The sequence below is a fragment of the Dryobates pubescens genome, chromosome 37 (assembly GCF_014839835.1).
Source record: "Dryobates pubescens isolate bDryPub1 chromosome 37, bDryPub1.pri, whole genome shotgun sequence".
In the NCBI taxonomy this organism is placed as follows: domain Eukaryota; kingdom Metazoa; phylum Chordata; class Aves; order Piciformes; family Picidae; genus Dryobates; species Dryobates pubescens.
This window is the reverse complement of record NC_071648.1, coordinates 6,588-289,092: the sequence shown is the minus strand read 5'-3', so window position 1 is coordinate 289,092 and position 282,505 is coordinate 6,588. Positions and strand designations below refer to the sequence as shown.

Here is a 282,505-nt window from a genome sequence, read left to right as displayed (position 1 = left end):
CTACACACAGATCACTGCCAAGAGAGGAGCTGGAAGGCACAGAAGCCTTCTCCTTACTTGGAAAAAGGGCCTAGAGGATAATCATCTCTCCCCTCTCCCACAGGCTTTCACCTGTAGGCTTTGGACTTCTTTGCAAGTGCTTGGCTTCCCAAAACACTGAGATGTGATAGCCCTCAGCCATCACTGAGTGATGGATAAACTGAGGCACTGAGTCAATTCATGCATCTGACATTCAGGCGCTCAGGGCTGCATAAAGGAACCTGGAGCTCAGGAGATGCATGTGCACAGCACATTGGAAAATGCTCTCTTTAAGGGAATTCAGCATGGATTCAGCTGCCTGCTCAGCCATGGCAAGAAGAGTGGTGAATGCTTCCTGATCAAGTCCAAGGTTTTGTCTTTTGGTTTTAAATCTCAGTGAGGAGAGCTTGTACCAAGCTGCAGAGCAAGTGTGCACCAAGCTCTCCTGTCAGGAGTTTGGGATGTTGGTGATTCTGGAGGGCACTGCCTGCTATTGGCGTAGGCAGGATCACAGGATTGGTTCAGTTGGAAAAGACCTCTAAGACCATCGTATGGCCTAACACCGCCATAGCCACTCAACCACGTCCTGAAGTGCCACGTATACACGTGTTTTTGAACACCTCCAGGGATGGTGACTCCATCACACTCCTTGGACAGCCTGTTCCAACACCTGACCGCTCCTTCAGGAAAGACGTTTTGCCTAATATCCAAGGCTGGACCATCCCACTCTCAGCAGTGAGCACATGGCACCGTTGGCAGTGACTTGGTTTTGTTGCGAGGTTACAATTTTTTAATGATTGTCTGCTGCTCACATTTTCACTTTCACACAGAGGGGACCACTGCTGCTGACCCTAACCTCAGGAAATCTGAGGTGCCTTGTGTCTTCCTTTACTGAAAGCCCTTCCCTCAACGATCCCTTGGTGCGTCGCCGCCTCACGGCCTCGATCTTCATCTCGTGTGGGTCTGCTGCATGGCGAGCAGCTAGCGACGCAGAGGCATCAGAAGCTCAACCCACCACCGTGTGCTCCTCACCCACACAGGGGAGGAGAGAGCCAGATTAAAAGATTAAAGTTACAAACTGAAACCCCCCTCAGGCTACTGATGAGATCTGAGCGCCTGGCTGTGAAGCCAAACTCCCACTCCGGAGGTGCGGTGCCACGCACGCTGTGGCTCACGCCGGAGCTGCCGGCTCCTGCTGTCCCTTCCTGCCACCAGCTCCAGCTATTTTTATGTGTCCACAGCTAAAGACGACAGCAGTTTTGCCCAGAAGAAAGGTCCTGAGGGATGGGCATGCATTCCCCATCACTGCACTCCTGACCTTTTGGGGCTGGCAGCTTCTACTGGCACTTGGTTTGCTGGGGTGAGGGCCAAGACTGGTGCAGGTTACCACTGATGATGGCAGCCATGCAGGGAGGGTCACAAGTTCCCTTTCCTGATCCTTCATAGAGGTCTCATACAAGCCTCACCCCAGCAAACTCTAGATATGCTTGCAGTTAGTGTGTTTTCTTGGCTTTTTCTCCCCTCATATCTTCCTTAGGAGTGGACAAAATTGGCCTTCTTGGTTTTACAGCTAAAGGGCACAGAATTAAAACTGTGTCCCTAACCACAAGCACTACTGCCATGCCTGTATTTTTGATATGACCAAAGCAGTGAGTCTGAACCAAGACAATCATTCTGCCCTCATCACAGTGCTGGGTGTGCTGAACTTTCAAAAGTAATTTCCCCCTATTTTTTATTTTTAACCTTTTGGGGTGCTTTTTATCAGAAATAGGTTGTTTCAAAGCAAAAAGTTCAGCTCTGCTATTCTGAAAACGTTGAAGTGGTGTATTTTGACATCTCAGCAGTTGTTCCACTTCCCTATGCTTGTCAGATGAAGCTCTTCATCACAGACTGAACCTGTGAAGATGTTCAGTTCCTCCAGGGCACCATGTCTCATCACATTCCCCAGCTATCTGATGTGCTGCCCAGCCCTCTCCAAGTGCTTAGGTGACACTGGAGGGGAGTGAGCACTAGTACCTTTTCACCCCTGAAAGACGTATTGTGGGTGGCCAGAAAAGCAGTTGCTGCTTTGACTATCAAGTGCCCATCGTGCAGCCCTTCCCAACCTTCAGCTGTAGAAGCCTGTATTGCTTGGGCTTGTGCCTCAAGGGAGGACAGCAGCAGGACCTGTGTTTCCTCTAAAATGGAGTTATTTCCAGCTTTGTGCCTGGTTTGACAGAGGCTAAATAAGAAGTTTTGGCCCAAGTCATGTTCTATGAACCGTATGCTTGCCCAAGTCATTGTCTGTGATGAATCTGTATCCTCTGACTGATGGTAATTAGCACACTATTTTAGTTACATAGGATTAATTCAAATGATGAGATGGAACTCTTTGATCTTCAAGGGTACAAGAGGTGAGTCTGATGATTTTTAAACCATTGCTCCTGGCCATACAATCTGTTCATTTGAAAATCCATGGAAAGATATCACTTGCTGTCTTGATGAGATAATTTCCTCTGACACTCAGCCCTGACCCTACTCTCCTGGTTTTTACCTTCCTGTCAGGTTTGCATCTCTTTATTATTATTATTATTTATTGTTGTTCCTGGGAGCTCCACCCCACTCTGCACAGCTTTCTGTGTGTGATGGGTGCTGCCCTTTTCATCTGAAGCTGCTTTCTGATTTATGTGCCTCAAGCACGCAAACTCTTCTTCAGACCTCTCTTTCCCAACCATTCAGTCAGGTGTTGTGGCTGCCAAGAAGACATCTTGCTCCATATTTGCTCTTTGCTGCACTGGAAGAATCCATAGCTACAGTGTTTTGGAGAGTGGAAACTTTCTTGAAGGAGTGCTGTTGTCTGTTCAGTGCATCCTGCCTGTTGCACAAGGGTATGAATATTTTTGATGCCAAATAATAATCTGTGCCTCTGACCCAGCACTCTTCATCAGCAGATCTCAAATTGCTTCACTGAGGAAGCAGTCAAATTGTTCTGATTTCCAGATGGGGAAACTGAGGTGTTGTGAGGTGAAGTCAGCAGCAGGTTGAGAGAATTGATTCTGACATCTTTACTCTGCTCTGGTGAGACCTCACCTGGGGTATTGTGTCCAGCTATGGAGTGATCAACACAGGAAGGATATGGACCTGATGCAGTGGGTCCAGAGGAGGGCCACGAAAATGATCAGGGGCCTGGAGCACCTATCCTATGAGGAGAGGCTGAAGGAGCTGGAGTTGTTCAGCCTGGAGAAGAGAAGGCTCCAAGCAGCTGAAGGGTGCAGAGGGACTGTTTACAAAGGCCTGCAGTGATAGGATGAGGGACGATGGTTTGACATGAGAGAAGATTTAGATTGGATGTTAGGAACAAGTTATTTTCTGTGAGGGTGGTGAACACTGCCACAGATTCCCCAAGGAGGCAGTTGAGGCCCCATCCCTGGAGATATTCATGGTGAGGCTCGACAAGGCTCTGAGCAATCTGACCTAGTGGAGGATGTCCCTGCTGACTGCAGTGGGGTTGGGCTAGGTGACTTTTGGAGGTCCCTTCCAACCCAAAGCATTCTATGATTCTATGAAATGACTTGTCCTACTTTGGCAGAGGACAGCTAGAAAGGGAGTGCTGCCTCCCTGGCCCCAGCTACATGGCCCAGCCACTAGACCCTGTGGCCTCCTCAAGGGCAGCTAATACAACTTGTGTTTAAGTGATACATTTTTCTCTTCTCCACTAGCAGCGACCAACTCAAGTGTTTTCTTCACAGGCATTAATAATCTCCCTGAGAAATATGTTTCAACATGCTTTTTCAGCAATACTTCTGCCTGCCTTGTGACCCAGCTAGCAGCTGTGACCTGCTGGAAGGAGGCAGACCGGGGAGAGGTGGCACCTACACTCCCACGCTCTGCTCATCCTCCTCCGCTCCTCCGGTGGCAGTCGGGGAGGCTGGGGACCAACCACAGAGACATTCTGTGTGGAGCTCCTCAGGGAGATGTACCAGCTGCTGTGTTGGCAGCCTTGGAGCTGCCTCTGGGTCTGACTTGCTGTCTTCTCTCCCTGATTATAATTGTTCACTCCTGATTTTATTTTTCCCCCTTTCCTTTTTCCCTTTGATTCTGTGGCACTCGTGACCTACTCGGATTTCTGGTCAATCTTGCGGACTGGGCAGTCTGAGGAAAGAGAGAACTGCAGATTTCTTCTGTGTGTTATGGAAGTGTCCCCAGGCCGTGTGTAATCCCAGGCTTTTTGTTTGTTTGTTTAATCAGACAGAACATCAGAGAGTCAGAGTGTGCCAGTGAGGTCTGTGAACCAAGCAGAGAAGGAGGGGGCTGATCCTGCATAGATGCTCCTGATTCAGTAGAGGTGAAGGTGGCACCACATCTATTTCTTCCCCCTTCCTAACCCTGTGCTTTATCTCCCCACATCCACACTGCTCAGCCTTGCCAATTTTCTGTGGCAGTGCACACTATCTCTCTTCAAGAGCCACTGGGGCAGGACTGTTGGAACAGCAATGGCTGCAGTGAATCCCTGAGGAGCTTGTCTTCCTGGGAATCTGCATGTACCATGGATGAATTCATTTCTTGTTCCTCAGAGGTCTTGAGGTACCCAATCCCTTCATGGACTCAGCCAGACTTTGAATGATATACATGAAGGTACCTTAGCACAGTGGTAGAAAAAGCTTGTGTTAAGGTTGGGTGAGTTTATTTGGCTGCAGTTGTGTGTGCCCTCTTTGTGCTCAGAGGCCTATTCCAGCCTCAATAATTGTGATTCTGTGAAGAGGAGTGTGGGCAGCAGGTCAAGAGTGGTGATTCTGCCCCTTTAGTCTGATCTTCTGAGACTGCACCTCAAATACTGTATCCAGTTCTGGTGTTCCCATCATAAGAAGGGCATGGAACTGTTGGAGCAAGTCCCGAGGAGGCCACAAAGATGATCCAATGGATAGAGCATGAGGATAGGCTGAGGGAGCTGAGGCTGTTCAGCCTGGGGAAGGGAAGACTCCAGGGGGACCAGGGAAACCTTTAGGTGCCTTCCAGTACCTGAAAAGAACCTACAGGAAGGCAGGAGAGGGACTTTTCCTAAGGGTGTCTGGCAGTAGGACAAGGGGGAATGTTTTTAAGATGAGGCAGAGTAGGTTTAGACTGGATCTTAGGAAGTTCTTCAGTGTAAGGGTGGTGAGACTTTGAAATCTGTTGCCCTGAGAAGGTGTGGACTCAAGTCTAATTGAGAGGCGTCCCTGCCCACAGCAGGAGTTTGGAGTAGGTGATCTCTGAGGTCACTTCCAACATAAGCCATTCTATGGTGAATGTTCTTCACAAGCTTTTCAGTGCCCTGTAGTGCCTGTGTCCTGAAGAAGATCAGACTAGATAGTCCTCACATTAGTTATGGATCTTAAAATTGTGCCTTTATTCCCTAGCTTGCAGGCATTTGGCAAAAGAAAGGAGATCTGAAATAGAGGTCATCTTCTGAGCTGAAGTTCTGCTGCCTCCATCACTGGATCCACTTAATTTATTTACTTCCTTGGTGTTACAATTCCTTGCTTCCACTTACTTGCTCTCAGTACACTACAGCCATTTCAAAATGAAAATGTAACAGCAGGGAAACAGCTACTGAATTACCAGGTCTCTCTTTATCCTTCCCTTCCCATTTGTGCAGGGCAGACATCTTGGGAGGAGACTTCTACCTCCAGGCACAAGAACACCGGGGAGAGAGATTAGAGTCAGCACTGGTTTGTCAGCTGTGGGCTGTAAGCAGAAACATGGTACCTGGGCAGGAAAGTAGCTGAATGTGGTAAAAACTACTGTAAAAAGGCTTGCTTTTCACTAGGGAAGTCTCAGTTTGTTTCATTGGCTGTCTCTGGCTTTTTGCCCAGCATTCTCAGACCTGCTGGTGAAGAGAGACAGCAGAGCACATTTGTCCTATTCCTCTTTCCCAGTATGAGATGCCAGACTGGAGCAGATATTCCACCGTTCCTGGTCTAAGCACGCCCTGCAGAGTGGGCTACAGTCTGCTTAGCTCTCTCCTACTGTTGTTCAACCTGGAGAAAAGGAAGTTGAAAGGGAGACCTTCTTATTCTCCACAACTGCCTGAAAGGAAGTTTGAGTAAGGTCTGTCTCTTCTTCCAAGTAACAAGCAATAGAACAAGAGGAAACATCCTCAGGTTGTACTGGGAGAAGCTTACATTGGATATTGGGGGAAATTTCTAATCCTAAAAGGGTTGTCGAGGCCTGGAACAGGCTGCCTAGGGAGGTAGTGGAGTCCCCATCCTTGTGGATGTGGTGCTGAGGGACATGGTTTAGTGGTGACCTGGCAGTGCTGGGTTAGTGATTTGACTTGATGATCTTAAAGGTGGTTTTTTTCAACCAAAATGATTGTATGGTTCGAGAGCCCAGGACAGGCTGAGCTACACCTCATTCACAGGCAGCTGTCAGGAGCATGAGTGTGTGTTGGAAGCCTCTTTGCAACTCCATCTGAACACTCCCAAAGAAGTGACGTTAGCCTCTCTGGGACAGGCATGCACAACTCTAGGTAAGTTCGTTCTCTGCCTAGGTCCCTGAGTGGACCTCAGAGATGTCCTGAGAGCTTCGTGCTGAAGAAGGGATTTGCATCAAGCATCCCTGGTGAAAATGTGACTTCCCCTCTTGATGTACACCACCTATGGCCTTTCCCTCCGTAGGAGCGGCAGCGTGGCTATTGCCCTGGCTGCATTCAGGCCAAGAAGCCTATAGAAGGGCGATATTAATAATATTTTCCCGCTGCAATTACCACAACTGTGGTGCCTAGAGGCGTATGCAAAAACTTTCTGAGTGGGAGGAGAGGAGGCAGCACTGTGAACATTTTTGTGGTTTTGCTGGGCAATGTGCAGTTGAGTTTTCTCATGGGAACTGCAGCATGCCAGGGAGGAGAGCTGCCTCTGCCTCCTCGGCTGGCAGGCTGGGTCACACCCCAAACTCCAGGAGGCAACCACTGGCACTCTGGTGTCACGCCACAGCAGGGCTGGTCATGCTTCTGTGTGACAGAGGGCCTCCCCACAACGCCCATTTCTGCAGGCACCAGGTATTGCCCCTTGGACAAGGTCCCCTCTGTGCAGTCTGTGGCAGCTTTGCCCTTGGGGCAAGTTCAGGATTGGGAAACTGCTGGTTTGTGGCAGGGGTTTGCTCAAGAGCAGTGTGGCTGTTTCCCTGCCAGAGGTGTGATGCAGATGGAGCCCCTGCTCCCACCCTCCTCTCCATGCCATGTGTACCTGGGCAGGGGGAGAATCGAGGGGTCTGACAGAGGGGCTTGGTATGTTTGTCCCTTTGCTGATGATACCAAACCGGGAGAAGCAGCTGATTCACCATCAGACTGTGCTGGAATTCTGCAAGACCTGGACAGGCTGGAGAGCTGGGCAGAGGGGAACCTTGTGAAGTTCATCAAGATCAAGTGTAGGGTCCTGCACCTGAGGAGGAGTAACCTTGCACCAGTAGAGGTTAGGGGAGGACCTGATGAAAAGCAACTCTGGTGGCCAACAAGAATAGAATAAACCAGGTTGGAAGAGACCTTCAAGCTCATCGCGTCCAACCCATCAACCAATCCAACCCACCTGAACAACTAACCCACGGCACCAAGCACCCCATCAAGTCTCCAAAGTCTCCAAACAAGCTCACAATGAGCCAAGCAGTGGGCTCTTGTGGCCAAGAAGGCCAATGGTCTCCTGGGGTGCATGAAGTGTGTGGCCAGCAGGGCAAGGGATGTTCTCCTCCCCCCTACTCTGCCCTAGAGAGGTCACATCTGGAGTACTGTGTCCAGTACTGGGCTCACTGGTTCAAGGGGAGCTGGAACATCTTCCTCCTCTTTCTATTGTTCTATTATCTGCAGTAAATATGCTTTATGTTATTAAAACCTACTGCTTTAATCAACTCTCCAACTGTTAAATGCATGGTCTCATTGTCTTATTGACACCTGGTATTTTGCACAGATTTTCTTTGTGTCCATCTGTATTTTGCAGACACAAAAACCTAAAATAAGGAATTCTGGCGAAAGCCCAGCATCTTCGGAAAGGGACCAGGTTTTGACCAACATTCCTGTGAGCAGCACAAATGCCATCTCCCATCATCATATTAGGTGTTTTCTGTCAAGTGTTCACAAAGAAGAAAAATCTAACTCGAGTGATGGACCTGCTCATGGAGATGAGTAAGGCTGCAGATGGAGATCCTCAGCATGGCCACCTAAAATAACCTGAGCTGCTGCCTTTAGCTGGTGTCACTGTTACACCCCAGAAGAACAAAAGGTAGGCTTGTTTCTGCTCACTGTTTTGAATTCTGCCACTTGTACTACCCAACACATCTCACAAGCTGTAGGGTACCCTCATCTCATGTACTACTGTTCTTCACAAGGTCTAAGGGTGTCCTTCTGGGGGGCACTTCCTGAACAGTGGCTGTGCAGCTGCTTTCACGGAGGCCATGGGAGCAGCTCCCCAGGTGTGGGGCACTTCAAGACTGTGTATGTGGTAACACCACATACAGTTTCATTAATGACTGGACCAGTTCACAGGGTTGGGGCATTTTGGATACGTGGGCAGGGAGAAGGAAGAACTCCAGAGTTCTCAGTGCAAGGAGCCGGACCTGCTGGAGCAGGTCCAAAGGAAGCCACAGAAATGAACTGAGGGCTGAAGCACTTCTGCTGTGAGGAAAGAGACTGACAGCTGCAGTTGTTCAGCCTGGGGAAGGGAAGGCTCCAGGGGCACCTTCTTACGGCTTTGCATTAGAGGGGCTGATTGGAAAGCTCGGGACAGACTTTTTTTTGGCAGGGCCTGTTGTGACAGGACAAGGGGCTTGAAGCTAGGAGACAGAGATTCAGACTAGGGAGAAGGGTGATAGATTTTTATTTTTTTTTTAAACGGAGGGTGGCAAAGCACTGGCCCAGGTTGCCCAGAGAGGTGGTAGGTGCCCTGTCCCTGGAACCATTCCAGGGTCTCTGAGCAGCCTGATCTAGTTGATATCCTGCTCACTGTGGAAGGGTTGGACTAGATGACCCTAAAAGGTGTCTTGCAAGTTAAAGTCCTCTGTGAAGAGCAAAGTGTTGTTCACCCTTGTGAGGTGATGCACAGGCTCCTGCAACCTGAGCAAAGGACGACTCGGGCCGGTCTCTTCTCCTGGCCTGTCCCCGAGCCCAGCCGCTGGCTGGCTGGCAGCAATAGAAGCAGCGAGCAGGGATCGGCCGTAACTAGCCCGCAGGGGCGAGTGGCATATGCAGCGGCTCCCGCCCGTGCGAGCGGCAAATTCGAACCCGCCTTTTCTAGCGGGCCCTCCCCGGGCAGGGGCCGGGCGCGGGGCCCCGGCGCGGCGCGGGCAGGCCGCAGCAGGGCGCGCTGCCGGGTGCCGGTGCCACCCACGCCGAGCCGAGGCACCGCGTCACGATCTCCCCATGTGACTGCGCGGGAGGGGGCGGTGTGTGTGTGTCTGTGTGCGGGGCGGGGGCCGGCGGCGGCGGGGCCCGGCAAGGGCGGGGGCGCAGTTAGGCCGCACCCTCCCGCCCGCCTCCTCGCCCGCTCGGCCTGCGCGCACGGCGAGGAGCGGCCGCGGCGAGGCGAGCTGCGCGGGGCGGTGGGGCGGCCGCACGCCCCCCCACCCCCCTCCCGGCGGCCGCAGTAGCGGCAGCGAGGCGGTGGCGGGGACTGGGTCCGGCTCGCCCACCCGCCCCGTCGATGGGAAAGGAGGAGCCTGGGCCGGCGGCGGCGCGCAGGCGGGGGGGGCGCTGGCAGGAACTTCGGCGGGGCTGAGTGTGCGGCCCCGGGACGGCGGCGGAGGAAGCCCCGGGCTGCCGGCGGCGGCTGCAGCAACCTACTGCAGAGTACGTGCGGCGCGGGCGCGGGGCAAGGGCAGCCGGGGCAGCCCGGCCCCAGCCCCCAGCCGGGGGACAGCCGGAAGGAGCAGGCGGGTCGTGCGTGGGTGATTCCCGGAGAAATCCGGCGCGGGGGGAGGACGACGCCGGGGAAGTGGGTGGAAAGTGAATAACCATCCCCGCCGTGCCTGTTGAAGCGGGGGCGGGGGAGCGGGACGGGACAGGAGGGGGAGGCGCCTCGGCGGCGGGCTACCGGCCTGCGCGGGGGTACCGGGGAGGGGGGCTGTGCTGTGGCACCGGCCGCCCCCTCTCGCCTTCTTCCTCCCTGGTGTTCACTCGCTCTTCCCGCCCCGCGGCCGTTCGTGGGACGTGACGGGTTGTCCCGGTGGCTCCAGGCCTGGCCTGGCCCGGCCCGGGACAGGCGGAGACGGCCCCGCCTGCCCGTCGCCCGGGCACCCGAGCCCCTCGGTACGGCAGAAGCAAGCCCTGGGGAGCTTTTCCGCGGGCGGCCGCCGTCGCCTCCTCCCGTGTCCCCGGCTCGGGGGGTTCCTGTCAACGACTGCGAAGTTGGTGTCGGGACCGTGGACCCCCCCCAGTGCCCGCCGCATTCGTGCCCTCCGCCGTGGCGGCATGAGGTAACTCCCCGGGCCGCGGTTACCCAGCGAGTGTGAAACGTGAAGTGTTTGGATTCTTTTGGCTCTTTTCTTTTATTTTTTAACCTTACGGGATTTTTTGTTTTTGCACGTTTGAAGTTTCTTATTAGTTGCGGGAAGATACACATCTGTATTCGATCGTGAAACTCGTTTAATAGGGTGTGTTTTGGCACATCTCGGAGCTAGACAAGACTTAGTTAATTTGTGAAGTCTCGCTTCTGCAGCTACATGTAATTTTCTTCTGCTAAGAGTCCTTTGGAAACGCTGCAAAAATGTAATGAATATGCAAAGAAGCCAGCGCTCCGCTCCAAATCCGGTTTGTCTTCAGAGACTTTGCAAAACGCCCAAAGTGATCAAGATATATTATGGAATAATCACTTTTGCTTAAAATACAGGGATGTGATGTTTCACACTTCTCCTGGTGCGTATTCCTAACTTAATTGGTGATAGCTCAAATAGAATTCACCTGAAGTAAAAAAGAAAATCTTTACGGATCAGTTACGGCTGCTCAGTCTCTTTCGCTCTTAGCGCAGCCTTAAAAAGCAAGGAAACTACTGGTGAAGTGCTTACCCCATGCTTTCATCCCACAACTCCGGAGCTTTCCTTCTCCTAGTGCTTCACCCACATCCACCACCTGCTTTGTGCAACCGCGTATCTTCTTGCCGCTGAAGGGCAATGTACAGCTTGGAATTCAAAACCGGTCCGAAGGGGAAGAAACGGGTGTTTGCCCGGGGTGAAAAAGATGCTGAGCTGGGCTCCTGCCGCCGTGCATTGTCTGGATAGAGGGAGCCGGTTGCTGGAATAGGGTTGTGATTCCTGCGCTGGTTGTTTACAAATCTTTAGTAGTGCTGTGTGGTGTCTCTGTGCGTTTGGTTTTCCTTTTTCCAGGGAGTTGTGTGGTCAAGAGTTAAGGTGGCATGCAGCGTTTCGAGGGGAGGGCACGGCGTGTGGGGTGATAGGTAGTGGATGTGAATGAGGTCATGTGGAAAATGAGAATGCAAGGGTTGTGGGTTGCAAAGGCTGAGTGAAAAGCTAACGTGGTGATTTCCTGGTTCTTCTGTGGCTGCAACATATGCAACCTTGCATATATTTTCAGCAGCTTGGTCTGTTAATGGGGAATTTCCTAGCTTCTTTCTTTGTTCTGTTGTGTATGTGCAAAATAAAAGGCTCTTCCCTGTGTTGTCCTTACCGGTGTGGACAACGAGAAGGGGGAGTAGCACAACTGCCATCACTGGGTTAATTCTTACAGACCTTCTCACGCCAGCTTTGTGTTCCTGTTGTTTGCTGTGTAAGGGTTTGCAGTTACCTTAGAGGCTCTACTTGCTTGCTCCTAAGGCAGGAGATAGTTCTGGTTAGCTTCTTAGGGTTTGCTAGAGGATGTTGCCAGGATGTTGCCTCTGAACCATTTTTTGGGGGGGATCGTGGATTAGAAAGCCTAAGCCCTATGTGGAGGTTCCTCTGCTTTGAGAAGAGTGGTAACACACATGGTACTCCAGGGTCGTACCCGATGTGCTTTTGCCTGGGAGGAGCATGCAGAAGTGTCCTGCTTGTGAGCTTGCCCCGTGCCTTCTCGTTGTGTAACCTCTTCTTGTGCTCAGCCTTTGCCCCAAAAGCGCAGCCCCTAAGCGCAGCACTAAGAAATGAGAACAGCAGTGGTGGAAAGCAGTACTTCAGTTCTCTCAGATGCAGCTTAAAGGTCACCTAAGAGAAGTGTGGTGTTGAGACTTGAGTGGGTGTGCTAAGGCTTTGTTGTAGCGGAGTAGGTGAGCAGAGCCAGGCAGCAATAGCGGTGTCAAGTGTCCTTTGGGTTAACGGTCTCTTCTGACTCAGGAAGTGCTGCCCTGCTTTCTCAGCAAACCTTGCTGGTTGTCCTCTTCCCCAGCTGCACCTTAGTCCTCTATGTTGACCAGCATACCTGCTTTCCTGGCCCTCCAGCCTGTCAGCTGAACCAGCGGCCCAGAGCGGTTGTGTCTGGAGAAGGCAGCGTAGCTGGTGGTGTGGTGAAGCTGTTTCAGAAATGGGAAGGAGCCTTTCCCTTGTAGAAGTTTAGAAATGCCTGGGATGTTGTTGAAGTGAGTGCAGGAGGAAAGAGGTCAAGAGGAGGACTGTTTGAAAATGCCTTCCCTGCAGAGTTGGTCAGCAGTGGTAAATGGAAAATTTGCGTGGCCCTCTCAGGAGTTACTGTGTTAAATTTGGAAGACAGAAATGGTCTTTAAATTGCAAAACAAAGGGATTTCAGTCTTGCTCTAAATGCAGATTTCAGTGCAGTCTGAACGGTGGACTGACGCCTCCATAGTACAGATTAATCCAGTTTATCTGTCAGGAAGAGATTTGTTGATTAGAAGCCTCCAGGTAAAGGCTGCTTGTGGACTCTTCTAGCCTATGGGCTGGAAAAATGAGCTCCATGCCTTGCCTGGAGCTCTTGGGCTGTGTGTAATTTCCCTGCCACCGCCTTCCCAGGATTCCATTTAGCTTTCTGCACAGAGTCCATTTATGTAGATTTATGTAGATTCTGTGCTGAGATGAATGTCTTCCAGAGCAAATGGCTCTTCTTGTAACAGTTCCCTAAGTTAATTAGTGGTATTGATGGTGGAAAGGCAGCATCATTAGAAATGGGAGGGTAGGAACTGCTGGGTGAAATTGCCACTAAACCCTAAGTTTGTGTTGTCAAAGTTTGTATGAACTGGAAGGCTATTTTCCTAAGAAATTGAAGTTATAACACAGAATGTTAGGGGTTGGAAGGGACCTTGGAAGATCATCCAGTCCAACCTCCCTGCCAGAGCAGGATCACCTAGAGCAGATCATACAGGAACGCATCCAGGTAGGTTTTGAATACCTCCAGAGAGGGAGGCTGCACAACCTCCCTGGGCAGCCTGTTCCAGTGTTCTGTCACCCTTGTCATTAAACTACTGAATCATGTACAATTTAACGGGTTACCTGAAGTGCTTTTCCTCGTTGCCTGCCACATCTTTGAGTGCAGACAGTGCTTCATTGTTTTTCTGCAATTAGCTTTATTTTTAAAAGCTAAACTGTCTCCAAAATATGCAGCTCTAAAATGTTTCCAGTTTCACCCTAAGTTCCAAAGTGTGTGGTTCATCAGCTCTGGAGCAGCTCCTTGAGGTGGCTGCTCGGATCTGAATGGCTCTTGCTGGCCTTTCTGGTTTCCAAATACCAGCCTACAAAGAGCATGTGCAGCTGGTGGTTTGGGATTAAGTATTTTTCTAGTTTTGTTTGTTTTTCCCAGGGCTTCACCTCACTTCCTGAAGCCATTGTTTGCAGGTAGCCTGTACTGCCACTTACATCTTTGTCAAGTTTCTGTTTGCCTCCTAAATTTACTTTCCTCTGGTAGAGTTTATTCCATTTTTTTGTAGCAAAAGCCTGAGCTTTTTAGATGCCTTCTGAACAGAAGCTGTGTTCTGTTTATATATTCCAGTTGCTGAAGAAGCAGCACATACTGTAAAAATAGTTTCTGCCTTGGTTTTACTTTTGATTACCAGTCTCTCGGTGCCCCTAAGCCTGCACAGATATTCTTGCATCAGAATGTTTTGGAGGGCAGAGGGTTGCACGTGGTTTAGATGACTTCCCCCCCTTCCAGCATCTGCAAATCTTTCTGTAAGTGCTGTTCTTCGGGTTACTACTGTATGTTATCTAAAATGCAGTCCGATAGCAGAGCCCCAGAGCAACGTTAGCCGACCAGCTCCATGTTTTAGCTGTGGTTTTTTCCCAATCAGCTATAAATTACACGCTTTACACCTTATTGATTGGTAGTTTGGCTTAATACAGTAATCCTGGAAATGACCTGCTCATAGCTCTGAAAGCCATTGCTGAGTGAAAAGGTATGTGAGAGAGATCTTAGAATTCTCTGAAGGGTTTATTATTGGCAAGAGGAGTGAGGATATAAGGGGGTTTAGGAAGTTGACACTCGTGCAAATGTGTTTTTCCCCACGGCCATAAGGGTAGCAAACTACTGCAATTTGCCTCTTGGGAGCCCTTAAGGCACACAGGCTATATAGCTGAGTGGTGTTCTGTGTCCCGAGTATCAATGACATGCAGGCCTGCTAGCGAGTGGAAGGGGCAGGTGAATTCAAAACAGTGTTTAAAGCTCTCTGCGTTGAGATCTGCTGCTTTGTCTGCAAATGTTGCTGCTGATCAGCAGAGACATTGGATCCTTTTTATGTGAAATGGGGGAAACTGCAGAAATACTTGGTTCTGAAATACTGTTTTTCTGCTCAAGCTTTATTAATACTCTGGGGTTCTGTGGAGCACTTTTCTTCTGTGCTTTCCTTTTACAGTCCTCCACACTGCTTTGGGGAGAAGCAATTTGAGAATTAAGAAGAATCGAAACTTCTTTTCTTCAGGGGATCAAGTGCTCAGTAATTCTTTAGTGTGTTTCGTGATCATTTTGTTCTGAAGATATAAAAGAGTGGAGTAGAAAGCAGTAAGCAATACTGAATGACATTCTTGGGAACAAACATGAAGTGGGATTGCTGAAAACAAGCAAGCTTCATGTTTGAATCATCTTTGTTTTATTATTTTGGTAGGTGCATCACACCTCTGCCTGTTTGTTTTGTTTTATTTTCTCACAGAACTTTTCATTAGCTTTCCATTTGACCATTACCTGGTCAAAACCCAGAACTTTTGCCCCCTTTTTCGTTTCCACACACGCACCTATAAAAAGGGAAAGAAAGAAATCCTGTCCCCTGAGTCGATAGCCTTATGGAAGGATAACTGTTGCGGGGGAAGGTGTCTGGACATGAGTGCTCTGGTGCTCATCTTTCTTTTTTCCTCTTTGCAGGTTCTGTCATCCGTGATGGCATCAGCTCTACCCAGAACCCTTGGGGAATTGCAGCTGTATCGAATACTACAAAAAGCAAATCTCTTGTTCTACTTTGATGCCTTCATTCAGCAGGGTGGTGACGATGTCCAGCAGCTCTGTGAAGCAGGTGAAGAAGAGTTTTTGGAGATAATGGCCCTTGTAGGCATGGCTAGCAAGCCACTTCATGTCCGAAGGCTGCAGAAAGCTTTGAGGGACTGGGTCACAAACCCTGGTCTGTTTAACCAGCCTCTCACCTCCTTACCAGTCAGCAGCATTCCAATATACAAGCTGCCGGAAGGTTCTCCTGCCTGGCTGGGTATATCCTGCAGCAGTTACGAAAGGAACAGCAGCACCAGAGAGCCTCACCTGAAGATTCCCAAATGCGCTGCCACAACGTGCGTGCAGAGTGTGGGTGCCAGCAAGTCCGACGTGGTGGGGAACTTACCGCTGCAGAGCAGCAGCGAACCCAGACTCTGGCAAGGCCACCACACGGCAGAGAGTGAGCACAGCCTTTCCCCTGCTGACCTCGGCTCTCCAGCTTCACCAAAGGAAAACAGCGAGACCCTGGATGCTGCGGCTGCTCTGTCAGTTGCTGAATGCGTAGAACGTATGGTCCCCTCCCTGCCCAAAAGTGACTCAAACGAAGTCAAGGAGTTACTGAAAACGAATAAGAAACTGGCAAAGATGATTGGGCACATCTTTGAGATGAGTGACGAGGACCCTCACAAAGAGGAGGAGATCAGGAAATACAGTGCAATATATGGCAGATTTGATTCGAAAAGGAAGGATGGCAAACATCTCACCCTCCACGAGGTAAAACGCCCTGAGCAACAGTGGCCTTCTTCCTGTCCTGTTCCCACACCTTTCATGAGAGGCTGCTCATGGGGTGCACGTTTCGTATGGGTGCTTCCTGCTGGGGGATGAGAGTTGTGTGTCTTACAGGAGCTGTAGGCAGCCTTGCCTCAGGGTGGAAATCGTGGGTGTAGCAACAGTACCTTTTCTTGTGTTTGGGTCATCTTCCATGCAGTCATCACTTCACTTGGTCTCATCGGACTGCATGGTCGCTGGTGTGGCCAGTTTGGCACTGAAGTAGCAAACCAGCACAGACCTCAGGATTCAAAGCATTTGGCACATTTTTAAAGTAGCCCTGTACTGATAGTCCCTCACAGCTTTGAGGGCAGGCTGGTTGGTTGGAAGATTAGTAACTGAAATTGCTTGTCTCTGCTAACAGGATCACCTGGCTTGGTTACTATCCTCTACTGTCTTTCCTCACCTCAAGATCCTGCCCTGTAGCTTGTGCCCTTGAGGTGAAAAGGATTCTGCTGATGAGGTCCCTAAACCTTGCAGGGTGGGACTGTGTGTGTTTGAGTTGGGATGAAACTTAATTATGCAACCTGTGAGGTTGGTTGGTTTTTTTTTTTTTGGCCACAGTGGTCTTAAGCCACTCAAGTGCAGACTGTGAGGAGGAGGGGAAAGGACCACCTCCAGTGCTGATGGGTGGCTGTAACTCCAAACTTTGTCCTTTAATACCTACGTAGCATCTGTTTCCCCTTGTCCTTAAGGGCTCCTTCGCTTCTCCTCTGGTATTCTTGAGGCTCCTGCTGCATGTCTTGTAGCTCAATAGGTGTGTCTGTGTGGGGAATAGTTCCTTGGTGCCAAAATACAGTACAAGAGGAGAACAAACATTAATTCCAAGCAGTGCCAAAATGCTGCTGGTACGAGTGCTGCATCAGCATTTGCATGGTTAACAGCGATTGCAAAACTGCAGTTGGATTTAAAATTTGGCATGGAAGGCTTAGCTCCCAAAAGGAAAGGCAATGTTTATGTTACAGGAGTGCCAGAAAAACTGTACTGGCTTTAGCCTTTTTTTTTCTCTCCTCTCTCTTTGCTTCAGGAAGTTTTGTAGGTGTGTGATCCATAGCATGAGACTAGGTTCTCTTTATGCTTCTGACTGGAAGGGCAGAAGGAACCAAGGCGTATTTCTTCACCCTTTTGTTTATGTATTTACATTTATAAGGCAACTTCACATCACCAGCAGTGACTTCACAAGGGCTTTTGCTTCAGACTGGGGAAATGCTACCAGGGAAACTCATCAGTAGTCAGCCACATTTCTACCACACAGCTTTAGCTGTGCAGCTTTCACTTGGGTGCTCTGTTGAACACTTTCAATCTCTGAATTCATCCAGTGTGCAGGAAGGGTGGCGCATCTCGCTCCCCTGACCTTGCAGAAGTCTCTCCTGTAACAGAACAAGTTGGGTATGAGATGGAGGCAGGGGTTGTTGTTTGGATGGCCTGTGTGTTGCTGCAGACTCAGCATTTGGAGACGGGGGATCCTCCCCACCTGAGGGTGTACAACATGCTTGTGCAGTCTCTGGGATAGCAGCTGCAGAAAATCCTCAGAAATCTGGGCAGGCTTCTCTCAGGATCCTCTCTGTGTCATCCAGCAGTGAAATGAGTGGTGGGTGCCAGGGGCAGCTTCTGTGTCAGGCTGAAGGCTGGCTCTGCAGAGCTGGAGGAGTGAATGGTGAGGTGTTAGTTTGAAGGAGCAGGATGGCAACAGACTGGAAGAAAGGACAACTGCTCTACCCTTCTTACTTATTTTTTTAGCACTGCACTACAGACCTTTACTGTATCATTCCAAACCCATGTTTAAAAATGGAATGAGAGCATGGTTTGGCTGTAGGAAATATTTCTATCACTATTAAGATTAAGGGCAGAAGATCAAAGGAGTTATGTGGTTGGCTCATGCCTCACTTACGCATGTGGGGCCTCGCTGAACTTGATGAGAACTGCACACATGCAAGCAAAAAGAATTTGCTCATAATTGGTTTACTGTTTGCTTAAAGAGGCTGGATTTCACCAAGTTTTGTCTTGAGCAGTGTTCTCTCCACTTCCATTTTAAAGCAGCAAACAGACAAATAGTAAAAACAAGGCCTGTTTTGTTTTGATGAAAATCTGTTCAACCAGAGTTTGCCTTTTGTAAACTTGGGTGAATTTTCAGTTTTGATGGTGTAGACAACTTGCTGCTCAAAAAGGAAGGACCATAAGCAACCAGGGAGGTAAGTTTCTGCTTGTCCAGAGACTGTTTCTGCATGTGTTAATACATTCCAAGGCTGTCATTCTGCCTTGCAGTTCAAGGTTTCTTCTTGCAGCTGGCAATGAGCAGCTGAATAAACTTCACTATGAATTAAAGTTTAAATAGTGGTTAGCTTCTTAATGTAAAGATCAGGTTTTCTGTGGCTTCTCAAGCAGAGTGGAGTTGCATGCAAATTAAAATCAAACTTGATGGACTTATTAGTGGTGAGTTAATGAGACTATTCTCTGTTTCAGTATGAATACTGCAGTGTCTCAGAGGGCTTGAGCAGCCATTAGAGGCCAGTGAAAGCTGTAGGCACTGAGCTGGTTTGGAAGTGTGCTGTTGGGAGGATTATCTGCATAAAGCACTGATCTAGCATAAAATCTTCCATGGAATCTCTCAGAGATGTTCCAGAACTAATAAGAGCACTGTCCTTAATCCATCCAATTGTCTCAGTGTTACACACTTTTCAGGCACAGAGAGCACATGGTCTTTAAGGCTGGACTGCAGGAGGGATGAGAATGAGGCATGCTCTTGAACTTGGTGACCCATGCCTGTTTGAGTCAGATTTGTAATTTGTGTGTTAATATTTCACTGCTTGCCTAGGTAGCTATAAACCCCCCAAAATTCCTGTTTAATAGTGTGAGAAACAGGAGGAAGACATGCAAATAATAAATCTTGTCTAGCTTGGTCTCTTCCTTTTTCTTTTGCTGACTCACCAAAACAGTAGGGCTTGGTATTTAATTATGGGGCTTTATTAGGGGGGGAATGCATGAGCCCCATTAGATGGGAACATACCCATCTCTCCATAGAGTCTATGTGGTTGTGTGCTGCTCCATATCATTAAAGCTTCCAGCAGACAGAGTCTTCTTTTTTTTGGCATGCAGAACTTTGGATCTGCATTATTGAGCTTCCTGAAAAGGCAGGAAGCCATGATGTGCTTCAGTTCAGCAAGTCTGGATGTGACCTGAAAGAGGAAAACAGAAAAAACCCAACAAACAAACATTTGGCTTTTCTCCTATACTTGGATAAACAGCATTTGCCTACAACTACCCAAAGCATTTTCAGTCATTTCAGCTCTTTGCAACCTTTTCAAACACTTTATTGAGGAATAATGAAACATTTTGAATTACTTTGTAAGCATTAGCCACATTATTCATCCTCAACAAAGTAATAGCTATCAGTGTTACAGACATTAATGCCTGCTTTGGGTGGTAATTCTTTTCACCAGTGTTGTAGTCATCTTTTTTTGGTATATATTTTTTTTCTCTGTTTTTTTCTTTGTTTGCTTTCTGAAAAGATAAGGGACTGTAGAACAACTGTTCCTGTCTGAGGAGCAATAGTTGGTTTGTTGTTTGTTTTTTTTAGTACATTGTGTTGTAGGAACATAGTAACCTAGAGATGTTTCACGTATTAAACCTAAACTTCCCAGCCGTGTACAGCTGATCTCTGAGATGATTTTGCCTGTGTAGAGCCTAAAGGATCAGGCAGCATATTTGGTTTGCCTGTTAAAAGATTCCCATTAGCGTTCAGCTACTGCAGGAAATGCCTCACTTGGATTAAACACAGGAAAAAAATCTTGTGAAATACTAGGAGCAGCAATTCTGTGTGAGGCTTCACTAGAAATGTTGGACAGACACAGGCTGCTGAGAGGATCTCAGCTCTCCTGATCCTCCTTTGTTTTTCCAGCCTCTCTGGAGAGCAAGTGTCACATTAGGCAGTTGTTTTATTTCCTGATGTGGATGACATCAAGCACCATGGTGAGGGACAGCCTGGTTGTGTGCTGCTCATGTCTTCTGACAGCTTCCATCCTTCAGGGTGGTGTGTGTGGTGTTTGGGCTGAGCTGCTGGCCTCCTTCTCTGATTTAATTCCCAAGTAACACTCTGCAGCGTGGTCAGCAGCAGGCTAAGAGGAGCAAGTTTCTTAGGCTGCCCCGGGAAGAAGCCATTTGGCTGCAGACCTGCTGTTCCAAGCTTCACCTTCTGTCTGCTTCCATGAAAATCACTTCTTGGAGGAGCAGTGCTTTTGGAGCTGGAGGTCCCACGTGATGTCCTGCCCATCTTTGGCCCTGCAGCCCCGTGTGCTGAATGGTGGCTATCCTTTGCCCTGCCAGGCCAAGGGTGGCATTTCTCAACCCATTGTGAAGGTGCTGTAAAAACCTGGCCGCTCCATGGTGTTCACTAGGCTCAGACAGATCCAGAACATACTGTTGACAGTAGCAGCAAAGCAGCTGTGCTCATTTGCAAGAAGCCAAGCCTGCTCAGAGCAGCTTCTTTTCTAGAAAGAGCAGAAGAGATGTGGGCACTGTGGATAGAGCACCTGGAGTGATCTGTTGGTCTCTTGCTGTTACACCTCATTACAAGTGCTGAGGAAGCTATGAAAATGGCTCTTCAGACCCTGCTCACCATGGAAGAAGCATGGAATCTCCTCTCCAGCATAGGTTCACAGAATGGTTTGGGTGGGAAGGGACCTTTAAGTTCCGACCCCCCTGCCATGGACAGGGACCCTTTCCACTAAACCAACTTGCTCAAGGCCTCATCCAGCCTGGCCTTGAACATCTCAAGGGAGGGGTCATTCATGACCTCTCTGGGCAACCTGTTCCGGTGTCTCGCCACCCTCACTGAGAAGGATTTCTTCCCAACCCCCAGGCTAAATCTGCCCTCCTCAAGCTTCAGTCCATTCCCTCTCATCCTACGACTGCAAGCCCTTGTAAAGCCCCTCAGCTTGCACCTCTTGCCGTCTTCGTAGCTTTGTTGTTTGTCCACACTGCTGCCCGCAGGCTTGCCAGGCAGCAACATTATTAAGCCGATAACATTCATGATGGTATCGCCCCTTCCTCCAGGCTTCTAAAGAGCATTGCAAAACCATTTGGAGCCTTTTTTTTTTGTTCCCCCCACCCTCTCCCCCCTCCATCCCTTTCTCTTTTATGAAACTATTGCCAGTAGCACAGACACTAGAAATGTGTCTCAGCAGGCTCAGGAAAACATCCTTGAAACAAGTTCCATTTGATTCATGCCTGAAGATAGTCTTCGCAAACACTGGGGTGAGAAACGCAGCTAAAAAAAGTTTAATCGTTTCTTAAACCATCACCTTCCACTGAATTTATGCTGTATTCACCAGGGAAAGCCATCTGTACCCACACTGTCAGGGTGCTGGGTTGGTGTTTCTCCCTCCTCCTCCCCCCCCCCCCCCCAAGTCCTGGGCATATTGCGTTTATAAAAATAGTATTCCCTGTTAACCAGGCTTTGGGAGCCAAACACTGAGCGTTCAGAGTGCTGTTGTATGCTGAGGCTTAATTAATGCTGCGAGGAGGCACGAGCAGTGCACACTTGAGAGAGTCTCACAATAGCTCTTTACTTTAAAGGACATAAAATACAGTGACTACATTTAGATCCTCTCTCTCTTTCCCAGCACGTTACCTGGCTTCAAAAGGGTAGAGATAAGCTGAAGAAACTCTCCAGGGTTTAATACACAATTATAGGTAATTTTGCTGGCGGCTGAAATTCGTTTCTTCGGAAGAAAGAGGGAGCTTGACAAGCGTGCACCATCCTCAGGGCCTGTTTGTGTGTTTTGTTTCCAGCTAACAGTGAATGAAGCAGCCGCTCAGCTGTGCGTGAAAGACAACGCCTTGCTGACCAGGAGAGATGAACTCTTCGCCCTAGCTCGGCAGATCTCTCGAGAAGTTACCTACAAGTATACTTACAGGACCACCAAGTAAGCTTTTAATTAACTTAAAGGACCTTTACTTTCAGGCAACTAGTGAGTCTAATAGCATTTCTTCCAGAGCACTGGAGATGGCTTTTCTTCGCTTGCAGAGCACTCTTCTGAGGCGGGTGTAGGGAAATGCCATGAAAACCGCAAAGCTTTCACACTGCGAAGGTTTAGCTGCCTTGAATTGGATTTTGATTTCACAGAATCATAGAATTGTCAGGGTTGGAAGGGACCTCAGTGATCATCTAGTTGCAACCCCCCTGCCACACCTCACACTTGATCAGGTTGCTCAGAGCCGCATCCAGCCTGGCCTTAATCTCCAGGGATGAGGCTTCTACCAGCTCCCTGAGCAATCTGTTCCAGTGTCTCACTACCCTCATGGTGAAGAACTTCCTGACATCCAATCTGAATCTATCCATTTCTATTTTTGTTCCATTCCCCCTAGTCCTATCACTACCTGACACCCTAAAAAGTCATAGAATCAACCAGTTTGGAAGAGACCTCCAAGATGATCCACTCCAACCTATCACCCAGCCCTATCCAAACAACTTAGACCATGGTACTAAGTGCCTCATCCAGTCTTTCTTGAAGATCTCTAGGGACAGCAACTCTAGCACCTCCCTGGGTAGCCCATTCCAATGGTAAATCACTCTCTCTGTGAAGAACTTCTAATATCCAGCCTGAACCTCCTCTGGCACAACTTGAGCCTGTGTCCCCTTGTTCTGTTGCTGGTTGCCTGGGAGAACAGACTGACCCCCACCTGGCTACAACCTCCTTTCAGGTAGTTGCAGACAACAATGAGGTCTCCCCTGAGCCTCCTCCTGGCTAAACCACCCCAGCTCCCTCAGCCCCTCCTCAGAGGAGGCTGGTGAGACCCCTCACCAGTTTTGTCGCCCATCTCTGGACACGTTCCAGTACCTAAACATCTCTGTTGAATTGAGTGGCCCAGAACTGGACACAGTACTCAAGGTGTGGCCTGACCAGTGCTGAGTACAGGGCAAGAATAACCTCCCTTGTCCTGTTTGCCCCACTATTCCTGATGCAGGGCAGGATGCCATTGGCCTTCTTGGCCACCTGGTTACACTGCTGGCTCATGTTCAGCCTACTGTCAACTAGTACCCCCAGGTCCCTTTCTATCTGGCTGCTCTCCAGCTACTCTGTCCCCAGCCTGTAGCAGTGCTTGGGGTTGTTGTGGCCAAAGGGTAGAACCCTGCACTTAACCTTATTAAATCTCATCCCATTGGCCTCTGCCCACCCATCCAGCCTGTCAAGGTGGCTTTGCAGGGCCTTCCTACCCTCTAACAGATCAACACCTGCCCCTAACTTGGTGTCATCTGCAAACTTACTGATGATAGACTCAATCCCCTCGTCCAGATCATCAGTAAAGATACTGAACAGGATCGGGCCCAGCACTGATCCCTGGGGCACACCACTAAGTGCCTGGCTGCCAACTGGATGTGGCACCATTCACCACCACTCTCTGGGCCTGGCCCACCAGCCAGTTCTTGACCCAAAAGTCCCTCCCTATCTTTCTTGTAGCCCCCTTCAGGTACTGGAAGGCCAAAACAAGGTCTCCTCAGAGCTTTCTCTTCTCCAGACTGAACAGCCCCAACTCTCAGTCTGTCTTCATAGGAGATTTGCTCTCTAGTTTTCCAGATTCTGTGATGAGAGGCATCTCAGAGGCTGGCGTTTCCAGTTTGAGAGGCATGTGTGCATTTCAGGGTTAATGTATATAGGCAGGGTAGCCAAAGCTGCCTAATACATCATTTAAAAAAAACCTCTTTTTCCATGCAAGATTTGTTTTGATAGTGTCCAGGAAACAGAAAAGATAAGGTCAGAAGGAGTGACTTACAAGCTTGCTTTAAAGAAACTGAAGCTGAGTCCCGATTTCAGTTGTTGCTGTTCTATTGAATGAACTGCTGTTATGAAGAGTAACAAAAGCTTAACAGCTTTTAAATGCCCTAATTTTTAAGTACTCCTTTGTTGTTTGGAAGAATAGTGCATGGCTGCAAATAACACAAAGTGCATGTATTCTTCTACACTTGAGGGACATTTACTGCCGTGGCCAAGTGAATTGAAGGCTTTCTCTGTGCGTTTCACTCGTTCTTGCCTGCTCTATTCTATTTGTTTTTTCACTCTTGTCTCCTTGACTCTGCTTTTTGCTGTTATTTCCAGTGGTCAGGGTTAATGTGCTGTTTGCTGATGGTGTGTGTCTTCTGTTGTAGATCTAAATGCGGAGAAAGGGATGAGCTGTCACCAAAGAGAATCAAGATAGAGGTAGAGTATTGTGGTTTCTGGGTCTTGACCTCTGCATGCTAAAAATTGCTTCTGTTTTGAAGGGATCTGCCTTCAGGAAATTTGTCAGAAAAGCGTTTGACAGTTGATGGGTTTGGGGGGGAGAGCCTCGCCATCATCTCTGTAAAGGCAAATGCTTGACGGAGAAACCCTGAGGAGCACGGGGGAAAGAGTAGGATTTGCTTAATGGTGAAGCTACTCTGTGTTTGGCACTCCGAGTGAGTAGGAAGGGGAGGAGTGGGACTGACTGATTTCCTGTGGTGGAATAATCTCCATGAAATGTCTTCCCATGAATCTTCTGCCTCTAAGTCAGTATGAGGTGGGGTTTGCTTAACTTGCTTGAGTCAGCTTTTGATCATATCCTGACTTCCTAGTTCTGGATGAGGATGGATGGCAGAGTAACAGCCTTCTCTGACTGTGCAATAAATGAGCAAACTGATTGTATTGAGAAGTCAAAAGCTAAAAGCCACATAGGTCAGCACAAATGCTTATGCCTGCAGGTATTCATTTACCTTCTTTTTGGTGAGAAGTTTGTGTAAAAATCACATGGATTTGTGGCCAATGTAAACACCTGTACAAGATCATAGAGTTGTCAGGGTAGGAGGGAACCTCAAGGATCATCTAGTTCCAGCCTCCCTGCCATGGGCAGGGACACCTCACACTGCATCGGGTCTCAGAGCCCCATCCACCCTGCCCTTAAAGATCTCCAGGGATGAGGCTTCTACCACCTCCCTGGGCAACCTGTTCCAGTGTCTCACCACCCTGACAGCGAAGAATTTCTTCCTAACATTAATCTGAATCTACCCACTTCTAGTTTTGCTCCAAAATGTTGCTTAGGGAGCTGCTGGGAGTTTCTTGTTTGGAGGGCAGGAGCCACACATGTGGAGTTTACCTTTTTCTTCAGCTACCACTGCTGAGAAAGTATATTTGGAGTCTTTTAAAAAGACTTTTATTAAAAGATAAAATTGTAAATATGTATACCTATATGCCTCATAAGAATAGAAGATCTTTCTTAAACTAATTAGTGTTTCATTGCTCTGTGAGTATCTAAACTCATCCTTGGTGTTGTGGTGTTTGTATTGTATTGTCTTCGCCAAAAGGTGTTCTGCACGTCAGATTAAAGGTTAAATGCACATCAGAATAATGGGACTGAGCTCTGTTAGTGTGTGACACAAATGGTGAGGAAAGTGGCAGCATATTGTGGGGTGCATTTCTCCTATGTAACTCACTCTGAAATAAATGATACATAAGGCTTTCATTTTTTTCCAGTAGTGCGATGCTTTGTTACCTGTGCAAAGGCTTTTCCTGAGAGGCAAACCCTGATGAGAGCAGTGAGTTTTGAAAAGGCAGTTCTGAATAGGTATAAAGGAGTTCATCTTCTCTCTGTATTTATTAAGTTCCTTCAGTCTGTGTACAGTATGGAGTTTTATGTCATACAGAATAGGCATGCATTGAGGATTTACTGGCAGCTGTGATGACTTCCTCCACCTTCACCATCATTTGCCACATCCAGCAGGTTGCAGGGTAGTTGCTTCAGTCTCCCCTCTTCTATCCAGTCTACCTTGCTCTAGTAGAGCTGCTGGGGAGCTGCTGCTCCTCAGCTGCAAGTAGTATTTTGCTGCTGATTAGATTTCACCATTAAGTTTTTCCTTCATTCAGTAATGATTGATGATGAGCAAGTATCTAAAGGGAGACACTGCAAGGGAGGTGCTTTTTTGCCCTTTTTTTTCTTGTTTTCTACAAGATCTTCACTGAAAGAAACAGTGAAATTAACATCCTGAAAAATACAGACTGAACTGTTAGGGTGGGTTGGGTTTTTTTTTTTGGAGAGCAGGAGATTTAGGCAGCCTTAGGGGATGTGCAGTCTCGTATTTTCTGCAGGCTGAAATCTTCAGAATCTAAAGGCTTGCTTTCTCTAGATGCTTTTTAGCTGAGTGATTCTGAGAGAGGATGTTTGCTTGGGTTTCTTTTTATCTAAAATTGCTTTAAAATGGTTGTGAAAATGTTGTGTCCTAACTATACAAACGTTTCCAAAATAAGAAATTGCAAGTGGGGACTGGGGCACCTCTGCCATGAGGACAGGCTGAGGGAGCTGGAGATGTTCAGCCTGGAGAAGAGAAGGCTCCAGGGAGACCGAATAGCAGCCTTGCAGTACCTGAAGCAGGGCTACAAGAAGGCTGCAGGACTGTTTCTAAAGGCCTGCAGTGATAGGATGAGGGACAATGGTTTGAAATTAGAGCAGAGCAGAGGGTGGTGGAACCCTGGAACAGGTTGCCCAGGGAGGCAGTTGAGGCCCCAATCCCTGGAGATATTCACAGTCAGGCTCAGTCCCTGAGCAACCTGATCTAGTGGAGGATGTCCCTGCTGACTGGAGGGGAATTGAAGGTCACTTCCAACCCAAACCATTCTATAATTCTGTTTTGTGGGATTTTTCATTTGTTTTTTAGAAAGCTAGATGTAAAAATGGTAGCAGATGCTGCTGATCTTTCTGTGTTGGGCAAGAATTTCTTCCCATTTTTGAAGTTCCAATGCTTTGTTATGGCTCTGTTAGCTCCCTGTCATAGCGAGTATCATGCAGGGGGTCTGAAGAGGGGTGATTTTGTTGGTGGTGTTGTAACTCACTCAGTGTGTTTTTCCTTTTTATTCTTCTGAGGGAAGGGGCTCTGTGTGTGTGTGTGTGTAAAGGTCATTTTGCTTTTCTGTGTTAAAGCTGAGACATGTATTTTGTTTCTCCATTCTTTCACCCATTAGTCATTAACGTCTCTGCGAAGCGTGGTCTGCAGTACTAGCACTCAGATTTGGAAAGGCTTCACACCCTGTTTGCACAGTGTAGAGGATTACTTAAAAAAAAAACCATGAAAAAAAAAAAAGATGAGTTAATTTCCTGAAACATAATAACCCTTAAAAATCCTCCCAAGAGCGACTCTGAAGGTCATCCATGAGCAGAGCTAGCAGCGCTGTGTGTGCAAGCTGCACGATGGTCAGGTTACCATTGTGAATTTATCCTCTTCACAAATACGAAACTCACACAAGCATTACAAAGAAACAATGTGCCATGAATTACATCAAATTACCTGTAAAAAGCCTTTCTCTACCCCTGCAAGCTCTCCCCCTCTTAGTCGTTGAGTGGGTGGGTGAGCTGTGGGAGTGAAGTGTAGAGAGAAGGGAAAAAAATTCCAGGCAAATGACAGACTGAAGGTGCAGAGGGAGTGAAAAAGGGAAGGGATTGAACTGGGATTTGGAAGCAGGTTATAAAGGAGGAGGCTATAGTTCCTAAATCTGCTCTGGACAGGTGAATAGGGATGGAAAGGGCACAGAGCAAGTATCACTCCTGCATGGGCGTTGCAGGCTGGGGGCACCCCTTATTTTGTCATCGTCTGTGACTCAGTCCCAGCACCGCTCAAAGCGATGAGCTGTTGTGGCACTGGCTTAGAAAGAAAAACAAGGCTTGGGTATCTCACAGAGGGAGAGGCTACTCGTTACTGCTGCTGCTTGGCGTTGAGGCTAGAGAGGTTCCCCTGCACAGCCCCTGCCAACAGCCAAGAGAGCAAAGGGGGCTTAAGAATATTATTCTGTGGCAGAAAGGAATTGTTCTGTGTCAGTGTTTTCATTCAGCTGAACAAGAGGGGTGAGGAGAGCTGAGAAAGCTGATTTCACAAAGCTTGGTGGGAGTTGAGGGCACAGGCAGGAGGACCTGAGCTGAGGCTGTGAGGAAGCGTCTTCCCTTGATGCCAGTACAGGTGGAGGGAGAGGAGAGTGAAGCCCTACCTCTGTCAGAGGAGGAAGTTCAAAAGAAAACTGGTTCAAGTGTGGGATTGTGTTTTGTGGTTTCTTTTTTCCCCACATAGCCAGCAAAAGCAGTAGAATCTACTGTTTGCATAGGAAAAATGTCATTAGGGGGAGCGAACAGGCACATGTGGGACTGAGAACATCTGCTGCGTGAAGCCGCTCGAAAAACAACTAAGCAGCAGCACAGCAAAACAAAAATGCTGCACTGCATGCAGCAGACCCTCCTGGCTGTGCAGCCAGAAGGCAGGCTGGCTGCTGAGCAGGGTGTGCCTGGCCCTTGCTGACAGGGCAGCATGGAAGAAAACAGGCAGCTGTGGGGAAGGGCTCAGGGAAAGGTGATCCAGAAATGCATCATCATCTGAGAGTGATCTGCTGGGCTGATGGGTGACAGTGACCGCATCAGGCAGCTGGCCCTGCTTTGGGAAGCAGCCTTTGGTTTTGTGTTGGCAAATGATCACAGATAAGCTCTAAAGAGCTACCTTACCTGTTTTGCTGCAAAAATAAGATTCTGAGTGATAGGTTTTTGTGTATGCAGCTTCTCATCTTCCTACACCTGATCGTTCTCCTCTAATAAACAAATTCAGGTTGGAGGATAAAAATGGTCAGTGCTGAGAGAAATGTGCTGCCAAGCCTTTTGTTTGTAGGGGATGAGGTTTTGTGGCAGGTTAGTATATTTTGCATACCTGTATCATATTTATTTTTACCCTGAGGAATGTTTTGGGTGGATAAAAGCTAGATGCAGTGCTCAGACAAGATGTATGTATTAATTTCTTTTCCTGAGCGTAAAGAACAGCTTTATTGGCATTGCATTGCCTTAAGGGTCTGGCCACCACTCTTGCTGGGTCAGTGGGCAGCCTGCATGGACCTTTTCTTTGTAGCCTAGCTAGAGAGGAGTGTGGCCAGCATGTCAAGAGAGGTAATTCTGCCCCTTTGCTCTTGTGAGACCCTCACCTCAAGTACTACATCCAGTTCTGGTGTCCCTATCATAAGAAAGACATGGAACTGTTGGAGCAAGTCCAGAGGAGGGCCAGGAAGATGATCCAAGGGGTGGAGTGCTTCTGCTATGAGGATAGGCTGAGGGAACTGAGGTGGTTCAGCTTAGGGAAGAGAACACTCCAGAGGGACCTTACAGCTGCCTCCCAAATATCTGAAGGAAGCCTACAGGAAGGCTGGAGAGGGACTTTTAATAAGGATGTCTAGCAACAGGCCACAGGGGAATGGATTCAAGCTGAGGGAGAGTAGGTTTAGAATGGACATTAGGAAGAAGTTCTTCAGTACAAGACTGGTGAGACTCTGCCATTGGTTGCCCAGAGAGGTTGTGGATACCTCCTCCCTGGAGGCATTAGGCCAGATTGGATGAGGCCTTAGGCAACCAAGTCTAGTTGAAAGGCATCCCTGCCCATGGCAGGGGTGTTGGCGTAGATGATCTGTGAGGTCCCTTCCAACCTGAGCCGTTCCATAATTCCCTGTGTAGCTTCCCTGGAAGATGGCTGTTCCTGTTCTGGGGCTGTTCCCCACTTGTGCAGCCATTGCCAGACACAATACTGTTTCTGCACGCATCCTTTAGAGTCACAAGAGCGGCAAGACCTAGGCTGGTGTCCTGTTGATACCTGGGTCTGCAGATGCTCAGTGGTAGATGCCACTGCTTTTGGGCTTGTATCTGTCATAAGATCTCTAGCTTCCTCTCACACAGACTAGTAATTTTTATAAAGATGGAAAAGGTGAGTGCCAAGAGGCTCTGCTCAGTGATGTCCAGTGACAGCACAAGGGGCAATGGGTGGAAGCTGAGGCTTGGGAAGTTCCATGGAAACATGAGGAAGAATTGTTTCACTGTGAGGGCTGCTCAGGGGGGCTGTGGAGTCTCCCTCTCAGGAGATACTCAAAACCCACCTGGATGTGTTCCTGTGTGATCTGCTCTAGGTGATCCTGCTCTGGCAGGGGGCTTGGACTGGGTGATCTTTGAAGGTCCCTTCCAGCCCCTACCATTCTGTGATTTTAAGAGTCACCTATACTATGCTTCTGTAATTATTTCTGGATGTTCCTCTATTTTGGATGAGCTTTTTTATCCAAGCAGGATAAATTTTTCATCCTGAACCTTTGCTTCGATGATTAATTTATTTTAATGGAGTCTGGCAGGCTTTCACAGGAACTCTAGTTGCTTTATTGGTACATATGCAAGCTGCAAAAGAGATTTGCATGTCATAAGCTCTTGAGACTGAAGGAATTCTTGAATCATGATTTCTCATAGGATATAAAGTCTTTGCTACCCTACTTTTAAGATGATGTTTCATTTTGTGATACCAGGATAGACTGTGTGAAGTATGTTGGGTTTCAGGAGGCATTGCGCAGTTTCTCAAGGTCAGCATATCCAGCTGCTATGCATTCATAGGTTCGTAGAATGGTTTAGGTTTGAAGGGACTTTAAAGATCATCTAGTTCCAACCACCCTGCTATGGCCAGGGCCACCTCCTGATAGACCAGATTGCTCAAGACCCTGTGCAACATGGCCTTGAACACCTCCAGGGAGGGGACATCCGCAACCTCCCTGGGCAACCTATTCCAGAGTCTCAGCACCCTCACTGTGAAGAATTTCTTCCTAATTTCCAGTGTGAGGGCGTACATAGAAGCAGCCCTCTGAATACCCTACCCAGGAGTGACGCTTATTTGGTGAGCTGAGTACATGTTTGGGCAAGAATAGGTAGATCCTGGCCTAGCTGCTTCCCAACTACATACATAAACTTGATTTCTGAAGAGTCTCTAGAGCTGCTGTATGGAACAAGTGGCAGAAACCATGGTGTTCTGCCTGCCTGATCAGGCTGAATATAACCCCATTTTGATGTCAGTGACAACAGCAGTCTGGATTCACCTGACACTGTGAGGGATGAGATTTGATGGTGCCTGCTATTTTAGCTGCATAGCCATTGCAGAGGGGCTTCAATGGATAGCATGAACACATAAATTGCAGCCTGGATTGTTCACAGAAGTTCAGGAACGTGAAGTTTGGTTCCTTTGGGCTTTTTTTGTGGTTTTTTGAGCATACAGAGAGGGTGAAGAGAAATCAATGATGTATCCCTCTTGATGTTTGGTTTCTTTTTCTAGGACGGGTATCCTGATTTCCAGGACACGGTCCAGACCCTCTATCAGCAAGACAAAATGCCACTTGCTTTGGCTAAAGGAAAGAGTGAAGACCCAACAGCTCTTAATTCCCAGGTAAACCCACTACGCTCTGAATAATCCAGGTCATGTCTCCCTACATGGCTTTTGATGACTGAAGTAATTACCATCATTTTCTCAAAGGCTACCTGGCTTAGCTGTGACTGCATCACTCTTAATTTGGGTTTGCTTTCTGAGACTGTTCTGACACACTGCTGCAGCTCTACCCTTGTTAGCTCCAAGGAGGCAAGATGTAGAGTAGTAGGCTTGAAAATCCATGACGTGCCTGCCTATTGGGAGCAAGCAGGATACTACTGGTACAGTACAGGCTGTGTGGCTTGTGTGTTGTTATCTATAAATGGAAAGTTCAAGCTGCTGAGTCTAGAGGAATAGAGTAGGCGATCTTGGAGTCCTCAGCTCTGACGTTTCTTGTGAGAAGAAAGGCAAATATCTTTTGGAAATAGAGAACCTCTGGATTCGTGGAAGGGTTTAGGGTGGAAGGGACCTTAAAGATCATCTAGTTCCAACCCCCCTGCCATGGGCAGGGACACCTTCCACTAGACCAGGTTGGTCAAGAACCAGGGGCATTCATGACCTGCCTGCCAACCTGTTCCAGTGTCACCACCCTCACTGTAAAAATTTCCTCTTAATCTCCAGTCTAAATCTGCCTTCCTCAATCTTCAATCCATTCCCTGTTGTCTTATCACTGCAAGCCCTCATAAAAAGTCCCTTCCTAGCATTCTTGTAGGCCCCATTCAGGTACTGGAAGGCCACTCTTAAGGCCTCCCCAGAGCCTTCTCTACTCCAGGCTGAACAGGAGAGGTGCTTCTGCCTTCTGATGATCTTTGTGGCCTCCTCTGGGCCTGCTCCAGCAGTTCAATGTCCCTCTTATGCAAGGGGATCCTTACCCAGGGGGATGAGTTTCCTTTCTAGCTAACACCAAGCCTGGTGGGTGTGCAGAAGTTTCAAGTATCCAAAAAGCTTTTCATAAATGAAGAGAGGTTTCTGATTCTTTCTTTCTCTTTTCTGTAGTGTATCCTGGCCTTGAGGCACAATACACATCCTCTACCAGTTGTTGCCAAGGAGGGATTTCAGGCTAAGCTGCAGACAATTCATTTTGTGTAGCTGGTGTGGGCAAGTGTAATCACCACGTTTTCATGTACGGTGACATTTAGGAGCTCCTCTCCTCTTTTCTGAGACACTGTGTTACACTGTCCTTTACCCTCTCCTGTTACAAAGTAGTGTTCAGTCATTTAGACTGGAGATTAGGAAGAAATGCTTTACAGTGAGGGTGGTGAGACACTGCAACAGGTTGCCCAGGGAGGTGGTGGATTCCCCTCTCCCTGGAAGTGTTCAAGGCCAAACCAAAGCCAAACTATGAAGCTATACAAACCTGCTTGTGGTGAGGCATGAAAGAGCAATTACGCTGTGTGTTCTGATGTCACATCATGATTAAACTAACTTGATTTTTGTAAGCTTATTTTATCTTCTGCATGCCTTAAAATATTTCATTGGTTACTGCTATATAACAGTGGATTAGAGCTTTGTTTTAATCTTAAATAGAGCTTGTAGAGTTTTAAGCATATTCCACAGTGGCAGAATAGCAAAATTAAAGCACACTTTAATAGTTTGACAATAGTATCCTAGGTGGCATTCAAAGCAGTGTGACCAACAGGGTGAAGGAGATGATTCTCCCCCTCTACGCTGCTCTGATGAGACCACACCTGCAATACTGTGTCTATTTCTGGCACCCAGGCATAAGAAGGACATGGAGCTGCTGGAGCAGGGCCAGAGGAGGGCCACAAAGATGATTGGAGGGCTGGAGCACCTCCCTTGGGACAGGATGTGAGAGTTGGGGCCGTTCAGCCTGGAGAAAAGAAGGCTCCTGTAGCAGCATTCCAGTACCTGAAGGGGGCCTACAAGAAAGCTGGGAAGGGGGCTTGTAGTGCTAGGATGCATTGAAGCTTGAGGAGGGCAGATTTAAACTGGAGATTAGGAAGAAATTCTTTACAGTGAGGGTCGTGACACACTAACACATCCCTTGGCAACCTATTCTAAAGGCCAGATTGGATGAGGCCTTGAGCAACCTGGTCCAGTGAAAGGTATCCCTGCCCATGGCAGGTGGGGTTGGAACTAGATGATCTAAGGTCCATTCCAACCCAAACCATTCTGTGAACCTATGAAAATAGTTTCTTTTTATTTAATCAATTATCCAAGACCAAGCTTGAGATACTGGTGTTCTGCAGAACCTGGTGAGCTCTGAGCCAAAGTGAGTAAGGGTCAGGTCATTAGCCTGCTGTCAGGGTCATCACTCTGCTGAAGATGCTTAGATTTTGCTGACCTGTTAAACTGTCGTCATGTGTTCAGCCTGTTCAGCTGTGGGGAGACCTTAGAGCAGCCTTACAGTATTTGAAGGGGGCTACAGGAGAGCTGGAGAGGGACACAGAGTGACAGGACAAGGGGTAATAGCTTGAAGGAGCTGGATTTAGATGAGACATTAGGAAGAGATTCATCCCTGTGATGAGGATGGTGAGGCACTGGCACAGGCTGCCCTGAGAAGTGGTGGAGGCTCCAAGCCTGGAAGTGCTGAAAGCCAGGTTGGATGGGGCCTTGCTCAGGTTTTACTAGTAGGAGGTGTCCCTGCCCATGGCGTGGGGGTTGGTGAACTGGATGATCATTAAGGTCCCTTCCAACCCAAACATTTCTAGGGTTCTGTTTGCAAGCGGTGGAACTCTGCTGAATAAGTAGACTTTCTTGGGAGGTCAGGGCTGTCGTCACCTCCCAAGAAGAGGTCAGTGTTCTTCAGTTGACAGGCCTCTCTATGGGTGGTGACAATGATGGCATTACCTGAAAGAGAATTTTTTTTCCTGTCAATTGCAGATGTTAAGGTTGTACCTTTTCTGCTCTTGGGTTCATTGTGACTCTTCCACAATCAACTTTCTTGAGTTGTGATTTTTGTTAGGACTTTTCTTCTTTTTCTTGCCTTTTTTTGTTGTTAATTGCAAGATGCTTATTTACATTTTTAAGAACAGGAGGATATGGAAAGTTAGATTTCTCTTGGCATTCAAGTCAATGACAAACATTCAGACGCCATTCCCTCCCACATTGTGCCGCATTGTTTTGCTTCAATCTCTAGAGGTGTATAGGTCTTGTTCTTCTTCTAGACAGACATTTCACACCTTTATCCCCCACAAACATACTGTCATCCTACACTTTCAGAATGGCAGCTTTTGAAGCTTGTGTAGTGCTGTTGCCTAAAATAAAGATTCCAAGATGCCTGCTGAAATCTTGGCAGAAGTTTCTAGCAGATGTTGCCGTTGCCTCTTGGAATACTTTTTGCGATACTTTGTGAAGGCAGACACTTGAATAGTACTAACTGGGTAATTGAGACGTTATTTTCTGCTTTTCTTGAGGCTCTCCTCGTGTAACCTGCAGTCCAAAAGTGCAGGAAGCGATCCTGTGCGTGGTGTTCGTGAAGAGTGGGCTCTTAGCGTCGCCTTTTTCGCAGGGGTGACCCTCCAGCAGCTTGCATTTTAAGCGTTCTTGAGTGACTCAGATGCTCAGTATGAAAATCTTAATGGTGCAAAAACATTTTGTTTGCTTGATGGTTTTGAAGAAACTGTAAAGCACACATCTGTACATATGAGTCAACAAAAAAACCCTTCGTCTAGGCTGTTAGTCTTATCGTCTGATATTGTTTTTCCTGTGTGTTTTGACTTGCTATATGTATGTATCTAGAGAGGAATTTTGCTTTGCTTTATTTGCAGTCAGAAAAGGTGATGGCAAAACAGATGGAGTTCCTCTGCAACCAGGCTGCGTTAGAGAGACGTCTTTCCACTGGGTGTTACAGGCAAAACTCAGAAGAGCACAGCCCCAATGGCATGTCACTAGATAATGCTGATGGACAAGGTATGGTAGCTTCCAGGCATGGTGTTGCTGCCAGCAGATGCAGCTGATGTTACGCAACATTTGTCGGTGGTGTTATCTATCTAGTGCAGAACACTGAGTGGTCGAGACAAAAATCTCTGCCCTGAAGTGCTTGCAGTCTAAACAATGCCACCAGATGTACAGTCAGATTCTGCTCTCTTACTGTAATGCATCTTGGCAAGCAGCTTTCCCAATGGATAACATGGAGAGGGCAGAAAATGTGTGTGGGGAGGGGATGCACTGCTATTTCTGAGGGCTGAACTTGGCTCTGGCTTTATCCCCAGCTTTGAAAACAGAGCAGAATGTTGCATTTCAGTGGTTTCCTTGCTTTGTGGAAACTGGAAGTAAAACAAGTAGGGCAGTTGGTGTTTTTTGTTTACCTGTTTGTGCAGTCGAGGAACAAAACTTGAGAAGCTGGCTATGTAAATTCACGTAGCATTAAGCAGATTCTAATGGTGTTCTTAGTAGCTTGTTACTCTTCAAAAAGCTTACAGTTTGTGGTTATCCCTTTGATTCACCAACTGGCTACTCCTTAGCTTAGATTAATTTTAGGACTGTTTGTTTTGTTTGAGCACTTTCTGTTTGGATTCCCTTTGTTGTTCTTTATTTTTACTGTTGTGAAATGAGGCAAAAATGTTACAAACACAAGAAATGCAACCAGAAGTTCTTGTGTCTGGGGTTTTTGTTTTGTTTAAGGCTTCTTAAGGAGGAGGAAGAGAAGCAGTAGAGGAAGGAAAGTAAGGGAATTGATGAAAGAAAGACTTAAAACATAGCTTTTAATTTCTGTGTATTGGTCAAGTGATGTGATACACACATGTGTAAGGAAAATTAGGTGTGTGGATGGTGTAAGCTTCTTGATAACATTTACTCGCTGGGCAGTGGAAGCTGGCATGTTTAGGGTCTCAAGGGATTGTGCAGTGAGATCTCAAAGGGATTGTTGAGCAGAACAAGAGATGTTTATTTCTTTGGGGCTTGTCTTCGTGTGGCTGAATGTCCCTTTCTCAGTGCCTTTGGAACAGCAGCACGTTGGCATTAGCCTTTCTCTGCTAGGAGCCTTCCCCGAGCAGCTGGAATGTAGGATGCTCTTTTGCTGATGGAATTAGCACGTCTGTGGGTCTCTAGCTGTTTGCTTAGCGCTGGTTTGCTTGTAATGCGTGGCTGTTTCACTTGCAGGTGAGAGGCCGCTGAACCTGCGGATGCCCGGCCTGCCGAGCAGGCAGCTGCAGCACATCGCACTCGACGGAGAGCAGCACATTGGGAAACCTCTGTGCAGTGACGTGATCCGGCTCTACCCCGGCGGGGAGGCAAAGTCCCAGTCCTCAGGTTAGTGCTGAGTTGCCCTGGCAGTTGCTCACCGTTTCTAGCGAAGCCTGGGGTGAACTCAGTAACGCACGATGTCTCTGAGGGAAGGAGATGGAGGCTTAGGCTGGCATGCTTCGTGTGTAACCTTTTCATCAAGGCTTTGGACAAAACCTCAAGAGGAATGTTACCTGCTGATCTAGGATCAGATGGAGTTTTATTTAGGGAAAGCTGAGGGGTTGCAGGTTCAGATAAGCAAGTTCTGGCTTGTGTCTGTCCTCAGACTTGAGGGCCTGGGTCGTCTTAGTCTGCAGAAGAGAAGGCTGAGAGGGGATTTAATAAATGCTTCTAAATAGCTGAGAGCTGAGTGTTAAGAGGGAGGGGAAAGGCTCTGCTCAGTTGCACCCTGTGATAAGACAAAGGGTAAAAGATATAACTACAGCACAGGAGGTTCCACCTCAACATGAGGAGGAACTACTTCACTGTGAAGGTGACAGAGCACTGGAACAGGCTGCCCAAGGAGGTTCTGGAGTCTCCTCCTTTGGAGACTTTCAAGACCCATCTGGATGTGTTCCTGTGTGACCTGCGCTAGATTCTATGATCCTGCTCTGGCAGGGGGGTTGGACTCAATCTCCTGAGGTCCCTTCCAGCCCCTAACATCCTATGATCAGAGAGCCCTTTTGACCCAAACTACTGCTGTTCAGTCCTTAGATTGCTGTCATTTTAATGCAGTTGGATTTTTACATGGCTTCACTCTGTGTGAGGCAACCAGACACTTAGTCTGGTTTAGAAGGACCTAGCAGGGTGAACCAAATCATGCAGTAGGTCTTTTGGACTGGGTTTCCTGTTTACTGAGTTGTGCTCACTGGCAATCTTGTCATTTATTTCTTGCATTGGGAGAAACTCATTCTGAGTTTGATAGAAGACAGCAAGAATCCTCTCTGAAGTCCATATGTCAGTTTAATCCTTGGTGCACTGAGATAAAGCCAGGAATTCCTGCAGAGACAAAGTGAAGGAGTTGGGTCTCTTCAGCCTGGAGAAGAGAAGGCTGTGGGGAGACATTTAGAGCAACCTTCCAGTATTTGAAGGGGGCTAAAGGAGAGCTGGAGGGGGACTTTTTACAAAGGCATGGAGTGACAGAGTGAGGTTGTAATGGCTTCAAACTGGAAGAAGCTTGATGTAGATTAGACTTGAAAAGGAGATTCATCCCTGTGATGAGGTTGGTGAGACACTGGAATAGGTTGCCCAGAGAAGTGGTGGAGACTCCAAGCCTGGAGGTGTTGAAAGCCAGGTTGGATGGGGCCTTGAGCAATCTGGTCTAGAGAGAGGTGTCCCTGCCCATGTCAGGGGCTTGGGAATTAGAGGATCTTGAGGTCCCTTCCAAGCCAAACCATTCCATGATTCTTGAGGCTCTTGGCACTCAAGGAATGATAGCAAAGTCGCACCTGAGTTTGGAAGCTGCAGTGGGAAAGGAGCTCATTTGAAAGCCAAGTTGTAAAAGTAGTTGCTTTGAAAACTGAACAGGGTTTTGCATCTTGCTTTGAGCAACCTGCTCTAGTGGAGGGTGTCCCTGCCCATGGCAGGAGGGTTGGAATTAGATAATCTTCAAGGTCCTTTCCAGCCTATGAACCATTCTGTGAATCTTCCCTTCAGTATCTTGCAATCTCAGCTCATCTCTTTTGCACTTTGTCCTAATCCCAGTGATAATTCACTTGGTGAAATGTCTACTTGGGTTTTTCTACCGGTTCCCTTTCACAATGCGAGTGCAGAGTGCATCTCCACTGAGCCCTGAGAGAGCTGAAGTAAATCTGTGGTGATTACTCTGTCATCACTGCAGTGTAACTGAAGTGGTTCTAACCCAGCTGGGTTAAAGCCTGGGAGGGGGAGGCAGAATTTATGGCTTCAACTGTTAGGATCCATATGATTCATGAACCTTTTTCTTGAGCTCAGAACAGAATAGCTTTGCTTCCAAGCATTGTTTTTAACACCTTTTTTTTTTTCCTTCTTCTTTTCTTTCTCCTCTTGATGCAGAAGGCCTTGGTATTTTAAAGGATTTTCCTCATTCTGCTTTCAACAACATAGAAAGGAAGGTCATAAAAACAGAACCTGAAGACACAAGATAGTCATTCTGCTCTGGAAAACAGTGTCACAGTAAAGGATGAAACTTCACAGGAGAGAAAAACAAAAACAAAAAAACAAAACCAAACAAAACCCAGCCTTAATAACCAGTGTTGCCTCATTCAAATAAGAGATTTCAATAGCCAAAGCCTACGAACTGGTCCAGTAATCTGCGGAAACAGGGAAGCAAGAGACACTGCAAACTCCAAACAGTGATACAGGTGGAGAAACATTCCTGTAGAAGTGGTTTTATAAACGTGGGAAGGTTCACAAATTAATATTGTGGGCCTTCATGTTATTTAAGAATGTATTATGTATTTGTATAACTTATCAAAGTAAATCTAGATGTCGGGACGTGTATTGAGTCCAGTAGATGTGGCTACAGTTCATTTTACTTGAAATTTCAATGTCTACTTCTAAGTGTACCTAGCATAGATATGGTTGTTGAAACATTTTGACTTAACGAATCCTTGGAGAGTTAGGGTAATGCGAACCTCGTGGCACAACGAACAGCAAGTTTGCAACAACACTTGTAGAGGGTAAAAAAAAGAACACACACACAACACAAACAGGAAAACACATCCAGTATGTCATGGTTTAAAATGTTCTGTGGATATAGCATTTGGTAGACGTAGACCCTGAATCTGTGCTATAGCAGACGCTTCACTACAGTTGCATCACTCGGAATGGTTTCAGCAGCCTTTGTGTAACACACTTAACAGCATAATACCTACCTGCAGTTCAGGAGCGTGGATGATGCCAGGTCAGGGTATGGAAGAGGCCATGTGATTGGCCCCCATTTGGTTGGGAAAAGCTGTGTTGGGATATACTGCACCATTCCTAACAACCTGATTTAGTAGGAAACCCAAGAGACCAAGTAGCGTGAACAGAGCTGCCAAAATTGTGGTTTCAGACCATGAGAACTTTTGGGACTTCTCTGTGGATCTTTAAAAAAAATAATCGAATCTAATCACAAGCATCCTAGGTGTGGCAGAGGTGAAATCAGATGCAGGATTCATGGCTGGGTATGAAAGGTTGCACTTGATATCCAGAACCCAGCAGATCTTTCAGAGGAGAGAGACAAGGAGTTAGGTCCTTCGCATGCTGCTCCTCATTAAGTGCTGTCCACCCCTGATGGTTCTGTGAATATCCTGTATACTGCATACAGTATGCCACTCCCTTTCTTCATGTATGTGCTGAAATAGCAGCTGTATTCCTTATTTATTTGACACCTGGGTTGTTTTGTACGTGTTCACTTCTGCAAATGTCTCTTTGTTTGTTTACCTGAGGAGAAACGGTCGGCATATAGAAGTCTGGAATTTACCGTGGTGCGTTTGTGTGCAGCCAGGCTCCCTCGAGAAGAGTTGCTTTCCTGCAGTCCCAACTGTTACATGCCTTGTTCTCTGAACAGAGCTTTTCTTGTGGAGGGAGAAAGGGGAGGGCTGAAGAGAGCGAGTTACCACGTCAGTAGGCAAAGCTCCACGTTCGGGTGTGCGCTCCGTGTCTGCAGTTCGCTCCGCGTCATAGATGTGCGTTCAGGATCCGGTCACAGTCTGCGTCAGCAAAATGTGAGCTGAAATGTCTACACTGCAGTCTCTTATCACTGTACCTAATAATTTTATCACTTTGGATCTGTGGAACAACAAAAGCTTTATAGTAGAAACACCAGTAAACAACTTTTTTATACTATTAAACACATTTTGGTTTTATAAGAAAAAAAGCCAACAAAACGCACCGTTTGTTGAACTGCATTGGTACTGTTTCACTTACTGAAGTATCTTGAAGCAACAGAGCGGGCAGCTTTGGTGTTAGAAATAAGAGATTGACTGTGTAGTTCTATTTCCTCTTTTCCTGTTATGTCAGCTGGTAGCACAGACAAGACATTCCTTCAGTTTGTAACCTCAGCTGGTGCCCTGGTGAGCATCTGAGTAGCTTTCCTGAGCCACGTATGGAACCTGTTAAAGGACAGCTTAAGGTTTGAACTGTGCAGCGTGAGTGGTGGAAGGTACCAAGCAGCAAGGCTTTAGAGATGCAGGAAATGTTCTGTTTGGGTTTGGTTGGGTTGTTTGAGTTTTTTGGTTTGGTTTTTCCCCCCCCCCCAACATCTGGCACGGTAAGTCGTGCGTGGATCACAGAAGAAGCTCTTAAGTAGTTAAAGTGAGAGGGAGGAGAAAGACCTTGCTCAGCAGCATGTTGTCAGTGGAGTCCAGAATTTATTTTGTAAACACTAATGTATTAAATTTGCTATAAATTAAAAGTATATAACAGTTCTATTTTTGAGTTGTAAATACAGTACTTTGTGTGGGTTCTCTCCAGAACGATATTTCAGTTCAATAGTCCAACAGGCCATTTCAGTCTCAATAAGCTGGAAGCAATTTCTCTTATTTTATTTTATTGGTTTTTTTCTCCTCTTTTTTTACTGGTCTGCAGCTGTAAGATTTATTTTTTAATCTGGGAAGGTCTGGGGGGTGGGAGGTGGGGGAGTTACATTCCAAGATTGCACATCCATCGGGTAATAAGCAGCGAATACTCGAGCATTGGTCTTTCCATGACAAAGGTCTTGGTGGACTGCAACTTGGCCAGCCTCTGGAGTCCCAGGTGGAGGCTTGCCCTCCCCTACTCTTGAAGGGTTGCTGGATTCAGGGTACTCTGGATCAAAGGGCAGCCCTGCAAACGATGCCTGTTCTTATTCACATGTTTATATTGTTGCTTACCGAATAAAATTCACCGTGAGAACTCTCCAGTTTCCCCGGGGTTTTTCCTGCCTTTCTTTGGTAATTGTGTGTGCTACAAGGAGATGTTAATTTGCTGGGGATAGGGGAGGAGGGACTAGTTTGAACTGCAGCTCTCACTGGAGGAAGCTTTTTCCTGCTCTTGTGGTTGAATCCTCGTTTATAGGGTGGCCTTGCTATGCTTCATGGCCTGTGGGGTTTTAGCGGGCCAAGGCAAAGGAGGAGGAAGCAAAGCCCAGGAAGGGTCTGCAGCATGGCAGCCTCATTTGCTGCCCTCACCAGCCCCTGCTCTCCTGCTTTTGGGTGTGCTTGCAGTGGCACAAGGCAAACAAGGCAGATTTGCTAGGCACTCAGAAGTAGGCTGTAGGTCTTCAGGTAGGAGACAGAGCCTCACTGCCCAGCCCTGTGTGCAGCCTCAACAGTTGTCTTGGTGGTCTACTGTGTTTGCACATGCTCTGTAAACGGTGCCCCACATCTCCAGTCAGGTATCCTTGGAGGACAGAAACTGAGTGGGAGATGGGGTGCAAAATGGGAAGAGAAACAGACTAGGGAGCAAAAAGAGCAGAGAACCCCAAACCAAAACCCCTCATTGATGACAGGGTGTGGAAGTCAGCAGAGGGGATAATCCACTTACCCCAGTGAGGCAAGGTACAATCCCCTTGGCTTCTCCCAGCCCAGAGAACATAAATTATGGGAAACTGGAACAAATGCCTTAATGTTTGCTGGGTTTTGTCTGCATTTGCAGTGTAATCTTTCCCTGTTCTGGGAGAAGAAATAGCAGGAGGAAGGAAGGAGCTAGGCACTGTTGTCTGCAAGGCGCAGGGATAGGACAGAATATGCTAGAAGTTGCTTACTGACCTTCCAGAGTGCACACAACTGGAAACATTTCAGTGTTGGGTTTGGTTTTTCTTTCACTTGATCTGAGCTAAGAAGGACAGAGACCTGATGGAGTGGGTCCAGAGGAGAGCCACAAAGATGACTGGGGGGGCTCTTCTGTCAGGGCAGGCTTAGGGCTCTGAAGTTGTTCAACCTGGAGAAGTGAATGCTCTGGGGAGACCTAATAGCAGCCTTCCAGTGCTAGAAGGGGGGCTAAAAGGAGGCTGCAGAGGGACTATTTCCAAGTCCTGCAGTGATGAGGGGCAATGGTTTAAAATTAGAGAAGGGCAGGTTTAGATTGGATGTTAGGAACAAGTTCTGCACCATGAGATTTTTAAGGTCAGCCTCAACAAGGCTCTGAGCAACCTGCTCTAGTGGAGGGTGTCCCTGCTCACTGCAGGGGGTTGGACCTTTGGAGGTCCAGCCCAAACTGTTCTATGATTCTCTGAAGTTCAATAAGGCTCAGAGATGCTGGACAGGCACAGTCCTGCCAGGACCCACAGGCATGTGTCAGGCTTACCAGCTTCAGTGTCTCATCCCAGTGCCTGTAAAGCTGAGCATTTGGAAAGCCCTCACTTGGAAAGCGCTGCTGGGTTAAATAACTACTAGAGAAGGGTCGTTAATGCTAGCCTGGCATTTCAGGAGCTGCCTGGTTCTCATGTAGCCAAAAAAATATCATTGGCTACATTTGTATTGCTGACTACCTGTCTCAAGCTCCTGTGTTCTTCAAGAAAGCAATTTGTGTCAGGGTCAGCAGGGAAAGCACCTGCTCATGGCTGTGACCTTACTCATGGTGGTGGCTTTGACCTTGCCAGCAGCTGCAGAACTCACTTCCTCTGCTTTTTCTTTTCAAAACACAGAAAACTCAAACACCAGGCTTGGACATGGTGATGAAACATCCCCTGACAGCTCCCACCTGAAGCACCAATGCTGGAGCATGGCTGTGAGGAGAGGCTGAAGGACATGAGGCTGTTCAGTCTGGAGAAGAGCAGACTGAGAGAGCTCAATGCTGATCAATAGCTAAAGGGCAGGGAGCAAGAGAATGAGGCCAGACTCTTTGTCAGTGGTGCCCAGTGACAGAACAAGGAGCAATGGGCACAGTCTAGAGACTGTGAGGTTCCACCCACCATTCCATGCTTCCCTGTGAGGGTGCCAAAGCCCTGGAGCAGGCTGCCCAGAGAGGCTGTGGAGTCTCCTTTGGAGAGATCCCAAACCCTCATGGAATTTGTCATCCTGGGAAACCTGCTGTGGGTGACCCTGCTTTAGCAGGGGGGTTGGCCTGGGTGATCCCCAGAGGTGCCTTCCAACTCCCACCATGCTTGTGTTCTGTTAATGCAGCAATTTGGTAACACTTTGGCTTGGACCTGGGCTCCTGGGGTGGAGCAGAGAGCACAGGCTCCATTTTTGGGGTGCCAGCTGGTTGTGTGGCTTTCCTGCTCCTCCATGCGTGGCTCTGGTGGGGCTAGGAGGGGTTGTGCTGCTTTGCTGTGGAGCTTGCTGTCTGTTTCCTTAAGCAGGAAAATGAGGAGAAATGCCATGAGGCTCTTTTCTGCTGTACAGAAGGGTTGAAAAGATGTTGTGCTGCAGTGATTCAGTGGGGAAAGGATAAATCCCTCACATACACCTACACACCACCACGAGAAAGAACTCCGTGGGCAGAGCAGGAGCAGAACATGAAATATGAATTTCCTCGAGCTGCTGGGGAGGGATGGCTTTCCACAGCCCTGCCTCCAGTGGCTCTGCACTCCCCCTGCCCAGCTTTACTGGGATGAAGGTCTGCACCTGCCCAGAGAAGAACCCCAGGCCGAGCTGCCTGCTCCGCTCCACCCTGCCCCGTCTCACCCCACCCCATTGCTTGCACCTGCAGCCCTCAGGAAGGGCGAGGCCCCTTCTCAGGTGGTTCTGTGCTGCAGATCCTCCTCAAGGAGATGGATCCAGGCTGTCTGCCCTTCCTGCTGGGAGCTCGCAGCTCCAACAGGCAGCAGCCCAAGGGCTGATGGAGGTGGCATAGGTGGTTCCCACCATGGAAAAGCTTGGGAAGCCCTAAGGTAGGTTACTGCCAAGTCCTTAGGTCATCAGATGAGGCCCTGAACAACTGCTCACCCCAAACCACCGCCCCCAGCCCAATCTGTGGCATGCCCAACTCCCTTTTCTTTGGGTAATCCCACAGGGAAGAGTACTGCTCTCAGGGGAAGGGGGCTGCTGTTTGGGGTGTGGAAAGGACCACTGAATGCTTCTAGCCTTGGAACAAAATAATTGGAGGTCTTTGAAGCATGTTCATCAGAGATAGGCACCGTCTGTGGCGGGTTCTGGGGGAGCAGGGACTATGCAGAGCTTGGTGCACGTGTGGAGTGCCCTGGCGCAGCGAAGGTGGCTGCTGCTGGTTTGGGTGGATTTAATTTACACAGCATGGGGTTTTAATTAAATTTTGTTTGCTTTCTTAAATATTTTATCTTGTGTCTCAGTGAATTGGAAATCCTTCTGTATCTGTGGAGGGTGTGTGTCTGCACTTAATTTCCTGTTACCTTGGGGATTTGAGACAGCTTCATTCTCTCAGCTACTTAGAGAATTATTTAATCACCTTGGAAAATCCTGTGTAGCCCCAAAAAATCTTGTGCTTGCTTACAACTCGGCTGTAAACTGGTGGTGCAAACCAGGGCAGAGAAGGGCTTTCAGGCTGCATGGCAGCCTCCAATGAAATCACAGGATCATAGAATGTTAGGGGTTTGAAGTGACCTCAAAAGGTCTTGCAGTCCAACTGCCCTGCCAGAGCAGGATCACCTAGGGCAGGTCACACAGGAATGCATCTAGGTGGGTGGGAATGTCTCCAGTAGAAGGAGACTCCACAACCTCTCTGGTTCCAGGGCTCTGCCACCCTCACAGTGGAAAAACCTTTTCCTTATGTTCCCATGGAACCTCCTCTGCTCCAGCTTGCACCCACTGCCCCTTGTCCTATCATTGGACATCACTGAGCAGGCAGATGTTCCACTCCTTTCAGCATCTTTGTGGCTCTGCACTGGACTCTTCCACTTGCTTGGAAGAGGTCATTCTTGAACTGAGTGGCCCAGAACTGGACACAATATTCCAGATGTGGTCTCACCAGGGTAGAGTAGAGGGGGAGGAGAAGATATCTTGACCTACTAACCACAGCCCTTCTAATCCACTTCAGGATGCTATTGGCCTTCCTGGATGCAAGGACACATTGCTGGCTCGTGGTCATCCTGTCCACCAGGACCCCCAGGTCCCTCTCCTCTGCACTGCTCTCTATCAGGTCAGTGCCCAGCCTATCCTGGTCCATGGGGTTGTTCTTTCTCAGATTCAGGATTCCACGTTTGTTCTCATTGCATTTCATTCAGTTTCACCCTGCCCAACTTTCCAACCTGTCCAGGTCTGGCTGAATGGCAGCACAGCCACAGAATGCTCAAATGAACAAATCAGTACAATCATTAATGCAGTGACACAAATGTAAATGAGTTATTTTGTCTCAAGGGCAATGATGCTGGTGAGGGGTTTGGAGAGTAGGTCTTGTGAGGAGAGGCTGAGGGAGCTGGGGTTGTTTAGCCTGATGAAGAGGCAGCTGAGGGGAAACCTCTACAGCTACCTGGGAAGAAATTGTAGTGAGGCTGATGCTGGCCTCTTCTCTCAAGTAACTGATGACAGAACAAGAGGAAATGGTCTCAAGCTGCACTAGGGAAGGTCTAGGATGTATATTAGGAACAATTTCTTCCCTGAAGATTGGTCAGGTATTGGACCAGGCTGCCCAGGGAGGTGGTGGATTCACCATCCCTGGAGGTGTTCAGAAAATGAGGGTGCTTTGGGACATGGTCCAGTGGTCATGGGGGTGCTGGGTAGAAGGTTGGACTTGATGGTCTTAGAGGTCTTTTTTTAACCTTAATGATTCCATTCTTCTAAGGCTGGGCAGGAGTTTGTGAGGTTTCTGCAGAGCTGAGTAACCCCCACGGATCCTGGGTAGCTCGTGGGTGACACATCAGGTTAGGATGTGATTGTATTTATGCATTCTGGAACTCTGTGATGACTCACAGAATCATAGGGCTTGGAAAAGACCTCTAAGATTATTGAGTCCCACCATGAACCCAACACCACCATGCCCACTAAACCACATCCCAAAGAGCCATCTCTACTTTGTTGGGGGGTTCTAGAGATCCACAGGCCACGAAAAGTTTGTGCTCCATAAATGCAATTGGCTGCTGAAAAGGGGCTGTACAGAGCACACATGGGATCCTGGGAAGAGCTCCAATGGGCAGGGCATGGAGGTGCAGGCACTGCGATGCTGTGACCTCAGCCTTCTTCCTGCCTGTCCCTGGAAGGAGATTTGCACAAATACACAATTGCTACCTAAGGGGCCCTGAGATTTGGCATTGCTGTGGTCTATAAAGAAACGTGAGTTGGTCACTGAGTGAAGGGCAGACCTCAGAGATTTGTAATCAGTGGCACGGAGTATAGCTGGAAGCCTGTGGCTAGTGGTATTGCCCCAGGGTCAGTGCTGGGTGCAGTCTTGTTCAACATTTTCATCAATGACCTGGGTGGTGGCAGAGTGTACCCTCAGCAAGTCAGCTGGTAATACCAAACTGGGAGGGGGGGCTGACACATCATCAGGCCACGTGGCCATTCAGCCAGACTTGAACAGGCTGGAAAGCTGGACAGAGAGGAACCTCATGAAGTTCAACAAGGGCACCTAGGGAGGAATGACCTTCTGCACCAGCACAGGTTAAGGGCTGACCTGCTGGAAAGCATCTCCACAGAGAAGGAGCCAGGAGTGCTGGCTGGCTACAAGTTCACCGTGGTCCAACAGTGTGCTCTTGTGGAAAAGGTGGTCAATGGTCTCCTGGGGGTGCATTCAGAAGGTGTGGCCAGCAGGTCAGGGGAAGTTCTCCTCCCCTTCTACTCTGCCGTAGTGAGGCTGCATCTGGAATATGGGGCTCTGTTCTGGGCTCCCCAGTCCAAGACAGACAGGGAACTGCTGGTCTCTGACTACAAAGATGCTGAGGGCCCTGGAGCATCTCTGTGAGGACATCTCTGGGGCTGTTTAGCCTGGAGAAGAGCAGACTGAGAGGGGATCTAAAGGGTGGAGGTCATGGGGATGGGTTCTTTTCAGTTGTGCCCAGTGGCAGTACAAGAGGCAATGGACACAAACTGGAGCACGTGAGGTTCCATCTAAACATAGGAAGAAAAGTTCTTTCTGTGAGTGCTGGAGCCCTGGAGCAGGCTGCCTGGTGAGCTCGTGGAGTCTCTTTCTCTGGAAAGATTCCAAACCCACCTAGACATTGCAATTCTGGGTAACCTGCTGTGAGTGACCTTGCTTCAGCAGGGGGGTTGGAGAGGTTCCTTCCAACCCACACCATTCTGTGGTTCTGGATGATGACCCCCTTAACACAGAAATATTGGGTGAGACATTTTTGTGTCACCCAAGGGCCCGATGATGTCACTCATCACTGCGTTGGCAGCACGTTTTACTGGACCCAGGTCACGTGTCAGAACCACCTTGCTTACGAGAGGCAATAGCCATCTTTCCCTCTCACACAAAGTGAGACTCAGCAGGTCCCTAGTGAGCCCCTGACTGAGCCCGGGAGGGGACACAGCCCCATCCTGCTGATGACGCGGCCGAGGGCTTTTGTCGGAGCAGTGTCAGCCTCCCACCCACACCTCAGGATCCACCTCGCACTCATTCAGGAGCTCCAGCTCCTCCACCACGCAGGCACACAATGATCTCAGCAGCATCCCTCTGGTATCTCCCCTCTCTGGCTCCCTTCCAGCCCCTCCCGCGTGCGCCTGGTTATTACCGGAGCATCCAGCGTGTTTTACTTCATCTTCATCTCTTTTGCACATCCCGGCCCACTCGCAGATCAGGTCCCAGGCTTCTCCTCTCTCTCTTTTTTTTCTCTTTTCTTTTTTTCTCGTTGTTGTTGTTGCTCACTGCTCAACAAAGCGGTGAGGCATGACACGCTGCATGTTGTGACACCTCCTGACAGGTCTTGGCAGCACGGCACCTAGCAGCTGCCTTATCTGTGCCCTGCTTGCTTTGCTGGCCAGAAGCAAAGCTCTCGGCAGCCATCCACTTCCAGGCAGATACTGGCCTTCCAGGATCTGAAGGGAGCCTACAAGAGAGCTGCTGAGGGGCTTTTTAGGTTGTCAGGTAATGATAGGACTGGGGGGAATGGAAAAAACCAAAAGAAATGGGCAGACTCAGATTGGAGATGCAGGCTGAGGGACTTTTTACAAGGGCTTGTAGTGACAGGATGGGGGGGAATGGACTGAAGCTTGAGGAGGGCAGATTTAGACTGGAGATTAGGAAGAAGCTCTTCCCCATGAGGGTGGTGAGACACTGGCACAGGTTGCCCAGGGAGGTGGTAGAAGCCCCATCCCTGGAGGTTCTTAAGGCCAGGCTGGATGTGGCTCTGAACAACCTGATCTAGTGTGTGGTGTCCCTGCCCATGGAAAGGGGGTTGGAATTAGCTCTTTGAAGTCCCTTCCAACCCTGACTATGATTCCCAGGATCCCAGCATGGCAGGGACCTCTGGAGAGTGTCTGGTCCAGACAGGGTCCCTGCAATGTCCAGGTGGGTGTAGGAGAGCACTGGGGGATGATGGTACTGGATTTGTCTTGGCTTTTAATGTCCTAGCATGGTTTGCGTTGTAGGGGATCTCAAAGGTCATCTAGTTCCGGGGACACCTCCCACTAGCCCAGGTCACTCTAGGCCTCGTCCAGCCTGCCCTTCAACACCTCCGGGGAGGGGGCACCCACCACCTCCCTGGGCAGCCTGTTCCAGTGTCTCACCACCCTCACTGGAGAGAACTTCTTCCTGAACTCCAGTCTAAATCTGCCCTCCTCAAGCTCCAGTCCCTTCCCTCTCATCCTATCGTTACAAGCCCTTGTGGAAAGCCCCTTCCTACCTTTTTGGTAGGCTCCCCTCAGGTCCCGGAAGGCTGCTCTGAGGTCTCCCCGGGGCCTTCTCTTCCCCAGAGATAAGCACCTCCTGCCAAACCAGGGAGAAAGATCACGGACAGCCACACACATTCAACATATCCAAACCCTTGCTGCGGCCTCTTCAGGTAGCATTCAGGCTTTTCGTTCCGGTGGGTGGCAGCAGCCATGCTGGCGGATGATGGCCGGGCTGGCTGGGGCCGTGCTGTGTTGCTGGGGTGGAAAGGGGAAACGACAACGGTTGGAAGCGTGCAGGCAGAGTTTTCAAACTGGTTTAGTGTGTTCAGTGTGTGGCCACTTTAAAAGACCATCACTACACTTCTCAGAAAGGTAAGAACAGCTTTTAAACCTCAACAGGTGGAATGAACTGCCAGTGGAGGAGGAGAGTGGATCCTGCTTGCTGTCTCCTTGCTGGCGTGAGCGGCTGGGGAAGGCAGCACCACTTCCCGGCTTCACAGGGGCAGCATCCCTGTGGCTGGATTTTCCTCTGTATCTTCTGAAATCTCATTTTTCTCTTTGCTGGTTTTCCTCTTCTGGAGTGATCCCACTCAAAAGAATCACAGAATTTCAGAGGCTGGAAGGGACCTCGAAAGATCATCCAGCCCAATCCCCCTGCCAGAGCAGGATCACCTACACCGGATCACACAGGAATGCATCCAGGAGAGTTTTGAATGTCTCCAGAGAGGGAGACGCCACAACCCCCCTGGGCAGCCTGCTCCAGTGACCTCAGGGTGACAAAAGGGGTGACCTCATTCATGTTTATAAAGATGAGAACGGAGTCAGGTCCTTCTTGGTGATGCCTAATGACAGCACAAGGGGCAATGGGCGGAAGCTGAGGCATAGGAATTTCCATGGAAACGTGAGGAAGAATGATTTCACTGTGAGGGTGACAGAACACTGGCACGGGCTGCCCAGGGGGGTTGTGGAGTCTCCCCCTCTGGAGATATTCAAGACCTGCCTGGATGAGTTCCTGTGTGATCTGGTGTAGGTGATCCTGCTCTGGCAGGGGGGTTGGTCCCTTCCAGTCCCTAACATTCTGGTTAGTGGAGTCTGGGTTGCGTTTAAATCCATAGAGGAAAAAGGTTGGGGATGGCCTTGAAAGTGCCCATTTTAAAGTCTACATCCATTGCAGCAGATCTCTGAGGTAACTGCAGATGTTTTAGTTATGAGATGGAGAAGAATTCATGCCAGTACTTGAAACCAGGTTTAACTCTCATTGTCACATGAACAACTTTCTCTTGGTGTCTGAAATAATCCCCAGTGAGCAGTGCCCCATCTCATTTCTCAAAGGCAGTTTGTTTCTTCCTTCACATAGAAGTTAACAGGCTTGAGGAACAGCAGACACTGTGGAAATTGCCTTGCTGGCTCCTCACTTACCTGGAGTCACTTAATTCCACCCATTGCTGTACAAACAGTGGCTGGATGGTGCTGGGTATCAGGTTAGACACTTGTTTGGATGGCTTTTTCTAGCCATTTCATGGAAGCATAGAATCATTTTGGTTGGAAAAGACCTTTAAGAGCATCCAGACCAACCATTATCTGACTCTGCTAAGTTTGGTGCTAAACCAGGTCCCTCAGCACCACATGCAGTGCTACAGGCTGGGGTCAGAGTGGCTGAGAGCAGCCAGGTAGAGAGGGACCTGGGGGTACTGGTTGATGGTAGGCTGAACATGAGCCTGCAGTGTGCCCAGGCAGCCAGGAGGGCCAATGGCATCCTGGCCTGCATCAGGAGCAGTGTGGCCAGCAGGAGCAGGGAGGTCATTCTGCCCTGTACGCTGCACTGGTTAGGCCGCACCTCGAGTCCTGTGTCCAGTTCTGGGCCCCTCAGTTTAGGAAGGAGGTTGACTTGCTGGAACGAGTCCAGAGAAGGGCAACAAAGCTGGGGAGGGGTTTGGAGCACAGCCCTGTGAGGAGAGGCTGAGGGAGCTGGGGTTGCTTAGCCTGGAGAAGAGGAGGCTCAGGGGAGACCTTATTGCTGTCTACAGCTACCTGAAGGGAGGTTGTAGACAGGCAGAGGTTGGTCTCTTCTCCCAGGCAGCCAGCACCAGAACAAGAGGACACAGTCTCAGGCTGTGCCAGGGGAGGTTTAGGTTGGATGTTAGGTAGAAGCTCTATACAGAGAGAGTGATTGCCCATTGGAATGGGCTGCCTGGGGAGGTGGTGGAGTCGCTGTCATTGGAGGTGTTCAGGAGGAGACTTGATGGGGTGCTTGGTGCCATGGGTTAGTCATTTAGGTGGTGTTGGATTGGTTGAGGGGTTGGACGTGATGATCTTGAAGGTCTCTTCCAACCTGGCTTATTCTATATTCTATTCTATAACATAGCAACATCTCTGTGTCTTTTGAAGACCTCCAGGGATGGAGAGTCAACCACCTCCCTGAGGAGCCTGTTCTGGTGTTTGAGAACCCTTTCAGGAACGAAGGTTCTTCTAATCTCCAACCTAAACCTCCCCTGGTGCAACCTGAGGCCATTTCCTCTCATCCTGTTGTTTCTTCCACCTGGCTCCAAACTTTTTTCAGGGAGCTGTAGAGAGTGAGAAGGCCTCACTTCAGCCTCCTTTTCTTCAGGCTAGACATGTTTTGGGAGGCAGTCAGCGAGGTTTGATGTGAACTCCATGGCTGAGACGGAGCTGGTGAAGCAGGTGGCAAGCCTGTGTTTGGCACAGGAGAGGAATAAAGCCCTGCAAACCAAAGGGAAAGGCTTTTAATTAAAGCAACAACAAAAAAAGATGATTAGATCAGCGAAGCATTACAACAGGTAGTTAAATCCTGCGGCAAAACAGCCTGAGCTTTGTTCTGCAAGGGTGAGACATGAAGGGAAGCTGTCTACAGGGCAAACTAGGCATGGTGCATACGTGGCATGGAAAGCACATTGCTGGTAGCACAGCAGAACTGGCACCTGCTCCTCACTGGGAGGAAGCAGATACATGCAGAAGTCAAAAGTTTGCATTCCCATGGGATAGGATGGGAACGGTTTGGGTTGTTCCTCCCTGCAGCTGTGCAAGGGGGCACCAGGGGCTGAGGCCATCAGATTCCCTGGCTGGCAGTGAGGCTTGGCATGGCCACCCAGCCCTCTGCTGAACACCCTGCTTGTTAAAGTAGTGTGAGAGATTTTGTTCCTCGTGGGCTGTGAAGTTTGAAAAGCACTTGTGGGCAAGGGCTTCTGGCCAGTTCTGCAGCCACACTGGGGCAGAGGCAGGGTGTGGAACCTGCTGCTCCTTACCCTGCTCCCGACCCCATGAGGTGCTGCAGGGCTACCTGCCAGAGATGCCTCTGTAGATAAGCTACACCTTGATTTTCAGGACTGTTGAGCAATATTTCAGTCTCCTGATCCTGAGATCAGGACACTCAACCTCATGTACATAGGGGGAGATGATAAAGAGAAGCAGTGTGCACCCAAGAGTGCATTCGTCCTGTCTCCTAATATCCATGTGAACCTGCAGTATGCTGTCCAGTCTTGGGATCCTCCAGTCGTGAGAGACTTGGAGCTGCTGGAGAGAGTTCAATGGAGAGCTACAAAGATGCTGAGGAGCCTGGATCACCTCTTTGAGGAGAGGTTGAGGGAACTCAGTCTTCTTCATGCTAAACAGCTCCAGAGGAGGGGATCTTCTCAATGTTGATCTAAAGGGTGAAGGTCACAAAGATGGGACTGGGTGCTTTCCAGTGGTGCTCAGTGACAGGACACAAACTGGAGCACAGGAAGTTCCATCTGAACATAAAGAAAATCTTCTTTGCTGTGAGAGTGCTGGAGCCTTGGAGCAGGCTACCCAGAGAGGTTGTGGAGTCTCCTTCTCTGGAGAGATTCCAAACCCATCTGGATCCTGGGATCCTGTGTGGCCTGCCACAAATGATCCTGCTTTGGCAGAGAAGTTGGATTAGATGATCTCCAGAAGTCTCTTCCAGGCCTCACCATGCTGGGATTCTGTGATGTAGGCATGCCCTACAGCTCGTTGCTTTGTAAAGTTCAAGACAAGAAGTCTCCTAGCTCCTGCTGGGCAACATGATTGGCATGACAGAGGACACCATGGCCACCAGCATGCTTCTCCTTGATTGTGCCAGCAGGTTGCCACTCTCTTGAAGGACCTGTCTGTACTGTGTCCTCCCAGCTGCTGGGGGTCACCCCTGTGGCTCTCTGCACCAGCACATGCCAAGGCAAGCACAGGCAGAGTGCGGGTAAGTGATCCACGTGGTGTTGGCAGCTCCAGGGGATGGAGTCAGTGCAATGGGGACATGCCCTCACTGCACCCGAGCAGCACAGACAAGCCTGGAGGCATTCCCAGCACTGCTGGTGAGTCCTCCTGCAGTGCTGTGTGCCTTAGGGCAATGGGGGAGTGTTGTTGCTGCTCTCACGACCACAAATGACACCAGGAAAAAGAATTGCTCTTCAGAGTCAGGACAAATTTCCTTCAGAGTAAGGCTGGAGGGGGCAAAAATCAAAAAAGAAAAGGCAAAATGAGACCCACCATTAAACTGCTTGGTGGCTTTGCTCTACAGTCTGCATTCAGCAGAACTTTGGGAATGCCAGCCTGAGAGTCAAGCTTCTGTCAGACAAAAGTCCAACCCAAGCCCCTAGTGACATTGTTCCAGAGGGAGGAATTAGATCACCTATGGCTGTGCACTGCCCGGAGTGATGTGTGTGGTGGTGGCATCAGAGCTCTCATCTGAGGCTCTCAAAGCATCTGCTGAGCTGTCTTAGGAGGCAGGTAAGGATGGCAGGTCCCAGGGGAAGAGGGCTGCTCTCCTGCAGCATGGGCACCAGCAGGCACAGCCCCAGCCTGGAGCAGGAAACCCGAGGCTCGGCACCGCCTGCTATTTTTCGCGGGATGAGGAAAGCGCTTTTGCCTGACCCGGGGGCTCCTTCCCCCCAGGAGAGGACAGATGGTCTCCCAGTGAAGGCGTGGGACTGGGAATCGGGAGCTCTGGATTCCTTTCCCAGCTACATCAGAAACTTGCTATGTGGCACCACCTACTCCTGTGCCCACGTTTCCTCCTCCTTATTCCCTCTTGCTTGCTGCTTTTTTCCAGACCTTTCACCTTGCTGCTCAAATGCTTTTTTTTTCTTCCTTCCATGGAGCACTTTTCACAGACTCAAAAGCCTCCTGACACATTGTCACCGGTACCTGGACCAGACACCCACTCCTGACCAGGTTTCTCCACCCCCCCTCATTCTTTGCATCAATCTCTCCCTTCCCCTTGCAGAGCTGCTGCCATTTGATATCTTCTCTAGATACTGCTCACGGCCAAAACTTCTCCTCGCTCTACTTTGGAAGCAGTGCAATGGTTTTGCCACAGACTTGGGGAGCACAGGTGGATGGAATCAGAATGGTGAGTGTTGGCAGGCATCTCTGGGGATCATCTAGTCCAACAGTCCTGCTAAAGCAGGGTCACCCACAACAAGTTGCCCAGGATGCCACTGTCCAGGTGAGTTTGGAATCTCTCCAAAAGAGACTCCACAACCTCTTTGGACAGCCTCCTTCGGGGCTTTGGCACCCTTACAGGAAAGAGATGTCTCCTGAAGTTCAAATGAAACCTCCTGGGTTCCTGTTTGTGCCCTTTGCCCCTTGTGCTATCACTGGGCACCACTGAAAAGAGCCGAGTCCCACCCTCATGACCTCCACCCTTTAGCTATTGATCAGCATTGAGAAGATCCCCTCTCAGGCTGCTCTTCTATAGGCTGAACAGCCCCAGGTCTCTCAGCATCTTTTCTTCACAGAGATGCTCCAGATACCCTCAGCACTTTTGTAGCCTCTGTTGAACTCTCCCCAGGAGTTCCCTGTCCTTGAGCTGAGGAGCCCAGAACTGGATGCAATAGGACGCTGGGGGCCAGCACTACTCAGAATTTAGCCATTGCTCATCAAGACTGCTGGAATGACCATCATGATATTGCTGTATGTGAGCCACAGCAGAGTAGCCTGACTCAACTCGGGGGTCTTCTGCTCTGGACTGAACAAAGCCTTTGGGGCTGGCTACTGCTTCTGCCAAGACTCTGGGTTTTGCTGTAATTTACTGCTTCAAGGCAATGCTCTCCATTTTTGGCTGAAAGTGTGTGCTTGGTGGAGCAGGCACTGCCTAGCTAAGAAGTGAGAGCACAGTTTCTGGCTCCCCAAAGATGATCTGTGTAGTGTAACACTGTGCCTCTCCTTCCCCAGGGCTCCTTGCAAAGGCTTCACTTCCCATGCACCATCCAGACTGTGGCTGTCAACGTCAATGGATTTTCAGTGACTAATCTCAGTGCTGAGGTTATTTATTGCCGCCTCAAAAGGACGAGACACCCACCCCAAAGCTAAAACACTTACAAGATTTCTAAAGCTGGGTCTAGTCCTAGCTGCCCAGTATGTCTTGCTGCTCATGGTCACCCAGAGGACAGATCAAAGTGACAAGCCATGATCAGCAGTGCCAAAACATCAGTGGTGTCAAACCCTTCAGGAGCATCCTTGGCAGCTGCTGTTAGTGCTCATCACCCACAGCAAGCCCCAGCAACCATTTGAGGCTGCATTGGAGGCACAGAGTGTTAGGGGCTGGGTGGGACCTCAAAAGATCCAACCCCACTGCAAGAGCAGGATCACTTAAGGTAGGTCATGCAGGAATGCCCTGTTGCCTGGGGTCCTTCTTGGTTAGTTTCCACCTTGGGCAGCCACTCCACATCTTAAAATCTCAGTGGAAGCCTCCCCTCAGCAGACCGAGCATAGCTCTGTGGGGGCACAGCAGCCACCCAGTGAACATGTGGTTTTTTTCAGTGGTGAAGTCTGGGGATGCAATAGATGCTGCAGTCCTCTCCTTCAGCAAGTTTTTTTGGTGGGATCCTACATGGCATTCATCATGAGCAAGCTGGGAGAATGTCTTCTGGCTGCAAATGCCCAGGAGTGCTGAAAACACCAGAGGAGAAAACACACTTAAAGGCGAGACCAGAGGCCACTGATCCTTCCTCCAAAGCACAAGGATAAGGAAAAGTAGCTCATCCAGCCTGCAGAAAAGGCTTGGGGATGAGGGAGAGGAGTGATGCCAGCAGAATGAGGATATGCCAGTACAGAAACCTTGAACCTACACCTTAAAGCTTTATTCTTTTTCAGGAGCAACCCAAATGTGGGATGAGCTCCACAGCACTGAGCACAGGGTTTGACAGGGCAATGTCCCTACATACTAAGGAAGAGCACATAGAGGAGAGCAGCTTGAAGAGCAAAAGGTGAACCTCAAGATGGGTTGAAAATATCTCTACTTTTCATAACCCTGTAACATGCCTTGCATGCAGATTAGCTGCCTGATGCGTTCCCACCACCATCAGCAGGATTTTTATCTGCCGGTGAGAAAAGGGAGCCGAGGAAGAGCCTTGTGTTACTGAATAATCCTACAAGAGAGGAGAAGACAAGAACTAATTAAATGAAATCTTGTTTAAGACTTGGCTCTGGGTCAGGATGGTAATAAAAGAAGAGAAACTATTTCCTCGTAATATGGTAGAGCATTAATTAAAAAAGCCCCAAACCTGCTCTGGTGCCAAGCAGCATTAACATCCAGCTGTTGTGCTTTGCATCTGCCCAAGTGCTGGAGCAGTCCTTCCAAATATTCGGCTTTAAGTTTGCATAAGTAAAAGCCCCAATCAGGGCTCTGAGGGGGAGCAAATGAGGGAAAGGAGAGATGCTCTGCAGTACAGGAGCAGCGCACGAAGCTGTGGTCTCCTTCCCACCTCTCTGGCAAGGGGAAGCTTCTTCCCAGTGGATATTCAGAGATTGCAATGGGATGAAAGGGACCCTCAAAGGTCATCTTATGCAACCCCACTGCAGTAAGCAGGGACACCTCCAGCTACATCAGGCTGCTCAGGGCCACATCAAATCTGATCTTTAATGTCTGCAGGGATGGGGCCTCAACCACATCCCTAGGCAAGGGGGATGATGGGGCTTATCTTGTCCCTGCTCATCAAAAGAGATGGCCAGGGTAGCTGAGGAGAAAACGCAGGCAATGTTACTTCATCCCTAAACTTGTCATCTTATGCTCTAAAAATTAAGGCTTCTGAAACACCTTTGACCTTCTTATGACTTTGTTTTATGCAATTCGTAGAATAATACTCATTTTGATAATGTAATCAAAATATTTGTGCTCTTTTAACCTATAAATGTAAAGAAAAATCTTAGGTTCTTTATCTTTGGATCTTCTTCATGTTACTGAAGTGTGCCTTTGAAATGCTCTGACTTCACTGACTCTTCTTTTGGTTTAATGGCCATGGTGATGTTAGGTGAATAGTTGGACTCAATGATCTTGGATCTTTTCCAAAAGAAACCATCTGATGATTCTTGTAGATTTTTTTTCCCCCATGTTGACGTGGTGGTTTAGAATCATAGAATGGTCTGGGTTGGAAGAGACCTCTAAAAGTCACCTAGTCCAACCCTTCTGCAGTGAGCAGGGACATCCTCTGCTAGATCAGGTTGGTCAGAGCCCTGTTGAGCCTGACCTTGAATGTGTCCAGGGATGGGGCCGCAACTACCACCTTGGGCATCCTGTTCTAGTGTGCCACCACCCTGGCTTTCTCTGGGATGGCTGTTTGTGTGGGGTTCTCAGCAGCATTCCCTTTGTAACAAAAAGAGTGCAGCAAACCCATGTGATGACACAGTGCTGACCAGATCAGGATTCAGCAGAAGTCATTGGAAGATGAGGGTTTTGGAAACCAGAGTCAGAGGCATAAATTTCATCAGGCTTCTGAAGAAATGTCACAAATACTATAATCTACAGCTGTTGAATTAGAAAATAAAAGTAAATATTTTCATTTTTCCATAAACTCAGGTTTTGGGAAAAGCTACTTTAAAAAATCTATTTATTTATATATTTTTAGAAATTTGAGGGCTGGAGCACCTCTCCTATGAGGACAGGCTGCAAGAATTCAGCCTGGAGAAGAGAAGGCTTCAGGGAGACCTTAGAGCGGCTTTCCAGTGCCTGAAGGGGGCCTACAAGAAAGGTGGGGAGGGACTTTTTCCAAGGACTTGTAGCGATAGGATGAGAAGGAATGGATTGAAGCTGGGAAAGGGGAGATGTAGACTGGAGATTAGGATGGTGAGACACTGGAACAGGTTGCCCAAGGCAATTGTGAATGCCCCATCCCTGGAAGTGTTCAAGGCCAGTTTGGATGAAGCCTTGAGCAAGCTGGTCTAGTGGGAGGGGGTTGGGTATCTCCAGCTTACTTCATGCATGGGGTATGTTTTGTCTTGCCAGCTTTTCATGACGTGCTGTTGAAGGTAGCGTATTACCTGCCTTACAACTACTGACACATAGTCACATGACATCAAACTTCAATGACTTTTTTTTTTAATGTATATATATATTTAATTAAGGATGGTTTGGGCTTGATACTGATGAAACTACCTCCCTTTGTTTCTAGATCAAAGCAGCTCTCATTCGTGTTGTAACAAAAACAGCTTTGCTGGGGCACAAACAGGAGCCGCTTTAGAGCTGGAAGGAGGAGATGTCTCCAACAGCACCAGGTAACAGCTGCTCTTTGTGATTGTAATCAGAAGTATAATGGGACTATTTCAACTATTATTCTTGTCATAATATGACATGACACAGTAACTACTCCTGACACATAACTTAATAGGTAGAAATAATAGAAGGTAACTGTTGTGGTTTAAGCCCAGCCAGCAGCTCAGCCCCAACAGCAAATTGCTCACTCCCTACCAGTGGGGTGGTGGAGAAAATGGGGAGGGTAAAAGAGAGAAAACTCATGGGCTGAGAGAAATGCAGTTCAACAGGAGAAACAAAAGCAGACCCAGGAATCCACTCACCCCTTCCCATCAGCAGGCAGGTGCCCAGCTATCTCCAGGAGAGCCAGACTCCCTCACACGAAGCAGAGACTTGAAAAGACAAACACTATCACTTTGAATGTCCCCCTTTCCTTCCTCCCCAGCTTTTATTGCTATCACATCCTCTGGTGTATCCCTTTGGGCAGTTGGGATCAGCTGTCCCAGCTGTGTCCACTTCCAATTTCTTGGGGACTTTTTGAGTAGAAAAGACTTTGACTCTGTGTAAGCTCTACCCAGCATAACAAAAGTATTCCTGCTTTTGCTCTTGCAAAACCTAAGATCTCTCAAACCCTAAGCTCTAGGCACTCCCTGGAGCCTTCTCTTTTCCAGGCTGAAGAGCCCCAATTCCCTATATGTGAGGTTCTCCAGCCCTCACATTTCTAAACCCCCAATTATCAGTTTCAGCATGAATACAAAATGTGGCCCTGTACCAGGTGCTGTGAAGAAAGTCAATTCCACTCCAGCCAAAACCAGGGCAAATAAGAATCTCTCTGTTTGTTTGTTTCAATGGAGAATCTTTCATTTATAAAGTGGCAATTTTCATCAATACACATTTTATCAACAATTGAATTCTGTTGCAAGTTTGGGGATGGAAAACCCTTAATCTGAACAAAAACCAAGAAAAGGGTCTTGTTAGTTTGAAGTCCTTGAAGTGCAGCAGCCTGGGATGTAGAGATGTTCTTGCAGATGTGGTTTGGTCAGAGGACCATGCAAGAGGCTTTGCTGAAACTAGGAGGGAGATGTTGATGGGTATTAAAAAGTGGGGAAGCTGTAGGACTTCTTCACAAGAGGGGTTTACTTGCTCTTCTTTTTTAATCCCCAAACTGCATGCAAACAGCCTTTGTGGTCTCAATTTATGACTTTGTGGTCTTGCTTTATTGCTTTGACTAATATCTCTCCATGCCAAAGAAAGCTGGTCTGGGAGGGAAAGATTCCTCAGCTCACCGGAGCTCAAAGATCTCAGCCTGCCCTTGCATAGTGTAGCCACAACCATCAAATGTCCCTCCTTGTGCCTTTGCAGGCTGCTGGGGCAGGCAGGGGCCCAAAAGGACCCTTCCCCATGCCCTATAACACCCTGCCTCTCTAGCTTAGCTGCCAGAAGGTTCAGAGACAGGGCCAGAGAAGCTTCTCGGAATTTGGGGAAGGAGCCAAGAGTCATAGTGTGATCCCAACCAGCCGGTGAAGTTAGCTGAAACTTCAGGAGCTGGCAGCAGGCTTTCTGGCCAGCCTTAGCCTTGGGTGCTCTGGAGAGGAGCAGCAAATAAAACCTTCATTATTTTGTGTATGTAAATTGTCTCCTGAAACAGGCTTTTGGCAAACCTGATGGGTTTGTGCACGCCGGGGTGTAGCCAGGCACAAAAATAAGTCAGTCAGTAGGAGGGATGGGAGGTGGGAGAGAGGGAAAACTCTTTATATATTATTCCCCTTGCTATATTAAGAGTCATCATTCTCTTTCCTGGCTGGAGAAAAACCTCTCCCTCGCCTTGCTGTCTCTCATCCTGGTTTAACTGCCCAGAAACCAGGATTTAGAAATCTTCCTTCTTGGCATTGCCACCTGCAGCCCTCTGACCCATAGGGGTTTGAGGAAGTCTCAGCTGAACTTCAGCTGCAGAGCACAGTCCTGATGCTGCCGTCAGCTGATTCTGGGGCTTGGGTCCTGATGCAGTGGCCAGGTGCAGATGAAGACAATCACAGAATTGTAGAATCATAAAGCTTGGAAAATGCCTCTCAGATTACCAAGTCCAACTGTCAGCTCAACACCACCATGCCTACTAAACCACATCGCAAAGTACCAAAGACCCAAAGTCTACACTTTTTTTAACAAGGCTGGGGATGGTGACCTCACTACCTCCCTGGGCAGCTTGTTCCAATGCCTGACCACCCTTTCAGTGAAGAAATTGTTCCTAGTATCCAACCTAAACCTCCCCTGGTACAACTTGAGGCCATTTCCTCGTGTTCTGTCACTTGTTGCTTGGGAGAAGAGACTGACCCATACTTCACTCTAACATCCTTTCAGGTGCCTGGAGAGAGTAATGAGGCCTCCCCTCAGCCTTCTGTTCTCCAGACAGAAGAATCGCTCCTCATAAAACCTGTTCTCCAAGCCCTTCTCTGGAACTGCTCCAGCACCTCAGTGTCTTTCTTGTAGAGAGGGGCCCCAAACTGAACACAGTATTCAAGGTGTGTCCTCACCAGTGTCAAGTACAGCGGGAGAATCATAGAATGATTTGGGTTGGAAGGGACCTTAAATATCATATGGTTCCAGCCAGATGGAGCCATGGGCAGGGACACCTTCCACTAGACCAGGCTGCCTAAGGTCTCATTCAACCTCCAGAGAGGAGGCATCCACCACCTCCCTGGGCAATCTGTTCCAGTGTCTCCCAGCCCTCACTGTAAAGAATTTCTTCTTAATCTGCAGTCCTAATCTGCCCTCCTCAAGCTTCAATCCATTCCTTCTCATCACTGCCCTGGTCCTGCTGGCCACAAATATGAGGAGCTGGGAGTTATAGGGAGGTCCTGCTCAACCCTGAGAAGGGTGTGAGGGCCAAGGGGAACATCAGGCACCAGGATTGCTTCTTGCTTTTCCCCCTTTTATTGTTTTCTCTTATTTTCCCCTCTTGAAGTCCACAGCTGCATGTTGCTGTGGGGTGGATGACTTTGGATATGTGTGTTTTACATCATAGTGCCGAGCCCAAAGTGGTTTGGATGGGCACCACCTTAGCATTGTGGAAATCCAGGGAAACAAATATCAAAGGAGCAACTCTGACATGCATTCTCTGCTCACAGCTGCTTACTCCTAGGTAAGACTTCCAAGCACTCCTACAATGTCCACTCTTGGAGATGGATCAATGAGATGTTAAATCTGTGACCTCTTCACAACTATGGAGGTGTACCTTCTTGGCTACCATGACTTCCCTACCTGGCTAGAAGCCTGGCATGCTGCTGGAAGCCAACACAAGTGAGGAGGAACCAAGAGCAGGTTGGTTTTTTCCCTGAAGCTGAGTGGGAGCAGGCAGCGGGTGATGCTGCACCCCCGCTTGTCACGGATGTTGTTTTCCACCAGAGATGGTGGGGAGGAGATGCAGACAGTGCAAAAAGCTAGACTGCAGCAAACCTCTGTCCTTCCCTCCCACCCCCACAGCCTAAACCCATCCCAATCCATCACACTGCTCAGAACAGTGATTAATGAGTGTGCAGCATCAAAATAGAGGGACTGGGAGCAGAGGCTGTGCCCAGGGCCAGAAGATGCTGGATAACGCGTCCCCATCCTGAGCCGTTCCACTGAACGTAAAGATTTACTGTTGCTTTGGGGGTTTTTGGTGATACCAAACTGGGAGGAGTGGCAGTAACGCCATCAGGCTGTGCTACCATTCTGTGAGACCCAGACAGACTGGAGAGCTGGACAGAGGGAAAGCTCATGAAGTTCAACACAGGCATTCATTTCAAGAATGATCCATTTCTATTGTTGGAAGAAAACCCCTCCAGTTTTCCACCACAGGGGCTGTTTCCCTTGTGCTTCATATAAGAACAATGCATTCAGTATATCCTCCAAAAGTGGGAGACAAATGATCCAGTATTTTTCAAGAGCATGTCTCTTCAGGTAGCAAGTATGCCACTTGTCAGCTGTTACAGCTATGTAAGTGTCATCCTGTGTTTTATTCCCTTTTTTTCTCCTTCTTTCCCCAGTTACTCACTTCAGCTCTTCAGAGAGGGCCCCTGATGCTGTCAACCTGACAGTGTCATTACTGAGTACATCCAAGATTTCTTCCTACAACATCAGGTGGGCTTTGGGGATCAGACAGCAGGGTCCTCACCAGATGACTTTGCTGTAATGCCTGGTGAAAGCTGCTCTGACAGGGGCAGGCGGTCCCTGCACAGAGCCTGCTCCTGGAGCTGACTGCCTTGTGATGCTCAGGTTTATTTTGGGACTGCTTGGAGTCTTGAATGTGTTAGGCTCTGAGATGCCATTTTGCTTCCTCCCAAAATAAATGTGCAGTCTTGGTGGCTGAGGGCAAAGCCACATGGTTTGTGGTTTTCTTTCCATTGTTAAATAGAAAAGACAGTCACAAAATCCCACCATGGTGGGGGTGGGAAGGGACCTCTGGGCATCATCCAGTCCAACCTGCCTGCTAAAGCAGGGTCACCCACAGCAGGTTATCCAGGATCACAATGTCCAGGCAGGTTTGGAATCTCTCCAGAGAAGGAGACTCCACAACCTCACTGGGCAGCCTGCACAAGAGCTCCAGCACCCTCACAGCACAGTTCTTCCTCATGCTCAGATGGAGCTTCTGGTGTTCCAGTTTGTGCCCACTGCCCATCACATCATCACTGCCGCTGGGCATCCACCACTGGGCTCCACTGAAAAGAGCCTGACCTCATCCTATTGACCCCTGGCCTTTAGCTATTGATCAGCATTGAGGAGATCCCTTCTCAGAATGCTCCTCTCCAGGCTAAGCAGCTCCAGGGCTCTCAGCATCTCGTCCTCACAGAGATGCTCCATACCCCTTGTTCTCTGTTGGATTTCCATTGGACTATCTCCATTAATTACCTGATCTCTCTTGAACTGGGGAACCCAGAATTGGACATAGTCCTTGAGATGTGGCTTCAGTAGGGCAGAAGAGGAGCAAAAGCTCCCTCGTCTTGCTGGTCGCACACAGACCATCCTTTAAAAGTATTCTTTATAAGTATTTGAAAGAAGAAAGAGGATGCAGGAGACCTTTTTGCTCTGCAGGTCACGTTGAATTCCCACTTGCTGCACTCTCACCACCCTTTTGTGAATGGAACTAAATACACTGATTTAACTTCCCAGCTGAATTCAAAGTGGCAATAGTGACAGAGCTGGGAGAAGGACAGGAGATGAGCTCCATTCTCCAGGGATTTTGTTGACTGCATTTTCTCTGGGTAGGGTGAGATTCAGTTGTCTGTCCTTGAGCTCCAACCTCAGGGTCTTAGCTATAGTTTCTCTTCCAAAAAGAAGACAAAAGGCATATTTAAAGCCATCAGTACATTTTGACTTATTTTGTTCTTTGCTATGTTGAAGGTTTTTCTTGGGGAAGATGGAGACAGGAGGATGCAAGTGGATGGATGCTGTCACACTGCCAAGGCTTTGGTCAGATTAAAGTCTTCCTTGCTATCACTGCAAGTCTTCAGAAGGTAAAGGTGGGTGAGACTGGCTTTTGCTTTGCTGTTCATGTGAGCTTTGCCCACTGTCAGCTTGTTCTGTTTGAGACTGATCTTCATGGCAGCAGGGCATCAGCAAGCAGTTCTCCAACACCAGTCCAGGCTCTGTTTGTGGTCATGGGTATCCAGCAAGGGGCAGCCATTCTGCTGGCCAAACTAAAAAGCCACATAATTTATTGTGAGTACAGCTGGGTCATGGATCATATCTATTGGAGATGCTATGGGTGTTCTCACTGTTGTAACTAGATGGCAAGTAAGATTGGCCTCCTGTAGCTGACATTGGTGAGACTGCACTTTGAATGCTGGGTTCCTTTTGGGGCCTCTCACTACAAGGAAAGGCACTGAAGTGCTGGGCTCTGTCCAGAGAAGGGCATCAAGCAGGTCAAGGGTCTGGAGAACGGGTCTAGTGAGGAGCGGCTGTGGAGGAGCGGCTGTGGAGGAGTGGCTGTGGAGGGGAGACCTCCTCACTCCCTGCAACTCATTGAAAGGAGGGAGGAAAGTAGGGCATGTGTTTCTTCTCCCACATAACAAGAGACAGAAATAGAGGAAGAAGCCTCAAGTTGTACCAGGGGAGGTTTAGTGTTGTCGGACCCTGGAAGAGGCTTCCCAGAGAAGTGGTTGAACCATTATCCCTGGAGGGATTTAAAAACTGTGTGGATGTGGTGCTGGGGAACATGATCTGGTGATGACCTGGCAGTGGTTAACAGTTGGACTTGATGGTCTTAAAGGTCTTTTCCAACCTAAACAGTTCTGTGATGCTGTGATTGTAAGGTATATGGCACATATGGACATGGTTTAATGGTGGTGCTAGGTTAACAGTTGGACTCAAGGCTCTTTTCCAACCTAAACCACTCCATGATTCTAAGATAAATAAGAAGAAAGACACTACTGAGGTGGGCTAACACCCCGTAAGGTGTAGGCGACCACTGGGCTTTAATCTAGATGACTGGCTCTGCACAGATATGTGGAGGTGTTTATTTTAGGATTGTTTAATGGGGTTTACTACTTTTGGCAGAAAGCCTTTCTGGCTGCCTTCCTTTGTTTAGAAAGGGAATTGATCCATGTTAGGATCACATTGACTAAGATCACGTTGGAATTAGAATTCACTGATCTCACCCTAACTAAATGTTCAACAATGGGTTGGTGGCAGAGGGAAAACCATAACCTCCATCTCTGCATCAAGTCTCTGTGGGCTGCCTTCACTCTGGGGAGTGATGCTATGGCTATAGAATCATGGAATGGTTTAGATTGGAAGGCACCTTTAAAGGTTATCTAGTCCAACTCCCTTGCAGTGAGCAGGGACATTCCCAAGTAGATCATGGTGCTCAGAGCCCCATCAAGCCTGATCTGAATGTCTCCAGGCCTCAGCTACCTCCCTGGGCTCCAACATTCCACCACCCTCATGCTAAAGAACTTCTTTCTAACATCCAATCTAAATCCGCTCTTCTCTAATTTCAAACTGTTGCCCCCTGTCCTATCACTGCAGGCCTTTGGAAACAGTCCCTCTGCAGCCTTCTTGTAGGCCCCCTTCACGTGTTGGAAGGCTTCTATTAGGTCTCCCTGGAGAGTTCTCCAAGCTGAACAGTCCCAACTATCTCAGCCTGTCCTTATAGGAGAGGTTCTCCATCTCCCTGATCATTTTTGTGGCTCTCCTCTGGGCCCACTCCATCAGGTCCATGTCCCACTTGTGCATCCTTCTTCTCCTTACAGTGTGGTGCTTCCCAATGAGCACATTTTCATCTCTCCAAACTGATTTCATTCCTGCCTCGAGCAGTGCCAGCTGTGCCCTCATCGTTAAAGACTACATTGGTTGGATTGTACATGCTGTGCTGATGTCGTTTCTTGACATGCTTTCTGCCTGCACTGTTGTGAGTGGGAACAAAAGCTCCCTCTGTTCAGACGTGGCCAAGGTGCTTTCAGTGGCTCTGAATGGAGCTCATGGTGAGAGCAGTCAAGTGCCAAGACATTGCGGGTGCAGAGGCAAGACTTGAAAATAGGTGTTCAAAGACCACAGGCGTGAGCCTCCACCCAAGAGAAGCAAATATCTTGACTTAGGCCAAGGGAGGTTCAGCCCAACCCCCCAGCACTGTGCATCCTCATCACAAAGTGAATTTGAAAAGATATTTTTTTTAAAGGTGGGGGTTGGGGAGGAGGAAGGGAGGGAGTGTTTTGGAAGACCTTAGGGAAAGGCACTGAATTTTCACATTCGCATTGGCTTGCTCCAAGCCTCTGCTCCAACGGGCAAACGCCCACCTCCCCCCCGCCTGCCCACGCGTGCGGCTGTCTCGTTCCATCCACCTCCCGCACCCCTGGCAGCCTGGGATGCAGGAGATGATTAATGCCAGCAGAGCAGGCACGCGAGTAGTACTTGTCTTGATCTTAAATAAATAAGACATGCATGAAAATAATTGAATAAACAACCACGTTTGAAGTGCAGCTCCTCCGGGGCGTGTCGTTTGGAGCTGATGTATGAGGAGGGGAGAGGGGAAACGGGCAGTTTCCCCACGCGTTGTTAGGATTCTTTTCTATCCTACTAATATATTACATAGCATTTAGAGACCTGTAAGACAAAAAGTCTCCCTCTTGAGCCTTGATTGCCTTACTGCTTCCCACTCAGAGATGCTGTGAGGGACCAGTGCGGGCTGTGGTGCTGCCTTCTGAGCACGACGCTCAGCGGTGCTGATGGCCATCGACTCGCTAAAACGATTTCAGGCTGTTGAGATGGAAGTTGCCCCTTGATATATTTTTTCTTAAAACACCCTGCATCACAGACTGCAGCTCTGCCTGTTCAGAGGACCTGATTCGCCTTCCAGTGAAGCTGGTGAAAATTTGGGTCAAGCCCAAGGCAATGTTTTCAGGCTGGTGAAATGTGCTCCTGGTCTCCGGCTGGCATGCGTCGCTCCCACCGAGCAGGGGGGAAAAGAAAGGCATGGGCAAAGCGCAAGGCAATTGAAATCGAATCACACAATGTTTTTTCTACCCCTTTCTCTTCCACCTCCTCCTCCTCCTCCCTCTGCTTCTCCTGAAAACAAACAAAACCAAAATGAACAAAAACAAGAAGGGAGGGGAAAAAAGGTAGAAGGTGTTTGAAGTGCTGCATAGTGACAGGTTTCCTGGAAAAAACACCTGATGGGGCATTACCCTTGGCTGCTCTCAGGGCTGCTCAGCCTATTTTGGGCACTTTTTGGGGTGCCCAGGAGTGGGGCACAGCTGGATTTTGCAGTAAGGGCTGGCCACCCTGCTGGTGGGGATGTTATTCTCATGACAAATGATCCAGTGGAAATTCATGCTTGGCTAGGCTGAGATGTTTAAAATACTGATCATCCCACTCCACCCCAGCAGAGCCTTCCCCGTCAGGCACCTTGTGGTGCTCGCCGTACTGCTGGGGAGAGCTGGGATCAGCCTTGCCTGATGCAGTCAGTTGCCTTTGTTTAAATAAACTTCCAGCTCCCAGAGCTCCTTTATGACTGGGCTGTGCTTTGCAGGGGGAGATGGATGTGCATGGGTACCCACCACCCACTAGAGCCAGGCGTGATGGCAATGTTGAGACCCATCAGGAAGATGCACTGGGAAAATAAAATGGTGAGTAGAAGCCTCAGGCACTGGGAAGCTTTGAACCAAGCAGCAAGATTTAGCTTTTGGTTACTAACCTGCTGTGCAGAAGGGAGCTAATCTGGATTTATACCCAGGGAGCAAAAGGAAGGAATTTGGTCTTGGGTTTCCCATCTTTAATTGCATGCCTGCAGCTCTCTTCTTGTGGAGAGATGAAGGAAGCTTTGTCACCAGCTTCAGGAAGCTCAGGTGTAGGCTCCAAGTTAGAATCATAGAATCACTAAGATTGGAAAAGACGTCTGAGATCATCAAGTCCAACTGTCAATCAATCACCACCATGCCCACTAAACCATGTCCCCAAGTGCCATATCTGTATATATTTAACACCTCCAGGGACAGTGACTCTGTCACCTCCCTGGGCAGCCTGTTCCAATGCCTGACCATTCTTTCAGTGAAGAAATTGATCCTAATACCCAACCTAAATCTCCCCTGGTACAATCTGAGTCCATTTCCACTTTTTCTGTTACTTGGGACGAGAGACCAACCCCCCCTCCCCTTTCAGGGAGTTGTAGAGAGCAACGAGGTTGCCCCTCAGCCTCCCCTTCTCCAGACTAAACCATCCCAATTCCCTTAGCTGCTCCTTAAAAGGCTTGTTCTCTAGACCCTTCACCACCTTCATTGCCCTTTGAAAGTTTCACATTCCCCCCCCCCCAATTAATATTTAACATTTTAGGCAAGTCTTGGAATGATCCTTGCAGTAACTTCATGAAACCCATCTGGCTTCTCTCTCCTCTTCTTTTTTTCCTTTTTTTCCTTCCCTCAAACGCATCTGTGCAAATCTAAATAAGCTGTTGATAGGGATATAACACACCCCCCATGCAAGCATGAACTCCATGTGCTGGGTGCTTACACGATGCATAGCCACTAAGAAAGGCATGTCTAACCAGGCCTCCCATCCTTCGTAATTCAGGTGGCACTTGTGCAGATAAATCAGGGCACCAAAGCATTTATTTGCTTTTAGTGACAGGCACCATCTGCTACACGCCTGTGAAGCACTCAGGAAGGGATCCTGCCCGCTCGCCTGCTGCTCACAGAGAGGCTGCGGCACTGGGGATAAGAACAGTGGATTTAGCAGCAAGAAAAGAAAGATATTCACTACAAGGACATTGAGGTGCTGGAGCAGGTCCAGGGAGGGGCAGAAAAGCTGGTGGGGTGTGTAGAACACAAGGGCTTTGAGGAGCAGCTGTGGGACCTGGGATTGATTAGTCTGAAGGAAAGGAGGCTGAGGGGAGGGCTTCTTGTTCTCTACAACTACCTGAAAGGAGGTTGGAGCCTGGTGGATATTTGGCTCTTCTGCCTAGTAACAAGTGAAAGGACAAGAGAGAATGGCCTCAAGTCACACAGGGAAGGTTTAGGTTGGATATGAGAAGAAACTCTTCACTGAAAAGGGCTCTCAAATACTGGAACAGGCTCCCAGGGAGGAGGTTGAATCCTCTCCCCTGGTGGTGTTCAAAAGACACAGAGATGGGGTGCTGAGGGATATGGTTTAGCACCATGGATAATGGTTGTAGTCGATGAAATTATTCTGTGATTCTATGATGTTTGCAGGAGGTGTCTGCGAGCCCAGGTGCAGTGATACTGCCTGCTGGGAGCAGAGGGACAGGGGTGTGTTTGCTCAGCTACAGGCTGGTGTCATCCAGGTGGGAATGAGCATCCCCTGAGTATCCACACTTACCCACGTCAGCATCCACCCAAACCATTTCATGGCTTGAAGAGACTGGGGGGGCTTACAACTGGTCCCTGATGGCATTCATGCATTCACCCATGACTGCTGTGTGTGGGTAGATCACTGAGTGAAAACACCCACTCTGGAGGAATTTGGGTACCCCTGGGGCACAGCTCTAGGGATTTGGGATAACAAGGAACCATCACACAGTAGGTGTGAAGTCATTGAGGAGTGCAGGATCTTGGTGGTAGCCTGGGAGTCATTGCTCCAGTCTTTTGTGACAGCAGCCAAGTCACACAGCCCCTGAGGTGCTCAGGACTGAAACAGGTTGCCCAGGGAGGTGGTAGAAGCCCCACCTCTGGAGGGTTTTAAGGCCAGGCTGGATGTGGCTCTGAGCAACCTGATTTAGTCTGAGGTGTCCCTGCCCATGGCAGGGGAGTGGAACTAGATGATCCTTGAGGTCCCTTCCAGCCCTAACAATTCTATGATTCTATGATCCCTAATGCCTTAATTAAGCCATGCTGCCAGTGGCAAGCTGGCTCCTGCTGAAACGAGCACGTTAAGGTTTGGCAGCACCACATTGCCATCTGCAAAGTGAGGGAGAGGGTATCGAGCTGGCAGGGGTGGGAAAAGGCTGTGTGATAAAGTGTGGCAATGGTGGGAAGGATTTCTGAGCACCTCTGTGACCTCAGCTCTCAGAATAATGCTGTTCTTGAGATACTAAACATATTTTAATGTCTTTATTTTTAGCACAATTGGACTTCTTTAATAGGAAATAATTGCTCTAGGGCTTTTCATTATTATTATTATTAATTTTTTTTTCCCTAAGCAAGCCATTCACTCCTGGAAGAAGTTCCCAGGCTTTTTTTTTTTCCCTTCTATCCCCCCCCCCCGCCCCCCTTTGGGTCTGTTCTCGTCACAGCAGGGTCAACTCCCCGTTGCAAGTCAAATTGATGCAAAACAACATACATGTAGGCTCTAGTCTGCTGGGTGAAGATCAGAGCCGGATCAGATGACTCACAGGAATCTATGGAAATAGATCAAAGTAGCAGCACACGTTTGAAGGGCGCCTTTGCGTTCGGCGGGGAGCGGGGTAGGTTGGCTCGCCTGGGCTTTTTTTCCTTCTTCACCCCCCCCCTCTTGACAGCGGCTGGGAGCATGAGTCAGAGCGGGGGCTGGCGTGGGTGGCTGCGTGGGAGGCCGCAGCTGTGGGTGTCGGACCGAGACAGACGCAGATAGATGGCTGCAATTAAGTCGTTAGTGAAATGACTGCGATAGTAAAAACGAATTTAAAGGCGCAGCTTGCAAAGGCGGCGCTCCCGAAGGGCTCCTGCCTGACAGCTTGGTGTTTTCCTGTTGGGTGCTCCGCTCCGCCGGCAAGTTGCCTCCTACATCAGCAATGATAAGTTGGGTGGCTGCTTGCTGGAAGCCGACTCATTTCCAGCTCTTGTGAAAACCCTGAGGAAGGCATGGGGCTGAGCGGTGAAGCACTGACCCTGGCAAACTCCTGCTGGGGAAAGCAAGCCAGGAAAAGGAAGGGGTGCCAAGCAGAGCTGGGAAGGGAATAGGGAGAGGAGAATAGATCTGCATTTATGGGAAAATGGTGCAAAACTCCCACATACTTATGTGGGACTCGAATTATGCCCAGAGCTCACAGAAAACCTAAAGCTGGTGGGGTTATTTTCATGGTGCCCATCACTATCACTTCTAAGTACTGGCACTGGATCCCACTCATGATGTGACCCTGGTAAACCAGCTCAGGCAGCCTGCTTTTGGGCTGCCTTTGCAGCCAGCGCAGGACATCTGCAACTAACTGCCCCTGAGGGATGCTATCCCTGGGACAGCAACAGTGTCCACATCACAGCAGCTTGCTGACTTTATTCCAAGGGACACCACCTCTCAGCAGCTCAGTTTGTGAGCTTTCAGAGGAAGGTGTCAAGCAGCACACTCTTCCTCAATAGTGGTTTTGGGTGTTGCTATTTCATGCCCTGCCAATCAAACTTGCATTGCATGAGTGACATCTGATTAAAATCAATAAATGAATTAAGTCCTCATTCACTAAGTGATGAAGACAACACAAAGCTTGCAGCCACAAACCTGCATACCCAGTTATCTCCACACATGACCTAGGAGGTTCCAGATCTCTGCTTTGGACTCACATCCCTGCTTTTGGTCTGTAAGCTTCATTTCCACATAATGGTGCCATTGGCGTATTTGATAGCATCAATTTACTTGAGTCTATTAGAGGTTTTTATTGTTTGGGAGGCGGGGAGAAATTAAAGGACTCATCCTCCAAGGCCAGTTTTGCCTTCTAAAAATGAGATGAGAAGGAAATCTTTTGGCCTGCTACATTTAATGATGAATTGTAATGAAATCTGCTGCCAACAGGGGCAAACAGTTTGGGCATCTCATGAGTCATGAGGATCTTGTGTGCTGAAACGCAGCTCTCAGAGGAGATGTCCTACAAGTGAGTTCCTGAATGTTTCCAGTCTGAGAAGATCTACCAGTTTGGGATTACTTATCCCAGAAAACCTCTTCATTTCTGGTGGAAACCACCCATGACTGTCAGCAGTATTTTAGTAAAGAACTTCCATGGGTGCCCAGCTGAAGAGCTTCAGTGGTGCTCAGTAACAGGACAAGAGGTAACAGGCACAAACTTGAACATAGGAAGTTCCAACTAAACACGAGAAGGAGCTTCTTTACTTTGAGGGTGACAGAGCCCTGAAGCAGGCTGCCCAGAGACTCCATCTCTGGAGTCATCCAAAACCCACCTGCACAGCATTCTCTACTTGAAACTGCTCTGGCAGAGGGGTTGGAGTAGATGATCTCCAGAGGTCCCTACTGACCTCTAACAGTCTACAATTCTGTGGGGTTTCTTTAATATATTTCTTGGCAAATAGCTATTATTGCCCTACACCCTCCTCAGCTGGCCCTGCAAGGAGACATGTCTAGTGGGGATTTCCTTCTCTGAGCAGATGGCTGCTGCGTGGAAAGGAGGATTTATAATTTATTGCCTTTTTTTTGTTGTTGTTGTTGAGATATTTTGCACAGACGAGGCACCAGAGGACTGCTTTTCAGTCTGATTGCTACACCAGGCACATTTTAGCAGGGAGGAAGGGTGTTATTGTGAATAATTAACCAAAAAAAAAAGGCAAGCCAACCACCCAACTCCTGAAGTAGTAGATGTGCAAAATTCCTGTATTTTTAAAAGCGTTAGTAGAAGTGCTTCTAAATGTGTCCACTCCAGCAACGCTGCCCACACAGCTGCAGTGTTCCCCAGCACGTGTGAGCAGCACTCTCCTCTGCTGAGTGGCATCAGAGCTGGCCACAGCTCCAGCAGCCAAATCTCACAGTGCTTCTGGAGCAGTCCTGGCTGCAACAACTGGCTTGGTGTAGCTGAACAAGGTCTCACTGAAACGATTGCCCAGCCTGATATTGTTACAGCCAGTTAGCCCTGCCAGCAGGGAGGACAAGCACCTGCTGATGAGTGGGGGGAAGTTCCACAGAGACAGACCTGGGAGTCCTGGTGTACAACAAGCTCACCATGAGCCATCAGTGTGCTCTTGTGGCCAAGAAGTTCAGAGGTCTTCTGGGGTGTGTTAAGAAGAGTGTGGCCAGTAGGTCAAGAGAGGTTCTCCTACCCCTCTACTCTGCCTCGATGAGGGCATATCTAGAGGACTGGATCCAGTTCTGGGCTCCCAAGTTCAAGAGAGACAGAGAATTGCTGGAAAGAGTCTGACAGAGGCTACAAGGGCCTCTGAAGCATCTCTGTGAGGAGAAGATGCTGAGAGACCTGAGGCTGTTTAGCCTGGAGAAGAGCAGCCTGAGAGGGGATCTTCTCAATGCTGATCAAGAGCTAAAGGGGGAGAGGAAAGAGGGTGGGACCAGACTCTTTTCAGTGGTGCCCAGCAATAGGACAAGAGGCCAATGACACAAACTGGAACCCAGGAGGCTTCATCTCAACATGAGAAGAAAACTTCTTCACTGTAAGGGTGCCAGGACCCTGGAGCAGGCTGCCCAGAGAGGCTGTGGAGTCTCCTCCTCTGGAAAGATTCCAAACCCACTTGGACATTGTGATCCTGGGCAACCTGCTGTGGGCAACCCTGCTTTAGCAGTGGGGTTGGACCAGATGATTCCCAGAGGTCCCTTTCAACCCCCACTGTGCTGGGATTCCTTGGGAGATGTTCAGGCTGGGTGGTGGATGTCCCATACAGAGGTGAGCTGCATTTCTGACAGCTTCAGCTCCCCTGCCTCTCTGCTTGCTTGCTGCAATTCCTGGGATACTGCCTGCAGGAAATTTCATGGAGTGTGAATGACCAGAGATAGTGCAGGTTTACTCATTGCACAGCTTTTCATTTTCTGTGTTGATTTTCAGCAGTCTTTGGTTTCTGGAGGTATTACCTATCATCACCTAAAACACCTGTGGACTTGAAAAGCTGCGAAGTGAGATGACAACATTAATTTTTGCTGGAAGCAAATGCCTGTTCCTGTCTGTTCTCAGGCTGGGGACAGTTACAGGGTATTGGAGTGCAGAGTTTCAGTGGCCATGGCTGATTGTCAGGTGCATGCCTGCATTCCCCACCAGCAGCAAAAGGTGCTGCAAAGCAGTAACAAAAATGCTTGGGAAGTCTAGGTGAAGTGTTGGATGCATCTAGAGGAGATCGAGAAAGTAGAACAAAGCCTGTTAACAGCAGGCAGAGCAATGGCCAGCAATTTCAACCTCCTTCCTTTTTTCATCTTTCCCTTTCTCCTAGCTGTGGTGACTGTGTTGGCCACTTCATTATTTTATCCTCATGTTTTAAAGTTTTGCTGGAGCATTTCACCTTGGTAAAACTTCATCTTTTCTTGGTCCTTTTTTTGTTTTGCTGAGCATCTTTTCTCTTGCTCAGAGAAGACTGATGAAAGCAACCCTAGCCACCAGTTCTTAGAAATGAATCATTTCTCTTTCAAGGTATTTCAGGTTAGCATAGGCTGATGGAGCCTGTAAGCAGTAGCTGGGCCTGAGGATGCTTGAAGCTATTGCAGGGGGATGTCAGACATTCAGACTCCCACGCTTGCACAGGGCTGTTGAAAATTGTTTTCTATGAAGCATCCATCCTCCCCTTTCTATTTGTTCCAGAAAGGGAACAAAACACAAGGCTGTATGGATTCTGGAAAGGATATCCACTTCCCGAACTTGGAAGCAGAGCCCATCTCCAAAGCAAGGTAACATGGCATAATTCAAGAAGACTCCTGACTTTATGAACCTTATTAATCAAAGTTTATACTGCATAGAGTTATAATTGTCTTCACTTGTTTCACTCCTGGTCATTCAGGAGATAGGCTTTGTGGTCAGGGGTCTGCTTAACTGGAGAGTTCTCGCAGGTAACACTGTATTTCCAGGTGATCCTGCTTTAGCTTGAGGTTTGGATTGGATGATCCCCAGAGGTCTCTTCCAATGCCTACCATGCTGGGATTCTGTGAATTCCTGGCACACACCCATGAAGGTTTCCTTCAAGGAGATGATGTTCTGAGAGTGGTGGGGGTTAGTGTAGCTATTGTGAAACCATGCTGAAGCCCACAGTGCTTCTGGCAGGCTGATGGAGAGGGGATCTGGGCTCCGCTAGATTCCACTGAGTGAGAGCAGCTGCTGAAGTGCTTTAAAAAATGACCTAGATGATATTTTTACTGGAAGCTTAGAAATTCTTGTGAGAGGAGAAATCATTATCTGCCTGTTGTTTTTTCACTCCTCTTTCACAGCTGGCAACTCAAAAAAGGATGCTTTGGGAATCTCAGTCCTTCAAAAGAAACACCATTCAAACCTTTACTCTCTGTGCCTTGCTAAAATTCCCTATTCATGTACTGCTGCAATATTTCCAGGAAAAAGCTGACAAGACAGCTGTAAGGCAATGTTAATTCTCCCAGTGAAGCAGATTTGTGGTCTGATGTATTTGCCCTATCTCAGTAATGATTCATAGATTCCTAGAATGATTTATGTTGAAAGGGACTTTAAAGATCATCTAGTGCCACCCTCCCTTCCATGGGCAGGGACACCTTAAACTAGACCACCTTGCTCAAGTTCTCATTCAGCCTCGCCTTGACCAGCTCCAGAGAGAGTGCATCCATCACCTCTCTGGGCAACCTGTTCCAGTGTCTCACCACCCTCACTGTAAAAAATTTCTTCCTAATCTCCAGTCTAAATCTGCCCTCCTCAAGCTTTAATCCATTTCCTCTTGTCCTATCACTACAAGCCCTTGTAAAAAGTCCCTCCCCAGCTCTCCAGTAGCCCTCTTTCAGATGCTGGAAGGCTGCTGTAAGATCTCCCTGGAGCCTTCTCTTCTCCAGGCTGAACAGCCCCAACTCTTTCAGCCTGTCCCCACAGGGGAGGTGCTCCAGCTGTCTGTCCATCTTTCTTCTGAACCCACTCCCTCTTACGCTGGGGGCACGAGAACTGAATGCAGTACTGCAGGTGTGGCCTTAGCAGAGCAGAGGGGCAGAATGGCCTCCCTCATCTTGCTGGTCACGCTGCTTTTGTTGCAGCCCAGCACACAGGCTCACATTCATATCACAGAGAAGGGTGTTATATTCTGTTAGAGAACTGCATGGTGAGAGGTGACTGCTGAAATGCTCCCCAGGTCCCCTACACGGGATGTAACACTTCTGTGAATAACCATGGTCCTTGTCTGGATGAAAGATAGCTCCATTTATCTCCGCGTACCCCAGAGACCTTTAACTGGGGACAGGCAGGGGATGCAGCGTCACTTGAAACGACATCTTATATCCATGTGACATCTGCTGGTAAAAAAAGGCATGGCTGCCCTTTAGAGACTAGGTCTGCTCTATGGTTTTCTTATTGTTCCCTAAAGGATGAACCTCTTATCTCTTGCCATCTCCTCCCACCTGCCTGTGCAGAGTTTTCTCGTGCTTTGAGTTGGTGACCTCAGTACTCTGACTCCAAGGCACTTACCTATCTCTCCAGAGGATAGATTTCCTTGATGCTGCAGAAGATGAGCTTTCAAAAAGCCCCCACCCCTAAACTGGTTATACCTCAAGTTATTTCAGTGGCAACAGAAACTGTTCTGAATGTGGAAGCAATGCAATGTAGCTTAATGCATTGCCATCAAGGAAGTTTGACCATTTTCACATTGAAACAGAGCTCTTGAACATTACCACATTGTATTTTATGCCTTTCCACTTGTTTGTACAGATGTGATCAGCTTTGTGCGAGCTCTGCCCTCTGTGTTACCTTACTCATCAGTTGTGCTGCTGGGAGGAAGGCAGTAGTGATGGAAAGTAGGAACATGGGGATCCCCATGACTACAAGCTTGTAACCTCCAGGGATCCCAGCAAAAAGCACAGAATGCATTGGCTTGAAGGGACCTTTAAAGGTCATCTAGCCATGGAGCAGGTCAAGTGCTGTTATGCAGCATGTGCAGGGCAGCCAGAAGATCAGGCCCAGTCAGCATGGGCTCACGAAGGGCACGTCCTACTTAATCAACCTGATCTCCTCCTACAACAAGGTGACCCACTTAATGGATGAAGGAAAGGCTGTGGACAGTAAAGCCTTTGCCACTGTTTCCCACAGCAGCCTCCTGGAGAAACTGGCTGCTGATATCTTGGATGGGTGGATGCTTCATGGGCTTGAGAACTGGCTGGATGGCCAGCCCCAGAGAGTGGTGAGGGAATGGAGCTGATGACCAGGTGTCTGGGGCCAGTTCTCTTTAATACCTCTATCAACAATCTGAACAAAGGAATTGAGTGCAGCCTCGGTAAGTGTGCAGAAGTCACTACCCTGGGTGGGAGTGTTGATCTGCTCAGAGGTAGGAAGACTCTGCAGAGGGATCTGGACAGGCTGTATCAGTGGGCCAAGGACAGTTGTATGAGGTGTAACAAAACCAAGTGCTGGGTCCTGCACTTGGGTCACACAAACCCCACGAACGCTACAGGCTTGGGGCAGATTGGCTGAAAAATTGCAGCAGGAAAGGACCTGGGGGTGTTGGTTGACAGCCAGCTGAACATGAGCCAGCAGTGTGCTCAGGTGGCCAAGGCCACCAGCAACCTGGATCAGCAATAGTGTACCCTGCTTACTGCAGTGGGGTTGGACTGGAATAATAGAATTGTTTTGGTTGGAAAAGATATCTAAGATAATTTGGTCCAACCACCATGGGCATTAAACCATGTCCCAAATCCCTTTAGAATTCTTCTGAGGCTGAGCTGCTGTCTGCTGGTGCTGCTTTAATTTGTGCTTTTAGTTTGTTGTTTTCTTTAAACCTTATTGATTCTATGAGCTTTACAATGTAGAAATAGAAATGGGAATGAGGGTGGGTATTATAATTTTGGTAAATGTCCCTGTTCCAGATCCCTCTCTTGAACAAAGAACAAAAACTAAACCACAGACCAAAAGAGAAGTAACTCAGCAGTGCAATGTGAACAACACAAGCAGCATTCCAACAGCTCCATAGCTTCAAATACCATCTTGCTGAAGGCTTCTCTGCTTCTGCAAACCCTCTTAAGCTTATTCTTAAATCCAGCATTACCCTGAGTGCACTGGTGGGTTGCAAATCACAGAATGTTAGGAGTTGAAAGGGACCTCGAGGGATCATTGAGTCCAACACCCCTGCTTAAGCAGGGGCAGGCTGCACAGGAATGCATCCAGGCAGGTTTGGAAAGTCTCCAGAGAAGATTCCACAACCTCTCTGGGCAGCCTGTTTCAAGGCTCTGGCATCCTCACCATGAAAGTTTCTCCTCACGTTTAGGTAGAACCTCCTGTATTCTATTTTGTGCCTGTTGTTCCTTGTCCTATCACTGAGCACCACTGAAAAGAGCCTGGCCCCTTTATCCTCACACCCACCCCTCAGATATTTATAGACACTGATCAGATCCCCTCTCAACCTTCTCTTCAAGACTAAACAGCCCCAGGTCGCTCAGTCTTTCTTCATAGCAGAGATGTTCAAGTCTCCCAGTCATCCTCATAGCTCTCCATTGGACTCTCTCCAGCAGATCCCTGTGTCTCTTGAACTGGGGAGCCCAAAACCGGACACAGTATTCCAGGTGTGTCTCACCAGGGCAGAATAGAGGGGGAGGAGAACCTCCTTAGACCTGAGGGACACACTGTTCTTAATGCACCCCAGCATGCTGTTGGCCCTCTTGGCCACAAGAGATATGGGACACATGGGACATTGCTGTCCCATGGATAACTTGCTGTCCACTAGGACTCCAAGGTTTTTCTCCATGGAGTTGCTTTCCAGCAGGATAAACCCTAGTCTGTGCTGGCACCTGATATTACTCCTCCCCAGATGCAGGACTCTGCACTTGTCCTTATTGAACTTCCTGAGGTTTGCCTTTGCCTAGCTCTCCAGCCTGCCCAGTTGTCATTGGATGGCAGCACAGCCTGATGAGGTGTCAGCTACCCCTCCTAGTTTGGTATCATCATAGAACTTGCTATGAACATGGTCTTGAGCTCTGCAAAGGTGGCAAACCCTAGATTTACAGTGTCACTATATTCTTTGGCTGGCTGTGTAAGAAGAATATCGTTCAACAAACAGTAGTTGCGTGCATTTCATGTCAAGCAAAATCATTCCTTTAGGAGGTTTAGTTGTCAGGTATTCATTAAAGAGGGTTTCACATCAAAATGATAGTCACTAATACAATGAAAACATCTTTTGTAGCTTCCAGGATTTTTATGATGTGTTGTAAAAATGCCAGATCTCCACTGGTAGAAGAATGTATTTCTGGACCTACACAGTAGTTACAAGACTGCATTATCACAGTCTCACAGTATCACTAAGGTTGGAAGAGACCTCAAGGATCATCAAGTCCAACCTGTCTCCACAGACCTCATGCCTAGACCACATCCAATCCCCTCCTGAACAACCTCCAGGGACGGTGACTCCACCACCTCCCTGGGCAGCACATTCCAATGACAAACGACTCGCTCGGTGAAGAACTTTCTCCTCACCTTGAGTCTAAACCTCCCCTGGTGCAGCTTGAGACTGTGTCCTCTTGTTCTGGTGCTGGTTGCCTGGGAGAAGAGGCCAACCCCTTCCTGGCCACAACCACCTTTCAGGTAGTTGTAGAGGGCAATGAGGTCACCCCTGAGCCTGGTATCCTTCATAGAATCATAGAATGCTTTGAGTTGGAAGAGACCTCCAAAGGTCACCTAGTCCAACGCCCCTGCTGTCATCAGGGACATCCCCAACTAGATCAGGGGATGCTCAGAGCCCCATCAAGCTTGACCTTGCATGTCTCCAGGGTTGGGGCCTCCACATCCTCCCTGGGCATCTTGGGCCAGTGTCTCCTAACATCCAATCTGAATCTACCCTTCTCTAGTTTAAAACTGCTGCCCCATGTCCTGTTGCTACTTTCCCTTGTAAGCAGTCCCTCAACATCTTTCTTGTAGGCCCCCTTTAAGTGCTGGAAGGTTCAGAAGAATTGAATATGGTGATGAATCAGCACCATAGGAGCAAGGACATTCCTGAAAGCCCTGTATGTAAATAGGCCTAAACTGCAGCTGCAAGTTTAGCATAGCATTCCCATTGCTCCTGCAAACCATTCTGCACCTTGCAAACACTAACGTTGGAGTTTCTCTTTTATTAGCCTGGTAATTAAAAAAATACCATCCCAAGCTTTTTTTTTTTCCCACTCCCAAGTGACTGCTTGAGAAATTGAAAGTCAGTAGCAATCTGGTTGCATAGATTCACAGGTTTAAAGAATGGTTTAGGTTGGAACGGACCTTAAAGTTCACCTACCTCCAACCCCTCTGCCATGGGCAGAGACACCTTTCACTAGCCCAGGTTGCTCAAAGCCTCATCCAGCCTGGCCTTGAACACCTCCAGGGACGGGTTATCCATGGCCTCTCTGGGCAACCTGTTCCAGTGTCTCACCACCCTCACTGGAAACAATTCCATCCTAATCTCCAGTCTGAATCTGCCCTCCTCAAGCTTAAAGCTGTTGCTTCAAACTGTGTTTGTCTGGATGCCCAAAAGAATGTCACTCATCTGGGAGACTGCTAAATCAGCATTTAGTACAATCCAGTCCTTTCTTGCTAGTCCCCAGTCTGGAGAGACCCAGAGGACACTGGCAAGGCCATGGGCACAGAATTCAGGTCAAGGTTAAGAGAAGCTCATCTCTCTTTCAAAGTCAGACAGGTGCCTGAATGTGGATGGAGGCATCTCACTTCAGCCTAGCTATTTTTGAAATGCCTAGCCTCAGTGTGTGAATTGATGGCATTTCAGTTGCAAAGAGCAGATGGTTCTCCCTGGTGATCCAGGACAGCTTTTCATGCATTAGTGTCAAAAATAGATCAAATGCCACCTGTAGCTTTTTTGGGTCAGTGGAGGTGAATTCAGAGAGAGGTGTGCAATATCACCATGTGCAGCAGCAGGGCAAAGAATCAGGTGTTCATTTTAGCAGCATAAAGTATCTTGATATCATAGAATCATAAAATCATTACCTTTGGAAAAGACCTCTGAGATGAAGTCCAGCCATCAACCCAACACTACTATGCCCACTAAAACACATCCCAGAGTGCCATGTCTACGTGTTTTTGGAATACCTCCAGGGATGGAGACTCCACTGCCTCCCTGGGCAGCCAGTTCCACTGCCTTACCAAATGACTTGAAATGGCTTGAAATGCTGTTTCTTGTGCCGAGTGGGTCTCACTCAGCAGCAAACTGAATACCCTGATACTCTAAAAGTATTCTTTTGCATGGATTTAGCTTTTGACCTGGCACAATTCTGCATGAGAAGGTACAGCAAAGGGCTACAAAGGTGATTGGGGGGAAAGGCTGAGGGACTTGGGGCTTTTTAGGCTAGAGAAGACTGAGAGGGGAATCTCATCAGTGCTTATGAATACTTGAGGGGTGGGTGTCAGGAGGGTGGGTCCAGTCTGCTTTCTGTGGTGCCCAGTGACAGGACAAGAGTTAACAGGCACAACCTTGAACACAGAAAGTTCTATCTAAACATGAGGAGGACCTTTAGTTTGTGGGTGCTGGAGCACAGGAACAGGCTACCCAGAGAGGTTGTGGAGTCTCCCATGCTAGAGAGCCAGGGCCTCTAGACAACCTGCTTTAGGTGAATCTGCCCTGGTAGAGGGGTTGAACTGGGTGGTCTCTAGAAGTCCCTTCCAACCCCTACCATTCTGTAATTCTGTTTGCATCCAATTAGCAGCAGCTTTGGCTGTGCTGTTAATAGGGCACTTGAAAGAAGCATGGTCTCTTTTCAACTCCATTATCTGGAGAACTCATTAAAGTCAGTGGTGTTAAGCAGGGACTGGTTAACACCTGGGGCAGAAGAGGGAGCTGCAGTGCCCTTGTTTGCCTTCGCAGGAAACCTAGTTGTAGAGGTTGTGGTGGGAAGGCTGCTATGTTGATCCACCCGTGAGCAGGCAGCATGAAGAGGTGTTTGAGGGTCTTTTGTGTTTATTAGAATACCAGAGATGGTGTCCTCTTGTCGCTGCCGCTTCTCCGTGCTGCTCTCTGTACTTCTTCCTGAAGTTCAGTTGTACTCTCAGGGAGAAACTACTGACAGGGGGTGTGGTGACAGCAAGGATGATCCTTTTATTTATAGTTTAATCAGGAGAACGCTATGATGCAGAGAGAAGAGAGCCTGCATCATTTAGAGCCAAAAAAAAGGGGAAAAAGGAATGTGTTGTGTATGTGTAAGAAAGCTGGTCTGCAGGCACACCCTGCTGGTGTGCAGGGAGAGTGCACAGCAAATACAGATAAATCTATAAATTATGAGATTACAATCCAAATTGCCTGTCTTTTAAAATCTGCTTCGTCTCCCTGGGCCCCCCCTCCCCCCCGGGATGGTATCTCTCTCATCTCTCTCTTGGTTTTCCTTTCTGAGAATATGAGCAGTGATGCACCAGCTGTTTAGGAGGGATCTGTAGAAGTCAGGGAGGTTGCCTGATCTGGATGATTCCCAGTGCTTTTGGAAATGTCTACTGAATTTGGGTGCCTACCAGAACCACTTTATCACATGTGCAGCTGAATTGGCTTGGATCTAAAGAAGGCTGCAGGTGACACCTCTCCATGCTCTAAGAGAGGTAATCAACACCATGAGCTCAACCTGGGTCAGGATTTTTCCACATGAAGAACATTACTGGGATAGCAACAGAGGGGGGAAAAAAGCCCTAACAAACCAAAAACAAACCTGTTCTGTGATTCTGCTCTGGAATCTTTCCCAGATGCCCGTGTGATGATTGCCTCCATATGACTTTTCATTCCCCAAAACCCAGAGACAAGAATCAGGGAAATAATGGTGCCTTTGTCCCTGAACAAAATGTCTGCAGTCATTTGGAAACAGTCATTGTGGTGGATTTCCGCCGGCAGACCTGCTGCTGTTACCAGTGTGACTGAGTTACCTGTGAGCAGGAAAGGGCCTCACATTGTGCCTAGACCTCACAGGACAAACAATGCTGATGTTTTGAAGAGATGCAGGCTGTTCCATTTGAAAGCTCTCAAGTGGAGCTGAAAATCATTGGGGTTTGGGGTGGGTTTCTTTTTTCAGAGACAAGAGACCCTTGTCCACTAGTTCTGGAGGGGTTAACTGCTTCCTTTTTTCCAGACACGTATCTTCATATATTTTGGACTCATAAGAGAGAGCTGCCCAGGGAGAGTGGGATGGAAAAGACCTTTTGTTGCTGGTGTATGACCCCCAGGGAGCACAGCTGTCTGACAATTAGCATCCACCAGGGTGTGTGCTCTCCTTGCCCCACCCATGATTTGGAAAACAAGCCACAGCCAGCCCCAGGGCCCTCAACACAAGAGAGATATGGACCCATTAGAGCCGGTCCCAAGGAGGGCCACAAAGATGATGAGAGGGCACGTCTCCTACAAAGGTAGGTCAGAAGAATTGGGCTGTTCAGACTGGGGAAGAGAAGGCTCTGAAGAGACCCTAGAGCTACATGTTAATATCTGAAGGGGATCTAGAGGAAGGCTGGAGAGGGACTGTTTAGAAACGCTTTTAACAATAGGATGAGGAGCAGTGGTTTGAAACTGGAGCAGGGCAGATTTAGATTGGGCATAAGAAAGAAGTTCTTTACAGTGAGAGTGGTGAAATACTGGGACAGGTTGTCCAGGGATGTGGTTGAGGTCCTGCCCCTGGAGACATTCAAGATCAGAATCACTGTGGCCATGGGCAGCCTGATCTGTTTGGAGGTGTCCCTGCTGACTGCAGGGGTGTTAGACAAGATGACCTTTGATGGTCCCTTCCAATCCAATGCAGTCTGTGAATCTGAGAAACATGTTACCAGCACAACCCTGCCCATGATAGGTGGGTGCCCTACAAATCCCAGGGCCCCTGGCTGGGTTCATGACCAAGTTGTTTGGCCCTGGGTACACCAGTAGAAATAGATAAAGCTACTTGGTTCTTTTGGGTCCTGTCTGGTAACAAAAGTTTTGTCCTGGGGATGCAGGAATCTGCAGTTTGGACTTGTCCCTGTGAAATGGAGGGATTAGCTAGCTGGGTGACCAGGCTGCATGCAGAGCCACTTAGGAAGCTCCTTGAAGACTAGAAGCTTCACCTAAAGGTAAGCCACATTTCCTTTGGCTATGTTGGGTTAATGGTTGGACTTGATGATCTTTCAGCCAGAGCATTTCTCTGATTTATTCTCACTGTACCTGCTATAAATCATGCTCATGTGGACTCCAAGTCTTCCTGACTTGTTGGAGGAGATATTACAAGTTATGGTGCCTAACTCACTTCAAGGAAAATGTCATCATTAATGTGCTGACTGAACCTTCATTCACCCTTTTCCCCAGTACACCATGCTTGTGTTTGGAACTGGTTTGGAAACCCAAATCACTCGGCTCTTGTGAGGCTGTATTTAGATACTACACTCTGAGAGTTCTGAAACTTGTATCCCTTTCACATCCATAACCCATTTTGCCCAGAAAGGAGGACTTCATCTTCATGAACAAATTGGTTTTCTATTAAGGAGGAGCTTGGGTTGGGCCCTGCATCTTGGAGTGTGCTATCAGCTTACACCTGTAGGTTGTGCCTCTGGACAGCTTTTCACATCAGCTACAACTGCTTTGCCCTGTGAAATGACTCACTTCCTATCTTCTGACAGATGATATTTGTTGAGGAAATTATTAATGGCTTGCACTTACTTGATTACCTTTGCATTTGTATAAACCTATAATGAGCTTATAATAACTGGGGGGGAGGGGGGGGAGGGGGAAGGAAGAGGAGAGGAGATAGCCACAGCAAATTCACCTTCAAATATAGCCCCAGCCTCAACAATCTGTGCAGAGATAGGCTTGTGTTTGATCCTTCTGCACCATGCCAGCAGTGTGCTAAGTACTTCAGAGCCTCGGAAGGCAGATCTTTGTCCTTGCAGATCAAAGAGCTATTTGGTGGGAAGGGCAGCAAGGAAGGCGTTTGAGCAGTAGTGTTACTGCTTGCATCATGAACACTTGGGCGAAATGCTGGGGCTGATCCGTACTTCTGCGGCTGAGGGGGCGGGGTGTGTGTATGTGTGTGTGCTTTGGTTTCACTTGTTTTTCCTGATGAAAGAGCCCTGTCAGTGGCCACACCTGCTTATGGGCCAGGTTTCAAGCCTTCTGAAGTACAGCCGAGATGGCTTTGCTGTTGTAGTAAGGAAGGGTTGTGACTCGTGCTGCTAAAAGAAGTAGCTTGGATGTGGCAGGTGCAGGAGGAAATAGGCTCCAAACAAGCTGAATTTGGTTACAATGAGGTTTGATTTGTTTTGCTTAATGACTTTGGGGAAGAAAAAAAATATCCCTTGTTTCTGCATATCTAGTTTTTATTGTTTCTACAGTACTTTCCCTCCTCAGCTCTTCTCCTTTCTCACACACACACAGAAGTTATTTGGGATGAATTTATCACTGTCATGGTGGTACCTGAGGTACCAAGTGCACCACAACTCTCCTCCTCACACTACAAACCCACCAGTCAGACCCCATTTTTGTTGTACTCCAGTAGTGTTTATGTACTCCAGGCCTTTGTTCTGATTGCTGTGATAGCATTTTTATGACAACCCCTAAAAGCCATGGGAGATCCTACACACCCAGCCTACAAGGCAAGCCTCCCGAAACATAGTAGCCCTGGCTGTTATCTAGAGTGAAGCACACGCTGATGTGCAAATACCTTGGATTGTGATGAGATTAATTTGGGGTGGAGCAGCAAATCCCCCATTGACTGCACATGCCTAGGCTCATGTGCTGTGGCAGCCCTTCTCTTCCAGCTTCCTCCTCCTTGCTGCATAGCTATTTTGCTGGGAAGGAAAAAGATTGCAGGACTCTGGAGGGAGAAACTATTCTGTGCTGGTTTTCAAAGCACTCATCAGTGTCCTTTCAAGAAGGAAACACTTGGTAAATTGATGTTCCACCAAGCAGGTAACAAATAAAGAGGGTGAGCAGCCACAAGGTGGCAAATTCCAACTTGTCCCTTCAGCTGACATGACCTCCCCCCCCCCAGTGGCATGACATTATTCCATGAGAATGTTCCTGGGATTTGAGAAACCACCACATAACTAATGGCATTTCAGCTTCAGAAGTGAGTCATCTCCAAGCGAAGGAGCACACAATGACCCCTTTCAATTGCCTTGCAGAGCAGGGTGACTTGCATTTGTAGCTCCAGCTGTCAAACTCTAAGCAGACCAGTGGCAGGCATACAGAAAAATCAGCGGGGATGTTGCTCTGCATTTCCAAATGAATGATCAATTCTGCTCTTTTGCTGTCCCAAAGGAACTGCTATTGCCTAGGCAGAGGAGGCTGAAGGCTAAAGATACTCTTGGCTGCTGGCTTGCTATCCTCAGCTGCCCTGTCTGCTGCAAATTCTCATCTTTTCTGTGGCCCTGCTTTGATAGTTGATTGAATCAGTGCCCCAAACTGGATTGGAGCTAAAGATTTTCTTTGGGAAAAGCACATATTTTAAGGCAAATGTTTAATCCAATTTAAAAAGCAGTGAGGTATTAATTGTTAGGACTTCCAGGGTTAGGAAGGTTGACACAGAATTTTACCCAGAGTAACACAATCATGTGCAGAACAAGGTCCAAACTTCCATCTCTGCAGCTTCTTAAAAATTTAGGAATCACATCACCTGGCCTGAGCCTCATCAGTTTAGGCATGAACGTGATCAAACTTACACCTGTTTTCCAGATGAAGTATAAACAGACAGCTACTCACCTTCTGAATAATCTTCCATCCCTTCTTTATGCTTCCTGGGGTTTCTACTGCAGAAACTGGGGTGAACCAAGAAGAGTGTGACCAGCAGGTCGAGGGAGGATCTTCTCCCTCTCTACTCTGACCTAGTGAAGCCACATCTCAAGGACTTGGTTCAGTTCTGGGCTCCCCAGTTCAAGAGAGACAGGGAACTACTGGAGAGAGTCCCGTGGGGGGGTCTACAGAGTGCTGAAGGGATAGAAGCATCTCTGTGAGGAGGTGAGGCTGAAAGACCAAGGGCTGTTTAGCCTGGAGAAGAGCAGCCTGAGAGGAGATCTCTTCAATTCTGATCCATAATCTTAAGGGTGGGGGGCAGGAGGATGGGGCCAGACTCTTCTCAGCGCTGTCCAGTGACAGGACAAGGGGCAACGTGCACAGACTGGAGCACTGGAAGTTCCACCTAAGATGAGAAAAAACCTCTTTGCTGTGAGGGTGCCTGAGCCCTGGAGCCGGCTGCCTAAAGAGGTTGTGAATCCCATGCTGGGATTCTGTAATTTGAAGCACTTGTCATTTTCCAGTTACTGTGCAGTCCCTGGACTGGAGACAGTAGCTGGTTTTGGCTAAAGGCTCAAAGGGGAGTTCCTTGGGCTGGTGCATACTGTTACCTTTTCTCTGGTACCCTTTGTGAGAGGGCTTCTGGGTGGGATGAGTAAGGACCCAACCCCACCTCTTGGGCATTGTTTGACGGGGCATTCCCTATTTTCTGTAATGCTTACGTGACTGTAATGGACAGGGATCAGGGCAGAGCTCTGTTGAGTTAAGCACTGCATGAACATGTGATGGAGACAGGGGCTGAAGAGTTTGCAAGCTATTGTTGGTGGTACAAACATTACACACTCTCTGCACTCTTTGGGTTGGGGGGGATGGGCTGGTGGCTTTTTGTTGTTTTGGTTCTTTGTTTTGGTTTGGGTTTGGGGTGGTTTTTTTTGAATGGTGAAGTCAGCTGGCATTTAGCAAAGGGAAAAAAAGGAATTCTGTTGTCTTCAGTTTGACACTGGTACAATGGATATCAGAGAGCAGGACTATTTTTGCAATGGGGACTAAAGACTAAGGGAATGGCTAAGCCCAGCTGAGCCTGGAGCTTTGCCTTTTAAGGGAACTGCTGGAAAGTGCAGCTCTCCAGCGAGCCTCTCCTCGGCAGAGAAATCCACAGAGCAACGTGGTGATGTGTCAGAAAGGAGGTTGAAGGGGTGGCCAGAAAACCCACACTCCTTTAAATAACTCTGGAAAACTTCAGCATGAAGGAGGCCACCAGCTTCCCTCCGAGGAACAGTGTGTGCAGTCATGCCAAAGAAACATCTCCAAGTTTGCCTGTACAGGAGGCTTCTCTGTAAGAGCCAGTGCAAAGAGTTTCTGTTGCAGAGTGGTGCTTTAGCAGATTTCTCCTCAGCTGGAAGCTATAAACACCTTTTGGACTGCCAGGCACTTTCAGCTGGATGGGGGGAGCTCCTTCCCCTGGTTTAGGGAATATTCCTAGCTCTAGCTCTGCATAGCCATCCCATCAAAGCTGTCCTCTGCAACCCCTGGGGCAGATCATTCATGCTGTGGTCCATAAGAGCCTCATAGAATCATGAAGGTTGGAGAAGAACTCTAAATTCATTAAGTCCAACCATCAACGCAGCACCACCATGCCCACTACACCATGTTCTCAAGTGTCATGTCTACATGTTCCATCTCCAGACACACCTGAGCAGCCTGTTGGTTTCAAGGGGAAAACTGCACCTAGGTCAGGGCAGCCCTCAATATCAATATAGGCTGGGGGGTGGTGAGATTGAGAGCAGCATTGCAGAAAAGGACTTGAGGCTGCTGCTGGGTGAGAAGCTGAACATGAGCCAGCTCTGTGCACTTGCAGCCCAGAAGACAAATGTCATTCTGGGCTGCATCAAAAGCAGCGTGGCCAGCAGGTCAAGAGAGGTGATTCTGCCACTCTGCTCTGCACTGGTGAGACCTTACCTGGAGTACTGCATCCAGCTCTGGAGCCCTCAGCACAAAAGAGTAAGGAACCTGCTGGAGTGGGTCCCAAAGAGGGCTGTGAAAATGATCAGAGTGCTGGAGCACCTCTCCTACGAAGACAGGCTGAAAGAATTGGGGTTGTTCAGCCTGGCTCTGGGGACACCCTAGATCTACATTTCAGTATCTGAAGGGGACCTACAGGAAGGCTGGGGAGGGCCTCTTTAGAAGGGCTTGTAACAATAGGATGAGTGGCAATGGTTAAAAACTGGAGCAGGGCAGGTGTAAATTGGTCATCAGGATGAAGTTCTTTACAATGAGAGTCATGAAATACTGCAACAGGTTGCCCAGGGATGTGGTTGAGGCTCTGTCATTGGCGACATTCAAGATCAGACTTGATGTGGCCCTGGGCAGCCTGCTCTAGTTGGAGGTGTCCCTGCTGACTGCAGGGGGATTGGACAAGATGACCTTTGAGGCTCCCTTCCAACCTGATGCAATCTGTGGATCTGTGTGAACGTGTGAAGTGGGCTGCTGGTCCCGTCTTGTGCTACGGGTCCCTTCCTGAGTTAAGACAGTGTTGGAGAGACAGCAAGGACCCTCTGCAAAGAAAGAGTGATGGCTCAGCCAGGAAGGTAGTACAGACTTTTGAATTCAAAAGGTAAGCAGCTGTGCAACGTTCCTGAGGCCTAAATGTGAGCAGACATCCACAGCACCAGTTTTGTTTGAAGCATAATCAATTTAAATAGATCTGCTAATGTCTGCCACAAAGCCATGCAACTCCCCTGGGGTTTTGGCATCTTGGCTGCAAGGCAGCAGTCGCAGAGGTCTTTCTGGGACGGGGCAGGATGAAACACAGCTTTGATGGGAGAGTATAAGGTCAGCTTTGTACAGAAGGCAGCCTCTCAAAGCAGAGCATTGTGGCAGCGCTCCAGCTCCCAGCTCTGCTTGTGCTTCCTCCAGTGCTGTGGTCCTGGGCCAGTGAAACATGCTGTCAGACAGAAAAGGCATTTGCAGATGAGCAGATGTGAGGAACTTCCCTGGCTTGTTTTAGAAGAGAAGGGCCAAAACTGAGAAACCTTCACCAGCTGCTTGTGTGCAGACCATCATCCAGCAGAAGCCCTTCACCTGATCTTACCTGGTGTTAAGCCCAACTCTGAAGACCACAACACAGGGCAGAGACCTCCACCATTTTGGGAATTCATCCTCATCAGGCTCTCTGCTTTGGAGTTTAAATGGATCCTCCCTGAAGGCAAGAGGTACCTCCAAAGGAAAGTGTTTAGTGCAGATCATCAGAAATGCTCTGAACCTAGGTATTGCTTTGGGGGGAGCAGGTTCAGAACACAACTTGAGGGCAAGTGGTCATGTAACTTGTGAGAGCACCTGCCTACCATTCACTGCTGTCACTAGGTATGGGTGATGTTACTCTGGCACATAGCCATAGAGATGAGATAAATTTAGGAGGCTGTAGGAGAAGGGCTGATTCCAGATACCTTTGAAAGGCTATGGGGAAGATTTGCCTTTGCTTGTATTGTAGAGGGTCATGTGTGGTCTCTGACTTGGAAAAGAATGTAAACATCTTGTGACTGAGGAGAGGAAATTGGATGTGTTAAAATATTGTTTTGTTATTTTAGCCTATTGTATGCCTTAGTTACACACATGCCAGTAGAAAATAACCAATTAAGATGTGACACGTGCCTTCTGATAGACTATATAACTTTGCTGTATAATGTAGTAAATGCCTTTGCCTGCTTACATCTTGTCCTGGAAGCTGTGCTCAGGGTGCTCGAACACAACAACAAATGCTGATCCACGACAGCATATATTGATCCTATTCTGCACCAGGAGGCACTGATAAAAAGCTGGCACTAGGAAATGACAGCTGCAACTCCCCTCACTACAGGAGCAATGGCATAAAATACTAACTACAAATACAAACATCTGTGCATGGAGAAACTTTATTTGTGCAGGAATATCTGATATCCAAGAGCTCAATTAGGTCTGATGATTGAGCCTAAAGTTATGCTTCAAGAGCAGCCTTCAGAAGTGCAAAGATGTTTCCCCACGTACTGAAGTGGCTCTTTGGAGGTCTGAAGCATCACCCACTAAGCACAGGTGCAGGAACATTGCACATTGCCAAAATCTCTCAGCAGGTTTTAGCAAAACCTAAGTGAATTTAAATTAAAGCAATTCTTATCCTATTGCCATCAGTACTTAGTGCAGAGTCCTTTCTCCCAGTGGCACTGCGCTGCGTGCTGGTGGTATCTAACCACCTGTGTGGGAGCAAGCCACATTAGAACCTGTCAGATCTTGTCCCTCAGGAAAGTTAAACCTGTATGCTTCCATCTGGGGCTGGAGTTAATGATTTTCCTCAGATGCAAGCTACATGTTCCTGAGAAAACAGCAACAAATACACAATTCTGCGTCTGAACACGAGCTGCTAATGAGTAACCAGCACGTGGCTGGGGAAACAGGGCATAAGCTCTTTGCTGTGAGTCTTGGTTAAAACCCTCAGCTTTGCCTTTTGAAAGGATGGCAATGTCTGTGCTTTCTCTGTGAGCTTTTCCTAACCACTCTTCTCCACCCTCAGTGTAGCTTTTTGGAGTAGACAGTCATGCAGGTGTGTTGTTTCAGTCTGAATCTGCCCTGCTCAAGCTTCAATCCATCCCCCTCATCACTTCAAGCCCTTGTAAAAAGACCCTTCCTGGCTTTCTTGCAGGCCCTCTTCAGGTACTGGAAGGCTGCTCTAAGGTCTCCCCAGAGCCTTCTTTTCTCCAGGCTGAACAGCCTCAACTCTCTCAGCCTGTTCCCATAGCAGAGGTTCTCCAGCCCTCTGATCATCTCTGGACCCAGCCCAGCAGCTCCATGCCCCTCTTATGCTGGGGGCAGCAGAACTGGACAAAGTACTGTAGGTGGGGTCCCATGAGAGCAGAGGGACAGAATCCCCTCCCTGTCCTTCTGTTCACACGGTTTTTGATGCAGCCAGGCACATTGTTGCCATCTGGGCTCCCAGTGACCACTGCAGGCTCATGTTCAGTTTTTTACCAACTGACACCCCCAAGTCCTTCTCCTGCATGCCAAGTGCCATTGCACACTCTAGCAGTGTAGTTTCTCTTCCAAAGGTGGAAATTCCTTCCAAATGCAGTGTGAGGAGCAGCTGACGGAACTGAGGTTGTTTAGCCTGGAGAAAAGGAGGCTCAAGGGAGACCTTATCACTCTTTACAACTATCTGGAAAGAGATTGGAGCCTGGTGGGGTTGATTTCTTCTCCCAGGTAACAAGCAGCAGGATGAGAGCAAATAGTCTCAAGGTGCTTCAGGGGAGGTTTAGGTAGGTAGGTGTGTTTTGGCTGTGTTGATACACACTTCCCCATCCAGACAGCTCTGTAAATAGTATTTGTGGTATGAATCTCGTCTGGTGCTGCCACTCTAGGAAAGGATGAGAACTAGCAAGTCAGTTAAGTTGCTGTACATACATCTTCTGGTGTTCTGGTCATACACCATCTTGTGTGTTCTGTATGGCAATGCTGACTCTGAGCAGCAAGAAAGAGAAGGACGCTCCTTTGGTGCTGCCCAAGCACATGAGTTACACCGGACACAGGCAGTATTAGGGGATGACTCACAGGATGCTATGTCAGCTATGTGACCTTGGGAGCTGGGGCTTGGAGCCAGTCAGAGGGCACAGACCAGCTTGCTTAAGATAGCTTGTACTTTCCTTGTTATTGTCATGCATTCTCTTTCATGTCATGGCTGATGTCTCCGACATGTCCTGAAGTACCTGAGGAAGCACTTGACCTCTGGTAGTCCTCTCAGCAGAGACTGAGTACGGAAACAAGCATCTCATCTACATTGCCTCTGTCAGAACTCTTGGGATCATTTAGCACATCCAAAAATGCAAGTGGTTGAGAACACCATCCCTGTTACTGCAAATGCCTTCCAGACACCAGGCATTTCATCTGTGTTGCTACAGCTATAGCATTACAGCCTCTTTTATCATGCAGCCTTGTTGGGGCAGGGAAAGCTTGCTTTGTGAATTTGCAGCACTGTCAGACAGCTGGAAGCCCTCACTTCATTTATCTTCAGCCCCTGGAAGTGCTGATGGCCATCAGCCAGGCTGCAAAAGATGGCTGCTAGGTGAGGATGGTCGTGCCACTCTTCCAGCAGCATCTAGGAAGGATGCTTTTGTGGTGAGGGGGAGCCAGGCACATAGCACAGGTCCATGGACAGCTGAGAACACCAGGGGGAAGCCTCATCTGGTTTGATCCTTTGAGTTTAGAGCCAAAGAGCTGTAGGGGTTCATGAGCACATCAGTCCTGCATGCAGGAAGGCTGCCCAGAAGTGTGGAAACATGCCAGTAACTCTTATTTCAAGTGCCTGAATAGGTCATATCTGTGGTGTAACAGTCTGAGCCACGCTCGCTTCTGTATCCTCCCCGCGTCTGACCCAGCACTGCCACAGGCATCCAAGAAATCCTTTCTACTGAGTCACAGAAGGGACTCTGTTGTGTAACATCGGGTTTGCACTCTGTCATGGCTTCCACACAGGATTAGGAGAGCATCTGCACTTTCCCCAAGCTAATCCTCAAGTATTCTAGCACAGCCATGGATGCCAGCCTTCATGAGGGTGTCCCCAACAGCATAAAGTGAATGAAAGTGACACTGAAGCCCTGTTGCACAGGCACTTGCCAGGAAGAGTCAGCAACCTCCAGCATCCAGCTGCTTCCAATCATTCCCATTTCCTGGATAATGGTGTTCATTTCCTTTCAGATTTTACTTGTCTGGGAACACATTAACATCTGTTCCCCCAGCTTTTGTGAAAGGTGAACTTCCTCTTGGCAGAAAAGGCTTTTAAAGGCTCCTTTCATTGTTTTTTTTCCCCTTGGTTTGTGTAGGTTTTTCTGTTGTTCTCAGAACAATTGCTTTAAGCAAGGTTTAGCCCTGAAAGACAATTATAAAATGAGAAGCTTTTCTTTCTGCTTGGCTATTTGCTAAACAATTTCTGCTCCTACTGACTCATGATACCACCTCCAGCTCTGAAAGCTCAACTTCCCTCCCCTCATGGTGTCCCCCTTCCCTCCCCTTGGTGTCCATCTTCTCTCCATGTCCACCTTCCCCAGTGTCCCAGGCAGCATGCAGAGCACTAATGGCTGTATCTGTGCCAGAAGCAGAGCTCCCATGTGCTGCCTCGTGTCTCACAAAAGCTGAACAGATTGGCAGTGCCACTAAAACATAGCCATGTGGTAGCCAACTCTACTGAGGATGGAGAAAATGCCAGGGAAATAAATCTTTCCCACACAGAGGTGTGCACGATCTGCTGCACTAGAGAGAGTAAAAATGGAAATGACGAGAGTGAGCGGGTTATGTGCTGAGTGAAAAACCACCTCTTTAAATGGGTGCTCTTCTTTAAGCTTGCACTTAAAGACTGCTAGATTCATGGAACGGTTTCGATTGGAAGGGACCTTAAAGATCATCTAGTTTCAACACCCCTCCCACAGGGAGGGATACTTTCTATTAGATCAGCTTGCTCAAGGCCTCATCCAACATAGCCTTGAACATCTCCAGGGAAGGGGCATTCATAACCTCCATGGGCAACCTGTTCCAGTGTCTCACCACCCTCACTGTATAGAATTTCTTCCTAATTTCCAGTCTAAATCTGCCCTCCTCAAACTCTAATCCATTGCCTCTCATCCTATCACAACAAGCCCTTGTAAAAAGTCCCTCACCAGCTCTCTTGTAGCCCCCTTCAGGTACTGGAAGGCTGCTCTAAGATCTTCCTGGAGCCTTCTCTTCTCCAGGCTGAACAGCCACAACTCTCTCAGCCTGTCCCCACAGGGGATGTGCTCCACCCCTCTGATCATCTTCATGGCCCTCTTCTGCACCAGCTCCTGCACTTCTATGTCCCTCTTATGCTTGGGGGCCCAGAATTGGATACAGTAGTGTAGGTGGGGCGTCATGAGAGCAGAGCAGAGGGGCAGAATCACCTTCTTTGTCCTGCTGGTCACACTTTTGATGCAGCCCAGGACATGGCTACCTTCTAGTCTGCAAGTACACATTGCTGGCTCACACACTGACAAGAGCTCTGGGTCATTTCTCTGTTAGCAGAATATGGCATCATTTCTCCACAGAATCACTTATGGAGAATTGATCATAGAGGTTTTGCTTAAAATCAAAACTAATCCACTAGGTTAAAAATGCCCCTTCTTCAATAATGTCATTCCTCATCACTGTACTAGACAGATCCCTTTAAGGAGGAAGAGAAATGGTTAAGAGCAATTTCATCCTCCTGCCACTCACATCTAAAGAATTTCAAGCACCTTGTTTTCTTGCTGTCTTGAGCAGAAGACTACCATCTGCTACAGCTTCTTGACCTCTCTTTGGGCACTACATGGCCAAAGAATTCCAAGCACTTCACTCTCTTACTGCCTTCACCAGAAGCCTAGCATCTCCTACACCTTTCCAACTCTTTGGGCATGACCTGGCCTTTCAACATACTCAATCCCGTGGACTGTTTCCTAGGAGAGACTTTTGGGCATCCTGCCATCCCTCTGCCCACTCTACTTTGAGGTAATGTGTAACAGGCTGCTGGGCCTTCTGGAAATAGCCTTCTCCACTTGTTTGCAGGTCCAGTCTGAAAGCTTCAGAGAGGTGAAGGTTAAGCAGTTCAAGTTCCAGCTGGAATAAGCAGGCTGACTTGATTCCTGAACTCTGAAAAATGCATTCAAAGGTTACACCTGTAACTTCATGGCACAGCTGCATCTTACACATGCCCTTGCTCTCAGAAGACCAGTAGATAGCAGAGGTTTGGAGAAACTAGCCTTGTCTTGCTTTGAGTGACCTGAAGCCAGCCTGCTCTGCCTCTGCCGCTCTTGTTGGAGCGCACTATTCCCTAACGCTGAGTTTCAACAGTGCTTAGAATTTGGTTCATGACTACCCAGCCAGGGGACAGCCCTCCAGTGACCACACAAGGGGAGGCGCCCCTGGGCATGCAACCGTCTCACGCATGTGATGGTCTTCTCGACACGTAAGTCTCGAGACGCTGATAAATGTTCCCTAAACATTATTTCTGCCCTCTGCGCCCTTGTAAGCAGAGCTGTAATGCCCCTCAGCATGCTCGCTCCTTTTCGCCTGCCTGTGCCGTCTGCAAGAGGGTGTCAGCGCCAGCTGTGTGCAATCTATTCAGGGAAGCAAAACCCATGCCGGCAATCTTTTTTCAGAACTCCTGCGTGGGAAGAGCCCCATCCCTCGTGGTTTTCTTTTTCCCAACAACCACTCAAGCCAGTGGAAAGCCTGAGCAGAGCTGAATGCCGTTCAGCTGGGGTGCACTGAGCATCCAGAAGTGGTACAAACTCTGGGGAAGTGATCAGCGGCGTTCCTTCCCCAAGGACTGGGTCACGGGATGCAGCTGATGGATGTTCCAGTTCATTAGCTTCATAAGTTAATGGTTCTTGTTAGGCAAAGTTTTATTGAGACGTAAATGAACCTGTTCCTTGTTAGCCATTAGAATGAAGGGGATAATCTGTAGATTCAGGATGTTTGTAGAAGGTTATTACTCACTGGCACATGGATTTTGATTGGATATTTCCACTTCTAGTAATCATTAACAGCTACTGGTAGTTTAAGAATTACTTTTTTATTACAAAGGGTAGAAATGATTTGGTTCTACAACAAGGTAGATTATATAAACCACGCTGAGCAGCTATCACCTTTCTCTTTCATCATACTGCTGTGCAAAGAGGCAAAACATTCTGCTGCTTCTGCTTTTTCAGCTTTGCATTTCACCTTTAACAGCAATAAAATGTGTTGACATATTAAACAAGACAACTAACAGGTACAGAAGAGCAAAATGAGTCACTATTTAAACTCCTCCTTTTTGGGTTATGCTTTCTCTATTGAAGTATATAGGTCAAATGACAAAGAGATACAACTTGGAAGACAGATAACCAGAGGAAAAACTTGCAGGAAGGTACAAGGTGAGATAAACTGAGCAGTAGAAATGCATCACAATACATGTCATGAAAGGCCAAGAAATAAGCTAGATGGACTGCTTGGTTAAAGATGACTGAATGGGAAGACATGTGCTCTAATTTAAGAGTTCTGGTGCAGTAAGTCAGAGCTGGGGAGGAAATGGGAAAGCATCTGGGTGATGGTTTCCTGAGCGTAGATACATGAGTAATTACATGGGTCTCTTCTGTTTGCTCTCTGGCCCAAAATACTCTACATAGATAATTTTTAATTTGTTTTCTTAAAGTCTTTTTGGCTCAAATTATCCTTCCTCATAAAGCTTGGTTCTGGGCTCCTTGCTCAGACTCAGTTTTAGCAGAGCTGATCCTCAAGTGTCTAATGAGACTTGAGTCTAATGCAGCATGTTAGAAGATGAAAAATCAAATGGGCCACTGGTGGACACTATTAGGTTTGTTCTTCAAGGTAGGTTCACGATGACTCAAGTGATTACTGTAGACTATTAGATGGTTAAAATAAGTGCAAGTGTGTGGCAGGATAAGGAATGTTCTAGTAATATTACAGCCATTTATATTTCATCCTAAAATCCTGGCCAGATCCCTTCGCAGAGCAACACTCCCACCAAATTGGTGTCATCTACAAATTTACTGAAGGTGCACTCAGTTCCCTTATCCAGATCATTGATAAAGATATTAAAGAGAACTGGCCCCAGTACTGATCCCTGGGAAGCAGCTCTTGTGACTGGCCACCAAGTGGATTTAACTCCATTCCCTACCACTCTTTGGGCCTGACCATCCAGTCAGTTCTCAACCCAACAAAGAGTCTACCCATCCAAGCCATAAGCAGACAGTTTCTCCAGGGGGATGCTGTGAGAAACAGTGTCAAAAGGCTTACCAAAGTCCAGATAAACAACATCCACAGCCTTTCGCTCATGGATAAGCAGGTGACCTTGTCATAGAAGGAGATCATGTTGGTTAAGCGTTGGACCTGCCCTTCATGAACCCATAAGTCCAACTGTCAGCATTACTGTGACCACTAAATCATGCCCCAAAGTGCCACATCCACAGATCACCAGAGATGGTGACTCCACCAGCTCTCTGGGCAGCCTGTTCCAATGCCTGACCACTCTTGCAGGAAAGAAATTTTTCCTAGTATCCAACCTGAACCTCCCATGGTGCAATTTGAGACCATTTCCTCTTGTCACTGGTTTACCTGAGAGAAGACACTAACCCCCGCCTCACTACAAGCTCCTTTTGGGGAGCTGTAGAGAGCAATGAGGTCTCACCTGAGCCTCCTCTTCTCCAGACTAAATGATCCCAGCTCCCTCAGCCGCTCAATATGATTGTTATCCAGACAGGATAGGTTAGGATACGTGATGGTTAGGCTTCACAATTTGTTATAAGGACATCTATTTGTCTGAAGCTCTGCTCGTTGATTGTGGTACCAAGGGAAACTTTAAGTATTCTAAACACCCAAGCACTTGCTCATGGTTTAAAAAAGGCCTGTGACCGGAAGGCTGTGGAGCCTGCTGTCTGACAACATCCCTTTCCTGTGGTACAGGGCCAAGTACAGAGAGAGAGAAACTAAATGATCAACATTTCTTGACTACTGCTCTTCCTTTGAGTCATCCCATGGCACATGTAATTCAAAGCTCCTCAAGACACCTTTTGCACATTTATTATGTGAAATTCCTCCTTCTCAGAGAGGAGAATTATCACTCATCAATTTTTAACCCAGGCTGTTTCACTGGTGCAGTTTACAGCATGACCCAGTTCATAAGTTGCCTCAGAAGAACTGAGGGGGTGACAAGCCACGGCATGTGCGTGGGATCAAGTGACTTTGCCACCAGAAATCAGTCATGTTAGGAACAGTCAGAATTTCAGCAGCACAACCCAGTCAGATAAGGCAGGAGCCCACATAATTGGGTCTAATACTGCTATGGAAACTATGCTGAGGGCTAAGAATACTATTTTAAAAGTAGAGATTCTGTTCTTTTGTGGTTTTTTCCATCATTTCCTCACTTCAGTGGGAGCTGTTTCATGCCCTGTCTGAAAAGTAGAGCATTGTGGAGCAGTTACATAGGCTCAGAGAATGCATTGGGTTGGAAGGGACCTTTAATGGTCATTTAGTCCAACCTCCCTGCACTCAGCAGGGACATCCTCCACGAGATCAGGTTGCTCAGAGCCCTGTCAAGCCTGACCTTGAATATCTCCAGGGATGGGGCCTCAACTACCTCCCTGGGCAACCTATTCCACTGTTCACTACCCTCATGGTAATGAGCTGCTTCCTAATGCCCAAGGTGTTGGGAAGACATGCTGTGACAACAGTTAATGAAGGAAACACAAATCTTGTGCTTTCACAAACATTTCAAAAGCACCAAAAATACCTCTCAAGAATTTTGAGTATTTGTCTTCTCGGAAGTCAGGCTGAACATGGAAACATTTAAGCACTATTTTAAAACCATGATTCATAGAATAATAGCATGGCTCAGGTTGGAAGGGACCTCAGAGATCATCTACTCCCTCCCCCTTGCCATGGGTGGGAACACTTCACAACTAGATTCAGCTGCTCAAGGCCTCATCCAGTCTGGCCTGGATTTCTCCCTTTTTTTTTTACATCTCTGAATTCAGCATTGCAGATCTTCAGTGCCCCTGGCCTGTTGCTGTGGAACCATTCAAAAGCCTTTGTCTAAAGAGTAAACACCCTTGGAGGGCTGATGGTACATTGTGTGCCTCTGGTAGCATAACTGCAGCCACCAGCAACCTGTTGGCTCCCCCACTGGTACCAAGCAAATCTGCTTTGCTGTGCTTCCTTGCCTTCTTCCTTCAAAGTTACATCCTTCAAAAGTTAAAAAACATCAGGTGTTTGCCCGTTAGTCTTCATGGGACTGTTTGTTTCTGAGTCACCAGGAGACATAAGAGTCTTGCAGCCTGCAAGAAACCCATGGTGGCTGCAAAGGATGGCTGAGCCCTAAGTCACCTGAGGCATCTGTTCCTCTTCCCTCTGTGCAGCAGCGGAAATGAGAACATGCCAAAAATATCAGGGCAGAAAGAGCCTTGTGGCTTTGCTCATTAGTCTGCCATTTCAGAAGTGCCTGGGTTTTTGTTGGGGTTACTGTTTTTCCTCGCTGCACTCCATCAGAGTGGTTTCTGTGTATTCCAGAGGAGCCTACTAGAGGTTGGAGGCTTTTAAACTGTTTGGATCACTACTTGTGATGAGAAAGTTTCCATTACTGCTTGTTTTGCTTGCTTGATTTTTACCTTGGTTTTGTTTTGCTTTTTGTTGCTTTTTCTTTTTCCCCTCTCCAAGATGGGTGGAAAGGCTTTTCCTCCAGGTCTGTGTGTCCTTGCAAGCTTCAGCTTCTATGTGGTTATGAGGAATTTCAACCTCTGTTTGTAAAAGGGCAAGTCCAGATGTGTGAAATAAGATTTTCCCTACATGGGACCATTAGATGAGATTCTCTTGTGTGTCTTTGCTTGAAAGATTGCATCTCTCCAAGTGCTGGAGTTCAGACCTGAAAGCAACCAGCTTGGGATGAGCCGTGGCTGCAGCACACTGTCATCTCCATCACTTTAGGGCTAGGGGGGCACACACAGATGGTAATGATCCAGTTTGTGGTAAGCCTAAGTGCTCTGACCTTTACTTAAGTGCAGACAACAATTTTATGTTCTCAGAAGCAGCTAGACATGAATTCACAGCCCCCCCTGAGCTCCTAGGTGCTCTCAGGCACGACCAGCACAGAATTCTGGGGTACGATGGAGCAGCCAGATAACATTATTGCTTGTTTCTATTTGCTAGAACAAGGTTACCAAGGTTAGTATTTGAGGACAGGGAACAAGCACAGAAGACACAAGTTTTCTCCCACACACTAGGCTGCTGTACTGTTAAGAGCTGGATTGCATTTGGGCAGGTGTCATCAGAATTAAGAATCAAATATGATTGTGGGGGGAATTTATGGGATTTGTTAACTATGACTTAAGTATATTATAGTACAAATCATATGCAGCAGTGTGCTGGATGCAGCACAGGATGCTTCTCTGGTAGGTAAGCTGATGGTGAATGTCCTGACATGTAAAGAATTTTGCATCAGAAAACTCCTATAACTGACAATGTGCATGGGGAACAATGGCTGTGTCTCACTGATGAAGATGAAAGGAAATGAGTTAACAAAGAGAGTAATGGGGAAAAAATGTGCCTGTCTTTACAGATCACCCTCACTGAACCTACTTCTATTACATGCTTGCTCTGCCATAGGCACTAGAAAACATCACATATTGGCTCTCAGTTATGCTAGGAATGTCCCAGGCACTCCTAGTCTCTCTTTATCTTGGTCTCCACAAAACCCCCAAATATTCTTGTTGCTTTCATTTGAATTAATTCCTCACTGACCTTATTTCTCTGGAATTAGTATGATGAGGAATTATCTGTAGTCTCACTGATGCACTATATAGGGAAGATTATTTTGAATGTTTGCTGTTGCTTACGATTTGAAGACACTCCCTCAACTATTACCTTCCAGGTGAATTATTCCTCTGAATATGTTCCTTCTGGTTGGATTTTGGAGCTATCATAGAATGGTTTGGGTTGGAAGTGACCTCCAAAGGTCATCTAGTCCAACCCCCTTTGCAGTCATCAAGGACATCATCCACTCGATCAGGTTGCTCAGAGTCTTGTCAAGCCTGACCTTGAAGGTCTCCAAGGATGGGGCCTCAGCCACCTCCCTGGGCAACCTGTTGCAGTGTTCCACCACCCTCATGGTAAAGAAATTCCAGTCTAAATCTGCTGTTCTCTCATTTCAAACCATTTGAACACAGGCAAATCTTCCCCAACAAAGTCTCACCAGAAGAGAGTGGCAGAATCACCTCGGTCAACCTGCTGGCCATGCTGCTTTTGATGCAGCCCAGGATGCCATTGGCCTTCTGGGCTGCAAGTGCACACTGTTGGCTCATGTCCAGCTTTTCATCCAGCAGCACCCTCAAGTCCTTTCCTGCAGAGCTGCTCTCAATCTCATCATCCCCCAGACTGTATTGATACTGAGGGTTGCCCTGACCTATGTGCAAGACCTTGCACTTTGCATTATTGAACCTCATGGGACTCTTCTCAGCCCACCTCTCCAGCCTGTCCAGGTGCCATCCCATCCTTCAATCTTAACAACTGCACCATTTATCTTAGTATCATCTGCAAATTTGCTGAGAGTGCACTCAATCTCACTGTCAATATCATTGCTGAGGATACAGAACATCATGCCTAAACCATTTTACCTTTCATTTTCTTAGGTTAGATAGTAACTTTATTTACTGCTGCTGTGCTCAGCAGAGCAGGTCTGTATCCTCTGTACAATCCAACAGGAAATCTGTGTTGTGACTGAGCACCTTTGCTTTGAATCAGCATCAAAATGTCACCCAAAGGTGCAGCAAGTGAGCCTCAGAAAGGACAAAAAAATATGTATTTGTTAAGGACTGCTGTTTGAATTGGTCAGAACACTCGAGTCAAAATTGCAGTGTCTGCTCCTTGGTTCTCTTTTGGAAAGCACTACCCAGCAACAAATGAAATGGAGCCAACACAACCATTTAAAATAGCAAAGTAAACAGTTCATGGCGTAGTCAAGATAATCCTTAATTTCTGCTGCTTATCTGAGATCTGCCCTGCCGATCTGATGGGAGGATTTAACCTTCCTGAAAGCTGTTATCAGTTGATGTGCTTGAACTGGGAAGACCTCTTCCCACCTGCCTTTCAGAGCCCTCTCTCCTAGATGATTAACACTGCTCTGCCCCTTTTAGAAAGAACCCATGAACCGTGGATTATTATTAGAGGGCTATGCTGGGCACCACTTGCTGCAACACAGCTTAAGGGAAATACTTTAAAAACAGTCTTTATTTGCAAGAATCTCTTCTTTCCACTTTTATTTTCTTTTCTGGAAAACCCACTTTATTTGAAATTTGTGGAAATTGAAAGAGGAGAATCTTTGCCTCATGGTGGCTGCCAGTTGTGTAACCAGCTCAAAAGCTAAAGGGAGTTTTGGGTTTGAGTCTCTTTGCGCTGTGCTGGAAACAGAGTTTTGTGATTGTTGTCTTTCTCTTGGGGTGCTGTGTGAAAGAGCACGGCAGAGCAGATGGGCTGCCTTCTCCAAAGAGATGAGCAACGCTGCTCTGTGCGAGAGGAAAGGCTAAAGGGGGTCTTGCTGAGGCATGGAAAAGCCTGCCTTATCAGAGAATCATAGAATGGTTTGGGTTGGAAGGGACATTAAAAGGTCATTTCATCCAACACCCCCCCAGCAAGCAGGGACGTCTTCAGCTGGAGCAAGTTGCTCAAAGCCTCATCCAACCTGACCTGGGCAACCTGGGCCAGTGTTTCGCTGCCCTCATTGTAAAAACATCCTTCCTTGTATCTAGCCTTTTAGTTTCAAAGTATCATCCCTTATCCTGTCACAACAGTCCCTGCTGAAATGTCTGTCTCCATCACTCTGGTAGATCCCTTTATGTACTAAAAGGTCACAGTAAAGTGCCTCTGGAGCCTTCTCTTCTCCAGGCTGAACATGCCCAACTCCCTCAGCCTGTCCTCATAGCAGAGGTGCTCCATCCCTTGGACCATTTTCATGGCCTCCTCTGCACCTGCTCTTAACAGTTATGTGTCCTTGTGCAGTGGGCTCCAGAGTTGAACACATTACTGGAAGTGATGACTCACCAGAGCAGAGTGGCACAATCACCTCCTTCAACCTGCTGCCCACGCTGCTTTGGATGCAGCCCAGGACATGGTTGGCATCTGGCTTGTGTGTGCACATTGTTGGCTCATGTCCAGCTTTTCATCCACCAGTACCCCCAAGTCCTTCTCTGCAGGGCTGCTCTCAATGTCATCACCCACCAGTTTGTATTAATATCAGGAAATGCCCTGACCCAGGTGCAGAACCTTGCACTTGGGCTTGTTGAGCCTCATGAAGTTCACACAAGCCCACTTCTCGAGCTTGTGCAGATCTCTCTGGATGACATCCCATCCCTCAGGCATGTCAGCTGCACCACTCATCTGTGAATTTGCTGAAGGTGCCCTTGATTCTGCTGTGTCATGGATGAAGATATTAAACACCTGGATCCAAACAAAACCCACAACCTGTTTAACAGGTTCTGGGTGTATTTCTGGTCACATCTTTACTACCTTTTTTTAATGGCTTATTTTAAGAGTAGAGAAAAAAACCCCAACAAAACGCCTGTCCCTAAATTAAGACTCCCTAGTGTACCTGCGTCTTTCAGAAAGAATCACTGGGTGAAACTTCTCAGGCTTAGTCATAGCAGGAACAAGGAGTGATGGCCTGAAATATGCTGTAAAAATTCTCAGAATAGGGGATGAGTCACTGTTGCCCTTGAACTTTGTGAATCTGAAGCTACATTTATCATTTCGCATTGTTCCTGAGCTGGGTGTTTGTAGGTCCATGCTCAGAGCAATGATCTGCCTCGTGGACATAAAAATGTAGAAAAGGGATATTCCAGGGAGGGAAGCTGAGAATTAATTTCTCCAAGAGAGTTTTAATAAAAGCTTTATTGAGGAATACTCCTGTTGGGAGATTACTGATGTGAAGGAGATATTAACAGGTTACATAAAGGAATAAGGCACCAGCATCTGAAGCAAAATGAAAGAGAGAAAAGGAAATGAGTAAAATAAAAGAGTTCACACAGGGTCAAGAATGTGTAACCCAGGGTACTGTTATGAAAGGCAAATATTTTTTGCTAGTGTAGGGATTTTTTTTTTCTTCCCTTTCCACAACCTTATTTCTGAACAGAAACAACAGCACTGAGAGATCCAGGTCATTACATCTGGCATTGTCCCTCATCTTCCCCCTCAATGGTCTATGAGATGAATTAGATAAGTTTTTGAACCAGGTTGTTTGGCTTGTGAAAAAGCACAGCTGTCCCACAGAAAATACCACCTTGGCACTTATAATCAGTGGGGAATCTTGCATCTCCAGAAGAGGGTGTTCAAGGAGTGACCCAACACGTGGACTGGAAGAGCAATGGCTGTCTCTGGGCTTACAGCAAGTAGAGAGAATGGAAAAGGTATTGAGAGGCTTCTGCCTTTATTTTATGTAACAGAGTTTGAAAGATGAAAACTACCATTGAATGGCAGGGTAAAAGAGGCAGTTCTTCAGAGATTCATAGAATGGGTTGGGTTGGAAGGGACATTAAAGATCATCTACTTCCAAGTCCACTGCCATGGACAGGGACACCTTCCACTAGACCAGCTTCCTCAAGGCCTCATCCAACCTGTCCTTGAACACTTCCAGGGAGGGAGTATCCACAACCTTCCTGGGCAACCTGTTCCTCACTGTAAAAATTTCCTCCTAATCTCCAGACTAAATCTGCCCTGCTCAAGCTTCAATCCATTCCTTCTCTTCTTATCACAAGAAGCCCTTGTAAAAAGTTCCTTCCTGGCTTTCTTGTAAGCCACCTTCAGATACTGGAAGGATGCTCTAAGGTCTCCCCAGAGCCCTCTCTTCTCCAGACTCAACAGCCCCAGCTCCCTCAGCCTGTCCTTGTAGCCGAGGTGCTCCAGCCCCCAGTCATTTTTGTGGCCTACTCTGGACCCACTCCAGCAGCTCCATGTCCCTCTAATGCTGTGGGCCCCAGCACTGGAAGCAGTACTGCAGGTGGGGGCTCACGAGAGTACAGCACGAGGGCACAATCACCTCCCTGGTCCTGCTGGTCACACTGCTTTTGACGCAGCCCAGGACATGGCTGCCTTCTGGGCTGCCCATGCCCATTGCTGGCTCATGATGAGTTTTTCATCAGCTGACACCCCCAAGTCCTTCTCCTTGAGCCACTACTCACCTAGCCTATATTTGTGCTTGGGATTGCACCAACCCAGGTGCAGGACCTTGCACCTGGCTTTGCTGAACCTCATGAAGTTGGGTTGTGCCCACCTCTCAAGCCTGACCAAGTCCCTTTGAATGCCATCCTTTCCATCCAGCTTGTCAGCCAGGCCACACTGCTTGGTATTGTCTGCAAATCTGCTGAGGGTGCCTCAATCCCACTGCCCGTGTCACTGACAAAGATGTGCAGATAGAATAGAATAGACCAGCTTGGAAGAGACCTTCAAGATCATCATGTCCAACCCATCAACCAAGCCAACCCAACTAACCCATGGCACCAAGCACCCCATGAAGTCTCCTCCTGAACTCCAGTGATGGTGACTCCACCACCTCCCCAGGCAGCCCATTCCAATGGGCAATCACTCTCTCTGTATAGAACTTCTTCCTAACACCCAGCCTAAACCTCCCCTGGTGCAGCCTGAGACTGTGTCCTCTTGTTCTGGTACTGGCTGCCTGGGAGAAGAGACCAGATGTCTTGCCAAAAAGCCTTATCACGTGGCAATCCAGAATTACTTCCAGGAAACATGACTGGGAATGTAAAAATCACGTCAGAAGCATAGGTACTTTGCATTTTTTAATGTAAAGTATGCAGGTTCTTTGCATTTTTGTATGTGAAGTAGCTGCAGCACAGGATTACACATCCCACGCTGGTATTGCCGGTTTCCTACTTCAGAGGCAAGGAAAAACCATGAGTTGAGGCTCATTTTGTAGGCACAGATTATCAAATATCTTTAAGTCTGCTTCCAAACCCCCTCATGGCTGCTGTGACAATTTCTTAGCACAGGGAGCTCCTGTTGGCATTTGCACTGCAGTGTAAATACAAGCAAAGGCTACTCTGAATATCTGTCAGCTCAAACTTGGAGCACATAAGCAACAGGTAACAAAGCCCTCTCTGTGTTTGGCATGGGTCTTTAAGAGCAGTTCACTGTGTCTCTCTTCTCCTGCTACCCACAATGGACACCATTTACTAACTTAAATTTGCAGTCATCTAGGACCAGTTTAGCAATTGGTTATTGCTGGTTTGCAGCCAGTGGGACCAGGGAAGAGATCATTCCCCTGTACTCAGCACTGGTGAGGCTACACCTTGAATACTAGGTTCAGTTCTGGGCTCTTCACTACAAGGATGACATTGAGGTGCTGGAGCATGGCCAGAGAAAGGCAAGGAAGCTGGTGAAGGATCTGGAGCACAGGTCTTGTGAGGAGCAGCTGAGGGAGCTGGGGTTGTTCAGCCTGGAGGAGGCTGAGGGGAGAACTTCTTATTCTCTACAACTCCCTGAAAGGAGGTTGTAACCAGATGGGTATTGGTCTCTTTTCACATAAATACAAGTTACAGGACAAGAGGAAATAGCCTCAGGTTGCACCAAGGGAGATTGGATATTAGGAAAAATGTCTGCAGTAAAAGGGTTGTCAAGTTCTGGATCAGGCTGCTCAGGGAGGTGGTTGAGTCACCAGCGCTAGAGGAATTTAAAACCCATGTAGATGTGGTGCTTAGAGACATCATTTAGTAGTGGACTTAAGAGTGTTGGGATAATGGTTGGACTCAATGTCTTAAAAGCCTCCTCCATCCAGAACAATTCCACAATTCTGTGTGAGAAAAGGGTTTCATCAAGAAACTGCAAAATCCGTGGCCTCCAAGATACTGTGTAGTGGCAAGCAGCACATTGGGATGCTGTGACAGAAGATTAAGGTACGTGTAAGAAGTGACATTTACACCTCCTGCTGAAGCCCTATGGTTATTTTCCCCATTTGACCTTGGCATTACATTACTCTGTGTTAGTAGTTCCCCAGCTGGGAACTGTGGATGAGCAAGAACACAATTTTCACGGTCTGATTTAACTTTTGATGATGTGAACATCTAGAGCAACAACTCCACCCAATTCATCTAGGTGTCCAGGTGGTTCACTCCTCATCTGTTTCGTTGTGGTTGGTTTGTTCCTTTGGTTGAAGTTGTATGGCTGGGCTCCTCACAGGAAGCTTTGGGAATGCGCTCCCCAGTTGAACTTTGATAGAATCATAGAATTATTTTGGTTGGAAAAGACCTCTAAGATCATCGATTCCCACCACCATGCCTGTTAAACCACATTCTGATGTGCCATGTCCACAGGTTGGTTTTTTTTGGAGTCTGTTATAGACCACCCTCTCCCACCATCTCACAGGTAATTAGTGATAGAACAAGAGGGAATGGCCTCAAGCTGCAACTGGGTAGGTTTAGACTGGACACTAGGTAAAATTTTTTTCACAGCAAGAGTGGTCAGGCATTGGAATGTGCTGCCCAGGGAGGTGGTGGAGTCACCAGCCTTGGATGTATTTAAAGGTCATCTGGATGTGGTGCTTGGGGATATGGTTTAGGGGTGAACTTTTGTAGAGCAGTGTTATCAGTTGGACTTGGTGATCCTGAAGGTCTTTTCCAACCTACTGTTTCTGTGAGTCTGTGATTCAGGAATGGGGACACCACCGTGTCGCCCAGCGTGGCTCCGGGGTGGGACAATCCTGCTCGCACCAGTGACCGCCTGCTCTCCCTATGCCGGTAGAGGTGCGGAACTCGATATTAAAACCAGAAAATGTTTAGAAATCGTCTGTCTCCATGGCAACGTCAACCCGACACCGCTGCAGCTGTCCGTTTCTGACCCCTCTATACGCCCCGAGGCCCGGGGAGAGCCGCAGGCGTCCCCGTTTCTACCCCATAGGTGCCGGCCTCACCCTGCATCCCTTCCCCACCGCCGCCAGTGGCCACGGCCCGGGCCCTCCCGTGCTGCCGGCGCGGGCGCGGCGGTTGCTCAAACTTTCCCTTTCTCTGAAGCCTCAGAAAATGGAGGCGGCGGGAAGGGCGGGGTGCCCTCGGTCGCGACTGTGGCCCCGGCCCCGCTACCAGCCGCCGCCCGGCCCCTGCGGCGGATCCGCCCGCTGGGGGGCGCTGCTCCAGCCCCGCCGGCCGCGCGCGCCCGGACCCTGGCGGCCCCGCGGGCGGCTCAGTCAGTCCCGCAACCGGCGAGGGAGGGTGTGGAGGCGTGGCCCGGTGGGAGTGACGTCCCTGTTGACCAATGAACATGCCTCTTCTCTGACAGTTAAGTGTCCGCCGCCAATAGGGTGAGCGGGCGGGGCGGGCGCGGCGGGACGCGAGCGGCGCCGCAGGCCGCCGCGTTGGGGCAGTCGGCGGAGGGAAGTGGCGCAGCATGATGCGGCTGTGGCGCTCGGCGCTGCTGCGGGAGCTGCTGCTGCTCGGCCCACCTGGGGCCGGCGGGACGGGTCCCGCCGCCGGTTCCAGGCGCCTGCCGCCCCCGCTGGCAGCCTTCGGCGCGAGCCCGCCCGCTTCTCGACGCGGCCCGGGTTTGGCGACGCCACCGCCTTCGGCGCGAGGTTTGTGCACTCGTTCGGAGGGAGCCTTGGAGGAACCGGGGAAGGGGGCGCCGTCGCCGACCGCTGGAGAGCCCCCCGCGGATAGCGGCCACAACAATAACCACGGCGGCGGCAAGGAGCTGGTCGGAGTCGGCGGCGGGGAGAAGTGAGTCTGAAGGGGAGTGGTGGGGCTGGGCCGGGCCGGGCCGGGCGGCGGGGGATGCGGAGGCGCCATCTGAGCGCCGCCTTCCCCTCACACGCGTGGTGCCTGCGGAAGGGGGACGGGCCATGCCGCCCCGGGCGGGGCTCGGGAAGCGGCGGGCCGCTGCCTCGGCAGGTGCGAGGGTCGCGCCGCCGCTGTGCCCAGGCATCGCCGCCTCTCCCGCGGGCTCCAAGGCTGCTAGCTCTGTGGGCTGGGGTCTGTCGGAGCAGGCCCGGCTGCCGCTTTTCTCTGGGTGCGTGCTTGGGCCACCCGCCCGGCGCCCTGGTGTGGGGCGGCCCAACCCAGGAGTGGTCCGGCGGGTCGTGGAACGCGGGGTGGGAGGGGGAAGGGAGCGCAGACGTGTGACGTGGGCTCCCCAGGCTCCCTGTGGGCTTCTCGGGGCTGCCCTAACCGCTGCTTGTGGACCTGTCCGCGCCCTGAGCTTCCACTTAACTGGGGATACGGCGGGGGGAGTGGTGCTCGTGTGCTGGCTCGCTGAGAAGAGCATATAGTAGTCCGCTGTATTTTTTTGGTCCTAGCGCTGCTGCTTTCATCAAAGATTTTTTAAATACAGTGAAAGCTGTGTCATTTCGCATTAATTATTAAAGGCAATATATGTGATGAGTAGTTCTGCGTTGGAAGTTTTGCAGCGCTGTCATCTCCATGCCTATGTCTAGTGCAGTTAAGGATAGATATTATCACCCGTCAGTGGTGTGTGCAAGTGTTGATAGGTGCTGCAGAACATGTCCCTGTCCCAAGAGGTCCTGATTTCCCCTAAATGCAAAGGTGCATGCAGGTAATAGAATGATGGGACTGTATGTGGTTATGAAGTTAATGTTCCTTCACCCAGAACCTGAAATACTCTTCTAAAAGAAGATCAGGGACAGGTGTATGAGCTCCACTCTGTGTCCCAGGTAATGGCCAGTGCCGAATATGGGGAGTAGAGTATAATGGTGAGGTAAATGGATTGATGGTTCTCCTTAAAGCTGTGCGCTTCTAGTCCTCAGCATTATGCAGTTTTTCAAACCCTCTTGTTCATTTCCTTCCCCGCCCCTCACGACAGTTTGCCCCTTGCTTGTTGCCAGTGCGGGCAACTTGGTACCTCTGATAGCGTTCAACAGTTGTGCTGCAAACCTCTTGGAGCCTCATCTCCTTTGTGTGTGTATGGAATGTGCCCCTTGGCTTTCCCATAGGCGGCCCATGCGTCTTCTTTGCACTGCTTATACAGTGGCATAATTAAACCCCAACCCACTTTCCCAAGCTTTGCTGTGCTTATTAGCTAGATGAGAAAGGCAGAAGACAGAGGAAGTAAGGCCAAGAATGGAGTACCTTGTTTTAACACCAAGCAAAGCCTCTGCTAGCCTAATGCAAAGAGGAAGGTCTGGAAAAGATTCCACAGGGCCAGTCAGGAAGGCTTCAGCCCTTAGCTTGTTAATAGTTCTGCTTTTTGCGTTGTGGTTTTGGTTTTGTTGGGGCTTTTTTGTTGTTGTTGGGTTTTTTTTTTGCATGAACTTGTACTCCTTCAGCATGGCAAGTGGGGAAGGAAATTATCTTTACCCACCAAATGTCACAGCTGCTCAGCTTGGCTGGAGCCTTTTGTTTCAGTGGGATCTAACCTTCTTGTAATTTCTGCTGTCAGACTGCTTAGAAAATGCATGCGTATGAGGTTATATAACCATCTATAACATAAGACACAATCAGGTGTGTATTATTGTACTGCTGATCAACATATGAAGTCTTCTTTCTGAATTAGCTCAATACATAATCTTTAGAATTGAAAAATGATCCACCTCTGGCTCAAGTTGGCACGGGTTGTAAAGGTGGTACTTCATTTTCAATGAGAAGTGCAGACAGTACCATGAAAAACTTGGGAAAACCCAGTATGCCTCCCATAAGAAGGTCTGGGGGATGTTGAAAAGGTGACTTTAAAAAATACTCTCTTTGCAGAGGTAGCATGTTTCTGAAACAGCTTTTCTGACAGCTTCCTGCCGCAGCACAGGCAGGAACTATGTGATTTCTAATATGTCTGTGGACACCAACCAGTTAGACATTTCTAATGATTTTTGGCTTTTGCCAGAAACATGTACTTGAAAGTCAGAGGCTTGTTCTTTGATCCTTACTGCAGAATGAACAAGGAGGATAAAACATAGTTCTGAACAAGGAAAAAGCTGGAAACTTTCTTTCCAGTTCAGGCTGTGCAGGAATTCCTGGTGGTACGTTAACCAGACTGCTGCATACTTTCATTCTTCACTTTTTTTTAATGCAGAATGGTGAAAGTCTTCCTTGAGCATGTGTAAATGATACATTACATGTGGAAATCATGGCTGTGTTAAGACAAAGTGCAGAGTTCAGAGGAAAAGTGAAGTTCTTCCAAAGACAGGTTTCTAGACTAAATTGACAACTGGGCTAAGTCAGTGCAATCTGCCTGAGCTGCTGATTCCAGCGCTTTGCCATCCAGCAGTATATAATGTTAGAGTTGTGTTTGGCAGATGGTTTGTGGACTCAACTGAGAAGATAATTGTCCTTTTTGCCTTTCTTTCTGGTTGTTTTGGGGGATTATTTATTTTTCTCTATTTGGTTGTCAGGTTCTGGGATACAGGAATAAGGTACAGCAGCAAAAGGCTAAAATTTTCTTGCTAATTTGCTTGTCTCACAGTCCTCAGGTACAGAGAGCTACAAGTGAAAAACTAAAGTGTTTTGTGCAGGGACTGTAGGGAGATTTAGAACAGTTTAATACCTTGTAGAAGGAAAAAGTTCTGAGGTCTGTGGCTGATGAAATAACTAGAAGCACATTGCATAACCAGGTTCTCTCCCATACATCTCCTGTCACTACCTTATCCCTTCTTTGCAGCCTGCACTCTCTGCATCCACCTAAAACTGAATTTATTGTGGAAAATAAAAATACCTGAGCTTAAACTTTGGGAAAAAAACCAATTTGCTCTTTCCCTGGGAGTGATCACAGACCAGTAATTTTGGTTAATGAAGGCTGGGGATTAAAATGCAATCACATCCCACATTTGTGCCTAAATAATTAAAACATGTTAGCCTAGTCGAGGCCTAAATCCTAATCTTGTGTAATGTTTAATAGTGTTTACTTCAACTTTCAATAGAACTGTGCAGAAGTGAACAACTTTCAATATGTGTGCATTGTTCTTACACTGTACACTGGAGAGTAGTAGGATTAAACCTAATTAATCTTAGTATTTCTAAGTTACAAAGGCCTTTTAATATTAGTTTTTCTTTTGCACCCAGGCTAGAGTCCAGATGGATAACTGTATGGCTACCAGGCAGTGGTTCATCTTTGCTGCTAGGGCTGTTGGATGTGGCTATGATTCTCATAGATGCCAGAAACTTTTAGAAGTACATTTTCAATAGACCTTTCACAGCATAGAGGCTGGGGTTTTGAACCAGCAGTGCTTGGTTTTGCCATAGCACTTTGATGTCTACTAGAACATACCTGAGACAGCTTAGATCTAAATTTAGTAATATGTAGTTTTGTCTGAGTCTTGGTATGCTCTCAGGTAAATGGTTACCCACCACTGTTAAAGGGATCAGTGTCCAACTATGCCAATTGACAAACACCACACTTGACAGGTGTTTGCATCTCTTACTTGGAGATCAGTTATCTGTAGTATGGTGACAACTTCTTCACGATGCCATTTGGGATAGCATAGCTACCAATTGCGTGTTGCAGCCCTTGCAGCTTTCATAGAACCATAGAACGCTTCAGCTTGGAAGAGACCTTTAACTATCACTTAGTCCTCTTCCGCCTCAGTGAGCAGGGGTATCCTCAACAGAGCAGGTTGCTCAGAGCCCAATCCAACCTGACCTGGAATGTGAGGGGACTGGGCATGTACCATCTCTCTGTGCAACCCAGGCCAGTGTCTCACCTGTCACAACAGGCCCTGCTAAAATGTTTGTCCCTATCTTTCTGATTAGGCCCCTGAAATAATTACTGAAAGGCCATAATAAGGTCTCCCTGTAGCCTTCTCTTCTCCAGGCTGAACAATCCCTGTCCTCACAGCAGAGGTGCTCCAGTGATCAGGTCATTTTCGTGGCCTTCTCTGGACTTGCACCAACAGTTCCATGTCCTTGTGCTGGGGGCTTCAGAGCTGGACACAGTACTCTAGGTGAGGTCTCACCAGAGCAGAGTGGCAGAGTCCCCTCCCGTGACCTACTGCTGCTGTTGCTTTGGATGCAGCCCAGGACATGGTTGGCTTCTGGGTTGTGAGGTCGTGTTGTTGGTTTCTGTCCTCCTTTTCTTCCACCAGCACCCCCAAGACCACCTCTGCAGGGCTGCTCGCCTTCACATCACCCCAAGTCTGTATTTATATTGAGGATTGTCTCATTCCTGGTGCAGGACTTTGCACTTGGCCTTGTTGAGCCTCATGAGATTCACAGAGGCCAACTTCTCAAGCTTGTCCAGGTCTCTGGATATTATCCTGTCCCTAGGGCAGGACAGCTTGGTGTCATCTGCAAACTTGCTGAGGGTGCACTTGATCCCAGTATATTGTTGATTGAGGCATTAAACAGTAGTAGTCCCAGTACAGGCCTCTGAGGATCTGTGTCAGTTGTGACCTCATGTTTTTAGGACTGGTGTCTTACGGTTAATAATTAGTAACATCATATCTATATGGCTTTTGTTGTTGTGTGTATCCTGTTCTGCATTTGCCACTTGCATCTTGAAGCCCAAAGCAGGGGCATTTCACTGTGGTTGGAATTTAATCTCTTTGATATTGTAGCAATGATAATCTGGCTTTTGTTAAAATGAAACCCTTGCTGGAATCTGCTATATGCATCATTCTGATGCCGAAGGAAGAGCTGAAGGAAGGAATTTATATGGAGCACAAAGTCCTTGTGCTTGGAATTCCTGCTTGCTTTTTTTCTTGATATTTAAATGAAAAAAAAAAAAAAGTGTGGATGTCTGCCAGCTTTCTGGTGTCCAGGTTAGAGAACTGCTGAAGGAACCTGGTTATGTAAGTGTCTGGTGCTTAATTATTTTATTTTTTTAAGAAGGAGGGGAGTAAGTATCAAAAATCATTATTCATGAAATGGAATAAACTGGACTTTCCACTTTAATTTGACTGTGGCAACTGCAAGTGCCCTGACTTGAAAAACAACTTTTTACCATGTGATGAACGGTGCTATCTTGCTAAGTGTGCTCACAGTGCCAAAACGTGGCTTTTAGGTTAAGCAAACATCAGTTACTCACATCACTGACCTGATAACTGCAGAGCAAGCCTTTCTACCTCTATTTAGCTGATAAACTTCATCAAAAGATGGACTATTTGACAAAGAGCCATTTTCTGTAAATATATTGAATGCCACCCTCTCTGCTTTGGTCATCAGTGCAGGCCCACTGTTCACTTAGGCTGGCTGATGCAATACTGAACAGCAGTAGATGTGAAAGATATGAAAGCAATGTCAAGAGAGAATTTGTGCTGTGAAAGGTGCACATCTCTTTAATAGGTACAGGCAGATAAAAGTCTTGGTCAAGCATCTGAAAGGGGATTTTTTTGTACTCTTCCTCAAGGGCTAGGTTGAGCTGGCCATTAGACAAGTGACAGAGGCTCTCTATGAAACCCCTCTGCCATGCCAAAGAAAATAGGCTGATGGGGTGAGAAAGAAATGAAGCCAGCTGAGAAGTCACAGCACTGAAGGGAGAATTGGTTTTGTTCTAGCTCAAACCAGGACATGCTTCCAGATAGAAATTCCACATCTGGAACAGCTGTAAGAGTCTGAGTAGTAGCTCTGAAACTTGTAATTAAATATATTGTCAGTTAAAATGTCTCAGTGTGTTTGCTGGTTTGTTTTGTTGGGAGTGAAATATGGAAGTTTCCTCTGGTAGACCTGCAATCCAGTGATGAGTCTTAGAATCATAGAATTGTTAGGGTTGGAAGGGACCTCAAGGATCATATAGTTCCAACCCCACTGCCATGGGCAGGGACACCTCACACTAGATCAAGCTGCTCAGAGCCGTGTCCAGCCTGGCCTTAAAAACATCCAGGGATGGGGCTTCCACTACCTCCCTGGGCAACCTGTTCCAGTGTCTCACCATCCTCATGGGCAACAACTTCTTCCTAACATCCAATCTGAATCTACCCATTTCTAGTTTTGTTCCATTCCCCCTAGTCCTATCACTACCTGACACCCTAAAAAGTCCCTCCCCAGCTTTCTCGTAGGCCCTCTTCAGATACTGGAAAGCCACAATAAGGCCTCCTGGGAGCCTTCTCTTCTCCAGAAGGAACAGCCTCAATTCCCTCAGTCTGTCCTCATTGAAGAGGTGCTCCAGCCCTCTGATCATCCTTGTGGCCCTTCTCTGGACATGTTCCAGCACATCCAGGTCCTTCCTGTAATAGGGACTCCAGAACTGGATGCAGTAGTCCAGGTGGGGTCTCACGAGAGTAGAGTAGAGGGGGAGAATCACTTCCCTTGACCTGCTGGCTATGCTTCTCTTGATGCAACCCAGGATGTGATTGGTACTAGTCTTGTAGCAGAGACATGCCTTAAAACAGCAAATCTTAACCCTTTGGGGAGCTTAGTTAAATTCTGTGTGTAAACAGGGAAAACATAGGGGTGTGGATCAAAAGACCTTTGAAAACATATGTAGCTGCCGAAGGAGATGCAGGATGAAGCTTTAAGTGGTGTGTTGGTGATTCTGTTTCTGGTGGCCTGATTGGACACAGTGTTCTCAAAAGACTGAAAGCACAACATGCTGTATGGAAGACTTGATTTTTTCTTTAGGAGAAAGGGTGTTCAGCAATTTGCTTGAGGTGGTTGCAAGCGTTTGTCTCGGCTGAATTGCCAGCCTGTCTGTGTATTAGTCATCCAGCATCATCTGAAAAAGAGGTAATAAAAATAAAAAAAAAAATCCAGGCTGGGAGACAAGGCAAGTTCTGTTGGCTTACAAAGCTGTCTTCTGTTCTCAGCTTGGAAGTACAGTGTTTTAAATACATTGCAAAATGAGAAGTGAGATTTTTTTTTCCCTTTTTAAAATTTTTTTACTACTGCTTTTCACTGCTGGTTGAGAGGAAGGGAGGGAGGCAGGCACAGCATGAATGCTGTCTCAAATGTAGAAGGATATTTGGATATATAATCAAGTTTTTATAAAACATAATTGTAAGTCTGAGCTGTTGTTGAGCTAGAGTAAAGCTTGTGTTGGAAGAGGAGGGAGGATTAAATGTCAGTCTGTCAGACTGCTTTGGCCGACCTAAGGTCTGTGCTTCATTGCATTTTACTTTGGCAGATATAACCCTGAGTAGTGATACTAAAAGAATTGCTCATCTTGTGAAAACCTTCACAACTAGGATTTAGACCTACTTTTTGTTCATGCACCTATACAAATTAAATCAGTTGCTACCAAACCTTCTAGTCTGGGGCAATAGCTTGTATGCATTATAGTATAGTAACAATATATTACCAATATTATTAGACTGAGCTTGAAATTTGATGGCTAAAATTAAGTAAGACTGCCCACTCTGCATTTTATTCATGGCTTCATTTACCAGAGAACTCTCTTGGTTTTAACTTGTTGAACACCAGAACATGGGCTTTCTCCAAACTGACTTGGCTAGAAAAAATTCTAAGTACTTCAGGGGACTAAAAGGCATTGATCTGAAGTTGTTTGCTGGCCCTAGCAGTCTGAAAGTCTATGTTCTAGCTGTGTGCTGTGATCCCATACTCCCAGGGGGAAACATGTGCTTCTGCTTGCAGCAGGGTGCTTTGGAATATCAGGAAAGGGCAGAACTTGGAGGGTAAACCTACAGAGAACTTCCAAAAGCTTTGAGGGTGAGGTGTCAGTGTTCTAGCATTCACACTTGGAAGGAATCTTGATGCTTAACCTGATAGGTTTCCTTCACATTTTGCTTACTGCAGGCATGCAGGAAGTGTGTCTTAGAGTAAAACAGTTACTGCATGGAATGCTTGGAGAGCCAGTGGATTTACTGTGATAATCAGTGACCATTTCAGATGGAGAAGAGAAGGCTCTGAGGAGACCTAATAGTGGCCTTGTAGGCCTGAAAGGGGCCTACAAGAAGGCTGCAGAGGGACTGTTTCCAAAGGCCTGCAGATATAGGATGAGAGGCAATCCTTTGAAATTAGAGAAGAGCAGATTTAGATTGGATATTAGGAACAAGTTCTGCACCACGAGGGTGGTAGAATACTGGAACAGGTTGCCCAGGGGTGGAGTTGAGGCACCATCCCTGGAGATACTGAAAGTGAGCCTTGACAAGGCTTTGAGCAGCCTGATCTGGTGGATGATGTCCCTGCTGATTTCACAGGGACTGGACTAGATGGCCTTTGGAGGTCGCTTCCAGCCCAAACCATTCTGTGGTTCTATGAGCTGCACTGCACTGAGCTGCACTGCACGTGATCTTTGCCAAGTAGGCACAATGAGAGTTGCTGTTTCTGGTGCCTGAGCTGGTTCAGGTTACTGTACTGTGCTGCAGATAGCTTTGCTTGCTTTCACTGTGACTAGTGTGGCTTATATAAGCTCCTGGAAGGACAAGGACTTTGGGACTTCTCCCAGGAGTTCCTAAAAATGGGCTGATCTTGCAGAAATTACCCATTCATTGTATCTTTCTCTTGCCTGTGGAACCATTGGGTCCCTCTGTTCCTACAGCTTTATTATGAGGCCTGTGGGTCTTCTGAGTCTTATAAATACTTTATCTTTTGTTCAAGTCACATGTCTATGCTCTGTAGCATCAAGAAGAGGGAAATGTGCTGAATCTGCTCCAAAAACCTTCTAAATATATCCTCAGCAATAAACATACGTCAGTGAAATGCGTGACTGTGTTGCAGTCAGCGTTTGCTGTTGTAAAGTATGTGTGTACTACTTTAAATGTTACCATTTTTCCCCCTACCTAAGCAACTTGGGAGTTCACTGATAGCAGTGGTTTTAGAAATTCATGGCAGCAGTTACCTTGGTACTGAAAATGTGTTTCCTTGTGAATAATGCAAAAATGGGTATAAGTAAAACTAAACATGAAACTAATCTATATATGTTTTTTTTTGTCGGTGTTTTCTTTTTTCCAGTAAAGTGAAGCAAGGTCTCCTTCCTAGCTTAGAAGATCTGCTTTTCTATACCATTGCAGAAGGACAAGAAAAAATACCAGTTCATAAATTCATAACTGTAAGTTTACTGCTGTATGAAAGCTAACTACTGGAAAGGGTTTTGCCATTACAAATAACAAAGCAAAGAATTTCTGTTACATGTGCTTAACTGCAGCGAGGAGTGTCACTGTGGGTTTTTACCCAGAGAATGAATGCTCTGGTATTGCTGTTAATTTCTTTGTTGTGCAAAAGAGAGTACTTGAAAGCATCTGTGTCTGTGTGAGGGCTGGGTGGTATTTCCACTTGTGTAAAATGTAGTTGGACCGCTCTGGATTTCAAATTCCGTTAATCCTTGCCAAAAGAATCGGTATCAGAAAGCCTCTGTGTTGATAATGACAGGTGACCCGTGTGTTGATAAATGAGAACTTGAGTGTAACAGCACTTTTTTTTCTTCCTTCATGTCAGTAATCATTGTTTTACTGTTCTGTTGTAATAGGCACTCAAGTCTACGGGATTACGAACATCTGACCCCCGGCTGAAAGAGTGCATGGATATGTTAAGACTGACCCTTCAGACAACTTCGGATGGTGTTATGCTGGACAAAGACCTCTTTAAAAAGTAAACTTGCTGTCAATAACCTAATTGTATAATTCTGAATGAATGTTATCTGTGTGTGACTGCTGTCCTAGGAAAGAGATGAGGTATACAAAAGGGAGTCAAGCACCCTCCTACTGATGCTGTTTTCATATGAATTTGTTCTCTTGTTTTGTGCAGCAGACAAATTGATCTCCACAAGGGTTTAATGCATCAATGTTGTTTGCTTGTGTATCTGACCCTGGACTAGAACTCTTGGTCGGATGCCAAATAAATGAACTGATGCAGCATGGAGTAACAAAAACCTTTCTTTCACTGCTTTTTGTTTAGTGAGATGTTCAAAGGAGGTGTATGGCTCATTCAGAAGCAAGTATATAAAAAACAAACTTATGTTCTAAGGGAGCATAGAGATGAGAACAGTTAGGACTGTGGGCTCTGCTTTGGAAGAGATTTGTGCCATGTTTTAGGGATGGTTTTTTGTTAAGAGAAGCCTGGTCAGGTAGCTGAACAATATAAGCACTGTTTGGGCTATCTCAGTGGCTAAGTGCTTCCCAGGCTGCCCAGAGAAGTGGTGGAATCACTGTCCTTGGAAGTGTTCAAAAACACAGATGTGGTGCTGAGGGATGTGTTGGACTTGGTAGTGCTGAGTTGATGGACTTGATGATCTTGGAGATCTTTCCCAGCTGAAATGATTCTGTGATTCTGAATAGCAAGATTAGCAGTGCTCTACATCATGTCTCTAGGACTTGATACTCTGTATTGAGTGAGTAGTTGTGACTATGATAATTTGTACAAAGCTTGCATGGTTGCCTCCTGTGTAGAAGAGTTTTGAACAGAAAGACTACCCAGGGGGTAAAGAGGTGACTTTTTCATGCAGCTGATTTTTCCCTCACAGCAGCAGGAGTTAGTTAACCTTTTTAATAAATTAACACCCCTCTCACTACGAGGTGAGTTGCCTATTCCTCCTGAGCACACTGCATTTGCTGTGTGGAGACTCCTACAGGGGACCTGTATTGTTTCTTCTCCAAGTGTTTAAGGTGGGAAATCGAATAATGTAGCTGCTGAGCTGTACTCACCTGAGGGCTTTTTGGTTTCGGTTCCCTAATGTCGAAGCCAGTGGCGTGATTCCCTGTTGAGTTTGATTCAAATAAAGCATCAAGAATAAGTCATGTGGAGTAGTGGTAGCATAAGCTTGACAAGATAAATCAAATTTGGTAGGAAAACAACCTGTAAAATCTGTTCTCTCAAGCATGTATTGTCTGTTTCTAACAGAACTTTCCAGCCCCTTTTTAGTGGTGCCAAACATTCGACTGAAATTGATTTGTTGTGAAGAATTTTTGGCTTTTCAGTGCTGTCCACTTAAATAAAACTTCAGAAAGGCAGAACGACTTGAGCTTTTAATGTTTCTTCTCCAGAGCTTCTTGAATTGAAGGCTTCACTGGTGCACACTTCAGAGAGTGCTTGACAAATTTCTTGAATTAGGTCTTCGTGTGACATCTATAACACAACACTTGGTCTTTGCAGCACGAGTGATTCCTTGCTGAGAACAGCCTGCTTACTGAAAGCACCTCAGCATGCTTGTTAGCTTCCTGGTTTTGTGCTACTCTATCTATGGTACTAAATAAAGTATCACAGTACATTAGAGGTTGGCAGGGACTTCCAGAGATCATCAGGTATTAGTACTGTCTAACTACTATCAGATGAAACTTGGGCAACTTAAGAGATATAGAAGATAATACACACTAATCTTCTTCATGAGGTGTGCATGTTTTGATCTATCCTAGGTTTTAGATCTGTTTTTGTGGAATTGTAGCTAATTTGTAGGGAACCCCCCCCTTATAGTAAGAAATCCTACTATCCCCCATTTAGCTTTGCCTTTAACTTGCAAGCTTCTTCCAAACAAAACTAGAAGATGTGCAAAAAGGTCTATTTCCTAACTAGCTGTGTTTTGTTGTGAGGGGGTGGTAGAAAGGCCTGAGGCAATTGGAATTGAGCTATTTTGGAAATGGTGTACCCTTGAATGGGATGGGAGCTACTTGAGGAGCAATTAAAACTGAGGTTTAAACCCAGTTCTTTTTGAGTGGCTTTGTAGGCGTAGTCTTTGTCACACGGTGCTGTCTGTCCATCTTTATTGCCTCAGAAGGATGGTCTTGCTAGTCACATCTCCTCTGATGTGCATGTAGGAAGCAGCAATCTGGATATGTTCTGTTCTAAGCCTGAACCTGACAATCTGTTGCTGGATCTCTATTTGCTACTGCAGCTGAGCTGCTCTCAGTCTAGTTAGCAAATCCTCAGGAAAACTTTCATTTTTAGATATGCTTAACTCAGCTATTAATAAATGTTTTTATCCTGTTGGAGTGCTTAAAAAGCTTTTGACAGAAGATGCAGAGGGCTTCTGCTATGTTATAATATTAATACCCCACTTGTCAAAATAATGTCACTTTTTTCCCCCTAAAATGTCTAAATATGTTGAATGCTTCTGCAGACATAGTCTTGCTAGTTGGAAGCTAAGTTTCACGTTCTCTTCTGTGATGCTTATACTGTAGCATTTTAAACAGGGGAAAAACTTGTCCTTGGAGCCAAGGAGTTGATAGCCAAACAGTTTTTCAGGACCGTGGGAGCTGAGGCTGTTTTTAGCAGGTATCAGCTTTGTGAAGGGAAGCAATAATCAGTAATGTAAGCCAGAACTTAAAGAAGAGTGGGTGGAGGTAACAAGTTGATAAATGAAGAAAAATAGTGCTGTATGCTAGAGATCAAAAACTCAGCTTCAACATCCTCCCTTACCTCCCCAGCCTGGTGCTTTGAGGTCATACAAGTCACTGAAAGTTAGTATAGAGAAGATTTGCACCATAGTCTTCCCTGATAAGTGTGAGTTGGGAAGCATTATAGTTCGAAAAGGTTTCGTTTCAAACTGGAGAGAAAATTCTTGGATTGGCATTTGGCAAAATAGAATTATTTTAGGGTAAGATCATTAAAGTTTGGAGAAATGGAAGAAATTAAGGTTGGAGGGTTTTAGTGTACCTCTCTTGAACACTGCTAAGGTATGTGGGAGATGAGGATTAAGTTGGTAGTAGTAAAATTTGACTATAGAAAGATTTTTATTTATCAGCATATTAATTTACTTAAGTTCCTTGCTGTGGTCCTTGGCTATGGCTCCACTGCTGAGGCTGAGACACCTTGGCAGAAGTCTGAGAACAAGAGCTTCTTGTAGAAGTAGCTAATGTTCTTAAATGTAATTGGAGGCTCTTGGGTACAAAACCAAACAGGATTGTTTTGCAGGATATGGGGAAAAAAGGATAGGACAAGCATGGCAAATTGCAGCAAACCCAACTAAATTGCAGTTTTAACACAGACTACAAATCTAATACAGACAAAGCAATTCTGAAGATGTGCCTACAGCAGAAACTTCTCTGCTCTTTCTGTTTCACTCTTTGAAAGTAGCATTTGAAATGGCTGTCAGCTGAGTTTGGGATGAAGTCTCCTAAGTACAAAGGACTGAAGGCTTAATAGAAGAAAGGGAGATTCAAAGAAAGCTAATTCTATCTTTCAATAATCTTCATGCATTTTCATTTTGAACTGATAATGGCTTTTAATAACAGGGTTATTGGAAATCTCTATTCCAGGTGAAAATTAGTTTTTTACTTTTCCCAATAAGTCTTCACTGGGAGAATCTGATCACCTCCATAGTGTGGGCTGACATGTTCTGAACTTTCCACTTTGTCCTGACAAAGTGTGTTTCTGCTTTTGTCAAGGATGCCAGAAAGCAGTGTTAATGAAAGTGTTTGGTGTTAAACCTCCCTTTTTGACCTTGCGCTTGGATAGGGCTATTGATAGCCTTTATCAGGTCATATTTCAACTGATGTGATAAGAGCTCCTAATTTCCACCCTTGCTCCTGCTCACCTCTTCACAGACAGGCAGACCACTTTCAGCAGCCTGTCTCAGCTTGTGTTCTAATCATTCCATTCTTCTGTTTCTCCTAGATAAACCATTTTGTTTTTACCTGATGAGTTTTTAAAATGTTCCAGATGGGCTGTTGTTTAGAGGGTGTGGATGGTAACTGTGTTCTGGGTTAAAAGGCAGCAAAAATTCCTTAACTGCTGGTAGTCTGAAGCAAGAGACTTGCACTGCTGCTCACTTTTGCTCAGTTTAGAAGATGTTATCAAGTATTTCCATGGAGTTTTGCTCTTACTGGAGTGGAATGGGTGTTAGGATTCAGTTCTTTACCATGAGGGTGGTGGAGCATTGGAACAGGTTGCCCAGGGAGGTAGTTCAGGCCCCTTCTCTGGAGATACTCAAAGTGGGGCTGGACAAGGCTCTGAGCAACCTGATCCAGTGGAGGATGTCCCTGCTGACTGCAGGGGGATTGGACATCTAGACCTCTGGAGGTCCCTTCCAATCCCTAATGTTTTGTGATTCTGTGAAACCTTTCTCATAAAGACTTGTTCTCATAGCCATGTAACTTCAAGGGACTTGCTTAAATAGCCTATAATTGTTACTCAAGTAGGTTGCTGGGGGGTTTTGTTTTGAGTGCTTCTTGAGTACACTAATAAACTCTTTAACTTCTTGCAGGTGTGTACAAAGTAATATTGTGTTGCTCACTCAAGCTTTCAGGAGGAAGTTTGTCATTCCAGATTTCATGTCCTTTACTTCACATATTGATGAGCTGTATGAAAGTGCTAAAAAACAATCTGGAGGAAAGGTAACCTGCTTGTAAATTCAAAGTTGTATAGATTCCTTGATACCAACCAACTGCATACTTTTAAGAAGGCAGCTTGTGGTTTTTTTGTTTGTTTCTTTTCTAACAAAATGCCAAACTGATAACTTGATAGTTACAGAGGTTCAGTTATGCCTGCAACTTGTGAACTGTGTTAGAAACAGCTCTTTAAAAATCTTACAGTTTTGAGGTTAGAATGAGAAAATAGTGTTGTTCTTTCTCTTTTTTAATGTAAACCATAAAACTGCCATATAATTTGTCTTACTAAGCTTAGTCTATAAAAGAATTCTCATCTACACAGTTAGCTAGGTTGTGTGACAGAAATAATAGTCAGCATCATACCTGTGTTATTAAAGTTGAAAACCCCTGAAAGTTTTTTTTACAAGCTAAAATTTTGTATGCTTTAGACTGGATATTAAGAAGAAATTCTTTACACTGAGCAACAGGTTGCCCAGGGTGGCTGTGGATGCCCCCTTCCTGTAAGAGCTCAAGGCCGGGTTGGATGAGGCCTCAAGCAAGCTGCTCTAGTGGAAGGTGCCCCTGCCTATGTCGGGAGGTTGGAACTGGATGATCTTTAAGGTCCCTTCCAACCCAAACCATTCTATGAATCTGTGATTCAGAAATGCCAAACATACCATATCACAGAACAGATTCCTCTTAGAACATGCTGAAGTTTGTACTTTGAAAACATGCCTTGTTTGATAGTGGTCTAGTGAAGATAATAGTTTGTAGTGAAGTTTTAGATGTATCCTGTAATTGTTGGTGGAATCATTCAGTTGTACCTTGTTTGTCCTTTCCACAGACATTTGTTTTAATGAATGTGTATTAACATACAGTTCAGTGTTTTGGATGTTGTAATGCGTCTTTCTCTCTTTCACATTGTGACAGGTAGCTGACTATATTCCACAACTGGCCAAGTTCAGCCCTGATTTGTGGGGTGTCTCACTTTGCACAGTGGATGGACAGAGGTATATTCTAACTTCTGGAATTTGCTATTTCTCTTGTTTGAACTGTCTGGCATAGCACTTCATGATATCTCATGGTGTAGTAAATAAAAAGCTTTGCTGGAGTTGTTTAAGAAGTAAAATCCACTTGGTCATCAACTTGTTTTCAGCTTCTTTGTTTAAACTGAATTATTTTGCTGCTGTTATGTAATACTGCTTGAATAATGTTTGTAAGTAATATATTTAAAGCTCTTATGATTCAGGCTCAGTATGTGATTACCAGAGGACAAGATAGAAGCAATGCTTATATAGTTCTAGTCTCTTGAAATTGAAGAGTTTTGTCTGCTTGTGCCTCAAATGATGTTACTTTTCCTATAGGTCACATGCACTTAATGAGTTATTTTTCTGTATTTTAATGTTTGTGCTGTAGCCTTATTTTACAATTTCTGCACATCACCAGAAAATTCGGATTCACATTCTGAAAAAAAATAAATGGAAACTGGACAGAACCTAACACGGTTTTGCTTTTTAGGCTTATTAAACTCTCTTCCCTAAGGGTGTGTGTAGGCTTCGGATATAGCTAGAGTGATCTTGCATTTTTTCCTTTCTTAGTAACTTAGTGTAGCAGAGACAGTTCTGAGGCTAAATGTGAAGGTGTATCTCACACCATCTAGCTGAGCTGGTCTCATATAAGTTTCTCTGAAACTTTCTTACATTTGTGCAAAGAAAAGCAGCAAATACACTTTTGGTTTTGCCATCAGACCAGTGCTTGCTTGGAGCCTTTTGCTCCACACAGAGCAGATGCTGCGTTTATGAGTCACTCTTCGATGCAATCTGTCTTAGATGTTGAAAGTAAACTTTCCAAAGGCATTTAGTAATTGTAATAAAATGCCTATGCCATTATCCAAAGGAATGTAAATATGGTTACTTAATTACTGCCCTTGAATTCCAAAACCTAATTGGATCTCATCTTTGTTTATGTAGTCATAAATCTGTACAGTAGCTATATTCAGGTCAGCTGTAGTCTCTGTACTCTGCTGAGTGTGTGGTTTGTGATTGAGTAGGGTAGGTGTGATACTAGAGGTCTGAGGTGATTTTTGGGGGTTTTCTGCTCTGGTACAGACCTGTTTCTGAAGTTGCTTTTATTTTATTACCTCAGCAGCTGACTTGATAATGCTTAGTTTGTGGAAGCCATTGGCAAACCCTTTAAATCTTGTATATTAGTTCTTTAAAAGACTGACTTAGTAATGATATTCTTTTGGGTTTTTGGGCATTTTCATTAATAGCCTTAGTATATTGAAGACTAAATGAAGCATGTAACACTCAAACCAGACGATTTCAAACCTCTTCATCTCTGTTTTTCCCAGGCATTCTGTTGGTGATACCAAAGTTCCATTTTGTCTTCAGTCCTGTGTAAAGCCTCTGAAATATGCTATTGCTGTTAATGATCTTGGGACAGAATATGTGCACAGATACGTTGGTAAAGAGCCCAGTGGATTAAGATTCAACAAATTGTTCCTGAATGAAGATGGTAAGAGATACAGAACACTTGGTCTTGCAAATGCTTCACTTTGGAAAATCATTAAAAATGCTACACAGTTGGGTTTTTTTTCAGTCATTTTAATATGTCCTCTTAACTCTTATTATTAGACAATATCCCAAAATATTTTGCCATCAGCAAGGTAGGCTTATCCTTCCTCACTCACTTTTGCCTAATTTAGAATGCTAGTAAAAGATACTTTCGTAGATTCATTGAGTGATTTAGTTTGGAAGAGATCTTAAAGACCATCTAGTTCTACCCCCCTGCCATGGGCTGGGACACCTGGCCTTGAACAGCTCTAGGGGGCGGGGGGAATCCACAATCTTCTCTGGGCAACCTGTTCCAATGTCTCACCACACTCACTGTAAAGACTTTCTTCCTAGTCTCCAGTCTAAATCTGCCCTCCTTAAACATCAATCTATTCCTTCTTGTCCTGTCCCTACAAGCCTTTTTAAAAAGTCCCTTCTTGGCTTTCTTGTATGCCCCTTTATTATATCTGTTTTATTTGCTTATTATCCAGCTGTAGGGGGAAAAAATGAAGTAACTTTGATAATGCAGGTATTTGAAATGTGTATTTCTTCAGCTGAGTTGGTAGCAAATGTTCCTCAAGCATGCCTGTGTGAAGTGCTGATGATTTAACATCTTTCATTCTTTCGAATTTAAGATACATGTATATCACTTCCCTCCATGGCCTTCTGAGAAGCAGGTGCTGGTGCCAAAGACCAGCACTGCCTAGTTTCCAGAAGGAAAAACTGAACATATTTTGGGTCACAACAAGCCCATACAGTGGTACAGGGCTGGGAGAGAGTGGCTGGAATGCTGCCCAGTGGAAAAAGACAACAGTTGTCTGAATTTGAGCCACCATGTCCCCAGGTGGCCAAGAAGGACGGTAGCATCTTGGCCTGGATCAACAGTAGTGTGGCCAGCAAGCCCAGAGAGGTCATTGCCCCCCTGTACTGGTGAGGCCACACCTTGAATACTGGGTTCACTTTTGGGCCCCTCACTACAAGAAGGACATTGAAGTGCTGGACTGTGTCCAGAGAAGAACAAGAAAGCTGGGGAAGGGCCTGGAGAACAGGTCTGGTGAGAAGGGGCTGAGGGGACTGGGGCTGTTTAGCCTGGAGAAAAGGAGACTAAGGGGAGACTTCCTTGCTCTTTACGACTACCTGAAAGAAGGTTGTAGTGAGGTAGGTTTTGGTCTCTTCTTCTTAGTAACTAGTGACAGGATGAGAGGAAATAGCCTCAAGTTGTGCCAGGGGAGGTTTAAATTGGGTGTTAGGGAAAATTTCTTCACTTTAAGGCTTGTCAAACGCTGGAACAGTCTAGCCTGGTAAGTGGTGAAGTCACCATCCCTGTGGGTGTTTAAAAGGCATGGAGACGTGGTGCTTAGAGGCATGGTTTAGCAGCAGACTTGGTAGTGCTGGATTAATGGTTGAACTTGAGGATCTTAAAGATCTTTTCCAGCCTAAAGAATTGTATGATTCCCACAGATTATCCTAAGCTGATTGTTTCTGTTTCATATTATATCAATTCTCAGGCATGAAGATGTTATTTTTAAAAACATGATGCCAAAATTCTGCACAAGATGACTCATGTAGCCTTAGAGGAAATACTGGATGTTATCTCTGCAACACAAATGTTTCTTCTAGCAGATCGTTCTCAGTGAGAGAACAGACAATGTTTCTGTTGCCATGGTATTGCAATTAATATTTAATGAACAGCATAAGGTTTGGTTGATATTTTGAGTCAAGGGCTGTGTTGAATTCTGCCTTAAATATCCATATTATAATATATTAATGATAGAGGAGTTTACTCAGTACAGACTTGAAAATCAGCTTTCCAAACTTACAGCCCCGCTGTCTTGTTTTTGCTTTCCTAGTTTTTCCAAATCAGATGTGCAGTGTGAAGAAGACTGCTTTTTGTGTCCTAAGGAAGCTTTCACATAAAAAAAGTTTTGATAGGGCTAAAAATGGACCTTTACAGATTTCATGAGTTTTGTGTTTTTCATGCAATGGCAGAAAATATAGTAATTATTTTTTTGGTTTTATTGCTACTTCAAAGGTGGACCTATGAAAGAAGAAGAATTGCTAGGCTGTGGTCTTTTATGATGTTACTGCTCAAATTAGGAGTGTTTGTAAGGCTGCTCTGCAGTAAGACAATTGGGATTATTTAAAGCATGCATTAAATTAAGAGACTAGGTCCAATGACAGAAATTTTAAGTGTGTGCTGTCATGAGAAAACTGTTTAGAACTAACTTGAACAGCCTCTTGCCTATACAGTGCTTAAATGAAAGACTAAAACAAAGTAGAAGCTTAGTACAAGGAAAGAAAGGGAAGGGACCCTCGAAGGTCATCTTGTCCAATGTCAGCAGGGACACCTCCAACTAGAGCAGGCTGCCCAGGGCCACAGCAAGTCTGATCTTCAGTGTATCCAAGGATGGGGCCTCAACCACATCCCTGGGCAGCCTGTTCCAGTATTTCACCACCCTCATTGGGAAGAATTTCCTCCTAATGTCCAGTCTAAATGTGCCCTGCTCCAGTTTCAAACCATTGCCCTTTGTCCTAGCACTCCAGTCCCTCGCCAGCCTGCCTGTAGGTGTCCTTCAGATATTGAAATGCAGCTCCAGTGTCACCCCAGCCCCTTCTCTTCTCCAGGCTGAGCAGCCCCAATTATTTCAGCCTGCCTTCATAGGAGAGGTGCTCTGCCTACTAACCACAGCCCTTATAATACACCCCAGGATGCCCTTGGCCTTCGTGGGTACAAGGGCACATTACTGGCTCATGGTCATCATTCTGTCCCCAAGGACCCCCAGGTCCTGCTGCTCTCCTGTATGCTGCTCCCCGACAGGTCAGTCCCCAGCCTATACTGGTCCAGTAAAATAATTGTTTGTGGAACATAGTCAAGTAATAAATATTACATTGCAGTTGGATGAGACATTGCCAGGAAAATGTTTATTCTGCTGAAGGATTTTATTGTAGCCTTGTTTTAGTTGGAAAAGACCTTGAAGATCATTGAGTCCAACCATGATCTAATTCTACCTTAAAGTCTGGTGCTAAACCATGTCCCTCAGCATGACATCTCTGCCTCTTTTAACACCTCCAGGATGGACATTCAACCATCTCCCTGGGGAGCTTGTTCCAGTGTTTGAGAACCCCTTTCAGTGAAGAGGTTTCTCCTAATATCCAGGCTAAACAGCTGTACAAGCTACACGTAAGGCCAGGGACCAACACAGTCTGTTTCTTGTACAACTAGTCAGAAGAACTGAGAGAAAGAAGCACTGTAATTAGAGCTGATTAGGGAAAGGGTCTGGTTTGCATAATTGCATGGCAGCTTGCTAGGGCTGTCATGCTAATTGTCAAGCAGTTTTGAGGTATTTAAAAAAACCCTGTTTTTTACCACTGATACCCAGTGGAGAGAATTTCAGGTAACTTCTCTCTTACATAGAGACTTGCAATATGTTTAAAGGGCTGTGCCTGATGTGTATCTCCTTTCCACAATAAAACTTGATGAAGAATAGATTTACTATTCCTGGGCTGTTAGGTGGGTTGTTTACCCATGAGAATAAGTGTTAGACTTAATCAGGGCACCCCAGTTACAGTGGAAGGGTTATTATGACTTGTGCTTTTCATTACAGATGAAAACAGGAATTTACTCCAAAGTAGAATGAGATGATAAAGCAGTAGAAGAGACATGCAGAGAAGCTGCATAAAAGATTTATTTTGGTTTGGGGTTTTTTTGAGCCTTATTAGATTCTTTATACAATCCAACAATAAAGGTAATAGTGTGATGTGTGTGTGTCACATGCCTTTGCAGAGTTTGATACCTCTTTCTTAAAGCCTTTTCTTCTCCAGGCTGAAAAACCCCAGCTCCCTCATCCTGTCCTATAGTAGAGGTGCTTCAGGCCCCCAGTCATCTTTGTGGCCCTCCTCTGGACCCACTCTATCAGGTCCATGTCCTTCCTGTGTTGAGAACTCCAGAGCTGGATGCAGTACTCCAGGTGTGGTCTTACTAAAGCAGAGTGGCAGAATCGTCTCTCACAACCTGCTGGCCATTTGCCTTCTGGGCAACAAGTGCCTGTTGCTGGCTCATGTCCAGCTTCTCATCCAGCAGCACCCACAAGTCCTCTTCTGCAGGGCTGCTCTCAATTTCATCATGCCCCAGGATTGCCCTGACCTAGGTGCAGGACCTTGCACTTTGCCTTATTGAAGCTCATGAGATTATCCTCAGCCTACCTCTCCAGACTGTCCAGGTCCTCCTGGATGCTACCCTGTCCTTCAGCCTTAGCAACTATACCACTTAGCTGGGTCTCATCTGCAAATTTGCTGAAGGTGCACTCAATCTCCCTGCCTTTGTCATTGGAACTGAACAGCACTGTTCCCAGTGCAGACCCTTGAGGGACGCCACTTACCACCCATCTCCATTTGGACATTAAGCCTTTGACCACTCCCCTTACTGAACCCTGTTGCTGATGGCACCCATTGTGAGGTACATCAGTAGTTTCTGCTGCTTTAGAGGAGATCTATCTATGCCTTCCCTCAAAACATTAATGTAGTATCAGAACCTACACACCTCAAAGAGATGAAAACATACCTGGAAATAGAAGTATTATTGACAGCAGTAGTATTGCTGTGGAAGAAATGAGAAGGTGTCTTTCAGAGTGTAAGATTTTACTGATGTATCCTGGCCCTTGAAAAAGGCACAGTGTTTCTTAAGTCTCTGGAGAGATTGTTTCAGAGAGGCAGAGATACGGTGCTGAGGGACATGGCTTAGCACCAGACTTGGCAGGATTAGGGAATGGTTTCACTCAATGATCTTAAAGGTCTTTTTCAATTGAAATGCTTCCGTGATCCTTCACTGTAGAATAGACTGTAGCAGTTTGAAGGGACCTACAATGATCATCAAGACCAGCTGCCTGACAACATCAGGGCTAACCTTAATTTAAAGCATGCTATTGAGGTCCAAATGCCTCTTAAATGTAACTGAGAGGCTTGGGGCATCAACCACCTCTCTAGGAAGCCTGTAGCTATTGTGATGAGATAAAAGGCTTATCTGCCAATTACACATATCTATGCCTAGGAAGTGTTTGGACAGTGTTATCTGCTGCTGTGTAGATAATAGTGAAAACTGCTTTCTGGGGACCTAGATAGCCCAACAGTTTATTCTGCTTAGAAGAGGCAGCAGTGGATTAGTGGAAGGTGTTCTGCTCAGCTCTGTGATTAGGCAGCAGTAGGAGAGACCCTCAATGAAGGGCTTTTCTGTGTGGCAAACTTGCCTGCTCTACCTCCCTTAGCTGTTAAGGCTCCTACAGTGATTGTCCCTTGTTGACCTGTCAAGGGGGGAACAAAACACAACCATTTCAGAAGCACATTCAGGAAAGCCCATGTTCCATTTCCTCAGAAGGTTCTGGCCATTTTTCGTGCAAGGGCAGCACGTGGAGGTGTACCAGCAGATTGAGAGAGGGGATTCTGCCACTTTGTTCTGGTGAGACCTCATCTGGAGTACCTCCACACAGGAAGGATGGAGCAGGTCCAGAGGAGGGCCACGAAGATGATTGGGGGTCTGGAACACTTCTCCATGAGGACAGGCTGAGGGAGCTGGAGTTGTTCAGACTGGAGAAGAGAAGGCTTCAGGGAGACCTAATAGCAGCCTTGCAATACCTGAAGGGGGCCTGCAAGAAGGCTGCAGAGGGACTGTTTCAAAAGGCCTGCAGTGATAGAGCAAGGGGCAGTGGTTTGAAATTAGAGAAGAGCAGATTTAGACTGGATGTTAGGAACAAATTCTGTACTAGGAAGGTGGTGAAATGCTTCTACAGGTTGCCCAGGGAGGTAGTGGAGGCCCAGTCCCTGGAGATATTCAGGGTCAGGCTTGAAGCCAGGTGAGGGTTGGTCTTTTCTTTCTAGGAACAAGTGATGAAATGAGAGGAAATGGCCTGAAATTGTGCCAAGGGAAATTTAGGTTGGAGATTAGGGAAAATTTCTTTCCTGAAAGAGTGGTGAGGCATTGGACCAGGCTGCCCAGGGAGGTGGTAGAATCTCCATCCCTGGAGGTGTTGAAGAAATGTGGGGACATGGCACTTGGGAGCATGGTTTAATGGTCATGGTGGTGTTAGATCGATGGTTGGACTCAATCTTAGAGGGTTTTTGCAACTGATCCAAGAAGAGCTACACAAATCTTCACAGAACCATAGAATTGTAAGTTGCAAGTGATATAGCAAGGGCCAGTGGCTTCACACTGTGGCTTGGGAGGTACAGGTTGGATGGTAGATTAAATGTGTCCTCTAGTAAGAATGGCATTGCTTGGAGTGGGAGGGTAGAGGAGATGACCTCCAGATATGCTTTTCTGTCCAGCAGTCTGTGATGCTGAGATGAGTCATAAGACTTGTAACACCTTATGACTAGGGTACCCAGCAACAGGACAAGGAACAGGTACAAGTTGGAACATAGGAGGTTCTACCTCAACACAAAGAGGCACTTCTTTACAGTGAGGGTGCCAAAGCCCTGGAGCAGGCTGCCCAGAGAGGTTGTGGAGTCTCCTGGAGACTTTCAAAACCCACCTGGATGTGTTCCTGTGTGACCTGCCCAAGGTGATCCTGCTTTGGCTGCAGGGTTGGACTGGATGATCTCTAGAGGTCCCTTTCCAACCTGTAACACTCCGTGTTTAGTTTGAGAGATGATTTGATAGTCACAGAGGGTGAAGTGCCATTGACCATGACCACTGTAATTTTCAGGGGAAAATGTGTGTGTGTTGTATGAGTACCAGGCTACTCTCCAAAAGCAATCATCTCAAGTTTCTTTTAGTGTGTGTGAGATATGTACAAATAATGAATTCTTTGTGGGTTTGGGTTTTTTTAAATTAATATTTCTTTTTAGACTTGGTGATAAAGTAAGAGGGGAAAAAAACAACTTCCCACCAGTCACAATAACCACATCTTGAGAACTGGTTGAGGATTTTCAGGCACCAGAGCACTCAAAAATCAACCTCCTTGTTAAAAGGCACAACAATAATGTTGGTTAAAAATAAAATAACTGTAGGAGGTAGGTGTTGAAGAATGAAAACTTGTATTTGGAGAACAGAAAGATAGCTGATAAGGGAAGCTTTATTGGAAAAAGGTAGGGGGGGAAGGTAATTAATTCACTTGAGCAGCCATGAATGGCTGGGAATGCAAACCCACTCTTAATATGGAAATCAGTGCTAAGAAAGAAAAACTCCAGTGTAGCAGGTATAGGCAAGTCAATTACAAAGAGAGTTAAATTCTAGTGAGGATGAGTTGAAGTGTTATCTTGAATGCTATAAGAGGAGCCTCTGATCCTTAAAGAGAATCAGGATTGTATTCATGTGCAGCAACAAGGATTTTTGAGAACTGGAATTTTTGTTTAGTTATGTGGGGTTTTTATAAAGGGCCCGTTGAACACTTCTAAAATTCCTGAGGTTTGATACCTTGAAGAAAAAAAATGGAATTCCTTTTGGGGTTATTCTCCTTGCAAATGTTACAGTGGTCAAATTTTGGAATGCTAGAGAGGATTCTCAAGTCTGCTGAAAAGAAATTATGCCAAACAAATAATGTTATTGGGCTGTTAATCAGGCCAAGTGTGGTCTAGGTTGTAAGAAACTTTGCTCAATCTTGATTTAGGATTATATGCCATAGTCATAGCTTTAAGTCATGGTTAAATGTCACCTCAAGAAGGGTGATTCTTTCCCTTTATTCTGCTCTGGTGAGACCCTGCCTCCAATGCTGTGTCCAGTTCTGATGTCCCCATCATAAGAAGGACACAGAGCTATTGGAGTGAGTCCAGATGAAGGTCACAAAGATGATCCAAGGGCTGGAGCACCTCTGCTATGAGGATAGTCTGAGAAAGCTGGGGTTGTTCAGTCTGGAGAAGTCTTTGGTGGGGAATTTATAGCTGCCTTCCAATACCTGAAGGGAGCCTACAGGAGGGCTGAAGAGGGACTTTTCATAAGGGTGTCAAGAGACAGGACAAATTGGGGGAATGGTTTTAAGCTGAGGGAGAGTAGGTTTAGACTGGATCTTAGGAAGAAGTTCCTCAGTATGAGGGTGGTGAGCCTCTGAAATAGATTGCTCATAGTGGTTGTGGATGTCCTCTCCCTGGAGGAGTTTTAAGGCCAGGTTGGATGAGGCTTTGGGCGACCGAGTGTAGTTGAGAGGTGTCTCGGCTCGTGGCGGGTGGATTGATGTAGATCTCCAAGGTCCTTTCCAACCCGAACCATTCTGTTTCTATGAGTTATAATTTTTCAAAGACACTTGACTGGTTTTGTCTTGGTCTATTTTTGTAATCAAAACATTTCTTCCACAGACAGGCCTCATAATCCTATGGTGAATGCTGGAGCAATTGTGATCACATCTTTAATCAAGGTAAAAAAATCTATTTTTAGTTTTGGTATTTTAACAGAATGTAGAGAGAGTATCTTGTGCAGATTATGAACCCTTTACATTTTCTGTGTGCAGTATCTGCTGGCAGCTTACTCATTAGCAGGTAGATGAGCTCTGATATTTTGGAAATAGTAACACAAAGACTAGCAGCTGAAAAAAGTGAGGAGTGCAGCTGAAAGCCTCTTTTTTAACCTCAGCGGTTTTAGTTCTGTTTCCTTCTTTAACTGCCCTACACTTGATATTCTCTTGGGAGAATTGCCTCATACTTGTTAAATGTGAAGAGTATGTCCTTGGGAGTATACCTTATAGCACTCAGAGTAAGTTTCTGAATGTCTGATGCTCTTAAAGAGCACGAAGTTGCAAGAGTATTTCTTGCTGTGCAGAAGAAATGAAAGATAGTCCAGTTTGTACAGGAGCAGGGCAGCTAAATTCACACTGAATTTGTCCTCTTTTAACATACCATACAAGTAAATGATGTGCAACTTCTCTATTCCATCGTTTCTGGTGGGGTGGTAAATGTGCTTCCTTCAATTAATGTGCTTGGAAACAATTACTCATATTCTGCTGAGTAAACCACAGCTGAATAATGACTTGGCATCTTGAGACTTTTGGAAAGCTGTCTTTTATTTTTCCTTAGTCTTGAAGTTGTAAATGACATCAATTCCATGTAATGCTGATGTTTGCCAGGTGTTTCTGTTTTCTGTCTTTTTCTGGTAGCTGCTGAGCAAAAACAAAATAAAAATATATGCATTACTTTTTTCCTTAAGGGTACCTGCTTACAACCCTGGGGAACATGTCAGTCCCCTGGAGTTCTGAAGTAGAAAACTTACTGCTGTTACTTCTGAGGGCTACAAATCTTGTTTACAGCCTTTTTCTTGGTTATGTTTCAAACTCCCATTAGCTGTAGCGTGTTTCCTACCTCCTATTTCCAATCTGTTTATTTTGAAATTACTTAGATCATGCTTTTCTGTTATCTTATATTTAAAGAAGGTGTAAAAGAACTCCTGCTTAAAGACATTTATCTTTAATAGCTGTAGGTGAAAGAAAATGGCCTTAAGTATGACAGGTAAATTTATTCACATTTATTTCATTTTTTTTTTAAAGGTTGAGCATTGAAATTCACTTGGATCACAGTGAATTTTACAATCTGACTTAACACATTTGTCTGATATGTCAAAATGTTAGTTCCTACTACAACTACTAGTCCTAAGGCAAATGCCAAGCATGTGCCTCTTGCAAAAGGCACTTAGTTCTGGATAAATGGTGTACTTCTGAGTAGATAATGTGGATTTGTTGACTGCATGCAATTGTGATTCTTGTTAGAAGGTTGGGGGATTGTTTTTGCTGGGTGGATTTGGTTTTGGTGTTTTTTTTTTTTCCCCTCTTTATTTGCTGTAATGTTCTTACAAAGAGTATTGCATTGCACTAGTATTTTTGCATGTGGTAACTGCACGCCTAACAGACACCTCTCTTACTTATCACACTCCATTATTTGTTTTCAGTGTGATTCAAATGTAGGTTATTTTTTTGTACTGCTCCACTAAGATACCATTTATCATTTGGATAACTAACCAAACTAAGCACACTCCAAAGAAAACTACAGAGAGGTTCATGGGTACAGAGTGACATCATAGTTGTGGTTTCTGTGAAATAACTTGGTTAAAATCTTCAGTTTAACAGTATTCCTACTAACTATTCAGTGATTAATTTATACCTGAACTAATCTAGGACTTGTTTTACAAAGGTGGCTTCATTAACCCACGCTTTGCCCTCAGTTCCTCTGCGTTCATTCTGTTTATTTACTTGCATATTCTGAAGGCTATGTATGACTCCAAGAAAAATCAAGGGATTGTTAAGCATGGAGTAATTCACAGTGTACCCCAGATTTATCTCATGATAGCCTGTTGATAATTACAGAGAGCTGGTTGTTGTATTTCGGTGTTAATGTTAACCTTTGACAGTCCTTATTTTATCTGTGAGAAATTGATACCAGGAGTCTTTCAAAATTTCCATCCATTGAACTAAGTTTAGCAGTTGTTAGTATGCAGTGCAAATTCTGATTACTTGTGGATAAGGAATGATGCTTGGAGTGATCTTTTTACCAGAATATGGAATATGTTAGAATTTAAGGGGGTAAAAAGGATTCTCAGCATTGCATACCCAGTTCTGACTGCCTTGTGAATTTGCTATACACACCTTGGCCTAAACCGTAATGTTATGTTTAGTCTTTGCTACTCACAATAATAAAGCCTGTGTGCGTGTTGAGTTGCACATTCTGGCTTACTTAGGCATGACTGTATCCTACTTTCACCAGCTTAAAGAATTCTCCTACTGTTACATGGCTGGAACTCTCATGTATTTACATTTGGTGCCTTAACACGTGGCTCTGTTCCAGCTGTACTTGCATTACACTCCTCACACTGTTCAGCAATTTAAAACATAGCTACAATAAAAATGCTTTAGCAAAAGGACATCCATCCTGTGGGACAGTATTCATGAAAGAAAAGGTCCACAGGAGGGCCACAGAAATGATTGGAGGGATGGAATGCCTGCCCTGTGGGGACAGGCTGAGAGAGCTGGGGCTGTTCAGCCTGGAGAAGAGAAGGCTCTGTGGAGACCTTGGAGCAGCCTTCCAGTACCTGAAGAGGGCCTAAAGGAAAGCTGGGAAGGGACTTCTTCCAAGGGCTTGTAGTGATAGGACAAGGGGGAATGGGTTGAAGTTTAAAGAGGGCAGATTTATACTGGAGGTTAGGAAGAAATTCTTTACAGTGAGGGTGGTGAGACACTGGTTGTGGAGGCAGGTCATGAATGTCCCCTCCCTGGAGGTGTTCAAGGCCAGGTTGTATAAGGCTGTGAGCAAGCTGGTCTAGTGGAAGGTGTCCTTGCCTGTGGCAGGGAGGTTGAAGCTATGATCTTCAAGGTCTCTTCTAACCCAAACCATTCTATGACTCTTCAAAACCCCTAAGGACCTTTTCCTGTGTTTGTAAATTTGCCTTTAATGCTAGTTAAGGAAATTGCACAGTTAGAACAATTTTCAAATAATTGCTGTCAAAAGAAAATTTTAGTGGCAGTCACAGAAGCTTGTGGATTGGTGATATGAGCTTAAATGGTAAAGTCTTCTGTGTCTCCAAGGAAATAGAGGTGCTTGAGGTAAGGAGGTTCAGCTCCTGTACAGCTTTAGTACAGCTTCAGCACTCTGTAAACACAGAGCTTTCTGCCTGTCACATTGACAGGGAAAAGTCTTTATTATTGCCTGTGCTATGAATAGATTTTAATGCTTTGATTGTTTTTTCTTAAACTCCATTCTCAAAGCTTGTCAACTCCAGGAGTATCTGTGGTTGTGTCACCAAGTGCCCACTTGCACATATCTTTACTGACTGGGGAGGGTAACACATTAGAGGTGCAAATGAGATGATGAGGAAGAGTTCAGAGTGAAATATGCAGAAGGCAGATGGCTGTGGAAGGAATCACCAGAGGCCAAGGGATTAATCTTAAGTCATTTTTATTGTATGCTTCAAGATTCCATCTGTAGATAAAAGCTTTTCTAGTATTACAGCAGAGGGGTGGGCAAATGCAGCATATTTAACTCATGTCAGTGCTGACAGCAAAATGCAGGAGCTCACAAAGCAGTGATAGGATGAAGGGAGATACTTTGTGGTGATGAATCAGTGTGGGAAGCATTCAGACGTCTTGTGGGGGGCACAGCAATATTCATAGTCCTTGCAGAAAACTTGTCATACAAGGAAATCGGCATGGTGATCTTGCTGACCCTGAAAGCCCAGTTCTATGAGAGGTTTTTGTTTTAGTATGAAACAAAGAGGTGTAGCTGATACACTTAAGAGAATTCTAAATAGGCTGATATCAAATAAGTGCGATACAATACGATGTAATAATATGAGTCAGACAAAGAGTGATGGAAAAACCAGTCCAGCTGTGCCAAGGATCAGTTTGCTGTTAAGATACAGTTAGTAGGAAACCTGCCCGGTTAAGATCTAACACTTGAGGGATGGGGAAAATGCATGGTTTGTTTGATTTATTTAGCAGTATAGTTAGAATAAATAATAGAGAGTTAACTAAACTGCTCTATGCTACTCACTCCACTTACCAGGACAGTGTAAATGTACATACATACCACTTTAAGTCATGTGTTGGCATTGTGATTTTCTCTGCCAGATACTTGATTTTGGTGTCATTTCCTCTCCTCCTGGGTTATTAATTTTCTTGGGTGAACTAATTTTTGGATAGAACATGTGTTCACGTTCCTCTGCACGTGGTTTTTGTTGTAACTCAAATGCATGGGATGTTATTTGACATAAAATATGTGGTAATGTTATTTGAAATCAGTGGCCACATAGGCAGTATTTAAAACATGAAGGACACACAAATAATGCTTATGTGTATTTTGAAGAGTCACTATTGCTTTTAGAGGGCCAAATACTGCCTGTACCAGCGTACAAGTTACTCGGAGCTGAAAATGGCACACCAAGCACACAAGACAGCAGTTCTCACAGGAAAGGCTCAGATGACCAAATAAAAGCCAAATATTTCCAAGTACAGAAAACTGAAATAAAGACATTAATAGTTAATGTAAAATGCAGAAATATTAAAAAAAAAAAAAAAAATAGTATTTCTTAATGCTCTGAGGTAGTGTTACAAATACATTTTTTGCCCCTGGTTGAACTGTTAGGTTATAAATTCGGCTGCAAAATAGCCAGAAATTAATTTTTTAAAATAATCATCTATTATAATATAATGAAGTTGTTTTCATTAGCTTGGCTTAGATTCAGACTTGACACATGGTTCTAACACGGGACACACGGTAAGAGCTTTGGTATAACCATTGTAGGCTGATCGAGGAGATGTTTTCCAATGAACTTTGCTTAATTTTGTTGTTGCAAGTTCTGGCACGTATCCACGGGTCTCTGCTGTGTGCACGTAGAGATGCAACTTTCGCAACTGTAGAAATACAACTCATGGAAATACTCTTTCTTTCTTTGTTTTTTCTTTTGTTCTCTCTTTCTTTTAAAAGAAAGGGAAGTTCACCAAAATCTGACACAGCCAAAAAATTCAAATTTCTGATGGAGAGCCACAGTGCCCATTGTGGATTTAAGCAGCCACAAAATACTTCCGAGCTGTCTCCTGCAAGTTTGAATTTTCTGCCTAGCAAACTGCTTTGACCTTAACTTTTTCAGTTTCATTTTGTATTTCTGTGGAAGTGTTTTTTCATCTCTCTATATATACACACAAGCATGTCTGCAGTGGGTATATGGACATGTGCTCCAGTAAATGTTCTGACTGTTTGTAGAGTTTGAACTGTGATGTTCTAGGCAAATGAATCTCATCTGAGCTAAAAAGTGCTTTTGAAGAACCTATTATCATACTGCCCCAGCCTCATAGGCTTGTACAGTCCAGCTCAAAATAAGAAGCACTTGTGCAAGAAGTTTTCTTGTCCCTTATTTAAATGATTTGAGGGAAAGTTTCTTGTTGCATTCTGAATATTAGGATACGATATCTGCATGTCAATTTGATACCGTGTGTTGCTTCTGTGTCTCTTCAGCTGTTTAGGAGGAGCAGTCTACCTCTGTCAGCTGCTAAAGAGGAAAACTACTACGTGGGGGTTTTTAGCCATGTGTATGGAAGTAAAGTTTTCTGGTTCAGCTCCATGTCATGTTAAATCCCTACTCAAGTGTTGGTTGTATGATTACTTAGGCAAATATTTTAGGTGTTTGTGTTACAGTAGACTTTTTGGGATTTAGGTATTTAAATAACTGGAATTATTCTATTTTTTTTTTAGGTATTTAAGTAAGAGTGGAATTTAAGTAACAATGCTGTTGTGTTTGTTATAAAAGTACCTATGCAAGTGTGTGGAACATCAAGGACATCATCTGAGTTTAGTGTATACAAGATTTTCTTCCCAAAATATGAGATTAGATGTGAACTTGAAACCTTTTTTACAACAAGTTGATGCGGGGAAAAAATGTGCATTGAGTCTCTTGCCCACTGCCTTTACGTTCTGCTAGTTGAAGCAGGGTTTTGTTGAAGGGCTAGGGAATTTTTTTCAACTGGGCAAACTAACAAAAAAAAAGAAAAGTAAAAAAGTGAGGTACTATGTATTGATATTTTTGCCAACAGCATGATCCCTTTCTCCGTCTTCCCCTTTTTTTTGGTTGTTGTTTTGTTTTTAACCAAAGAACTTGTTTCAATTTATTATACATGTCTAACCATACAACTATCAATGCAGCATCCCATGACTAATGCTGACCCACTTTTCCCAGGGGGAAAAAAAAAAAGAAAAACAATTAAGATGTTCATTGTGCATTTGAAAGGTTGAAAAAAAAAAGGTTTTTGTGGTTTAAATGTTGTTACATATTTTCCAGCATTAGGATCTATGGAATATTTTGACAACTGCAACAGTTCAATGAAGTTGGTAATTTCTTCTTTTAATTATTTTTTTTTTCATTGAACAGATTTGGAGTTAAATTTTTAAGGCTTGTGTTCTGGTATATTATAGAGGAACATTTTGGTGAAATGTATCATGACCCTTTTGGGGTTCGGTTTTGGTTTTTTTTGGTCTTAGTGCAAACTAGCTAGAGGTGATTGCCTTTGAGAGTGAGGATCATTAGGCTTTAAGCGTAAGATAAGCACTGGCACATAGCTTTGACCAAAGAGTGTGGTGTTCCTTCCAGCTAGCGCTCGTACGTGTATGACTGCACATCCTGTTGCAGATGAGCCGAAGCATGGGCTTCAAAGATTATCTGCAACACCCTAATCCAAATACAGAGTGGGAAATGAGCCTGGCTTTACGCATTTCATTAAGTAAAACACTGGTTGATAGAAAGCTGCAGGTTTTTTTCCACTTCTTTCCCCCACCCCCTCTACTAAACGCAGTGCAAGTAAGCATCTGGAATTGTTGGAGAGATGTCAGAGTTTTGTTACTTAAGAAGAGTTCTCTTTAAAATAATTTGTAAAACTATCTTCTGCAGATATTGTTTCCACTTGTGTACGTGATGCCATCGTTTTTTAAACAGCCTTGAAAAATTCTGCCTGGCTTCTTCCAAAAATTAACAATTTTCCCCCAATTGACCATGCTTTTTTTTTTTCCTCTTTTAAATCTCCCACTGATCTTTCAGTGTCTTGCTATAGGAATTTGTGGAAGGTCACCTATGGGAGACCTGTAAAGAATAAATACATCCTTAACTGGCAGCTATTAAATTTTGAGAATGTTCTTAAACAGAGAAGGGTGGGGAAAAAAAAAGCCCCAGAATAACACCCTTTGTCCTCCCCAACACCACCAACCAAAACAACCCTCAGTTTTCACTAGCATCCTTATTAACTTGGCTTATTATTATTATTATTATTATTTTCCTTACCTTGTTAGCACAGTGATGTACTCTGGGATCTGAAAAATCTTATTTTTCAGTTTGATTTTTAATAGGTAAGCCATGAATCAGATCTGAAGGAAATCAGATTTTTTTGATTCAATTCAATTCTTTTCATAGTTAGGGGTAACACTTTAAGTCATTTTAATCTAAATTCTTAGGATGGGTGCTAGCCATGGAAATAGTTTTAATTTCAGTAGCCTGAACTTCCCTGTGCTCAGCTCTGTTGGTAATACAAGAATACCTTTGGGGTTACTAATCCATAAAAAAGTTAGTGCTTTTGTTATCATTATCCTAATTGTAGTTACTGTTGTGGGGGTTTTGGTTTAGCTGCTAGATTTACTTATGCTAAACACCTAAAGCTGAATAGAGAACAAGTTAAAATAAAACATACCTTTTCCAGTTTAAATCCACTGCCAACATAAAGGTGTTTGATAAGGCTCCTAGAGGATTATTTAATTTAAATGATAATTAAAGATTTACTTATCTAACACCTTAATAGTCTCATTAATATATGAAATGTTTGTAGTACCTTAATTAGCCTCATACCTTAGTTATATGCATTAAAAATCCTAATCCTGTTAAGTGAACTAACTTTATTCTTACGTTAACAGTTTGTGTAAATGATGTTTTCTTTTCTTGCAGCAAGGAGCAAATAACGCAGAAAAATTTGACTATGTAAGTTCATGTTTTTCCTTTTGAGCTAAACTTGGGGGTGAAGGTCTGAAGAGCAAGGGAATTGCAAGGGAAGTTTAGTGATTTCAAAGAACCATTGGTTGGGCTGGAAGAGATCTCCAAAAGTCATCTAGTCAACCTCTCTGCAGTCAGCAGGGACACCTTCCACTGGATCAGGTTGCTCAGAGCTTTGTTGAGCCTCACCTTGAATATCTTCAGGGATGGGGCCTCCACTGCCTTCCTGGGCAACCTCTTCCAGTATTCTACCGCTCTCATGGTAAAGAATTTGTTCTTTACATCTAGTCTAAAACTCTGCTAATTTCAAACCACTGCCCCTTGTCCTGTCCCTACAGGCCTTTGTGAACAGTCCCTCTGCAGCCTTCTTGAAGGCCCCCTTCAGGTACTGGAAAGCTGCTATTAGGTCTCCCTGGAGCTGTTTCTTCTCCAGGCTGGACAACCCCAGCTCCCTCAGCCCATCCTCGAAGCAGAGGTGTTCCAGCCCCCCTGTCATTTTTGTGGCCCTCCTCTGGGCCCACTCCATCAGGTCCATGTCCTTCCTGTGTTGAGGGCCTCAGAGCTGGACACAGTACTCCAGGTGAGGTCTCACCAGAGCAGAATCACCTCTCTCAATGTACTCGCCACACTTCTTTTGATGCAGCTCAGGCTGTGATTTGCCTTTTGGGCTGCAAGTGCACCTTGTTGACTCAGGTCCAGTTTCTCATTCACTAGAACTCCCAAGTCCTTTTCCTCAGGGCTGCTTTCTACCTCATTTCTCAGCCTGTATTGATAATGAGGATTGTTCTGACCCAGGTGCATGACCCTGCCCTCTTCCCAGAAAGAGTAATTGGCCATTGGAATGTGCTGCCCAGGGAGGTGGTGGAGTCACCATCACTGGGGGTGTTTGAGGGGATTGGATGTGGCACTTGAAGCCATGGTTTAGTTAATCATGAGGTGTTGGGTGATTGGTTGGACTTGATGATCTTTGAGGTCTTTTCCAGCGTTGTTGATTCTATGATTCTATGATCTTGTTGAACCTCATGAGGTTAACCTGGGCCCTCCTCTCCAGCTTGTCCAGGACCTTCTGGATGACATCCCATCTCTCTGGCATATTGACAGATATTTCACACGTTTTGTCTTTTTATCTCTTTGTTATTTAAATATTTAGTGATTTTGGGGTTTCATTGGTAAAATTGTGTTAGAAGATTTAGGGTGAAGCTGGATTGACAACTTCATCAGTGGCAACTTTTTCCTGTCTGAAAATGTTAGCATGCTTTTCTCCCCTCCTCTCTCTCTTAACAGGTGATGCAGTTCATGAATAAGATGGCTGGCAATGAGTATGTTGGATTTAGTAATGCTACGTAAGTATTGGTGATACACTTCAGGAGTTAGGTGGAAAACATCTCAACCAGTAGCTGGCATATTGGCAAAGTTTAGTTGTTTACATTGAAAACACCATCTCAACCCTCACATTAGAGGGTGCCTTTGACTTAACATCTATAAGAACTCCAGTTGTGCACATCTCTGACATCAGCATGGCTAAATCTCATGTAAAAGGGTTGCTTACCTCTTTGAAATGTCATCATTTGGTCTTGGTGCAGTGTTGGTGCTGAGGCAGCGAGGGCTGTAATTGCAGCTCAGCTTCCTGGCATTCAGATTAAAATTTAAACTCTGCATGTTGAAGGCTGCGTATCAAATGTTTGGAAAGCACACCTTACACCATTGGGACTCCCTGGGCCTCTTTACTTTGCATGTTTAAATTATTTCCTAGAACCACTCCACTCTTAACATACAGGGTTCCGAAAACTCTCAAGAGCCTTTTGAAAGCAGCACTGGGAAAATCATCAAGATTCCGTAGACCAGAGTTGCTTCCAGGTTGTTGGCATGCATGTGCAGAGAAAGAGTGAGATAACTAATGTTCTTCCTGAGCCTTCTTAACAGAATCCCAGAATGGTAGGGGTTGGAAGGGACCTTGAAAGATCACCAAATCCAACCCCCCTGCCAAAGCAGGATCACCTAGAGTAGGTCACACAGGAACCTATCCAGGCAGGTTTGGAGTGTCTCCAGAGAAGGAGACTCAGAGGGAGACTGCACAACCTCTCTGGGCAGCCTGTTCTAGGACTCTCTCACCCTCACAAAGCTTTTCCTTATTTTCACATGGAACTTCCTATGCTCCAGTTTGCACCCATTGCCCCTTGTCCTATTATTGCACATCACAACACCAGCTCCTTCAGCCTGTGCTTGTAGGAGAGGTGCTCCAGCCCCCTGATCATTTTCATCAGGAGCATGTTTGTGTTCAAAGTTATATTTTCCATGTGATTTAATTGAATTACAGGCTGAAGATCTCTAAAGTTGACCATCTTTGGGAATGTTTGATGTGTTGTATTGTCCTCTTTTTTAATTTACATTTGTGTTTTTTTTGTTCTTGAGGTTCCAGTCCGAGAGAGAGAGTGGAGATAGAAACTTTGCAATCGGCTATTACTTGAAAGAAAAAAAGGTTGATCCCTTTTGTTTCTTGTGCTTTGTGGGGTTGGATTTTTTTTTTTCATAGTCTGTGAAGACTTTTAATTCATTTACTATACAGAAGGCCACAAACCACTGCAGTAGTATATCTTTCCATACTGTTACTTAAAAATGCTGTAATTTAAGATGTGTAATTGCACTGATCGAATTGCACTGCTCTAATTGCATTGCTCTAATTGAATACCTGAGAGATTTTTTTCTGCATCATAGCCATGATAATTTATTTTTTTGGTCTTAAAAGGCATTGCCTGTGCTGTGCAGCTGACTTTAGAAAACTTCTAGCTGCAGTTTGCTGCTTTGAAGCTATTGATAGCTGGGCTGAAAAATACTTTCAACAGCTAGCTTATTGACTCTCCCATCACTGTGTTATCTTTAAATCTGATCTGATTGAATATTTCCACTTCTGACACTTACATAAATATTTAATTTAAATCTGCCTAATGCTTAACATGCTGACCAGAATATATCTTTGTCTCTAAAAGTGATAGTGAAAAAAACATGATAATTGAACCTAAATACTCTCTCTCTTTATCTTCCCCAGTGCTTTCCTGAAGGCACGGATATGGTTGCTATATTAGACTTCTATTTTCAGGTAACTGACTTTAAAGTTGAGACTCATTAACTGCTGCAAGCAGTAAAAACTGATTTATTGACATAGATATAAAGGTTTTAATAGCTTATAGTTAAACTTGCCAGCTTCTGTTAAATTATGGGACTACAATGATGTACATTTCATGCATGGAGATTGGCTTTTGTTTAGGTGATGTACTTAGGTGTCTTTACAAGGAATGATTTTTAAAACACTAGTAGATAGAAGCTTAAAATGTCTTCTGTTACTTGAGTTTGACAAAATATTTCTGCTTCTTTGGGTTGCTGCTATTTATTGTACTGTGAAGTACTTTAAAGTCTGTGTGTAGCTAAAAGGAGAATATGCATGCTCTTGTAAGCTTGAAGGCAGTGGCATAAATGAAATAATAAGAAAATCTCCTTTTAATTCAGTGCTTATGGGCAACACAGAATCTGGTCACATGCATTCCTCCTCCCCCCCTCCTTTATTTATTTTATTTTTTAACTGTCAGTGAGTTATTTGGAACTGTCACAAAATGAGAACTTGGCAAGTGTGAGGTTATTTCCTCAGTAAGGGTTTCCTAATGTTAAAACGTTCACCGTTGGGTCAGCTCTGCTGCATAGACTTCTCAAGAGGCAGTTGAAGTTGTGTTACTGGTTCAGTCTGTCTGGGATAGTTGAAAGAAAAATCTAGAATGTAGTTCTCAGAATGAAACTGGTTTTGATTCACAAGACTTGCTCTTGCTTATGCAAATGATATTTCTGTTAATGCTAGTTCTGAGTTCTTTGTATTGGGATGCACCTGCTCAAATGACTCTCTGTGAAGTAAGGCATATGTGATTAGCCTCAGCTGACCTCTTGTTGAGTTGGAAACTTAAGAATAAGCTAGTAGTCTGCTCTGAAGTTCTGTTACTGCAGGACAACCAAGTCTAATTGTGATAGGCATCCCAGCCCATGGCAGGGGGGTTGAAGTAGATGATCTCTGAGGTCCCTTAAACCTGAGCCATTCTGTGATTCTATCACAGAATGTTAGAGCTTGGCAGGGACCTTGAAAGATCAGCCAGTCCAACCCCCCTGCTAGAGCAGGACCACCTGTGATAGGATTCTATGAACAAAATTGCTAATTTATTTGACTTTTCAATGCTTCCTATCCCACTGCCTCCACTCCTGAAATGCTGAGTGCAAAGCTGGTCACAAGGTTAAGGAATGCCCCAAATGACTTTCCTGTTGTGATTTAATCTGGCCTCGTATTCCTGCGTTCTGATCCCTGATTTCCTGACTGTCTGTCGTTTTCATTTACTCGTTTACTTATTTCCCCTTGCAAGATCCCCTTTTCACTCCATACTCCCCAAAAAAGGGCAGAAATTCTGTTTCCTTCTCACTCTCCAAGGCTTACTTCCCAACACTACCCAGATGCCGCCTCAATGACTTAGTTATTTCTTTGGGTTTTCTCTAGTGCTCCTTCCTCCCTTGTGTCATTGGGAACTTTCTGAACAGGAATAAGCTTCTTTTCCTGTAATCTCTGTAAAGTGAGGATGGATTATTCTCATTTTTAGAGAACCAAGGTACAAAATGAGAAGGTAGAAAGACTTTTTCTTTCCAAGCAGGTGATATTATGTATTACTTCCTATGTTTAAAACACAGTTGCCATTTTAGATGCGTCTCTGACAATCTCTTGATTTGCAACTCCAGTTGATTGGACTAGGATGTATTGAGTTTGGCACCCGGAAAATAAGAATTCCAGGTAGTAACCACTCATGCAAACTTGGCTTAGGTAACTTCATGAAGTATCATGTAATGACTGTTTGGCAAAAGCAAGAATACAAGCGCTAGTTTGTTTACTTTTCAGAGCAGCATTTCAGCTTCAGGTTGAAACCAATTTATCTTTTGGTTTCTGCAGAAATGAGGCAGCATCAGGTGATGGCATCTTATCACATTTCCTGATGTGTCACCAAAGTATGTATAGTCTGTACTGAAGCAGGGATCCTGGGAGAAGCTGTGGTGTGGTTGGATCATTAATATCTGGTATATACGAGAGAAAGGTGAAATGAGGCTGCAGCAGCAGGAGATGCTGGCGTTAAGACTTGCATGTGCTAGAGTTTGCAGCTTTCAAATGTCCTTTTAATAATGTGTGGGGTCTTCTAAGGCTTTAAACAACCCACCACACAAAACAAACTCAAAATGGGGAAAAGAACCCAAACAGTCATTTTGTGGCTTTTGCCATTTTTAAGCAGATGCAAAATACTGAGATTGTTATCCAGACCTCCACCTCTCAAAGGAACATAAGGGGAGGGGGTGGGGGGGAATCAAACAGAGACACTAACCCTTAAAATCTGTCCCAAACTATTAAGAGGGCTTACAAACAGTGTCACTGGGATCTTTATAGTAGGAAAATTCAGACCATATTAATTGATGCTCCTAGCATCATCTGTAACAAATGTTATGCTGCAGGTTATTTTATGAGATGTTATTTCTGTAGAGGCATAATGTTGAGCCTGCTGTAGATGGCCTTATTATACTCGAGGTACCAGTTCTTATAATCTCTCTTTCTTTCTCATAAGCTTTGCTCAATAGAAGTAACATGTGAATCAGCAAGTGTGATGGCAGCAACCCTGGCCAATGGTGGCTTTTGCCCAATCACTGGTGAGAGAGTGCTGAGTCCCGAAGCAGTCCGGAATACCTTGAGTTTAATGCATTCCTGTGGCATGTATGACTTCTCAGGGCAGTTTGCCTTCCATGTAAGTACTCTTCAGATATTAATTCTAGCTAACCAGGAAGGTTAATCTTTTCCTTGTTCCAGGGCTTGCTTGCTTGTGGAGGAGGGATTGTTTAGAAACTGAACACACCACATGGTGAAACATCAACAAGGATTCATGGCTCCACTAGTACACCGTACCTTCTAGCTCTTACTGTGCTCTGCCACTTCACATTTGGGAATCCGTATCACATCAGAACATAAATGCTGTCCTTTAGGAAAGGCTGTTCCTGAGAGAAACAGGTCATGGTGCAGGTGTAACTGGAAATAACATAACTGAGTAAGACCTGCTGTAGGGGAGTGAGGAACAGAAGAAAGCTTTTGTAGATAGATACCTTTTCTTCACTAACTCAGGCTCACGAGGTGTCCTTGTGTGTTGTAAAAGTGGCTGTTGTACACAGCATATGTACCATGCTTCTATTTCTCAGCAGAATGTTTCTTGCATGAAAGCATTGCAAGATGTACTGCATATTGGTTGTGTTTTCAGCATTATGGTTTTAGCATTTTGAGTTTTCCCTTATTGCACAGAAATAAAATTCATTGTGGTGCTTTGTGTGACCTTAAAGTTACTGCTTACAGAGCTGTGAGGATAGAGGTTGGGGCCTGACCTGTGGAAGAACAGCACAGGGGAAAGGGACCTGGGGGTCATGGTAGACAGATGTGCCTTTGTGGGCAGGAAGCCCAACAGTGCCTTGGGGTGGATTAACAGGGGTGTGGTTGAGAGAGGTTCTCCTTCCCCTCTACTCTGCCCTGCTGAGGGCACATCCAGAATATTGGTGTCCAGTTCTGGGCCCCTCAGTTTAAGAGGAAGCAGTTCAGGGAACTGCTTGGAGGGGTCCAGCACAGAGCCACAAAGATGCTGAAGGCGGTGGAACATCTTCCTTCTGAGCAAAGGCTGAGGGAGCTGGGGCTCTTTAGCTTGGAGAAGAGGAGTCTGAGGGGTGACCTCATTCATGTTTATAAAGATGTGAAGGGTGAGTGTCAGGAGGACAGAGCCTGGCTTTGCTCAGTGATGTCCAGTGACAGGACACGGAGCAATGGGTGCAAGCTGGAGCAGAGGAGGTTCCACATGGACATAAGGAAAAACCATCACTCTTGAGTTCTTGGCCCCTCAGTTCAAGAAGGACCTCAGGGAAACAGCAGTGTCTTTATCTAGGTTGTAGACAAGGAAGTTACTGTGTGCTGTCATGAAGATTTTTATAGCTTTGTACTACTACCTTGTTTAGAAGCAGTAGAGAGCCACTTGTGTACTGCTGCTTACAGATTCATAGATTCACAGATTGCACTGGGTTGGAAGGGACCCTCAAAGGTCATCCTGTCCAAACAGCCTACAGCCTGCAGTCAGCAGGGACACCTCCAACTAGAGAAGGTTGCCCAGAAATACATCAAGTCTTGCATGTCTCCAGGGATGGGGCCTAAACTGCATCCCCAAGCAACCTGTTTGAGTACTTCACCACTGTCACTGTAAAGAACATCATCCTGATGACCAATCTACATCTGCCCTGTTCCAGTGTCAAACCATTGCCCCTCGTTTTCTCGCTGCAAGTCCTTCTAAATGTTCCCTCTCCAGCTTTCTTGTAGGTCCCCTTCAGATATTGAAATGTAGCTCTAAGGTCTCCCCAGAGCCTTTTCCAGGCTGAACAGCCCGAATTCTTTCAGCCTGTCCTCACAGGAGAGGTGCTCCAGCCCTATGATGATCTCTGTGTCGTTCCTCTGGACCTGCTCCAGCAGGTTCATCTCTCTCTTGTGCTGAGGTCCCCAGAACTGGACACTTAGTCATAATTACTTGAAATTCTTTTTTACTGTATGGCTGGCGGTGTGGTACTGAGAGCAAATAACTGCAGTCATGTACCCGAGATTGCCACCAACTGTGCTTCGGGTTATTGTCTGTCTAAAAAGAAGTGAAGAATAATGCTTTACCAGGTTAAAGTGCTTTCCACATCTACATTTTCTATAATGATCTTCAGTGAAATGCTGATGGGTTGTTTTACAACAGTGAAGAATGTCTGCAGAGTAATTCTCTGGTTATTCCATAGGTTGGTCTTCCTGCAAAATCTGGAGTTGCTGGTGGGATTCTTCTGGTTGTTCCTAATGTCATGGGCTTGATGTGCTGGTCACCTCCTTTGGACAAGATGGGCAACAGTGTTAAAGGAATACACTTTTGTCATGTAAGTAGCTTTGCCTTTAGTGAGGCTTCTTTTGGTTTTAGTTTTGGGTTTGTTTTTTCCTTTTGCAGCTGTTGTTTACTGAGCTTTGGTTAGTACAGCTGAGGTCTAAATGAGTTAAATAGTGAGTTGTTACTCTTGCCATACTTTCATCTGTTCCGAGGGTGAAAGCCCAAGGTGGGACATTGTATTTCAGTAATAAATGAGGCTTTAACTCAGCACTACAAAAGCATGATGCCAGAAACACTGGAGAGATTTATTGTGGAAAAGCTTTGGAAAGGAGCACTTCGGTAAGAAATGAAAGAGCTGGCCTCTTGTACACAGCCTTAGAAGCTGTAGAGTCCTATTTATAGACCTCTTTTCCTCTTTGGTTGTAAAGTGAACAATATTCAAAACAGTGGAAATGCAGCTCTTCAAAAGAAGAGGATTCTAATGAAATCTTGCTGTTCTGATGTATTTTTAACCCAATTTTTTAGACAAGCTGACATGAAACATATCTTCAGAGATCAGACCCAGTTGTTGAGCTTCATCTCTTGTTTTTGAAAGGGCTGTGGCCTAGAAGCAGAAGAGATTTTGCGGAGCACTTTGTAATGGCTAATAAAGATCATAGAGTAGCTCAGCTTGGAAGGGATCTCAGAGACCATCTAATTCAACTCCCATGCCATTGGCAGGGATGCCTCTTGAGTAGATTTGGTTGCTCAAGGCCTCATCCAATCTGGCCTGAAACACCTCCAGGGAGGGGGCATCCACAACCATTCTGGGCAACCTTTGCTGATGACAGCAACCTGTGTGGTGTGTTGGACTCCCTTGAGGGAAGAGATGGCATCCAGAAGGCTCTCAACAGGCTTGAGAAATGGGCCATTTCTCACACACAGTCAGTGACTGTATGTTCTCTAACCGTTTGCAGGATCTGGTTTCTTTGTGCAACTTCCATAACTACGATAATCTGAGACACTTTGCCAAAAAGCTTGATCCTCGCAGAGAAGGCGGTGATCAGCGGGTAAGTTGCTGTCTCTGGTTGGTGTGGGCATTGCTTGTAAGCATCCAGAAGCAACGCGGGGAGCTCCTCTCTAAACATGCTCAATGACATGTACTGCGTCAAAGCTTGCAGGTAGGAACCTAGTTAGTTTGCATCAGTAGAGGACACTTCCCTGGGTGCACCACACTCTTGACAGGGTTTTGTGTAGTCTGATTCCACATTAGATTAGTAATTCCATGCAGCTCATCTCCCTTGCTAGATTAAATCAGTAGTTTGTGATAACAGCTGCAAAGAGTTTTACTCTGTTGGTTGCATCTGCTAAAGCTCTGAGCAGCTATTTGGCTCAGCCTGCAAGGCCTGAGCTTTACGCTTGGCATATTTTCACCGTGATATCCCCGAGAGCACCAAGCTGCTGTGGATTTGGGCATTACAGTACTGTAGGCAAGTGCCTGTGGCTGAGGAAGTGGTGTAAGCAATCTCTAGGAAGGTAGCTACAGTTAGAAGTATGAGGATACTGGAGATGGCGAAAACCTCTTTGCTTTTATTACCCTTAATGTTTTAACTAAGACATGAAGATCTCAGTAGGAAAAGAGGCAGTAGAATGATTTTTAGAGTGCTTCTATTTGCATGTATATGGCTAAAAGAAACCTGATTCTTATGTTTTTTTATTTTTCTTTTAAATAACATGCTAGAGCCATGAGGGTGATCGGGGGTTGGAGCACCTCTCCTGTGGAATGAGCTTGATTCAGGGCTGTTCAGTGTGGAGAGGAGAAGGCTCTGAGGGGACTTTATTGTGGCCTTCCGGTACCTAGAGGGGGCCTACAAGAAAGCTGGGGGAGGGGCTTTTTAGGATGTCAAGTACTGACAGAACTGGGGGGAATGGAGCAAAACTAGAAGTGGGTAGGTTCAGGTAGGGTGTTAGGAAGAAATTCTTCACCATGAAGATGGTGAGACACTGGAACAGGTTGCCCAGGGAGGTTTTTAAGACCAGGCTGCATGTGACTCTGAGCAACCTGATCTAGTGTGAGGTGTCCCTGCCCATGGCAGCGGGGTTGGTAGTAGATGATCCTTGAGGTTCCTTCCAACCCTGACAATTTTATGATTCTATGATAACTGGAAGAGACAATAACAGTTGATATGAAGAGGTGAGTCTGTTAGCATTGACTGCAAGTATGGCTTTTTTTTTCTGTCCTTCAAATACACTAATAAATAATGTATGTTGCTTGAACAACTAGCATTCCTTTGGACCAATGGACTATGAGAATCTCCAGCAAGAACTTGCTTTAAAAGAAACAGTATGGAAAAAAGTGTCACCCGAATCAAACGAGGACATCTCCAGAACCGTAGTGTATAGAATGGAAGGTCGGGGAGAGCAGAGCTAAACGAATGGGGTCTGCTTTCATTAAATCCTTCATTTTAAAAACAAAAACCTCAAGCATCTCTAGAGTTAAACTTCTGATTTGAACATTGTTTGCCTGGTGTTTCATTTCTATATTCCTTTTGTGTAAATTCTGTATGCTATACCAAAAAGACTGTCAAAAGTTCAAGGTTGGGAGGGAGGGGGCGTGGAGAAGGATGTGTGAGCAACAAAACCCAAACCTGTTCACTTGGCTTTTTGTGGTTAATGAAAATATTATTTTTTTCCCCCAAAAAGGTAAAGCTGAGTGTTTTCAAAGATATATACCACTTGGGTGTATATCTATGTCTTTTTGTTTTTCTCTGGGAACTTTAAGTGAATAACTTTAGAGTTAAGCAAGAACTTTAAAGATGGCCTCTTGTCAGGGTCAGCACAGAAGGATTTTACTTTAAAATATCCAGTAAGATAGTGTCAGCAAAAGACAACAAATGGATGGATTTCTAAGTAATTGTTTACCAAGTGGAGATAGGTTCTGAGTCATCTTATTACCAGACCCTTTTTGTTTTGTTGTTAATGTGAGCTTTCAGATTGCTTTGAACAGAATTGAATCCTTTGGATATGCCAGGCTAGCCAAGAGTTTTCTTTTCCATCAGACCTTTAATAATTATGAATGCTAACATTTAAATAAAAAGAGCAGAATAACCTAGGGAGGTCTGAGAGAAGGGGGTAAAATCTCTGCCTTGTTTGCAGGTTAACTAAATTCAGCAGAAAGATTTCATACCAAAGGGTTTTGAGTGTCTTGCTAGCTGCTTCTGCTGCCAGCTGGTAGCTATGACTCAGAAGTAGTCTGCCTTACTAAAACTGCAGTGCTCCACCCTCAAGAGGAATGTAAGCAAGCTTGGATTTAGAGTCATAACCACGTAGGGAGCAGGAAATATCTCCAGTGTGAAGCAGATAGGTAAAGCTTATTAAAACTGTTTACAATTAACTTATTTTCTAGCTGCTTGTGTACGCGCACGTTTGTCTGTAGGATCAGAGGCTTCATTTACTTGCACATGAGCAAACTTTTATGAAGTTATCATGAATTGCTCCTTTAAAAATGATAATGAGTTTGCACCTCTGTCAGCTGGCTAAGGAACAGGACTTGCATTTTTCTCCAGACAACTGCATCTGCTCGTTGCATAATTTCATGGGTTTTCGAGTTTCTTCAGTAGGGCATAACTTGATCTGGCGGTGTGTAAGCTTCAAATAGGCTCAATAGGCAGCACTGGACAGAGGGAGCAGACATGCTAAATTCTTCCCATTTGTAGCTATTAGTTTCTTTATGATGCTAAAAATCTTTGGAAATTGTTCTCCATAAAGTTTTCCCCTGTCTAGGTTTGCAGATGATTTGATATATCTGATCCCCGTGCACACATCATGCAGAGCCCTGCTTGTAGAACTGGTGAAGACTCACCCAAGTGATAAGTGGTATTAACTGAGGGTTTCAAGAGACAATGAGAGACAATTCTTCAGTAACACCTCCACCTGTCCTTCCTGCCCTCTCCCCCAGTCCCTTTCCCTTTTTAGTTTGCCTAAAGCTCCAAAGGGAGTGAATTTTGCATAAGGGGAGAGTTAAGTTTTTCCTGCTCCTTTTTTGACCCATCTGGGTGTCTTGAGTTAAAAAGCAAAGCTGAGGGAGCAAGCTGTTCTTAATTACTCTGTTTAGGTATTGTTACTTTTGCATAAACATTTGAAATCAGCTGACTAAAGCCTGAATGATCTTTATCTAGCAGTGAAAGGATGGGCTTCCTGTCTTTTGAAGCCTAGGACTAAAACGTCTACGTGAAAACAATACAGAACGCCAATTTTCAGTGAAATTGAAGTCCTGCTGGGATGAAGAGGCCCGTCTGTGGTGCAGATGTCAATAATAAATGTCAGGCACACATTGTGTAGCTGTCAATAATAAATGTCAGATGTAGATTGCTGAATAATATCTTTTAGACTTTCCATCACTGATAGTAAGGTTAGGTTTGTCACTTCTTGGAGGTAGAGTACATGAAGTAAAGGTAAAGGCTTGAGTTCTAAAAATGCCTGACCTGTTAGAGGATTTCACAGTAAACTAGGAGTTACAGAGACATAAGTACTCAGATCCTGCACACCTACATGTCTTCACCTGAAATACCCTCAGTTGTAAGAGGGAACAGAATGTGTCTGTGCTGCTAATGAAAAGTATCAAGAGTGATGACATGTTGCTGGTTAAATTGCTGATTTAATTACAAAAGGAAAATGAATGATGTAGGGTTTGCTTGACCTAATTCTGCATATTTATTTTAATGATTTTTTTTGTTTTGTTTAGTCCCAGTTGAAGCTAATTCTAACCCCATGGTTGAGGATGGAAAATTATTCCATCTGGCTTTCAACTTGAAAATTCGGATCTTGACTGCATTTGTTTGTCAGTTAAGTACAAAATTTGTGGCAGAGGCAAGTCCTGCATGGGAAATTAAAAACTAAGGAAACTGCTAGACCTTTAAGATGCATAATGAGACTATTTAGGGTACAGCTTACACAATCTTTACTTTAGGTAGATAATCTATGTTACAGTTCTGTAATACATGCTTTTGAAGCCTATCTCAGAATTTAAGCCAGCCTCTAGTTAGGATGGATCAGGAGACAGGGAGACTTCCTTTGGACCAATTATTTTGTAGCTTACCTACACTCACAGATCCTTGTTCTGATCTGCCACAGCTGCAGAGGGCTCTTACTGCTGGCTGGGACCATAGTTAGGTCTGCCCTGAGGACTTACCCATGCCTGCACTGTGTCTGGTGAGCAGGTCTGAGAGAAGGTGATGATAGAGGCTAGTCACTGGAAGTTGGAAGTCTGCAACGGTTTTAGTGTTCACCTGTGCTACAGTAATAGCAATTCTTGATATTCAAGCATTTTTAGCTGTTTGTTGGTTTTGGTTTTGTTTTAGTTTTGTGGTTTTGTTTTTTTTTCCTCCCCTTTGTCGGCATCATTAACATTTCATTAGAAATGTAAATGCTTTTTACAGTTTTACCTTTAGCCTTTGTGTTGTACTTTTTTTGCTCAGTTGTTTAAGTTTCCTGTCTCGTTTTCCATTTTTTTTTCATTTGCATTGTATGTTATTTATGTATCTCAATTTCCAGCATGCTTATTTTTGTATTGATTAATAAATTTATTTTAAGCTGATTTTTTTTATTGTATTTTTTCCCCTTCCTCCCCCTCAATGGAGACCAGCTTGGTTCGAACATATTTTTGAGACTCGGGTGAGATAAGCGAGTGCTCCAGTCTAAAATGAAAACCAGATGAAACTCTAGATAAGGAAGTGGAATAGGCAGATTGAGTTAAAACAGTCACTGAAAACTTTCCTAAGGATTCTTAAACATTTTGTACAATAATATAGTTGTTTTTCTCTCTGAACTGTTATCTCTGAAAGCAAAAATCAAAATGGCAAAGTTCTCTCACCATGGCTTTTCTAAAGAAAACGTCACGGTGCAGCACTGTGGATTTGTGGGGGTGTGAAAGAACTGTTGCAATCACTAGAAAAAGTCAGTAGTACCAGTGCCAGGGTAGAAACTGTTGATCTGAGCATTAAGGAGTTAAAAATACAGCTTGTAATAAATCACACATAGCAAGGAAGGTGGTCCACAAACCACATCCTTCTAGTAGCAGCCGTGGGCTCTGAACAAGGGTTAGAGTCTGGGTTCCTGGCAAAGCACTTACCCTTTGCCACAGGCTTACTTGCTTCTCTCTGAAAATGTATTTGAGATAGATACATTTATTATGTGATGGTTCCAAGGCAAGATATATGTTACTCAGAGACATGTCTTTAGTGAGGATGGCTCATTTAGTTTTCCTGTGGATTGGTTTATTAACCTGAGTTCCATGTACTGTGTATGTAAATTCAGCTGTATGCTTGTAGATACATAAAACATCGGATATCAAAGGAGTTCTACTCTCTGAAAGCCATCAAGAAAAGGAAAGGTAGGAGAGCAGTAGATGGGAGAGAACCACAGCTGATTTACTCTAGAATTGTTTTGGTTGTCATCGTGTATTTGTGTCAAAGGACCAGTGGGTGGGTAGATGAATAATAAAGGCAGGAGGGGGTACAAAGCATGTTGGTTTTTCATTGTTCTTATTTCTCCTGCTCTTGCTACAGACATGTCATTGATGCACAGTAGTCAGCTGTGAGCAAAGTAGTCAGCTGGGAGCTTCAGAAGTTATGTACATCATGTTTCGGTGTCCTAAACAGTGTTTGTAGGCTTTTACTGCTGCCATTTTTTTCCCCCTCTCCCTTTAATGTTGTTTAAATATTTCTGTAGTTCTCTGGTGGGAGTTCAAAATCCATTACTCCAGTGAAAGAAGGATAGATTCATGTTGTTTTCTGTAGAGTTCCTACTGGGACGATTCCATACACCTAACAATTTCTCTTCAGTGCAGAGTCTCTGAGGAATTAGAATGTCACAGATGTTTGTAGTGGTTGCAGGGATGGCAGGAGGCTTTAAATCAGGTAGAAATCTTAACTAAAGCTTATTTCTGTATCATGCTAGTATCTCATCTGCCTCACGCTACTTGTTCAGCTGGAGCACTCACGGCCAGGAGCTTTGAAGGGATGAGTCATGCGCACCCACATTTTCTTTCAGGAATTTGTGTCCTGGTCTGTTGAATAGTTTGTTGCAGTCTCAATGATGAAGCTACCTACTTGGAGTAAGTGCAGGTTCCTATTTACCATCTCCTCCTCCTCGAATATGTTGTCTGCAAACCAGGAATGCTGTGATTCCTTGTGCGAGTAGGAATTAGTTTCACTGTTGGTCCCTAACACTGCTTTATGTAGGCTTTTGCTGTCACTCGAACACTTGGCATTTAAAAGGCTTCGCCAGACTTGAGAGTGGCACAGCTCTGCATGTAGATCAGTGACTTCTGTGTGTGATGACTGGGGGTGGGGGGGGCAGGTTGCACCAGTTTAAGTAGTTTAAAGAGAACTTAATGCAGCTGACGTAGATGCATGACCTGGAGTAGGCTGTTAAGGTAACTGGACCATGCAGAGTTGGAGAATAACAGCCACTTTGACACCTCCACACTGATGAGGACGTGGAAGGCTGATGAGGAAAAAGCTGATGAGAAAACAGGGTTAAAGGAAGGACAAGGGGAAAAGGGAAAAATTCCAAAAGGCTTTTCTATGCTCAGAAATATTTCAGCCAGCCTTACTTTTTAATTTGTTTCACTTATAAAATCCTGCATGACTGTTTCTATCTCTTGTAAGGGAACACTTGCTGCTTTAGCTGTTGCTCTGCTCTGACTTTGACCGAGCTGACACCTAGCCGGTGTCTTCTGTAGTGTCGTCTGTGTGCTTTCCTGATGCTTGCAGAAGTCAAAAGCTGTCTTCTGCATATCTTCTTCCCTGATTTCCTCTGACCCGTTTATCTGATCAGTTACAGCAGATCTTCTCCAGTTAATTAGCACTAGAATGTTGTAAATTATGGGTTGTTGGTACCTTGTGTCCTGTTGGAATCAGACTTCACTCAGTCATTAATTCATTAGTGAAATGAATTCATTCCATTGTTAGTTGTTCAGACTTCAGATAAAGTATTTCTGTTTCCTCCCTGTATTTGCCCTTCTGTTAATCTGGCTTCTTGAGTTTCCAGTGAAACGGCTTGAATTTGATTCTTACTTTTACATTGTTAATTATTCAGAAAATTTGAAGTAATTGTTTTGATAATACAGTCACCAAATACCTGTTAGGCTCTTTGGAAACAGCTAAGTGCTATGGTTAAGAAGGTTTTCCACTTGAGTCACCAGACAGCTGGGGTCCAGGATTTGCAGTGTTTCTGTGGTATTGCCAAGTTCTCATATGTTTATCACATGGATTTTATCATCATCCTGTGTCTTGTCTTAAATCAGGTGTGTTTTACTTAGCTGGATGTGATCATCGTACCCCATTTGTATGAAGTGCAGGAGATTCTAGTGACTAAGCAACCTAAGAATGAAACCATAAGGTCATAGAGCTTGGGAGGAATCTCTGGAGATGATGTTATCCTCAATGCAGGATCGGATATCACTTAGGTCATGTTGCGCAGGGACTTTGCTGATCAGGTGTTGAAAACTTCCAAGGATGGAGTTTCTGTCCTCTCACTGGGGTAACCTGTCCCTGTGCTTTCCCACTTCCAGTGAGAGGTTTTTTTCTTAACTTCAGCTGAAGTTTTCCCTTTCTGCAGCTTATAATGGTAACCTCTCTCTTGCCACTGTGCATGGTGAGCTTATCATGTGGAAAACTGATGGCCTTTAGGAAGTCCCAGAAGTGTCATAGATGAAAATAAGTCTTTTTTTAAGCTATAACTAACATGTATTTTCACTGCATTCTAAACAATTTTTTTTTCTCACATCATGGATAGTGAAGTAACTTAGGGATGTGAAAGTGCCACAGTGCCTTCATTTTTTTTTCCATTAAAGCACAACAGGCTAACTGCAAACCTGGTGTATGTTGTTTGCTGAAGGACAGCGTGTTGTTGTTAGGACCCTTTGTGATCAGAAGGCTTATCAAAACAATGAGCTGAGGACACAAGTGGAGTGATAGGAAGAGATAATGTTGCTTGCTTCCTGTTGATGTCATTCACTGGTCCAGCTTTTTCCTTGAGCCAGACAACTTTATTGTTTGCTCTGGAATTAGTCATTCAGAATCACTTTGGGGGGGGGGAGACTTTTAGACCTGGTTTTGGTTATATGTGTAGCTTTGGCTTTCTTTATGGGAAGTGTGTTTCACACCTCTTTTTAAGGGCTCTTAAACTTCTCCAACCTGTAATTGTTTCAAGACAACTAATTAAAATGTAATCTCAGTCTAAGAATAAACTTTCTACTCAAGTGTGTGAAAAAAGCCCACATAGGCTTTTGTAGAAGAGGATTAGGAGTTATGGCTGAGGCCATGGGAAAACAAGATAAACCAGCAGAGTATGTTTTGCCCTATGTACCAAAGGCTGATGGGATAGTACAACAGTTTTCATAAATTTACAGAATAGTTTAGGTTAAAAGAGACCTTGAAGATCATCTGGTTCCAACCCCCCTGCCACAGGCAAGGACGTCTTCCACTAGGCCAGGTTGCTCAAGGCCTCATCCAGCCTTGTTTTGAACTCAGGAAGGGGGCATCCACCACCTCCCTGGGCAACTTGTTCCAGTGTCTCACCAGCCTCATTATAAAGAATTTCCTCCTAATCTCTGGTCTAGATCTGCCCTCCTTAAGCTTCAATCCATTCCCTGTTGTTCTACCATTCCAAGCCCTTGTAAAATGTTCCTTCTGGCCTTTCTCATAAGCTCCTACCAGGTACTGGAAGGCTGCTATAAGGTCTCTGCAGAGCCTTCTGTTCTGCTGGCTGAACAGCCTTAACTTTCTCAGCCTGTTCCCGTAAGGGATGTGCTCCAGGCCTCTGATCATCTTCATGGCCCTCCTCTGGGCACCCTTCAGCAGCTCTGTGCCCCTCTTGTGCTGTGGGCCCTTGGACTGGACACAGTACTGCAGGTGGGGTCTCAGGAGAGCAGAATTTTCAAGGCTTGAAGATAAAACCATGAAGACAGGAGATCTAGTTAAGCTAATAAACATTTCTGATGCAAGAAAAGCAAGAACTGAATAAATAGTCTGAAAATTAGAACATGGTAACTTGGAAACTTGTTCCTCATAGTTTAGAAGCAGCCCTCCCTACAAGATCAGAGAGCACATTGGTAATGAAGTTTCCCCTACTCTACATTCAGCCTCCAAGTGTCCTCAATCCCTTGCAGTTTTCAGTAAACAACTTTTGAGAACACCCGTCTTTATTTTGGGAATAATGCCAGTTCTGACTTCTGTAGTTAAGAATAAACTGTCATCCACAAAGTGGGAAGTCCCTTAGAGCCTGGGAAGCTGGTTGTGTGGATATCGGTCCTAGTCAATAGGTCCTTGAAAAGCCAGACATGCTTTTGTCCTCTCCTGGCTGCATTATGTCCTGCTTAACACAGCTAGTGTCACTGAAGCACCCATCAGCATTCTGCTTTATGCATGTGACTTAGCCTTGATCCCAGCCCTTTGGTCCCAAATCTTGCAGTGTTAGTAATGTCTGTATCCAGCTACTTCAAAGGCTCTTGTTGTGGTTTTTTTCCCCTGCATCTGGTGTCAGTTGGTCAGTGTTCATTCCCCTTGTTAAGATTTCTGTGCATATTCTGTCTGCTTTTCTGCTGCAGAAGCGTTTGCAGGGGTTGCCTATTGAGACGACTGCTCAGGAGCTGCCAAAATCAGTACTGTGATATGATCAACCCTAAGATCCCTGGAACAGGTTACTGCAAGAATTATTTTGCCATTTTGGAACTCACCATTTTCACAGTTACAGATTGCATTGGGTTGAAAGTGACCCTCAAAGGTCATCTTGTCCAACCCCCACCCTGCAGTCAGCAGGGACACCTCCAACTAGGAAATACTGCCCAGGAACAAATCAGGTCTGATCTTTAATGTCTCCAGGGATGGGGCCTCAATCACATCCCTGGGCAGCCTGTTCCAGGATTTCACAATTCCCACGGCAAAGAACTTCTTCCTGATGTCCAACCTAAATCTGCCCTGTTCCAGTTTCAAACCATTGCCCCTCATCCTATCACCACAAGCCCTTCTAAACAGGCTACCCAGGGCTGTGGATGAGTCCCCATCCTTAGAGACATTCAAGATCAGACTTGATGTGGTTGGAGGTGTCCCTGCTGACTGCAGGGTGGTCAGACAAGATGACCTTTGAGGGTCCCTTCCAGCCCAATGCAGTCTGTGAATCTGAGAGTTTGAATACCACAATTCTTGGGGAAGAGGCTTGTATGCAGGGGTTTATGTGACCCACTCTGCACCTCTGGGGCTCATGTTCTGGAACCAATATTGGCATCTTCTGAGGGAGGCATTGGTGGGAGTTGGGGGGGCTCAACTGGGCTCAACTCACCCCGTGGGGTTTTGTGCATCTCAGGAGAGGAATAGATGGGCATGGTCTTTCTGAAAATCCCTCTTACTGAAGGTAAGTAGATGTTTTGCTTCATCTAGTCAACACTGCTTAATTCTTTAACTCTTAGTTCATGTTGATTGCATGGTCTTAGCTGTACTTTAAGCAGCATCACTTCACTAACACTTCAGAATGTATTAGTGGCTGGAATCAGAAATAAGAAGCTAGTGCTTGTTGTCATGAAATAATGTTTCTGCTTCCATAACTGGCCAGCTTCAAGGACAAGTTCAACCTGTGCCTTAGTGTCTTTAAGGCACTTGAGCAAATCTCCAGTAGGAAGCAGACTATTAATTCTGGATTCACAAACTGTATTGGAAGTATCTAAGTGTTTTAAATTTCAGTTACAAGATCCTAAGTCTCATTTGTTATCTAAAAACTCAAGTTAAATGTAATCATCTCTGATCATGCAGTGGCTCAGTTGTAGAACGCAGCTCGGTCCCACCTCTGACTCTTGCTTTCTTGCCATACAAGTTAAAGGAGATACTTTATGGTTTTTGACTCTCTGAAGAGCTTGCACCTCCTGCTTGTTAGTATTTAAGATGAATCAGCCTTTTAACAGGAAGAGAGATTTTGTGTTGAGGAGGACCAGTGAGACAAACTTTCCAGCAATTGATATCCACTCCATGGCTATTGTTGGTATTGGAGGAGGTGAATTCAAAGTATTCTGACAAAAAAAGACTTGAGGCAGAGATGGGCAGAGACTTGGTTTACTATAAAATGCAGTGGTAATCCTCTAAATAGTTGGTACTTTACACTTTTTGGCCTGTAATAGATATGAATATGTCCAGAGAAGGGCAATGAGGCTGGTGAAGGGCCTGGAGCACATAGCCTGTGAGGAGCATCTGAGGGAGCTGGGGTTGTGCAGTCTGGAGAAGAGGAGGCTGAGGGGAGACCTCATTGCTCTCTACAACTCCCTGAAGGGAGGTTGAAGTGAGATGGGAGCAGCCTCTTCTTTAGTCCTGATGCTTGCCACCAAGGAGACAAGGGTTTCAGGCTTCACCAGGGGAGGTTTAGGCTGGATATTAGGAAATATTTCTTCACTGAAAGAGTTCTCAAACATTGGAATGATCTGCCCAGGGCAGTGGTGGAGTCACCATCCCTCAGTTTAAGTGGCTTGTGGACCTGGCACTTAAGGACATGGTTTAGTGTTGGCTTCAGTGCTGGATCAAGGGTTGGACTGGGTGATCCTTGAGGTCCCTTCCAATCAGATAGGTTGTGATTTTAAGGTGATGAGTTCCTTGTATTTCTGTGTGACCAGCACAGCTATGCAGCTGCAGGAAGGGTCTGTAGGTAGGTTGTAGAGCACTGGAGGGCCTCTTTGTTGTGCTCCTAAATATGATAAATAAATGATTTTTAAAAAATAATTTTATATATATAAATAAGTGATTTAAAAAAGTGATAAATGTGATAAATAAACCATCCAAGTGGTTACAGACTGCAGGCTGTTAGAACTGTGTTGCTATCCCAGCTGGGCAATGGGAGACCGAGGAGCTCTTCTGGAACCTCTTTGCTGGCCTGCCTGAGGTTTTTTGTAGCTACAGTAGGAGCAGAGTTGGTTTAAAGGTGCTTTAGATATGCATATGTGACACAACTTCTTTTGTGGCTGTGGCCTAGACATAACTCATGGGAGAAGAGAAGCAGCTTTCAGTCTACTCACAGGTTGTGTCAGAACATGGCTGCTGAAAATGATAAGGCAGTAACAGAGGGATAAAGAAGTGTTTCTGAGGCTTGGTTTTCCCCCAGTCATTGAAGCAGTGTGAATAATTGCTGTGCAAGCCACATTTTCAAGTTAATTCCACCAGCAAGCCTCCCAAAATAACCCCTGTGGTAGCAGCTTTCAAAGGCACTGTTGCATCTTTGACTCCAAAAATAAATGCTGCATCTGCAGCTTGTAAAACTGAAGGAGCTGGGGATACTCCTCTGTCTCCCATCTGGAAAGAGGAGCCTACACCATCTAGAGGAAAAGAAAGGAGAACTGATGTGTTAGGATGTGGGCTGGAGAAGGAAGAAACACAAAACCAGCAAACAAGCAAAAACCCAAAAGCACCTAAACCAAACCCAACAAACAAACAGAACCAAACTCCAAAATTGTGTTTCCTGTGTTAGTTTCAAAACACAGAAGAGTCAATCTGGGCAGATTCTAGAGTTATTTTTGCACTTCCCTCAAATAAGAAGAGGAAATGAGGATCAGTGGTGCAGAAAATAGGGAAGGAGGTGGTGGAGAAAGTCCTGAAGGAGAAAAGAAAGCTTTATGGAACAACTTGTTTGTCTTTTCAGATGTTTCTGTACTTCATCGCTGTGTGCAAGCATCTGTGTTAATTTATTCCCATATCCTCTGCTGGTTTGTTGTGTAATGGGAACAAAAGAATTCTGAGGAATTCTAACTCCATAAATGCCTTGTGAACCTCGTGTTCAGTTAAAGTTAGGGCAAGAGGCTCAGTTGGAGCTGACACTACAGTCAGAGAATCCTAGAGTTGTTTTGGTTGGAAAAGAGCTCTAAGATCAGCAAGTCCAAACATTAGCTCAACACCACCACGGCCATTAAGCCATGTCCCAAAGTGCTATGTCCACATGTTGCTGTAGAGGCAGATAGGGTCTGTTGATCACTCTTACTCAAGCCAAAACACAACTTCTTGTGTGCTTCAGAGAGTTATTTACAGAAATTGTCTTTTCTTAACTGATAGGTTAGGGATTGCTGTGGTGTAATCCATAGGCTGCCTGGTGTGCCTTCGTGGACTGTCCATCTCCTAGAATGGGGAAGCAGCTCACTAGGGGAGCTCTGAGAGCACTTCAGAACCAGCCCTCATGCGGCTGGGGCACCTAAACTAGTCTGGGATTCCCCGAGTTAAACAGCACTCAAGTTTGGGTGTTGTGTCCTGGCAGGCTGCTTGTGCTGGCATGGGGCATGTGAGTGGGCACAGAGATTGCCCACAGAGTTGGGAAGTGGAGGCAATGCTTAAGTGATGCTTGAAGATCTCTGCCTGAGAGGTGTTACATGGTTTTGCCAAGGGAAAGTCCTGTTTAACCAACCTGATAGCCTTCTATGAGGACATAACCAGGTGGGAAGATAAGGGTAGAGCAGTGGGTGTGGTTTATCTTGGTCTCAGTAAAACATTTGACACCATCTCCCACAGCATCTTCGTAGCTAAACTGAAGCAGTGCGGTCTGGATGATTGGGGACTGAGGTGGATGTGAACTGGGTGAAGGAAGGAAGTCATAGAGTTGTGGTCAATGGGACAGAGTCCAGTTGGAGGCCTGTGTCCAGTGGAGTCCTTCAGGGGTCAGTACTGGGACCAGTACTAGTCAATGTATTTGTATATGACCTGTATGAGGACACAGAGGGCACTGTCACAAGTTTGCTGATGACACCAAACTGGGAGGAGTGGCTCACACACCTGAAGGCTGTGCTGCCATTCAGTGGGACCTGGACAGGTAGGAGAGTTCGGCAGGGAGAAATTGAATGAAATCCAACAAGGACAAGTGTAGAATCTTGCACCTGGGAATGAACAACCCTATGGATCACTACAGGTTGGGGACTGACCTGTTGGAGAGCAGCACAGGGGAAAGGGACCTGGGGGTTCTGGTGGATGTAAGGGGGACCATGAGGCGGCAATGTGCCCTTGTGGCCAAGAAGGCCAGTGGCATCCTGGGGTGGATTAGAAGGGGTATGGTCAGTAGGTTGAGAGAGGTACTCCTCTCCTTCTAGTGAGCCCTGCAGAGGCCACACTGGAATACTGTGTCCAGTTCTGGGCCCTTCAGTTCAAGAGGAAGCAGTTTAGGGACATGCTTGGAGGTGTCCAACACAGAGCCACAAAGATTTTAAAGGGAATGGAACATCTTCCTTCTGAGGAGAGGCTGAGTGAGCTGGGGCGCTTCAGCTGTGAGAACAGCAGACTGAAGAGTGACCTCACTGATGTTTATAAAGATGTGAAGGGAGTGTCAGGAGGACAGAGCCAGGCTCTGCTCAGTGATGTCCAATGATAGGACAAGGAGCAGTGGGTGCAAGCTGGAGCAGAGGAGCTTCCATGTGAACATAAGGAAAAACTTTGCCATTCTGAGGGTGGCAGAGCCCTGGAACAGGCTGCCCAGAGAGGTTGTGGAGTCTCCTCTGGAGACTTTCAAAACCTGCCTGGATGTGTTCCTGTGTGATCCACTCTAGCTGATCCTGCTCTGGCAAGGGGGTTGGACTGGATGATCTTTCGAGATCCCTTCCAACTCATAACATTCTGTGATTTTGCAGTCCGTGGCCTCAAGAAGTCTTGAGGGCATTGCAACACCAGTTTCAGTTGGTTGTTACAGAGCTCTGTCCGTGCCAGGCTGAAAACCAGCAGTGGGCAGACAGCAGTACTGAAGGGCTTTTGCCAAACCCCTGTTGTTCTGTTTGGGTATTTGTTTATGCATCAATCTTACTTTTGACTTTCCAATGTTTTCCTTACCTTTAGGTACCAACTTCTACTTTATTTCAGCAAAGCAGAGGATCAGCTTTAGGACCCAGTTTGGTCCAGAAGGCAGCTGTATTCTGGGCTGCATTAAAAGGAGGAGGAGAGAGGTGATTCTGCCCTTCTGCTCTCATGAGACCCCATGTAGAGTACTGTGTCCAGTTCTTGTGCCCCAAACATAAGAGGGACATGATGCTGTGTGAGCGGGTCCAGAGGAGGCCCCAAAGATGATCACAGGGCTGGAGAACCTCCCCTGTGGGGACAGGCTGAGAGGGTTGGGGCTGTTCAAGGTGGGATAAGAGAAGGCTTTGGGAAGACCTTGCAGCAGCCTTCCAGACCTGAAGGGGGCCTACAAGAAAGCCAGCAAGGGACTTTTTACAAGGGCTTGTAGTGATAGGATGAGAGAGAATGGATTGAAGCTTGAGCAGGGCAGGTTTAGACTGGAGATTAGGAAGAAATTCTTTCCAGTGAGAGTGGGGAGACACTGGAACAGGTTGCCCAGGGAGGTGGTGGCTGCCCCTTCCCTGGAGGTGTTCAAGGCCAGGCTGGATCAGGCTTTGAGCAAGCTGGTCTAGTGGAAGGTGTCCCTGCCCATGGCAGGGGAGTTGGAACTAGATGATCTTTAAGGTCCCTTCAAACCCAAACCATCCTATGAGTCTGTGAAAGGTAGAGCAGTGTTACCCTGAAGCTGAATTTTGCAGCTTTTGATGCTTTGTGTAGTCCCTCTTGGCTGATGTAAACTCTGGTCCTGCCTCATCTGCCAGCACTTGGCCGTCTGTAAGGGGCAGGGGAGCAGGAAGCATCTCTCGTAGTCATTCTTTCCCCAGTATGAAATATTAATCCTGGTTTGCTAGGCAGACGCTCACCTTGGGCAGCTTAAGCATCTATTTTTGACAGCGCAGGGTTAATCCCCTCCTGAGCCGGCTTAGGGCTGCCGGCCGCTGCTGCCGGTGGCTTCGAGGGCTCGGCACTGAACGGCCGCGGCCGTCTCGGCCTGGACTCTCCTGGCAAGCCCGGCCCTTGCTCATGGCTTCGGCATGTCGGCGTGACCCAGCTGCTTTCTGCCTGTCAGGGCAGTCGCTGAGCCTTCCCCTGCTTGTCACCAGGCCGCGTCGGGATCCCTCACGTTCAAATAACATCTGCCGGACTTTTCCTGTGGTGCTGCCTCACCCTCCTGCCGGGAAAGGGCTAAAAGGAAGATAGCTGAGATACCCTCGGTGCAGACTGACTGCGCTGCAGCCTTGGTGGCACTGAGTGGTGTGGAGAACTGTGCCTCATATGCAGGTGCCCACGATTTGGTCTGATTTCTGTGGAGTGTTCTACACTGATGAAGAGCTGCAGGACTTTAGTCCCACTTCAGTGCAGCTCTCCTACAGCTTGGGAGCATTTCTCAGGGGCTTGGGTGGCTTGGGTGTTGTGCACTGAGACTCTTGCTTCTCTGGGACCCGTTCTGAGATCCCTGGGGTCTCTGTGGTAGTTGCTTGTCACTAGGGAAGTCCTGAGCTGCAAGAGCTGAAATTAACATGCTAGCTGATCTCCATGCCAAGAGCTGAAGTTTCTATCCCAGTTCATCTCCACACCTCAGTGCTGTGCAGTGGAACGTTGAAACTGTTCTTTTGGCCAGCTGGCCAGGAGAACAGGGTTCCCAAAGGAAATGTGTTTTAAATGTCCCCTTTTAAGCACAAGAGGTGGCTTGTAGTTCTCAGCTAGCTCTGCTATCTGTCTTTTCCCCCTTTTTTGTTGCATTTGAAAGGCACACTGGATCTGGTGCATAGTGAAGTTCAGATATGGAAAAATCCTTGAGAAAAAATATTCACTCAAACTATCTTTTTTTTTTCCAATCCCATCAATATTTTGAGCTTTTTCCTTTGTTTTGAGGGCTACCTGTGGCATTGTCCTTAAATACCATGTGAAGAGCATTGGAAAGATGGAGGTTGGTTGGTTTGTTTGTATTGCCTTTTGCAGCAACAGCATTTTAACCTCTCAGGCTTGACTCTTCCTCAGCCACCTGTAGAAACAGTAAAGTTGGAAGTAATATTCTTTTCTTAGTCTGTAAATTCTGTCATGTTTTGAAAGAAATGCTGAAGGAGGGGGGCATTGTCAGGAAGCAGGACACAGTAGGAAATTAAAATCCAGATACAGTGACCTTTTTAGCTAAGAGCTTCTCATGGAATTAATCTAGCTCTGAGCTACTTTTTTTTTCCCCACAAAGGATTTGTTTTCTTTGCCTGCACAGCTGTTTGGCTTCCCCCTCCTCATGGAGCAGGGGCTCACCCTGCTGTGCTGGACTCATCACAGCCATGGCAGTGCAGGACAGACAGCTCTGTAGCAACAGGTTGGATCATCTTGGAGGTCTTTTCCAACCTGCATGAATCTGTGAGGGGGACATAGGGGCAGGTACAGAGCACAGGGCTGGTATGGTTAGCTGCTGGGGTTTGGTTTCTGCCTGAGGTCTGGATGGTTTATAGTAGCACTGAGGCGTGTGAGGCAGCGGGCAGAAGGTATCAGGTCACTTTGTTTGCCCACAAGACCATAGCAGTTCATCTCCATCTCCTGGCCTCAGTTTACCATCTGTTTGCTGACAGGGATAGCAACTTGCTCTCCATGAAGTGTTTGGAAGACAGAGACCTGGGACTGTTTAGTCTGGAGAGCAGAAGGCTGAGAGGGGACCTTATCAATGTCTACAAATACCTGAAGGGTGGCTGTCAGGAGGATGGAGCCAGGCTCTTTTCAGTGATACTCATTGACAGGATGAAGGGCAGTAGACATCAACTCAATCTCAGGAAATTCCATCTCAGCATGGGAAAAAACTTTTTTACTGTGAGTGTGCTGGAGACCTGGAGCAGGCTGCCCAGAGAGGTTGTTGGAGTCTCCTTCTCTGGAGAGATTCCAAACCTGCCTGGACATTATGATTCTGGGCAACCTGCTCTAGGCATATCTGCATTGGCAGGGTTGAACTGGATGATCTCCAGCCCCTACCATTCTGCAATCCTATGATCTGCTGTTGATGGTGTGAGAGCTAGGCAGTGCTACACGTGCTGCTGTTCTGCATTAAAATCAAAACCTCTCAACTAGCGTGTGTGGAGAGAGAAGCGAGTCTTTTCCCTGTCTCATAGAGGGATTTGCTTTTAGCCATCATGAGACTAAAGCTGTGTAAACAAGTCTTCTCCTGTGGGCTGCATTTCAGTCTGCTCTTCATCTAGGAAGGATTATTTGGTTCCAAACACCCTGCAGAATGGTAGGGATTGGAAGTGACCTCTGACATTCATCAAGTCCAGTCCTCCTTCCAAGGCAGGATCACTTAGAGAAGGTCACAGAGGAACACACCCAGGTGGGTTTGGAATCTCTCCAGAGATAGAGGCTGCTTCACCACCTCTGGGCAGCCTGTTCCAGGTCTCCAGCACCTTCACACTAAAAAAGTTTTTTTGTCATGTTGAGATACAATTTCCTGAGATTGAATGAATGCCCATTGCCCCACATCGTATCACTGAAGAGAGCCTGGCTCCATCCTCCTGCCGGCCACCCTTCAGGTATTTGTCGACATTGATGAGGTCTCCTCTCAGCCTTCTCTTCTCCAGCACCTGTAAATTAAAGCAGTTCCTCCTCATGTCTAGATGGAATTTCAGTTAAGCTTTTCAGACCAATTAGATGTGTCAGAACTCCAGGTGCAGTAGGTAGCTTCAGCATATAAATGCTAGAGTTAAACCTCCCTTTTCTTGAGGTTTTTCAGGATGGTGCACTGAGAAACTGGAGAACAGCCCCAAAACTCTCAAATCTTACCAAAATACTTTTACAGGGTGTTTGAAGCTCTTGTGTTTGCAGTGCTGTGTTTCCTCCATTTACATGCAGCTGGCTTCACAGCTGAGTCCTGTTGTTTGAAGGAGACCTCCTCAAAGCTTTTACCTCCTTGAAACTTTTAGCTCCATCAGCTTTAGGACATACTTAAATAACTGCAGTATGAAAGCCTCAAGCTGGGAGTCACTTCAGTGGTCAGTTTTCCCTTAACTTTGGTGTTGTTGGGGTTTGGGGGTTGGTTTTTTTTTTTCCTCTTCTTCCCACCCTATGTTTATCTGAAGCATCTGCCACAGTGGTCTGTCTTCCTGCTGCTCTGACCTCAGGGCGATTCCTTCCTTTCACTTGACCTCGGTGTAGTTGTTCAGCAGCAGCTGTCTTGGCTTTTCTTTCTTGTGCTTCACTCAGATCTGATATTTCAGGGTGGGAGCTGGGGGCAGAGAACCTCTTACCTGATGCCTTAATAGACTTACTGCTTAGAATCATAGAATGGTTTGGGTTGGAAGGAACTTCTAAAGGTCATCTATTCCAACCCCTGTGCAGTCAGCAGGGACGTCCTGCTGTAGATCAGGTTGTTCAGAGCCCTGTTGAGCCTGACTGTGAATATCTCCAGGGATGGGAGCTCAACCACCTCCCTGGCCAACCTGTTGCAGTGTTCCACCACCCTCATGGTAAAGAACTTGTTCCTAACATCCAATTTAAATCTGCTCTTCTCTCATTTCAAACTGTTGTCCCCCATCCTATCACTGCAGGCCATTGTGAACAGTCCCTCTGCAGCCTTCTTGCAGGCCCTCCTCAGGTACTGCAAGGCTGCTATTAGGTCTTCTCTGAACCTTCTCTTCTCTGGATGAACAACCCCAGCTCCCTCAGCCTGTCCTCACAGGAGAGGTGCTCCAGCCCCCGGATTATCTTTGTGGCTCTCCTCTGGATGTTTATTGTGACTTAAACAAGCAGAGTTTTCTTGTTACCTGCATTTGTATTTCCTTGGTTTACACTGTTTGCCTGAAGAAAGGAACAGCTTTAACCTCTCCCAGATCGCTGAGAGGCACAACATAATCTAGCTGGAGGTGTCCCTGCTGACTGCGGGGGGTCGGATAAGGTGACCTTTGAAGGTCCCTTCCAACCCAGTGCAATCTGTGAATCTGTAAGATTATCCTGTTGGAAAGCCTCAGGGATCTCCAAACTACATTTTGTCACATTGTTACAGGAAATGAAGGCAGCTTCTTAGCAAAAGGTTCAGCTGAATCCAGAGGGATTCTTGGCCCTAGCTGCCCTTGGAAAGGTATTTTTCTGGAACACAGGAAGGGATGTTACTGTTATTTATTACTTTAAAGCACATTTGCATTTCCCAGAAACATAAAGAAGCCCAGCCAAAATGATCACTTGCCTTAGAAGTAGATTTTAATATGGGTGTAATGTCCTCTGCTCATCTTAGATGTGGAAAATGGGAGAAGAGTCAGTAGGACATGAATTGCCTGAGTATAACCAGCCAGGCACCGGCAGCAGAGCAATGCTCAGCTCCTCTTTCAGAAGGAAAACTGAATCATCCTGATGAAATGTAGTGATTATCAAACTCCATTCTCCTTCCATGCCTGCTTTTAAATGCAATGCACAGCCCAGGATCAATACAAGAGGCACACTCGGTCCAGTTCTGCTGTTCCCAGTGTAAGAAGGACATGGAACTGTTGGAGTGAGTCCAGAGGAGAGACGCAAAGATGACCCAAGGGCTGGAGCACCTCTGCTGTGAGGACAGGCTGAGGGAGCTGGGGTTGTTCAGCCTGGAGAAGACTCGACTCCGGGGGCGCCTTTTGATACCTGAAGGGACCCTGCAGGAAGGCTGGAGAGGGACTTTACATAAGGGTGTCTAGAGACAGTACGAGGGGGAATGGTTTGAAGCTGAGGGGGGGTAGGTTCAGACTGGTTCTCTAGGAAGATGGTCTTCAGTATGAGGCTGGTGAGACGCTGGAATAGGTTGCCCAGGATGGTGGTTGGTGCCTCCTCCCTGGAGGTGTTAAAGGCCAGATTGTATGAAGCCTTGGGCAACCAAGTCTAGTTGAGAGGTGTCCCTGCTGTTGGCAGGGGGATTGGAATAGATGATCTCCAAGGTGCCTTCCAACCTGAGCCATTCTGTGATTCTTTCAGGAAGGTTTAATGTTTTGGTGTGGCCGTGATGTTTACTCTGGAAAGCCTAATGAGAGTGCTCTTGGATATTTGCACGGGTATCTTGTGACACTGTCTCCATGACAGCTGCAAGCTTAGATGAGAAAGAAAGGGTGAGACACAACATCCCTTGGGGAGCTACCCAGGGGTGGGGTGAGAAACAAAGGCTGTAGGGGTGGGTGGGCTCACCCATAGATGACTGGTTCTGCAGCCAGAGCAAAGCCCACCCTGGTGTCCTGTAGGGGTCTTGGTCACTGCTGTTTTGTTTCTTTTTTTCAGAAGCTTTAAACCAAAAAAATCCTCATGGGAGGAACATTGGATTGTTTCAGTTAGACAGGACCTTTAATGTCATGGAGGCCAACCATCTTCTAACTCTACCAACTCAGGTGCTAAACCATGTCCCTCAGCACCACATCTCTGCCTCTTTGAAACACCTCTAGGGATGGGGATTCAAACACCTCCCTGGGAACCTGGTCCAGTGCTGAAGTCTTTCAGAATTGCAGAGTTACTTCAGGCCAATCCTCTGTAATGTTTGAAGAGGTTCTGGGCAACGATGTCAGATTTGCCACAGTTAAAGCTGACCCAGGTGCTGAGAGAGCCCAGGAGCTGGTCTGGTTTAGGAGAGGCCTTGGAGATAGAGGGGATGGAAACCTGCAGATCCTACCAAGCAGGTCTCACTCTTGCTGTACAAGGCTCCAAAGCCTGATGAATCTCATAGAGGAACCTAAAAAAGAGCTGCAAGAATGGGTTTATGGATAGTGGAGGCAGGAGAGTGGCTGTTTCCACCCTGGCTCAGTCCCCCTGTGCTCCGTGTCAGTGCATATTTGAGGTGTAAAAACCAACAAGCAGTTCCACCACCACGGCTTGCATGAGGCGTGGATGTTGGCTCCTCTGTGAAAACACACCAGTGTTCTTGCAGCAGTCTGGAGGAGGCTTGCTTCTGGGTGGTGATACTGTTTGTTTGTTTATCCTCTTTCTGGTAGAAGGTCAATTTTTGTCCTCTGTGTTACCTGAGCAGTAGCAGTGACAGAATAACTCTGTAGACTCTCAAAAAGCGAGGCAGCAGCTGGAAGGTTTACTGGAAACTCCTGTGAAGGGGTGCCTAGAAATGGCCCTATCAGCTGGTGATAAGCTGGTGTGGGATGCTTGAGACCATCTGATCTTGTTGGGGTTGGCTGTTGTTAAAGCTGTGGAGTTGTTTCCACCAGGACATTTTAAAAATGTGCATGGGACAAGGCTGATACAGCTCTAAGGGTAGTGTTTCTTATTAATTAGTAAAGCTGAGAGAAGCCCTGCCTGCCTGCTACTTGTGTTATTTGATCTGCTTTTGATTGGTTCTTTTATTGCCCTTGCACCTTCAACCTCAGACAGCTGCCTTCCAGTGCCTGAAGAGAACCTGCAGGAAGGCCAGAGAGGGTATCAAGAGACAGGACAAAGGGAGAATGAGGGTAGGGTAGGTTTAGACTGAAGCTTAGGAAGTTCTTCAGTACTAGGGTGGTGAGACTCTGGAATACTTGCCCAGAGTGGTTGTGGATTCCTCCTCCCTAGAGCTGTTGCAGGCCAGGTTGAATGAGGCCTTGAGCAACCAAGACTAGCTAAGAGGTGTCCCTTCCCATGGCAAGGAGGTTGGAGCAGATGATCTCTGAGGTCCCTTCCAACCTGAGCCATTCTATGAAAGACAGACCTAAAACTTCTGTTGGCAAAGCAAGCTGGAACAAAGCCTTCCAGTGTTTTACACTCTGCTGCAAAATGCAGCCAGGGGTGGTTGTGGAGTCTCCCTCTCTGGAAACATTCAAGATCTGCCTGATCCTGCTCTGGCAGGGGGGTTGGACTGGATGATCTTTCAAGGTCCCTTCCACCCCCTAACATCCTGTGATTCTCTGAAGGGGATAAACTGAACACTTTCACAAGCACTGGGTCAGCTGGGCAGCCTGGAATTTAATCTTTTCTTTCCATTTGGATCCCAGTTAATGGAAGAAGCCAAATAAATTGGCCTGCATCTCTCTTTGCAGGTGAAGTCTGTGATCAATCTGCTGTTTGCTGCCTACACAGGGGACGTGTCTGCACTCCGCAGGTAAAAATCAGTGTGGGTGTGGGAATGCTGCCTGTTGGGGACTTGCTGCTGATGGGTACTTATGAATGTGCACTGTGGTGTTGATGAGGGCATCCAGCTGCACTGCAGATTGAATGTATTCACCACCAAACTCAGGCTATCCTGCAGTCCCATTGCATTCTTTGTCTGTGGATCATGGGGAAATAAATTGCCTTTAGCAATGTGCCCTTGTGACCAAGAAGGCAAATGGCATCCTGGGGTGCATCAAGAAAAGTGCATCCAGCAGGGCTAGGGAGGTTCTCCTCCCCCTCTACTCTGCTCTGGTGAGATCACACCTGGAATACCGTGTCCAGTTTTGGGTTCCCCACTTTGGGAGAGACAGAGACCTGCTAGAGAGAGTCCAATGGAGAGCTACGAGGATGATGGGGGGACTTGAACGTCTCTGCTATGGAGAAAGACTGAGAGCCCTGGGGTTGTTTAGTGTTGAGAAGGTTGAGAGGGGATCTGATCAATGTCTATAAATATCTGAGGGATGGGTGTCAGGTTGAAGGTGCCAGGCACTTTTTGGTAGTGCCCAGTGATAGGACAAGGAACAACAGCTACAAGGTAGAACACAGGGGGCTCCACCTCAGCATAACGAGAAACTTCTTTACTGTGAGGGAGATGGAGCCCTGGAACAGGCGGCCCAGGCAGGTTGTGGAGTCTCCTTCTCTGGAGACTTTCAGAACTCACAACACTGGATGTGTTCCTGTGGGACCTGCTTGCCTTGATGATCCTATTTTGGCAGGGGGGTTGGACTCAATGATCTCTTGAGGTCCCTTCCAGCCCCTACCATTCTGTGATTCAACTGTTATGTTTCCTGCAAAGACATTTCATTTCTCTTCATAAGTGCAGAAACCAAGCTAAGACCCTGCCCTTTATCATAGAGTCAGTATCAGTAAGTCATAGAATTGTTTTGATTGGAAAAGATCATACAGTCCAACCATTATTTGACTCTTCCAAGGCTGGTGCTAAATCATGTCCCTCAGCACCACATCTCTGCATCTTTAAACACCTCCAGGGATGGGGATTCAACCACCACCTTGAGGAGATGCATCCAATGTTGGAGAATCCTTTCAGTGAAGAAATTTCTCCTCACATCCAGCCTAAACCTCCCCTTGTGCAACTTGAGGCCATTTCCTCTTACACTATCATTTCTTACGAGGCAGAAGAGACCAGCCCCCCAGCCCCCTTATTCCAGCCTCCTTTCAGGGAGCTGTAGAGAGTGATGAGGTCTGCCCTCAGCCTCCTTTTCTCCAAGCTAAACAACTCCAGTTCCTTCAGCTGCTCCTCACCAGACCTGTTCTCCAGAACAGGGGGTAAAGGTTTCCCTTCACTACAACCAGAGTCCCAGTGTGCCCTTGCTACCATTTATATCCCCTGGCAGCAGAGCTGCTGTTGTTTAGCATGGGGCCATGGATCATGCTGTCTTTGTAACTTCTACTAATTAAGTAATACTTGAATGAATTATTTTTTTGTGGTTAGATTTGCTCTCTCAGGAATGGATATGGAACAAAGAGACTATGACTCACGGACTGCCCTGCATGTAGCAGCTGCAGAAGGTAATGTCTGCTGGGCTGTGGTTTGCTGTCTGCTCATGGGATGTGGACAGCTTGCTTTAGGGTATCTCCACTCCCTGTCTGTGCACTCCTGCTTTTCTGTGTCTGTACCCTCACAGACCTGCTCTTCTTATAGGACACGTGGATGTTGTTAAATTCCTGCTGGAAGCATGCAAAGTGAATCCTTTCCCCAAAGACAGGTGAGTGGAAAGGTGCTCAAATAGCCTCTCTCCAGCCCCCATGAGGAGAGGTATCCTATCAGATAGGAGTGGAATGTATTGAGCTGAACGCTTTGGAATGTACTGAGCTGAAGCAGGAGGAACCTGGTCCTTCTGGTTCTCTGTAGGTTCTGCAGAGCAAACAGGGGTTAAAAAACATTGGTGAAGCCATTAAAATCAGTATTTAAAAGGTTATGCCTAGCTTCACAGAATCCCAGCATGATGAGGGCTGGAAGAGACCTCTGGAGATCATCCAGTCCAACCCCCCTGCTAAAGCAAGGTTACCCATAGCAGAGTGCCCAGAATCACAGTGTCTAGGAGGGTGTGGAATCTCTCTAGAGGAGGAGACTCCACAACCTCACTGGGCAGCCTGCTCTAGAGCTCCAGCACTCTCACAGCAAAGAAGTTTTCCCTTGTGTTTAGGTGGAACTTCTTGGTTTCTGTTTTGTGCCCATTGCTCCTTGTCCTGTCACTGAGCACCACTGAAAAGAGTCTGGCCCCATCCTCTTGCCCCCTCCCCCTCTAGCTATTGCTCAGCATTAAGATTCCCCTCTCAGGCTGCTCTTCTCCAGCCTAAACAGCCCCAGATCTCAGCCTCTCCTCCTGAGAGAGATGCTCCAGTTTCCTCAGCATCTTTGTGACTATCTCCAGTAGATCCTTGTCTTTCTTGAACTGGGGAGCCCAGAACTGGCCCCAGTATTCCAGATGAGGCTTCAGTAGGGCAGAGTAGAGGGGGAGGAGAACCTCCACTGACCTACTGGCTCACACTCTTAATGCACTCCAGGGGGCCAATGGCCTTCTTGGCCATGAAGCCACCTTGCTAGCTCATGGTCAGGCTAGTGTCCACCAGTGCTCCCAGGTCATTTTCCCAGAGCTGCTCTTGAGCATGTCAGTCCCTAAGGTGTACTGATACATGGGGCTGTTCTCCACAGATGCAGAACTCCACCCTTACCATTGCAGAATTTGTTAGGTTCCTCTTCACCCAGTGCTCCAGTTTGTCAAACTCTCCAGCCTGTGAAGCTAGCTACTGAACTTGGTGTGGGCTGAGAACTTCACAGAGTGCTCTGCGTGTGCTTCATTATTAGCACACGATGTAAAGAACTGGGTGGTTGCTGCTTGGGTGCTGAGAGAATCATAGAACCATTAAGGTTGGGAAAGACCTTTAAGATCCACAAAAATGATCAGGGGGCTGGAACAACTCTCCTTCCAGGACAGACAGAGAGCTGGGTTTGTTTAGGATGGAGAAGCCTCTGGGGCAGACCTAATAGCAGCCTTTCAGTACCTGAAGGGGGCCTACAAGAAGGCTGCAGAGGGACTGTGTACAAAGGCCTGCAGCGATAGGATGAGGGGTGATGGTTTGAAATGAAAGGAGACCAGATTTAGATTGGATGCTAGGAACAAGTTCTTTACCATGGGGGTGGTGGAACACTGCAACAGGTTGCCCAGGGGGGTGGTTGAGGTCTCATCTCTGGAGAGATGCTCAAGCTCAGACTTGACAAGGGTTTGAGCAACCTGATCTAGTGGAGGATGTCCCTGCTGACTGCAGTGGGGTTGGACTAGATGACCTCTGGGTGATTCTATGATTGAGTCCAACCATAACTACCATGACCACTCAACTACATCCTGAAGCACCACGCCCCCACACTTCTTGAACGCCTCCGGGGATGCCCACTCCCTGGGCAGCCTGTTCCAGTGCTTGGCCGCCCTTTCCAGCAAAGACATTTTTCCCCTAACCTCCAACCTTCCCCCTCCCTCCTTTCTTGCAGGTGGAACAACACGCCCATGGACGAAGCTTTACACTTCGGGCACCACGATGTGTTTAAGATCCTTCAGGAGTACCAGGTGCAGTACACTCCGTCGGACGACGCCAGCGAGGGCAAGGAGAACCGGACGGTTCACAAGAACCTGGACGGCTTGTTGTAAATCATCTGCAGCTCGACCCTAAGAATCAGATCACTCACCTGTTTCAATTGTGGTAGACTTAAGTCATGAAGAGCGTGTGTGTTTCTCTCTGATAGTGGTATCTCTTTTCCAGAAGTCTCTGTTACTTCAGTGTTATGTTACAGGAGTTTCTATACGCACAGGACAAATCCAGTCTCTCTCCAAAAAAAACCAGAAAACCAACCAAAAAAACCCAAACCCAACAAAAACCAACCAAGAATCTCCCTCCATAATGTGAGCAATATTACCTCATGCTGCATAGAAGTGATGTAGGAAAAAACCCACAATATTTAGCTGTTGTTGGCTTTACTGTGCACTACTTAATTTATTTGAGTTTTCTTCTTAGTGTTCTGGGTTTTTTGGAGGTGTTTTATGTCAACTCTGCAGTCCCTGGCCAGGAATTCTTTTTCTTTTTCTTTTTTCCTGCTGAGGTTTTGTTTGTTTGTTTCTCTAGCCCTCTGTTTCCAGTATGGCCAAGATGAGCTGGAGTACTGTCAGGTATGAGTGTCAGTGAGGTTCTTCAGAAGCTGAGGATGCTGATGTGTAGATTTAGGCTGGGTGTGTGAAGGTAAGAATCTGCACTTAAACTTCGGGGGGTGGGGGGAGGGAGGAAAACCCCAAACCTTAAAAATCTTTCCACACAACCTTGTTTACATAATATAGATACCCACAAGTCTGTAGGTGACACTTGTCAATGGTCTAGGCTTGTTCTTAGAGAGTCTTGTCAGGGAATCTTGTGTTGAGATTTGTTTGACCAAATGGTGTAAGGGAACGGGAACTGTGCCATCACAGGGTGTTTATAGTGGGGTTTGTGTTTGTTTTTGAAGCCTTTCAGTTCCCTTTGTCTCACCTCCCTACTTGTTTAGCTGCTAAAGTGCTTCCCCTGTAGCTGGGGAGAGCAGGTGCTTCCCCTTGGTGCAGTCCTGTTCCTTGCAGGTACACTTGCACTACAGCCTTCACAAGCGGCAACAGCCTCTCCTGTGGGCTCCCCCAGGGGCACTTCTTGGCAGCAGCAACAAGAACCAGAGAGGGAGATGGAAGTGTGTGAAAGGCAAAGTGCTACACCAAATATTACCTGCAAATCTGACCTGACATAAGGCTTGTGGTAAGGAGCACAAGCAGGGTGAAACAGCTTTAAGGAGCACAGAGCAAATCCCAGCAGGAGCAGAGCAGGAGATAAGCCACACTGTTGTGTACGTTCTCTTCTTGCACTACCATTAACCCAGGGAGCAAGAATTACTGCATCGGTGGGATCCCACTGGTGTAGAACAAGGAGTTCAGCATCAGGAGCACAAGTAGGAGATGTTTTTTGTGGTGAAGGGTGGCATTTATTGCCCCTCCACTGTAGCCATCTGGGCACGTGCCCCGTCAGGGGGAACCCAGGGGTGTGGGTATCTGTCGTTTGCGGAAGTGCAATGTTGGGGCAGCTGCCTCATCCCAGGGGCAACTGCTTCTGCCTCAGAAGTGAGCAGCTGCCTAGGAGCTTAGAGTTGGATATTCACAACCCGCCAGAGCTGGACGTAGGCAAGAGTTTGAGCATGAGAATGTTTAGGCATGAATGGCTTAGCACACGGGAAAGGAGATGGTGCTGGAGTGTGTGCGTGGCTGTTCTGACCCTAGCACATAGCCTGTGTGAGTCCTTGGTAGATCTCAGAGTTCCACTTTTCTGTATTTAGGCACCAAATCCTGCTGAAACAACACCCCAGTTCTTCTTAGAATGGCCCATGCACTTTATCTGAAGATGATCTGAACCACGTTAGCCTCCTGCAAATGGGCACATTAAGGCCTAGGGAGAAGCTGGCTCTCCAGAGTGAGCCAGCAGGGCAGGCTAGCTGAGGAGCCATCCTCTCAGGTTCCTGTACAGTCTCTCATCACCATGCCATACTGCCTCCCTGCAGGGAGGATGAGTCACATGGAGAAGTGCTTGATAACTCAGCACAGGGACATCTTCATCCTAATGAAGACATCTTGGAAGATTCTGGAAGTCCAAAGCCCTGAACCAGCATTTCAGCGCTGGCCCCCAGCATGGTTATCAAACACTTTTTCTCACAGTCTTGCTGTTAATGAACTGCACTGCTGCTCTTGCTTTTGTGTTTTGTTCTCTTTGCTGAAGATCAGCTATTTTTCTGAAGGCTTTTAACCCTTTCAAGTCCTGTATCACAGCCACCTTACCTCTAGGCAAAAAAACCCCTAAATAAAATGGGCTCCAGTTCTTTACTGAGCCACTTTGATGGCTGAGGAGCACCAGGCCTCTTCTCTGCTGCACCCGGAGCTAAATCCCAGCAGGTTTTCTCTGTCAGCTTTAGTGTGGAGGAGTATTTTCAGATGGGCTCTAGTTTAGTGTCCTGGATTCTCAGTGCTAATCTGACTTCTTCCATAGATTTATCTAGCTGTGTATTTTATTTTTCCTGTCCAAACCCATCCTTTGGCTGCTCAGAAAAATACCTGGTTTAGCTTTAGTTAACTGAAATTTGCAGTGTTCCAACTGGTGTTTGTTTTTTTAAGATAGGTAGATAATACACATGTATTAAAGACAAAAAACCCAACAGAATCCAACCCAAACCCAACCCACCAAAAGAAGGCATTTTCTCTGCGTTAACATTCAGGATCCTGGCTAAACTTAACCCTTTCCTGAATCATGCTGAGTGCTTTTAGCCAGCCTCTGCTTCAGTGCATCTTTGCTGGTTAGTTTTTAGTATGCCAGAGGCATCATTTTGGCATCGTCCAGTCCAGTGCTGCAGCTGCTTTGACATGACGTTATTTATGACTGTGAAGATGATAGCAGTACCTTGGTTTGGCTCTTCATCCTTCATGACACAGTGTAGCTCCTACCATCACTAGCTTTCGGTTCTCTTCTCAGCCGCCAACTTCCTTAACGCTCCAAAGAGACTTTCTCCTCCCATGCTCCTTTGTTTTTCTGCCATGTCTGTTCCCTGCCCTATGTATCACAGCCTCCAGTTGTTTCAGCTAACTTAATGCTTTGTACTCAGCAATATTGTCATAGTCCTAGCATTAATTAGCCCATCTTTGTGAACAAAGACAGTATCGTACCAGACTGGTTCTCATTTTTGTTCTGCTTCAGAGCTGGGCTGTCAGTGACTGTACTTCTTGGCAGTGTCATTGTAACCGGACTGGGCTGATCTCTCAACTTTTAGATTCTGTCTTGTGGGGGACTAGACAGTGATGAATGTATTTCTAGCAGTTTCCCATGAATGAATCTAAACTTGAGCTGTACTGGTTCTGAAAAAGAAAGTTATTTATTTTAAGAAATAAAAATCCAGATAGTGTTGCTTTTTACAGCATAATAAATGGAAATACCAAGATGATGGTCACTACTTGTGGTGAGGGTTCTTGGTCGATTCACAGAATGGTTTGGGTTGGGAAGGGCCCTGAAAAGCTAGTTCCAGCCTACCTGCCAGGTTGCTCAAGGCCTCATCCAACCTGGCTTTGAACGCCTCCAAGTAAGGAGCATCCACAACCTCCCTGGGCACCCCTGTTCCAGTGTCTCACCACTCTCACTGGAAAGAATTTCTTCCTTATCTCCAGTCTAACCTTTTTGCTTTGGAAAGAAGGCTTCAGTCATGGGGATGGTTGGCCTGGAAAATCTCCCCTGGTTATTTCCTTCATGAAGAGCTTATAGAAAAGCAGAATTGCTCTGACCTAGCTTTTGCCTTTCTTCTTTTTTTGGAAACTTGTTTTGCTGGAGCTGTGTCCTTTCACTGCTTTTCATTGATGCTGGGACTCTTCAGTGGATGGCCAAGTGCCCTCTACAGCTCTGCTTTTCTGGCTGTGCAGGTAACATAACATTGGTAAGTGTGAGATGCCCCAGAGAAAAACGGGAATCATTGGGGCTGTCGTGGTAGCTCAGCAAGTTTAGCTGTAGACCACTATAGACCACTTATCCTTCTTAGCCACTCAAAGTTAGGAATTCAAGTTGAGTTTATTGAAGTTTTGTTGGGGAAGAAATAAACAATCTGTCATATGATACAAGCAGTCACCAGCCCCTTTCTAAGCAATCTGTAACCAACCTGCACCAAGACAGTGAAGTAAAAGCATCTGCAGTGCCTGAGGCTTCAGAGCTGCAGCTGTTCAGCTGCACAAGCCTGTTGAAAATGAGCTATAAGCTATTGGCAGACTAAGGAAGTAGCCAAAACACAAGACAAAGGACCAAAATCTCAGCTCCCTTTATTTTAAATGGCCAGAGAATCCTCTATTAATAAATCAGGGATTGAAAAAACCCACCCAAACACTGCTCTGAGAACTCCTGGCAGTGTAAAGGCAAAGCCATAGCTAAAGCTTTCAACCTCCCACCCTTTCATCCTGCTTGATAAACTCAAGATAGGAAACTACTGAACACAAACTGCTGCCTGCAGACCAGGAGGAACTTGAGGAACAAGTACTTGGGGTTTGTACTGTACTACATTCAGCTGTTTACAAGACAAGCAGGGAGGTGGCAGCTGTGCTCTGCAGCACTGTGAGCCTCAGCAGCCCAGGGTAGCAAAAATCAAGTCAGTTAAACAATGCTTTCTGTTTAAGGACAGATCTGATGTGCTCCATGCACTGCCAGTTTTTTTCCTCTGGTGCTTCTGAAGGGGGCACATCAGTCTGCACAGGAACAACAGCCTGAAGGGAACCATTCATTCAGTTTGAGAGCAGCAGAGGATGGATTGAGCATTTCTGAATGGCAGAGTAGCACCTCTGCAGTTCCTCTCACTGAGGTAGCATTGGGGTGAGCAGCTGCAGTGGCAGCTGCTGGCAAGTCACTGGCTGAGGTTGGAGGGACCTCTGGAGGCCACCTAGAGCAGAGTTGCTTGGGTCCTGTACTTGAACGTTGGAAAGCCTGCATGTGTGCTGCAGTTCCTCCTCTCAGCTACATGCCAATGAGCCAGCTAAGGATGACAGATGTCCATAATCCAAGAGACCATCTGCTTAAGACAACCCCACCTCTCAACTATCACTTGTTACCTTCAAGCATGCTGAGAACCAACCTGTTCTTCTCTGGGGGAAGCATAACTTCATCCTTTAAGTACTAAAGATGGAGTATCCTGCAACCACTACACAGTCTAAAGGTAACTTCTTCAATTTCCTGTGCCTCATCCCTAACCAGAAGCTCACTTCAGTACCAAAGCCAGTAGGGTCCTGTGAAATGCATGCCCTGGTTCATAACACAGGAGACAATTCAGGTCCATTTCAGCTGGAATAACCTAAATGGGGCACTTAAAAGACACAAATGACCATCTCTCCTGGGTATGTTAATTATGACAGCATCCTCCAACCCCTTCTGCATTCTTAAAAGTAGGTTCTGGTTTTGTCTGAACTACTGTTAGAGTCTGCAGTGGCTTTAGTCTTGCTAGGACATGTTTTGAGCTGCATGCTCAGCATGTGCCACTGCAGCTGTAAAGGTGGTGTCCTAAGAAGTGCTCTTTATGAGACAGACTGTGCTAAACACCCTCTGCCAGATGAAAATGCAGGCACCATTTCTGGCTGGTGTTCGCTCTGTATCCCATGCCCTTAGAAGAGAGAAACCCAGGATGAACATGGGCTGAGCATGGCATAATACCTGCAGTGGCCTCTTCTTTCTGTGGTGCAGATGAAAGTTCAAAGCTGTGAAAGTTCTTCAGCAATCGTTATGCAGGAGGTGCAAGCCTTCAGAACAGAAGCTTTGAAAAAGAACTAGGTCCCCTTTGAAGCTTTCTATGCACAGCCAACATTTCACCAATTCCCTTCATGATTTTTCCCACTGCTCTTGCTGATGACCTCTCATTCCCATCCTCCTCTCCCCCTCCACTCAGGCAGCCAACTGAAAAAACCACCAACCCCAGTGCCTGCTCAGGAGGCTGCTCAGCCTGCTGCTTATATGCCCATTAGATAAAAAACTGCTGCTGGACCTTCAGGTTGAGAAACCAAAGAATTGAAAGGTGTCACTGAGTCCTTGACTGCAGAGCAGGATGCATAAGCTGGTCAGCTGTGCTAATGCTGCAGAGAAAAGCTCAACCTTTAAGTTGAATAGGCTGAACACATCTGCAAGAGGAAAAGTAAAATGTTAATTAAGCTAAGGAAAAACTCCCTGCCTTCCAGTTTGTGCCTCTTGGCCTCTCTGTAAGAGCCACTGAAAAGAGCCCAGCCTCATCCTCTTGACCCCCACCCTTGTATATATTGCTCAGCACTGAGAAGATTCCCCTCTCAGACTGCTCTTCTCCAGGCTAAACAGATGCTCCAGGCCCCATAGCATCTTTGTAGCCTCCACTGGACTCTCTCCAGTAGTTCCTTGTCTCAAACTGGGGAGCCAGCACTGGACACAAGGCTCCAGCTGTGGCTTCACTATGGCAGAGGAGAACCTTCCTTCCTTCCTGTCTTAGCACTCCCTACAAGATCCACACAGAAAGCTTTTCTCTCCTGTTCTCCCCCTCTACAGCACAAGAAGTGGAAAGAACAATTGAGAGCAATTGTAGTCTAGCTCTGGCTTTCCTGCTTTCCCTCCACATTTAAAGAGCCACATTCTGAAGTATTGGCCTGTGTTAAGGGATCTATGAGGGCAAAGAAAAAAGGCAAAAGGCACCTTGTGGCTCAACCCTGCCACAAAAGGCTGCTTTACGATCCATACCACAGTATCGATCTCTGCTGGGCCCACCATCCGAGACACCTCATCAAACTCCTCAGGAGACATGGGGAGCAGGTTTTCAGGAGACTGGAGCCTGGAAGGGTGACTAATAGAAGAAAAAGAGCAGGGACAAACTATCACTAAAGAAGTGAGGTCCAGCTGGGCTACCACATGTGGCTCTGAGTCCGGAAGGGCCACTAAGGAATCACAGAATGTTAGGGGCTGGAAGGGACCTTGAAAGATCATCCAGTCCAACCCCCTTGCCAGAACAGGATCACCTAGAGCAGATCACACAGGAATGCATCTAGGCAGGTCTTGAACATCTCCAGAGAGGGAGACTCCACAACCCCCCTGGGCAGCCTGTTCCAGTGTTCTGTCACTCAGTGAAAAAAATTTGTCCTCATGATTCCACAGAGCTTCCTATGCCTCAGCTTCCACCCATTGCCCCTTGTCCTGTCATTGGGCATCACTGAGCAGAGCCTGAGTCCATCCTCTTGGCACTCACCCTTCACATCTTTCTAAAGAGCCCCAGCTCCCTCAGTCTCTCTGCTCAAGGAGGTCCCTTGTGATGAAGACCCAGCCTGGGAACAACACACTGCAAAGCCAGCAGAAAACTGGGACTGGTCAGTGAGCTATATTCTAATCAGACAAAGTCCCCCAAGCCTTGAAGAACTTGCTTTTCAAGAAGGGACTTGCCACTACAGCTACCCCCATGTTCAGTGGCCTTTGCAACTGAAGAAGGGTGTTTCACACAGAGCATGGCATGGATGTGGTGTGATCAGAGAAAAAGATGTGACAGTGCACCTACACCTTAAACAGCATGAAGACACAAGAACTACAGCCAAAAGGGTATACCCAGTTCCTAGAAATCCAACATTTCTGGGGCCACTTACACTTCAGACACAGAGATTAACTCCGTCTTGATGTAGCCGTTTCCCTTGGGACCATCCAAATCCATTGGTTCTGGTGCTTCAAGGAGGAGAGAAGGAAAAAAAACATAAAAGAAGGGAAAATCTTGGCGTTTCTAGCAAGTTTGTTTCACATTGCCATCTTGGACTGAAAATGAAGCCTGTGAGCTACACGCTCTGCAAGTCTCTCTCTCGTACGTACGACAGCACGATGGCTCATTTATGCCATTTTTTAAACCAAGACTTTATTTGCTGCTTTTGCCCTGTAGAAAATGGGGCACAAAATCTTCCCTTAAGTTTGGTGTAGCACATCCTGCCAGGCCCACACAGCCAGGATCAGAGCTGTGCAAGTCAGACATGAGCAGTGGTGACAGTTGAAGGACAGGCCCAGTGACAACTGTTGATTGATCTGGCTGCATCTCACGCTGTGCCTCTAAAAATCAGACCTGTTCTTACTCTGCTACAGCCGAGATGCCCATGCACTCAAGCATGGCACAGCAGCGCTCAAGCATGGCACAGGCCTGCCAAGACATTCAGTCCCAACTCCTGCCCTTCCTTTCTGTGTCATAGACCTGATGTGGCACCCAAGTACCTGAAGGATAAACAGCACAGACTGCAGGAGCTGTGTGCAGCACTCACCCTCCTTTGGCCTGGAGTAGTACTTGCCAAAGGCATTGTCCTTGGGTATGTCTGGGTACAGGAACCTCAGGGGGTTTTCAGGAATGTTTTCAGCTGCCATCACTTTGTAGTTGCGGATGATGTCAGGGAAGGTGACAGCACAGAGCTCCTTCTTGGTGTATGGCTCTACGGAGTGGAACTGGGGCTCTGCAGAAGAGAGGAGCAGTGACAATTACTGTTGTAGAGCTCAGGCTGGAAGGGACCTCAGAGATCATCTATTCCAATCCCCCTACCACAGGCAGGGACACCTCAACTGGCCCAGGTGGCTGAAGCCTCATCCAGCCTGGCCTTGAACAGCTCCAGGGAGGGGGCATCCACAGTCTTTCTGATCAACCTATTCCACTGTCTCACCACCCTTGTACTGGAAAACTTCTTCCTAGAAATCCAGTCTGAATCTACACTCCCTCAGCTTCAAACCATTCCCCCTTGTCCCATCTCTAGACACCCTTAAGAAAACTCCCTCCTTCCTGTAGGATCCCTGCAAATACTGCTACTGCTGGGGCCTGTAAAGGATGAGGACTGCTAGGGTAGGGTCTTGTATTGTCTCTCAGTGTGAAGGAGATGGCCATAAAAGCGTCTTATTCTTGTGCCAAAGATATTCTCTGTTACTTACCATTTTGAGATCCTTCTACCCAGGTGAAGGTGATGGCTCCCTCCCTGCTGCTCTCACTGAACCTCAGCAGGAAGGTTCCCGGCCGCTGGTCCTTCAGCAGAGCACGTTCTCTCTCCTTGCTGATGAAACCCATGATGCAGCTGCAGTGGGGAAGACAAAAAGCTGACTTTACTCAGCAACACAAAAATCTAATCTGGTCTGGGCTAGCTAGGAAAACTGACCAGCTTTTGTTGCTTAAGTACTTTAAAAGCTTCACAGAAGGCTCTGTGCTGTGAGTAGCTGGAAAGCTAGCAGCAGGCCTGCCAGGCTGGAGCTGCCCTGTGGAAGCCATGAATCAGCACAGCTTCCCTCAGCAGTCTTCCTTTGGCCTGGTGGCTTTGCAAACATTTTTCTGAGCTTGGAGTAAAAGGCATTCTGCTTTGCCAAGCACAAGGTATGTGTGTCAGATGGTCAGATCACAGATGGCAGTTTTAACTTCAGGAATGTCTTAAGGAACAGTTGAAAATCCTTGGCTGATGAAACAAAGTTTGGTAGCTACCAGATTGCATCCATACCTCTGGGCAGGGGGGGGTGGGGGGGGTGGGGGTGGTGTTGGTTTTCAAAGATTCATAGAATGGTTTAGGTTGGAAGAGACCTTAAAGATCATCTGGTTCCAACCCCCTGCCATAGGCAGAAACACCTTCCACCAGACCAGGTGGCTCAAGGCCTCATCCAGCCTGGCCTTCAACACCTCCAGGGAGGCTTGTGTTTTCTAGATGAGCTGTTAAGCTTGTGGGCCTTCAACTTCCCCCCAGTTCACTATGCTCAGTAATGTCATTGGGTAGACAGGAGGCAGAATTTCTTTGCACTGCTGCTTAATCTTCAAACTAGGGCCATGAGGATGGTCAGAGGGCTGGAGCACCTGTCCTGTGAGGACAGGCAGAGAGAGTTGGGGCTGTTCAGTTTGGAGAAGAGAAGGCTCCAAGGAGACCTTATTGTGGCCTTCCAGTACCTGAAGGGGGCTACAAGAAAGCTGGGGAGGGACCTTTTAGGGTGTTGGGTAGTGATAGGACTTGGGGGAATGGATCAAAGCTAGAGGAGGAGAGATTTAGGTTAGACATTAGGAAGAAGTTCTTCACCCATGAGGGTGGTGAGACACTGGAACAGGTTGCCCAGGGAGGTGGTGGAAGCCCCATCCCTGTAAGTTTTAAGGCCAGGCTGGATGTGGCTCTGGGCAACCTGACCTAGGGTGAGGTGTCCCTGCCCACAGCAGGGGGGGTTGGAACTAGATGATCCCTGAGGTCCCTTCAAACCCTGACAATTCTATGATTCTAAAATACCCTGTCAATAACAAGATCAGACTTGAATGTGACCCTGGGCACCTTGAAGTGTCCCTGCAGACTGCAGGGGGGGGTTGGACAAGATGACCTTTGAGGGTCCCTTCCAACCCAATGCAATCTGTGACTAATGAAGTTCTGAGTACAACTGCTGCTGTCCTGTGCATTCAGTTGGGGAAGGGGGCACGTTGCACAAAACCTAAACAATATTGTGCTGCTGCCACCTAAAGGAAGCTCACCACAAAGTCTGGCTTTGCTTTGGATGATGGATGATCACCTTAGGACTTGTGCTTCAGCTTTCCCTGACAAACACAGCAGACTCTGTTCTGGGGTGTGGAAAGAACCTACTTCCAACGGCAGCAGAGGCCAAAAGAAAAAGAAGTAATCTGGCATTCCAAGCCCTGCTCTGTGGCGTGAATGGGACTCCTGGCCAGCTGCTCTAGGCCAATGCCTCAATAGAAGCTTTCTCAGCTTTGCTTGGATGTCTCTGGTTGTAAGTACTGCTTCACTGGCCCTCACCACCGACTGCTAGCCTGAATGAGAGGTGTGCGGCAATAATCACGGCTTGGTTAACTTCACTCAGGACTTACCCATCATTCCAGAGACACAGGAGGTGTTTCTTAATAAGCTCCAGGATTCCCTCAACCCACAGCCAAAAAGGGAAATTTTTATCATTTATATTTTCCTGAAAATGAGAAAAGCAGGATTGGGAGGGGGAAGAACAGGGGTAGTGAAATGTGAGTTTTGTTAAGCAGAGAGGAAGCAGGCTCTCAATCCTGCCAGCATGTATTTCTCCTTGCATTTTTCTGCTCTCTTTCCCACCCTCCACATGTTCTTTATGGTTTGTTGATTGGTTTGTTTCTGTTCCTCTGCTCAGAAGGACAGAAATTACTGGGAATGAAGGATGCACTGAATCATTAGGGCAAGAGGCAGCCTGAGAAAAATGCCTGCCTGAGCCTACAGCACCCCCAAACATGGGGCCTTGGTTGCTGCCTGGGCACTGTCCTTACTGGAGTTCTTGGACATCCAAACAATTCCAGGGGCTTTCACCCAGGCTGGCTGGTAGAACACCTTACAGATGCTTCATGTTCAGACTTGGATTTCAATTCCTCCTGAGACACCCATATTAATGAACTGGAGTCCTGGTAGCTTTGTCCTTCCCCTGCAGTCTGCTCCTGCTTGCTGCCATCTCCTGCCTACCTCTACCAGTTGAGGGTCTAAAGCCAGAGGAAATGGGAAAGGTTCTCCAATCCTGTCACAAAACCTCATCATGTTGCTTTCTGCCATCATGCTGACCCTCTTGGCTGCCCTGTGCTTATCTTCACCTTAATCTGGTTGCCCCTGGCCTGGGAAGTGCCCTTCACTGTAAGAGAGGAGAATCTGGCTGGGGTGTTTGTGACGCAAATGGAGAACTATTAACAGCAACTGCATCAGTAACAATGAAGAGGCTGTGTTTGAAAGGTGCCTTTTTCTACACCAGTTACATGGCTCAAAAGAAATCTCAAACTTCTCTGTTCCTTGCTTATATAAACTCTTCCTCCTCCTCCTCCTGCTACTTTAACCTCACCACCAAAACCTCCCACAATCACGTAAGCTGGAGAATAATTAGGGTATGCTACTGAAAAAGCAACCTCCAACCAAACACAAAAATGCCCCCTCAAGAGCCCAAGACAGAGCTCCCTCTTCCATCTCCCTTTCTAAACCGTGTTCATACCTTGCAGAATCTTGTCCAAGGAATGAGGCCATCATGAGCTCCTCCACTTGTTGGCCCTGAACAGAACAAACTGACTTCAGTTGTGTTGCTCTAAGCTGACAAGCACTGAGCTCTGAGTGTTCATTTCCAGCTCTTGGCCTACACAAGAACTGGAAGGCTGCTTGCTGTTATTTTCATGGCTAGTACAGGAAGAGCTTGCAAAATGTCTCTCTGGAGAAGTTCACTGCATCAGAATGACCAAATGTATTTAAACAGATATTGTGTAATGGCAACCAATTTGTTCTGACACTTCCCTTGCACACCTCCAGCAAAACACAGCTCTTTTGTAGGACCTCTGCAATATCTTTCTGACATTAAGCATGTCACTGTCTTGATTCTGGTGGCTTGCAGGCTTTTGCCTCAGAAATTCCCAACTGTCTCAACCACAGACTCATCTCATTCCTGTTGCAATCATTTCCCCCCCAACTTCTTTTTATGTCAACAGCATTTCATAACCATAGCCAACCCCAAAGTCCTATCCTGTGACTACAGCAGCTAGAAGCTTTGCAGACCCCAAGTGCGCTCAGAGCCAAATCTTTTCCATTGCAGATCATGCTGTGCATTTCAGCAGCATCAGAGAGAAGCTGCTTTTCTCTCTCATCTCTCTAAAGGGTTTAGGGAGCTTGCTTCTGATGCTGCTAATATTAGAGATCAAGATTCTGTCAACTTTCACATCACAGAAACTGCAGGTGAGTTGTGTCCTGGCCCCTTGCTGTGTCCCCTGGCACTAAGGAATCCTACAATATTCAACCACCTGGATTTTTTATTATTTTGGGTTTTTTTCAGCAGTGAAATACTTTAGAGTTAAGATGTAAAAAGCATTCCTCCAGTTAGCAGAGCTGTGACCTTCGAAATGCAAACTGGCTACAGAAAACAGGGCAGTGGCCACTCTGTCTTCAGGATGGTTAATTAAACTCAAGAATTTGCTCTCCTTGAAGAATTCTGATATGTAATCCATTAAATCAGCAAACATTCTTGTCTTGGGGCAAGGGGAGGAAGGGAATTAGAGACTGGAATGCTGTGCTTGCCACCTAGCCTCACTAACATCAAACCTCTTTGAATGCTCCCTGAAGCTTGGTGCAATAAACTCAATAAAGGGTATTTTTAGAGTCTACTATGCTAGCTGTGCCAAGCACCCTGCCTGTCAGACAAAGTGACACAGTTTGGAAACAGAACTCAGGCCTGATGAGGCTTCTAGTAAGGACTCTCACAGAATCACAGAACGTTAAGGGCTGGAAAGGACCTTGAACGATCATCCAGTCCAACACCTAGAGCAGATCACACAAGAATACATCCAGATAGGTTTTGAAAGTCACCAGAAGGAGACTCCACAACCTCTCTGGGCAGCCTGTTCCAGGGCTCTGTCACCCTCACAGTGAAAAAGTTTATCCTTATGTTCACATGGAAGCTCCTCTGCTCCACCTTGCACCCACTGCCCCTTGTCCTATCACTGGACATCGCTGAGCAGAGCTTGGGTCCCTCCCCCTGACACTCACCCTTCACATCTTTATAAACATGAATGATGTCACCCCTCAGGCTCCTCTGTTCCAAGCTCAAGAGCCTCAGCTCCCTCAGCCTTTCCTCACAATGGAGCTGTTCCACTGCCTTCAGCATCTTTGTGGCTCTGCACTGGACTCTTCCAAGAAGTTCCCTGAGGTCCTTCTTGAACAGAGGGGCCCAGAACTGGACACAATACTCCAGATTTGGCCTCACCAGGCCAGAGTAGCAGGGGAAGAGAACCTCTCTCAACCTACTAACCATACCCATCTAATATAGTCCCAGGATTCCATTGTCCTTCTTGGCCCCAAGGGTACATTGCTCTCACTTGAGAGATGTTCAATTTTATCTCCTTCACCAGTGTCCTAGTTGCAATATTAACATGCAAATGCTGTTTATGCAGGTACCAGTTGGGGACATGCAGGAAAGAAAAATGAATGAAGATGGATTTAAAACCAAAACCAAACAAATGCCAGGCAACAGCCACCTCAAAAATCGCCTACATGTGCATTACCTGAGCAACTCTTTAAGAGAAGTAGTCTTTAAGAGAAAAAGGCAGAAGTAGTCCTAGAACTCCTGAGTCAGGACTGCAGTCCATGACCTTCATTTACAAACTCTACTTCCCTGAATGCTGGAAAAGAGCTCCCTGTAATAAAGTGATACCATACAAGGGCAAAAGGGGAGAGGAGATGCAAACTTGAAACAGATTGCAGCAAAGATGTAGAATTAGCTTCAACAAGAAGAAGCCATCTGTGATGGCAGCAGACCATACCAAGTAGCTTCTCTCCCAGCATGCTCAGCTGATCTGCATTAAGTCCTCTCTTTGTTACAGAAGAAAACTGCCAGCTCAGAACTTCAGAGAGGACAGACCACTTGGCACAAGGTGGATTCAGAAAGAAGGACAGGTTCTGGAAAGGAAAAGTACAATCACTGGTTAATCACCATGAATTTTGGAGTGCCACCTGAATTCACAGGAGTATGTTGTCAAAACAAAACACAGCTTAAGAAGGGATGGCAGCTTGGCCAACTCTGCCAAAGCAACCTGCTCTCCTGACAGGCGCTCTAGGCTTGGAAAAATCTCTGACACACTGCTTTAGATCTGTCTTCTCCCAGTGGGTAGCCTCCATAGCTGACTCACTGTATTTGAATTCTTGCATATTTATTTGGCTTTTCACAGGATCACAGGCTCACAGGACGTTAGGGGTTGGAAGGGACCGCTGGAGATCATCAAGTCCAACCTCCCTGCCAGAGCAGGACCATAGAATCTAGCACAGATCACACAGGAACACATCCAGATGGGTCTTGAAAGTCTCCACAACCTCTCTGGGGAGCCTGTTCCAGGGCTCTGTCACCCTCACAGTGAAAAAGTTCCTCCTCACGTTGAGGTGGAACCTCCTATGCTGTAGTTTGTATCCATCACCCCTTGTCCTATCACAGGTGCAGCTGTGCAGAGCCTGTCCCCTCCCTCTTGACACCCAGCCCTCAGATATTTATAAACATTGATTAAATCCCCTCTCAGTCTTCTCTTCTCCAGACTAAAAAGCCCCAGGGCTCTCAGCCTCTCCTCTTCAGGCAGTGCTCCAGTCCCTTAATCATCCTTGTAGCTCTGGACTCCCTCCCTGTCCCTCTTGAACTGGGGAGCCCAAAACTGGACACAATATACCAAGTGTGGCCACACCAGGGTAGAGTAGAAGGGGAGGAGAACCTCCCTGGATCTGCTGGACACATTCCTCTTAATGAACCCCAGGATCACCCATTGGGCCTTTTGGCCACAAGGGCACATTGCTGTCCCGTGCAGAACTTGTTATCCGCCACGATCCCCAGGTCCTTCTCCACAAGGCTGCTCTCTAGCAGATCACCTCCTAATCTGTACTGAATACAACAGGTCCTGCCCTTCTGTGTGCTTCAAACATTGCTCTCATTAGGATGGGGAGGTCACTGCTCCTTTTTCTACATCTGAAAACCATTGAGAGCCATCTGCCTGGCAAAAATGCAGCAGACACTTGTGTACCACGCTTGGAAACCATCCACAGCGTTTCTGATGCCGGTTTTGTGGTGGCAATACCTTGGGCTCAGCAGACAGCATGTTGAACCACAGGATGGAAGCCCATCCGCTTGGCAGCTGGCTCACGTTTGAGATCACAACTATGGGAAGCGATGTGGTCTGAAAGGGACACAAAGAAACACATCAGACTGCTGTGCCCCTGGCTGCTGTCCTCCTCTAGACCACCAACAGGCCTTTTCCACTGCAATGCTCTGTGTTTTTCTAAGTTGGCATACAAGGGAGACAAAGTCAGTATGATGAAATACTAGAAAGACTTTCATAGATTCACAGACCGGTTTGGGTTGGAATGGATGTCAAAGATCATCTAGTTCCGACCCCCCTGCCATGGACAGGGACACCTTCTGCCAGACCAGGGTGCTCAAGGCCTTATCCAGCCTGGCCCTGAACACCTCCAGGGAGAAGGCATCCATGACCTCCATGGGCAACCTGTTCCAGTGTCTCACCACCCTCACTGTATAGAATTTCTTCCTAATCTCCAGTCTCAAGCTGCCCTCCTCAAGCTTCAATCCATTCCCTCTCATCCTATCACTACAACTCCTTGTAAAAAGTCCCTTCCCCAGCTTTTTGTAGGCCCCCTTCAGGTACTGGAATGCTGCTCTAAGGTCTTCCTGAAGCCTTCTCTTCTCCAGGCTGAACAGCCCCAACTCTTTCAGCCTGTCCCAATAGCAGAGCTTTTCCAGCTCCAGCAGCTCCAAGTCCCTCTTATGGTGGGGGCAGAACTGGATGCAGTACTGCAGATGTGGTCTCCTGAGAGCAGAGGGGCAGAATCCCCTCCCTGTTCTGCTGCTCTCACAGCTTTTGATGCAGCCCAGCACACAGCTGCCTTCTGGGCTGCCAGTGACCATTACCGGCTCACGCTGAGTTTTTCCATCAACTGACACCCCCGAGTCCTCCTCCTCTCGAGCCACTCCTCACCCATCCTGTATTTGTGCTGTGACTTAGGTGATTTTGTCTGATATTGACTTTCATTAAGTGCCAAGCCATGATCACAGAATCACAGAGTTAACCAGGCTGGAAAAGACCTTTGAGATTATCAAGTCCAACCTATCACCCAATACCATCTAACCAACTAACCATCTAACCATGGCACTATGTGCCTCATCCAGTCTGCTTTTAAACACTTCCAGTGATGGTGACTCCCAATGGCCAATGACTCTGGGAAGAATTTCTTCCTACCATCCAGCCTAAACCTCCCCTGGCACAGCTTGAGACTGTCCTCTCTTTCTATCACTGGTTGTCTGGGAGAAGAGACCGACCCGCACCCGGCTACAACCTCACTTCCGGTAGTTGTAGACAGCAATAAGGACTCCCCTGAGCCCTCTCTTCTCCAGACTAAACAATCCCAGCTCCCTCAGCCTCTCCTCATAAGGCTTGTGCTCCAAACACTGATAGCACTGATAGCACATCACTTCTCACATAAATGGAAACTGAGCCCTAGAGGGCTTAAAGCGAGGGGTTGGTTCTCAGACAATTGGTAGAACACATCTATACTCTTACTTATCCAGAGATTTGACAGCATTCTCCCTGTCTGTGTCTATAAAGAGTTGATGTGTAGTGTCCTTCATGTACCTTGAAATAGCTGGAAGTGCTTGATATCCCAGAGCTTATCATAAAAATAAAGTTTAGAGTGCCAAGGTGAGTGACACACAGGAACTGGAAGTTCCTCTGCTTCATCCAAGACATACCTCCAGGTCTATTACCAAGCCAGGCTGGCACAGCTGTGTCTCAAAACTCAGAGAGTGGAGTTCCTCAGTTACAATGAGAGGGCCCTTTGAAAAAGTAAAACAGAAGAAAACCTTTCAGAGTCTTAAAATTGCTTAGGGGGAAGAAAAGAGGATTTATCTTGGGGGAAAAAACACCTTTCTGCTCCATGCTACTTGGTCTAGAGCTCAGAAACAGTTTACAGGTGAAAATCAAGTGACAGTGCTAACTTCCTAAAGCTGGTTGTTAAAATCTAGGCACCATTTATTTGTTTGTTTACTTTTTTTGCTTCTATCTAGAAGCCACAGAAAAATCTGTCCCTGCTAGGAAAAAAATCACAGACACATTGAGGTTGGAAAAGACCCTCAGGATCACCAAGTCCAACTCAGATCCCTACTCTGCAAGGTTCACCATATCCCCATATCCCACCTAAACCATATCCCCAAGCACCACATCCAAACCACCTTTAAACACATCCAGAGCTGGTGGCTCAACCACCTCCCTGGGCAGCACATTCCAGTGCCTGACCACTCTTGCAGTGAAATTTTTTTCCTAGTGTCCAGTCTGAACCTACCCAGCTGCAGCTTGAGGCCCTTCCCTCTTGTTCTATCACTCATTACCTGTGAGAAGAGACCAGCAGCAGCCTCTCCACAACATCCTTTCAGGTAGTTGTAGAGAGCCATGAGGTCTCCCCTCAGCCTCCTCTTTTGCAGACTAACCATCCCCAGCTCCTTCAGTTGCTCTCCATCAGATTTATTCTCCTGGCCCTTCCCAGCTTCCTTGCCCTCCTCTGCACTGGCTCCAGCACCTCCACATCTCTCCGGTACTGAGGTGCCCAAAACTGGACACAACACTCGAGGTGTGGCCTCACCAGAGCTGAGTACGAGGGGACAATCCCCTCCCTTCTCCTGCTGGACACAGCATTTCTAATCCCAGCCAGGATGCCATTGGCTTTCTTGGCCACCTGGGCGCACTGCTGGCTCCTATTCAGCTGCTTGTTGATTGGAACCCCCAGGTCCCATTCTGCCAGACAGATTTCCAGCCACACTGCCCCATGCCTGTAGTGTTGCTTGGGGTTGTTGTGACCCAAGTACAGGATCTAGTGCTTGGCCCTTTAAAGGCTGTCATTAAAGCTGGATGCTGGTAAGGGAGAGCCCAGGGAGACACCTTTCTGGCATCACTTCTCACTTACATGCACCTGCAACACAGATAATTTCCTGGAAACACTCATCTCTCCTATTCATCTGTTTTCCTGGGTGTTTCTTCATGGGGCTGAATGTCTGAAGTGCCCTAATGCCGCCTTAGTACTGTGCAAAGGCTATTCAAACCAGGTTAGTGCTGCTTACCTCATTTGTTCTGCTTCCTGCATTCTTCTGTTCTTTCAGTTGCTGCAAATGAACAAAAGCAACCCTGTCACTTGTCTGCTTCAGCCACCAAAGCAAGTGGGAGTAGATGGAAACATCTGGCATGCTCAACTGCATGTAAACCAGCTGCACTAGTGCCTGCTTCTAGTTGGGTCTTTGTGGAAGCCAAAGGATTAAACTGTAGGCAACTACTACTCTTCTACAAACTATTCATCTGTGAAAATAGATACTGCACTGTTATGATGCCTTCTCTAAGAGGCCTTACAAGAACAGGAGCAGAGTGAAACCAGGAAGGATCAGATTAAATGCTGGATTATTAGAAATGGGCAATAATTTGCAGACTGTGTCAGCCCTGGACAATGAAGGGAAGAAGGAAGACCTCCGTGCTCAGGCCTTGCATTTTTGCTTTGGTTTCATCATTACAACAGGAATCTGATTTATCTCCCAATCCACAGATCAAATGTTGTACAGTCTACTAAAGACACTGAATTTGTTATAGCTGCCCACACCTTAAAAACTTGGATCTTCCTCTACTCCTCTACTTATGGGCCCCAACCAGCGTTTCTAGGCTGCTTTTTCCTTCCTCTTGCAAGAGGAACATAAGCTGCATGGCAGCAGATAAGTCATTTTCACAGACTCATAGAATTGTCAGGGTTGGAAGGAACCTCAAATATCATCCAGTTCCAACCCCCCTGCCATGGGCAGGGACACCTCACTCTAGATCAGGTTGCTCAGAGCCCCATCCAGCCTAGGCTTAAAAACTTCCAGGGATGGGGCTTCCACCACCTCCCTGGGCAACCTGTTCCAGTATCTCACCACCCTTGTGGTTTCTAGCCCTATTTCAGTGACAAAAGCAATTGAAACAGGCCAAAGATTTCAAAAAGGGAAGAACAAGATAGGAAAAGATGTTCACAGTTCCTCTTAGACAAAAGCAAGTTGTCTCCTTCCTACCACACCCTCTACCCACACAATTAAATGGATGTGCCAATAAAAGGAAAACAAACATCTCCTACCAAGTGCCTGAATTCTGCTGCTAGGCTGCCATTAGTAGACTCTTCCATGTTCATTACTTTTGTGTTTGTTCCCAAAATATTAAATTTCCTGAACCTTTATAAAGAGAGAGAAAAGAATTGAGTCTCGAATTCATTGAAAGAACCCAACCTTAATCACATTAATGATGCCACATACCCTTTGACTGAGTTCTTCTCACTTACATCTCTGTCAATGGGAAGAAAAGAAAAACAAAAGACACAATTAAAATCTTTCAAAGATCCTGCCACAGACAATGTGCCTGTTTGGATCCTGCCACAGACAATGTGCCTGTTTGGATCCTGCCACAGACAATGTGCCTGTTTGGATCCTGCCACAGACAATGTGCCTGTTTGGATCCTGCCACAGACAATGTGTTTGAGCAGCTGACTGAGAACTGGTAAAATGCTTCTGAGAAGTCTTCCTGGAGCCTTCTCTTCTCCAGGCTGAACTGAAGCTCCCTCACCCTGTCCCTTGTTAGCAGAGGTTCTCCAACCCCCTAATCATCTTTGTGGCCCTCCATCAGGTCCAAGTCCCTCCTGAGTTGAGGGCTCCAGGGCTGGACACAGCACTCCAGGTGAGTTTGCCTTTGGGATTCCTGTGCACTGGGACTGCTTGCCATTAGCATACATAGGGATGAGAAAAAGGCAACGTACTTATCGAAGAAAACTTTCACTTTCAAGTTGTAGTTCAACTCCTGCAACTTCACCAGCAACCTGGGAAAAGAAGTTTGATTTTTTAAGTGACTGCACTTGCAAAAGACAGCTTCTCTTCTAGCACACTGCTTAGCATAGGTATGTTCAGGCTGCACAGCACAGAGTCACATACAGGCTCCAAGCTTGCTCCATACAAGATCTAGAGAGGAGACTAGGTGGGTAAATGAGTTGCTCTTTGGCATGACAAAGTGGCCTGCAGTGTCTTCTGCTGCTTGGGTGTGGATAATATACTCAATACACTTTTAGTAAAGGGTAAAAGCTGAGCCTATGTTAAACTTTGGCTGAAAGTATCCCCCTGCTACCTGGTACTTTGCTCCTTCTGGCCTTAGCACTTAAGCTGCAATCCTCTCAGCTGCAGGCTGCCAAACCTTGAAGAGCTTGTGAGCAAACAAGAAGGGGTTAAGGGGGAAGCATACCTCAGTTTTACAGTAAACTGTACTCCTGTCTTCAGGACTAAAGGCCTCTGAGGATGCGTTGGCATGCAAGGCTGCCTCTCCACCACAAAGGAGCTATGGAAAGAACAGATTAAAGGCACTTGGATTTATCAAGGTTGTCTTCAAGGAGCAAGGAATTACAGAAAAAGAGAACTTTAAAAGCATGGTGATTGACCAGCAATACTGAAAGTACACTTTATTCCATTTCAACCCACACACAGGTCTGTGCCTTGGTTTCTTTCACTTGCACCAAGGGGGATATAAATACTGCTAGTATGAAGTGATTTCATGAAGGTTGGCTTTTCCTGAAGACACTGATGGCTTGAGGAGGCAGAGCGCTGCCCCAGCCTTCCCTGAAAGCATGGAGCATCTGAACACTGATGCAGCCAGCACAATGCAAGTGAGGAGTGTTGCTGTCTCAGGCACCGCTTGTGCAGCACTGTGCTAGATAAAAATCCTGAAGAACTTTTACAGTTACCAAGTCTTGGGCAGCATGGAGACTTTTCTTTCCACTATACTGACAGGCAAGGTAACTAAACAGCAGCTCACAGGGAACTCATCAGCTGGGCTTCTACAGCTTGCCCTCACTGACTTTACTTCATTATAAAGCAATGCCTGGGTCTTCCAGTTGAGTGTATCTGTGGTCAAAGCGCTGAATGGGACTCTGGAAATGGGGGTTCTGGCCCCTCAGAAGTGGGGATCATGTACTCTATCTAACCCTCTCCTCTTAGTTGCTACATTCAAGTCTTCTGCAGCATTAATTTTTGTCTGCTGGGACCCTGATCTTTTGTGGGGTAACTTCCAGCCACATCAGGAAGATGGTACACAGATGGGGCTTCTTTGCTGGAGACAGAGGATGTGTCCACAGACAAAGGGCTGTGGAATTTAATGGTCATTTATCTTGGAAAAGCTTGGTACACATGGTTTCTTGCCTCTATTTACTTGGACTTTACAGGACTCAAGCTTAAAGCAAGAAATGGTCTAAGACTAGGAGTTGGATTCTGTAATCAATGCATATTGTAGCACACAGCTCCTGCTAATTCAAACGATGCCTGATGCCGAACTCTTTCCATGGGCCTGAACCTGTGGGAACTGTAGGGTAAATCTCAGTAATGCTCATTATCTCAGTATGTGTGCCAAACTTGTGAAAGCCTCAGAAAACACAAAGTTAGCATGCAAGGAACACCCAGGGAGCACAAGGGGGGAACACGCTCTTCATCCATTTATTCACTCAGACACAAGAAGACTCTTGTCTGTTACCTCTGGATGAGCTGCCTGAAAAGGCTGTGGGTTCTGTCCTGCAGAACTTGTTTGTTTTTTGTGATGGGATCAGATTCATAGGTAAACTTCTGTTCCAGTTCCTCCAGCTTTTTGAGCTGCTGACGAACTTGCTGTAGGCTTTCAGCAACAACGGTGAACCTACAATTACACAATCTCAGTAATTTTAGCATGGGTTTGAGCTGTCACAGCACTGAGACACCAGCCAGGTGACTCCCTAAGGGACAGGCAGTGCACGAGGAACACCTCTTGCTCGCTGGCAGTGTGGTGAAGGAATACAAATCAATTAAATGCATTTATGGTGCAACAGAATGAAAATGTGTCACAAAGAAGTGACCTCAGGAGTTCATCCAGTCCAATCTCCCTGCTGAAGAAGGCTCACCCAGAGCAGCTTGTCCAGGATCACAATGTCCACGTGGGTTTGGAATCTCTCCAGAGAAGGAAGACTCCACAACCTCTCTGGGCTGCCTGCTCCAGGGCTCCAGCACCCTCACACCAGAGAACTTTTTCCTCATTCACAGAATGCATTGGGTGTTCCTTCCAAACACTGCAAGTTCCTGTCCAATACAACCCTTGACTAGAGACTTACCAGTTCTGTAGCTGGTCAAGACAAGCATTGGGTGGGCCACCAATGCATGCAGTCTGTTGTCTGTGTTTCCACTCCACCAGCTCCTCATTAATAAGAGCACTCTGTGTGTGCTCTGTGGCGTTCAGCAGCTGCCCTATCTTGTTCACCACTTCCTAGGGAACATTAAATTACTCTGCTTATTAAAAATACTTGACTCAGGAAAACTCAGTCCTGTCCTGGCTAACGCTGTCTGTCTTGCCAGCCTCTGTGAGGACCTCAGAGTAAGTTTCTGACAGCAGAGGATGTTTTCTAAAGCACCTGTTTCTTTGTAGCTGGAGCTAGATTCAGTGGAGAAACAACTTATCTTCAGTGTCACCCAAATCTGAACCACAGAATCAACCAGGTTGGAAAAGACCTCAGAGATCAAGTCCAACCTATTACCTAATACCTAACACCTCCTGACAACTAAACCATGGCTCCAAGTGGCACATCCAATCCTTTTGAAGAGCCAGTGCCTCCCATCTATAGGTGTCCCAGGTGTCTATCAGGGCTCACCCAACAAAAATGACTCTGTGTTCAGAATAAAGTTTTGTTGCCTTCTAAAAGAAAACAAGAGCACTACCTTTCTCTTGAAGTCAAGTGACAGTAACATCTTCCTGAGATGCATCTGTTCTTTTTTATAGTCATCCTGTGACATCCCATTGGACTCGTGCTCTGTAAAGTAAGTTCACTTTGTGAAGGTGAGACTGAGGAGAGAGAAATAGTTCATGGTTGTGGGAGGACAGGGAAGTATTCATAGCTTCATAGAATGGTTTAGGTTGGAAGGGACCTTAAAGATCACCTAGTTCCAACCCCCCTGCTATGGCCAGGGACACCTTCCACTAGCCCAGATTGCGCAAGCCCTCATCCGACCTGGCCTTCAATACCTCCGGGGAGGGGGCATCTACAGCCTCCCCAGACAACCTGTTCCTGTTCTCAACCTGTCCCCATAGGGGAGGTTCTCCAGCCTTCTGATCATCTCCGTGGCCTTTCTCTGGCTCCAGCAGCTCCATGTCCCTCTTCTGCTGGGGGGCACCACAACTGGACAGGTACTGCAGCTGGGGTCTCACCAGAGCCCAGTGGCAGAATCACCTCTCCTGACCTGCTGCTTGCACTGGTTTTGATTCAGCCCAGCACACGGCTGCCTTCTAGGTTGCAAGCAACCATTGCTGGCTCCTGGTGATTTTGTCATCAACTGGCACACCAAAGCATGGTGGGGAACACTGAGGGGAAAGGGGACCTGCCTGGCTAATGTCCAGTAAAGTATTCCTCTATAGCTTAAGGAAGGCAATATTTAGTCTCCCAGATCTTTTTTTCCCCTCCTTCTTTTCCCCTTTCTGAAAGGACAGCCCACACTTAGTGCTAGCGCAAGGAAAACCTCCGTCCCACTGGAGCTGTTAAGATGTGAGCTTGCTTACTTTTCAGAGCAAGGCCCTGCTTTAAAATCATGCTTGTATCATGTAAAGGTACATGCTGGGCAATTCGTCCTCACGCATTCCTCTGACACAGATCGCTGGTGTTACTTAACCCGGCAACAGAAGTCAGCTCTCAGTCCAAGGGCAGTAGTCTATAGGCTCCTGAGGGCAGCCCGGGCTGACAGATCCTAAACAGATGCCTAGCCAATACCTCTGCTGCCTACTGACCTTAGGTTGGAATTCTGTCTGCTTCATGGAATCGCTACCTGCCCTCAAGCACAAAGAGGAAGATCAGGGCTCAGTGCACATCCCTCTTCTGAGGGACAGTCAACTGACAACTTGTTTTGGAATCACAGAATGCTAAGGGCTGGAAGGGACCTCCACACATTCAGCTAAGTTTTGAAGATTTCCAGAGAATGAGACTCCACAACCTCTCTGAGCCACCGGTTGCAGGGCTCCAGCACCTCCACAGTAAAACAGTTTTTCCTTATGTTGAGCTAGAATCCTGTGATTGAGCTCACATTCATTGTCCCTTGTCCTATCACTGAAAAGAGACTGACTCCATCCTCCTGGCAGCCACCCTTCAGGTATTTATAGACATTCATAAGATCCCCTTTCAGCCTTTGCTTCTCCAGACTAAACAGCCTCAAGTCTCTCAGTCCTTCCTCAAATGAGAGATGCTCCACTCACTTAACCATCCTCCCAGCTCTCCATTGAACTCCCTCCAGTAGTTCTCTGTCCTTCTTGAACTGGGCACTCCAGAACTGTACACAATATTCTAGATGTGGTCTAACCTGGGCTGAGTAGAGGGGGAGGAGAACCTCCTTCTGCCTGCTGGACACGTTCTTACTTATGCTTGAGGTGGATGGGTGCAGGGGGGGTGGGTTGTGGGGGGTTGGTTTGGTTTGGTTTTCCTGGGGTTTTTTTTGGTGGTTTTGGTTTGGTTTTGGGGTCTTTTGGTCGCTAGTTTTTTGTTTTTAAACAGAACTTCAAGTTTTAATATGCAAATATTCAAGTCCAAGACTGAAAACTGAGGCCCCTTCTAGAATAAAGTAGTCATAAAAGGCAGATCTATGTCCCAAAACCAATGTGGAGGACAGCTGCATGTGCTTCCCTCAGCACATATGGGCCTACAAGACATGGAGCAGGGAAGGCAAACGTTTGTGGAGCAGGTAAGGCATTTGTGGAGCAGGGAAGGCAAATGTTTGTGGAGCACAAGAGGACAAGAAGCCTAAACTTAACGATTTAGATGTATGACTGAACAGTCACAGAGTCTATAGGGCTTGCTATGTCTAGATGTAAAAGAGAAAGGAATGACTGCATTAACAAAGAGGGGGGTTGTTATTTTAAGATGAATGCTGAGAATTCAGGAATTCAGGTTTCAGCATAAAGCAAATTTAATGAAGGAGGGACATTAGCAGTAGGTTTGGCTGCACATTTTTAGGTTTGGCTGACACAAGACAGCAGAGTTTACTGTGAGCTCTGTACAATCAGGTGGACCCTAGATCAGTAACTCACCTCTGTTCTGCAAAGTCTTGTTTTTGAAGTCGTATTCATCTTGCGTATCCTCTAATGTCTTGATGTCTTGCTCCACATCCTATAAAGCACAAATATAAGTGGCCACAATTATTCAATACCTCCACATAATGCAAGTCTACTGATGAGGAAATGGCAGCAGCCATTGCAGAAATCATAGAATGGCTCAGGCTGGAAGTGACCTCAGAAATCATCTACTCCAGTCCCTCCACCATGGGCAGGGATGCCTCTCATCCAGACTTGGCTGCTCAAGGCCTCATCCAACCTGGTCTTGAACACCTCCAGGGAGGAGGCACCCACAACCTCCCTGGGCAGCCTATTCCAGTTTCACCACCTTCACACTGAAGAGCTTCCTCCTAAGAGCCAGTCTAAACCTACTCTCTCAAAGCTTAAAACCATTCCCCCTTGTCCTATTTCTAGACACCCTTAAGAAAAGCCCCTCTCCAGCCCTCCTTTAGGATCTGTTCAGGTACTAGAAGGCAGCTATAAGGTCCCCCTGGAGTCTTCTCCAGGCTGAACAACCCCAGCCCCCTCAGCCTGTCCTCACAGCTGAGGTGCTCCAACTCCTCAGTTACTTTTGTAGCCCTCCTCTGGACTCACTTCAACAGTTCATGTCCTCTCTATGTCCTTCTTATGATGGGGACACCAGAACTGGACACAGAATTGGAGTTGGGGTCTCACAAGAGCAGTGTAAAGGTACAGAACCCCCTCTCGTACCCTGCTGGACACACTCCTCTTGATGCAGCCCAGGACACGATTTGCCTTCTGGCCTGCATGAGCACACTGCCAGCTGGCGTAGAGATGGAGCTCAGTTTTACAGCAGTGCCTTTTCCTGGAACTCTCTAACAAGACATACCCTTGAACTTAATCACCTTCTACTCACCTACCCTCCCTCTTCTTGGCTAAATAAAATCTCTTAGCTATAAAAGATGGAAAAGTCCTCATGGTCCAGCTGCAGAGGTTCACAGAACCTAGGAGAAGCAAGGCTACATAGTGGGAAGTCTTATAGCAGCACACAGCATTTTAGACAAACTTTCAAATTCTTGGCTACTGCTTGGAGAAAAGCTTTGTCATGGCAGTATTTAAGATGAGTATATTGAACTGAAAATCTAGCTACCAATCTGGCCAGCATACGGTTCGTGAAGAGTTCTTCCTCAGTTGTAAGTATTTCAGATGGGTAAATTTTTTTGTTCCTAGAATTTTATATAGAATATTATGAAGAAATTCTTTACAGTGAGGGTGGGGAGATGCTGGAACAGGTTACCCAGGGAGGTTGTGGATCCCCTCCATGAAGATATTGAAGGGCAAGTAGGATGAGGCCTTGTGTAGCGTGGTCCAGTGAACGGTTGGAACTAGGTGATCTTTAAAGTCCCTTCCAACCTAAACCATTCTATGAATCTATTAATTTAAGCATAAGAAACTTGATCTCGCTAAACCAGTTAAATCCCAATCTGTCCTATGGTGCTACTACACTGGTGAGGCCACATCTGGAATATTGTGCCCAGTTCTGGGCCCCTCTGTTCAAGAAGGACCTCAGGAAACTGCTTGCAAGGGTCCAGTGCAGAGCCACAAAGATGCTAAAGGCAGTGGAACATCTCTCTCATGAGGACAAGCTGAGGGAGCTGAGGCTCTTGAGCTTGGAACAGGGGAGCCTGAGGGGTGACCTCATTCATGTTTGTAAAGATGTGAAGGGTGAGTGACAGGAGGGCAGAGCCAGGCTCTGCTCAGTGATGTCCAAAGATAGGGCAAGGGGCAATGGGTGCAAGGTGGAGCAGAGGAGGTTCCACGTGAAGGGTGAGAGAGCCCTGGAACAGGCTGTCTAGAGAGACTGTGGAGTCTCCTTCTCTGGAGACTTTCAAAACCCACCTGGATGTGTTCCTGTGTGATCTGCTCTAGATGATCCTGCTCTGGCATGGGGGTTGGACTGGATGATCTTTCAAGGTCCTATCCAGCTCCTAACATTCTGTAATTATTTTGTCACCAGTCAGTGACTGCAAATCAAGTCAAGTTGGGCCATCTTCTGTACTGAAAGCTTTTCAAGACATGTAAATCACCAAAGACCACTTCAGTTATACTTACTGTAACGCTTTTTTTCACAGCCCTAACTTTTGCATCCAGCTCCTTCTGTTTGTCCAGCATCCCAATCACAGTGTTCTGTGCGCTCCCCACTTCCATCTGAGGGAGGGAAGCAGAACAACAACCCAAATCAAACCAGAGTGACCCATGACATATAAATGTTTCATTAATAGAAGTTAGTAGCTTCTGCCTGATGAAGCCTGGCTTGTTCTGATGAATCACCCTAAGATTTTTAATACAGATTTCAGGTGAATTGGCAAGATACAAAGGAGGACTAAAAATGTCCTTTGTGGAGTGATGCTGCTTTTCTTCTTCATGGCAATACAAAGCTATAAACATGCACTGTTTTCTCTCTGCACAATTCCATTCTTTTGTTTGCTTCTCTTCAAGTACCTTTTAAGTGTTTGTCAAGAAAACAACACCCCTGAAGGCTGGATGACACCTGCATCATGCGTCAGAGTCATCCATAGAGGCGTCAACAACAGTGTGACAAGAAGGACCAGGCAAGTGATTGTCCTGCTGTACGCAGCACTGGCCAAAGGACACCCCTCGAACACTGGGTACACTCTTGGGCCCCTCACATGTCCAAAGAAGGGTAACAAAGCTGGTGAAGGGTCTAGAGAATAAGTCTTATGAGAAGTGGATGAGGGAACTGGAGTTGTTTAGTCTGGAGGAAAGGAGGCTGAAGGGAGGCTCCTGAAGGGAGGCTGTAGTGAGGTGGGTGTTGGTCTCTTCTTCCAAGTAACCAATGATAGGATGAGAGGAAACAGCCTCAAGTTGCATCAGGGAATGCTTAGGTTGGAGATAGGAAAAAAATCGTCACAGAAGCTGTCAAGCCCTGGAACAGGCTGCCCAGGGCAGTGCTGGAGTCCCCATCCTTGGAGGGGTTTAAAAAACATGTAGATGTGGTGCTGAGGGACATGGTTTATTGGTGGGCTTGGCAGTGTTGGGTTAATGGCTGGACTCGTCTTAATTCTGGGAGAAATGAGCTAAGGACAAGAACAAGACAGGTCTGTGCACAGGCAAACAGAGTAACTCTTGGTTTTTAACATAGTTAGTAATTGTGCTTGTTCTGTCTTCTTAGCTTTGGGAAATGAGAACTTCTCCCAGAAAGCAGAGGTGTTGTACCTATTGCCAGCAGTAAATACAGGAGGACTTACTTCCCTTTTCAATGACCCAAATATGATGCATGCTGGAAAAGCTTTCTGTCACATGCCAGAACAGAAACCATACAGCTGTGCTGCAGCTCCATGGGCTCTGCCAGTCACATTTTTCATGGAGTTGTTTTGGAGAGAGTTGCTTTAGGCTCCTTAATGAAAACCTATTGCCCGAGTGCTGTTCCCACTTGCTTTAACGGAAAGTGGTTTGGTATCAGAACTTAACATGGCTGGGCACTCCTCACTTTGTTGATACTTAGGTGGATTACATCTAGCTACACAGTTTGCATGCCTTTTACAACTGCAGAATTAGTATTTTTGTAATTGCAAAACAGTTCTCCTTGCAAAGGAGGAAAACAAAAAAGATAAAAATCAAAGTTGAAAAGCCAGAGAACAGATGAGGAAGAAGAACATGGCTTTATCTATGGTTCAGCTAGAAGTAATGGGCTTCATTTAAACCTCAACATTAAAAACGCTTAAGAGGTAACTTAGGAAGGAGAATGATGCAGCATTTCCCCCAGAAAGACTCCAGAGAAGCACCAAAACTCAGCTGCTTAGAGTCAATTCAGGAGTAAAAGACAGAAGAAAAAAAGCTACAATCTTGCTGGAGAAATAAGGCAAGCACTCACTGTAATACAGCCTGATGTGCTCAGCAGATTTTACTACAGAAGCACTTAAAAAAGCCCAACAGAACAAAATATGTAGCTCTTGCATCACTCAAGAAATTAAAATTGATTTGCTGGCCATTTCCCTTCCAAATGCTTCACACAGCACAAACAAGCCACACTGTCCATCTGGAAAACACCAATGGTCCCTCTTCTGCCTTTAAGAAGCCTATTGGTAGGCAGACAGGACAGACAGCCTGTTTCCTCTTTCAGTCTTCTTCTGCTCCCTCTGTCCCAAGTAACAGGAAAGGGCAGACAACTGCAGCAGACATTCCAGGACTGTTACCTGATTTGACAGTTGGGCACTGTTCAGGATTTTCCTCTCTTCTTTCAGGCAGTTGTAAATGATCATTGCCATGTGTATTGGATCTTCTTGGAAGTTATCCTGGCATTAAAGACAGCTGTTAAAGTTCATCCCCTTAATTTCCTGTCCTTCAGCAAACTGTCTGGCAAAAACATCAATGGGTGACTGCGTGAGAGCCTCTGGGGCATGCGTTTGGTCAGAGCATGCTCTGAGACTACATAGAGCATGACAGCCCCCACAAATGAGTGTCTATTTTAGTTCATTAGTGGATGAAGAGATGGGACTCGGCACAAAACAAAGGTCAGAGGCATTACTGGGAAAGGTGAGATACTACCCTACAGTCCTAGGAAGCTCATCCTCTCTTGAGCCTCCAATATTTTTGACATATAGTTGCTGGTTTTGAATGACCATTGCTCTGGTCTGACACCTACAGCTTTTGTTTAGTGATGTAAAGGAGAGGTGCTGCCTGCCCTTCACCAGCACACAGTCATGGCTGGATATAAACTTAACTTCACTGTTTTACAGGCATGCAAAGTTGAAACATGCTCTGGACTGATGGGTACCGTCCTGCTCTGCTCAGGATGGCACCAACCCATGGGGCTGCTGAGCTGTACCTACCTCATCTTTCATTGCTGATCTGTAGTTGTTACCAGATAGGTACAGCCTGGTCACATTTTCTCCTCAGAAAACAGTCCTCTAGTCACTGACTTACGGTGAGAAGAAGCTAGGTGTATGTGAAACAGACTGTGGAGAAGGTGACTTTATGGAAGGTCCCCTGGCATAGAGCCCTACAAGGAGGGGAGGACTAACACAACTAATTAAGCCCACTAAGGATTAGGGTGTCAGGAATGGATGGGACTAGGGGGAATGGAACAAAACTAGAAATGGGTAGATTCAGATTGGATGTTAGGAAAAAGTTCTTCCCCATGAGGGTGGTGAGACACTGGAACAGGTTGCTCAGGGAGGTGGTAAAAGCCCCATCCCTGGAGGTTTTTAAGGCCAGGCTGGATGGGGTTCTGAGAAACCTGATCTAGTGTGAGGTGTCCCTGCCCATGGCAAGGGGGTTGGAACTGGATGATCCTTGAGGTCCCTTCCAACCCTAACAATTCTAGGATTCTGTATTTTGCACTGGTATTCACCAGGAACTGCATTAGCCCTTTTCTTTGTCACTACGATGGACAGAAGTGCTGTCTAAGGGCAAGTTCTTTGCTGTTGACTGTAGTTCTGCACTTTCATGGAAGAATTTATTTCTTTGCATTTCTTCTGCATCAGCAGCTTACTGGGATACTGAGAAAAGTGACTGGGGAAGGGGTGGAGTAAGTGAAACTACATTTGAGCTAGCAAGGCCCATTACAAACAACTTTCTTTTTGTTGGAGTTCTCAGAAACTAACTGTACTCGTAATAAAACTAGCTGACTGTAACCAGTTAAAAATGGAACAACATTTGAATTCTGCCTTTTAGCTTAGGATTCTCACCCACTTAAGTTTGCTTGGAGGCATCCCAATTGCACTGCTGAAGCAACACAAGCAAGTTTATGGGCATAAAGCCCAGGCATACCTGAAGATTACGTTTGCTTTTCCTTATGTTGTGCTGCAGCAAAAAGTTGTTTTCTATGAAGAATCTACTAAACTGATCATCAAGCTGTGAGAGCAGGTCATGGAATAGCACCGTTGCAAAGGACACATTGTTGGCTGCATGCTCCCTGGAAAAATTTAAGGCATGTTTGTTAAATACATTTTCAATACAGCACTCGAGACATGCATAAAGGAGCACTTGGTTTTTCTCCCCAACTCCAGAGGCAGTATATGCAAGCAGTAAAGATTACCCTCAAACATAAGTTTCATCCTCTCAACTTCATCTTTCCTTGATACAGAAATGTTTTTCTCTGTATTAGTTTTGCCACATTCTGTGCAATTTGATTTACTCATTCCATGCACATCAAGAAGCTAAAACCAAGGCTTGTGCAAGCTGCACCAGAAAACACCCCACAGAAAGTTCAAAATCTGTAAAGAGCAACAGACTGAGTTGCCAAAGAATAACTCACCGGTCTTAAAACAGCCACTCATGCCGCAGAGCAGCCGAGAGAAGTACGAGCTAGTACAACTGCTGCCCCAAGCGTCAGGCCCCGCTAGAAAGCCCTGAAGAGGGGCAGGAACACAAGCTACAGCACCCAAGCAGCTACTCAAGTGCCCTACCAGTAAAGGTTCACCTAGCAGCTTGCTTCCCCAGTATTCTTCCCCTAGCTGTAACTGCATATATGAGGAAACTGCTTATAGCACAACCTGAAGGCAAATTTCTGTGCTTACCAGTCCTGTTTTTCCAGCCACTGAGCCAGGTACTGCCTGATTTCCATAGGAAAGCTGTCATCATACAACTGGTGGACTTGTTCCAGAAACTTGGAATCAAGTTGTTGTAGCTGATACCACTGAGTCATTCTAAGGAGAAGGGAAAGAAGGGGGAAAAAAAGCATAACTATTTAAGTAGTATTTGGACTGAACTTGTAAAAAGCAGCTCATTTCAAGTTCTCAGGAACAATGGCAGAGGAGTAGGATGGAAAAAACATTTCCAGCAAACACCACCATTTTATTCTTAGGTCCAACAATTTTAGAAGGCTAATCATTAAAACTGAACTCAACTGAAGATTATTCTAAACAAATGCACTGGAGAAGTATCTGCTATAAGACTACCTGTACCAAAACAATTCTTTCTCTTCTCTGATCTCTTCTCTTCTTGCTTTACTCGGGAGAGGATAATCTGCTTCTGGCTGACCCCTGCTTTCTCTCTGCTCCTTCCTATCTTGGGACTGGGAGAGGAGTAGCAGAACAGCTTCCCTGGCCTCTGACCAGGGTGTTGGCTTTTTTTGTCTTATTTGCCAATTGTAAATATCTGTATAATATTTTAAATGCTATATATTTTGTACACAATAATTACATTCCATTGTAGAGTGTAGTTTTGCTTGTAAATACAGCTTTCATTTGCTTCTAACTGAGTTGGCCCAGCAAAGTTAATGCTGGGGGGGGAAAACTTCAACCCACCACACCAAGGAACATGGGAGCATCAGGGTGAAGGAATCGATTATACATGGCTTCCTGCCACAGCCATCAGTGCTTATATGCCAGTCCCCTCAGCTCCTGAGCAGGATATGCTATGCCTAAGAAGCAAATGAGAGTTGACAATTGTATTACGCTTCAAGCTTTGAGGGCTTTTATGTGCATGGGATGCAAATTACAGGCAACATAGTATTTGAGCATGCTGTAGTGGAACCAAGGCACAGTTAAACATAACATTGGTGAGGAAAGCTGGAAGAATTTCTCAATGCATGAAGTTAGTCCTTTCGTTTTGTTGTTGGTTTTTTTTCCCCCTTGTATTGCTTAAATAAAGATATACTCTGATCTCCCTGTGCCTTAAAGCAACTGGTGAGGAAAGCTGGAAGAATTTCTCAATGCACAAAGCTAGTCTGTTGGGTTTTTTTCCTGTATTGCTTAAAGAGGTACTCCAGTCTTCCTGTGTCTCAAACCGACTAGATGGGGAAAGGACTGAAGAGTGGTGGCAGAGAACCACTAAAACTGCTGGTTGTGGAGCCATATGATAACGCAGCAAATGCAACCTGTGGGGATGCAAGCAGGGAAACGCCAAAAACGCAGCAAGTCAGCACCTTTGTGGAAAAGCCATCAGAAACAAATAGCGGGGTACGGAGCTCAGCCTGCCAAGTGACTGGCAGTGTAGGATGGAAAGCCCGCTTTGCTGTTCCGCCTTCCCTTGCGTAGGGGCAGAAGGGTCTCAAAAAACCGCATCTCTGGAGAGAGGAGCCCCTTGCCTGGAGCTGATGCGGCCGAGGTTGGGGGGCGGAACTGTACCTCCGTACCACTCCTGCTCAAGGCTCTCTGCCACAGGGAGATCGGACTCCTTCCTGGCTGCGCTTCATCTCCACCTAACCCAGAAACATCCAACCAGCTCCATTCCTCACGTCCCCCTCGCCTCCTCGGGTGCTCTGCACCTAACCGTGCGGCGGCAGCTCGGGAGAGCAAAGAGCGGAGGAGTACCCGCCACTTCAAGCTGCCCGCTTCTAGCACTACAGCTCGACGGACCGCTCTGCCTCGCGCCCCCTCCCCGAACAGCCGCTGGACCGCCCGCACTTACCCGAACACCCAACCTCCGCTCCAGCTGCGCACCGCGACCCTCCCCTGCGCCCACAAATATCGCAGCCACTGGAGGGGCACCAGAACCAATCAGAACCCAGCATTTGCCGCCTCGGCCAATGGGCGCGCCGCGCTGCCGCGCTACCCCGCCCACAGCTCTTATCCTTCCGCATCGGGGAGACGCGATGTCCCCGGCCCGGCACCCGAACGGGCTGCTCGGAGTGCCGGCCCGACCCCCGCACAGAGTTCGCAGGCAGAAGTAGCATCATGCAGAGAGAAGTCACACCTGTGAGGAAAACACTGTCCAACAGTGCGGCAGTGGCGAGCGAAGCAGAGAGAGGGTGACCACCGTCCCCGGGGTCAGGCCCGTTTCTGATGGCTTCAGGAGCCAGGGCAGTGTTAGAAGACTGGAAACGTGAGAGAAGGTGCAGCTATCGAGAAGGCGCTAAACGGCCTTTCAGAAGTAGTTTGCGAGCAGATGTAACAGGCGAAAAACAAGCACAAGCCTGCGGTAGATGTCGCGATTATGGTATCCCCTACAAGAAGCCAGAAATGAGGACCCTTAGAAGATGACTCCCAGTGCCCCAGAAGGGAAGACACTGGAGCGTAAAGCTCCGTGGGCGATCTCCAGACACCAGCCAAGGCCAGCCAGGGGCTTTCCTGAGGAGAGGCTGGGTGAGCTACAGGGGCATTCACCCCGCTGCCCGATCCCCTGAGGCGCAGCCACCGCACGCTCGCGCAGCTCCCAGCGCTGTTGGCGCCGCTTTACCCCTCTCTCCTCCGAAGCCAGCTGCCGTACCTCCCCTCACCTCTCAGTTACGGCTCCGACAGCCTCCGACAGCCGCCAACCCAGATCCGGTAGGTACGGGCTCAGGTCGCCTCTGGGCACGGCGTAGCGCGCAGGCGCGGCGGCGGGCGGGGGAGCGGCGGGGCGGGAGCAGGCGCCCCGCGTGATTTCGGGGAAAGGCGGCAGGGAACTAGAAAGGGCTGGCTGAGGGGAAGGCGAAAGTGAAACCTGCTGTTGCCGGCCCCCCTCACACACCGCCTTGCCTTGCTTCGCCTAGCCTCCTGCCCTCTGGCTGGCTGCACGCCTGGCCGCAGCTGCCGCAGCTTCTCCTTTCTGTTGGCCTCGGTAGTGAGTGGGGCCCCAAGCGGTGACTGGCAGCTGGCACCAGGCCCGTGGCATGGGGGCACTGACTGGCCGGCCTGGCCTAGCTCTCCCTACCTGGGCAACAGTGCCTTGTTTGACTTGATCTCTCAGGTCTTTTCCAACCTGGTTGATTCTGTGATTCGTCGTCATGATTTCATGATTTATCGGGGTCAAAAGCACAGGACCTGCTTTTCACCTCTGTAGTAAGAAAATCTCCCGGTTTTCAACAGCTGCTGGTAAAATGCTTGGTGACAGTTCCAAGCAGGGCCTGGAAAGCAATAGCTGGGGCACAGACATCTGTGAGGGCAGCCGTTGTGTCAGCCGGCTGCATTGCATGGGTGGGAAAGCAGGCAAGTGCAATAAAGCACCAAATGCAGCTGCAGTTCTTAGTTTGGGAACTGTAATAGAAGTTTCCATCTAAGTTAAGAAAAATTCGGCTTTAGTCATTCCTGCCATTGTGTCAGTTGAGAATATCCTGTGATGAGATTTCCTTCTTCATTGTCATTCCTGGCTTCTTTCTTTTAGTAGTTTAGTAGTTTACCTCAGCCTCGAGAAGAGGAGGCTCAGGGCAGACCTCATTGCTGTCTACAACTACCTGAAGGGGGGTTATACAGGAGGGGGTTGGTCTCTTCTCTCAAGCAACCAGCGCCAGAACAAGAGGACACAGTCTCAAGCTGTGCCAGGGGAAGTTTAGGCTGGAGGTGAGGAGAAAGTTCTTCACTGAGAGAATTGTTTGCCATTGGAATGTGCTGCCCGGGGAGGTGGTGGAGTCACCGTCCCTGGAGGTGTTCAAGAGTGGATTGGACGTGGCACTTGGTGCCGTGGTTTTGTCATGAGGTCTGTGGTGACAGGTTGGACTCGATGATCTTTGAGGTCTCTTCCAACCTTGGTGATACTGTGAATCAAAAGACAGGCAATAGCTGATGCAAGGTGAACAAATCTGCTGTTTTAGAAATCTCTGTTACTGCTTGTAGTTCAGACTTGAGAGCAACAAAACCCAGGCAAGACTATTTTTGTTGTCTCTTGACAAATTCCACAGAAGTCCAGGTATCCAATTGTAAGGCAGAAACTGCTTTTATTCATCCTGGTCATATAAATTACAGATGTTTCTAGCTGTACACACAACCGCTCCTGTTGTTTTGGCAGATTATTTATACACTATACTTTCCAAGGCAAAGCGACTTCTCATCTGGAACTTGCTTTAAATTGCTTAGATTAAGAAACAGACCTGTTTGTTCATTTAAAATCTACTCCCCTGTTTCTGTTTCCATTCCATTGCGTTCAACCAACATAAACAGCTTTGGTGAGAGGAGTGAGTGAAAAAGGAGAGATGAAAGTCAAATCCAGGTCTTACTGATTCAAGGAGGTGAAGTTTTCATCCCAGAGGTCTGATTTGTACCTGCTTTAGAAGACTGCAAAATGTAAATGCTCAGGTGACTTTGTGTATTTGAGGAACTTTGCATGTGTTGGCCATGTATTCTGCAGACAAGGATCAAATCTTGAATGAGTCTGCATCCAGGGAATGCAGTGGCCTTGGAATTGCCAGGTTGTTATTCTGTTAGCAGAGGTTTCAGGGATAATGTTAGGGGACAAAAAAAACCCACAACGAATTCAGGATTTTCTCCTTGTAGATTCTCTGATAGTACTTGCTGTAGTATCTGACTACTTCTTGCACAGATAGATTTGGCTTTTTTGAGAGGGCTAAGTTTTACTAACCTTGTCTATCGGTGATTAAATGGAGGCAGCCCTTTTTGACACCACAATTTAGGTCTGTTACCTTTTTTTTCATTATTCCCTTTTCTTCTGAGCCTTGCTTGTCTACTTTCTGCAACTACAATGAGACTGGGAGTGCTGGTGGACAACAGGAGCACAGTGTGGTGGTTTTAGGCTATGCCTTTAAAAATTTGTTACAGAATTTGAGCAGAAAAGTAGAAAAATATAAATAAATCACTATTGGGTGTAAAAAGGAAAACTAAATATAATTCTAATCAATTTCATTGGAGAAAATGTCTAGTGTAAGACTGGCTGTACCAAAACATTCTTTCTCTTTTCTGACCTCTTCTCTGCTTGCTTCACTCAGGAAAGATTAACTTGCTTTTGGCTGACCTTGGCTGCATTATTTGGGTTGAGGCTAACCCCTGCTTTCTCTGTGTTCCTTTTTCCCTTTTGGACAGGGGGTAGGCCAGAGGACCAGCTTCCCTGGTCTTTTTGACCGGGGGCTTTCGTGTTGTTTGCTGGTTGTAAGTATCTGTATAGTACTGTAAATACTATATAGTTTGTACATATTCGTTGCATTCCATGGCAGAGAGTAGTTTTGCTTGTTAATACAGCTTCCCTCTGCTTCATACTGAGCTGGTCTGGCAAAGTTAGTGGGGGGGTGGGGAGCAGAATTTCAACCCACCACAGCCCAGCAATGTGCCCTTGTGGCCAAGGGAGCCGAAGGCATCCTAGGTTACATCAGTAAGAGTGTGCCAGCAGGTCGAGAAACATTCTGCTTCTCCTCTACTCTGCCCTAGTGAGGCCACATCTTGAGGACTGGGTCCATTGCTGGACTCTTCAGTTCAGGCGAGAGAGGGAACTCCTGCAGAGACCCCAGAGGTGGGCTAGAGAGATGCTAAGGGGACTGGAGCATCACTGATGAAGAGAGGCTGAGAGACCTGGGGCTGTTTAGCCTGGAGAAGAGCAGACTGAGAGGGGATCTTTTTTGATGCTGATCAGTATCTAAAGGATGCATGCCAAGAGGATGGGGCTGGGCTCTTTTCCGTGATGCCCAGTGACAGGACAAGGGACAAAAGGCACAAGCTGGAACACAGGAGATTCTAGCTCAACATGAGTCAAAACTTCTTTACTGTGAGGGTGACAGAGCCCTGAAGCAGGCTGCCCAGAGAGGTTGTGGAGTCTCCTTCTCTAGAGGGATTCCAAACCTGCCTGGACATTGTGATCCTGGGCAACGTGGTGTGGGTGACCTTGCTTTAGCAGGGGGATTGCACTGGATGATCCACAGAGGTCCCTTCCAACCCCCACCATGCTGGGATTCTGTGAACTTCTATTGTGGTGGCAGATAAAAATCTATGCTGAAGGTAGTTCATCTTTGGAAAAAACCAAACCCCAGGCACCTATGGGACAGTCAGTCTCGGGGGGATGAGAATCTTTGCTTTAAAATAGAAGCTAAACCAGTGGTACCCAAGCTGATGAATAAACAAACTATACAACATAATAAACCCTGAGTTCCCAAAAACAACTTGTGTGTTTAGTTCTCCTTAGATGCTCTTTTCCCAAGAAAACATTCATAGTCTCATATTTACAGCAATTCTATGCATGTTTATTCTGCAAGTAAAACGGATCTCTCCTGGGCCCTCCAAACCAGAAAGGCTTTGACCTTTTATCGGCGAGGACAGCACTTTTGTCTTGCAGGAGACAGTTTGTAAACCCTAAGGAGGAGATCCCTGGTTTACATGGTATTGATAACAGAAAGGGGCCCAAAATAACACCATAATGGCTTCCAGGAAATGCTTATTTACAAAGATGACGGGGAAAAAAGTTTAATGACTGCATCTTTAACCCATCCAGTGTTCACATGATTACTCAGTTATCCAGTATGTGAACTTCAGTCAGTTGAGTAAGGAGAACTCAGCTAGAAGAGAAGAAGGAAAAGATTAGTCTCAGGTAGTCACTGCTGTTCATGCATAAAAAGATCACTTTAGGTAAAACCTTCTGTGGCTCAAAGTAACTGCGGTGTCATTTTGACAGTGTGATACAAACTGGCGAGGATCCGAGGACCCTCCTTCTAGTTCTACACAAAATTAGAAAACGCTGTTTGGGCAACAGCTGCAATAAAAATTATCTACATTTTTAGATGACCTTTTGTGGTTCTGGCAGCCTATGGATGTGTCCAGCAGGGTTCTAACTGCTTGTTTTCCTGGTGGGTAGGGGAATCTGGAGAGGGGAGAACTAAAGGGAACTCAGCCAGGCTGCAGAGTGTGTATCTTGCTGAGACTGAGTTACTGAGTTGCAGGATGTTTTGTCTTGCTGCAGATTTCGCTTTTGCTCTCTGCATCTCACACAGTGATTTTTATTGGCATCTTACAGAGGAAAAAACACATTGCTTTAATAATGCAGGTTGTCTGCTTGCTGTACTTAGCCAGCTCTTCACCAGGGTAGAGTTGTGTGAATTTCTGACCCCCCATATTTTCCTCATTTCCATTTAGCAAAGTAAAAAGAGTGGGAAAAGGAAGGAAGGAGTTCTTTAAAAATCTTCCAAAACTCTTTTCTCCCTCAATTTCTATCAGAACTTGAAAACATTTCCAGTAAGAGCTTCCATAATTTCACCTATCATCTAGCAGCACTGAATCACTTACATTCTCTTAATACCTCAATCTCTTAACACCCCTTAAAAGCAACACCACAATTGTGTTTGACTCCCTTTCAGCTGTTTGATGTGGGAGGCTTTAAGGAATTTTTGTTCAGGCTTCTGTTTCACTTTCAGCTGAAGAACTGGTTTGTTTTTTCAGTCCCATGAGAGCAAAAGGTGAAGAAGTCAAAGAAAAGGTGTTTTGCTCTTGAACTGATCTTCAGCATGGTGTGTATGTGAGATATCTCTGCTTCTCTGTCAACTCTGCTTCCAGTCATGGACACAATTCTGGTTTAGTTTTGTTCTGTTTGTGGGTGAGGAGGAGTGTTTACAGGGAGGCATTTGAAGGGATGTTGACAGGCTTTTAAACACACAACCATTTGAAGTTCGTAAATCACTGAGGAAACAGAAACCTAAGAGTTACTATTAAACAAAGGAGGTTTTCTTTTGAAGATGTTGAAGCTTGCAGCAGCATCCTGTCCCATGTAGCACAGGAAATGTCTGTACCATCCTTTCAGAACATAACACAGCAAGTGATAAAGAGCTCTTGAATTTTTTCAGAGTTCTACAAGCAACCATTTTATAAGCAGCCTCTGTTTTATGCATCCCCTTTGCTTAGCGTCATCTTAGAGACGGGCAAGTTCACAACTTACAGCAGTTTCGATCACTGTGGGACTCAGGTGTTCTCTCAGCACAGCATAAACACTTGGAGACATGGGAAGAAGATCTGATGGAGAGTGGGGACCTGTAGAATCATTTAAGCTTAAAAAGAAAGAAAAAAAAAAAAGACACAATCATCTTAAAAGCAAACTCCATCCCTCTATCTTGATGCATAGCAGTGGAGGATGGTGAATATTTATGAAGTTAGTGAAGGCAGCAGTCAGGTTTGCTGGTGGCCCTGTTAGCACGGGCCAACAACCTGGTACACATTTTGAAATGGAAGAGATGGGACCAAGGATAAACCTGAACACTGTAATATGAGCTGCTAAAGAAAAAAAGGAGACAGCAGATCAGAGTAACATGAAGTTTGCATTCAATTTATACAAATCTTCTGCCACATGAAAGGGAAAAACACCGTAGAAGTTAAGTGCTTCACTTCCCTTTCTGTCTTCAGCATTCCTTGGCCAAATAGAAACACACCGTGTGTTGCTGTCCCAAATCATTTGAATGGGGTTAGGAGGCAGGAAAAATGTTGAAAGTATATGTAGTTAATTAAAATAGTATCTGATGTGCAATACATCTGGAAGGATACTTACATTTTGGAGACAGGGATAAATACAGAAGGAACATAACCTTTGTCTCCTCCATCTGAGGGCTTTGAGACTAGAAGTAAACATAAAATATATTAAATATTGCCTAATCATTTTATTATCTATTTGAATTTGATTATCTACTTAAAGTGCTGCAGACCATCGTGCATTTAAAACATAATGTCCCTGTTTAAGATTAAATAAGAAGCCATAAAAATCCAGGAAATTCCCGAGATGAGTCTTTGAGTTCAACTCTTAGTCACATATTGTGCTCCCTTGATCTGAGTGGGCATCTTGGAATCTAACACAGCAACTGCTGGAAGAGATCTCATTAGGGCTTCAAAAGCAAATATCCAATTCCACAAGCTTAGTAGTTCTGAGCCTCTTGGTTTCAGTTCTGTAAATGCTTGTGTGGAGCTCTGTCTCTACAGGTTCATCTCCAGCTATGTCTTTTGCATGAAATGAAGCATGAACTTGGTGTTTTTGTGTTGGGTTTTTTTAAGGATTGGAGCACTAGGTAAATTAAATTGAAGAGGGAAACCATTTGTAGCCTCCAAACATTTCTGAGTGTAGGAATTTGAACTCAAATGCAATTTTTTTTTGAGAGAGAGATTGTACGCTTCTTCTAAAAATCACCTGACTTGTAACTTGGGCAAGAAAAGTGCAGGGGTTTGAACTTATTTAGAGCCATTCTTGTCTAGCCTTTTTGTACTTCCCCGTGCGGTTGCCAGGGGTTTGGGGGAATGTTGTCTGTTACAATGACTGTGTAATTGCTCAGCATGTCGGCAAAAGGCAGTACAGAAAAGGAACCTTTGCTATGGGGTTCCACCAAGTGAAATGAAATAAACCAGCTCTTCCAGGATGTTTGGAAAAGACAGAATTGCCTTCAAACTAAAGAGACAGTACCCTACAGTGCTCATGCAAGACAATTATGAAGCTGGTAAGCAGGATGACTTCAGTTTCATCTCCTTTGAACACTCAAGCATTGATTTTTATTTTTTTTTTTTAAATTTTTCTGTTTTACTGGTCAGAAAAAAAATCCTTTTTTGACTTTTTCTACCCTAAGGACTGTTTGTTATCATCTTTTAAATATTGTTCTCATTGCCTCTAATGCAGCCTCTAAGGCCAGGGCTATATTTACAGAATGAAGCTGTCTAAATGACAGACACATGGAAACAGTTCTCTTGAAGATGCTGATTAAATGAAGCATCTTAATTTGTTCCTTCCCTCCTCTCCCCACGTCCCTCAAACTGCCTCTTGACTTTGCAGCTGCTTTGCAGAAAGAGTAAATAGGGAAAGGAAGCCCCACCTTCACTTGGCTGACAGCTGTAGTGTTTGCCAAAGGCCTTATCTTTGGGAATGTCTGGATACAGATACTTCAGAGGGTTTTCAGGAACGTTGTCTGCCATTATAACCTTGTAGTCACGCAGTATGTCGGCGAACGGCAGCGCGGACAAGCGGCCTTTGTTGTAGGGCTCCACCGAGTGAAACGTCACGTCTCCTGCGGAACACAAAGGCACCACCAGCTCTGACAGCTGCTAGGCCAGCCCCGGCACTAGGGACATAGTTTTGACTTGCCTTTGAGCAGGGTTAATGGTTGGACCTGATGATCTCAAGGGTCTTTTTCAAGCTGAATGATTCTATGATTCTGTGGAATCTAAAGCCTGAAGCAAGCAAGTGCACTTCCTAATGCAGAGTTAACACGAAGGACTGAGAGGTAGCCTTTCAGAGCTTTGGTTTGTGTTTCAGTAAACATGATACTTGGATCTTGGCCAAAACCCTACAAAGACTTGACACACACAGCTTTTGCTTTCACACCAAAGAAACCGTGGCTCCTGTGTTCCAGCTGTACTGCAGAGTTTGAGGGTTATGTTTGTGGGTTTTTATTACACTTACCATTTTCTAGCTGATCCACCCAAGTAAAGGTAATTCCACCTAGGTTGCTTTCACTAAACCTTAACAAAAACGTCCCTGGTGTCTTGTCTTTGAGCAAAATTCGTTCCTTCTCTTTGCTTACAAATCCCATCACGTACCTGAAGTGTAAGAGAAAATCAGGTGTTTACTTTTCTCTTGGAGAGAAGGGTAAATAGCAACTTCAGTTTGTGGAGTGCACCTGGCCAAACTTTATGGAGGTGTTCAATGAGTGGTTAGAAAAGCTTCATAAGGTCTTACAGCTACGGCAAAAGCTTCACATGACAAACGTGGAGTATTGCATTGAGCTCCAAGAACTATGAAGCACGACAAAGTTTTTCATGGTACTCTGAGTGTACACTCACAGACCGGCTAAAGAGATCTAAACCTGCATTTCCAAGTGATTTAGTGGTGTTCCCTTTTGGCAGAAGTTACAAATGGGAAGAGAGAGAGAGAGAGAGAGAAGCATTAAACTCTTTGCAAATTACCCCCTGCATAACTAAAACTGAGATTAAGCAAAAGGCAAAGCAGAGAGAGATCATTATACAGCAGATTCCTTGTTGCTCACCCATCAATCCAAAGAGGGAGAATGTGTTTCTTGATTAAGTCCAAGATGGCTTCAAGCCAAACCCAAAAGGTAAAAGGTTTTCCAGGCAAATGTTCCTGGAACAGAATGGTTAAAAATGGTTAAAATGGCTTTAAAGAAAAAAAAAAAACAGTAAAACCAACAACCACAAAACCAACACACAGAAGAGGTGAAGTAAAGAATCGTAGAATGGCTTAAGTTGGAAGGGACCTCAGAGATCATCTACTCTAACCTCCCTGCCATACCAAGGCCTCATCCAACCTGGCCTTAAACACTTCCAGGGAGGAGGTTTCCACAACCACTCTGGGCAACCCATTCCAGAGTCTCACCACGCTTGTACTGAAGAATTTCTTCCTAAGATGCAGTCTAAACTTACTCTCTCTCAGCTTAAAACCACCCCCCCTAGTCCTATTGCTGGACACTTATGAAAAGTCCCTCTCCAGCCTTCCTGTAGGCTCTCTTCAAGTATTGAGGACTATTGTTACCCAGCACCCACATGATATGGTTTTCCTTGATTTCTCAAGAGTAACTTAGTTTCTTCAAGCAAGAATGACAACATGGAATTGCTGCTTTGAGGAAGTCTCTCAGTCTGACATAAAACCATTTGATTTTCAAGGAACGCATTGGAGACACCTTGTTTTTTCCAAGCTCCAGCCCTGGAAGTGTTGAAAGTGAGGTTGGATGGGGCCATGAGTAACCTGGTCTAGTAGCAGGTGTCCCTGGCCATGGCACGGGGGTTGGAACTAGATGATCTTTAAGGTCCCTTCTAACCCAAACTAATCTGTAATTTTTGAAGGAAAAAAGTCACATTTGTTGTTTCCTCCTGTTTACGAAGTTTTGTTTTAGAGAAAAGGTGATGAGAAGGAACTTCCTTCAAGGGTCTGTATTTGTTTGAATGTTGTTAATAGGAATATAAGGCGTTAACCCTTCTTTCCCAATAACTTTGTTTTTCCTTTTCCAAGTCAATGAACTGAATTTAGGTCACAAGTGAGCACATGAGAAAAACAATGCAGCGTGCTTTATCAAAACTGTGTTGTATGTTTTGATAGCACAATGAGCAGATCATAAAAATGCATCAAAAGAAGCATGCCTCGCAGACTGAGAGGTGATTCTGCAACTTTACGTTGCTCTAGTATTCAGTATCACTAAGGTTGGAAGAGACCTCAAAGATCATCAAGTCCAACCTGTCACCACAGACCTCATGACTAGAGTAGGGAGGACACTAGTGCCCACTGCAGGCTTGAACTCACAACCTTCCCATTAAGGGTCTTATGTGCTATCAACGGAGCCACCTGTTTTACAAGACCTCACCTGGAGTACTGCACCCAGCTCTGGAGCCTTCAGCATAGGAAGGACATGGACCTGATGGAGCAGTTCCAGAGGAGGGCCACGAAACGGGTCAGAGGGCTGGAACACCTCTGCTATGAGGACAGGCTGAGGGAGCTGGGGTTGCTCAGCCTGGAGAAGAGAAGGCTCCAGGGAGACCTCATAGTGGCCTGCTCATACCTGAAGAGGGCCTATAGGAAGTCTGCAGAGGGACTGTTTCCAGAAGCCTGTAGCGATAGGACGAGGGGCAATGGTTTGAAAGTAGTGAAGAGCAGATTCAGTTTGGATGTTAGAAACAAGTTCTTTACTGTGAGGGTGGTGGAACACTGCAACAGGTTGCCCAGGCAGGTGGTTGAGGCTCCATCCCTGGAGATACCCCAAGTCAGGCTCAAAAAGGCTCTGGGTATCCTGATCTAGTGGAGGATGTCCCTCCTGACTGCCCGGGGGTTGGACAAGGTGACCTTTGGAGGTCCCTTCCAACATAAATATATTGGGCACAATATAATGATAGTCCCTACATCTGTAGCAGTGTAACTAAGCAGATCTCTTATCCCAAGCTTTGACCTTCTGGAAATACCCTCCCAGTTACATATTTACACTAAATGTGAATATGTAACTACTGAGCTACAAGTCCTGCTTGGGGCGCTTGGGACTCTTGTCAGAACGTCAGAGAAACAGGCACAGATGTGACCTGAGAAGGAAGAAGAGGAAGAAGAGTCTAGTTTTACTTTTAGAACTGTACCTTGCAGAACTTTGCCCAGGACAGTTGATAATCATTGTAACTGACTTGTTGTCCTGAGAGAAAAAACAAAACAAAAGGGCCCCCACCATATCAGAGTCTGTTTTTATGAAGTTTTGAAAGAGCTATTGCTTGGTATCTGTACAGTTGGGGAGAGGAGGTTTGGGGGACAAGTACACCCAGACTGGGGAAGGGATTGAGAGGGACATGCTAAGGGTTTGCAGGTCAGTTTTTCTGTATCTTTTGAAGCAGCTGATAATGGTAGTCTGGGGAATATTTGCCTAAGGTACTCCAGGACTTTTTCTGCAACATTCTGTGATCAGTTCAATTTTTAGTTCAAGTGTTACTTCTTTTGGCCTTCACTCCAGCTTAAAATTCCATACTTTAAGACAATTTATTTTTCCTTTCTTACTCTTGGTGATTTACAATGGCACCTCCCAACCCCACTACCTCTACTAAGTGAGACATCTCCAAAACACCAGCAGAAAACGTGAGTTACCCAGGGCAACCAGTCTTCACTTCCCAGCTTTGAAAGCAACCACTGATCCTCCCCAGTCTTTGACAAATGCTTCTGTTCTTGCCCCATAGTGGAGGTCATTACACCCTCAGCCTGGAGTTTTTTACAGTTCAGAGTGTATCTTAGAACTGTTTCTTCTCTGGAAACAGATAAAACTTTCTTTTCTTCTGCCATCTTTCCCTTCTGTAGGATGGTCAGATGCAAGCATTCAGAAGTTCATACTGCTGAATTTACAGGACCTCTTTGATGGCAGCAGTGAATGATTGGCCTCAGAACTAAACAAACCCACAGGATGGATACTTAAAATGAAACAAACTAAAGCCCATAAGCACGCAAAAAAGATTTCCTTTTGGTTTCAGATGCATGAGATAACTTCTTGCTAGACAAACAAAATAGCATCATAGTTTGGTGTGACTCTGATGTCCTCCTCCTTCAGCTTAGCAGCCTGGAAGGTCAGAAGTTGAACGCTTTGTGGTTAGAACAAGCTGAGGCGTGCATTTCTTTAAAGAAATGTCATTGTGGCATTTTTTAAATCAGCTCTGCATGTGGAGGTCACACTTAAAGTAATTACCTGTAACTACCAAATATAAGACCTAACAGCCCCCAACACACACATACACAAAATCCGTGTATTTCCATACACTCACCCATGAGTTTCTCAGCCAGCATGCTGAGCTGCTCAGAATTGAGTCCACGGCCAACATAGGATGAAAATTGCCAGCTCAGTACTTCCAAGAGCTGATTTAAAGGGGCAGCAGGAGGACTGTTGAAGAAAGACAAATTCTGCAAGAGAATGAGGGCTTTCATTAGAGAGTCAGCAACCATGAAATACCTTACTTGAGCAGAATCTAAGCCGCACTTCAGTACATCACAGACCCACCTGTGTGCTTACTTTGAATTGTACCGGTTTTGAAGTGTACTGGTAGAATTGTTTTGTGTCGTGTAGAGTTTTGGTCAACTGCATCCAAAAAGGACAAATTCAAACTCAAAAAGTTACTTTTCTTTAATTAAAGAACTGTTATTTCAGCCTATACAAAGGGAGGCTAAGTGTGCATGTAGGTTTATATCTGGGCAGGGAACAAAAGATAAAGCACACAATGTGAAGTTGATAACAGTGTATCGATCACCTGGTGAGGCTGGAGAGTTGGGCCATGAGGAACCCTGTGAAGTTCAACAATGGTAAGTGTAGAGTCATGCACCTGGGAAGGAGTAACCCCCCTGCACCAGTACAGCTTAGGGGTTGACCTGCAGAGAAGGGCCTTGCAGTGTTGGTGGACAAACAAATTCACTGTAAGCTAGCCCTGGGCTCTTGTAGCCAAGAAGGCTAATGGGTTCCTGCACTGCATTCAGAAGAACATGGCCAGCAGGTCAAGGGAGGTTTTCTTCCCCTTCGGTTCTGCCCTAGTGAGCCCACATCTGGAGTACTTGTGTCCAGTTCTGGGCTCCCCAGTTCAAGAAAGACAGGAAACTACTGGAGACAACAGTCCAACAGAGGCTACAAAGATGCTAAGGGGACCAGAACATCTCTCTGACAAGGAGAGGCTGACACCTGGGGCTGTTTAGTGCAGAGATGAACAGACTGAGAGGGGATCTTGTCAATGCTGATCAGAATCTAAAAAGCAGGGGAGCAAGAAGGTGGGGCCAGACTCTTTTCAGTGGTGCCTAGTGGCAGGACAAGTGACAACAGGCACAAACTAGAGCACAAGAAGTTCCACCTAAACGTGAGGCCAAAGCCCTGGAGCAGGGTGCCCAGAGAGGGTATGGAGTCTCCGGAACCCACCCGGACCTTGTCATCCTGGGCAACTTGCTGTGGGTGACCCTGCTTTAGCAGGGGGTTTGGCCTGGATGACCTCCAGAGGTCTCTTTTAATCCCTACCATACTGGGATTGTGTATGTGAAGAAAATAAAGCCAGTTTAAGAGGGAAACATAGCCTTTTTCTACAAAAGATATTCAGTAACCCAGTAAAAGAAATGTGAGTATGCAGAAAGTCTCAGGTACTTGCCTACTGAGGACCTACCTGAGGGTCATTGGTTGACAGGTTGTACCAAATAATAGAAGCCCACGCATTGGGAAGTTGGCTGACATTAGAAATCATCACCACAGGCAAAGAGCTGGTCTGATGGAAAGAATGAATGTGGTATGTAAATGCTGCTGAAAGTCTTAGTGCTGTGTTATGCTTGGGCTTCTCCGTCCCCTTTTCCTGCCCAAAGCATACGATTCTGTCCAGAAGTGCTGAAAATCTTGCATCTGCTTATAGCTACTGAGGAAGATGGCATCTAGGATAGATGGACTCATGGTCTGGCCCACCATGGTGGTGTTTCTGCAAGCTGCTGGCAAATGCCTTTTATTCTTGCCCCAGAAAATCTGGCTAGAATACTCACTTCCAAATTTATGGTCAATCCATACAGGCAGACCTGTGTTTCAAAGCTGATGGAGTGCAGTTCCTCAGTCACCATGTGAGGGCCCTGAGGGAGCAAGGAGGTTATAGGGGTGAACACACAATGGCATTTAACACTGAGTGACTGCTGAGACTGTCTGACTTTGAGAGGAAACGCAGCAAATAGCACAGCAGAACAGGAAAAGAAGAAAACAAAGGAAATTTGTTAAGCTCTGCCATTACATTAGTCCACAAGTGACAGGACAAGGGGCAACGACCACAGACTGGAACACAGGAAGTTCCACCTAAAGGTAAGAGAAAACTCCTTTCCTGTGAGGGTGCTGGAGGCCTGGAACAGGCTGCCCAGAGAGGCTGTGGAGTCTCCTTCTCTGGAGAGATTCCAGACTTCTGGACATTGTGATCCTGGGCAACCTGCTATGGGTGACCCTGCTTTAGAAGGGAAGCTGGACCAGATGATCCCCAGAGATCCTTCCTAACCCCCACCACATTGGCAGTCTGATTTTTAAAGTAATACTTATTTCCAGCTTTTCATTTCCTAAAGTTGCCTAACTGGTTGACAATTCCAAGTCAAACAGAGAAGTTAAACTTCAAGGAGAAACAAACTAGAAACAAAACTAAAAGCCACAATGACAAGTAGACCCTCATCTGGGAACATAGCCTTGTTGTTGGTAGACTTAGATGACATTAGTTGGAGAAACAGAGGCCTCAGTCAGCAATTCAAAGTAAATCTAGTATTAAACCCCCAATGTTTTCATGGATGGGAATAAAAAATAAATCGGTTTGTCACAGTCGATTAAAGTTTGTAGAACCAGCGTCTCGTTTGGATTACAAGCCAGGACAGTTCTGTGAGAAGCCCAGTCCCACAGAATCACAATATGTTAGGGGTTGGAAGGGACCTCGAAAGATCATCCAGTCCAACCCCCCTGCCAGAGCAGGATCACCTAGAGTAGGTCACACAGGAATGCATCCAGGAAAGTTTTGAATGTCTCCAGAGAAGGAGACTCCACAACCTCTCTGGGCAGCCTGTTCCAGGGCTCTGGCACCCTCACAGCGAAAAGGTTTATCCTTATGTTCACATGGAACCTCCTCTGCTCCAGCTTGCACCCATTGCCCCTTGTCCTATCACTGGACATCACTGAGCAGAGCCTGGCTCCCTCCTCCTGACGCTCACCCTTCACATCTTTATAAACACGAATGAGGTCACCTCTTAGTCTCCTCTTCTCCAAGCTCAAGAGCCCCTGCTCCCTCAGCCTTCCCTCAGAAGGAAGATGCTTCACTGCCTTCAGCATCTTTGTGGCTCTGTGCTGGACTCTTTGAAGTAATTCCCTGAGGTCCTTCTTGAACTGAGGGGTCCAGAACCGGACACAATACTCCAGGCTGGTAACAACTTGACTTTGTATTTGAAGACTTTTATGCTTGGGACACTGATGTGAGTGATTTTTGATTTTTTAATCTTCCCAATACAACTTTACCCCCCCCATCTGTACCTCCTCTGTGCAAGAGTGGTGTGGAGATTCCTTAAACCAGTATAGGCTGCTTTACTTCCCAGGTAAATAGGTGGCATTCAGAGAAGCATTTTACAGCTTCAGTTCCCTTGGGAGGTGCTCCTCGATCTGGTATCCTTGGCAGAGGCTGTGTTACTGGCTGCGGGCTTCTGGCTTTGGCTTCGGTCAGAGATCTACCCGCAGGTTTTTGCTGTTCGACAGCAATGCTAAATTCACCCCAGAGCTTGTGTGCACTTCCCTCCCTGCCTCAGCTGCCAGATGAGGACAACCTGCCTTCTCCCCAGCCAGAACAGTTCTCGCAGAAGGCGAGTGAATGAAGGCAGAAACTTTCTTGCCTGTGATTGATGTTTGTGACAGCTAGGGCACTCGGGGGGAATCATGGCTTGCAGGAAGCCAGAGCTGAGAAGGATGTAGGGTACAACTGGGCAGATGAGGAGCTAGGCAAGGGAAGAAGTACTGGTGATCTGTATGTGAGAAGTGCTGGAAGATAACAAAGGAATGGAAGGAGCATGGTGTTCTGGGTGAGGATGGCAAGCTGAGAGAGTTGGGATTGTTCAGCCTGGAGAAGAGAAGGCCGCAAGGAGACATTCTTATGGCCTTACGTTACTCAGAGGGCCTATCAGAAAGATGGGGACAGATTTTTTAGCAGGGCTTTTTGTGACAGGACAAGGGGTAATGATTTGAAACCTAAAGAGGGAGACTTAGACTAGATATAAGAGAGAATTCTTCTACAAGGGTGGTGAGACACTGGCCCAGGTTGCCCAGAGAGGTGGTAGATGCCATAACCCTGGAAACATTCCAGGTTACGTTGTTTGGGGCTCTGAGCGACCTGCTCTAGTTGAAGATATCTCTGCTCACTGTGGGGTGTGTTAGACTAGACCTTTAAAGGTCCCTTACAACCTAAAGCGTTCTGTGATGTGCGCCAACTTCTGATTTCTGTTCCCCACAAAGCAAGAAGGTAGGGGCTTTAGCAATCCGCAGCAGAAGACTGCAAGCTCCTCTGCTAAGAACCAAGCACTTGCAATACCTTTTCACCTTACTTGCCAGGTGGTTTGTGCACATCTGAAACCTGGGTATTGCGAAGAAGCTGCTGGTTTCTTAGGGTTAACGTGTCGTAGCCCAGTGTCACCACGAGAGGGGAACCTACGACCAGACTCGGATCAGAAAACAGCCCACGCTTTTGGGCCTGGCTGAGGCAAACCTCTTTTGATGGAAATAAAATTACACCCTTACTCCATTTACAAATTTGGCCAACAGAATACATATTTAAAGAACCATTCTTATAGGAAGAACTGGTTCATCAGAAAGCATATTTTAATCAAAATGAAAGTGTTCAAAAAGGTGGCCCTGAGGAGGAATTCAGATTACTGCCTCCAACCTTTTATTGTAACTCCTTAAATATACAAATTTAAGGCATGTAATTAACATTTCTATGAGTAGTTCTGAGAAGTTCTCATTAGACAACAAATGGAATTCCTCAAGGCTCTGTCCTGGGTCCAGTGCTGTTTAATATCTTTGTCAGCAACATGGACAGTGGCATCGACTGCACCTTCACCAAGTTTGCCCGTAAGACCAAGCTGTTAAGTGCACTCCCTTCAGGGAAGGGATACCACCCAGAAGGGTCCTGACAGGCATATTACATGGGCCAGTGGCAACTGCATGAGGTTCAACGTGCCAAAGTGCAAGGTTCTGCATCTGGGTTGGGCCAATCCCAGGCACAAATCCAGGCTGGCTGCAGAGTGGGTTGGGAGTAGCCCTGAAGAAAAAGACTTGGGGTTGTTGATTGGTTGAGAAGCTCACCATTATCTGGCTGCAGCCCAGAAAGCAAATCATGTGCTGGGCTACATCAAGAGAAGTGTAGCTAGCAGGGCAAGAGAGGTGCTTCTGCCCTTTTACTCTGCTCTTTTGAGACCCCACCTGGAATATTGTGTCCAGTTCTGGTGTCCCCAGAATAAGAAGGAGACAGAGCTGTTGGAGCGAGTCCAAAGGAGGGCCACAAAGGTGATCCAAAGGCTGCAGCACCTCTGCTATGAGGATAGGCTGAGGGAGCTGGGGTTGTTCAGCCTGGAGATGACTGCCTTCCCATACATAAAGGGAACCTGCAGGAAGGCTGGAGAGGGACTTTTCATAAGGGTGTCTAGCGACAGAACAAGGGGGAATTGTTTTAAGCTGAGGGACAATAGGTTTAGACTGGATCTTTGGATGAAGTTCTTCAGTATGAGGGTGGTGAGACCCTGAAATAGGTTATGCAGCGAGGTGGTGGATGTCCCCTCCTGGAAGCGCTGAAGGCCTGACTGAATGAAGCCTCGGACAACCAAGACTAGCTGAGAGGTGTCCCTGCCCATGGCCACAGTACTGGAGTAGATGATCTCTCATGTACCTCCCAACCTGAGCCATTCTATGATTCTACTTATCGTGTATTTGGGTCCTTTGCTTATTATGAAGATAAAATATTTCAAAATCCAACAACATATGGGTTGCTTTTTGATTTCAATAAAGTTAACTTGTGAGAGTAATCAAAAATAAGAGGTAAAATGAACACACAAACCTCATTTCCTTTGCTTCCAGCACTCGACTTCATTTCTTTGGGTTGCTGTATAAAGCAAAACAATATTTATGTGCCAAAGCAAGAGCATAGGAAGAACAGCATTTGTAACCACAATGTTCTGAGTGTAAGAAGGTTTTATTTACAATACATAGAAATATGTTGCAATGAAAGCTCTGACTATGCCTTGAAAAATCTATTTGGTCTTCCGATACTTTAAAGAATCTTCTAAGAAACAAAGTCATTGTAACAAAGTGTTAATTAAGGTGCTTGCAAAGTGTACAGTGCAAAAAAACTACTAAACACCATCAATCTCCACCTTCTTTTGCAACATTGCACTGATGGTTGTGTGATGGGAGATGGCATCTGTCGTTCAGCCCCCAAAAACAGCACTGGTGAGGGAATCTAGTCAGAAAGCATGACCGACTAGGCTATGAGAGCAGTTCTAGAAGCAGTACTATAGTCTCTCAGAAGACCGTTATCTCAGGCATTCATTCCAACCAGATGTAAAGCAGCCAAATCTGGTTTTCCCCAGACAGTGGTGGCATGGTTTGGGTTTGGTTTTCTGTTTGGTTTGGTTTGTTTTAACAAAGCTCAGTTTCTGAGAAGCTGTGTAATTCAGTGTGATTAGTCTTTGCCTTTTCTGGCATTAAGAATTGCTTTGTCGTGTCTGTGAAAAGAGATCACCTTATGGAATGGATAAAGCATAGAAGGGGATAAAGAGGTTCTAGGAGCAAACTTTCATGTAATAATAAGGGCAAAGTAAACAAATGCAGACTCTGCAATACAGCTCTCCTTGCTTAGTTTTAAAAGATTCTTTTATTTCTTTACCAGAGTTAGAAGAGTCAGAAAGGTACCAGTGGCAAAAAGGTAGCAGAGGAGGAAAAGGCTAACTTACCAAATGTCTAAATTCTACTGAGAGGCTTCCGTTTGCAGATTCATCCATGTTCATTGCTTTCACATGTGTGCCACACAGAAGGAACCTACGATTGCTGCAGAGGACACTCCACTTAGGTACCCAGGTAATGCTGGATTAGGTAATTCAAGAAATAGGATTTCTTATTTTCTTACCTGACAGTTGAAACATTCCTAAAATACAAGAGGGGCAGGGGGAAGAAACAGATGGTGAGTCAGTAAGCTTGTCCTGAAAAACATCTGGAGGTGGCAGGCTTTTGCCTTGTCAAAGTTTGTTTCTATTACCAATCCAACTGCAATGTTTAAACTGAAGAACTGGGATATTTTCTATCCACTGAAGTCATTTGCATATGACCAAATGCAAGTAGCATATTGTATCCAGCTTTTTCCCTGGAATGATCTGTGGGTATTGAAAGCTGCAGCGATACCTAACTGCCTCCATGCCTGGGTTCTGGGACAATACAAGCCTGCATAGGCAGCTCATGGTGTACTGGGAGAACATGTGCACAGCTTGCAGCTTTTGAGGGAAACAGCTCTGGCTTATCTCCTGCTCCATCCTCACTGGGTGTTTTTGTCCTCCTTTTGGAGGACACATCTAAATCCAGGTGGCCAAGATGGTTTGTAGGGGGCTGCAGAAGCACAACAGCCGGAAGACAGGAGGTAGCTGGTCAGGAAATTATCACCAGCCAAAGAAGCTGAGGGTCCTGTTCATTTGTGACTGCTGTCAGGGATAATGGGAACATAAAGGAGAAGCAAGCAGCTTAGAAAGGGAGAGTTTATGTAGCAGCCTTCATTTCAGGCAGAGATAAAAATCTGTGGTGTCTGTAGGGAGAGAGAGAGAGAGAGAGAGAGAGAAGGCGTATCTTTGTTTTCAAGTTCCTTACTTGTCAATAGTTGCTTTCACTCTGATCTGGTAGTTCAGCTCTGGCAATTTAATCAGCAACCTTCAAAACAGAAAATGTAAAAGTGAATATTAGCAGGATCAATTTTAGAGAAAATAACAGAAAACATTAGAGACCAGTAGCCCCACACTAAAGTACCTGAAATTATTACAATCTGAAAACAGATTAGGCATTGTTTAGGGTTATTAGGCATTGTTTAGGGTTATATCATATTTATGTCACAATTTACAGCGTTGCATACTCAGAAAGAGAAGCTGGACTGTTCCAGTGACAGGCGTTCTACTCTCCCTGCAAGTAAGTGGAAAAGCTAGTGTGTATTTGAGGGAATGGCTAGAGGGAGAACACAGAAGGCTTAATTACAAGATGGATTTGTACAGTCTGTGACTGCATGGCAGGTGTCTGTGTACTTTCCTTCACCCCTTCCATACCCCCAACCTTCCACGCATTCTTTCTGCTGCGAGGGGGGAATGAGATGAGAGTTTCTCACAAGGTCAAGCAAGGAGCTAGTGGAAGAAAAATAACTTGTCAATGATTCACCAGAGGCCCCCCCAAAATGCAAAGTCTTCTTTCCTAGATGCAAAAGTGGCTCTGAGTATTCTGACGTTGGCTTGCATGATGTGGATCATGATTTACTTGGTTTACTCTTATTGCCACTTCTTAGGAGCGAGGGATTCTGTGGTCTTTGTATCCCTATTCCAAAACCAAATCTCCCCTGACTCAAAAGGATCTCTAACACAAATTAGGCTGCTTTGGTCTCCAGATTATCCCAGGAGAAAACATGCTGTGCACATGAAGGAGTTTGGAGCACATTTCCCTTTCTTACCTTAATTTAACGGTGAACTGTATTAATGTTTTAAGAACCATTGGCCTCTGGGGATGTGTTGGCATGCAGGGCTGCCTCTCAACCACGAAGGAACTGCGTGAGAAGGGAAACTGTCAGTTAGGAATACGCACAAACAGCTGTAATGAGGGAGGGGGAAGGAATTGTATCTGTACAGATGCTGAAGCGGGAGGTATGTTTTCCAACTCTCAGCTCTCAAAATGAGCTGCTAGGCTAACTTAGAGTTGAATTATTCTTGAAAAAAGCAGATATTTGGGATATGTCAACAATCAAGCCAGATTCCATAGCCATAAAATACCAGGCTTGACAAAGGTCTGGAAGACAGAGACCTTTATCAGAACCATAAAACAGAGTATAAAAATACACTGAGCCTGCTCCAATGAGATTAAGCAATCAATTATATTTTTTTCATTCTTAATAAAAGCCCAGCTGAGCATGTTTTGCTTTCAGGTAATCACTTATGGTGTGATAGTGTCCCTTACAGGGAGAGGCTGAGAAAGCTGGGGCTGTTCAGCCTGGAGAAGCAAAAGATCTGGGGAGACCTTATATCAGCCTTCCAGTACCTGAAGGGCGCCTCCAAGAAAGCTGGGAAGGGACTTTTTGCAAGGGCTTGGAGTGATAGAACAATGCAGAATGGATTGCAGCTTGAGGAGGGCAGATGCAGACTGGAGATTAGGAAGAAGTTCTTTACAGTGAGGGTGCGCAGACACTGGAACAGGTTGCCCAGGGAGGTGGTGGATGCCCCCTCCCTGAAAGCATTCAAGGCTAGGCTGGATGAGGCTTGAGCAAGCTGGTCTAGTGGATGGTGCCTCTGCCCATGGCAGGAGGGTTGGAACTAGATGATCTTTAAGGTCCTTTCCAACCCAAACTTCTCTATGAATCTCAAGTGAAGCCACTACAAAAGGCAGGAGGAATGATAACAATTTTTTATCTATTAACAGAGGGGTGAATTGGGAAGGGAATAAAGTCTTGGTGGGGAAGAGGAAAGACAAGGAAGAAATGAACACCTGCTGCTTTAGTTAAAAAAACCCACAAAGACACAATTTTTCTCTGCAGTCTGTCGTTAACTCCTGCTGAAACAGTGGATTTGGTGAGTTCACTTAGGCAGAACTCGATCCCTTAACAGCCCCTTAACTGAGAAGCTGCATAGTACCTTCAGCTTCCAGGAGTTTTGATGACAGCTCTACATACTTTTTATGTTGGACTTTGAAGTCCTCAGAGACTCCAACTTATTTTCACTTTTTCTCTTTGCAGCAATGTGGTCTCATTGCTGCCAATAACTCTGTGTCGGGTCAGGTGAGGTTATGTCTGCCGACAGCGGCTTACGCACTTCCGGAAAAGATTGTAGAGCAGAAAGTTGACTTTTTCCAGCAGCTGAGGTCTTTGCACTGGGATGGGGTCCCCATCATAGGTCAGTCTGGTCAACAGTTCATCCAGTTTTTCTAGCTGCCTTCGAACTTGAAAGAGACTCTCTGCCAACAGCGTAAAACTAGAGCAAGACAAAAGAGCGGTTTGCAACCTACCTCTTACAACATCATGGCTGCTGAAATTGTTGCGCAGGGCAATCGGAGTCAGGACGCGCCGATGCTTTCTAACTCTGCCCAGAGTCATGTCTGCTCATCTTTGCTTTATAGGACTATGGGAACCTGGAGAGGGACCTGGGGGTGCTGATTGACAGCCACCTAAACATGAGCCAGCAGTGTGCCCAGGTGGCCAAGAAGGCCAAGGGCATCCTGGCCTGCATTAGGAATAGTGTGGCCAGCAGGAGCAGGGAAGTTATTGTGCCCCTGGACTCAGCACTGGTTAGGCCACACCTTGAGTCCTGTGTCCAGTTCTGGGCCCCTCAGTTTAAGAAGGATATCGAGACACTTGAAGGTGTCCAGAGAAGGGCAATAAGGCTGGGGAGAGGCCTTGAGCACAGCCCTGTGAGGAGAGGCTGAGGGAGCTGGGATTGTTTAGCCTGGAGAAGAGGAGGCTCAGGGGTGACCTCATTGCCCTCTACAACTACCTTAAAGGTGGTTGTGGCCAGGAAGGGGTTGGTCTCTTCTCCCAGGCACCCAGCACCAGAACAAGGGGACACAGTCTCAAGCTGCACCAGGGGAGGTTTAGGCTCGAGGTGAGGAGAAAGTTCTTCACCGAGCGAGTCGTTCGTCATTGGAATGTGCTGCCCAGGGAGGCGGTGGAGTCACCGTCCCTGGAGGTGTTCAGGAGGGGACTGGACGTGGCACTTGGTGCCACGGTCTAGTCATGAGGTCTGTGGAGACAGGTTGGACTCGACGATCCTCGAGGTCTCTTCCAACCTTAGTGATACTGTGATACATCAGGCAAATCATCTGTTTTAATTTCAAATAGACCTATTTATGCACTAGGCCTCATCAATAGCAAGGCACTGCTCTCTGTGATAATTTGGAAGACATCTGTACCGATCCCGACATTGGACATGCAGAGCACTCTTGACATTCCTAATTATTTTCCTGCATCTCAGTCCTTTTGCAAAATATCCTTCTTTAAAAGGATAATATTTATATAAAGTGAGCAAGTTACCAAGCCTGAGGAAAGATAACAACAATGAGGAAAATCAAATCCAAACAGGCTTGCTGACAGTTTAATAGGCTACGTGTGTAGAAAAGTCACATTTTAAAGCTATTTCCAACATCCTCACTGGGAAAACAAAATACTTCAGTGGGGAGTGGGGAAAAAAAAAATAAGCCAAAACCCCCACTTTTTTCCTTCAAACCTAAACTGGTTCTTGGTTGCTTTCCTTCCTTTTTCACTTTTTACTTCACCTTTTCCAGAAGAGAATTTTGAGGGGAGAGAAAAGACCCAGGCCCTTCTCTGGATGCATTCTCTCTTTAAATATAATGCTGTTTTCTTTTTACTTTCAATCATTTTTAGACTTGCCACCATGGAGACCACTGCCAATCAATTCCTGTGTAGTTTGAAATCCGGGGGAGTGATGTAGCTAGTGAGTCAAAGCATAAAGTGTGTACCCAGCTCTTGCCTAGACAAAACTCCCACTGTCCTCAGTGACAAACTCAGTCAAGCACAGTTCTTACTCAAGCAAAACTCCCGAGCGGGTATGTACCAAGCACCTGAAACAACTGTCAAATCAAAAAGTGAGCCACTGCCATGGCTCTGGCTCAGCTCTTCACTGGGATGTTATTCACTCTGAATAGCAGCTGGTGTCCACCAAAACCCAACTGTATTTTTGGTTATTTACTTGCTTAGCTGCTAATGAATCTGCCACTGCTGCAAGGCAGCTGATCTAAAGGAATGATGGTTTCATGTGCAGCAGACTTCCTGTGGTTTTCAGTGGAAACACAAGCTGAAGGCAAGTTTACCAATTCTGGAGCTGATCAAGCCCACCATGCAGAGGACCCCCGATGCAGGCAATCTGCTGCCTTCTCTTCCAGTCCAGCAGCTCTTCAGTCAGCATGTTACTCATAAGCATATCAATTTCATGAATCACACGCCCTATTTTACTGAGCACTTCCTGCAAAATAGGAAAGGTGTCACAGTCAGACCACAGGGAGCAGCCACAAAATTCACCAATTCTCACAAAGAGCCGATTGCTTGTTCTTCTTCAATTATTTTGAAGAAAATACTTTTGTCAGTCTCTAAGTCAGAGGTGACTGGTTTCATCGCCCATGGTACTCTCTACAAGACACTGAGTTGCTGGATTATGTTCAAGGAAGGACAGCAAAGCTGGTGAAGGGTCTAGAGCACAGGTCATATGGGGAGAAGCTGAGGAACCTGCAGTTGATTAGCCTGGAGTAAAGGAGGCTCAGAGGAGACATTGCTCTCTACCTGAAAGGAGGTTGTAGAGAAGTGGAGATTAGTCTTTTCCCCCTAGTAACAACTGATAGGATGAGAGGAAACAGCCTCAAGTTGTGCCAGGGGAGGTTTAGGTTGAAGATTAAGAAAAGCTTTTTTTACTGCAAGAGTGGTTAAACCCTTGAACAGGATGCCCAGGACAGTGGTGAAGTCACCATCTATGGAGGTGTTTAAAACCAGTGTAGATGTGTGCGCCTTAGGGACTTGGCAGGGTAGGTTAACAGTTGGACTCAATTACCTTAGAGGTCTCTTCCAACCTTAATGATTCTATGAAATTAATCCTGAATCTCTATGACCTCTTCTACAGTAAAAATTCTTTCTTTTTTGAGGGAGTGGGAGGGAGATTTGTTGAATTCTTTGTGGGCATAACACCTCCACGAAACTGACCCTCGCAAGCACTGTCAAGTGTCAAAAAGTTCTCCTTTTGCTTTGCATCATATCCAGTGCATTGGTTTTTTGCTTGCCTTCTTTTAACTGTAAAAAGTAAGTGGACTCAAACAAACTACCTAAATGTGCTGCTTTCTGTGCCAGCTAAGAAGTGGCCAGGGAAGTATCTGTCACATTTGCAAGTCTCAGTTGATGAAGAGGGCAAGGTACCACTGATGGGTTGTTGGATTTGGTTTACTTTCTTTGCAATCATTACATTTGGTTTAATTCGAATATTTTTAATGTACTTTAAAAGATACAAGTTGACAGCTGAGTCCTCCATTTAGCAGAGTACAGAAGAGATACAGTGAAGTGATGCCGTCACCTCACTTCTGAGGTGTGCAGAACCAGATCCTGGATTAATTGAGCTGTTAACTGCCAGTTTCTCCACTGCTAGCCAATATCACCCAAACCGTCTGTGGAATTTCACAGCCTAAATTATTTGTCTGCTCTTCTGAGAGCAGAATTAAAAAAAAGACACCTCAGTATTGTGATCAGCAGGACAAGGGAAGTGATTCTGCCCCTCTACTCTCTTCTCCTGAGACCCCACTTGCAGTACTGCATCCAGTTCTGGTGCCCCCATCAAAAGAGGGACATGAAACTACTGGAGCAGGTCCAGAGGAGGCCATGAAGATGACCAGAGGGGTGGAGAATCTATCCTATGGGGACAGGCGGAGAAAGTTGGGGCTGCTCAGCCTGGAGAAAAGAAGGCTCTGGAGAGACCTTAGGGCAGCTTTCCAGTACCTGAAGGGAGCCCACTAGAAAGCTGGTGAGGGACTTTTTACAAGGTCTTGTAGTGATAGGATGAGAGAGAATGGATTGAAACTTGAGGAGGGCAGATTTAGATTGAATATTAGGAAGAAATTCCTTACAGTGAGGGTGCTGAGATACTGGAACAGGTTGCCCAGGGAGACTGTGAATGCTCCCTCCCTGGAGGTGTTCAAGGCCAGGCTGGATAAGGCCTTGAGCAAGCTGGTCTAGTGGAAGGTGTCCCTGCCCATGGCAGGAGGGTTGGAACTAGATGATCTTTAAGGTCCCTTCCAACCTAAACTATTCAATGAATCTATTCAGGATGGGAATAAGGAGAGAAAGCAAACCAACCTCAAAAGACAAAACATGTCACTAACCTTTCTCTTGTAGTCTAAAGTATTGAGCATTGCCTGCAATGCCAACATCTCCTGTTTAATGAGGACGCTGTTCTTGTCACTTTGCTCTGCAGGGGATGAAAAAAAATTGGTATATAATGGCAGGGGAGATTGGGGGGGGGGGGGGGGGGGGTACAGACATGACAGGTTTGTAAGGAGAGGAGGGGAAAAGCCACAACCAGACTGCAGCATGCATTAGTGAAAACACCTGCAGGTATCCGTAGGTGATGTACCAGTGTGTTTCATCTGAATGAACTCGCTTTAGTGCGAGGTTAAGACAAGGAGCCACGCGTCCACTCTTTAGATGTGTATGTGGAATAGGGAAAGGTAGAAAACATGCAGATAGTACCTAGGCATCTATACATTTCTTACTTGTGCACAGTGATGTATTATGATCAAGCCTGGATCAGGCTTGATCTGTGCACCACTGAAACATGCTTGTGGTGTCAGCAGTTAGATGAAAGCTTTCTGGACTTGATATGAATGACACATCAGTGGCTGAGAGCATGGAGGTTATGCATTCAAAACAGACAAAGCATTGCTGGCTGTGTGGGTTTCAGCAGCCAGGAGTACTGATCACTGGGTAGTTGCCCCTTTCTTCAACCTTCTTCCTTCTCTCTGGATCACTCGCTAGTTTCAGGCTTCCCCAAGCTTCCCCCATGCTCTTTCATATGCAGCTCCTTGCCTGCCCCTCACATTCCCCACCTTTTGATCTTCTTGCATTTTTCACGCTATGTTCAGAAAAGAAACTGGTGTCAGCTATGTCTCTGCTCAGCTCTGGGTATGGACATCTTCCCATTATGTTAGGGTATAAGTTTCAGTGGATGAAGATGAGGATTGTCAGCTTGGCCACAGCACTTGCTCCCAGATTTTGTGAGGTGCTGCAAGCTGGCTCTGCTGCTGTAGGGCACTTGTTGACACAGTGACATTTTAAGCCCCGAAAGTCACTTTATTTTGCAAATGGGACATGCTTCACTCCTCTCTGTGGTCAATAATTCTGACTGGCCCGGTGACCAACAACTCATTAAACCGTGGCAGTTGGACCTCTTCTGGTTGTAGCCTTAAATGTAGAGAACTCAAGAGCTCAGACATTTCAAGTCCAGTATCTTTGCACATTCAGTGGGAGATACTATGACGATATCTGAGCAGACACGAATGAACCTGTTTCTTTTCTGAAGGAGATCATGCAAGGACTGTTGCCATGTGCTGATCTCAGTCATTATAGGCTGGCCAAACGTGCATTCAGAGTGCTTACCAGATGGTTATCACCACTGTGGTCAAACAAAAGAACAGAAGACCAAGTTAAAGGCTAAAAAAAAGATCATTTTTGCACAACTCTGTTGTGGCAAATAAGAGACTCTTCACCATCCTGCCAAGGAAAGGCCATGTCAAAAGTGAGGAAATGGAAAAATTATGAAAATGGCTATTTTGGTGAGGCACCTGAACAGGCTGCCCAGAGAAGCTGTGGGGCCTCCAACTGCGGAAGTGTTGAAAACCAGGTGGGGTGCAACCTTGAGCAAGCCGGTGTAGGAGGAGGTGTCCCTGCCCATGGCAGGAGGACTGGAGCTAGTTCTTTAAGGTCCCTTCCAACCCAAACCAGTCTACGATTCTATGAAAATAACTATCCTTGCTTGACGAGATCTACTCCACCGTCCTCATCCCAAAAGTCATCACATTCCAAGACTACACCTTGATATAAATTAAAAATCCCTTTTTAGGTGTACATATATTATCTGGGTAACCCATAAACCCCCTGGTACTGGGGTCTAGCTGTGGAATTAGCCATTTCCCTAGAGAATCTAAAAAAGATGATGAAACCTCTTACCTAAGCTTTGTATGGTCTTATACCTGAAGTCAAATTCCTCTTGCAGGTCTTCCAAGTATTTGACATCTTGGTCGGTCATCTTTCCCAGAGAAAAGAAAGTGAAATTATTTTGGAGTTCCCAGTGGCACAAAAAGGAATTTGTTTTGTAACAAACAAATGCATAACGTAGCATTTTCCTGTCCTGCTGTTTGGAAATCCCTCAGCAGCTCTGGGTGTACTCCAGTAAACTCTGCCTTACTCTCTTGTCAACTTTTAAAAAGACAAAATAATTTAAAATGTGCATTTCTAATTACAGATTTATTTCACTTCTCCAGAGAGCCAACTGTTATCCTCTCTCCCACAGCCCTCGGGTGTGCGCGTTAACTGTCTGTGCAAATACAAAACCTTGTTTGCTAGATTAGGATGCACAGGATCAGCCACTTTGGGTTTCCTCTTTACTTTGGAGACCAAACTCTTTAATTGCATGTGCAAGTTTTGAAATTACATACACAAGGAGATGGCTGATTTCTGTGCTAAACCTAATTATCTGCTAAAAACCCCCTTCCATTTAGAGCTTGTCCTCGGTTTTCCCTGGTCTTTCAGGGATGGCTGTGCTTGTCCGTGCAGGCAGAAGGAATAGCATGGCAGGCTGCTGGGTTGCAGCTCTGTCTGCTTTTGTTCTGAACCTCTTATCTTACAACTGTATACACAGATAGAGATCTAGTGCCACACATTTCTAGCTTTATCCTTTTAAGGGTTTCATCTCTCTAAGCCTTCTTCCCCATGTAGGGAAACACTGATAAAGAATGGCCACGAGGACCTCTTTCCAACGTACCTGCAGTGTAGGTATTGCTTGTGGACAGGTAAATCAAATATAACTTCTCCACTGAGACTTCTGCAAAGCTGAAAGTGGAGCTAGGATAGCAAAAAGGCTGTGTGTCATCTCCATCCTCATCCTGCCTTGAACTGAACAGGAAGGTATTTTCTGACTGAGCTTTCAAGGGATCTATGGGGCAGGTTTGGCTCAGCCCAGCCATGCCCTGCCATGGTATGGCAAACTTGAGGAGCATTGTCACCATCAGCTCCCAATGTTCTTCTCCCCTCACATCTCCAGAAAGTGTAAGTATGTCACATAGCTCTTCAGCTTTACAAAGGTCTTGGTATGTGACTCAGAGGACACAAAGTCTAGAGACTGCTTGAAAGAGTCCAGCACTCCTTTACCTCAAAGATGCTGAAGGCAGTGGAACATCTTCCTTATAAGGAAAGGCTGAGGGAGCTGGGGCTTGGAGAAGAGGAGACTGAGGAATGACCTCATTCGTGTTTATAAAGATGTGAAGGGTGAGTGTCAGGAGGACAGAGCCAAGCTCTGCCCTGTGATGTCCAATGAGAGGACAAGGGGCAATGGGTGCAAGCTGGAGCAGAGGAGGTTCCAGGTGAACACGAGGATAAACTTTTTCACTGTGAGGGCAACAGGGCCCTGGAGGAGGCTGCCCAGAGAGGTTGTGGAATCTCCTTCTCTGGAGACATTCAAAACCTGCCTGGAGGTGTTCCTGTTCAGCTTCTCATCGTAACAGATGTTCCACTCTCCTTGGCATCTTTCAGCTGCGTCAGTATGAAAACCATGTCTGCGTAAACAGCAGACAGGACAAAAATGATACCTGAGCACTGTTCTTGATGGCTGACACCTTGTGTTCTACGTTTCTTTGTCGTTCTGAAACCACAGAGTTCTGCAGAGATTTCTCCAGTGGTCCCTGGAATGCATTGATCAGATAACGTGTGGATGAGTAACGATAGTAAGTGATAGTAACTGTACTGCAAGGACTAGCATGGGGAGGGAATTCAGAAGCTGGTCTTTAACCAGATGCAACCAGATAGATGGTGCAAGCAGACTAATCTGGCTAGTTCCACAGATACGAAAAATATGCTGCTTGAACTTTCAAATCCAAAAGGTGGAAGGGTGTGGGTATGCTGCAAGCATTTAACACCATTAAAGAAACTGAAAGATAGGTTAGTAGAGTTCTGGAAAAGACCCACAATGCCCTTCTGAGAATATGTATAGCATCGGCAGGCGAGTCAAAGAAATAGATTTAGCTTCAAAATCTTATCCAGGCTTTCACCAGGTAACAATTTCCCCCAAACAGTTTGTTGGGGTTTTTTAAAAACGTGTATTTCAAGTGTCTGTCTTCAAACAACACAAAACCTATCAATGCCTTTGCAACCTGTCAGATGAAATGCCTTTAAATGGTGCATTGCACAATTTAAAATCACACCCCTCTGGTTTACAAAGAATAATCTCTTTAAAGCCTGTCCCACAGGTTGCAATCTTTGAAGATTAGCTGTGACGCAGAAGTCACTTGAAGCAATGTTTGCAGCAGCAGAGCCAGTAAGGAAGTACAAACGTGAGTTTAAAGGGCACTGTTTGGCAACTCCTCCACTCTGGTGGAATGAGAGGGCAGGAATTGGCCCTAAAAGCACGGAAGCAGATTAAGGAGATGTAATTCATTACCTGTACGGGCATGCTAGCTGCAGCCAGGATTCTTCTTTCTTCTCTTAAACAGTTTGAGATGATCACTGCTATGTGCATGGGATTCCCATGATATTTGCCCTGCAAGCACAAGAAAATACCACTTGAAAGAATTCAGAAGTCACGGTGTCCCTGTGGAAATGGCAATGTGTTACACTGCCCATGAGCTCAGTGCAGGTGGAAGACTCCCCTATTGTTCTCGGCCTTTGTTACTTGAGAGGGTTCTTGATCAACAGCCAGCTGCATACAAGCCAGCATGTGCCCGGGTGGCCAAGAAGGCCACTGGCATCCTGGCCTAGATCAGGACAGCGCAAGAAGTTTCTCCTTATGTTTAGGTAGAATTTCCTGTGTTGCAGTTTGTGCCTGTTGTCCCTTGTCCTGTCACTGGGCACCACCGGAAAGAGTCTGGCCCCATCCTCTTGCCTTTCACCCTTTAGATATTGATAAGATCCCCTCTCGGTCTTTTCCAGCCAAACAGCCCCAGGTCTCTCAGCCTCTCCTCATCGGAGAGATGCTCCAGTCCCATCAGCATCTTTGGAGCCTTCTGGTAGTTCCGTGTCTCTCTTGAACTGGGGAGCTCAGACCTGGACCCAGTCCTCCAATGTGGCCTTACTAGGGCAGAGTAGAGAGGAGGAGAACTTCCTTTGACCTGCTCCACACTCTTCTGAATGCACTGCAGAAACCCATCGGCCTTCTTGGCCACGAGAGCAAACTGCTCCCGTACATGTTCAATAACTGATGTACAAAGTGTTCCCATTCCAGGGAAGCTTTGACTGCTGTGGTGTGGTCAACAATGCAAAGAAACTTTCTAATGTTTCTAGGGTTTCTGAAGTCCTTTCAAGATAAATAAAGTACCTGCTCCACAGTGCAGCCAATGCACACCCAAAGTGCCTCCTTTGATCTCTTCAAAAGCAATGTGTGATTGGTGTTAAATCCACTGGTGTGCATATTCATTCCTCAGTTAATGACTACTGATTTCTGTTCGTGGCTGTTATTCTTTCGCTGGTAAAACAGGGTCCCACCTTCCATATAGATGGCTGGACCACACCACGTGTTGGTATCTGCAGGCATCTGAAGCTACGAAGCTTGAGGAGCGTATAGCAGTGGCATACCACTATCCAGCAGTATGTTAGCACTCTAAAATTAAATATCCACTTTAGTGGATCTTTGCATTTTGTCTTTGCCCTGTAATAAAAAGGAGTAAAACAAAAAGTATCTAACAAATGAAAGGAGAAATAAAACTCCTCTCTTGGAGCTGACAAATGCATTTATGTAGAGGAGGCATTTGGAAAAAAACAACCTTCTGACAGCAGGATGTTTTAAAATACCCCACAAAAAAAGCCAGGTAGCAGGGACTTTCCCAGCATTTCCAGATACTCTTCACATGCAAAACTTTTCAAAACTCTTTCTCTTTGGTTTCATTAAAAGAAAACCATCTGAATCAAGAAGTGGAAATTACTCTTTTTTTCTTTCTTCAGCTCTTAAAGTAATAAGTAAGCTGCCCCCATTTTGATTCCTGTACTTGGGCCTGTTCCACTCAATTCTGTTTGAGCAGACACCAAGCAGATCAACGGAGAAGTGCCACCTGAGCTCCTGGAACAGCAGCTCTGCAGTCAAAAAAGTGGAACCCCTTCAGCTGACCTTGAACTCTCTCCTTCAGCTTTCGAATTCTGAAAAAAACACTTCAAAGTTTTTTCTTGTTTCTGCTAGAAAAAACCTGCTTGAGCCTTTTAACTGTATACTTAGAGGCATGGAACCCTTAACTAGTATCACTGCTGATGTATTTGTTGGAGTCTAGCAAGTATTTAAAGCAGCTGATAGAAGGGAGGCGAGATACCAAGAGATAAAAAACAGGATTACAAAGGCAAGCAAAAAACCCAACCATTTCCTTCTCTGTCGCTCATTTGTGATACACTTAGTAAAATAAGTGTGATATTCAGCATCTCCTTGAAGACACAGATATCTCATCTTTCATCTAATTAAAAATCTGGGAGAAAAAAACCAAAGCAAAGCAAACCAAAACCCCCACCTTTTGTCTAGCATTTTATTTTTGAAAGAAAGAACCAAAATCCTTTGCTATAGTTGCGTACCTCAAAAGATGTGTGGGTGAGAAGGCAGAACCGTGCACACTTACTGCCCATTTTTACCTTCAAATATGACAAAACATTTTGCCTTGATTGGTTTTCTGGCTTCGCTGATGCACCCAGCTGGAAAGTCTAATGAAGACAGTGCCAGAACATGAAGAAAGAGTAACAGAATCACTTGGGTTGGAAGGGACCCTGCAGTAGCAGGGACATCCTCAACTAGATCAGGTCACCCAGAGCCCCATCGAGCCTCACCTTGTTGTTAGATCTCCAAGGATGTGGCCTCAACCACCTCCCTGGGCAACCTGTTCCAGTGCTCAGCCACCCTTATTTTAAAGAACTTTTTCTTAACATCCCGTCTAAATCTGCTCTTCTCCAATCATCAGACTATTGGCCCTGAGATAGGCGAAGGGCTTGGGAGGCTTTTTGGAAGCTGTGCTTAACGAGGTGATACTTTCATTAAAAACCCTTTTTTCTACTAGAAAGATGTCTTTGTTGTATCTAGGTCTTCAAGAGGAAGTACCTGTGACACTATTTAGACTGCTCTTGTTAAGATTGTTATTTTTAGATTTCCCTTTCCCCCCCCCCCCCCCCAAAACATGTGAGAGAACTTAAAGGTAACCCCATTGTTTTAGACAACTCCTGTGAGTGTGGGAAGTCCTCCTCCCAGACTGTTGTGTCTTGCTTCTCTCCTAGCTTATAATGCATGACTTCCACAAGACTGGACACTTTTTAGGCCACGTGCAACCAAACTGCAATAGGCAAAGCTCTAAAAGCACAATGAGTGGGCTGTGAAGGCAGACTTTTCTTCTGTCCCTCAGTTTGTCCCCAGGCTCCACTGCCGAGTGTCTTCCCACAGACTGTAAAACCAGTCAAGGAACAGTCTGTAGGGAAAGCAGATTTCTAAGCAGGTAGAGTGAGATACAGTTACAAAATGCTTATATGTTTGTAGATCTCATCCTAGAATCACAAAATGCTTTGGGATAGAAGGGATCTCGGAGATCACCTCCTCCAACCCCACTGCCACGGGCAAGGACAGCTTCCACTAGATCAGGTTGCTTACGGCCTCATCCAGCCTGGCCTTGAACACCTCCACAGAGGGGGCGTCCACGAATTCCCTGAGCAACCTGTTCCAGTGTCTCACCACCCTCACTGGAAAGAATTTCTTTCCAATCTCCACTCTAAATCTGCCCTCCGGAAAAGTCCCTTCCCAGCTTTCTTCTAGGCCCTGTTCTGGTGCTGGAAGGACACTCTAAGGTCTCCCCAGTGCCTTCTTTTCTCCAGGCTGAGAAAAAAACCTGTTAGAGTTGTATTATTTAGACAATAACTAGGAAATAAAAACATTTCACTTGTAATAAATAGCCTTTGATCAGCCTTGTAATGATCATTTTATTAGCAGTCACCAGCCTGCAATCACTCACAGCAGCTGCTTTAGCATACAGACTTCTGCGTGGGGTTGTCCATTTGTACGCTAACATTCTTTGAAAGCAGCTTTAATGGTTGAGCTGGAGAACTCGGTGGGGACAAGATGCTCAAGAAAAACCATTCTGAATTGATTGACGTAGGACACGCTGGTTCCAAACCTATCTCCTACTGTTATTTGCTGCTCTGTTGAAGTGGTGGGTTGCAAAAGCTCTAAAGGCACGTCAACAACACATTGAAATGGATCTTCTGTGGTGGACTAGAAACTTTCTTTTGTTCCATTCTCGCCCCGTTGTAAGCTTAACAGGAAACAGCAACTCAAACATCAATGGCTCGGTTTCCATTCTTTGCAACTGTTTCTCAGCGCAGTGCTTGTTAGGAGTTGTCTGTTAAGTACCAACTGGAATGTCCTATTTCAGATCTAATGCTATTAGGACCTTTTCCCTTGGTGTCCTGAAATAAATAACCATGGGGTCCCTCGCGGAGGTACCTTTCTGGCACTTACATGAGGTGCAAGTGACTTGTGTGCACAGTCACCTGAAATAAAAAAACTTTGTAGCGTGGAATCACAGAATCATTAAGGTTGGAAAAGACCTCCCAGATTACTGAGCCCAGCCGTTAGCCCAACACCACCAAACTCTGTCCCTGAGTGCTACATCTACACATTTCTTCAGTACTTCTAGGGATGGTGACTCCAGCCTGTTCCGATGCTTGACCACTCTTGCAGTGAAGAAGTTTGTTCTGTTGTCCAACCTAAACCTCCCCTGGCATAACTTGAGGCAGTTTCTTCTCATTCCGCTTGTTATCTGAGAGAAGAAACTGGGCCCCCACCTTGATACAACCCCCTGTCAGGTAGCTGGAGAGAGTGAGGTCTCCCCATAGCCTTGTTTTCTCCAGGCTGAACAACCCCAGTTCCCTCAGCCACTCCTCCCCAGCCCTGTTCTCCAGACCCTTCACCAGCTTTGTTGCCCTTCTCTGGACCTGCTCCAGCACCTCGGCATCAGTCGTGCAGTGAAGGCTGAAACTGAATCCAGTACTCAAAGTGCAGTCTCAGCAGTGCCCGCTACAAGGGCACGGATGATCCCTGCCTAGTCTTGATGGTAACACTATTGCTGATCCTGGCCAGGAGGCTGGTGGCCTTCTTGGCCACCTGAGCACGCACTGTCTTATGTTCAGCCAGCTGTCAGTTGGCACCCCCAGGTCCTTTTCCACCTTTTCCGGCCTCCACTCCCCCGTGCGTGTAGCCTTCATGGGGTTGTCGTGACCCAAGTGTGATCCAGCACTTGGCCTTGTTGAACCTCATACAATTGACCTTGGCTCATCGGTGCAACCTGTCTTAGATCCTTCTGTATGTCCATTTTAGTCCTATCTGCAGAAGAACAAAAATGTTTTGGTTCTCATTACAGAGTGAAACACACTGGCCAGTAAAACCAAGAACCTTGCTGAGAACCTGAAGCACAATCAGGAAGGCGCCACTCTGTGACTCTTTAAAGGAGCATGGTGTGAAGTAAGATGCTATTTGTTTTTACTGCTTAGGAAGAGGGTGACGCTTATATGAAAAGAAAAGAAATGTCATTATGTTAATATATGTCGATTACAATGCCAGAAGATATTTTCAGATGCTACTCCAGATCTTCCAGAGAAGTTACATTTCAGTATCTGAAGGGGACCCACAGAGAGGCTGGGCTGGAGAGGGACTGTGTAGAAGGGCTTGTAGCGATGGGCAATGGTCTGAAACTGCAACAAGGCGGATTTAGGTTGGAGGAAGTTCTTTACAATGAGAGCGGTGAAATACTGGAACAGGTTGCCCAGGGATATGGTTAAGGCCCCATCCCTGGAGACATTCAAAATCAGCCTCGATGTGGCCCTGGGTAGCCTGATGTAGTTGGAGGTGTCCCTGCTGACTGCAGGGAGGTTGGACAAGATGGCCCTTGAGGGTCCTTCCAACCCAATGCAATCTGTGAACCCTCCCATAAAAATGTAGGGCTGTGTAGGAGAAAGAAACAGAACTAAATTATTACTTCCCAACTCCACAGCGTGACTACACTGCTTCTAAAATCTTGTTTTGGTGTGACTGGTTGGTGGGAATTGGCAAATCAGGTGATTCTGCCTGACCTCTCCCTTTGTAAGCACACCCCAAGGTGTTAACACACAGAATGCCCATCGCCCTCTCTTCCCTCATCTGGATCTGTAGCAAGGCTGGTGAATGGGTAAAGTTCATCTGCTGTGAGTATCAAATGAGTGTCATAAAGACACATCATTTACAGCAAATTGTTCCCCAGAACACACACTATGCTCATTCACTCGGGCTTCGGTGGTTAATTCATTTTTATAAAGGAAGATTGATGTAACCAGATTTTCCTCTGAATCCAGTAAACATTGATGTGACACAGATGCATGCGGCCACTAATCACAAGGGATTGCTTTCAGAAGACATCTTGAAACTAGAGCAGAAGTTAGAGCTTCAGAGATCTGAGAGTAGGATGATTCTGAGAACAACTGCATTTTCACATTTGTAGTTGTCCTGCATCCATCACGGTGCAGCCAGTGGCTCCCCAATTCCTGGGAACTCAGCTGAACCCAGGCTGTAATCCCACAGAACTACGTCCCATCTAGAAGGTAACTACTGAGTGCTCCAAATTTTCAGCTTGGAGTATTTGGGGAAGAACATCCCTGGGATGAACACCGCTGGATTGCTCAGAGACCCACAAGCAATTGCCTGCCAGCACCATTCCTAACTGGAGCAGTGGGACACTGGGGTGTGAGGCTGCTCTAGGCCTCCTCTGCCCCGACTCCTCTGGTTCACTGCCCCTAACCGACGACTTTGGCACACGAGTCAGAAGTAGGGACGATGCCTCTGTCTACATGTCATCAACTGTCGTGCATTACATCTATTGATGTACTGCAGAGGAGCGTCCATCCGGGCCAGTCACGACATCACTTCCAACCATTCCTTCTGAAAACCAAGATGTAATTAATTGTTCATGGGCTAAGGTCATGCAGACTGTAGTATCTGCACTCTGGTTCCTAAAAGTGCCAGGCAGCTCTTCTGAGCCCTTTCTGTTTTGTTGTCATGGCAACAGCACACACCATCTCCTTGTGACTAATCTCCTCTGCTTTTCTTCATCTAGGTTTTAAGCAGGAGAAAGAACCACAGGCATAGTTCCCCTCTCCCTTTTCCCCCCATTGCCTCCAAATATTTTCTCTCCTCCTTCCTTTCCAGAACTGCTGCTGAAGGAAGCAGCGAGTTTTGTAAGAAGATGGACAGAAAATGTAACCTTAGCAAAGGACTGGGCTGTACTGTCTCCCATCAGAGAGCACAGCAATAAAACGCTGCTTTGCTGTAAAAAAAGAATCAAATTTCCTGACTAGAGAAGTAGTAGTAGTAATGTAAGAGGTGAATATGAAGGATTTTATCCTAAGCCACTGATTTGAACATAACCTGTACATTTATATCAGATTCATGTTGAGAAGCAATGTTTCAATGACAACAAGAAATAGAGAAGCAAATTACTGAGAGCTAGCAGGAACCTCAGCTGCTTTACTAAGTTTTTCAGCAGTACTTTCAAGAGCTTGTAACTTTCTCAAACTGCCCACTTGCCGCTTAGTGTTTCTTTTTCCCTCAAGATGGTTTTGGACTGTCAGCAGCGTGAGCAGAAATGCCACATGCCGTAGTCGCTTCTCTAACGGCGATCCCTGCGGCCTAAAGGCAGACCCGTCTTTCTGCTAGGATTTCAACTCTTTGCCCCTCGCAACACTTAAGATGATCCAAAGCCTCATATTGCAAGCCTGAGGCAGGCAATTTCTCATTTCTTTCGCTACTTCCATCATTCTTCTCATGCAGCCACTAGGATGTTTAAGTAAAGACATTTCAGGTCAATCGCAGACTCATCATAGAATGGTTTAGGTTGGAAGAGACCTTAAAGATTGCCTAGTTCTGACTCCTCTGCCATGGGCAGATGCCTTCCACTAGGCCAGGGTGCTCGAGGCCTCATCCTACCTCGCTTTGAACATTTTCTCCATTTGATAACAAAAATGAATCCCAAAAGATCTTTCAAGGTGGGGTATGCTCAGCATAATTCTCTCCAGATTCAGTAAAAGCACCAGGAATCTGGATCCTGGTGAGCCACTTGCTGTCTAGTAAACAGCAGCAGAATCCATTCGTAAAGCGTCCATGGCTTCCTCTTCTAAGGCTGCTCTTCATTGACCATCTAGTGGCATTTCTAGCTAAACATTAGTCACTCAATTTTGCCTTTTGTTAAGAACTCCAGAATGCTTTTTAATGCGTTTTGTGTGTTCTCTAGTTGTATTAGGGGCCCGGAGCATCTCTTTGGGGAGGAGAGGCTGAGAGACCTGGGGCTGTTTAGCCTGGAGAAGAGCAGACTTGGAGGGGATCTGTTCAATGCTGAGCAACAGCTAAAGGGCAAGGGGGCAAGAGGATGGGGCTGGGCTTTTTTCAGCGGTGCTCGGCAACAGGACAAGGGGCAATGGGCATAAACTAGAACACAGGAAGTTCCACCTAAGCACGAGGGGAAAAAAGTGTTTGCTGTGAGGGTGCTGGAGCCCTGGAGCAGGCTGCCCAGAGAGGTTGTGGAGTCTGCTTCTCTGGAGAGATTCCAAACCCACCTGGACACGGTGATCATCCCAGACAACCCACTGTGGGTGACCCTGCTTTTAGCATGGAGGTTGGACTAGATGATCTCCAGAGGTCCCTTCCAACCCCTACCAGGCTGAGATTGAGTGTGATTTTATTATTACTGTTGTCACAGTATTAAGGAACCTATCCCACAGATCAAGGTACTGCTCTGCATACTTAGCAAGAAAGGCTGGTTTCCAGCACCACCTACTCCTCTGATAACACAATTTGCCTCCAAAGAACAAACAAACATTGCTCCAAGATCGTGTGCTGAAGTTGAACAGCTTTCTGTTGTGCCTGTGTGCACGTTGTAGATGTGTCTGCAGGTCTGTGTGGTATAGAGGGGAAGGAAGAGGAGTGAACTGTGACATTTCCAAGAATTGCTTCTTCAAAGAGCAAAGCGGAGATAAAAGGTGGGCTCATAGTAACCAACTATGGTAACTTAATCAAACCAACACTGTTCACAGAGCCACCAGAAAAGATGTTGACAAATGTAGCTTACTCCCCTACTCATAAACCCAGCCCTCCATTAGTCAGTGAAAAAGCCTGCTAGTTTTATGGTGTAGCCTTCCGGTCTCCCTTTCTCTAGGCGGTATGTTGGGACAGAAGGGCCCCTGGTATTGTCCTGTGTATATCAGTCCTCTTCTGCTGTTCTATTATGAAACCGCCACAAATTAGCTCAAATGGAAAGAGTACATCTAACATCTAAGAGTACATCTGCAAGTACATCTAACTGTGGGTGGGGAGCCAAATGCCCAGTTACAGGCTTCTCACATATTCAGCAAAATACACTCAGTGATGCATATAGTCACAGGATTTGCATACTCAAATTTAACAGCATAACAGCAGATACCATCCACAAAGAGTCATAGAAAGGTTTGGGTTGGAAGGGACCTTAAAGAATATCTAGTTCCGGTGCCCCTGCCATGGGCAAGGACACTTCCTCCTAGACCAAGTTGCTCAAGGCCCTATCCAACCTGGCTTTCAACACTTCCAGGCTTGGAGTCCTCACAACTTCTCTGGGCCAACCTGTTCCAGTGCCTCACCACTGTCATGGGAAGAATTTCTTTCTAAATCAAGCTTCTTCCAGTTTGAAGCCATTCCCTCTCGTCCTGTCACTGCAAGCCTTCGTTAGAAGTCTCTCACCTGCTCTCCTGTAGCCCGCTTCAGGTACTGAAAGGTTGCTCTAAGGTCTCCCTGCAGCCTTTTCCTCTCCAGGCAGAACAAACTCTCTCAGTTTGTCTTCATAAGCAGAGGTGCTTCAGTCCTCTAATTATCTTCATCTCCACCTCTGGATCTCCTTTAACAGTTAATAATTTTAAAAACCTCAACACAGCAGGAGTCCAGTGCTACTCCAGCCTACAGAAATTCTTTGGGAAATCAAAATAGATGGTGGGTGATACTGCTGAAGGTCACAAGAAATCAGGGAAAGCTCTAACAGTGCAAGTGCTGCTCAGTGGTGACCACGTGTTTTGAAACTAAACAAGCAGGTTCTTATCTAAATACAGGTTATTGATGTCTTTTTATCATGGAGAGAGGCTAATGTGGTCAGTGAAGGGGACAGATGTTGTACTTTGTTTTTAGCTCAGCTGGAAACATTTTACAGCACAAACTTTTGAATCGGCAGTCTAATTCCAGCATCACACACATTAAGAAGTTGTTAATGCTTCAGACCGCAAACCTGCAGAGCTTTGCCACCCAAGGGAGCGGAGGGAGCTTGCTACTCCAGACAGCTTACTAAGTCGGGGCCTTCCAGCACTCAACAGGGTGCCAGAGAAAGCAGGCTGGTGTACGCTACAACTTGGGCAGCGTTTCTTTTCAGAGCTAGCAGTCAAGGGAAGGGATGTCTTGGGCTACTCCACGTGGACTTCACTGTTGCTTTATCAAGAGTTAAAAAAGAGCAGTTCTTGTGCCAGCTCTGTATATGGTGACCAGAAGCTAGCTGTACACTTATAATGGGGACACCTGAGCTTGTTGGCTTGTTCTGGAACCACGGCTCAGATCCTTGCCACCTGAGAACCCACCACTTAATCAGAAACCAATTAAAAGGCCCCTTCTGTTTTTCTGGAACAAGCCTCTTTTGCTTTGCGCTGCTCAGGAAGCAAACTATAATATATTTTCCAAACGCATCCAGACTTAAAGAAAATGGTTTTCATTATGGCCATTTCCACACCCCTAAAGGCCTGTTTACTTGTTTCTGTGTGCCAAATCTCACAGAGCATCCAGACCTGCCATTTCAAGTTTTGGTTAAAGAAAAAAAAAAAACAAAACAAAAAACCAGGAATAAAATATATGGTCTGAAGAGAAGGAACAGTGAGAAACTTGAGGTTTGTAGAGCCCACATGTAAATCTGACCCAGTCCTTCTGCACATTGTGATGATATTAGCATAAATGCTCTGGTGAGGCTACATCTGCAACGTTGTGCCCAGTTCTGGGCCCCTCAGTTCAAGAAGGGCCTCAGGGAACTGCTTGGAAGAGTCCAGTGCAGAACCATAAAGATGCTGAAGGCCGTGGAACATCTCCATTGTGAGGAAAGGCTGAGAGAGCTGAGGCTCTTTGGATTGGAGAAGAGGGGACTGAGAAGTGACCTCACTCATGTTTATAAAGACGTGAAGGGTGAGTGTCAGGAGGGTGGAGCCAGGCTCTGCTCAGTGATGTCCAATGATAGGACAAGGAGCAAAGGGTGCAAGGTGGAGCAGAGGAGGTTCCAGGTGAACACAAGGAAAAACTTTTTCACTGTGAGGGCAACAGGGCCCTGGAGGAGGCTGCCCAGAGAGGTTGTGGAGTCTCCTTCTCTTGAGAGTTTCAAAACCCACCTGGATGCATTCCTGTGTGACCTACTCTAGGTGATCCTGGTCTGGCAGAAGGGTTGGACTAGATGAGACTTCCAGCTCCCTTCCAACCTCTGTAAAAACACCATGTGCTACGTCAGGAACACACCGGTGCACTGCTCGTTTCAGTGCCCCGAGTAAAGAGTGTCAAGACCCTGAAAGAAATAACAGGCTGAACCTTTCTGCTCTTCAGTCCCAAAGCAATTGAGTAAATTTGCTGTTGAAGCAGTGCTGAACAGCGGATAGTTTCTGGCTGCAGAACTTTTTCTGCAGAAAAGGCAATTTTAGTTTTAAGTCATGTGCCTAACAGCAGGAGAAGAAGTGGAAATGGAAACGTTGGTGCATTTTTTAAGAGGCCACCAGCAGGACCAAAGAATAGACAGACACAAAGCCATAGAGAAAACAAAGTATTTGGCAAAGTAATGCTAAGATTTTCCTGGACTTCTGTCTGTGTGTATGTGCATTTATACCTCAAATGACAAAAATATTTTGCAAGGAGTGTAACTGTCACTTAAGTACTTCTGGAAAACACCACCAAAGAGGAGGAAAACCCACAAACTTTCATTTGACTCGGATGCCTATCTGTTTTGCGCCGAAGACAGATAGATGTCAGGAAGTAGGTGACTAATGAAGTGGAACTATGAGAATCCTTGCCTTAGATAAATACATTTTTGGAGAAACATTCAGCCACTCAAAATAAATATCATTTTGCAGAAGCCCAATGGCAAATCCTTTAAGCCATTCAGAACAAATAATCCCAGCTAAGCATAAACCAGCAGAACATGCTGGTGATTTACAGGGCTTCCTTTTTTTTTCAGGTTGCTGCTTTAAAGCCCCAAATATGTTTGATGGGGTATTTTTTTAACTCCATAATTAAATATCCGTATGTGTCTGCAAGGTGGTAATTACAGTGGTAATAAACATGAACATCTATCGGCACAGAGCTAAAAAACTAACAGAGCTTGTATCTGAGCAGGGCGCATTAAAATGTCAATTATTGCTCCACAGAGTAATAAGAGTGGAATTGTTATTTTGAATTATCTTGTGGAAGGCTTGGTCTTTTGAGTCTAGAGCAATCAGCACAGCTCTGAGCTGTGTGCAGGAACAAGGCTGCCTCAGGCTGAAACGGCCTCAAGCTGCACCAGTTGGGATTGAGGTTGGATATTAGAAGAAACTTCTTCACTAAAGGGTTCTCAACCACTGGAACAAGTTCCCCAGGGAAGTGGTTGTATCCCCATCCTTGGAGGTGTTTAAAAGAGGCAGAGATGTGGTGGTGAGGAATGTGAGGCTGATTAAGGGACTTGAATATCTCTCCTATAAAGAAAAAATGAGAGACTTGAGGCTGGTGGGACCCGAATCTGCTTCCCAGTACCTGAAGGGATCCTACAGGAAGGCTGGAGAGGGACTTTTCATAAGGGTGTCTAGAGGCAGGACAAGGGGAGATGGTTTAGGGGGAGGTTTAGACTGGATCTTAGGCAGAAGTTCTTCAGTATGAGAGTGGTGAGACTCTGGAGAAGGCTGACCAGAGTGGTTGTGGATGCCTCCTCCCTGGGGGTGTTTTAAGGCCAAATTGCATGAGGCCTTGGGCCATGGTGGGGAGGTGGGAATAGATGATCTCTGAGATTCCTTCCAACCTGAGCCATTCTACAATTCTATGTCTAGCCTTGAGACGGCTAAGAGAGGACCTTATCAATGTCTATAAATATCTGAGAGGTGGTTGTCAAGATGCAGGTGCCAGGCTCTTTTTTGGTGGTGCCCAGTGACAGGCCAAGGAACGACAGGTACAAGCTGGAACACAGGAGGTTCCACCTCAACGTGAGGAGAAACTTCTTTACTGTGAGGGTGACAGAGCCCTGGAGCAGGCTGCCCAGAGAGATTGTGAAGTCTCCTTCTCTGGAGTCTCTCAAAACCCATCTGGATGCATTCCCGTGCAGCCTGTCCTAGGTGATCCTGCTTTGGCAGGGGGGCTGGGCTGGACTGATCTCTGGAGGTCCCTTCCAATCTCTAGCACTCTATGATTCTATGGCTTAGCACCAGACTTGGCAGAGTTAGAGCATGGTTGGACTCAGTCATCTGAAAGGGCTTTTGCAGAAGAAATGATTCTATAAAACTGTGTTCAGCAAAGGCTGGGCACCACCTTTAGAAACCAGTCAAGAGTATGCAATTTGTCACCTGAAGTAACAACTCACCTGCAGCAGCTTCCTGATTCTTTTCAGGTTGTGTATCAAGAGGAGATTCTTCTCCTGTGAAACTCGGTCCAGCTGTTCGTCCACTTGTATGAGCAGATTCTGTAAAAGGATCATTGCCATTGCTTCGTTGTTGGACGCAGCCTCCCTAAAGAGTCAATGAGCAAGAACCACACCTGTTTAAGATTTCATAAAGTGTCAATCTGTCTGTGCAGAAAATTCTGTTTCCATTCAGAAATCTAAGGAGCAAACACCAGGCTTTAAATGTGTAAGGAAACACTTCTTTCCTGTGAGAGAGCAGAGGAGCAGGCTGCCCAGACAGGCTGCAGGGTGTCCTTCTCTGGAGAGATTCCAAACCCACCTGGACATTGCAATCCTGGGCAACCTGCTGTGGGTGACCCTGCTTCAGCAGGGTGTTTGGACTAGATGGTCCTTTCCAACCCACATCAGTCTAAGATGCAAGGATACGGTGATGCACGTAGTTAGGTGTTCGTGAATAATCAATTCTAGGATACTTTTATTCCTGTTCATGGAACGGTTTGGCTTGGAAGGGACCTTCAAGATTATCTAGTTCCAACCCCCCTGACGCGGGCAAAGACGCGTCCTACTAGACCAGGCTGCTCGAGGCCCCATCCAACCTGGCTTTCAACACTTCCAGGTTTGGAGGATCCGCAGCTTCTCTGGGCAACCCGTTCCAACGTCTCACCACCTCACAGAGAAGAATTGCTTCCCAATATCTAATATAAATCGAGGTTTGAAGGCAGTACCCCTTGTCCTGTCACTAGAAGCGCTTGTAGTAAGTCCCTCTCTACCTCTCCTGCAGGCCCTCTTCAAATACTGGAAGGCTACTGTGCAGTCTCCCTGGAGCTTTCTCTTCTCCAGGCTGATCTCATCTATAAAGATAGCGTGAGGATGTTCTTTGGCTGGCTCTATAGCCTGTGCTGAGAGGAGGCAACCAGGGCTTTCTAGCCAGTGAAAACTTAAATATAGCTAACTTCTCAAAGAAAATGGGACCTGTGCAGACTGTCCCTCTTGCTCTGTTAGTCACAGATGCAATTTCTGAATTTGCTGCCCAGTTTCAGAGTTGTCACTGGGCTCCATTTCCACAAGAGACTATGTCCTTCCACACTGCATAAAAATGGCAGGTTAGCAGAGAAGAGAAATTCAAATTAGTGCCTCCACTGAGGAAAACAGTAGTAATAACTTGCTCCAGGAGGCAACAGCCAGATGGCCGGTCGGCAGATGGATATCCTCACCAGGTAAGGTGTGAGGATAAGCCTTGCCTGGCCAAAGTACAGGAAGACTGAAGTTGATGGCGAAGGGTACGTAGGGGACAAAAAGACACGGTAGCATGCAAAACCGGGCTTTACCGGTTCCGCTGTTTGTGGAAAAACTTGGTAGACCCTGAGCAAAACAGAGGAAGATAAAGACTTTGGACTGCATCGTACCCGCGGCCTTGGGATATTCTCTTTCCTTGCTCCTCAAATGGCAGATGCCTGTTTGAGATATTCCTGCTAAAGCTGGCAAAAAAAGGCTCTTGTGCTCCTACAGCCCCATAAACACTGAGCGAGGAAACGTACCAGAAGATTATATTCTTTAGCAGATGTAGGTTTTGTCCTCCAGTAGTCTTGGGGATTTAGCTTGAAAAACTGAGCCGTCTCTTCTTGGTATGACTAACTCCAACTCTTTTTGGCATTTAGCTCTGAACTTTATGAAGATAACTCTCCAGTGAATTTGTGCGTAAATTCACCTTCTAGAGAACAGTTCCTGCAAACTGGCTGGCTTGTTCCCCCAAATTTATATCTCCAGCTTTAAGTGCACTTTCAGACAAGTGAATAATTTGATGCTGCCGTAAGTCAGCGTGTAAAACTTCCAGCGAAAACTAACTTGCCGTTTTTTTCCCCCCCTACGAAAAACTTGTAATACCACCACTTCACCCAGCCATTACTATTGGATTTTGTTTAAAAGCAAGTTCAAATGAAGCTTTACCTGCGGGCATTCCTTAAATTTTAACTCAGTTCAGTGGGCTAAATCCACGAGTGGAATAAAGTGCAGGTGCCTGCAAAGCTGACAAACGAGCACCCTAAAATCTGCCAGATAATGATAGAATTGTTCATGAGAGAAATCAAATGAGAGGGAAGAAAAGGTTTTTCCTACCAATCTTGGCTTTCTATCCATTGTGCTAGCAGATGGCGGATTTCCATGGGGAAGTTGTCATCGTAGAACTGGTCTACCTGCTCCAGAAACTTTATTTCCAGTTGCTGAACTTGACTCCATTGGGACATAACTGCAAAAGGAAAGATTCAAGGTGTTTGCCATTAAAAGGGGGATGTTAATTACGAACCCAAAGTGTATAAGCCATTTATTTTCACTGTAGTTCTTATTAGAGACTTTAATATTCCTGTTTATCGTCTTGGCTAAAGTCAAGTCCTTGGCTAAAGGAGAAAAGCGAGCAAGATCATTATAAGAAGTCCTAGCTCTTATACTTGAATGAGCAGCTCTGCCAACGTCCGTCTTTAATGCAAATGTTTTGGGGTACTGTATCAGAGGGTGATCTACACAGACCTTTCTTCAAGAGAAGTAGCTTAGGATTGCACTCTTCAAATCCAGGTAAAACTGCTCTTAGGGAGGAGTAGTAGATTGCTGCGCTCGGTGAATTCATACCATTCCTGTCTTCACCTTAAGGTACTGATCATTGGTTGTTATCGTGCTTTTCCCGGAGTCCCACACCTTCTGTTTGAAGAGTGCTGTTTTGCAACCTGAATTATGCATCTAGTACATGCTTTCTGTTTTCAATTGCCGTGCGATTCCGAGGTTTGACGTTACAAAAACAAAATGAGATGCATAAAGTCATACGAAAACTAAGAGACAGGCTCCGATAATTCTGACTGAAAGATAAACTTTCTCAAGTTTTAACAGAGATACTGGCGTTAAAAGCTTGGTTGTTTCTGGTTTGAAGTGGGCTGAATGGTCTCTGAATACCTGTTCCTCTCCAAGGGCTAAAGAGAGAGTTTTGGATGAGCAGGCTTTCTGCAGACACCTCAGCCTCGGTGACTCTCTCTCCACTTAAAGCATGGCCTTTCTGACAGCTGCACTGTAAGGTTATCATCATTAATCCTGCTGGTGAAAACATCACTTTCCTTGTGACCTTTTGGGGTTTTTTTCAGTGCAGGAAACACTGAAGATGAAACATTGCCTCAGACCAGGATACAGTAGGCTATAGTTCTACGTGGGGCATTTGGGTAAGAAGTTAGTAGTAGGATTGAGAACAGGCCATAATGGGTGACCAGAAAGGAAGGCCTCCATCCTGGGGTCCTCCATCCTCAAGTGGGCTCCGCCCACACCTTGATAAAGTACCAGAGGTTGTCTTCCCTTTTGCTGGAATGTTTGTGTTAGCGAACTATACAAAATCCAGTTACGGACTAAAGGTTGCATGGCAGCAAGTCAAAATACTACATCTGTTTGAACATGTCTGATAGAAATTTTTCCTGATAAAAGAAAAGATGAGATTTAATCAAAATCAACATTTCCACAGAATGTTGACCTTTGTATAAACAGCTTCTCCTTTTCTAATTCTGATTCATAGTTTCACAATGTGAACAGCTTGGAGGACAGAATATGTCATGGTTTTACTGCTCTGGGCTTTCGTTTTCACAGATTCACAGATTGCATTGGGTTGGGAGGGACCCTCAAAGGTCATCTTGTCCAGCCCCCCTGCAGTCAGCAGGGTCACCTCCAACTACATCAGGCTGCCCAGGGCCACATTAAGTCTGATCTTGAATGCCTCCAGGGACAGTGCCTCAACCACATCCTTGGGCAACCTCTTCCAGTATTTTACCACTATCTTTGTAATAACTTTCTCTTTATGTTCATTCTGCATTTTCTGAAGTCAGAGGGGGGAAAAAAAGGAAAGATGATGAAGCACATCAAGGTGTAGTGGAGTCCTGACTCACGCTACCGCAAAAGTAGCAGGTTTTAGTTTCTCCTCAACAAAGGCTGGATGGGATGATTGTATGCATGGTATGAAGGATACTGCGTATAATGTCAGTGGGAATGTGCCCAGTGACATTCCCCTCCTCTTCATTACTTCCACTTGAAGAGGAAAAAAGTATTGCCTGAATTTTCTATAAAGTGCTGAGGAAGAGTAATTCATTCTCTTTGTTGCTACACTGATAGTTACACAGGATCACAGATCTTATTTCTAGAGGTATATACAAGGAACTAAATAAGAATACATTAATACCTCATGCTCAGAAAGAAAATTAAGGGTGTTTTTTTAAGCCTGTCTACTTCCCGTGGGAATTATCATTATTATCATTATTATTATTACAGTTTCTGGTGAATCCTGGTGATTATGAGATCCTAAAAAGATTAGTAAGAAAATTTTGTACGATTATCTAAAGAAAAGAAAAAACATAGAGCAAGATTTAGTTCAGGCTGCATCCACGAGGGGTGCACCCAGGAGGGATGCTCACATGCATAAACAAATGCTTGCATGGCATGGTTTGTAGGTTGGATTTTTATAATGTGTTTGCAGTGATCCATCTTGACACCCACACACAATTGCTTGGTTGGAAGAACCCTTGGGAGAACTTGCCCCCCAGAAGGCTGACGGCATCCTGGGCTGCATCCAAAAAAAGTGTGGCCAGCAGATTGAAAGGTGATTCTGCCACTCTGCTCTGGTGAGACCTCACCCGGAGTGCTGCATCCAGCTCCGGGGCTCCTGACACGAGAGACATGGACCTGCTGGAGTGGGTCCAGAGGAGGGATACAAAAATGATCAGAGGGCTGGAGGACCTCTCCTACGGATACAGGCTGAAAGAGTTGAGGCCGTTCAGCCTGGAGAAGAGAAGGCTCCAGGTAGACCTTAGAGCTACATTTCAGTATCTGAATGGGACCTACAGGCAGGCAGAGGAGGGACTTTTTACAAGGGCTTGTAGTGATAGGACAAGGGTCAGTGATTTGAAACTCGAGCAGGGTAGATTCAGATTGGACATCGGGAGAAGTTCTGTTCAATGAGAGCGATGAAACGCTCACAGAGGTTGCCCAGGGATGTGGTTGATGCCCTCTCCCTAGAGACATTCAAGATCGGACTCGACGTGGCTCTGGGCAGCCTGATGTAGTTGGAGGTGTCCCAACTGACTGTAGCGGAGCTGGACAAGAGGACCTTTGAGGGTCCCTTCCAACCCGATGCAATCTGCAACTGTGAGCCTGTCTCTGACCAACCGTTAAGGGGTTTTTATCCCATCCTTCCGCAGAGAACCGCTCCGCCTTTCCCAGCGCCGGTTCTCTGCGCGCCGGCCCGCCCCGCGCTCCCGTCTGCCCTACTTACCTGCACCAGACGGCCGAGGACCGAGCGCTGCAGCCCGCGGCGGGTCCCAGCTGCCGACGGCTGCCTGCTGCCTGCCCGCCCCGCCCTCCGCCGCGCGCTTTATGCTGCGCCTGCCCCCGCCCCCGGGCCTGCCCCCGCGGCCTTCCTGTGCGTCAGCCCGGCGCGGGTAGCTGCTGGCGTCCCGCCGCCGTCTGGCCGCAGCGCAGGGACCCCCTCAGCGCAGAGACCCCCCTCAGCGCAGGGACCCCCCTCAGCGCAGAGACCCCCCTCAGCGCAGAGACCCCCCCAGCGCAGGGACCCCCCTCAGCGCAGGGACCCCCCTCAGCGCAGGGACCCCCCCAGCGCAGGGACCCCCCCAGCGCAGAGACCCCCCTCAGCGCAGAGACCCCCCTCAGCGCAGAGACCCCCTCAGCGCAGGGACCCCCTCAGCACAGAGACCCCCCTCAGCGCAGGGACCCCCCTCAGCGCAGAGACCCCCCTCAGCGCAGAGACCCCCTCAGCGCAGGGACCCCCTCAGCCCGGGGTCTCAGCGCCGTGTGGGAAGTGTGCGCAGCCGGTACTGGAGAATCATGGAATGCATTGCGCTGGGAGGGGCCCTCCAGGATCTTCTTGTCCAACTCCCCTGCAGTCAGCAGGGACACCTCCGACTAGATCAGGTTGCTCAGGGCCCCATCAAGGTTGACCTTTAACGTCTCTACGGATGGGGCCTCCACCACATCTCTGGGCAACCTGTTCCAGAATTTTACCACTCCTTAAAAAGAACTTGCTCCTTATGGTCCAACCTCAGTGTACCCTGCTCCAGTTTTAAACCATTGCCCTGAAGAGCCCCAACTCTCAGCCTGCCCTCACAGGAGAGGTGCTCCAGCCCTCCGATCATCCTCGTGGCCCTCCTTAGGACCTGCTCCAACACATCTGTGCCCTTGTGTTGAGGACTGCAGAGCTGGACACCGGACTCAGGTGAGGTCTCAGGAGGGCAGCCTCTCACAACCTGCTGGCCACACTTCTTTCTATGCAGCCCAGGATGTGAGTGGCCTTTTGAGCTGCAAGTGCATATTGCTGGTTCATGTCCAGCTTCTCATCCACTAGCACCCCAAAGTCCCTCTTTGCAGGGCTGGCTGCTCTCAACCTCATTATTGCCCATTGAGGATTCTGTGGTTGCCCTAACCTAACTACAGGCCCTTGCAGTTGGCCTTATTTAACCTCATGAGATTCTCCTTAGCCCACTTCTCCAGCCTGTCCGGGTCCCGGCTTGTCAGGAGGACTGCTGCTGTTGCTCTTTATGACCAGACACACGTGTAGTCCCAGATTGCATTTTGACTTCTGTAAGCAGCTGTTCTTGTTTCTGAATTAATTCAGGTCTCAAATGAGGTGACACTAGAGCAGAGTGACAATATTTCATTGCTCTGTGTTGGGAACTGGGGACCAGACAATGTCAGACTTGCTCTTTGTCCAAAGAGATCAGTCCCCAAATACAAGCAGAGTTTGGCAGGTCTCTGCTCAGACCTGCCATCTGTCCTTTAGTTTTCAGCCAGCAGAGGAAGCTCTCCAGCTGTGCTTGACTTAGGTTTCTGGCTTTGCTGATGGATGTCCTGGTGTTTCATTCAGAATGCCTGCACTCAGACACATCTTATTAGCTTTGCGTAGGGCTGCTGCTGCAGATGAGCATCTTAAATCACTTACGTCATGTGTTGGTGCCATGGGTTGGTTGTTTAGGTGGTGGTGGATTGGTTGATGGGTTGGACGCGATGATCTTGAAGGTCTCTTCCAACCTGGTTTATTCTATGTATTCTATGTATGTATCCTGCTTTAGGATATGCTGACTACAGCAATTTATCACAAATCTGTGTTTTAAATCACTTAAATGATCACTGTCAAAGGAATTAACAAAAGTGATTTTAATATGAATTTGTAAAAGTGCAATTTAACAAGGTTTGATGGCAAGATTCACTCTTTCTTACTGCATAGAAGCAACATAAAAAGGAAAATTGAGTTGGAATTGATTTAGAATGGAGCCCTCGATACAGGAAGAATCATAGAATCAACCGGGTTGGAAGAGACCTCCAAGATCATCCAGTCCAACCTATCACCCACCCTATCCAATCAACTAGACCATGGCACTAAGTGCCTCATCCAGTCTTTCTTGAAGATCTCCAGGGATGGCAACTCCACCACCTCCCTGGGCAGCACATTCCAATGGTAAATCACTCTCTCTGTGAAGAACTTCTTCCTAATATCCGTCCTGAACCTCCCCTGGCACAACTTGAGACTGTGTCCTCTTGTTCTGGTGCTGCTTGCCTGGGAGAACAGACCGACCCCCCACCTGGCTACAACCTCCCTTCAGGTAGTTGTAGACAGCAGTAAGGTCTCCCCTTCAAATCCATGCCCTGGTTTGCAAATAGATCAGGAAGTCCATATTTAAAACGTTCACTAGGACTCAAAGACCTGGTGTAATTTCCTCACCAGGCTGAGGGAACCCAAACATTGTCTTTTTCTCTCCCAGCAGACTCCTTCAATCCTGCTTCCTAATGTTACAGAAGGAGGATGAGGAGTACTTTCTCCCAGAGCGAAAACTGTGTGACTTCATCCGAATCGGGAATGAAAGCAGCATTATGCCCAACCACAAAGTCTCTCGGCTCTTACTGGGAAGAAGACTGGACTTTGATTCCTGCTGCCAGACCTCATAACGTCTCCTCCTCTCGTTCGGCATCTCCCTGGTGAGAATCCGCAGCTCTTGGGGTTTTCAGAGAGCTAACCCTGCTAGTGAGACCATCTAGACCAGTGTTTTTCAAGGTATTATTTTAGTCCTATAATCTCCTAAATTAATTGGAAAAAGTCTTGAGAATGGCCTAACTTCTTTGAGGGGAAAACTGATGGACAAGTGCATTGGGATGGGCTGCCACCGTAGCTACCATCTGCAACCACACAAATAGGGCAAAGCTTCTGAATGAGTATCATTTCTCCAGTGCTGATTTTGTTTAGTCCTTTCCATACCTAGGACTGAACACCTATCTTTCAAAACCATCTTACTCAATCTGTTGTTGTTTTGCAAGCTGCTGCTAAGGTTTGTGACCTGCTTGTGACCCAGAGACTGAGAAGTGCTGCTCCAATAGCTGATAACCTGCAGCACCACTGTTATCTTTTGTCCAAAAGAAAAAAAAGCCACCAAAGAGAAACTGCTGAGTTCTCTGAACTCCTGAGAACTGAGCAAGAGGTTCTCACTTCAGCTGATGCTAGCATCTCTTGTGGTATTGTGCTTTTCCTGGGAAGGAAGTAACATAAAGGTGCATTTGAACACACAGAGTGGGCACAGCACTGTGAGTTGCAGGGCTCTGAGAGATGGCAAAAAGTGTGATACCGTTGAAGGTTGTAGTGTTTTGTGGGGTATGGCCTGGGTTGTAATTTCTTTCCCTGAAGCTCTAAAACAGAAAACAGTGAAGGGTTTTGCCCAACCTGGGCTGCATCAGAGGTAGTGTGACCAGTAGGATGAGGGAGGTGATTCCCTCCCTCTACTCTGCTCTCCTGAAACCACACTTACAGTATTGCATCCAGTTCTGCTGCCCCCAGAATAAGAGGGACATGGGACTGCCGGAGCAGGTCCAGAGGAGACCACAAAGACGATCAGAAGGCTCGAGAACCTCCCCTGTGGGCTCCGGATATGAGAGCGGTGGTTGTTCAGTCTGGTAGAAGAGAAGGCTCTGTGGAGACCTTAGAGCAGCCTTCCAGTGCCTGATGGGAGCCTGCAAGAAAGCTAGGAAGGGACTTTCTACAAGTGCTTGTAGTGATAGGATGAGCAGGAATGTATTGAAACCTGAGGAGGGCAGATTGAGACTGGAGATTAGGAAGAAATTCTTTCCAGTGAGGGTGGTGAGACACTGGAACAGGTTGCCCAGGGAGGCTGTGGATGCCCCCTCTTTGGAGGTATTGAAGGCCAGGTTGGATGAGACTTTGAGCAATACGGTTTAGTGAATGGTGTCCCTTGCCATGGCAGGGGGTTGGAACTAGAGGATCTTTAAGATCCCTTCCAACACAAACCATACTGTGATGCTATACCCTTCCGGTATTCTCTTCCCGTACCGTGAGGTAGTGCCGAATTGTATGTAGTCTTTCTCACGAGCATCTTTCTGAGGGGTAGCACGGTCCTTTCCGTTTTGGTAATTTCATCAGGATAGCTCTTTATAGCCTTCTACTTGCTACCTAGAACAACATCAGCTTTTGGTAAAGAAAGGTACATGGAAAAACCCAGTCTTCACCTTGGTGAACTCAGGCAATGAAACCACACTGCTTGAAAAACAAATGCATTGTGCAACTCAAAATGTGGCCATCTCAGTCACCACACAACTCCCACATCCCACAACCTCCTGTCATTTGAGAACCTCATTAAATCTGTCAACACTTCTATCTCTGTGGACTGAGGAATGAGGAAAAGTTTTAAGACATGGCAAACTGCTGTCTCCTACCTACGATCTGCTGAATTTGGAAATTGCCCTCACAGTTGTTTCCCCTGTTAATGCCAAATATAATACCACCCGTCAGGATTGTTCTTCTCATCAGCTGAGCATGGCCATTGAAGTTTGCACACAGAGTTAATTCTTGTTGCTGAATGTTCTTTTAATACTGAGATACGTATTTTTATGTTTTCAGATGTATGGCTTATAGTCATAGCTGATGACAGAGGAGCTGCCAAGGGGAGGAGATCCCTTGCTTCCTCAGACAGGGCAGTCCTCTTCTTCCAGAGGTGTGCTTAGATTCCCACCATCTCAAGAGAAAAAAAGAAGGTTTTGTACAAGGAAATGTCACTTTTCAGGGTGTAGTCTTCAAACTACACAGCTGAACCTCCATCCATCAATTGTTTGTGAAGGTGTTTCTGAGGTTGTGGTAGTCATCAACCGTTGCAGAGCCACCTCTCCCAGCAGAGGGGAGGCATGACAAACAGGTTCATAGATTCAGGACAGGGACACCTTCCACTAGACCATATTTGCTCCAAGCCCCACCCAGCCTGGCTTTCAATACTTCCAAAGGGGGCATCCACAACTTCCCTGGGCATCCTGTTTCAGCATCTCAGCACCCTGATGGGGAGGAATGTCTTCCTAATGTCTAATCTAAATCTACCCTCTTTTAGTTTGAAACCATCACCCCTTGTCCTATCACCACCCTGCCTGATAAAGAGTCCCTTTCAATCTTTCGTGTAGAATCCCTACAAGTACCGAAAGGTCTGCCTGGAGTTTTCTTTTCTCCGGGCTGAACAACCCCAACTCCCTCAGCTTTCTTCACAGGAATGGTGCTCCAGCCTCCTCATCCTCACTGGATCCTTTCAGTCGAGCTTGTTTCCTAAACCAGCTCTTGCTCCCATAGCTACTTCTACTGGCTAAACATTGGCTTGGCTTTATATTCTGCCAGCCGGGTGGAACGTGGAGAACCTTTTGAAACTAAGCCAAAGTAGCAGCTTGTTATGAGGTGTGTTTAATTCCAGCACGTTGGAGAGCAAGTCCTGTCTCGCACTGAGACTCAGACTGTCCAAGGAGCTGTTACCCATTAAAACATGAGGTCAGTATTTTCTTCCATGAGCTGCAAATAGTCTTCCTGAATATGGAAAACAGGCTAAAGAGAGTGCTGGCTTGAGACTGTGTCCTCTTGTTCTCGTGCTGCTTGCCTGGGTAAAGAGACCTACCCCCACCTGGCTACAGCCTCCCTTCAGGTAGTTGTGGAGAGCAAGAAGGTCTCCCCTGAGCCTCCTCTTCTCCAGGCTAAGCAACCCCAGCTCCCTCAGCCTCTCCTCACAGGGCTGTGCTCCAGACCCCTCCCCAGCCTCATTGCCCTTCTCTGGACACCTTCCAGCATCTCAACATCTTTCCTAAACTGGTACACCCAGTGTTTCCCCACTCCTGTCTGCAGGACTCTTGCTGTTCTATACAGCTTTACAATGTGAGCAACTGAGATCTGTTCTTTGCTTTTTGCTTTACTCTTTACAGATTGACACTTTGCTTTCCACTTCATTGACCGAGCAAGCAAGACGCGCGGCAGCGACACGGTCGGCGCAAGGGCCGCGGCTGCCGCGACGGTGCAGCCTCGCCCTGCAGCCTAGCAGGGGATCTCCTTCTGCTTGGCTTGTGTGGGCTCCAGGTAGGGTTCGATCTGTTAGTCAGGAGGGAAAGGCTGAAAAGGAAATTGTTCAGTCCACCCTTTTACCGAGGAGCTGAAATTTCTGCCACTGTAGACTCCACCCGAGCAGGTAGGTAAGCAGAAGTCCTCTGATGGGTAGAATGGGGGTGGCAGAGAGGCTTCCCTTGTTTCCATTGTGGAAAACCTCTTGTTTGTCCCCTGACCCCAGGAGCTTCTCACAGGGGCCGCGTTCCACTCCAACAGGCTAACGGCGAGGCTGCGCTCGGCACCTGGGGATGCTGCAGCCGGAGCAGAGAAGTTGTCTTCCTGGCAGTTCTCTCTCCACCTGGATCAGGACGAAGGTGCAGGGCGTTGCTCTGCAGCTGGGCACTGCCGAGAGCTGCAGCCGGTGCCCAGATCAAAGACAGCTTTGTCTCCAAGGCCAGCGCTTCTCCACAAAGGAACCAAGATTTCTCTGCGGGTGTTCCCCAGGCCAATTGAGATGTGCCACATGTGCCTTCTGATAGACTATATAACGTTGCTGTATAATGTAATAAACGTCTTCAGCTGCTTACATCTGGCCCAGAAAGCGCCGCTCGAAGTCATTAAAACGTCGGTACTACAACAAACGGTCACCCCGGACAGAGGTAAGCGACCGGGGAAACTGAGGGTCGGTGCCTCCTTTTGATGAGCACGTATGGGTAATCAAATAACAAAAGATAACTTCATACTGGGAGTCATTACTTACATCTGGGAGGAAAAAAAAAGGGCAACAAGGTAGGATGAGAAGACACGGGAGCGGGGAGGGATGGCGTCGTTCAGGGCGGCAACAAAAGTAAAATTGTTGCATCTTCCCTTACAGCATGGGGACTAATTAAAGATTCTTTAGATCAATTAGAAGAGCATTATGAAGCTGTTACAATAGTAATCGATGCCATTTCACCAGAACAAAGCTGCTCTTTGAGTTCTATGCCCCCCCAGCCCCCCTCCCCCACCATGGCCACTAAGCTCACCCGCACCCTTGGAGCCGCAGTCACTGGTGCCTGGCCAACAGCAACAGCAGCCCACTCCCCCCCTGCTGCTGGACACCCCCCCCACTAACTCTTAGAAGTTCTTCCATGTGTTTTAATTGTGGACAGAAGGGACACTTTAGGCAAAAAGCATGACTTGGGAGAGGATGGCTGTCCTAGAAGCCTGTAAGAAACACTGATTGGCAGCTACTTTTGCGTACTTTAGGAACCGCTGCTGTAAGTCGTACGCGCTAACATCCGGCGATACGGAGCGGAGAAGAAACGATGGCATCCGGCACCTCGAGTTTTAGGCTCAAAAACAGCAATTAAGCTCAAAACTGCTGCTATCACCTCTCATGGAGCTCTCCGTGCCTTCAGGGGATCCTACATTTGACCTGGAGGCTGCCTGGAAGGGCAGCTGCTGTGAATTCGGTGGCCTTCTCCCCACCCTCCTTTCCCCCCCCGCCCCGTACCTATGGTGCCTTTGCTAGCCAGCCACCTCCCCCCACTCCATTCCCCCTCCCTTCCTGATAACCTCTCTAGTCTACAAAAGTTGTATTCTGATTTAAAGCAGCAACGATGATTTCATTATTTCTGATTGCGATGTGTTTGAGAGATTTGGGTTTTTTCATGTTTTCAATAGTTAAGTTTTACCAGTAAGCATAATGAATAGTAAGTATGTAGTGTTTATTAAGTATTTAGTAATTGTAGTCAGGTATAAGCATTTAGTAATGAGGTCAAACTTTCATTTTTCTACGAGTTCAAATTTTAACTTTTTTTGGTTCAAACCTTTTTTCTTTTTTTTTGTGCCATGGCATTTTGAAGGAGCTCTAAGTTTTTATTTGCTTCTTTTTAGACATTGATTCGATAATTTAATTTTAACATAGTTCTTTCAGCTCTGTAGAGGTTTTTGGTGTTAGCGTAAGAGTTTCATATAGGGATATTATAGAATGATTTTTGGTGTGTGTTTTCTTTGTATTTGAAATTGTTTTAAGATAAGGATTATATATATTAAAAACCAAAAAGGATGTATATTTTGTAACTGAGGTTTTAGTAATACCGGCAAGAAATAGCTAACCCACGTCAACACCTGGAAACATCACTTCTGCAACACAGAACTGCAATCGTCTCAACAAACAGCAGCACAAGAATCGAGAGGATGGGACAAATAGCATTTCACATGAAGCTGAAAATCAGCAGACCTACCTAACACCGATCACAATGTCTGTTACGATAATCTGAGATCAAAAGCACCAATCAGAAGAATGTACCCCAAAACTATGTCTATTAGGACTGAATAGCAACGATTGCTTAATTGCTGTGTGATTAGAGAATATGTTGACATGGACTTGTATGTTAACTCACCAGTTTGTCGTCCTTTTAAATAGTTAAAGTCTGATCGTAACACAAAATACATTTGCATTTTGGGTTGTAAAAAACAAAAAAAGGGAGAATTCAGGTGTTGCATCACAAAAAAAAAAAGGTTAAAGTATATTCCGTGCCCAAACTTTTCATTTTATGTGCGGTTTCAAGTGCGATTTAACAAAGCTTACGGAGGATATAAGAATTCTGGAAGTTTTAGCTAGGAGAAATTTGAAAGAAGAACAAACAACATTAGGCCACAGACAGTATCCATAGGGCTCAGTGCCTTAGCGAAAACAAAGTATCCAAAGATCAGTGTTGTTACGATGAGTAAGGGTGGATCGTTACGTTACGGTCAATTTCATACGGGGCAGAACCGTGAATATTCAAGGCGTCATCTTTGTCCCGGCAAAGAAGCCTTTTCACTTTTGCCGTTTACCTGCAAGATTTTTCTTTACTTACGGAGATGGAGCCTGGCCAGCTTTATCTTTATGGATCGAGGAGAATCTTGCTAACATAAAACAACTTACGATTTTTGAGCGTCTTAGACAAGAGAAGATGTAACAACGTACCTTCAAAGCGTATTGTAAAAGGCAGGGGTGAGGATAGGGTTTGCTGTGTTTTTAAGTCATTGTGTCTTGACGTGTACGATGTATTCGGGCCTAATCGAGTCATCTCTGTTGGTAAGAGGAGTGAAGTGTGAGAAGTTGAACTGGTAAGATCTAAGTTCTTTGACAGGTTGAGCAGGTGACAAAGAAGTAAGTTCTTTGAAGGGAGTAAGTAGGAAAAAAGCAACTGTCTGAAAAAAGCAACTGTTCTGTTTGTGTTCTGACCCTGTAAGAGAAATGGAAAAGAATGTGAACTTATTGCTGAGGTGCAGCTGGGAGTTTTGTTATCTTTAACCATATATTATGCCAGTTCTGTTAGAATGTTCTAATTAGCTCAGCCTGAGCGTTGTCTTTTATGGGTTACATCAGTCCGTTAGACACGCCGCGTTCGTAGAACTGTAGCTTTTGCTATACGGTTTTTAACTCGCTCGCTTCTACGTATGCAAAGAATTTTAGACAGGTCCGTCAAAAGCGTTGTTCTAGCTATGGGGCAGGGATCCGTCGGGTGGGGCAGGGGTGCCGCCCCTGGGGCTCTCCCATTGGCTCGCTGGCTGCAGTGGACCCCTGCTGAGCCATGGGGACCCCTGAGGACCCCAGCGAGGGGAGGGGGGGAGGGGGAATGGTTTGGGGGGGTCAAAAGGGTTTGAGGGGGTCCGGGAGGGTCTGAAGGGGATCCTAGAGGAGCAGAAAAGGATGGGACGGGAACTGGGGGGAGGGGCTGGGGGGCTCCCGGGGGTCCTGGGGTGGGGGGGGTCCGTAAGGGTCTGCAGGGTTTTGCCAGACTCTGCTGAGCTCTTCAGGACTCCGTGGGGGTCCTTAGGGGTCCCCAGGGGTCGCCAAGGGTCTGTAGGGGTCCGCGGGGATCCATAAGGTCTGTGGGGCTCTGCTGGGGTCCTCGGGGGTCTGTACTGGTCCCTAAGAGTCCGTAGGGGTCCCCAGGGGGTCTCTTACGGACCCCTACAGACCCTTGGGAACCCCCTGGGGACCCCGCAGAACCCTGCGGATGCCCACGGACCCTTACAGACCCTTGGGGACCCCTCAGGACCCCTGCAGTCCCTTAGGGACCCCTGAAAGGGAGAGGGCAGAGGGGGGAGGTGGGATGGGTGCTGGCACCGGGGGTGATGGTGCTGGGGGTGTGAAAGGGGAATCTGGAGGTCTCTAGAGGGTCTCCTGGGGGGTCCCGAAGGAGCTGGGGGGGCTGTGAGGGGTAGGGGTCTCTGGGGTTCCAGGTTTTGGGGTCCTGCAGGATTCGGGGAGGTCTCACTCTGGTGTTCGGTGTCCCTGCAGCCCCGGGACCCCCCCAGAGCCCCCCAAACCCCGGCACGTCAAGAGTGGTTGGCAGTGCAGCTGTGCCGCCCCCCGGTGGCTCAGTGCTGCCCCCGCCTGTGGCTTGAGCGGCACTGCAGATGGGCAGCGGCAAGTGCTGCCCCGCGGGTGCTCAGTGCTGCCCCCAGGAGTGTGAGGGCTGAACTGCTAAGGGAGCGGGGCCAGGCGGCTCGGGGCCAGCTCCAAGGCTAGGTTTGGGATCTCCCGGGGGTCTCACATTCCGGTGCTCTGGTTTCACAGCTGTGTTTTCTTCCCTGCCCAGGGGACAGGAGGCCCTCACTCGTGGAGAGGGAGACACAGGAGGCACAGCCTGACAGGCCTGGAACCGCGTGGGCTGTAGATGCTCTTCACCAGCTGGGAGCCACGCGCAGGAGCCTTACACCAGAGAGCCTTCTGTGGGGTGCCAGGGTAAGCAGCGTGCAGGTGGAGGGGTCCAGGGCTGGGCAGGGGGCTGGAGCACAGCCCTGTGTGGAGAGGCTGAGGGAGCTGGGGTTGCTTAGCCTGGAGAAGAGGAGGCTCAGGGGAGACCTTCTTGCTCTCTCCAGCTACCTGGAGGGAAGTTGCAGCCAGGTGGGGGTTGGTCTCTTCTGCCAGGCACCCAGCACCAGAACAAGAGGACACAGTCTCAGGCTGTGCCAGGGGAGGGTCAGGCTGGATGTTAGGAGGAAGTTCTTCCCAGCAGGAGAGGTTGGCCATGGGGATGTGCTGCCCAGGGAGGTGGTGGAGTCCCCATCCCTGGAGGCGTTCAGGAGGAGCCTGGATGGGGCCCTGGGTGCCACGGTGCAGTTGATCAGATGGTGCCGGGTGAGAGGTTGGACGCAAGGATCTCTGAGGTCTGTTCCAACCTGGTTAATTTGAGTGCTATCCTCTCCTGTCCTATTTCCTCTTCTCTTGGGGGGGAGGTTGGACCTGATGCTCACAGAGGTCTGTCCCAGCCTGGTTGTGCTGTATCTGTGTGCTCAGGGTGGGGATTCCCTGCTCACAGTGTCTCTGTCTCAGGGATTCTTCCTGTCCAGAGGTGTGAGTGAGGTTTCCAAGCCAGCCTGAGCTATTTCCCCCTCTGCATTTGCCCCCTGAACAGAAGCACAGGGTGGGAGATGCAGTCCTGTCCTGGCTGTTCTCACTGTGGTTCACCAGCAGTGAGTCTCCCTTCCCACCCTGCCCCTTCCCGAGGGCTGCCTGCTCAGAGCTGAGGGATGAGTGGAGGCAGTTCCAGACCTGCCTCATTGCTTTTCCCTCCTTCCCTTGTTTCTGGAGGGAGGCAGTGAGGGGGAGGAGAGGCTCTGCAGATGAGGCACAGCAGCAGAGGTCTACCAGGGGAGGAGGGCAGACTCCAGGGGCCTCCAGGTCAAAGCAGTGCAGGTAGCATCACAGCTCCTGCTCTACCACCACCACTCCTGCACCCAGCCCAGAGCCAGGGGCAAGGCCCTCACCAGCCAGGACACCGCCCAGAGGAGCTCAGCCCCAGCAGGGAGCCCCAGGCAGCACCCACGGATGGGACTGGGGTGGTCCTCAGTCCCGGCCCTAACAACCGGGAGGCCACCAGGCCCTCCGGCCTTTTGTCACCACCACCAGCACCCAGCGTGCACCAGGGGCACTCACCGGGGATGAGAGGAGCGTCCTCAGCCCAGAGAGGCTCAGCTTAGGAGAGCAGCTCTTCCTGGGCGGGGGGATTAAATAGGGGAGTGGGTGGGGAGGGCCAGGTGGCCACACCTGGGGTGGGAGGAGACTCCAGCTGAGCCCAGGTGCTGTGGGTTTGAGGGGAAGAAGAGGGGGAATGGGGCAGGTGAGGGACTTCAAGGGTGTCAGGGAGTGACAGGACTGGGCGGGATGGAACAAAAACCAGAAGGGGGGAGGTTCAGATTGGATGTCAGGAGGAAGCTCTTCCCCGTGAGGGTGGTGAGACTCTGGCACGGGTTGCCCAGGGAGGGTGGCAGCCTCATCCCTGGGAGATTATAAGGCCAGGCTGGATGTGGCTCTGGGCAGGCTGATCCAGGGTGAGGTGTCCCTGCCCATGGCAGGGGGGTTGGAGCTGGCTGATCCCTGAGGCCCCCTCCAGCCCCAGTGATTCTAAAAGAACCTTGCAGTGTAGGCTGGGTGTGAGGAAGGAATTCTTCACAGAGAGATTGGTCATTGGGATGCGCTGCCCAGGGAGGTGGTGGAGTCCCCATCCCTGGAGGCGTTTAGGAAGAGCCTGGACGGGGCCCTTGGAGCCATGGTTGAGTTGATCAGATGCTGCTGGGTGAGAGGTTGGACTGGATGATCTTGAAGGTCTTTTCTAACCTGGTTAAATCGATCCTGTCCTCTCCTCTCCTCTCCTCTCCTCTCCTCTTCCTGCCTGCGTGAAGGGCCTGTGTCACTCAGCGGTGCCAGGGGATTTGAGCCTGTGCTGGGTTGAAGGTCAGGGCTGTGTTTGCTGTGAAAGGCAAGGCTTTGGTCTGTGCTGTGTTTCTGTGGCATTTCTCAGGTTGTTTTGCTCCTGGGATGTATTTAATGTGCTTTGTGCTTCCCCACTGCAGCAGCGGAGAGCTGTCGCTTTTCATGTGCAGCACGCGCAGGTGAGTGACCGTCGTTGCTGTTCTCCCGCTCTGTTGTCGCTGCGGGAAGCCGTGGCCACAGAGCCCAGGCCCGGACGTCTGGCAGGCTGCCGAGCAGCCCTGGTGCCTGCTAGCCGCTGTCCCCTCCGGGGGGAAGGAGATGCTCTCGCTTTCCCTGGCAGAGGTTTGTTCTCCTTCTCGCTCACACAAGGATTCCACAGGTCAGTCGATGAGGTGAGATGGAGCTGAGGCACGTTGTAGAGCCACTTGTGTAAGTGTCTTGAGTCTTGCTGAGAGGTCGGTGCTCGTTCCTGCAGAGGAAGGAGCGCTGGGTGTGTTGTGTCGCATCTTCCATCCAGCTGTACTCTGGGACCGAGCGCTGGCTCTGTGCAGTGCCTCTGTGGGAAGGGTGAAGGGCACCGGGAGTGTGGGAAAGCAGAAAGTGTCTATGGAAGGTTTCAGGACAAGAGAGAACAGCAGGCTGCTGATACCGGAAGGACGGCCTGATGATAAAGAAGAGCGGACTGCGGTACACAACCTGAAGCGTGAGGCAGGAGGACGCTCGCCTCTACGCTGGAGAAGCTCAACCTGATACGGGATGAAGATAATGATGGAGAAAACTCAGTGAGCAGCAGTGGTGCAGGAGTGTCAGGGAGGTGCTCAGCCTGCTCGATTTTCCCTCTGTAAACTGCTTGTTCTGCACCAATAAAGGATTCCTGCTGCACCAATAAAGGATTTCTGCCGCACCATAAATGATTCCTGCTGCACCAGGGGGGTCCCTGCATGCATTCCCACACGGGAGTCTCCTGTTCCTAGCAAGAGAAAACTCAGCTCTCTTTCTGCTCCATGTCAGTCTAGGAGGTAGCTTTCGGGGTAGCCTGTAGGGCGGTGGAGCACCGCAGTAGGCCGCATCCCTTCAGGAGGATCCAAGGGTGGCTGCGTCTGAGGTGCAAAGGCAGCAGCGAGGAGCCTGCCTGCAACGTGCGACGGAGGCCGGGGGGGGGGGGGGGGGGGGCATCGCTGCCGGGGGGTCCAACCAAAATTGGGTGTGAGAGACATCGACCTCAGGCACATTGGGGCAGCCACCAGCCAGCAGCACAGGGGCTGGAGTAGCTGCAGCTGTTTGTGGGAGACCCTTCCCTCCCCCCCTTCATTTCTGCAGCAGAGTTCCCCTTTGGGGGGAGGGGGATGTGTACACATCTGACTAGGAAAGGGACGAGCTGCTGGCTGGGCAGTTTGATTCTCCCCCAAAAGGCAGAAAGTAAAGCAAAGGGAGCGGGGGGATTGTGCCACGTGGGGCAGGGGGATGGTGCAGCAGAGGAGCAGGTGAGCGAGGGCTGGGGGCACCCCCCTAAAGGGCTGAAAGGTCTCGGAGGGGACCACAAGACATTTCACAATGTAGGTGCTGTGTGAGGCGATGCGGAGCAGAACCTCTCCAGCTGGAGAGGGAGGAGTCGGAGCGACTGCTGTGTCACAAAGCTTTGGAAACCACCCCCCGTCTGCCCTCCCTGTTGTAAAGGCTGTGGGAATCGTAATAAAGTCACACGGGGGCTTGAGCTGTAAGCACAGCCTGCGGCTGTACCCGTCATAAACTGAGGCTTTTACCTGCGTGTGGTGCGGGTTTTAATTCAAATGCCAAAACATCCTGAGCGGGGCCGGGCCGAGCTGCTGCCCACGCCCAGGGCAGTGCTCAGGGCTGTCCCCTCCTGCGTACTGGCCGGCACCGCAGCCGTGCTGCCACGTGTGCCGTGCCGCGGCGTGTGCCGCCCCGCGGGCGCTCAGTGCTGCAGCGAACTGATGCTTGAAATGCTGGAAAGTCGTTAGGGGAAGAAGGGAAGAGGGAGAGAGAGACTGCCCGGAGCGCTGACATGGGTGCAGCTGCTGCGCCGCAGCGAGGCTCTGGTCCCTCCAGAGTGATAGCGTCGCGATCGTTGCCATGGATTCAGCGCATGCGCCGCAGCGAGGGTTGTTCGTGCGCATGCTGCTGGCGGCTTTAAAAGGGCGCTCACTGGCCCGCCGTGGCTATCGGTTCTTGGTCGCTCTGCGCCAGGTGAGTGCCAGCCTCTGCTGCTCTCTGGGGCTTTTCTCTCGCGGCTGCAGGACTGTGCTCTGGCTCTGTCGGAGGCGGGTTCCCGGAGGCGGGTTCCCGGAGCCGGGTTCCCGGAGCCGGGTTCCCGGAGCCGGGTTCCCGGAGCCGGGTTCCCGGAGCCGGGTTCCCGGAGCCGGGTTCCCGGAGCCGAGTTCCCGGAGCCGAGCCGGGACCGTTTAGGAGCCGCGATAGGGCGGGGGAGTGGCCCGCCGCTGGAGCGGGCTGGGGCGAGCGGGCGGGGGCTGGGGCGAGCGGGCGGGGGCTGGGGCGAGCGGGCGGGGGCTGGGGCGAGCGGGCGGGGGCTGGGGCGAGCGGGCGGGGGCTGGGGCGAGCTGGGGCGAGCGGGCGGGGGCTGGGGCGAGCTGGGGCGAGCGGGCGGGGGCTGGGGCGAGCGGGCGGGGGCGGGGGCTGGGGCGAGCTGGGGCGGTCTAGCAACAGTCGGGAAGAGTCAGGAGGGCTCTCTTCCCAGTAACAGTAAGCGGTCTCCTAGCGTGGCACCTGTCGTCTTTGTGTTCCTCCCAGTAACTCCAAATTCCCTTCCTAGTGCTTCCAGTGCCTTCCCAATCTCCCAGTAACCTCTAGATTTCCTCCCCAGTGTGGCCTCTGTGTCCTCTCAGTATCCCAAACTCTCTCCTCGGTGCTCCCAGTACCACCAGATGCTGACTGTGTTTTTGAATGCCATCAGCTCACAGCTCTGCGAGTTAAATGAATGCCAGAGGAAAGCGAGATGGTTGTGCAGTGTTTTAATAGGGTGCATGGAAACCTACTCACAGCTTTACAACGTGAGTAACTGAGGTCTGTGCTTTGCTTATTGCTCTACTCCTTACAGGTTGACTCTTTGGTTTCTGCTTTGTTGACCAAGCAAGGCTGATGTCACCTCAGGGCTGCCACCCTGTTGGTGCCTGCCTGAGGATGCCAGGACCCTTCCTGGAACCACAGGACAGAAGGAAGCTTTGTTTTACTCTGTGCCCTGAGCAGGAGTTGTACCGACACAGGCTCAGAAAGCTGAAACCATGGAAAGATTTAATTAGCGAGCAACAGGCAGAAGAGCTGGGGGTTGATTGCCATGGAGAAATGCACCGACTGCAAGGTGATCTGGGGGTAGTAAATCCTGGGGAGCATGGAACATGCTTGGAGATGCAGAGCTGTGCAGCAAAAACTCAGCTGTGTGCTGAAGGTGCAAACCCTACCAAGAGGGCAAGCTGGGATAACGAGGGACTTGCATCGAGGATTCGGATACCACGTGTCAAGGCTGGATGAAGGGGCTGTAACAGGAGAGTGGAAGTGGAACAGAGTGGTGGAGTGTGGTGGGTTAATGCCCATGCTGAAAACAGGGTGGAGGGCTTGTGAGTGCTTTGCCCTCCCTGCAGGGTGTCTTCCCCCTGGGAAACTGAGCCTGTTCCACTCCCTGCTCCCTGCCCAGCTGGGGTATAAAAGGGAGGACATTAGCAAGGGCAAGGAACAAGGATTTGTGACCATTTTAGGTTGTGCCTTTAAGGGAGAGACAGTTGCTGGAACACTCTGGCTGAATGTTCCTTGCCCTTGTGAACCTTACCTGTTATATATTGTTTAAAGAAAACTCTTTACCTCTCTACTGCCAGGCTGACTCCAAATTATTTCTTGGTGGATTTGCTCCTTCCCTTTCCTTTTTTTTTTCTCTCTGTTGGGAGGGAGGAGTGGGGAAGAGATTCTCAGCTTTGCCCCCATCTGAGCTCTCAACTCCCAGTTAAGGCTCAAACCACTACAGCGATGATGCAGCAGAGGAGCAGGTGAGTGAGGGGTGGGGGCAGCCTCTCCCAAATGCTGCTTGCAGACTGCTTGCCTGAAGGTTCCTGGAGGGGATGGAAACCCACGACAAAATGTAAGTATTAGTGTGAGGTATCCTAGCAGAGGGAAAGCTGTGCCGTTCATCCAGAGGTCGCAGAGCAGTAGTAATGTGTATGCCAAAAGGTTTCAAATGACCCCCAGCTGCAAATTAAACCCCCACAACACACACAAAGGAGCCCCCACTGGTTTTATGTTTAGTAGTTTAATTCAAATGGAAAGGCCTCTGAAGAGAGGCTGGTTGGGCTGTGCCCCGTGCACAGGTAGGAGATGCCCCCCCCGCCCCCCAACTGGTCAGTGTTGCCCCCCTCTTAGAGGGGTCTGTTGGCATCTATGGTGGGTGTGGGGGCTATCAAAGGGGAATTTAGGGGTATGTGGGAGCCAATGGAGGGTCTCCTGGGGGCACTTCAGTTGGATGGTTAGGGATACTTGTTGGGGGTGGGGGGGGTGGAGGCTGACTTGGCAGCAGCCTGAGTGGTTGGGGGGGGGGGGGGGTGGCTGGCTTGGCTTGGTGTCGGCCTGAGTGGTCTTTTGGGGTGGGGGGCTGGCTTGGCTTGGCGTCGGCCTGAGTGGTTTTTTGGGGGGGGTGGGGGGCTGGCTTGGCTTGGCGTCGGCCTGAGTGGTTTTTTGGGGGGGGTGGGGGGCTGGCTTGGCATTGGCCTGAGTGGTCTTTTTGGGGGGGGGGGGGTGGCTTGGCTTGGCGGTGGCCTCTGTTGTTGGGGGGTGGGGTGGGGCTGGAGGGTGGTCCTGGCTTGGTGGCAGTGCCCTCTGTTGTTGGGGGGTGGGGGGGTGGGGGGGTGTGGTTTCCTGGCTTGTCAGCAGCAGCCTCTGTTGGATCCAACTGAAAGGTCCTTTGGGAGACCCTCCGGCGGCTCCCCACATTCCTCTCTGTGTGCCCAAGTTCCCATTTGATACCCCCAGACCTGCCTTAGATGCCAGCAGACCCCTGCAGAGCAGGGGCAGCACTGAGCAGGTAGGGGATTCTCCCCCCGGTGTGTGGGGTGAGGCTTTGCTGGGCTCTCCTCAGAGGTTTTTTCCATTCAAATTAAAGAAGAGAGACAAAACCCAAAGGAACCTCAGGATAAAGAATAAAGGCAAAAGAAACAAAGACACACACCTCCCCCCCCACACCCATGGAGGAGGACTCCCTGGCTTTAATTCCTTGAGACCCACTTTATAGTTTTGTTTTCAAACTGCTTTGCTCTACCTGGAATTGGCTTCTACCTTCCAGCAGCCTTTGTGTGTAACGGAAGAGACGCAGCGGGGGCGAGTTCAATAATGCCATTCTTGACTACCTATATGAACAGGAGAGATTTGTAGTCTTAGGGTGAGTTGGCTTAGTGCTCTCAGTGAAGCCTGAGGATTTTCTTCCCCTGAAGAGATGGCGGCTCTGTCCAGCTCCATCAAGCTGGGCTACTTTTCACTGGGCGGGCCGGGGCTCAGCTCCCCTGGGTGCCAGGCGGCTCTGCTGAGGTCTGCTCTCTGCTCAGCTTTTTCTAGCTTCCGTGGGCTCCCTTTGTCCGGCTCAGCTCCGCACCAGGTCAGTGCCAGCCTCTGTCGCTCTCTGCGGTTCCTGTGTAGGTGCTGTGAAGGTTTGACATGTCTGAATGTTCTAGGAGGGGATTAAACCCCCTAAGAGATCACATAATTGGCTGGTAAGAGAAGGAGGAAAACTATCTGCAGAAACCAGGAAAATATGCAACAGACTCCTGGGAAATAGTCCAACTTCCTCTTTTATGACAGTAAGTTGAGTCTGTGAAATTGCTTGGCACCGAGGGCTTCAGGAGAGATCCTACACCTGTGTCCAGGGCTGTAGCGAGGCCTATAGAACTCCATCAGTTATCTGAGTTGTGGCATTTGTCTTTTTCCCCAGATCAGTTTCTGAGGACCGTGGCCAGACCCCTCTCCGTTCGGCTGCAGGACCTGCTGGGGAACAGGACCTCTGGGTGCCCCCTTAGAGGCTTCTCGGGCAGAGCTCCTTTAACTCACTCAGGTCACCACAGGAACAGATGAGCTTCCAGGCAGGAAAAGGTTTGCTGTAAAGGGGTAATGTGTAAGCTGTAAGGGGACATCCTACAAGGGAGAGAGGCAAATTGCTGCCACAGGTAAAAGAGCCCTTGGGGTGCAACCAGGGGGTTCCACTAAGCATTGTTTCTCTTATTGTTTCATTACAGGCACTGTTTAAATTGTTGATAGCGTTCTTTGTATTTCATGTCTGTGGGTTTGAGGGCATCTGTGAAGAACCTAAGGTATCGTAGCACTGTCTGTGTGGAACCAGGGGAAGCTCCTGAAGGAACTAGTTTGACACCCTGTCGATGTTTTGAGCGTGCAGGTGAGCACGGTCACGACCGAGACGTAGAAAATATCTACAAAGCGAGTGGGAGTCCCGATCTGCGGCGCCACGTCTCCACGAACGGCAGAGCCAGAGGCGGACGGAGCCAAAGTTGTGACCGGGAGCGTGGTCAGTAATTCTGTGTTTAGGACCGGTCATTCTTACTGTAATTGTATTTGCTGTGAGTTTGGGGGGGGGGAGGGTGGGGTGGGGTGGAAGGGGAGAAGGGTTTTGGTTTGTATTAAAAACAAGAAACAAAGATCCCTGATACAGCAAATAAGCCCAAAGAAATAAAGAATGACAACCCCTGTGATGCACTCAAAGGAAGGTCCCCTGGTTTTGAGGAACTGATACACATTTCATAGTGGATTTACAACTGTGTTGCTCTACTCAGACTTTGCACATTGTAGAAGCCTTTTGTGTGTAATGGCAGAGACCCAGTGGGGGTGAGTGCAAAGCTTTCTACATAGCAATGTAGCATAATATTCCTGACAATGTAAACAGGAGAGATTTTCAGTTGGGTTTTTAGTGTCGGGGTGAGTTGGCTTAGTGCTTTCAGTGAGGGAAGAGAATTTTCCTCCCCTGAGCTGATGGCGGCCGGGCCCCTGAGGTTAAAACCCCTAAGAGGCCAGCTGATGTTGACCATCCCCTGCACCCTATCAATCCAAGTCCATAGCTCTCCTGTTTAAGTAGATGTAGAAGAATGGTATTAATTTGTATGAAAGGAGGCTTGGAAACGAGCTCCATGGGGTTCTGAACTACAGAACTGTGCAGTATATCTCTGTAACACACAGTGGTTTTCCTTTGTGTGTTGTAGGGTTTGTAATATTCATTGGTTTTAATTTTGTCTGGTTTTGGTCTGATTAGAAAAGCTGCTGAACGGAGTCGGGCTCCCCTCCAGGTAAGTGCCAGCCTGCGCCACTCTCTGTTGTTCTTCTGCGTCAGCTTGGAACGTTTGAAACGCCTGCATGTTCTCGGAGGGGATTAAAACCCCTAAGAGGCCAGCTAGTCCTGACCCTCCTCCAACTCCATAGCTCTCCTGTTTAACTAGATGTAGAAGTGTGGTATTAATCTCTCTGAAAAGAGGCTTTGAAATGAGCTACCTGTGGTTCTGAAATATGTAAACTTACAGTGTGTCTCTCTAACACTCAAAGAATGGATTTTCCTTTGTGCCTGTTGTAGGGTTTCTTAACATTCATTGGTTTGGGCGGTTATTTATTTGAATGAAAAACCTTCTGAACAGAGGCCAGCTGGGCTGCTTCCCACGCACGGCGGCAAGAGACGTCCCCTTGACGGGTCACCGTTGCCACCCCTCCTTATGGGCTCTGTGCGCATCTGCGATGGGTGCGGGGCTACCCAAAGGGAATTCAGGGGCATGTGGGTGGCAACGGAGGGTCTCCTGTGGGTATTTTAGTTGGATGGTTAGGGTTAGTTGCGGTTGGCTGGCAGCAGGCGCCATAGTAGTTGCTGCTGTTGTTGGCTGGTGGCAGGCACAGTAGTAGGTGGTGGCGGCTGGTGGCAGGTGCCATAGCAGGTGGTGGTGGTGATAGTGGCTGGCTCCAGGTAACCCTAAATGTCCAACTAAAAGATTCTTTTAGGGCCCTCTGGAGGCTCCCCACATCCCTCCATATGCCCCCAAATTCTCCTTTGGTACTCCTAGATCCCCCTCAGATGGCATCACAACCCCTTAAAAGGTGTGTCAACAGCCCAGTTAGGGGCTTCTCTTGCCCTTGTGCATGGGGAAGCAGCTTTGCTAGGCTCTGACAGGGCTTTGTGTTCAAATTAACAACAAAAACCAAGAACAAGTAATTCCACAACAAATAAAAACCAAAGGATGACAAATGCCTCCTGATACACACAAAGGGAGCTCCCCTGGTTTGAATCGATGCACCTTTTATGTAGGTATGTTTGCAAAATCTGTTTTGCTCCACTTAAAATTTGCTTTTACATTCTAGAAGCCTTTGCATCTAATGGAAGAGATCCAGCGGGGCTGATCTCAAAGCCTTTTTCCAAAGCAATTAATACCGTTCCTGACTTTCCTTATAGAGGAGAGTTTTGTAATTGGAGTTTTAGTCTCGGGGGGCGGCTCGGCTCCCTGCAGCGGCTGGGCTCAGATGTTGTATTATATAAAGTGGATCCCTTAAGAACTTAATGAATTGTAGGATTATCTGTGTTGAAGCAGGGGAGGTTTCTGCAGGAACTGAACGTTTGACACCCTCTCGATGTTTTGGGCGAGCGTGAGCACGAGACATAGAAAATACCTACGAAGCGAGCGGGAGTCCCCATCTGTAGTTCCATGTCTGCATGAGGAGCGTAGCCAGACACGGATGAAGCGAATGTTGTGCGTGGGAGCGTGGGCAGTAATTGTGTGTTTAGGACCGGTCAGTGAAGAGAGGATTTCCTTCCACTAAAAAGACAGCAGCTCCGTCCGGCTGGGCTCGGCGCCGCCCGGCTCGGCTGAGGTCGCCTCTTTGCTCCGTGGTTTCCGGCCTCCGTGGGCTCCCTTCGGCGGCTCAGCTCTCCACCAGGTTAGTGCCAGCCTCTGTCGCCCTCTGGGGTGGTTCTGTAGCAGCTCTGAATTTTTT

The 282,505-nt window shown here is 46.9% G+C and overlaps 4 protein-coding genes across 5 annotated transcripts; 2 read left to right on the top strand and 2 right to left on the bottom strand.

Moving 5' to 3' along the window:
• Positions 1-9,703: 9,703 nt before the first annotated feature.
• Positions 9,704-39,177, top strand: NAB1 (NGFI-A binding protein 1). Of its 2 annotated transcripts, none has more exons than XM_054177030.1 (8): positions 9,704-9,808; positions 15,248-16,081; positions 21,926-22,059; positions 24,282-24,333; positions 31,239-31,349; positions 35,060-35,201; positions 36,393-36,542; positions 38,553-39,177. In XM_054177030.1, exons 2-8 carry the CDS (start codon positions 15,263-15,265, stop codon positions 38,639-38,641), a joined length of 1,497 nt encoding a protein of 498 aa, XP_054033005.1. In that variant the 5' UTR covers positions 9,704-9,808; positions 15,248-15,262; the 3' UTR covers positions 38,642-39,177. The 2 variants fall into 2 exon arrangements, with proteins under 2 accessions (XP_054033005.1, XP_054033003.1); XM_054177028.1 differs by having other exon boundaries at positions 38,550-39,177.
• A 69,297-nt stretch (positions 39,178-108,474) lies between these two features.
• On the top strand, positions 108,475-179,492 carry GLS (glutaminase). The gene is made up of 18 exons (XM_054177016.1): positions 108,475-108,858; positions 117,928-118,024; positions 118,442-118,563; positions 123,110-123,239; positions 124,143-124,222; positions 125,566-125,729; positions 134,051-134,109; positions 142,152-142,184; positions 143,481-143,539; positions 144,609-144,675; positions 145,243-145,293; positions 147,830-148,006; positions 150,060-150,191; positions 151,096-151,188; positions 173,922-173,983; positions 175,487-175,563; positions 175,697-175,760; positions 177,545-179,492. The coding sequence occupies exons 1-18, from the start codon at positions 108,530-108,532 to the stop codon at positions 177,699-177,701; spliced, it is 1,953 nt and encodes a 650-aa protein (XP_054032991.1). The 5' UTR covers positions 108,475-108,529; the 3' UTR covers positions 177,702-179,492.
• A 4,021-nt stretch (positions 179,493-183,513) lies between these two features.
• On the bottom strand, positions 183,514-209,870 carry STAT1 (signal transducer and activator of transcription 1). Its single transcript, XM_054177015.1, has 23 exons — positions 209,740-209,870; positions 208,991-209,135; positions 207,415-207,513; positions 205,310-205,405; positions 203,213-203,291; positions 200,863-200,954; positions 200,262-200,413; positions 199,655-199,813; positions 198,377-198,469; positions 197,901-197,960; positions 197,404-197,433; positions 197,229-197,322; positions 196,198-196,239; positions 194,836-194,919; positions 193,151-193,249; positions 191,858-191,993; positions 189,550-189,605; positions 188,426-188,520; positions 186,520-186,659; positions 185,868-186,053; positions 185,214-185,289; positions 184,324-184,426; positions 183,514-183,740 (listed from the first exon to the last, which is right to left on the bottom strand). Exons 1-23 carry the CDS (start codon positions 209,865-209,867, stop codon positions 183,717-183,719), a joined length of 2,268 nt encoding a protein of 755 aa, XP_054032990.1. The 5' UTR covers positions 209,868-209,870; the 3' UTR covers positions 183,514-183,716.
• Positions 209,871-216,253: 6,383 nt separating this feature from the next.
• On the bottom strand, positions 216,254-257,686 carry STAT4 (signal transducer and activator of transcription 4). The gene is made up of 23 exons (XM_009911216.2): positions 257,559-257,686; positions 255,405-255,549; positions 242,225-242,323; positions 241,377-241,469; positions 239,740-239,818; positions 237,897-237,982; positions 235,851-236,002; positions 233,840-233,998; positions 232,492-232,584; positions 231,651-231,710; positions 230,923-230,940; positions 230,750-230,843; positions 229,855-229,899; positions 225,785-225,868; positions 225,421-225,519; positions 224,050-224,185; positions 222,889-222,941; positions 220,803-220,897; positions 220,220-220,356; positions 219,633-219,824; positions 218,330-218,396; positions 217,727-217,835; positions 216,254-216,356 (listed from the first exon to the last, which is right to left on the bottom strand). Exons 1-23 carry the CDS (start codon positions 257,684-257,686, stop codon positions 216,330-216,332), a joined length of 2,250 nt encoding a protein of 749 aa, XP_009909518.2. The 3' UTR covers positions 216,254-216,329.
• Between the last annotated feature and the right edge of the window lie 24,819 nt (positions 257,687-282,505).

What these genes read in the sequence shown, in the direction of transcription:
- NAB1 (XM_054177028.1), top strand. Translation starts at nt 15,263, where the DNA reads ATGGCATCAGCTCTACCCAGAACCCTTGGGGAATTGCAGCTGTATCGA. An exon ending in TATACTTACAGGACCACCAA is followed by an intron (nt 22,060 to 24,281) that starts GTAAGCTTTTAA and finishes CTTCTGTTGTAG; the next exon opens with ATCTAAATGCGGAGAAAGGG. An exon ending in CAAAGAGAATCAAGATAGAG is followed by an intron (nt 24,334 to 31,238) that starts GTAGAGTATTGT and finishes TTCTTTTTCTAG; the next exon opens with GACGGGTATCCTGATTTCCA.
- GLS (XM_054177016.1), top strand. Translation starts at nt 108,530, where the DNA reads ATGATGCGGCTGTGGCGCTCGGCGCTGCTGCGGGAGCTGCTGCTGCTC. An exon ending in GACAAAGACCTCTTTAAAAA is followed by an intron (nt 118,564 to 123,109) that starts GTAAACTTGCTG and finishes AACTTCTTGCAG; the next exon opens with GTGTGTACAAAGTAATATTG. An exon ending in ATTGTTCCTGAATGAAGATG is followed by an intron (nt 125,730 to 134,050) that starts GTAAGAGATACA and finishes TTTCTTCCACAG; the next exon opens with ACAGGCCTCATAATCCTATG.
- STAT1 (XM_054177015.1), bottom strand. Translation starts at nt 209,867, where the DNA reads ATGACTCAGTGGTATCAGCTACAACAACTTGATTCCAAGTTTCTGGAA. An exon ending in CTTGACCAGCTACAGAACTG is followed by an intron (nt 199,814 to 200,261) that starts GTAAGTCTCTAG and finishes GTGTAATTGTAG; the next exon opens with GTTCACCGTTGTTGCTGAAA. An exon ending in TGCTGTCTGCTGAGCCCAAG is followed by an intron (nt 191,994 to 193,150) that starts GTATTGCCACCA and finishes TTTCCTTTCCAG; the next exon opens with AACCTGTCCTTCTTTCTGAA.
- STAT4 (XM_009911216.2), bottom strand. Translation starts at nt 257,686, where the DNA reads ATGTCCCAATGGAGTCAAGTTCAGCAACTGGAAATAAAGTTTCTGGAG. An exon ending in CAGCTAGCATGCCCGTACAG is followed by an intron (nt 241,470 to 242,224) that starts GTAATGAATTAC and finishes AATGCATTCCAG; the next exon opens with GGACCACTGGAGAAATCTCT. An exon ending in CTCTACAATCTTTTCCGGAA is followed by an intron (nt 232,585 to 233,839) that starts GTGCGTAAGCCG and finishes CTTCTCACGCAG; the next exon opens with TTCCTTCGTGGTTGAGAGGC.